Genomic DNA, 287,583 nt, shown 5'->3' with positions numbered 1-287,583 from the left:
GGCTGAGAATGGGACATGCCAAGACAGTCATTCCAATCAACTTTGTTTTTTTGTAACTTTTCAACATAGTATAAACAGAATAAAAACTTAAGTTTGGTTCTGTTCTTCACTCAAAGCGATCGGAAGACAAGGAATACACCCAGAACCAAAAAGGTCACTTCAACAGAGAAAAATGTGTACAGAAATCAACAATTAAAAAAAATATAGCTGCAAGCAGCGATGACGGGCCCAATCACAACTGCACCAACGCCACCTGGTGGTTCTAGTCAATTTAAGCAATTTTTACAACACAAATGTTTTTAAAGCAGCTTTACATGAAATCATGAATTAAAAAAAAAAAAAATGAAACTGTAATATATATAATGTCTTACAGTCATCATTGTGTAGTTTGATTAAATATGACTGTAAAATGTGTATTAAATGAATAATAACTGTATTTAGATCCCCTGTGAGCAAGCTGAAGGCAACTATGGAAAGGAACATAAAACTCCAGATGAAGGTTAATGGAGAAAAATAATCTTGGGAAAAACCAGGTTTACTGTGGGGGCCAGTTCCCCCTCTGGATAAATCACATTAATATAATGCCAATATTTGTTATTTGTGTGCAGTGCAAGTCATGGTTTTATATTTGTAAATTAAGCATTAAGGTCTAGTGTTTATGAACTTTAAGAATAATGACTAATTTCTTTAAAGTCCATCCAGGATTAACTGCAGAAATTTACATAAAAGCATTGTCTTTTGTTAGTTGGCTGATGAAGGCTTTTGTTGACAATTAAATGATAGTCAATGTTTTCCATTTCAAAAGTGTAGTTCATCAATAGACAGTTGGAGTTGGCATCAGTTCATCCTCTGAAGTCTTAAAACTGAAGTGATGACATGCTGTAGTTTGTCATCATCACTCAGCGACACGTAGCAGTGGAGTCCGACACCAACGGGAATGCAGCTGGATTGGGCAGGATCTGGTAACCAAGGGATATGAATCCCGAGGTTGAGACATGAACAAAATAGAATAATATTAGTGTAGATGCCATTCAATCGTATGCAGAGTTATAGATCATGATAGATGTTTCTGGTTCTGGCAGACCTAACTAAAGCAGCCTATTTGTGAGTTGAAGGATAAATTAGGTGTATGCCTGGCTAAATAGATGAGTCTTTAGTCTAGACTTAAACTGAGTGAGTGTGTCTGCATCCCAAACAGGGTTAAGGAGACTACTCCATAGTTTAGGAGCCAAATATGAAAAGGATCTACCTACTTTTGTGGATTTTGATATTCTTGGAATTATTAACATGACAGACTTTTGTGATCATAATAAACATGATGGAATATAGTGTGTCAGAAGGTCACTTAAGTCTGTGGAGCTAGACCATTCAAAGCTTTGAATGTAGTTAATATAACAACATTTGAATGTAACAAAATATAACAGGAAGCCAATGTAACGACAATAAAATTGGGAATTATGATCACAAAAGTCTGAGCTAGACCATTCAAAGCTTTTAATGTAGTTAATATAACAACATTTGAATGTAACAAAATATACCAGGTAGCCAATGTAACGACAATAAAATTTGGCTAATATGATCATATTTCTTTGTTCTAATCAGCACTCTGGCAGCTGCATTTTTAACCAATTGAAGTCTATTTATTGAACTTGCTGGACATCCTCCCAGTAATGCATTACTATAATCTAGTCTTGAGGTTATGAATGCATGAATAATATTTCTGCATCAGCAACAGAGAGCATGTGTTGTAATTTAGCATTATTTTTCAGGTGGAAGAATGCTGTTCTACAAACATTGGAAATTAGATTGGTATCAAATATAACACCTAAGTTCTTTGCAGAAGAAGACGACGTAACAATACTATATATACAACGTGAAAGAAGTTTGTTTGAAATCTTTTCAAATGTATTAAAATTAAAAAAAATGTAAAAAAAAAAAAAAGAAAAATCACACATACATATGTATTCACAGCCTTTACTCAATACTTTGTTGAAGCACTTTTGACACCAATTACAGCCTCAAGTCTTCTTGAGTATGATGCTACAAGCTTGGCACACCTATGTTTGGGCAGTCTCTCCCATTTTCCTTTGCAGGAGCTCTCAAGCTCCATCAGGTTGGATGGGGAGCGTTGGTGCACAGCCATTTTCAGATCTCTCCAGAGATGTTCAATCGGGTTCAAGTCTGGGCTCTGGCTGGGCCACTCAAGGACATTCACAGAGTTGTCCCGTAGCCAATCCTTTGTTATCTTGGCTGTGTGCTTAGGGTCGTTGTCCTGTTGGAAGATGAACCTTAGCCCCAGTCTGAGGTCTAGAGCGCTCTGGAGCAGGTTTTCATCAAGGATGTCTCTGTACATTGCTGCATTCATCTTTCCCTTGATCCTAACTAGTCTCCCAGTTCCCGCTGCTGAAAAACATCCCCACAGCATGATGCTGCCACCACCATGCTTCACTGTAGGTTTTACTGGCCAGGTGATGAGCGGTGCCTGGTTTCCTCCAGACATGACGCTTGCCATTCAGGCCAAAGAGTTCAATCTTTGTTTCATTAGACTAGCGAATTTTGTTTCTCATGGTCTGAGAGTTCTTCAGGTGCCTTTTGGCAAACTCCAGGCAGGCTGTCTTCTGCCTTTTACCGAGGAGTGGCTTCCATCTGGCCACTCTACCATACAGGCCTGATTGATGGAGTGCTGCAGAGACTGTTGTTCTTCTGGAAGTATCTCCTCTCTCCACAGAGAAACGCTGGAGCTCAGAGGTACCATCTGGTTCCCTGACTAAGGCCCTTCTATTCCGATCCCTCAGTTTGGCCGGGCTGCCAGCTCTAGGAAGAGTCCTGGTGGTTCCAAACTTCTTCCATTTACGGATGATGCAGGACACTGTGCTCATTGGGACCTTTAATGCAGCAGAAATTGTTCTGTACCCTTCCCCAGATCTGTGCCTTGATACAATCCTGTCTCAGAGGTCTACAGACAATGGCTTGGTTTGTGCTCTTACATGCACTGTTAACTGTGGGACCTTATATAGACAGGTGTGTGACTGTCCAAATCATATCCAATCAACTGAATTTACCACAGATGGACTCCAATCAAGTTGTAGAAAAATCTCAAGGATGATCAGTGGATGCACCTGAGCTCAATTTTGAGTGTCATGGCAAAGGCTGTGAATACTTATGTACATGTGATTAATTTTTTTGATTTTGTTTTCTTTTTAATACATTTGAAAAGATTTCAAACAAACTTCTTTCACATTGTCATTATGGGGTACTGTTTGTAGAATTTTGAGGAAAATAATGAATTTAATCAATTTTGGAATAAGGCTGTAACATAAAGTGTGGAAAAAGTGAATCACTGTGAATACTTTCCAGATGCACTGTATTAGCTTAATCTCAATAACTGCCCTGTTAGGACACTTTAATTAAATTAATTGAATTTAAGTTTTCATTAAATTAATCATGGTTAACTGTGCATAGTGAATTTATACGATGGCGTTGGAAACTGAAAACTACTGTTTGAATGATGCTGCATCAATGCCACTAGATGTCAGTGTAAACCATACTTTGAGATGCGTCCAAACAATTACTGAGTGCACATTTAAAGCTGCACTAAGAAACTTTGGGCTCTCTAGCGAAATCCGTGGTTGAAATCGACTCGGTTACTAATGTAACCTCGGTTCCCTGAGAGGAGGGAACGAGTATTGCGTAAGTAGCTTACGCTATGGGAAAACTCAGTTTCTTGAGAAATATTGAAGTCTTTATGTAAAACGCATTGCAGCTGCACAGCAGACAGCAATGAGCGAGGCAGCTCGGTCATTGGCTGTGCTGCGGCAACTTGCTCGAACCAATGACGGGCGACTCTGAACGCAGCGACCAATGAGCGCCAGCTCCAGCGCTCAGAGCCCGCCAAGATGGGTGTGGCTAAGGCTATATATTAGGCCCGTCATGAGAGTTCTTTAGGTTCAATCGACTGAAGCGACTGACCAAGCACAAGCACGGCAGCTTACGCAATACTCGTTCCCTCCTCTCAGGGAACCGAGGTTAGGTTAGTAACCGAGTCGTTCCCTTCGAGAGGTCTCTCCTATTGGCGTAAGTAGCTTACGCTATGGGAACACCATGCAAAACGCGCGTGCGTGCTGACTTCGCTCTATAAAGCCAGAGGCAGATGCCTGAGCCTTAAAGCAAAGTGATTATTCAACGAGCCGCCAACGGCGAGCTATATAATGGGATAATACAGAGCGCCTTTGCCCCAAGGTGGCCCATGGTGGGCGCTCATTGTAAAACACACGCACATATCTTACGTACTGATTTTTCTATTTACTGATATGCATAAAAAACTCTCTAAGTCAGTCAGAGACGGACCTTATAAGGGAGGAGATAATGCTCAGCATATACGTACTCCAGTCCATACTACAGTCAGGCTGATAGAATGTTGGAATGCAATGAGGGGACCTGTAGGTTATAAAACCTGATAAATGTCGAAGGCGAGGCCCAGCCTGCCACCGCACAAATATCCTCAATGGGTATCCCACTCGACCACGGCCACGAGGAGGTCACGCCTAAGGGGCATTGAAGGCCCTTGGCTTCATAAGCCAGCGCTATAGCATCTACTATTCAGCGCGATATTCTTTGCTTTGAAACTGCGAGACCTTTAGTGCGGCCGCCAAAGCATACGAATAATTGTTCCGTCTGTCTGAACGGGGCAGAATGTTCCAAGTATACGCTGAGCGCCCTGACCGGGCAGAGTAAATTAGCGTCGCTTTCGTCTGCTGAAGACGATAGCGCTGCCAGAGATATCACCTGTACTCTGAAGGGTGTGGAGAGCACTTTAGGAATATACCCGTGCTTTGGCCTAAGGACAACTCTGCAGTCGTTAGGTCCAGTGGCGGCTTGTCTATAGGGGGCGCTGGGGCGCCGCCCCCATCAACATTTCAGAAATTAACATGTGTAAAAACATTATATTAAAATGAAATAATAATCAAATAAAAAATAGTTTACTCATGTGCCGGCTGGTAGTAAGAGCCTCAGAATTTAATAAAAACTGTCTTTAATTGATTAACTATTTACTATGTTTTTCAATACGTTTCATGGGCTGAGGACGCCGGACACATGGGTGTCTATGTGAGTACACAAATTCTCGGGCAGCATGTGACCTGAAGCTGGTCTCTGATTGGTTTCTTAAAGATCCTCCTCGAGCGCAAGTCGTTAGCGTCCCTGGCCAATCATAATTGGATACATGTTATTTTATCCAATCTGATTGGTTCTCGTCACCTGTCATTCAACTGTACGCGGCGGAAATAACCTTGCTTGCTACTAGGCTGATCACTTTTTATTACGCAATGGCAGCAGTTAATCCAAATTCTGTTATTTATTTACAAAAAAACCCTTTCTCAAGACTTTCGCTTGAAGAAAAAAAAAAGATTAAGGATCTCGGACCGGAACAACCAGATTTACACATTCAGCAGCAGGCAAGTGACAGAGGACGAAGCTACAAACGGAGCTTTACCCGCGCTTGTTATGAGAAACGGAGCTGGCTGACTGGATGTGATGTTAGCAATGCCCTGTTTTGTTTTCCTGTCTTCTTTTTCAAAGTGTCGGCACTGAAGTTTTGTGGACAACTACGGGGGTAGCGACCTCAAACATCTATCTGACAAATGCAAGCGTCATGAAAGTAGCCGCAGCCATCTTGAGAATAGCGTGAAATTAAAGTTTTTGGGCAAAGTAAGCATTGCGTGAACAACTAGGCGAAGGCTACAGGATTGGCATTAGGAGGCACAACGAAGAGGTGACAAAAAATCGACACATACTGTCCAGGATAATAGACTGTGTAAAGTTTTGTGGAGCATTTGAGTTGGCTTTACGTGGTCATGATGAGAGTGAGAGCTCAGATAACCCTGGTATATTTCATGGATTGGTGGATTTTGTGGCCTCTCTTGATGGAGCATTGAAAGAGCATCTTGAGAGTGCTACTGTATTTAAGGGAACGTCGAAAACTATACAGAAGGAGCTTCTGGACTGTATGTTATCTGTTACAAGAGAAGAAATAATCAAAGAAGTCCAGACAAGTAGTTTTTTATCAATCCAGGCAGATGAAACCACAGATATTGCCACACTGGCCCAGCTTGTGCTTGTTTTGCGCTACATCGACGACAAAAATAACGTGCAGGAAAGATTTTTTGAGTTCATCCCTCTGCAGTCAGCTACAGCTGAGTCCATTGCTACTGCACTAAAAGAGCGTCTTGCTTCTATCCTCCCCGAGGATCAGAAAAGTAAGCTCATCTGCCAGGCATATGATGGAGCCAGCGTGATGAGGGGTGCCACTGCAGGTGTACAGAGAAAAGTACAAGATGTGTATCCAAATGCCCACTATATCCACTGCTACGCTCATCAGCTCAACCTGATTATGCAGCAGGCCACGTCTCACATATCCAAGACGAGAATTTTTTTTCTAACATTGGTGGATTTGCCAGCTTTTTTCTAAGTCACCCAAGCGGACATGTTTTCTGGATAAAGTGGCTGCCCATAGACTGCCAAGATCCAGCAATGTCAGATGGAACTTTCATAGCCGTGCCATTAATACAGTTTTTGAGCACAGAGAGGATCTCATTCACTGTTTTGAGAGCATACAAGACTCAGGTGACTTTGACCCCAATACTGTCAGAGAAGCAGGTGCCCTGGCCATGCTACTGGAGGATGATGATTTTAAGTTCTTTCTGGAACTTTATCACCACATCATGCCACATGTAGACTTCCTCTATGCCAAGCTCCAGAAGAAGAACATTGATTCGGTCCATATCAAAGTGAGCATCCAACAGTTCCAACAGGAAATACAAAAGATCAGGTAACTGTATTCCTGTAATATGATCATTATTTGGTTTCTCTTTCATTATTAACTCTCTCTTTTGCCAATATTGTAATAAATTAGCTTTGTCCTTTGCAGAAACTCTCTCCACTCCATTGGTGAACAAAACAGTGGTTCTCAGCCAACAAAGAGACGCCGGGTGCTCAGTCCGGAAGAACGTGAAAGGATTGGAGCAGAGGTGAGTTTGTTATAGAAATCAGTCAAAATACTATTTTACAATATTGTTGTGCTGCAGAAATGTCCTGCCTGCATATCATATTCTACAGACTCAAGAAAACTTTTTAAGTTTGGTATAAATCCTTACAAAAATCATCATTTTAATATTATACAACAGCATCCCAAAAATAATAAATTGGCAACATAAATGATCAAATTAGGGATGCAAGTTATCGATTAATTCATTAATCTTTAGTTGATTGACCTTATCGATCGATTAACGATTAACTGATAAGTGGCTATTTTCCTGAGAATGTAAATTTCTCACGGTATCAATCTTCTAAATATCTTCCTTTCTGTTCAGCAGAAGAAATTAATTCATACAGGTTTAAAAAAAACATGAGGGTGAGTATATGATGACTGGCTACTACCTTACATTTATATATTGTTTAATTATCTCTATAGGTCTGTGACACAATCCTGGGACACACTAGGGAGCGTTTCTCCTTCACAGACCACCTTGTCTGTGCCACCTTGTTGCAGGGGGACAGGTTTGACGAGTACAAGGATACCTTTCCTGACGATGCATTGAGCAGCACCATCAGAGCGTACCCGATGCTCAATGGAAGCAAGCTCAAGACAGAGCTCAGTCTTATCTACAGCAAGCAAGAGTTCTGTGCCTGCCGTGGTGCTGTGGACCTATTCCAGCTGTTTATGGAGAATAATCTTGAAGAAGTCTTTTCCGAAACTGTGACTCTCCTAAAAGTTATCATAACCACACCCATGACCACGGCTGAAGCTGAGAGGTGCTTTTCAACCTTGAAAATAATTAAAACCTTTCTCAGAAACACCATGACCCAGGAGAGGCTGAACGCACTGGCATTGCTGTCCATGGAAAAGAGACTTGTCACAGCGATGACTGACTTTAATCAGAGAGTAATTGAGAAATTTGCTGGCCAGAAAGAGAGAAGAGCTAAATTTATGTTCAAGTAGGAAAGATGCTTTTTGGTACTGATTTGTTGATCTGAAATGTATATAAAGAAGAGCATTGTTTTTGGAGATAACGAGAATTCACTTAAGAGACCTACAGACCCTTTCGAAAAAATTAGAATATCATGGAAAAGTTAATTATTTCAGGAATTCAACTTAAAATGTGAAACTAATATATTATATAGGCTCATTGCTTGCAAAGTGAGAGATTTCAAGCCTTTATTTGTTATAATTTTGATGATTATGGCTTACAGCTTATGAAACCCACAAATTCTAAATGTCATAAAGCTTTTCTGCTGAAGGAAGCATGAAGTGCTCTAATGTCCTGGAAGTCCAGAGTCAATGCAGCCGTCTACCAGGACATTTAGAGCACTTCATGCTTCCTTCAGCAGAAAAGCTTTATGGAGATGCTTTATGAAGATGAAGATGATATTCAGCAGGATTTTCACCTGCCCACACTGCCAAAATAACCAAAACCTGGTTCAATGACCATGGGATTACCGTGTAACTACTACAGTGTGATTTCATGTAATTTTCTAATTTTCAAAAATTGATTTCGTGGGTTCCATAAGCTGTAAGCCATTATGTAAGCCATAATCATCAAAATTATAACAAATCAAGGTTTAAAATATCTCACTTTGCAAGCAATGAGCCTTTTTTATAAAATTAGTTTCACATTTTAAGTTGAATTCCTAAAATAATTTAACTTTTCCATGATATTCAAATTTTTGGAAAGGGACTGTATATAAAGGACAGCAACATTATGTTCAAGTAGGAAACATGCTTTTTGTTTCTACTTTGTTGGTCTGAAATGTAAATAAAAAGAGATCAAAATAGCTTTTTTGTTTCTGCTTTGTATTTTGCCACCCCTCCCCCCTCCCCCCTCTAAAATAAACAATGCGCCCCCCCCAAAAATAATTATCACCAGCCGCCACAGGTTAGGTCCAAATTCCAGGCAAGCAGCGCTTGATGACAGCGCGTGCAGGTCGCCCACTCTCTTGACTGAGGCGAGTGACAGCAAGAGCACAGTTTTGAGCGAGAGCTGTTTAAGGTGCACGGTTCGGAGAGGTTCGAACGGGGCACTCTTGAGTGCGTCCAGGACCGTGGCCAGGTCCCAGATCGGTACCGAGGGGGGGCGAGGAGGGTTCATCCTCCTAGCACCTCTTAGGAAACGAATGATTAGGTCGTTTTTCCCTAATGAGCGTCCTTTATCAGGATTGTGTGATGCCGCTATGGCAGCCACATAGACTTTGAGCGTGGAGGGTGTGCGGCCCGCCTCCAGCAGCTCTTGCAAAAAGGCGAGTACACTTGGTATCTCGCACGTCCATACATTTCGTGAATGTACGGGGGGCCAATGATAGGCCAAATGGTAGTACTGTGTACTGGTATGACTGTCCCTCGAAAGCGAATCTCAGAAATGGCCTGTGATGAGGCGCTATCGGAATGTGAAAGTAAGCGTCTTTCAAATCCACTGATAGAAACCAATCCCCGGGGCGAACTTGCGCGAGGATATGTTTGGTCGTTAACATTCTGAACGAGCGAATCATTAAAGCTTTGTTCAGATGTCTGAGATCTAGGATGGGGCGGAGGCCACCATCCTTTTTCGAGACGAAAGTAACGGCTGTAAAAACCCGCCTCGCTCATAGAGGGAGGAACAGTTTCTATAGCGCTCTTCTCTATCAGTTTGAGCACCTCGGTGCGTAGAACATGTGAAACATCTTTCCTCACTTTCGTCTCGACCACTGCTGAAAAGCGGGGTGGTCTGTGAGCGAATTGAAGCGAGTAACCGTGTTTTATTATGTTCAAAACCCATTTCGGCATGTCAGGGATTTTTTCCCAGGCTTTTGCTCGCACAGATATGGGCTGAATGCTGGCTGGGGGTGTGTCGCAGTGACGTATGGGCCCTGCCGGCGAATTGCCTTGTGCTAACACTGAGCTTACAGCTCTCAGAGGCGCGGGAGCGCGCTGAGCAGCTTTGTTGAGTGCCGAGTGCAGGGGTGCGTGTGAGATTACAGGCACGCGCGCTACCTCCGTAATGCTCGCAGCATGAGCTGGAGGAATTTTTGAAACTGTATAGACAGTGTTTACGGGTGGGGGTGCATACATTGTAATAGGCACGCGCGCCACTTTCATAAAGCTTCCCGTTCTTAGCGGGGAGTTTCTTGGCTCGCGCGTCGCATCTGTGATGCTCACGGCATGAGCCAGAGAACTGTTTGAAACTGTATGGGCAGCGCTTATGGGTGGGGGTGCATATACCGTAGTAGGCACGCGCGCCACTTTCATAAAGTCTTCACTTCATGGCGGGGGTTTTGGGCATGCATACAGTGTTTGTGTGTAGGGGTGCATGCATGACAGCAGGCACGCGTCGCTACCTTTATAGTATTTCCGCTTTTACTGGGGAAGTGTTTATAACTGTGGGAACAGTGCTTGTGCGTAGTGGTGCATACATGACAATAGGCACATGATCCACATTTATGGGGCGTCCAGCTTGAGCTGGGGAAGTATTCGGCACTGTTTGGACAGTATTGATATGTGGGAATGCGCACTTTAGTGTGGACACGTGACCCTTAGTGACACAGGCAGAAAATGACTCTTTTTGTGATTTCTGTGTGTTGCCGTTAAAACGGCGTTTGTTTGCAGGTGAGCGAGTTCTGTGACTGGCCCATTGACTGCTGTACAGACATTTCCAGCTGCTTGTAAGGGGACTGGGTAATGTTTTACACGTTTTGGAGAGAGTGGTCCGGCTTTTGCGAGACACACACTCTCTCTCTCTTTCTTCCTATGGCTAGGAAGACTTACGAGGCTCCGGGTTCAGCACGATCTTGGGCCGAGGTCCCCGTCGCTCAGGCGGCTGCTTTCGGTTAGCAGAACGCGAGCGGCGTCGAGCGTCCGTTTCAGGTCTGGGCTGGGAGACGGGAGGCGCCGCCCTGGCTCACTGCTGCAGCTGAGGCGGTCTCTGGCGGCTCTGTGACGAGCTGGAGCGCTTGGGCAGGAAGTGACGCATAGCCTGCGAATTCTTCTGGGCTTCAGTGAAGCGTTCAGCGAACTCTCTTACCGCCGGTCTGAACAGGCCGCTTGGGGCGGTAGGCGCGCCGAGGAATGGCGCCTTATCCGCGTCCTTCATTTCTGTTAGCGTCAGCCACAGATGGCGCTCAAGGACAGTCAGGTTAGCCATGGCCCGGCCGATGGATTGGGCGGTGGCTTTTGTGGCTCGCAGGGCTACATCAGTGGCACTGCGCAGGTCCTTGAAAGCCTCAGGTTCAGGTCCAGACTCATCCATGGTGCGGAGAAGTTTGGCCTGATAGACCTGCAGAACAGCCATGGAATGAAGCGCTGACGCAGCTTGGCCGGCGGCGGCATATGCGCGACCGGTGAGAGCTGAGGTAGATCGGCAGGGCTTCGAGGGATGAGAAGCTTTGGCTTTCCATCCAGCGGTGGAGGGTGGGCACAGATGGTTGGCCATAGCCTCCTCGAGGGGCGGGGTTCCCTCATAGCCTCTTTCTCTCGCGCCGTCCACCGAGGAGAGCGAGGAAGAGAAAGAAGGCTTCAGGCGAGCAGAGTGCGGGGCTTTCCATGACTTTGTGAGTTCAGTCGTGAACTTCGGGAAGAAAGGGGAGGGTCTCTGTCGAGGGGCCTGCCGGCGCCCTTGCAGGAACCACTCGTCCAGCCGGCTGCGGGCGGGTTCTTCCGGAGAAGACCAGTCGAGCCCGAGGTCTTCCACGGCTTTAGACAGGATGCGGACGATCTCTGAGTCCATGCTGGTGCCCCTGCTCGTGTCCGCTAATGTCGACGCCGCGGGGTCGAAGGCCGAGCCCGGCCAGTCGTCGGATGCAGCGTCAATGGAAAGGCTGTCATCCTTTTCACTGTCGTCCCCTGACGCGCCGAACGAGACGAGACCCACCGCTCTGGAGGGGTGCTGGTCTGCCTGCGTGAATTGAACTGGTGGCAGGAAGTCCTCGGGTGGTGGTGAAGCACGCGGGGACTGGCCCGGCGTGACGTCACTGAAGTCTGCGTGCTCTGGCGGCCTCCGTGAGCGGCGCTTTTTCTTGCGTGGCTTGAACAGAGGGGATGGCAGCACGGTGGTAGCAGGCTCGTTCGCGGCGAAGGCGGCAAAGCGGCAGCGCAGCTCGGTGAGGCCCAGGGAGTCACATTCGGGGCATCCGCCTCGAGTGAGAGCAGCTTCTGCGTGGTCAGGTCCCAGGCAGCGAGCGCAGAGAATGTGACGGTCCCCGTCAGGAAGAGCACGAGGCGCAGGTCGAAGGCATTTCAAACAACGCCTCGAATTTGCTCTTTTACTAAAGGACAAAAAGCGTCGCAGAGGCGAACACTTGCAAAGTTATTGCTTTTAGTAAAAGGATATCAAGGTGATGCGCGCCGGATGGCGTAGCAGAAGGCTTTGAAGGTGGCTGAAGGCGCCGGCGTCCTCGTAGCAGTCCTGCTGTAGGCTTGTCGACGGCAGGCGAAAAGACTCCAATAATCCAGAGGATCCAGCGAAGAGAAGGTCTTTGCTGAAGGAGATTAAATCTAAAGAACTCTCATGACGGAGCCTAATATATAGCCTTAGCCACGCCCATTTTGGCGGGCTCTGAGCGCGCGGGCGCGAGCACACTCATTGGTCGCGCGATCAGAGTCGCCCCGTCATTGGTTCGAGCAAGTTGCCGCAGCACAGCCAATGACCGAGCTGCCTCGCTCATTGCTGCCTGCTGTGCAGCTGCAATGCGTTTTACATAAAGACTTAAGCTACTTACGCAATAGGAGAGACCTCTCGAAAGGGAACTAAAAATGCAAGCAATTTGCGGATACATTTTACCAGTTGTGTTTTGGCTCTGCTCTTCTGCACAAATTCATCTCATGGTTTGAGGTTACCTGGACATTGCCTGTGATAACTGACATATTCATCTACAGAGCTGGAGTCATGATGTGCTATTTTCATGTTGAGATTATGTAACAAAGATATTACTTGCATAATTTAATATGATGATTTAAATGTTTTTTTTATCAACTTGTATCGTATTACACATATCAATTTAAGTGGTGAAACTCGTAATATGGATGATATGAGTTCAATTGAAGACACTTTATTTTTTATAATATAATCAGACTCAGTGGACGATGCAATTGAAATCTAATACTACAATAGTAGGTCTATGTACTGCAAATAATAAAATTGTAATCTAAAAACACAAAAAGAGGATTCAATAATGAGGGGGATGAAATATACTTTTATTAAACATGAAAACAATACGCAGAAGTGTGCAATATAACAATTACAATAATAAAAATATTTGGGCAGTAAAATTATAATAGAGCTACATGTATATTGGAGTGAAGAGTATGCTGCTCATACAGTGCATTTAAACTCTAATTCTGTTTTCTCGCAATAAGCCACTGTCTGGTGTCCATGTAAACGTAGTCAGTTTTACAATTTGGTTGTACTTTTCCAGTTGCAGACATTGCCAATGAGCCATATCCAGGACAGGGATATTCCCATATTGGACTTTTGCTGAAGATGTGGAATCAGGCTGTATGATATATCCCTCTATTGGGATGAAGCATTATCAGAGCGTGGGGGCCAAGGTAGTCATTATCTAATTAGCTAATGACTAAAGTTTTTGAATCTATATTTGGGTAGTTGACGTGACGTGGCTTTTTCACCGTCACAGAAGAAAAAAAATAAATGATTTCACATTTTCATCATTTAGAATACTGTAAATGGTTAAATATTTTCTTGTTTTACATGAATTTGTTGTTTTAATATCAGAGTTATTTTTAATTTTTTTATAACTTTGAGCCAAATCTCAAAATCGTCCTATGGTGTGACGGTAGACAAAATTATTTCATAAATATTAACTTTTATAAATAAAGAAAATAATGTTTAAAAATCTTAATGGACACTCCTGGCATAATTGTGCAAGTGTCTATTTCACTAAGTGGTCATCACTTTTCCTATACATACATTTTTTAAAGTGTAGGAATTTCATAAAGTTTGTCACAGAAAAAAATGTCCTTTGGTGTTATGCAATAACCTGATATTAAGTTGGACAATATCATGGACAACTACATTTATTTGAAAGAAACCATTCAAGGTCATGTGACTGAATACCCCTATGAAGCCCATGAGCAGTGCACATGGTAAGTATTTCTCTCAGAATTGTTCAAATATTTAACTATGTTTTCAGACCACTGAAGTTGTTAAGTTTTTTTGTCCTTTGGTGTGACACCCCTAAATTAATTTTTTGAATTCAAATTTGTATTTTTAAAAGCAGGACTATATAATATTATGCAAATGTATCATGCCAATTGCTAATGACAGTTCAGCTAGCATTAGCATGGTTATTAACATGCCACAAAAGCTCAAATGTCCTTTGGTGTGACAGGAAATGTCCTTTGGTGTGACACTTTGGCCTGTCACACCATAGGACACAGATGTCACACAATAGGACAAGACCTCCTTAAGAAGCTATTAAAACAAATAGATAAAGTTTGTTAACATACTTTTCATTCTTTTTGACCAGTTTTGATGATTTTAAATTCAATAATGACTTACATTTGAATGTTTATTGCCATTTTTGGAGACTACATAAAATGTTCTGAAGTGTTACTAAAAAACTATAATGTATAATGTAACAACTATAAACAAATATAAAGTACATAAATACAGTGCTACTACTTATAATGCTACTTAACTTTTTAGAACAGAAAGAACTGAGGGAGAGATGAGTGCAAAAGAGAGGACCAGACAGTATAGGGAGCGAATTAAAAAGGATCCACAGAGAAAGGATGCGATCCTAAGAGAACAATGGAGAAAGTAAATCAAACTGAAATGTTGCCATATACATCTTAAAATAATTCAGGGATCTTGCTGAGTGACTGAATGACTGCTTATTATTCAGTATCAGAATAGACCTGTGTGAGGTTCAGGTTCAACAATATTACATAATAAGCTTGTTATTACAGAATAATAAACTATATTGTGTTTTATAAGAAATTAATAAGTAAGTGGTTACATTTGTAGGGAAAACACAGTAGGTCATGAGTTCATAATTAAGTATACATTACATTAATTTCTCTGTTGATCCATTAATCTATATTCTATCATTATTTCAAACAGATAACATGCACTCACCTAAAGGATTATTAGGAACACCTGTTCAATTTCTCATTAATGCAATTATCTAATCAACCAATCACATGGCAGTTGCTTCAATGCATTTAGGGGTGTGGTCCTGGTCAAGACAATCTCCTGAACTCCAAACTGAATGTCAGAATGGGAAAGAAAGGTGATTTAAGCAATTTTGAGCGTGGCATGGTTGTTGGTGCCAGACGGGCCGGTCTGAGTATTTCACAATCTGCTCAGTTACTGGGATTTTCACGCACAACCATTTCTAGGGTTTACAAAGAATGGTGTGAAAAGGGAAAAACATCCAGTATGCGGCAGTCCTGTGGGCTGAAAATGCCTTGTTGATGCTAGAGGTCAGAGGAGAATGGGCCGACTGATTCAAGCTGATAGAAGAGCAACTTTGCCTGAAATAACCACTCGTTACAACCGAGGTATGCAGCAAAGCATTTGTGAAGCCACAACACGCACAACCTTGAGGCGGATGGGCTACAACAGCAGAAGACCCCACCGGTACCCATCCTCTGATGGCTACTTCCAGCAGGATAATGCACCATGTCACAAAGCTCGAATCATTTCAAATTGGTTTCTTGAACATGACAATGAGTTCACTGTACTAAAATGGCCCCCACAGTCACCAGATCTCAACCCAATAGAGCATCTTTGGGATGTGGTGGAACAGGAGCTTCAGTGCCCTGGATGTGCATCCCACAAATCTCCATCAACTGCAAGATGCTATCCTATCAATATGGGCCAACATTTCTAAAGAATGCTTTCAGCACCTTGTTGAATCAATGCCACGTAGAATTAAGGCAGTTCTGAAGGTGAAAGGGGTCAAACACAGTATTAGTATGGTGTTCCTAATAATCCTTTAGGTGAGTGTATGTTAAATCACTACTCAAAACAGCCGAACACACTCGTGCACGGAGACTGAGAGGAGAAATAAATTAGATATATGTTAAATCACTACCTATAATAAGATATTATAAGCATCAATGCTTTCTTATTGATGGATCTATAAGTATCAAAGTTACTTTTGGTGTGATATGTTTTGCACAGTTTATATTGCTGAAAAATAAAAACAAATGTCCTCCTTTATAATTGTTACAATAAACACTATATATGCTGACTCATTATGCAATGACTATCTTTGTCCTTTGGTGTGACGTTTTGTCCTATGGTGTGACAAACATAAAACAACAGAAAAATATACTTATTTTAAAATATCTTTTAAAAAAAGAGTCAAGTTTGGCATTAGGGGAGTTACAATAATATCTCCTCTTAGATGGGTACAATTTCAAACAGTTTTGTAAGGTTGGCGAAAAAGTTTTATTGACATTTGTAGGGAAAAGTTTATCAAGTTCATCTATTCATGGTGAAAATTATTCTAATTAGTACTTTCATGTAAAATAAATAGCACTTTAATAAAAAAATGTTTGAATAATGTGAACAATTCTCTCAAGTATTTTTTTTATGTTATTGAATATAATTTCTTAGTACTTTTTAAATGTCACACCATAGGACACATTTACAGTACTGTTGAGTGAAAACGTGAAAAAAAATATGTGAAGTCATTGACAAAATGAGTGACCACTACTATTTTCTGAAACTACAGTTTTCATACTCCATAAATATATGTATTTTTTCTTAAAAAGTTATGTTTTCCAAAAAAAGTACTTTTTCTTGGCCATTTGTCAACTACCCATTTGTTCATTTTAGATCTAGGCATGTGAGACTTAACAAAACAGGACTTTTGCTGCATTTTCTACAAATTTGCCTTTTTAAACAGATTTTGGTTTTGAATATTTGACATGATTAGCTGCAAAAATTCAAATGATAGAATTTCAGCTTTACATTTGCAGATGAAATAGAAATTCAGCACTCCAAATAAAAATCACTGAAATTAAGATCTCAGAAATTCAGAACTAAAACAAACGGCCAAATGTTAATTAGAGATCGGTTATTGACTTGTGCCTCCCAGTGGGCAGCGCGGTGCATGTAGAAAACATAGCTCTGCTTAACATTTCACCTAGTTTGTTTATGATCTTAATGTGAGAGATTTTTATTCAGATTTCTGAATTTCTTCTTCATCTGAAAATATGCAATTCTATAATCTGAATTATTACAGCTAATTCCACCTCTAAAAAATTTAAAACCAAAAGCATACTGTTTAAAAAAATACACATTTATAAAATATTTTGACTTGTCTAGAAATCAAATGAACATATTTCAGATTCTAATCCTTTCATTGTTCTAGATTCATGCCATCCAGCCCGAAGAAGTAAGTAAACTTAATTCTTGAAGTTTTACAAAAACCACGTGTACAGGAGCACAATTCATAGCAAATAAAAAATTAAAACACATGTGAACAAAACCTTCTATAATCTTTTATTGGCAATATTGTTATATCAGCAACCCAAGACAATTGCCTCACAAGAGGTGCATTTACGTACTGTACAATCACCCTATACCGCACAGTACTATCACTCTCTCTCCCACTATCTTTATATTTAGGTTTATGAATTTACAGTGATTTTATCTTAAACTTGAACATTGTTCTTTTGCTTCCTTGTGAGCACAGGTACAGTATTTAATACTATTGTTACTTTCTATCATAAAATGATAGAGCAATAACTTACCTGAGTACTTTTAAAGGGTAACTAAACCCTAAACCAACTTTTTTTAGTTAATGATCTGTAAGAATGGGGCTTTATTAGTACTGGTCATTGATTCAAGTAATTTTTTTTACATTTGTGTATGAAGTGTTTTAATTCTACAATATATGGTGTAAAAACGTCTGAGTGCTGCCCTCTTCAGGTTGAACGGTGGCTACTGCAGTTGAATTTTCCTATTGGCTGTTTGCGGTACCTGTGGCGTAAGCGGTGACAGCTGACGTAAGCAGGTTCCAGCTCACCACGCCCTTGGTACGAGCTACCACGCCCATGGCAGTATAAAAACCATCTCGTTTCAGTCAAAACCACTGTAGCGAGTCAGGAGTTGGAATTGCAGTATTGAAAGCGATCAGGATAGAGTATTTTAGCATCTATTTAGCATAGCATTTATATAGTTATTTAGATTATTTACGTGTAGCCTAGGTAGTTAATTAGCATATTTGTTAGTGTAGTATTGTTAAAAGCATAGTTAGTTAGTAGCATAGTATTAGCGTCAGTTAGGATAGCTTCAAGTTAGCGTAGATTATCTGTATTTAGTACAGTGGTCAGGATGGTAGGTAGGTGTAATGTTGCTGGTTGCAACAGCACTGCTGGACTGTATTGCTTTCCATATAGACTTGGAAATTAGAGCCAGGGGTTGCACGTCCTTGTTCTGGAAGACCGAGAGTTCCGCCTAGAGCTGTAGGAGTGTGCAAACTGCATTTTACGCGGGATTGCTTCTCCAACGCAATGGAGGTGGAAATGGGCTTCTCCAAACAGCTTCAGCTGAAAAGCGACGCAGTGCCAAACGCTGCTCCTCCTGCATGGACTCCACCACCTCAGCGGCGTCTTGAGGTGAGTGATCATATATATTTGAATCACAATTTATGGTTAGGCTAAAGTTAATCCTCTGGGGCCGACAAGCGGCGCATTCGCGATCGCGGGAGTGTTAAGCGTATTGCACCCTTATATATTGTATTACGGTATTGACTACCTGTATAGTTTTATTAGGAGATATGGTTTTGTACATGATGACGTTACGCTTTACGTCACATTCTTCTAAGTTGAGAGAACAGCTAACTGATGTTATGTTCAAGTGAAGCTTGCTAAATAAAAATCCTGCTAAAAGGATAAACATCACTGAACAGCGTTTCGTTTGTTTTTCCTGCACGCGAGTGAAGGTGAATGCGCACTCGGATGCTCAACAGGGAGTTAAAACCGCAGTTTGAGCCAGCGGCTCGAATTGATATGGCTCCGGCCCTGTGTCCACTTCAGGTGAAGGTGGGGGAGAAAGGTCCTCGACTTCAAAAGACAACTCCGTGGGAAAGCTACTTGCGACACTCTAGTCACTCTCCATTTTAGAGTCTGACAGCAGCTGTCAATTAATCTGTCACTACGGGTCTCAGGTGCACGCCCCCCCGCTCATCCCCGCCCTCGGTTCGTCCCATCTATCCCCGCTGGGTTCTGCCCACTTTTCGAGCATTTTTCAAATATTGCTAGTGGGTGGAGTCAGACTCTGAGCAGGGGTTTAGTTACCCTTTAATGAATAATTTGACTTCCAATAAACTGGTCTTTTTTCAAAATGATTTTTATCCCCTTTTCTACCAAATTGGAATACCCAATTCTTAGTGGGTCTGCGTGGTGGCGTGGTTACTCACCTCAATCCGGGTGGCAGAGTACAAGTCTCAGTTGCCTCTGCTTGTCAATCCGCGTATCTTATCACGTGGCAATTTTTATTGATTCTCATAAATGAACTCAGAAAAACAACATATATACACAGAATCAATTTGATCCCCACCCTTGAATTGCATAAAGAGCGTTTCTAGATGCAGTCTTGACATTTTTTAGAATTCAAGCCCACTCTCCCACCTCAAATTCCAAGTTTAAATCTTTCTCCCATAATCTCTTGAGAGTGGTTGAGGTTCCATCCCCCAGACTCTGCTTTTGGACCTATTCCAAAAGCAGTAATCACCTCTCCCAGAGTATCTGCCAATTTAGGGGGGTGAATGCAATTCCCAAAAATAGTACAGCAAGTGACGCAGCTGTAGATACCTAAAAACTGAGATCTGGGGATCCCAAAATGTTTAACCAAAGGATCTCAACACACTACTCTGATATAGGTCACAGAGTTTAGTAACCCCCTCACAATCCATTCTGATCAGCAGAAAGGGGACTTATTTATACGTAGTTTAGGGTTCAGCCATAAGCTAGAGGCAACATTTAAATACATTTCCAAATTAAGCACTCTGCACACTTTTGTCAATACAAACAGTGCAAATGCAAGGTAATGGGGTGTGGTTTAACTTCTCTGGTTAGATTGATAGAAAGGCTTTGCAATGGCAAAATAGGGGCAAGAACTTCCTGTTCAATGCAAAACCAGGGAGGGGCTCTTTCAGGTAGAAGTGACCAATGAACCAAATGTTTGAGACTGAACGCATAATAATAAAACAAAATCATGCCTAGCCCACCTTTGTCAATTGGCCTATGCAGTTTACTGAAATGTAATCTTACCATTCCAAATGAAAGACTTCGCTATGCTTTCAAAAAAGAAATAAGAGAGGGGGGCATCTATAGTAAGTGACTGTTGCAGGTAGTTGAATTTTGGAGACAGTTTATTTTAATAACATTAACCTTCCCAATCATCGATAAAAGTATTGGAGCCCACATCATTTGAAAACCTTTTTATTAAAAGGGTCAAAATTATCTCTTAAATAAATCAGACAAATTTGCTGGGAATTTGCCCAAATACTTAATGCCCTGTTTGGGCCACTGGAAGGCGCCCGTCTGGAAAGCCGTTACTGGGCAGTACTCACAGCCAAAGCTTCAGATTTAGACCAATTTAATATATCCTGAGAACATAGAAATGGAATTAATTATTCTGTGGAGGCAAGGCAAAGATCTAGTGGGGTCAGAGACAAATAATAAAATATCTGCCTAAAGCAGAAGCTTATGCGTCATACCTCCCACCATCATCCCTGGAAAATCGTTCTCCTTTCTTATCGCGGCTGCTAATGGTTTCAGGGCAAGACAGAACAGTAATGGGGAAAGAGGGCAACCCTGCCGTGTGCCCCTATCCAGAGTAAAATAAGCTGAAACGAATCAATTTATTTGTACCGCCACTAAAGAGTGTCTATATAGTAACTTAATCCATCCAATAAAAGCATTCCTGAACCCGTATATTTCCAAAATCTTAAAAAGATAATCCCATTCTACCATATCAAATGCCTTTTCAGTGTCAATTGAGATGGCAGCGAATGGAGTCTGATCATTCGCCACTGACCACATGATATTTATGTTTTCAGAAGAGCTGCAGCCCCAAATAAACCCCACCTGTTCTCTATGTATAAGAGATTTCATAAATTTGCTTTGACAATATTTTAACGTTTAGCTTTTTTTTCCTGTATATTTGTCCTTTTTAAGAATCAGACTAATCCGGGCTTGTGTCATGGTTGGCGGTAGTTTTCCATCCTTTAATGTTTCTGTTTAAACTTCTAGCAAAAGTGGAGCCAGTTCTGTAGCATAAAATCTACAAAATTCAGCGTCAAAGCTCACTGGCCCCAGAGCCTTGCCTGTAGGCAGGGCCTTAATTACCTTGTCAAGCTCCTCCAAGGTTATCTCAGAATAAAGATAATTGTTTTACTCAGTCGTCAGTTTAGGGAGATCTAATGGTTCCACAAAGTTTCTAATATATTCACCAGTAGACAAAGACATGGAACTATAAAGAGCAAGATACAATTCTTTTAAGATTCCTGCGGGGAAAGGTGAGTTTCTTGAAGAAACACTATTCTTATCATATTTCTTATGCTTAAGAAAAGAAATGCCTCTCGGGCCTTCCTTCTTTTTATGGTAATATTCAGTTTCCTCAGACAGTCAAACAAGTCTTCAGTGAGCCAGCTGTTCATGAGTGCAGCAGATGCTCCACAAAACAAACTCCAGCCAATAGGAGGCATAAGCACAAAGAACGAGCAGATCATCCACAACTGTCCTGAAGGGGTGTTATTTCACAAAACAAACTCCAGCCGTTAAGCAGAACCAGCACAAAAAGAAACAAAACAGCCATCCCAGTTCCTCGGATGGTCAAGAGTGAGTCAAGTTCACTCGGAGGCCACATAAAAAACACTTCCTCATTCCATCAACTTTATAAAAGACATTGCATATTGTGGGCATGCAGATATTTTGAGGCCATCCTTAGTATTCACTCTCAATCTGGCCAGGAACTTTCACAATCTTCCGTCAATGCAGAAGTTTCTTGAAGGAGTGTTACAACATAAAACAAAACTCTAGAAAAGAAACAAAAATTGGCACCCAGCTTCCTCAGACAGTCAAAAGTATGTGAAGTGGTGGTGGTGTAGTGGCTAAAGCACAGGGCTGTTCATCAGAAGGTCGCAGGTTCGAACCCCACGGCCACCACCATTGTGCCCTTGAGCAAGGCATTTAACTCCAGGTTGTTCTGGGGGGGATTGTCCCTGTAATAATTGCACTGTAAGTTGCTTTGGATAAAAGCACCAAATGCATAAATATAAATGTACAGTGAGAATCATCAAAAGGTTTACTCACCCCATTGATTCTATGAAGAACAGTGCTTGCATTGGACATATAAATACTTTGAGGCCATCCTTAGTATCTATTCTCGTTTGGCCGAAAACATCAGCGCATAAGCGATCTTCCGTTGATGTAAGAGTTTCTTGCATTCCTTGAATCGATTACATTTATCTCTTGTTGAATTCGCAAAGTCCAGGAACAAGAAAATGTTGAAAAAGCTTTCCTCTGCTCCCCACCTCATGTAACGCAAGATCTTTATCGGATGATCTCAGAAATTTGGCCAGAATTGATCGGGGCCTGTCTCACTCAGCCGATCTGTGAAACAGTACTCAGTGAGCTCGCTTGATTTCCACCTTATGGCCTGTTATGTCGAGCAGACTCTGGAAGAGCTCTTCTAGGGATTTCACCATATCTCTGCCTTCTACATGCTGAGGAATTCCAACAATCCGGATGTTATTTCACTCGCTACGATTCTCGAGGTCTTCCAGTTTTTCCAAAATGCGTTCCAAGTCTATCTTGGTTGCTAGAGGATTAGCAGCTAATTCCCTCTCCGATGACTCCAGATAATCGATCCATTTCTTGATGTCCGATAATCTTGTAACCAATCGCCGTAATCGATTTACATATTACAGCAAGATCCTCTAAGTCAGCAACAACTTTGTCATCATCACAGACCATACTCTCCAGTTGCCGCTGGATTTCTCCCGCTGCACCGTCCAAACTAAGTCCCTGGTCTGCAGGCCTTTCAGAAGTTTCATCTTGAGCACGTAAGTGTCTTTTAATGTCTCCACAGAGCCCAAGAATTTTGAATTCTTTGCCATGTTAACTTCAAAGAACAGATATGCAGCAGGCAGTGGTGAATTTTAGGGGCCTTCTCTGCTGGCATAACATGCCAAATAAATAAATATTTTCCATCCTTTCATTCTCAATCACCTTTTTGCTTATGTATTTTTAAATCGCTTTCCACTCTTAATTAATCTACAAACAAATAGAGAAAAACGAAAAGTTTATCCAGTCAGAATTAATTCCTTGATGCTTACAAGAGAAGTGTAACAGCTTTTTCACAAATTGCATGCCTGAAGCCAAGCTCGTTAGCAGAAGCAGTATGTGAGTTTGAGCTCCACCCCCTCAGGCCTTCAGAATTTCAACAGAATCACTCAAAATTGCAAATAAATGGGCAACTAAAGTCAGATTGTCAGATTCTTAAGCCAATCAAATCGATTTATTTGTTCTTGGTGGGTGTGATCTTTAGGATAGGTCCTGTTCCATACCTTCTAGCTGGCCTTGAGTGACGCAATCACGCTTTAAGTGATGTACATAATTTGAAAGCGAAGAGCGCAAGATCGTCATCACTGCTGCTATTGCCACTGAGAAAGAGATCTTTATGGATTTAAAAACATGAGAGGTTCTGCATGACCGTGTGATTACTTAATTCATTAAACAGGAAAGGAGGACTGATTTTCACTTCAAGTAAATTTGTAAGGGGGTCCACCTATTGGTCCAATGGCGGCTTCCAACAGCATGGATGAAGGTCTCCTGCGTCTTATCGTGCACGTTCAGTTTAAGTAATTTAATTACAATTACATAACTATATTATTCATTTTAAGATCCTCTTATTTTATCTGACTCCAATTATAAAAGTTTCTAAGGATATATTAATGTTCTAATCTTAGTTATTATTATTATTATTAAATTAGATTTTACATTGAATCATCATATTTAACTCTATTTTATATTGTGCTCGTTCATTTGGATTCCTGTCGCTTAGAGAGTCTCGCGCCGGCCGTGAACGCGGATCTCACGGTCACAAATATGCCAGTTTTGGTCATTAAAACAGGAATTGACTAAATACTAATTAGATGGCTGCTCCTGCTTGCCCTTTTATCTACAAGTACTTTTAGTCCCCTTAGATAGTAAACACTTAATTAGAGTAACATTTCTACCCAGAGGTCATGACCACTAAATTTACAAAGATAGACCAACATACCCAAGTTAAAGTAGTCTTATATGATCATGCCATAGTTTCCTATGTACACTTAGCTAGAAAATATTACAATAACCAGAGGTTTAGACTTCACCCTATTTAGGCTTGGTCGACACTAAACGGAAATTTCCTATCGAGCCTGTACACACTAAGTACACTAGAAATAATGCCTATTAGTTAGTGGGAGCTCTGAAGTCTCAGTCGGTGAGCCCCATGCTCCACTCAAAACCGGCTTTAGTCCGCTGCTAACCTGGTCGAAGATTTGCGGAAACAAGGACTTAATGTAATCTACTAAAGACAATAGTTTCAGTGTAAATCAGAATAAACTCAAATGTAACAATTTATTGACCAGGTAACATAATAAATTAATCAATTCCAATTAGACAGTGATAAGTCAAATTTAGACATTTTATCAAAACCTAAGAAATTCAAACTGCCATTATCTGATATAAACTACACACAGTAAACTGTGTATGATCGTCTGACTACAGACAACCATGAACAATGTGTCACATCTCCTTAAATACCCAAACCATGATCAAAGGGAATTTTGGGAGTGGTTAGGTTTGGAAGTCCTGAGTCTCATTAACATACAGGCATACAGAATGGGGACAGACCTCCAGAATTATACAGCATTTGGCTAGACCTTATAACTTTGTTACCAATAGAAAGAGACCATTTACCAGTCACACTGAGACATTTTAAAGGATATTCCTAGTCACATAATTTGTATACATCAGTCATGATATTTTGATGCATGTGGATCTTAGGTGAGTTTGAAGTGATTCTGAGCTGAAGGGGAAGGAGGAGTAGAGGGGGGCAGATGTTTCTGAGTTTTAGGAGAATAGGCCTAAATTGGCCTGAGGTGAGAGAGGTCAAATGTGAGATTTGTGTTTTATTGTCCTTGCTCAGTAGGATGTGTTGACTCAGGTGAAAATGTTCTTCTGTGTGAGAGTTTTTATGACTTGGTGCTCGCATAGTTCTTTGACTTTAATGACATCTTGTTGCCAGCCTTACAAAATTGGTAAGTGCTTTTGGCGTTTTCAAAGTGTAAATTAGGCTGCTTGAGCATTCAGTGTCAGATCAAGTTTTGAAAAGTAGTGCTACTAGCCTACTCGGAAAGTGCAATTGAATGCATCCTGAAGTCAGAATTACAACTTGTAGGCTAGTGCAGAGATTTTCAACTCTGATTTTGCCGAAATGCAGGGGCATGATGTCACACAAACATGTTGACAATCAGGGAGATATACAAAGTAAGATATAAACATTCACTTTATTAAGTAATATTGATAAATGAGTTAACAAACGCTTGCAGAAACAGGTTTATAAAACATTATAATCTCTTTTGATAATCGTACACATGAAGCACAAATGCTAGTGCTGCAGCATTGTTTATCAGTTGGATTGCTAGGAGACATCTCTAATGAGAGTCAAACCCCTGCTAAGCTAACGGGAGCATTGCAGTTCTGAATATCGGGGAATGGAATGCATTTATGGTTGGAGATATCAAGTAGGATTATCTCACATCCAACTTCAGTGAAACACAGCATAACCGTGTACCCTCATGAAACGAAATTTAATGGAAGCAACATTTTAATCGCAAATATTATTAGATCTGTGCTGGCTTTCATGCGTGGATGTGTTTTTAAAATGTCAGTTGTTATTATTAGTTGACTGCCACTAATGTATGATGCTTAATGGCATGAATCGCACTGAAGGCCTAGACTTAAAATGCACGTCCCGCAGCTGATAGCAGGGTGTATCGAATCTCCGATTAATAACATAAAAATAAACTAGCAAAGTGCACAGAGCTTGTTGTTTACACATCTGCTCCTCGCATGGCATCACGTGACTCCCCCAGATGAAATCATTTTTGCCAGCAATCTTAGTTGGAAAAAGCTGGATTTGACCACAGAACTGACTCGTTTGTCAAATTTCAGTGCACTATCCATATAAACTCCCATTTTTTTTTAAAGTGTTCTTTGTGTCTCAGAGGGGCCAAATACTGTCACCTCAGTGACACCTTAGCAGTCTCAGTAGAGTGGTGTCTTCTGAAGCCTGATGGAAATATTTCACAAATATAATTTTCTTCGAAGAAATTGTAATGGCATGTTTAATTCTAATTCAAGACTTTTGTTGATAAAATCTACAAGGTTAGTGCAAATTGACTTAAAAACATCTTTAAGAAACCTGATCGGAATTACATCAAACGAAGAGCCAGTATGCTTCAGCTTATCTACAATTTCCTGCAGAGAAGATATATTGATATAAATTGATTCAAAACCACATGAGACGTATAGCAGACCAGCCAGAACCTAGGTGGAGTGTGTGATGTTAAGTCTTTGGTCTCTTATTTTGTTATTAAAGAATTCTTGGGTTATTACAGTTCTTTTCGATGACATCTGCAAAGTATTTTGGCTTTGCTACTCTTATCGCCCGCTGGAATGTACAAAGTGAGTTCCTTAATATTTCATAGGAAATCTGAAGTTTATCTTGAATTTCCTTTCTGCTCGTCGTGAGGCCTGTCTTAGAACCCGTATGGAAGATAACCGCTATCAAACTGATATATTTTATTGAACTATTTCTCGGCTTTAAGATTTGTAACTAGACACATCAACCCTGGTGAACTGCTTAATGCTGTTTTGTTGTATGAAAATATATACAATACAAATAAAGAAATGTGTCAGCTAGCGATGGGTATCGCCAGCCACCTCACAACATAATACGTATTGTGATACACGTCACGATTCTATATATCGGAATACATCACAATATCATGATTTGATTCACAAGTTTTCAGATCAAATTCATATGGGTATATTTCGGATACAATGTACAATTTGCTTACATATCAAATAAATTTCCTCTCAGCTAATGCCCTTAATTTTAAAGGGACCTTCTAACCCCTTAGATATCCCTTCTAGATACAATTCTAAAATATACATTTTACAAATTATATTTAAAAAAATATATTCATCACATTGATCACTTTTTAGCTTTTGAAATTCAGCTTTTAGAATTTTCAAATTCAGTCTAATCCATGAATAAATGTCTTGAAATCAAGAACATGTGTGAAATCTGCACTCTCTCTAAGACTACGGGCATCCACTAACGCATAAGAGAGAGGATGCGCAGGTTTTCGTGTTTTAATTTTCATCCGTGCTATGTGCGATTAGAAATTAAAAAAATCTTTTTTGTTGTTTTTAATCAACAACTGACTGTAAAGTTCAGAAAGGACATTAAAAGACATTATGCAATGACATATTGATTGTGTGGATCTCGCCATTAATTATGTATTAAGAATTGACACCAACCTGTATGTTACTCAGGAGTACTAATCTCCTCACAGAGTCAGCGGCAGGTTGAAATATGCAACAAAAACGCACCAAACTATGTTCATCTCTAGGAGAATGCGTCTCCTTCCTGAGCGTTATGATGGCTGCGTGATACCATGGTGTTTGGAAATTGCTCCCAAGGATGAACCAGACTTGTGGAGGTCCTTAGTTTTTTTTTTTCTGAGGTCTTGGCCAATTTCAAAGGCTTGACATAATTTTCTGGAATTTTCAAAGCTGCTTAAAGAATAAAGTCATATGAATTTAAGACAGCATGAGGGTAGTAAATTATGAGAAAATTATCATTTTGGAGAGATCTATTCCTTTAAAATTAGCTCTTAATCACCAGATGTAGGCATGTCGAGATTATTAAATAGCCGTAAACCGCAGATATTTTAGACAACCGTGATTATTGGGCATTCTAATTCCAATTACATTTTAATGCACAAATATTTTGAGCGAATATACTGTATAAATGCCATGAATGTCGTGTTTGTGTTTCATTTAGTTGAACTGAGGGCTGAGATTTTATGGCAAATGTTCTGGTTCATACATGCTGTGACAGAGGAGACCCAAGCTTAATCTTTTTCTGTGGAGTGATAAAATAATGAAACTAAATCTTGAAGGTTTTGCTTGATTTATATACTGTTTTTCAAGTTAATATGTAAAAACGACTTCTTAAGGTGTGCTTTTTTCTGCATCTGTGATTCATACACCTTAAGAAATATGATAATATATATATATATGACAATTATTCACGAAAGCCTGTGATTATTCATCATTATCACAATTATTTGTTTGAAAATGTCATAATCATGACAGCCAGATGACAAATAACTGAAAGTGACCACCAATACGTATTTGTAATGGGTTCAGGATGGGTAAGGAGGCGGCGGGAAGGGTCAGGACAGTCAACATAACTTTAATGATGTAACTGAACTTAAAACAACATAAACAAACATAAACACAGACAGCATGGCTGCATGTCTCTCTCTCTATCCCAAACTGCCATCTCCAGCTCCCCTATATCTCTCTCCTGCTAATTAGTGGACCCTGCGCCGGCCATGCACCTTTACGGCCCAGCCACACCCTCCTGCTCACACTCCTCCACCGCCTGATTCAGGCCGGGGCGCCATCCGGACTCCCCATCTCTCCCCGCCTCCTGGGAAGAGAGAGGGAAAGGATGAGCAGGACACACACACACAAAAAAAAACTTGCTCACCGTTCACTAGACATGCCGTCGCCTGGTCCTTAGCCACTCTTCCGCCCTCTGGCGGACAACAGCCACTCCTCCTCGGGTAGATGGCAGCGAGCAGGCGGCGGGAACCGGCAGGCTAGTCAACATAATGACAACTTAACTGAAAACAACATAAAAAAAAAAAACAAACACACACAGCATGGCCACATATGTCTCTCTCCCAAACTGGCGTCTCTGGCTCCCCTTTATCTCTCTCTCGCCGATTATTTGACTCAGCACTGGCCTTGCACCTTCACGGCCCAGCCATGCCCTCCTACTCGTCACAGTGTGCTCTTTAAATACACACACACACACACACACACACACACACACACACACACACACACACACACACACACACACACACACACACACACACACACACACACACACACACACACACACACACACACACACACACACACACACACACACTTTTTTTTTCAACATTGCTGTACTTTCACTGACTGCACACTTTGTTCGCACAAAATCAGTTTTTAACTTTTATTCACTTTTGTTTGTTTGCTCCAATTGATCTTTGTTTACATTGAATATGTTGCACTAAATAAACTGTTATACACACTGTGCTTTCTTTTAATAAGAAAGAGACCACTCATCATATTTACAATCATTCAATGGATGTTTTTAGGTTACAACAATTTTTACATTGTTGAGTCCCATTTTCATGGTCCCACAAACTAATCAGACTGCCTTGGACTTACATCTTCTTAGCATTAAATAGATAAATGAACAGCAAATAAATTGATCAAATGAAATGTCCCTAGAGTAACACATTCCATAACAGATGCAATTCACAACAGATATCATGAACATTCAGCACAATATACATTGGTATTATATATATATATATATACATACTTTTTTTAGCAGTATTACTGGATAAGGCCAACATCCCTCTGTCCCTTACCTGCAGTGCTAAATGAGTTCTGTAATGTATAGTAGCAAATCACCCTTTTTAAATGAAATTGCTTTTTGGGGGAAATTCTTCAAAAATGTCACCATTTACATAACACAAAGATGAATGCTGCTCATTGTGAAAACTCTGGACAATGCTGTTTTTTTTTATGAGTCCGAAGAGTACTTGCTTGGCTGAAACTCTTCCCACATGAAGTGCAGTGGTACGGCCTCTCTCCAGTATGCACTCTCTCATGTGATGTCAGGCCTCCTGACTGACTGAAACTCTTTCCACAATGTAAACACTTGTAAGGTTTTTCTTTAGTATGGATTCTTTTGTGACGTTCCAAGTCATAAGCTCTGTAAAAGGCCTTTCCGCACTCAGAGCACGCATGATCTTTCACACCAGTATGTATGTTCTGGTGCTCTTTTAAAGTGTGCAGATGTGAAAAACTCTTTCCACAAAGTGAACACAAGTATGGCTTCTCATTTGAATGAATTTTCTCATTTGCATGAATTTTCAAGTGGGTTCTTAAGTTTGATGCTGAAGAAAATGTTTTGCCGCACGGATCACATCTATATGACTTTTCTCCAGAGTGCAAGGACAGATGATTTTTGAGATTGCATGCCTGTCTGAAACTCTTCTCACAGTGAGGGCATGTATAAGGCTTCTCACCAGTGTGAATTCTCATGTGTTTAGTAACACTTTCTTTTCGTGTGAAAGCAATCCCACACTGAGGGCAGGTGAAAGGCCTCTCACCTTTGTGGATTCGAATGTGCATATTAAGATTTCCTTTACGTGCGAAACTCCTCAAACACAGATGGCAGGTGTGAGGTTTCTCTCCTGTGTGCAGTCTTATGTGACTCCAAAGATTACTATTTTCTCTGAAACTCTTCATACAAAGAGGGCAGGTGAAAGGCTTCTCTCCGGTGTGGACTCTCATGTGACTCTTAACGTGCCATCTCTCTGAAAAACTGGTTCCACACAGAGGGCAGGTGAAAGACTTTTTTTCTCTCGGTCTTTGAGTTCTTTTATGTGAGTTTTGTCCAGTTATAAAATCATTAAGTCTCTGAAACTGATGGTTCTTCTCCTCCACTTCATTCAGTTCTTGACTGTCCTGTTTCACTTCCATCAGGCCTAAAATGAAAAGATTTATTTTCAACATTTATTTTGAATTATTTATTTGTAGCAGATAGCTACAGGGGTCTGTCAGGCTCATTTATAAAGGCATTTTTAAAATTATCTTAAATGAGAACATAAGACAATGTCCTAAAATTTCCTACCAAATATTTATAAAACATCCATACGGACAAATAAATGTTCCTATAATATCCAAATTTGTTGAGACAAAATATAATTGAAGTTCATACGCCTATTACTCTCTTTCATTCATTGTTATTTTTATTATTAATATTATGGTGGTGGCATATGGGCTAGGCTAAAGCTTAACCTGAACAGAGCGGCTCCACCTAGCATCTTCCATGCCAAAAGTTCAGTCAGTGACTAAAAAGATCGACGAACTATGAATCTGGATTAGGCAGAAAATGATTTTGGACTGTATCGTTGGGATTATCACAAAAACATGGCTTAACAGCAACATTCAAAACAGTGTTTTTGATCTCAATGGATACAATATCTTCAGGGCTGACAGATAGGTTTGCCACTTTTGAAGTTGTATGGGACACTATCTAAAGTTGGGGATTTGGGGGTGACTTTATAGACGGTCCCTTACCACACCCTTCACAGTAATAGCTCGTTTTAGCACAATGTGTCTACTTTTCAGAAGCTCCCTTACTCAATGTAGACACAATTTTCAACTAATATCAAGGTTAAATTAATGATCTGAAACGATTTTGCCATGATGCTAGAGCTGGCTTTTTCATATCATTCGATATCAGTATTTATCATAATATTCAAATCACATTTGCAAATTGTTTTGCATTTCCAAAAAAAAAAAAAAAAAGAAAACAAGATCTGAAACAGTCTAAATAGTCTTTACAAAACTGCGTTGGGGGCCCAGACACAGCCAATGCAGTGGTGTCTGAGGGATCTTCTATGAATTGATCAATTGAGTGCAGTTGGATATGAATGTTATAAGATGATCGTTAATTTTGAATCATAATGACAGCATATATATATATTTTTTTTATTACATTAAAATCTGGGGTCCGGAACGCGGTGACCTGCTTAGCGGGAAAAATAGCAACTTCATACAGTCTGAGGCTGTGTTTTCACTGACGCAGAACAAATCTGCACAAAGCCACTCCCAACGCTAGAGAACCGCTTGCCCGGTGCTGCTGTCAATTTTACAATCCAACTCACAAACTTAACTCTCGGCTTCCATAGGAAGGGATTGAAAGCGCTCGCTCACGTTCGCTCACTACGCGCCAGTGGAAACATATGATAAGAAAGCCAAACTGCTAGTGTTTTTAGCAACACGCATGTCTAGATGTAGAACACAGGCTAAATATAAAAATTTCTCATAAGCTTATTGTCGCCATCATGGAGTTTTTTTTTTTTTTTCATCGCGATAAATGTTGATATCGTTTTATTGCCCATCCCTACATGACGCCATCTGACCACCTTAAATAGGGGACAAAAAGTGTCCCGTTTTGAATTGATAAGGGATGCATCATTTCATCTTTAAATACAAGATGATCCTGAATTTTACGGGACGGGTGGAACCCTAACAACAGCAGGGTTTAAATTTATGTAAACAAAGCATGGATAATGGACGCTGTTTTCACAGTGTAATAGAGATGTAAAAATGGGTTTTAATGACTTCAAGCTAATTGTATGTAAACGTATGTATTCAACTGTAAATCATATGCACAAAAACGGTTTGTATGCATGCTTGTCATGTCAGTTTCTGCCTTCATAAATCCCAATTTATTCCTCACTTTTGAAGGGGGCTATTTGCTGCTTATTAAGGTTAACGCCAGTGTTTCTGCTGTTCAAAGACAGCTGAGGAGAGTGAGAAGGGGGGAGAAGAGGCAGCAGGTGGAGCTCACCACCCCACACATGGAGGAGAGGGATCTCTGGGAGCTGAACCAGAAGTGACAGAACCAGCTTCCAAGAAGACAGTGCTTGAGGATCTGTTAGGGGACTCTTTCTCTATTGAGCCAGAAAAGTCCAACAGAGGGATCAATAGGGAAATTTAAATCTACAGAAGAGAGGCCTCTATCCCACTCAGTAGCGACCCTCTGAAATGGTGGAGAGAAAACTGCTCTCAATATAATCTGCCATTTCCACTTGCCAAAGCATACATTCACTTTCAAAAAGCTACACTTCTGATGCTGCACTGAAAAAGTGCTTTGGGAACAAATTTAGGTGAGACCAGCTGTGAATGTGTGCAACACATCAATGAACATTGACCGGAATTTATAGCCTCTGCCGGTGTAATCATTGGATGCACCTGTGGCAGGGCTATAAATAGATGCGTCACAGGCGCATCGTCTGATCTTTTGTCTTCAGATCAAGCTGTGTGTGTGTGTGTGTGTGTGTGTTTCATTAGCCTGTTAGAACTTTCTTTCCTCTGTTGGGAGTTAGGATTTGTTAGGCAGTGCACAGAAGACCTTTCTATTCTGTCTCTTCTTTCTCATAAATAAAAAAATAATACAAAAATGAATACAAAAATTAGAACAAATCTATTTGTTTATTATTAAAGGCTTGGAACATGCCGATTAATAAAGATAAATTTAGAAAGAAAAAAACGTTATGGTCTAAAGGCGCTCTGGAAACACGCACCTCATTTTTACTCACATGTGGGAAAAAAAAAGAGGATGCAGGTGTGGCCCGGGACAGGGCATCAGTGAAGCGTGTTTCAGCGCTAGAGAAAAATATTCAAGAATACAGCGTAGAAAGAACAGATATGATGTAACCGGTTCTGTTGTTTTGTTGCGCTGCTCATTAGAGACGATGAGAGGGCGTAACCGTCGTCATGATGTCTTGCAGTCAAGATGCAATCAATCTGGGGTCTGGAACGCGGTGACCTGCTTAGCGGGGCAATAGCAACTTCATACAGTCTGAGGCTGTGTTTCCACTAACGAAGAATAAATCCGAAAAAAGCCACTCCCAACGCTAGAGAACCGCTTGCCCTGCGCTGCTGTCAATTTTACAATCCACCTCACAAGCTTAACTCTCGGCTTCCATAGGAAGGAATTGAAAGCGCTCACTCACATTCGCGCACTACACGCCAGTGGAAACATATGATAAGAAAGCCAAACTGCTAATGTTTTTAGCAACACGCATGTCTAGATGTAGAACACAGGCTAAATATCGAAAATTACTCAAAAGCTTATCGTCGCTATCATGGAGTTTTTTTTTTTTTAATCGCAATAAATATTGATATTGTTTTATCGCCCAGCCCTACATGATGCCATCTGACCACCTTAAATAGGGGACAAAAAGTGTCCCGTTTTGAATTGATAAGGGATGCATCATTTCATCTTTAAATACAAGATGATTCTGAATTTTACGGGACGGGTGGCAACCCTAACAACAGCAGTGTTTAAATTTATGTAAACAAAGCATGGATAATGGACGCTGTTTTCACAGCGTAATAGAGATGTAATCTAACTGTTCTGCTGATCTTAAACATCTTATTATTAATATAGTCAATTAAAAGTGAAACAATCTGTCTGTAAACAATTGTTGGAAAAAGTACTCATGTCATGCACAAAGTAGATGTCCCAAATGACTTGCCAAAACTATAGTTTGCTAATATGAAATCTGTGGAGTGGTTAAAAATGGATTTTAATGACTTCAACCTAATTGTATGTAAACTTATGAATTCAACTGTAAATCAAAAGCACAAAAACGGTTTGTATGCATGCTTGTCATGTCAGTTTCTGCCTTCATAAATCCCAATTTATTCCTCACTTTTGAAGAAGGATCAAATCCAAGGAGTTTATGAACAAATCTGGCCACATGTACGTTTTACCAGGGTGCGAATTTCACGATGACCTTCAGGGTGGTCAGAGCAGGGGTTGATGTTGGGGATTGGTAACACTTTATGATAATGTACTATACGTGCACTCTCATTTCAGTTGTTGTTGTTAATATTGTGATTATTTCTCGTTATTTTAGCAGACAGCTTGCTTCATATATTTGGATCAACAGCATTAAGTTAAAGAGGGTAAACTTCATCATTCAACTGAACTGTGCACAAGCATTTAGACACTTGCGTGTGACAAGGCGATTCCACCACCGTGGCCGACACAAAGAGAGTAATTTGCTATTAGCTGCTTATTAAAGTTAACTCCAGTGTTTCTGCTGTTCAAAGACAGCTGAGGAGAGTGAGAAGGGGGGAGAAGAGGCAGCAGGTGTAGCTCACCACCCCACACATGGAGGAGAGGGATCTCTGGGAGCTGAACCAGAAGTGACAGAACCAGCTTCCAAGAAGACAGTGCTTGAGGATCTGTTAGGGGACTCTTTCTCTATTGAGCCAGAAAAGTCCAACAGAGGGATCAATAGGGAAATTTAAATCTACAGAAGAGAGGCCTCTATCCCACTCAGTAGCGACCCTCTGAAATGGTGGAGAGAAAACTGCTCTCAATATAATTTGCCATTTCCACTTGCCAAAGCATACATTCACTTTCAAAAAGCTACACTTCTGATGCTGCACTGAAAAAGTGCTTTGAGAACAAATTGAGGTGCGACCAGCTGTGAATGTGTGCAATACGTCAATGAACATTGACTGGAATTTATAGCCTCTGCCGGTGTAATCATTGGATGCACCTGTGGCAGGGCTATAAATAGATGAGTCACAGGTGCATCGTCTGATCTTTTGTCTTCAGATCATGGCGTTTCATTAGCCTGTCAGAACTTTCCTTTGTTAGGAGTTAGGTTTTCTGCGCACTGCCTAATAAATCCTTTCTATTCTGTCTCTTTCTCAAAAAAAAAAAAAAAAATAAAAAATAAAAAAATGTCTGAAAGTCAGAGCAAACAATGTGTGTTCCCTTGTCTACGCTCTATGGCTGAGAGGGATACGCATAAGTTTTGCTTTGTTTGTTTGGGGGAAGAGCATGCTGCTCTCGGTCAAAATGCTTCACACTTGTCTCGCTTACTTCCGAGAGTCGGCGCCCACACTTCATTTGCGGGGCTCTCGTATGGATCTGGCTGAGGAGCGAGAGACGGGTCCATCCATCCGCACTCTCTCTCTCTCTCTCTCCCCCCCGCTCTCTCCCCCCCCCTCCCCCTCTCCCCCTCTCCCTCTCCCTCTCTCTCCCTCTCCCTCTCTCTCTCTCTCTCCCTCTCTCTCCCCCTCTCCCGACCCAGCTGGTCCTTCCCGTGATCCTGAAGCACGCTCCGGCGCCTCTTCGGTTCATGAGGGGGACCTTGAATCTCTTGAGTCTGCGGACTTTGAGTTACCCACCACCGAGCATGATGGTAAATCATCGGAGGAATTACTCGAGGTGATTACTCGTGCGGTGGCCAGGCTTCGATTAGACTGGCCACGCGAAAAAGAGACCCCCAAACGCTCCAAGTTGGAGGACTGTAAAATGATGCACCTGTGACACATCTATTTATAGCCCTGCTACAGGTGCATCCAATGATTACACTGGCAGAGGCTATAAATTCCGGTCAATGTTCATTGATGTGTTGAACACATATTCACAGCTGGTCGCACCTAAAGTTGTTTCAGAGCAGCATCTCGCTCCGCTTTCATCAGGGAACAAGGGTTACACTTAAATAACCAGAGACGTTTCAATCCCTGCTACCTCCATGTCTTTTCAACTGCAGAAGACATAGTTGCTGCCCAAAGGTCTAAACTAGTGCCAGACCGATATATCAGACATATTTCAGAACATATAATGCAGAAAACAATGCTTTAGAATTGGTGTCATAACAGGGCTGATTTAAGCAGTGTGGTATTAAGCGGTGTCTACTCCGTAAGTTGCTAACTAGTTTGTGAAATACATACTGGAAATTGAATAACGATAACCACATCATGTCCCCTTTCAATATAACTAATATAATGATAACCCTGTCCCTGACAACCATGTCACTCATGTATATCACATCTGTTTGCTGTTAGCCAGCTATAATTTATCAGTGCATTCAGTAATGTAGCAAATTGAAAGGTAATCATCAGAGCATCTTTTTACAGCTCAGCAGACAATGGTGCAGTGGTGGATTGTGCCTGTTGAGTTCTGATATCACACTATATTGTTACCTAGTTGGTGAGACGCAATGCTGAAAAGTAAATAGCAATGTCCATCTTTTACTCACCATGACAATGAGCTTATAGCTAGCTAGCTAACCTGGTAGCTACTTTCATTGCTTGGCAGCTGATTGAAAGCTAATGTGTAAACATATATTCACCAAACTGTTTTGTTCAGGATTCACAGTTTGGTACCCCCCTTCAACAAAACAAAGTCAGTCATTGCATTTATAAAAAAATAATATATTCTGATTTTCCACCATTGAAAGTTTCCCCTTAACTCGTATAGCAGAATACGGTGTAACACTGCTGCCGCTGTTTATCTTTTGATTCGGCAGGTGTAAATGCTTCTTGTTTTACAACCTGTCAATAATTGACTGGCAGTATTAATACAGTCAGCATTTGACTTACACTTAAAAAAGTACTGATATATAGCCATTTATTTTATTCTTTATTTAAATAGTCAGCAACTGGCTGATACTGAACATACAGTACTGATGTTTATTAAGCTATTTATTGTATTTTTATTTATTCTTTATTTTCTCAGTGTTCATTTCTAGAATTTGTTGACAAATGTATAATAATAATGACAAATATTATTCTGATAGAAAAACATTTGTTAAAGAAAGCAGCCTTCTTTGCATAGTCATATCAGTGCAACATTGGTGAACAATCCACATAGAAAAGGTCTGTTTTCATTCCAGCTTAAATTAAATATATCGGCCACCATATCAATAATCAGTGAATTTTCCAACTCTAAAATCGGTATCGGTCTCAAAAATCTCTAACTTTCAGTTACAGTTCAGTTAGGTCACACTAATTTTCACTTTTGGGTGAACTAACCCTTTAAATATATATATCTTCTGAAAAAATATCATAGGTGTGGGTGAGAAACAGATCAATATTTAAGTCCATTTTTAAATGTAAATCTACAGTTACACTTTCATTTTCACATTCAACCACCTACTGTTTGGGGCTGGTCAAAGCAGGAGATTGATATTCCAAATTAACTTAAATATTGATCTGCCTCACCCACATCTACCATATCCCCTCTGAAGATATACATTTAAAGGGTTAGTTCACCCAAAAATGAAAATTATCCCATAATTTACTCACCCTCAAGCCATCCTAGGTGTATATGGCTTTCTTCTTTCAGCCAAACACAATCAGAGTTATATTAAAAAAATATCCTGGCTCTTCCGAGGTTTATAATGGGAATGAATGGTACCTTAGATTTTGAAGCCCAAAAAAGCGTATCCATCCATCAAAAAATAATCCATACGGCTCCAAGGGGTTAACAAAGGCCTTCTGAAGTTAAGCGTATTTGTAAGACAAATATTCCTATTTATAACTTTAATCACTGGCTTCCGGTAACAGCGGTCTGTGGGTTCACTGGCTTCCTCCATCCTCTGCGCTTCCGCGTTCGTCACTTCTCACCGGAGCTTACACTATGCCTACGTCATATGCCGGAACTCGACTCTTTCGTTAACACGCAGACGGCCATTACGGAAAGCCAGTGATTATAGTTTGTAAAGTTATAAATATATTGCTTCACTTCAGAACACCTTTATTAACCCCCTGGAGCCGTATGGATGATTTTTTGATGGATGGATGCACTTTATTGGGCTTCAAAATCTATGGTACGATTCATTCCAATTATAAAGCTTGAAAGAGCCAGGATATTTTTTTATTTAACTCCGATTGTGTTTGGCTAAAAGAAGAAAGTCATATACAACTAGGATGGCTTGAGGGTGAGTAAATTATGGGATAATTTTAATTTGTTGGTGAACTAACCCTTTAACCACTGGAGTCATATGCATTACTTTTATGCTGCCTATGTGTGCTTTTAGAAAGATCTTGTCACCATTCACTTGTATTGTATGGACCTACAGAGCTGACATAGATGAGTCTCATACACATCTGGAATGGCATGAGGGCGAGCAAGTAATGAGAGAATTTTCATTTTTGGGTGAACTATGCCTTTAATGCCATCAAATCTGGTTCAATGTTATTAGCATTTAGATGTATTTTTCAAACGCCGTTTTACCTTAACTATCATGAACAAACAATAATGAAGAATGGACACCAACCTCTTTGTTCCTCAGTATCTTCATTTTTCATGGCATTTGAACTGCATGATTCTGGATAACTCACGTCCTCACTCTCTTCTTTAATAAACATAATTTACTAATTTTTATCCCGCAGCTCTCAGTTATGTAACAGTAATTCCTGTCTGTTGGCAAACGCGTCTCTGTCACGCTTAGGATGATGACAATCTCCGCGTATCGCGCAGTTTAAACTATTAAATCCGGATTATGACGAGCTTCATTTAAAGTCTGATGTTGGATATTCGTACTTCGTATCTCCGGTCTATTGTCCAATGCTCGGGGGATGAATTATAAACGAACAAACTGGCAACGCTTATATATTTGTTCCTGCGAGGCAGCATATGTCCTAGCCCGCCCCCACCTAAACACATGAAGCCTGTTAGGCTGAGTAGCCTACCAGGAACAACACATGACACATTTTGACCCTGTCACTACCGGAAACACGATTGGTACTGCGCATGTGCGAAAATGCGTCTACTTCCTGTCTGAAGTATGTCGAAACAATTTACGGCAATTGTTGGTTTCTTTGGCTTTGGTAATAATTTTATCAGAGCGATTCGTTCAATGTATAGCGATTGCAATACTTCTATTAAATTACCTTTTGGAAGAACTCCCAGATTTAATATTTCTAGAGGCGTAAAACAAGGAGATCCTGCAGCTCCTTTCTTATTTCTATTAGTTATGCAAGTGTTGTGTCTTCATATTAAAAAAATATCCATTTCAGGGTATTTGTTTATCTGACAAAGAAATAAAATGTTCACAGCTTGCAGATGACACAACCATATTTTTGAGAAGTGACAGAGAAGTAGATGCAGCACTTAGGTGTTTAGATATATTTTCTTCAGTCTCAGGTTTAATTATTAATATTAATAAATGTGAATTGTTCCCTTTGAAAGACATGCCTAATGATGTCATGGAATTGTGTGGCATACCAGTTAAAAACCAAGTTTCTTATTTGGGGATCAAAATATGTAAAAATCAAATGGAAAGAATTTATTTAAATTATCTTCCATTAATTGATAAAGTACAAAAGAAATGTAATGCTTGGTTAATAAGAGATTTATCTTTGACTGGTAGAATATTGCTATCAAAAGCTGAAGGGTTGTCAAGATTAGCTTATACAGCAATGGTTTTAGATGCTCCAAAGTTAATTAAGCAAGAAAATGTATAATTTTATTTGGAAGAATAGGCCACATTACATAAATAGAGGTGTATTAGGTAATTTATTTCATCAAGGTGGTTTAAATGCAATTGACTTTGAAGTTTCTAATACTATTTTTAAAATTAAATGGATTCAGAATTGTATCAAATCTAATAACAAACTGTGGTATTATATCCCAAATTTAGTTTTTAACAAAATTGGCGGTATTAAGCTTCTCCTCAGTTGCAATATCGATATTAATAAAATCCCCATTAAACTATCTAACTTTCATAGACAAGCTCTGTTATCTTGGTTGCTGGTGTACAAACACAATTTCTCTCCCCACAAATGTTTGATTTGGAATAATAAAGATATTAAATATAAGAATAAAACACTTTTCTTTGATTATTGGTTTAGAAATGATATTTTATTGGTGACACAGTTGCTTCGCCATGATGGTCACTTAATTTCATATGGAGAATTTCTAGATAGATTCAAACTTCCAATATCTGCAAAGGATTACGCAATTGTTTTTGATGCCATACCTTCTGGACTCCTTCAATTGTTGCGTGTTGCTGGTGTTGTTGATTTGAATGTAACCATTCATTTTAACTTAAAATTGGATGGTATAAGTATTGTTGATAAAAAATGCAACAATAACTTCATTAGACAGATCTGTCGGTCTTTTAGGGTACCCCAAGCTAAAAGTTTCTGGAATTCTCGCTTCCAGGACATTGAGTGGGAAGAGGCTTTTATGGTTTCCAGGAGATACTGTGTCATCAATAAGATTAGAGAGATATCATTTAAAATTATTCATTGTATTTATCCACTAAATCAGGTTATGAAAAGATTTAAGAAAGATATTGATTTGAAATGTGTGTTTTGTAATTTGAATGAAGAGAGTATTTATCATCTTTTTCTTGAATGCATTTGCTCTAGATTGTTCTGGTGTGATTTTAAGGTCTTTTTAAAGGAGATTTCTGGATCTGATATTACTTTGGAGGACAAAAATGTTTTATTTTTTTTACAATAGGCCTTTAGAAAAGAAGGTTTGTTTTGTTCTTAAGTTGTTTATTATTTTAGGGAAATATCACATTCATAAATGTCGTTGGTCAAAAAGTACACCTAGGTTTGTACAATTTAAGTTTGAGCTGTATCTTAAAGCATTGGAGGATGTAAGGAACTCTAAAGCTAAAAAGACTATAGATTGTTGTAAAGCCTTGAAATATTATCCTTTTTAAGCATTTTTGTATTTATTTTGTAATTAGAGATATGTTTTTGATTGTAATATCCCTATGTATATAGTTCTTAATTCTTTTATTTTGTTGTTAATTTATTTTATTTACTTGTAATATTTTGTAATAATATTGATGTTGTTTTTTATATACTGTTTTTGTTGCAATTATTGTTATTATAATTCTCTATTTAATTATTGTGTGATTTTGATACCAAATAAAAAATTAAAAAAAAAAAGTACAATTGTAGACAGTAGTTATTTGACTCTACCCGATCAAATACCGGAGATAGCTTAACTAGTGATTCTCTTGATATAAATACCTTTTTTTTGTAAAATATATTTCAAGGTTAATATGTGGCACAAATTAAATTGATAAAATAAAATATATGGAAAAAACTATATATATATATATATATTATTATTTTGTATTTTATTTTATTGCTTAATGTGAACATTCAGTTCACAGTGTGGTACAACAAAGTTAATACACAACAATAAATATAAAGAATAACAGCAATATAAGAATAGTTAAGCTACTTTACCAACACCATAACTCAAAACAGAAACAAAACTAAAAAGTTACTAAAATAATAAACAAGAAAGAAAGAAAGTGTGAATTACTTAAATTAAAAGAAAATTACACATTAATTAAATTAAAATTTTTGTAGGCAGTGCAGATTGTACATGTTCTGAGTGCTTTTTTGTTAAGTAAAGTTCTGTCTCTTGTAAGAATACCAAAAAGTAGGTTTACAATTAAAAAAATTACATTTATGAATATAAAATCTACATAGGAAAATAATTACATTTATTATAAAGCAGGCATTTGGATCTGCTTCAACAAATCCAAAAATAACAGTTTTAGGATTCTTTTTAGATAAACAAACTAACATCTTCCCAAAGTTGCAAAGAATGACTGCATGACCAAACCAAATGAAGAGATGTTTCAGTGTCATTCTGACAAAAAGAGCAATTAGTGTCAAAATCAGATCTAAAATGTTTCTTTAAGAAATTTTTGACAAGGTAAATATTATGAATGAATTAAAAAGATATTTCTTTTACTTTGTGAGGAAAAAGCTTTTTTGCATAGACCATATATTTTTCCAATTTAAATGATCAAAGAGTCCATTCCAATATGAGATTATAGGAGGGGCAGAGACATTGTTCTCAAGGCATAGAGCTCTTATTTTATGATTCTTTCCTTTTTTCAGTGAAACATATCTCACCAATAGGTGTGCTTACAGGTTCAGGAGAGGGTAATGAACCTAAAGACAGAGTATTATTTTTGAAAATCATGTGTAAGCCAGATGGAATAGCATCCATAACTATTATATTCTGAAAGAAATTCAGTATACCTAAAAAGCAAACCTTCATTATTAAAGAGCTGTCTAACATGAAATATTCCATTACTGAACCAGTAATTATAGAACAAAGATTTATTCTTAAATAGAATATTCCTATTGTTCCATATGTAACACCGATGAGGAGAAAAGTTTAGTGCCAAAAGTCCATGCCAAAAAAACTTGAAAAGTGAAAGTTAGATAGCTTGACAGGGAGTTTTTGAATACCATAATTACATAAAAAACTAATTTTGCACCACCAAGTTGTGAGAAGGCAATATTGCAAATAGTGGTGGGATTTTTAAGGAATCGATTAAGCAAGTTTATTTTAATTGTGTTACTTAGTGAGCTGAAATCAATGAAGTTTAAGTCACCCTTTTTGTGAGAATTTCGTATCACTGACTTTTTCAAATAATGAGATTTGTTTTTCCATAAAAATGTAATGAATATCCCATTGATTACTTTACACGTGGGCTTATCAATGTACAACGCCTGAGTGGCATTAATTAGGCGAGACAGACCCTCTGATTTAACAAGCAAATCTCTGCCTTTCATTAAAGGTCTCTCTGCAGCCCGCAATTAAGCCGTTTCATTATTTGTGTAACAACTGTGTTCAAATTAGCAGTGCATATAGAGTTATATTTGGTTATTTGTATACCCAAATGTGTAACAGTTTTTAACTGAAATACCACAAATTGTATCGTACTGTTTTTAATTGGAAGTAATTCACATGTATTGAGATTAAGAGTTAAAACCATGAAGAGTACATAGGGCTGCTGTTAAACTAAATAGTTTACATTTATTATAACCCATTTGTGAAATACAGATGTGTATATAAGTGTGTGTGTGTGTTTCTTTACATTTAATATATTATTTTCTAAAGATATGTTCTACTTATTTCAGCATACTTTAACAAATGTCTGAATTTAAGTAACTTAATTAATTGCTTCATCCTTCATTCTTTCCACTCACTCACTCACTCACTCACTGGAACATGGCATTGTCCTTCAGGCCTTGTTCATCAACACAGTATGACAAAAATGTTTCCATGTCCTCTTGATACTGAAATATAAACAAAAAGTCATCCTTTGTATTGGAGAATTCACCCCCCAGGACCTTCCTGAGGGCATTTTGTTGTTCATCACTGTTCATTTGCAGAAAAGCAGGCTCACTCACATCCCCATGGAATAAGTCTCTGTGATTGTGAACCCAGTGCCAAGCTGTATGAAGTTCTTTTACAATGGTTGGCTGTTGCACCTGGGCAACAGTTTTGTAGTGGTGGATTTTGACACCCTAAAGACAGGCTCAATGGTTCCCTGAAGGAGTTGGGATGCTTCTTTAGTCCAGTATGCAAATCTCTGTCCATACCTTTGGAAAATATGTAAATGTATATGTACTCTATTTGTAAAAACCTTTCTAGTATAACTTTGCCAACAGTGACTTAATACAGCCAAGATACTGAAATTGTATCTGTAGAGTCTGTCATACCCTTCTAGGCAAAACCTCTCCATCAGCTGAATGCACCACCACTGGCGAATCAATGCCACCTCCTCCTAAAAACACACAAACAAAAATACAAATAAAAAATGGACATATACCAGTAGTTTGATGGCATACTTGTGTGAAAATCCAGCTTACCTGTGTAAATGTTAATGGACATGATGTATAGGTGCTGAGACCATACTGTGAAATACAAATAACACTGTAAGACTTTGATTTTATTATCTAACAGCTTTGACAAATTAAACATTCTTACCATCAGCATGTAGACACCACAGGAATTCCCTGAACACTGTTGAGGAAAAAACTGGAAACGTGCATCCACAGTTAGTTTAAAAAACTGATAGCTTGTTTAAACATGTATACATACATAAATACATACATACTTAGCTTTACACAATTCCATCATTTAAAACATACCTCCTGTTTTTCAGTCCAGGATCCTGGGTCAATGAAGGTTGCAATGTGTCTGGCATTCCAAAGAAAACACAAAATAAATAGTGTAATTAAATGATCAGTTCTGTAGCCTGAGAACGAGGCTCTTATATGAACTTGAGGCCTGAGAATGAGGCTATTATACGAACTAGAAGCCTGAGAATGAGGCTCCTTTTGGAAATTGTAACCAAACAACATGCCATGAACAAGGCCAGTAAATTAAATATCTTTAGTCTCAACCTAAATATGGTTCTGTAAGTCTCATTTCCAAAACCATCAGGGCGAAGAGAATCAAGAAAAAGTATCTCCATCTTAGCTACCAACGAAAATAGAACTCCTTAACCCTAACTGTTAAATTTTAAAATATTACAGCTAGAAAGATTTTAAAAAGAAACTTAAGCTTCATCCGGCTGCCTGCTCCAAGCTGGAAATAGTATGACATCCTTGGACCTCACATTTTCCTAATAGTAATGGGACAAAATAATATGCATACACAAAAAACATATACTTCTGTGCCTGTTCCCAATAGAGTTCTTTCTCGGTTGAGGAGTATATGATAGCAAAAAACAAAACAAAAAAACTTACAGGCAAACAATGCACTGGGTCCACATTTTTGTCTTTCCAGGTGGCAACAACATAGAGGTCCACAATGTGAAATGTTTTTCCCTTATGGAATGAACATTCTAAGTTATTAAACATGCATGCATCAAAATAAATACTTTTAAAAGAAGATATAATAGTATGAAGTACATGTCTTCGCGCAACTCCTTCCACAATCTTGAGGCAAGCATTTCCGATCTGAAATTAATTACAGAACGATTACATCCCTCCGAAAGCTGCCATATGTAAAATGATGCATTATCCGGAAATTAATTTTTTTGTGCAGTAAACTAAGACAATAAATATATGCACATTAGATTCCATGCACTGGCTTAAACCCAGGCTCCAGAAGTCTTCTCGTGTGAGGCAGAATTTGCCTTGCTTTACGATCAGTTCTCCTGATGCCCGATTTTGTCCAACACATACTTTAACTAAAAATAAATAAAGTTTGACCTGATTAAGTAATGTTATCATTTAAATATGCAAAATGTCACTAAATAGACAGAATGCTTACCAGTTCATCTTGAATAGTGCCCAAGTCCTTCTCCCACTTTGCACCTGAACAAGCATATGGATGCTCTATCTGCCATTTCAATGAGTAACAGTGATCCTGGAGAAACATCCTCTCAGTTGGTCCATCTGATGATACACAAATACGTGACAATTAGTAACAACAGGAATTACACGCAAATATCCAATTTTCTGAATATAGCATTTTATTTTAAACTGTTTTATACAGAGTTTATTAAACATTCTTACTTTTCAATCTGTAGTATGTCCTCAGTCTTGACACACTGACACTCTGGCAAGTTGAATCTCTCACAATAGTGGCTACCCCTTTGGAAGTGATGCTAGCCACAGTATATGGTCCTTGGTGCTGACTAGTAAATGTGTCTCCTGTCCGTCGTTTCTTGGGGTCCTGTGAGAGCAGAACATCATCACCAGCCTGAACAGAACATACTCGGACATACTTGCGCTTGCGATTTTGGAATGACTATTGTTGCATGCTCTGAGCTCTCTCTATGTTACGAAGAACCTAAAAAAAAAAAAAAAAAACAGTAGGCCCTACCCAAAAATGAAAACTCATTGAAAACAAAAACAGAATTGTCTGGTTTTGTCTCTTGATGGGATTTATTTTTGAAACCAAGAGATCAATGGAATCTCAGTCAGGCCAAGGTAGAACAATAAGGAACAAGATTTAATCATTACTATGTAACAAAGAGAGAGGGAGCATGGCTTCACATGAAAATTCAATTGCTTCCCTAACTAGAGAGGCCAAGCATAGGTTTTTAAGTATCCCATCTCTGACAGGAGAGGGTGGTAGTCACCCACCCCAGTTTATGTAGATCACACTGAGTCACCTCTGTCATCTAATCTTTTCATGGTGATGCTATCTACTGAGGCAGAGAATGCTAAAGTGATAGTGACACTCTGGGCACACATAGACATACACAGTCCCAGAAACATTACAATATCCACATCTTTAAATATACAGTGTAACAGTGACATAACAAGAGCTCAGACAATCCGAATCATAGCAAAGAAAATACAAAACTCCATCCTTGACATTACATATTACAGTTTTTTACGATTGCTATGACAGATTTTTCAATACTTTTAACAAATTTCCAAAACTCTTAACACAGTTAGCACTACATCCGTCTGTGTAAGCTATACTATTAACACATTTCTTGTTGCTTTAACACAAAATGCATACAATTAACACAAATGTAAAATGCTTGAACTTCTTTTACACACAAGCTCAAACAAAACCAAAACAATGGATTTTTACTGCCAAATTTACCAATGCTTTAATACTGTATGTCAGAACAGATAACACCATGTTCTAAACCTAACCTTACAGGCTAAAGTCAAGGTAAACAGCTGTTTATATTGTGAATTGAAACACAAATATATCCCCTGTATTTTATTCTATTGTTACTGAGAAACAGCTGATTGAATTATGCAAATATATAAATCACAGCTGATTCCCATCTAGGAAACACACTCAGGTGTTGAGGTTCTTTCAATCGCATGACTGTGGCAGCGGGGGCGTGGTCAAGCGCCCGTCCGGGAGAGAAAAGCGGTAAGGGCGCTCACACCTGAGCAAAATTATGTCTAACACCTGTCTCTAATTGCAGTAGCATGAGGAAAGCGGCATAAAAAGCAGCAGTAAGAGAGCCCCGGGGGAGAGTGCCTACACCCAGACTAGCAACTACAAGATAGTGTGCTGTACAATTGTGTATGAAATAGAAAGTGTGTTAATTAAAGATTCTTACCTTGAAGCCGACGCTGTTTCCCGTGTCTTCCTTAGTGGAAAGCCTCACAATGACCATATGGTATAATGTAAAAGAGGACTTTTTGGGCTGATCTTTTGTGGAAAGGGAACAATATAGAGCAACAAAAGATAGAAAGAAAAATGTCTACACTAGGTAGAGGAAGATGTATACCAGGACAAGGGAGAGGAGTGGGACAAAAGGGCCACAGTTACTGTGCCGGGCCAGAGAGGAGCCAACATCACCATGTGCGCCGCAATCTCCAACGATGGTGCACTCCTGCATAAATGTGAGATTGGCCCCTACAACACCAACCGGCTTCTCCTGTTTTTAGAAGACCTGCATGAAAGACTTGTGCCAGAGGTAGAAAGGGGACAGGTGAGAGACCACTTGCCAATATACGTGATCACATGGGACAATGTGGCATTCCACCATTCCCGTGCAGTCACAGCATGGTTTGACGTCCATCCTAGGATAATGTCACTTTTCCTTGCTCCTTACTCCCCTTTCCTCAACCCCATTGAGGAGTTTTTCTCATCATGGAGATGGAAGGTTGACCAAATGTCCCTCCTGGATGCAATGGATGCTGCATGCCAAGACATCACAGCTGAACACTGCCAGGGGTGGATAAGGCATGCCAAAAGTTTCTTCCCACAATTCCTTGCCAGAGAATATATCAGGTGGGATGTGGATGAGAACATGTGGCCAAATGCAGAAGACCGGGCAGATTAGAAGATTACTCTTTTTTTTATTCTTTTTTTTTATTCTTCTGGTGCTTTTTCTGTTCGTATATTTTGTATTTTCACATAATAAATGGCAGCTATATTGCATATTTTTGTTATCTTGCAGTAATGTCCTTTTGCAAATAAAGTCTTTATTGCAGCAATTCTGTCTCTGTCTTCGTTTTCACACAATCTATGATCAATACAATATACTGTCTGTTGTATAAGACCTGACACATATAAAATAATGCAGTTTCTGTAATTCCATCTGCACCTACGCCTGCCACGGTCAGCGAGCGAACGCCCATGCCTGCCACGGTCAGCAAGCCAGCGCCCATGCCTGCCACGGTCAGCGAGCCAGCGCCCACGCCTGCCACGGTCAGTGAGCCACCGCCCATGCCTGCCACGGTCAGCGAGCCAGCGCCCACGCCTGCCACGGTCAGTGAGCCAGTGCCCAAGCCTTCCACACGTTGCCAGCCTCGACCGTCCCAGAGCCGGCGTTGCCAGCCTCGACCGTCCGAGCCAGCGCCTGTAGCCTCGACCGTCCCTGAGCCAGCGCCTGTAGCCTCGACCGTCCCTGAGCCAGCGCCTGTAGCCTCGACCGTCCAAGAGCCAGCGCCAGCAGCCATGACCGTCCAAGAGCCAGCGCCAGCAACCATGACCGTCCAAGAGCCAGCGCCAACAGCCATGACCATCCCAGAGCCAGCGCCAGCAACCATGACCGTCCAAGAGCCAGCGCCAACAGCCATGACCATCCCAGGGCCAACGCCAGTAGCCATGACCGTCCAGGGGCCAGCGCCAGTAGCCAGGACCGTCCAAGAGCCAGCGCTAGCAGCCATGACCATCCAAGGGCCAGCGCCAGTAGCCAGGACCATCCAAGAGCCAGCGCCTCTCGAGCCTCCTAGGGCTCCACCTCTCAAGTCTCTCAAGCCTCCCAGGGCTTCTCCTCCCGAGCCTCCTAGGGCTCCGCCTCTCCAGTCTCTCGAGTCTTCCAGGGCTCCTCCTCCCGAGCCTCCCAGGGCTCCGCCTCCTGAGCCTCCTACGGCTCCGCCTCCTGAGCCGCCTTCGGCTCCGCCTCCTGAGCCTCATACTGCTCTGCCTCCCGAGCCTCCTACGGCTCTGCTCCCAGAGACCCCAGAGCCTTCTAGGGCTCCGCCTCCAGAGCATCCTACGGCTCTTCTCCCCGAGCTGCCTTCGGCTCCGCCTCCTGAGCCTCCTATGGCTCCACCTCCCGAACCTTCTAGGGCTCCGCCTCCCGAGCCTCCTACGGTTCCGCCTCCCGAGCCTCCTATGGCTCCACCTCCTGAGCCTCCTACGGCTCTGCCCCCAGAGACTCCAGGGCCTACCAGGTCTTCGCCTCGGAAACCTCCCATGGCGCCACCTTCCTCGGCTCCGCCTCCTGAGCCTTCCTCGGCTCCACCTCCTGAACCTTCCTCGGCTCCATCTTCTGAACCTCCCTCGGCTCCGCCTCCTGAGGCCCCAGAGCTTTCCTTGGTTCCGCCTCCCTTGGCTCCATCTTCCTCTCCAGAGCCCCTCTCAGCTCCGCCTCCGGGACCTGTCCCTGTCCGATGGCCTCCTCCCAGGTCCCCTGAACCGGCCCTTGCCAAGTGGCCAGCTCCCGGGCCATCTAATCCGGCCTCTGTCCTGTGGCCACCTCCCAGGCCCCCAGAACCGGCCCTTGCCTTGGGGCCAGCTCCCGGGCCATCCAAACCTGTCCCCCTATTGTGGCCATCTCCCAGACCACCTAAACTTGTCCCTGCTCGGTCGATACCTCCCTGGCCTCCCAAGCCTACCCTGTGGACACCCCCCAGGCCACCTGACCCGGTTCCCTTCACACATCCCCAGAGACTGCTTGCTTGCCCTCTCGGCCTCCCTGGTCTGCCTGTCTGCTCTTTGTGCCCCCGAGGACTGCCTAATTGCCCCTTGTGCCCCTGTGGACTGCCTAATTGCCCCTTGTGCCCCCGTGGACTGCCTAACTGCCCCTTTTTCCCCCATGGACTGCCTAATTGTTCCTTGTGCCTCCTTGGTTTGTCTCTGTGTCCCTTGTGCTTCCTTGGTCTGTCTTTGTGTCCCCTGTGGCCCCTTTGGTTTGTCTGTTTTCCCCCTTGTCTAGCCCCCCTCTCCTTGAACCTTTGCTCATTTTTTTCTATTTCTTTTTTAGGACCGTCTGGAATCCAGCCCTTTTGAGGGGGGGCTATGTCACGTTCCTGTCTTGTCTGCCCTATGTTCTCTGTTTCACCCATCACGTTTATGTCATGTTTCCGTGTTGTCTGGTCCGTGTTTTCCGTTTCACCCGTCACCGATCCCGTTCCATGTCACGTTTTCCCTGTTGTCACACGACAGTCTCACTGTCCGTGTGATAAACTACAATTGTATTTTGAACATTAGTGTTGGAGTTTAGTTTACAATGTGTGATTTTGAGCATGAAATTAAATGTTTTGCCAATTGTGTGTTTTAGGTGTGTTGGTGCGTTAAGAGTTTAGGAAAATTGTTAAAAGTATTGAAAAAATTGTCATAGCGATTGTAAAAAAACTGTAAATTATGTCATCAATTCAGTTTTACCATTGACAACTAACCGTAGATATTATAAATATAATAAGTAAGCATGTTAAGACACAACCTGCTTTGCAGTGTTGATTCCATACACCACAGCAGGAAGGTGGAGATCCCAGTCATTATGGTTGTCATTCACATACTTCCCGAGAGTACGCTTGATATTCTGATTGGTTCTTTCATCCTGTACATATCAATGCATTTATAAATTTGACGAATAACCACAAGACAACAATAGATCTTACAGAACAGATATCCAAAGAGTTACCGGTCCGTTGGTCTGGGGATGGTAAGCACTGGAGACAGCAAGTTTGATTTTCAGCGTACTGTAAAAACTGTTGTTGAGCTGTAGAGGGATTATCAGTTAAATTTGCAAGACTGGAGTAAAAAGAAGTGTGACAAGAGTGACAAGAACATATATGTAGAGACTAGAGTAGGGGGAAAAAACATAATTAAACCTTTACAAAACTTCACCTTGTTGACAAACTCCTTCCCTTGGTCTGTAATGATTTTCCTAACCATGCCGAACAAGTACAACTTTGTGTTTATTATTGCGGACACCTCAGCTGCTGTCTTAGATTGCATTGGTTCTGCAATCACCCACTTGGTGTACAGGTCTGTCATGGTAAGGACATACTTGTTGTTGCGTGCTGTTTTTGGCAGTGGTCCAATCAAATCCAAACCAAGTACTTCCCAAGATACTTTTACCTGCATGGCACAAAATTTGCATCAGCCAAATGCTGGGAAAACTGTACACAAGCTTGATACTAGCTTGTTAGTCTCATCAGTATGCAAAATTATTGTAAGCAGTACCTTAATGGAATGCAAGACTGGCACAACCGTCTTGATGGGGTCATTCACAAGACAAGATCTGACCTAAAAAGCAAAAAAAAAAAATTCTATTTTTTTGTCTATTTTTGCCACCTCTGATTGTTCGATACCTCCTTGATTTCGAAGTTATATTTATTGTCATCACCAACTATGAACTGATGATTATTTTTATCACTTCAGGTTCTTGATCAGATCAAAATCAAATCACTTTATTGTCACACTACCATGTACACAAGTGCAACAGTAGGTGAAATTCTTGTGTGCAGTTCCGAGCAACATAGCAGTCATGACAGTGACGAGACATATACCAATTACAATAAACAACATACTTACACAAAACAATTTACAAATCAAATGTACACATACTTACACAACACAGTAATTATATACAATGCACAGTAAACAATACACACAATATAGAATACACAATATACAATAAGTGGGAGTATATGAAATATATATAATTAGTTGAATTGAGGAGAATATGTTGACAGTCCAGTGTGATATTATAGATTAATAAAGTGCAGTGCTAATTATTGATCCTGATAGATCAAGTGTTCAACAGTCTGACTGCTTGGGGGAAGAAGCTGTCGTGTAGTCGGCTGGTGCGGGTCCTAATGCTGCGAAACCGCCTGCCTAATGGTAGCAGTGAGAACAGACCATGACTCGGGTGGCTGGAGTCTCTGATGATCCTCCGAGCTTTTTTCACACACCGCCTTGTGTATATGTCCTGGAGGGAAGCTCACCTCCAATGATGTTTCTGGCAGTTCGCACCACCCTTTGCAGGGCTTTGCAGTTGTGGGCGGTGCTATTGCCGTACCAGGCGGTGATGCAGCCAGTCAGGATGCTCTCTACAGTGCTGGTGTGGAACCGTGTGAGGATGTGTTGGTTCATTCCAAACCTCCTCAGCCGTCTCAGGAAGAAGAGGCGCTGGTGAGCCTTCTTCACAACGGCCTCAGTGTGGACGGACCATGTGAGTTCCTCAGTAATGTGGACACCGAGGAACTTGAAACTGCTGACTCTCTCTACCGGTGCTCCATTAATGGTGATGGGGCTGTGTACACTGTCTTTTCTCCTGAAGTCCACTACAAGCTCCTTGGTTTTACTGACGTTGAGGGAGAGGTTGTGCTCCTGACACCAGCGTGTCAGAGTGTGCACCTCCTCTCTGTAGGCTCTTTCATCATTGTCAGTGATCAGACCTACCACCGTCGTATCGTCAGCAAACTTAATGATGGTATTGGAGCTATGTGTTGCCACACAGTCATGCGTGTATAGGGAATACAGGAGAGGGCTAAGAACACAGCCCTGCGGGGCTCCAGTGTTGAGGGTCAGTGATGAGGAGGTGTTGCTGCCCATTCTAACCACCTGACGTCTGCCTGACAGGAAATCCAGGATCCAGCTGCACAGTGAGCTGTTTAAGCCCAGAGCCCGGAGTATCATATCAAGCTTGGAGGGCAATATGGTGTTGAATGCTGAGCTGTAGTCTACAAACAGCATTCTCACGTATGTGTTCCTTTTTTCCAGGTGGGAGAGAGCAGTGTGTATTGTAGATGCAATGGCATCATCAGTGGAGTGGTTGTTACGGTAGGCAAACTGCAATGGGTCCACAGAGGGGGGCAGAACAGAGCAGATGTAATCTCTGATTAACCTTTCAAAGCATTTGCTGATGATGGGGGTCAGAGCAACAGGACGCCAGTCATTTAAGCAAGTGATTGTGGCTTGCTTCGGTACTAGTGGGGAAAGTGATTCTAATGACATTACAAGAGGTGATGTTGACACCATTGATGAAGAGGTTCTTCAGGCTATAAAAGCACATGCTTCCCCACCCAGAGCTCACGGTATATTTTTACATTTATTCTTTCAGTCTAAACAACATTATTATTATTATTATTAGCATTGAGGCTAGAAGAGATAAGTCACTTGACATGGACATGTTTATCTGACTTTTTGCTAGCCATCACCAAAACAGCAGACTTAATCTGATTTAAAAATGGATTTATGCAATGGATTATGGTTCTTGTAAAAGCATTTAAGAAGGAAAATTAAGCAAGAGCTTATTATAAACCTCATATTGTTCTTGAGAGTTTAAAAGTTTACAGAACATAACTTGAAAGTCCATTCTTTATAAGATTTCTTCACAAGGTTATCTGGTATGAATTATAAGATGAATTATTAGATTAAGATATAAGATTAATATAATATGAATTAACTATAAGGCAATTTGGTGAAAATTATACTGGAATTTTGTTCTTTTGACTAGATTGATTTGTTTTAATTTAACCACAAGAAGGCAGTTCAATCAGTTATCACCTGTAATTTTGACATGTATCTTTTCTTGATTATACAGCATACCTGATGTTATACGCTGATTAATTCTCTACAATGAGAATAGCTCTTAAAAATGTGTAACTGACTTATCCTAAATAATTACTGATTTAAATATGGATGTTATGTTAAAATAACCAGAGATTCCCAGAAACTGTAATAGGTTGAAATAGAACAGGAATCGAAAACTGACAATGTCAAAACAACAGTCTGATATTGAATACAAACAATTCAGTGAATGCTAACATGAGTTTTAGAATTCATTTATTATACACGTGTAGATGTTGAAGCAAAGCAATGCGATATTTATACATTTTGATCATGAGCCATTCATACATTTTTCACGGTATCGCCACCCCACACTAGGTCTGTGCCCCCTCTTGGCCACCCCAGTAAAAATTTCCTGGACACTGTTCCTCTGACAGGACAACTAGCCGCATGTACTTTATAATACCCATTTATTAATACCCAGATACGTGAGCTGAACAAGTACAGTTACCGTAGCTTAATAATATTAGCTTAATAAGATATTTTAAACACAATTTGTGAATTAAGCACATTTAAAAGCACAAGTAAATTAATGACCCTGGTTGTTCCAGACAGTCAGTTCTCTTTTTTCATTATAAAATCTCTAGGTACTTATAGCTACCTTTGATAGTAAAATCCGTAGACGCCCGTTTCACATTCCGACGCTATGTGGGATTGGCAGGAATTTCTAGTTTTAAGAGGAATTCTTGAATCTGTACATAAAACACAAAAGAATCCATATTTAAATCAATCACTCTCCACCGCGACTCTATAAATCGAGCACATGCACAGTACAAACTGTGACAGTAAAGTCGTCCCTGTAGAGCAGACTGTCGTAAAAACATTGGTGATGACAGGAAGTGATATCAAATATGAGTTTTCGCACATGCGCAGAACCAATCAAGTTTCCGGTTCGGATCTAGTAGTGACAGATCCAACGTGTATTTTCTTAAACTTAATTTTGTACTTTTTCTCCATGAAGTTGTACATTATATTAATTTGATTTCTGGCTCCAACAACAAAAAGGCAGTTAAAATATGTAACACGTCAATGAATATTGACCGGAATTTATAGCCTCGGCTGGATGCACCTGTGGCCAGGCTATAAATTGATGCGTCACCAGCGTGTCGTCATATCCATTTTCTTCAGAGCATAATGTGCTGTGTGTCTCACAAGCCTGTCAGAAACTTTCTTTCCTCTGCTAAGATTTATATATATAAAAAAAGAAAAGAAAAAGGTGGAAAAATGTCGGAGAAGCAAAACAAACGATGCGTGTTTCCCTGTCAACGTTCTATCACTGTCAGGGACACGCATCAGTTTTGTTTTGTTTGTTTGGGGGAAGAGCATGCTGCTCTCGCATTGGGGCAGGGTGGGTGCGCGCATTGCAACCTACTTTCAGTCAAAATGCTTTGTGCTCGCCTTGCTCACTTCCGAGAGCCGGCACCCACACTTCATTTGTGGGGCTCTTGTATGGATCTGGTTGAGGAGTGAGAGACGGGTTTGTCCCTTTTGCTCACTCTCTCCCCAGAGCCGGCTGGTCCTTCCCGTGATCTCAAAACGCGTTACGGCGCCTCTTCGTTTCACGAGGGGGGCACTGAACCTCTGTACATTTCACGCATAATATAAAGCGGCTAAGAAATTACTCGAGGTGGTTACTCGGGCTGTGGCCAGACTACAGCTAGATTGGTAACGCGAACAAGAGACACCCCCCCAACGCTCAAAACTATAAGAAAGATTTCTGTCTGGTGGCAAAAAAAAAGAAAAAGGGAATGCTATATTAGTCCCTTCCTTTCTTTGATGACCTCCATGACAAGCGTTCTCGCTCATGGAGGAACCCATATACTTCCCGTGTTCACGTACCCTTGACGTATTTATACTCGACTATCGTGGGTGCTGAGACACGGGGGTATTCAATGATGCCACCGGTCAAAGAGACGCTTGCGGGCTATCTATCGCCGGGTTCGGCATCATCTTTTAAAAAGGCCTCTCTCCCCACAAAGCCTTGTGGGATGACCTCCACTTTAGTGGGGTGGGCTTATCAAGCAGCAGGTCAGGCTGGTGCTGCTCTGCACACAATGTCTGTATTACAGACTTACCAGGCTGACCTACGGAAAGACCTGAGTGCGGGTGCAACGCTCGACGAAGAAGCCTTTCTGAACTTCGTCGGGCCACAGATTTATCTCTCCGTGCGACCAAGCAGACAGCCCGTGCCATTGGTCGGTCTTGTCCACTTTAGTCAGCACAGAGAGGCATTTATAGCTTAACCTTTCGGGCATGAAGGACAAGGACAGAGTTTTCCAGGATGGGAAAAGCCACGAGGAAGCCTTCGGGCAGTTTTTTCCTCACCGCACTCAGGGGGCGGGGCCGTCAGCCACCCAGTCCCGCCCCAACTCTGCTAGGCAGAGCGTGGCGAGTCGTGCTCCCCCTCGTAAAGACAGGCTTGTGTTGTGTCCGATTTTAGATCTTTGAGGCTTGAACCGCTCAGTCATGGTGTTCAAGTTCAAGATGCTAACTGTCAAGACGGTCGTGTCTCAGATCCAACATTACGATTGGCTGATCACGATCGATCTCATGGACGCATATTTCCATATTGGAATTCTGCCACAGCACAGGAAGTTCCTGAGGTTCGCTTTCGGGGACGAAGCCTTCAAGTATCGGGTTCTTCCATTCAGCCTAGCCCTATCACCCCGCACATTCATGAAATGCATGGATGCAGCACTGGCTCCTTCGCAACTCTGGGGCATACGCATTCTGAATTACATAGACGACTGGCTGATCTTAGCGCAGCTCCAAGAACTGGCAGTTCAGCACAGGGATATTGTCTTAGCTCATCTGGTTTCTCCGGGTCTGAGACTCAATGTCAAAGAGCGTTCTCTCTCCCACCCGGGGAATCACTTATCTGGGGGTTATATGGAATTCGATCACGATGCGGGCACAGTTGTCTCCCGCTCATATCATCGGAGGCTTTTCGTCTGGTCTTAAAATATAATCACGTTTCGTCAAATGCACGTCTTTGTGTCTAATTTATTGTAATTGTAATATATCACTCTAAGAAGTCTTACAGGTCACCTTCCACAGTGGCTGGTATATCAGCAAAATACTCGGCATGAAAAATCTGCATTTGGCAGGTGTTCATTTCAAACCTTGTTCACTAGAAGTAGGCTGTAAAATTTGGGAGAAAGGAAATCAAAACAGTGTCATTGACTTCAAGCTTTGAAATCGCACCCACACTTTCTGTTGGAAAAGTCTCTCTAGAAAGTTTTAAACATTCATGTGTTGGTGAATGGTGAGAGATCCATCGAGCCACCTGATTATTAACAAAGAGCCACATGTGGCTTGCGAGCCATAGGTTCCCGACCACTGTTCTAATGGTTTCTAATATCTTCATCGGTGGACGAAGACATGTAACTATAAAGATCAAGATATAATTCTTTAAAACCTTTATTAATATCAATGGCTGAGGTAAACATTTCACCACCAGCAGATTTCACTGAGGGAATGGTAGAAAAAGATTCTCTCTGCTTTATATATCTGCCAAAAGCTTCCCTGCTTGCCCTGAATAGCCAAAACTCCACCTTCTGTGACAAAATAGTATTATATATGTATTTCAATCGGGTCAATTCTCTGAGGCTATCAGATGACATTCGGTGCTTCAGCTCTGCCTGGGCACTTTTAATATTCCCTTCCAACTCTACGAGTTCTCATGCTTTGGAATTTTTGATGAAGGAGGCGTACTGTATAATCTGACCTCTAAGAAACACCTTAAGTGCCTCCCAACCCACAGCCGCAGATGATACTGAGGACCAGTTGGTCTCCATATAAACATTGATTTCAGCCTTTATCATTTGATGGAAATCAGGATTTTGCAAAAGAGATTAAAGCGCCAACTATATGATTTGTTTTTCTCTGTATTTGGAAACACCTCTAAACTCACCAGGGGGTGATCTGAGACTAAGATGTTTCCAATTGAGCAATCAACAACAGATTAAATTATGGACTTAGATATCAAAAAATATATATTATAGAATATATCTTATGTATAAAATGTATAGTCCCTACCAGATGGGTTCAAAAGTCTCCAAATATCTGTAAGACCAAGATCTGTAGACATCCTGTGAAGTGTCAATGTTGCTCTAGGGGGCTTACACACATTTGCTTCCCTATGATCAAAAGATTAAAGTCTCCTCCCAATATTATATCATGAGGGGTGCCAGTGGTTTGCAACATCTTCACAAGATCTATAAAAAAGCCCTGATCATCAGTGTTAGGTGCATAAATATTAGCCAAAATCAACCTTTGCCCCTGAATTTCTGCTAAAACAATAATGACTCTTCCTAATTTATCTTGAATCTGTTTGAGACATTTGAATTGTAGATGTTTACTTATCAATGTAATGACTCCCCTGCTTTTACTCAAGCCAGAATTAAAGAAAACATATCCACCCCATTTCTTCCCAAATTATTCAGCTTCCTGCAGGGAAAGATGCATTTCTTGAAGAAACACTATATCATATTTCTTACGTTTAAGCAGAGAAATAACCTTACTTCTTTTTATGGGGTGCCTCAACCCATTCACATTCCACGTGGAGAGAGAGACAATCAACTCATATTAACATTTGTCATTTTGACTTATGAGAAAAAATAGATTGTGTGTAAAAAAATTGTATAAAGACCACATTCCACATTGGCGTTCCCTTTTCGCTGTCCACGAAAGCAGACAAAGAGCTGCTCAGAACATCTAAAGCTCTGCGTGCAGTCCAGGTAGGTACGCAAAGCACGTACCAGACACAGCAATGAAGAGGCTGGGTCTGCCTCCTCCCTGGGCAGCGCTTGCAGGTTCACAACCTGGTCCCTGAAGGGGGTCATAGGAACCTTGGGCACATAGCCCGGTCGCAGTTTTAGGATGACGTGAGCATCTGCAGGACAGAACTCCAGGCAAGTGTCGCTGACAGAGAACCCTTGCAGGTCCCCAACCCTCTTGATGGAAGCGAGCACGGTCAGGAGGGTCATCTTCAAGGAGCGGGCTTTGAGCTCAACTGAATCAAGCAGCTTGAAGGGGGGTCTCTGTAGTCCTGAGAGGACCACTGAGAAATCCCAGGAGGGGAACAGGCTTGGCCGGGAAGGGTTCAACCTCCGGGCACCTCTAAGGAACCTGATAATCAAGTCGTGCTTACCAAGGGACTTGCCATCTACTGCATCATGGTGGGCTGCGATAGCAATGACATACACCTTCAAGGCTGAGGGGGACAGCCTCTCCTGCAAGAATGAAAGCATTGACCGAACTGCGCATCTCTGCGGGTCTTCAGATCTGAAAGAACACCAATTTGCGAACAGACGCCACTTGAGGGCATAAAGCTGCCTGGTAGAGGTTTACACGTTTGCATATGTGTAAATACTATACTATATGCAAAGTATTTAATCAACTTTATAGCTACCAGTATTACGTACTAAAATGTGCATGGTTTATGTGTTTCAGATCTGTTTAGCTTTGCAAAGTCGCCGCGGCAGGCCGTCTGTTTGGGCTTTCAACCGAGCTACCGATTCACTGACACTGGACGGCTGACAGTAGAACAGCAGATCTACAACAAGAAAATATGTCGAGCACGGGTAGTGGTTGAAAACGCTTTTGGTAGACTGAAGGGAACCCTTGTAAAAAAGCAAACCATCAAAAAAAGACACTGTTTGTAATAAGTTTCAAAAAGGTTTTATTTAAACACGCATACAAATAGAAAAAAATATAATATTAATATAAATCCAACTATATACATATGTTACATGTAGTGCAAACATTTAATTAAAATAAACAAAGGGGTTTCAGTCCAGGGGCGGTGGAACAGCATCCCGCCGGTTCAGTGCCTGGACAAGCTGGCTCAGGGTTCCCAGAAAGGCCTGGTTGAAGGAAGACATTGCAGCAATCTCCTCTCTCCTTAAAGCCGCCTGAGTTCTCGGGCATGTGCTGCATCATCGAGTGCCATCTGTAAATGGCGCTCCGCTGTCGCCATAATAATAGTTTTGTAGGCTATATCTGTGCAAACTATTTAAAAATGGCGGAGTTATTCTGGATACTCCGTCTAGCGCGCAATGATGACGCAGTGAATAGTGACGATTCTCTCTGACCAATCAGCAGTCGGCATTGTTTTTACGTCACATTTTAGTATCACCTCAGCCCACTCAGAACCTCGCCGGAGGTGGTACGAAAAAAAGTACCCGAAAGCAGGTACAGGTACAACTTTTACACAGTGGAAAACAAAACAAAGTCGAGTCGAGTTGAGCCGAGGCGAACTGGTACTGTGTAGTGGAAAAGCGCCATAAGTGTGTTAACAAGTCAAGTGAGAAGTAATACAGTGGACGATCGGCTCTGTTTACAAGAGAGGAAAGTACACAGACCAAACTAAAACAGTCCAAAACGATTGTAAAGAAAGTTGTTGGATGATTTTGATTTGAGAAGAGAAGAGGAGATGGAGTTTTTTTTTTTTTGCAGGACGAGGCTACGCCACACAATTAGTTGCATTTGAGAGCTGGTCAGAAGACAAAATGTATAGTTAAAGTTTTAATTACTGACTTGTTTGTTACGAACACCTATTGTTTAGTTTAAGAAGACATTAACAAATTGATTAGAGTTGTGTTAGTTCTAAAAGGCTACGGGTCACAAGCTCCAATAATCGAATATCCAAACCAGGGGGAAGGTATTCTTACTGTTGCAGACAGAGTATGGTACAAAACTGATTTTCTAACTGTATTTGTAGTGAGTAGGGCGGAGCCGAGTGGTGTCTGGGCAGAGATAGGCCGGGAAGATAAGTGGCGAATGTCTTTCATCTTTGTTCCAGGTGAAAGTCCATTTTACTGTGAGAGAATCTAAAACAACGAGAAAAATACAGTGAGTATCACAAACATCACATTGTTCATACAACAGATTCAAATGTGTCTTATACTGCTCACATCAAGATTATTGATTCATGATAAGTCCTTTCTGAGATATATTATGTGTAATATTTGAGCTCATTCTGTGCAGATAGGAAGTGTGTTTATAAGCTCTTATGACTCTGTGTGTGAATGTCACACAAGACAGAACTGAAATCATAATATTATCTGCTAAACAGTAAACATGAATTAACCTTCAAATCTACCAAATATAGAATGACACAATGGAGATTATATTAATTTCAGTTCTTCATGCAGGTGCAGAGAAAATCTATAATAACTGATATATGATATGATTAGCATGCTAACTTTTCAAATCCAGTGACATCATCAGAAACAACTACTGAGCGACTTTTGACAGTGTGATGTACAAACTATTTTAAACAGATTTACAAAATGTTTGTTGGATTATTGCACTGTGAAACAGTCAAACACCATTTCATGACACAAAAACAGTTGAAAATAGTTTAGATGAAAGTGAAACTATTTACTGTTGCATTGCACAGTGAAACAATCATGTGAGACACATTTTAAGAGATCAGATGTGCAGGTCACTGCTGTAGACGACTGATTTTACAATATTTCTGACATGATACAGAACTCAAAATGTGCTTGTTTGCAGGTATAAGATTTATTTTCACACTGTTCATAATGAGTCTCTCTGGAGAACTGCTCAGAAAGAAGAAAAGGTGAGAGAAATTGTTTTACTTTTGATCTTTTGAAGTAAAATACTAAAATACCAAAAATACATTTATTAAAACAACAAAAACTCATTCTGAAATGCTTTTAAGATTTGAAGATTTAATAAAAAGAAATTTACAAACCTTAATAGTATAATATATATATATATATATATATATATATATATATATATATATATATATATATATATATATATATATATATATAGTTAAATAATTATAAATATGAAAGGTAAGTAAATGTATTAGTGGTTCAAGTCAAGAGAAGATAAAGTACTTTTTTAGTAACTTTTTGTTATAATAAGGTATAAAAATACAGAATAATCAAGTGAAAGATGAAGCTGTAGGATGCAGGGACTAAAAACTAAATGTTTTTCATTTTGGTTCTTTATGAGAAAAAATATTTTTTCCCCCGTTCCAGTTCAAAAGTTCCACAGACTCCTTTCCAAATGGTAACCGGTTAGAACAAAATAAAATAACATTCTTTTTAAATTACATTACTCTGTGCAAAATACAAATTTCAGCATTGCCAGATCTCACAATAGAAGCAAGCAATCTGGTCTGGAAAATCAAGCTCAAAATAAACCAAAAAATATCACAATAGAAATTGTAACAAGCATACAGTTCTTAACATTAATAGTTAAGTACAATTTTAATGAACATTTCCATTATACAGCACACTTACTCATCTGGATCTGGAGAAACAGAGATTAAACAATACAAAAAGGTAACCATATGAGAATTAACAACAATTATCAACTTACATAACGGTCAATTAGGCAAAGAAATGTGTGATCCCTGCAGATCAAAACACATTTCATTGTTTCAGGCAACATGAAGTGATGTAGCTCCAAAAATTTACTGTTGATAAACCACGTGGCCTTTAGTTTCATGAAAAAATTATTGGAACAAAAAAACGGTTACCAGCATTTAAAAATAACGTTCCCCACTAGGAGTCGATCTTGAGAGCCCGACACACCTTCAGATCTTTGAGAAAATGCCATAGAGAATTGGCGGTTTGAATTTGCATGCCACTTCCCCCCATGTACGTGTATAGAAGGGAGGACGGCAAGGAAGTTCATTCAGATTTTTTCTTCAGATTCAAGTAGTCACACTACAGTTTCCGGAGTCGTCTGCTCATCGTTCATCAACTCAAGTCAAGTTTTATTTTATTATTTTATTTCTATAGAGCCTTTCACAACACACATTGTTTCAAAGCAGCATTACAGAAGATCAGCATTAACAGACGATAAAACTGTAATGTCTATAAAGTCGATCAATCATCAATGTGTAATTATATAAAATACGATTCTTAATCATGTTTAAAAATAATTAAATAATCATTGTATTAATAACCCCAGTGAGCATGCTGAAGGCGACTGTGGCAAGGAACACAAAACTCCATTAGATGTAGATTAATGGAGAAAAATAACCTTGGGAGAAACCAGACTCACTGCGGGAGCCAGTTCCCCTCTGGCTAACATTATGAATATAATGTACATATTACTTATGTATAGTTAAATCATGGTTTAAAATTATTAAATTAAGTAAGGGTTAAGGGTCAGTGTTTAAACATCGATTGTGTTTGAACTGTAAGATTAATGACCAATGTCTTTGAAGTCCATCCTTGATTAATTGCTGAAGTTCACATAGATGCTATTGTCCTTGTTAATTGGCTGATGAAGGCTTTTGTGGCAATAGTTAGTCTATGCATTCTATTTCAAGATCGTAGTCCATCAATAGACAGAGGTGTTGTAGGTTGGAGTTGGCATCAGTTCATCCTCTGAAGTCCATCATAATAGACTGAAGTGATGTTTGGCTGGCACCGGCTGCATTTAGTCATCATCATTCAGCGACATGTAGCAGTGAAGTCCAACACGAAGCAGGAATGGAGCTGGATCCAGCCGGTTCTGTTGACCTCAAGATAGGAGTCCCGAGGTTGAGACATGAAAACAGATAAAATAATATTAGCATAGATGCCATTACATTTATTGCAGAGTTAGATATCATGCTCAATGATTCTAGTTTCTGGTTCCGGCAGACCCAACTAAAGCAGCCTAATTGTGGGTTGGAGGATAAATTAGGAGTATTCCTGGCTAAATAGATGAGTCTTTAGTCTAGACTTAAACTAAAAGAGTGTGTCTGCATCTCAAACAGTGTTAGGGAGACTATTCCAAATATGAAACGGATCTACCTCCTTTTGTGGTTTTTGATATTCTAGGAACTATTAACAGGCCAGAATTTTGCGATCTTAATGAACGCTTCGGAATATAGCATGGTAGAAGATCACTTAAGTACTGCGGAGCTAGACCTTTCAAAGCTTTGTATGTAGTTAACAGAATTTAAAAATTAATACGGAATTTAACAGGTAGCCAATGTAACGATGATAAAATGGGGCTAATATGATCATATTTCTTGGTTATTGTTAGCACTCTGGCTGCTGCATTTTGAACCAACTGAATTTTATTTATTGATCTTGCTGGGCATCCTCCCAGTAATGCATTACAATAATCTAGTCTTGAGGTCATGAATGCATGAATTAGTTTTTCGGCATCAGCAACAGAGAGCATATGCCTTAATTTAGCAATATTTCTTAGGTGGAAGAATGCTGTTCTACAAACATTTGTAATTTGATTTTCAAAGGACAGATTGGTATCAAATATAACACCTAAGTTCTTCGCCGTTGAAGATGATGTAACAATACATCCATCTAGAGTCAAATTATATTTTTGTGGCTTATTTTTAGAGTTTTTTGGTCCAATAATTAGTACCTCCGTTTTGTCAGAATTGAGTAGAAGGAAATTTCTGGCCATCCAATCTTTTATTTCATTGATACACTCTGCTAATTTAGAGAATTGTGAAATCTCATCAGGTTTTGAAGAAATATAAAGTTGTGTATCGTTGGCATAGCAGTGGAAACTTATTCCACGATTCCTGATAATATATCCCAGGGGAAGCATAGAGAAAAGCAGAGGCCTAAAACTGATCCCTGTGGCACTCCATATTTTACTTTTGTTTGGTTTGACAATTCCACATTTACATAGACAAAGTGGTAGCGGTCTGCTAAATATGACCTAAACCATGCTAATGCAACTCCACAAGTTCCAACATAATTCTCCAGCCAATTCAAGAGAATGTCGTGATCTATCGTGTCGAATGCAGCACTAAGATCTAAAAGCACTAGAAGAGAAATGCAGCCGCGATCAGATGATAAGACCAAGTCATTTGTAACTCTGATAAGTGCAGTCTCTGTACTGTGATGAGCCCTAAATCCTGATTGAAATTCTTCATATATACTATTTCTCTGTAGAAATGAACATATTTGGGAGGATACTACCTTTTCTAGTATTTTTGACATAAACGAGAGATATTCAGAGCATTGCTGTTGGATCTACAGAGCTTTCCAGTGGTCTTTTCTTGTGGTTTTGCTAGCCTAACCTGATCCTTCAGCTCGTCTGCCCTCACTACCCTTGACGGCAGGGGAACCGAGGGGTATGCCACGATTCCCCAGGTGGATAAGGCAATCGCGGCACACCTGAGCGCCGCCACCTGGCGGAATAGGCCGGCACTCCCTTAACGAGCCTGTAGGACGACGTCAACCCTGGCAATGAAAGCATACAGCGTTGCCTGTCAGGCCGCCTCCACCTTGCATGTCATGGCCCTTCTACAAGTCCATCTGGCCAAGGTGCTAAGAGATCTACACGAGGGTAGTTCTGATCCCGGTGTGCTGCAAGAACTGCGCTCAGCGACCGACCTTGCCCTCGGAGCGACGAAGGTCACAGCGCGAGCCAAATGCCTGCTCACAGCGCGAGCAAAATGCCTGCTCCGGTTTACGGTAGTGGGGACCCACATAGAAGTATCTGGCAGAAGTTTCCACGCTGCCAGGTACTCTGAGATGGTATTAATTTAAGACTTCCTGTTGAGGGGGTGTTGAGTGTTCCACATCCTGGATTAAGGCAGGAAGCAATGGAACACCCAGCTCTTTGTTGGAAGCCTCTGTCCTCACATAATGTCTCTCCCGGAGCCCGAGACCCGAATGACATGCCGTTCACTGCATCGGAGGGCCTCGGATGCGGAAGACTCGACCGGACTGCCGCCTTCGGGTGTGGCAGCCCAGTCTGAGGCGGACGCTAAACTCACTGCCATGCTTTCCAGGGCCGCCGCGAGTGTCGGCTGGAGTGGAAGCCTCCGCCCGCCCCTGATTACTCGCGGCTGGATGACTAGTTTCTCGGGTCGGCATGCAGCTCGCAGCCTCGCCCTCCCCCAGTGCCATTCTTCCCTGAGGTGCATGACAAGCTGATGTGGTCGTGGATGGGCACCTTTTGCTGGTCTAACCTGATCCTTCAGCTCGTCTGCCCTCACTACCCTTGATGGCAGGGCGACCGAGGGTTATGCCATGATTCCCCAGGTGGATAAGGCAATCGCGGCACACCTGTGCCCGCTGAGCGCCGCCACCTGGCGGAATCGGCCGACACTCCCTAACTGAGCCTGTAGGACGACGTCAACCCTGGCGATGAAAGCATACAGCGCTGTCTGTCATGCCGCCTCCACCTTGCATGCATGGCCCTTCTACAAGTCCATCTGGCCAAGGCCCTAAGAGATCTGCACGAGGGTAGTTCTGATTCCGGTGTGCTGCAAGAACTGTGCTCAGCGACCGACCTTGCCCTCCGAGCGACGAAGGTCACAGCGCGAGCCATCAGCATAACCGAGACTTTTTCACTCTGGAACAGTTGAAAATTACTTCAGTTTTCAGTTACATTCGGCTAAAAATGTTGTTTGTTTTTGTTTTTCGTTTACATCTCTTGAACCATTTTTAGTCCCTGGTAGGATGAACAAGTATTATATTTATTCCCTGGATGTTCTATAATGAATTATGTTTCTCAAAGTCCTGTTTATTTGCTGTTGTGTTTTAGTTTGACTCATGGAGAATCTCCTGAATCCAGCTGTGTGTCCATGAAGAGTGATGCATCAATGGGTCGTCCAGTAAACTTCAGTTCAGGAGAGTTTTGTGCTGATGTGAGGTGAGGACAGTCTCATGGTTTAGACGAGTAAATTGTCTCGGGTTACGTATTGTAAACCTTGTTCCCTGAAAAAAGCGGAATGAGATGCTGTGCTGAGAAAAGCGCTTTGGGAACAATCCTACATGTTTGTGACCAGCTGAAATATGTGTGTGACACGTCAATGAACATTTACCGGAATGTATAGCCTCGGTTGGTGTAATCATTAGATACACCTGTAACAGGGCTATAAATGGATGCGCCACCAGCATGTCGTCATATATTTTTTCTGAAGAGCAGTCCTGGGGCATCCCAGTGCGGCAAAGAAGCGCAGCATCTCGTTCCACTTTTTTCAGGGAACAAGGGTTACAATACGTAACCCGAGACGTTCCCTTTACAAAAAGCTTCACTAGGATGCTGCGCTGAGAAAAGCGCTTTGGGAACGTTAATACCCACGCCACATGCACTGAGGCTGTCCGGACCCCTACGGTTGTGAAGTGTGCTCACAAGAACGCGAGAGGTCTCAGACAAGAGCTTGAGATGTTGACTCAAGGACATAAGAGCCCGGAGTAGCATGAACATCCAAACTATAAAATCTGATGAATGTGTGCGGAGAGGACCAGCCTGCCACATCACAAACTTGCTGCAGAGGGAACCCTGAAGCCAAGGCTTTAGAGGAGGTGACCCCTCTGGTTGAGTGAGCCCTGATACCTACTGGCGAAGCTTGACCGTGCGCCTCGTAGTCCAGGGTAATAGCATCCCTCACCCAATGCGACATAGTCTGCTTGGTGGCGGCAGCCCCCTTGTTGTGGCCCCCATGGCAGACGAATAATCGCCCTGACTTACACCACTGGCTAGTGCGGTGGACACAGGTCTGAAGGGCATGGACTGGACAAAGTCTGTGAAGTCTTTCCTGCTGCGGCATTAAAAACGGCAGGGTGCAGAAAGCTTCAAGAGTGACCGGATGTAATGTCGAAAAAGGCACCTTAGGAAGGTAGTCAGGATGAGGGTGCAAAATCGCTTTAGCCATACCTGGGGCAAATTCTAAACAGGCCGGCAAAACAGACAGAGCCTGTAGATCCCCAATCCTCTTTAGAGAGGTGATCGCCCTAAGAAAGTCCATCTTGAGTCAGAAGTCTGTCAGATGCTGACTCTAGAGGTTCAAAGGGGGTCTCAACCAGACTCTCCAGGACTCTTGCTAAGTCCCAAGAAGGAGTCCTGATCCTAACAGGAGGCCTCAGTTGCATGGCTCCAAGAATGAAGCGAGCGAGTAGAGGATGCCTCCCCAAAGGCACCCCTGAAAGATGGATGCCTCCCCAAAGGCACCCCTGAAAGATCTGAAAGAGAGAAAGGAGAAAAGGTTCACTGCGAAATTCTAAAAATTCTAAATCCTAGCAGAGGAAAGAAAGTTTCTGACAGGCTTGTGAGACACACACACAGAGAATGCTCTGAAGAAAAGAATCTGATGACACGGTGGTGGCTCTTCCATTTATAGCCCGGTCACAGGTGCATCTAATGACTACACCAACCGAGGCTATAAATTCCGGTCAATGTTCATTGACGTGTTACACACATATTTCAGCTGGTCACAAACATGTAGGATTGTTCCCAAAGCGCTTTTCTCAGCGCAGCATCCTAGTGAAGCTTTTTGTAAAGGGAACAGTTCATCAGTCTGTATTCTCTGAGCTGCTGATGTACACATATTCAACTGTAAACTCAGTGTGCTGTACTTTACACTACTGACAAATACACACATTCACACTTGTGTTTACTGCTGTGTTTACTGTTTAAATGTGTATTTACAAGATATTTCAATGTTTCATTCATAACAGGAACAAAACAGATGAATCAAAGACATTCAAACAGAAGCACATTGATTCAGTTTTCCAGGTTAGTGTGTGTGTGTGTATGTGTGTGTGTGTGTGTGTGTGTGTGTGTGTCTGTCTGTGTAATGTCTGTGTCTGTGTGTGTGTGAAATCTGTGCCTGTGTGTGAGTGAGCGAATCTGTATGTGTGTGTGTGTGTGTGTGAACCTGTGTGTGTGTGAAAGAGAATGTTTGTAAGTGTGTGAGTGTGTGCATGTGTGTTTCACTGTGTGTGTTTGAGAGAGAATGTTTGTGAGTGTGTGTGTTTGAGAGAGAATGTTTGTGAGTGTGTGTGTTTGTGTGCGTGTTTTTGTGATTTACAAGGACAATTTTGTAAGTTACAAATTAGTAATTACAAGGGTATTATGCTATAAATGTGATTTATGAGGACATTTCTAGTGTCACCATAATTCAAATCGCTTAAAAATCATACTAAACAATGTTTTATTGAAAATGTAAAAATGCAGAAGGTTTTCTGTGAGGGTTAGGTTTAGGGGTTGTGTTAGGTTTAGAGGATAGAATCTATAGTTTGTACAGTATAAAAGTCATTATGTCTATGGAAAGTCCTCATAATGATAGGTAGACCAACGTGTGTGTGTGTGTGTGTGTGTGTGTGTGTGTGTGTGTGTGTGTGTGTGTGTGTGTGTGTGTGTGTGAGAGAGAGTGTGTGTGTGAGAGAGAATGTTTGTGAGTGTGTGTGTTTGTGTGTGTGTTACTGAATGGAACTTAATTATTTGAATCATCACTGATTTCAGGACCTTGAGCACAAAATCATCTCTCTGATGAAGAAAGAGCTGAACAGTTTCAAGAGACTACTGAACCCAGATTCCCCAGCATGCTCTGAGAGAGAGGAGGAGGATGATGAAGGTCAGATCAGAGTCAGAGAGGGGATTCTGAAGATCACACTGCACATCCTGAGGAAGATGAAGCAGACAGATCTCGCTAACACACTACACACCAGTAAGAGCTCGCAGTCATGTGACCATTACATCACTTTATTTACTGAATCACTTTATTTACTGATTATTTGTGTAAACATATTTAAAGTTTAATGATAATCAGCAGCAAATATTCATGAAGGCTTTTGTGTTCATCTTATGTTATGATGATCAGAAGACATAATCTAAACAATATTTAGAAAAATATTACACTAATATTACACTAAAGAAGCATTTCACCCTGTTAATATTTTAAAATGAAAGAAATTCAGTAAGACAGAAATAAAATGTGTCATTCACTTGTGCTGTTGTGTTCCTGCATATTGAATCCAGTGGATTAATTACCTTCCCATACATTTATGTGACATTTGAAATGTAATTTATGATTTGTCATTATCCAACAATTAATGTCTTATTTGGGACATAAATTACATACATTTAAATCTGAATTTCTCTTCCTTTGCACAACAGAACTTTCACCTGTGTGTGTGAAAAAACACAAATCCAGATTAAAAAATAAATTCCAGAGAATTAATGAAGGAATCTCAAATCAAGGACACTCAACACTTGTGAATGAGATCTACACAGAGCTGTACATCACAGAGGGAGGGAGTGGAGAGGTCAATAATGAACATGAGGTGAGACAGATTGAGAAAGCATACAGGAGACCAGAGACACAGGAAACACCAATCAAATGCAATGACATCTTAAAGCCTTACCTGGAAAACTCAAACCCATCAGAACTGTGCTGACTAAAGGAGTTGCTGGAATTGGAAAAACAGTCTCTGTGCAGAAGTTCATTCTGGACTGGACTGAAGAAAAAGTAAATCTGGACATTCACTTCATATTTCCACTTCCTTTCAGAGAGCTCAATTTGATGAAGCATAAAAATATCAGTCTGGAGGGTCTTCTTCATCAGTTCTTCACAGATACAAAAGAACTTAGATCAACAGATTTTTATGAATATAAAGTCATTTTCATTTTTGATGGTCTGGATGAATGTCGACTTCCTCTAGATTTCCAGAACAATGATATTTTGCGTGATGTGACAGAATCAGCCTCAGTGGATGTGCTGCTGACAAACCTCATCAAGGGGAATCTGCTTCCTTCTGCTCTGATCTGGATAACCTCTCGGCCAGCAGCAGCCAATCAGATTCCTCCTGAGTGTGTTGACCAGCTCACAGATGTGCAAGGATTCAATGACCCTCAGAAGGACAAGTATTTCAGGAAGAGAATAAATGATGAGCGTCTGGCCAATAGAATCATCACACACATGAAATCATCCAGAAGCCTGTACATCATGTGTCACATACCAGTCTTCTGTTGGATTTCAGCCACTGTTCTAGAGAGACTGTTGGGTGAAGCAGAGAGTGCAGAGATCCCCAAGACTCTCACTCAAATGTTCACACACTTCCTGATCTTTCAGACCAAGCTGAAGACACACAAGTATGATAGGAAATGTGAGGTGGATCTTCAGCAGGCTAGAAAGAGGATTGTGTCACTGGGAAAGCTAGCTTTTCAACAGCTGGAAAAAGGGAACCTGATCTTCTATGAGGAGGACCTGAGAGAGTGTGGCATTGATGTCAGAGAAGCGTCAGTGTACTCAGGAGTTTGTACCCAAATCTTCAGAGAGGAGTTTGGACTATACCTGGGGAAGGTGTTTAGCTTTGTGCATCTGAGCATTCAGGAGTTTCTCGCTGTTTTATTCAAGTTTCTGAACATCAAGTCAAGAATGAGTGATTTCCTGAAGAGTGAAGTGGACAAGGCCTTACAGAGTGAGAACGGACACCTGGACCTTTTCCTTCGATTCCTTCTGGGTCTCTCACTGGAGTCCAATCAGATGATCTTACGAGACCTACTGACACAGACAGGAAGCAGCTCTGACAGCAAACAGGAAATAGTTAAGTACATTAAGATGAAGATCAGGGAGAATCCGTCTCCAGAGAAATCCATCAATCTGTTCTACTGTCTGAATGAACTGAATGATCATTCTCTAGTGCAGGAAGTACAAACATATGTGAACAGAACAGATTTCAAGTGTCTCTCTGGAGTCAGTCTTTCTCCTGCTCAGTGGTCAGCTCTGGTGTTTGTGTTGCTGAACTCAGAACAGCAGCTGGATCAGTTTATACTGAAGAAATATGATCGATCAGATGAATGTCTTCTGCGGCTGCTGCCAGTGATCAAAGCATCCAGAAAAGCTGAGTGAGTAATTTAGCAATATTTCAGTTTTATTTTATTGTAACGCTAAATTCAATAGCAGAGATTAATTCACCAAAACTAGTCACATGTTTTTACTGTCCTGTCATTAAAAGAGATATCATATTATTTAAAAATATAATTACCTTTGCAATTGCATACTGCATAATGATGTATTTTATATGATCAATTATTAACTTTCACTCTTCATCATATCTAAACTTGGTTGAGCAGAATATGGAAATAAAACCTTTCATATGTCACCAGTGTTGAATAGCAGATAATAACAATTATTATTTAATTTCTTAAATCATATGAAAAATTATCTGGTATTATATTCTGCTCTGCTGTTCACTGTTTCTACAATTACACCAGAGAACTGACTGTATGAGTGGAAAAGTCAACTTCTACTCACCTCACTGAACTGCTGTCATGTTTCATCTTAATGTTGATGAACCTTCATTCCCACCAGCTGATTCTCATTGCACATCCATTTGCCCTTGTTTTGTTTCTATCTGAGGGGTGTGAGTTTCAGAGTGAAGCTGACAGCTGTACTGAGACACCTTAACTAAAACTGATAGTTTAACACACTGTTATCTTGTCATTTCTCTCTCAGTCTGAGTCTCTGTAATCTGACAGAGAAAAGTTGTTCATCACTGGCCTCAGTTCTCAGTTCAAACTCCTCAAGTCTGAGAGAGCTGAATCTGAGAAACAATAAACTGCAGGATTCAGGAGTGAAGCTGCTCTCTGCTGGACTGAAGAATACAAACTGTAAACTGGAGAAACTAGAGTGAGTGATATTATCAAATTATTAGATAGTTAATATGATGATATAAAGAAATATGTTGTATACAAATTTAAATTTCATCCATCAACTCCTAAAGCGACTCCATAATCTTGAGTTTATAAACTTTCATTTATAATGTCCTGGTCACGACGGACGCCACCAAGACAGGCTGGGGCACTGTGTGCAACGGGCATGCTGCTGCTGACTCCTGGACAGGACCAACGGCTAAGGTCGTTGCGGGCCACTCACATCCCTTGCAACCTCAACATCACAGCAGATGCTCTGTCGTGGCAGGTAACACTCAGAGGAGAGTTCAGACTTCACCCTCAGGTGGTCCAACTGATCGCCTCCCAGGTGTCCTCCCACTGCCCGCTCTGCTATGCCCTGACGGAAGCTCCCCTCAATACAGACATGCTGGCACACAGATGGCCCATAAGCGAAGACCCCCAGAGGTGCGCAGTCGGATCAGTGCTTTTCTCCCTGCAAGAGAGTTGGAGGGCGGCTGTCCCCCTCCACTCTCAAGGTCTATGTGGCTGCTATGGCAACATACCATGATGCCGTAGTAGGTAAGTATCTTGGTAAGCACGACCTGATCATCAGGTTCATGAGAGGCACCTGGAGGATGAATCCTCCTAGACCATGCCTCTTTCCCTCATGGGTTCTCTCCATGGTCCTTCTGGGCCTATGGAGAGCCCTGCTTATACTTTTTTAAACATGCATATCATTTCTTCTTTGACTCTGGTCTGACCATTTTAAGAAGTGGACAGTAACCACCTTTGGAAGACATAAATTATCCCAGCAGTCATGAGAGCACACATGCAAGGCTATTCCTGTTTCTGCAAAACCTTCAAATAGTCACACATATATTGTGCACACATTCCATCATGACCACAGGCCTTCACACACACAGTAAACTGCATGTTTGCCTGTCAGATATAACTGTGGTACAAATCAACAATGTTTACATTGATTACACCTGATAAAATCGCCCACATATCCCCCCTTTGTGACTTTTTAGAGTCACAGTCCCGAGTGCAGTTTCATAATTCAGCCGCATTAGCTATGCTATCTAGTGACTCAATTAAGTCTTACTATTGCATTACCAATGACCCGATTATGCAACCGCATTCTGGTGGAGATTACAGAACCAAACATTTCTACTTTAAGAGCAGAGTAAAAGATTCTGCCTCCATTTTCCTTCAAGTTATAAGTATGTTATAATTCTAAATGTACAATTGGTTCAGTTTTGATTGTGATGGTTCAGCTTTAATTGTGTTTGCCATAGTCTTGTGGAGTACATAATCAAAACATTAATCATATCATTAAAGTGTAATGTAGATGTCTTCAACCCGGATACTTTACGTATCGTATAGGGTCACCCGTTGGGGAGAGGTTAGGCTAGCACTTTCACCCAGGGTATGGCTCATCTTTATTCATCTTCTTCGTCTTCATTGAAGCTACTTGAATCCTCATCCAATGTTTGTGAATCCCAATTGTCCTGCTTCCCATTGTGCCATTGTAATTTCCTGAATCAATCGTACTCTAACGCATATCCCTTTCCATCCTAGTGGTAAAGATGCCATAAGTTGTTTTCCACAGACCCAGAAAAAAATCTGCCACCACTATTGTTTGATCTTCATATAACTCTATTGACGGTAATGCTATAGTTTGATTTTCACACTTTTCTTGATATATTTTGAATCCCTTTCTAAATCCTTGCGCTTGAAGGTCTGGGGCTCTTACAGGTACATCTGAGTGCCAAGCATTTGTTTTATCTAGGTTCCAAGTAGTAGCACATTTTCCCATAAATTCTCCCAAATCATGAACTCCTTCAGGTTTACTATAACACTCTAACTCTTGGCTATAATCTATGTCATACCATTTTGGGATTTCTACCTTTCCTTTTTTATTTTAAAGTTCTCTTTTATATCCCCATATCTACACCAATCTCCCCAATGTGGTTTATTGAAGTGATCCTTAAGAATGGAATTTCCCAAAAATGCCAAACATTCTGCTGGGCAGTACGGTCTAACATTCTTTTTTAAATGACAAAAGTTTCTATTCAAGTTGGCACATTTTTGATAGTCATGCTGATTTGGAATTACTGTTACCTTATTTAGGGGTGATTTGGAGCATAGTAGGCAGTAACACAAACTTTTATATAAGCGAAAGTTGCTTACCTTTTAATGGTGGCCACCTGTTTGTGTTGCCTTCCCAGCCAGCCTGCGATGCAATCACTCCTCTGCTCTCTTCTGTCCCTGTTCGGGCGCCATTTGTTGTAGTTTCTGCCAAAATTTGTGATAACATTTTTCAAAGTCTTAGGGATTTTGATTTCAGAAGAATAGACTTTTATTCTCAGACCAAAAAGCAGAGTTGCCTGCAGAACAACTAAACAACTCTGGGTTTTGTTCACTTAAATACATCTTCTCAAACAAGGTAGGGCTTATACTTTTTTAAACATGCATTATCTATCATCCTCTTCTTTGACTCTGGTCTGACCATTTTAAGAAGTGGACAGTAACCACCTTTGGAAGACATAAATTCTCCCAGCAGTCATGAGAGCACACATGCAAGGCTATTCCTGTTTCTGCACAAACCTTCAAATAGTCACACATATATTGAGCACACATTCCATTACGACCACAGGCCTTCACACACACACAGTAAACTCTTCACACACAGACAGTAAACTGCATGTTTGCCTGACAGATATAACTGGTACAAATCAACAATGTTTACATTGATTATACCTGATAAAATCTCCCACAACAGCCCTCCTGACCGCGCTCACTTCCATCAGAGGTTCGCTGACCTGCAAGCGTCTATCAACCTGTTCGGTCTGATAGACTCTCACATGATCCTGAGACCCCGACTGCACTATATACCCAAGGTTCCCAAGCCCCCTTTGGGGGCCAGGTGGTGAGCCTGCAAGCGAAGCTGCCCCAGGAGGTGGCAGACCCAGCTTCTTGTTGCTGTGTCTGGTGCATGCTTTTCATATCTATTTGGATTGCACACAGAGCTCTAGATGCTCTGAGCAGCTCTTTTTCTGCTTTGGTGAACAGCGGAAAGGGAACGCTGTCTCCAAACAGAGGCTTACCCACTGGATTGTGGATGCCATTACTTTGGCTTACCAGGTCAGTCCATGCCTGCCAGAAGTGTGGCATCCTCGTGGGCACTGGCCAATGGCGGCTGGAGCAGCCTACTCCCATACTTAGTACGCACCCCCCCCGGGTTTTGGGGAAGCACATGACATTTTGGGGCGTCTGGGGAGGCTACGTGCAGTCCGAGTGCATCTGTTCCTACTCTCGCAGTAGCTTGCCTACACCTGCATCGGCAGTTCACGTCAGGGATGCACCGAAATTTCGGAAATGGCACTTTCAGTTTTTGGCCAAAAAAGAAAAATGGAAAAATATATACCTCCTCGGTGCTCAGATTTGACTCTGGATCAATCTAGCCCTTATCACGGCACTACCCAACAAAGGCCAATCATGTCAGCGGTGTGGAAATTCTTCAAAGTTTCTGATAAGGACATCAAATTTGTGATCTTAAGTGTTTGTTCAGCAGAAATGTTAAGAGGGGGTACGGTGCCGAAGAACTTTTCCATGACAGGTTTGATACACCACCTAAAAACACGACATCCAATTCAATATACACCATCGGTCGCCACAGTCTTTAAAAAGGCTAAGAAATTTGCAAATGATAGTGCCAAAGCACAAGGGATTACAGAGAAAATAATGGAATTTATTTGACACTTGGCACATCGACAAATCTAAAGTGCATCTGATTGTCAGAGATAATGCACGGAACATGGCAAAGTCTATAGAGGACAGTGGACTCAACACCATACCGTGCATGGCACAGACGCTGCAGTTGGCTGTGAATGAGGGAGTGCTGAGTCAGCGCAGCATATCAGATATAACTGCTTCAGGGAGAAAAATTGTGGGTCACTTTAAGCGTTCTCTGTTTGCTTATTCCCGATTACAAGCTTTGAAAATACAGATTGGAATGCCACCCAAACGACTGCAGCAAGATGTAGCCACTCGCTGGAACAGTACATACTATATGCTGAAAAGTCTACTTCAACAAAAGAGTGTTAGCTGCATACATGACAGATTACAATCTGCCGGCAACTTTGAGTGCACATCAGGGATGTTAGTGGAAAATATTGTGTCTCTTCTCGCTCCATTCGAACAGTTAGCCAAGGAAATAAGCTCAGCTAATGCATCTGTTGCTGAAGTTATTCCCTTGATCGCAGCACTGAAGCGTCTGCTCGGGAAAGAGGCTGAAACAGACCAAGGCATAAAAACAGCTAAAAAACTCTACTGAGGCTGTTAACATGTGCTTTCTTGACACTGAGTCCAACCCTCTGTACTGCATTGCAACAGTACTAGATCTGCGATTTAAAGAACAGTACTTTGACGCGGAGAAAAAGCAGCATGTAATAGAAATGATACAGGCAGTGCTGGAGGTGATGGAAGCATCTGAAGGAGACTCGACGCGCAGCACAGAGCAAACTGTGCCAGAGAAACAGTCGCATACCAGTGATGAGGTGCACACTCCCTCGCTTTCTGACAGGTTTGAAGAGATTATACAGGAAAGTGCCCGATCCACAGCAGTGCCACAACTAGCGCAGCTACACCACAACTTGAGACATATCTAGCTGAACTACCCATTGCCAGAAGCGACAATCCCCTTGACTACTGGCGCATGAACAAAGACTGCTTTCCATTGCTTGCGCGGATTGCACTCAGGTATTTATCTGCCCCAAGCACCAGCACAGAGAGTGAGAAACTGTTCAGTGGAGCATCTCATGATCTTGATGAGAAGAGGAACCGTCTCTCCTGTCAGAAAGCTGAGCAACTTTCGTTCTTGAAGAGAAACCTGCCACTTGTACTTAAATAGAAAGCGGTCCAATTTGCTGTGTTTAGCAATTACATTAAAATTTGTGTAGCCCTGCAACACTTGTTCTTCACTTAAGGCTACATCTGTTTACAGTTTGAGGTTGGATTTAGTTCTGTTACTGCTGTCTTGCGCTGTTGTTTTGCACAGTCATTTTCACTTAAAGTTGTCATACGTTTACATAAACATAATAGAGTGCCTTTGCCATTCTGTGTTTTGCCTGTTGTTTTAATTAAAATGACTGTTGCTTATTTAAACTTTTTGAAAGATGCTAGCCTTTTGAAAGATGCTAGCTAAGTTCAATACTTGACTGTTGTTTTGCATATAATAATTTTCTAAAACATTACATTATTTGGATAATTGTTAATAAAATCTGTAAAATTTGATTGTTACAGAACTGAATGAAGAATAATATTTAATATTGTTTTAATATATTTTCTGTCCAATTTTGGTGTGTTACTTTCAATAAAAGTGTTTATTTTATTGGTTTGTAGTTTTTCAATTCAGATTAATTACATTCATGAAATTAATGAAAAAAAATATGAATACAATTATACACAAAAAAAAAAAAAAAAAGAAAAGAAATATAAGAATATATATATTCTTTTTTTAAAATAGGTAAAAAAAAATAAAACATTTCGGTTTCGTTTTTCGGCCAAGTGCATCCTGGAATTTTGGTTTCGGCCCAGAATTTTCATTTCTGTGCATCCCTAGTTCACGTAACACCATGGCGTTTCTTATAAGGGACCCCTAGTGTCACTACATCAACACAAAGTCGAGTGAGTGACAGAAGGGGAACGTCTCGGTTACTGTCGTAACCTCTGTTCCTGATGGAGCGAATGAGACGTTGTGTCCCTCTTGCCACAGGCTGAACTACACCACTGTAATGGCCGGGACCTTGTCTCGGCTCCTCAGTGCAAAATCCTGAAGGAACTCGGGTTCCAGCCTCCCTTTTATACCCGTATGCCAGGGGCAGTGGCATGCAAATTCTACTCGCCAATTCACAATGGCTTTTTCTCAAAGATCTGAAGGTGTTTTGAGCTCCCAAGAGCGACCCGTAGTGTCACTACATTGACACAACTTCTCGTTCCCTCCATCAGGGAACAGAGGTTATGACAGTAACCAAGATGTTTTTCTTCTCTCTACAGTCTTTATCAGTGCAGTATTGGAGATGAAGGTTGTGCTGCTCTGACTTCATCTCTGAGATCAAACCCTTCACACCTGAAAGAACTCAATCTGAACTGTAATATACCAGGAGATACAGGAATGAAGCTGCTCTCTGATCTACTGGAGGATCAACATTGTAAACTGGAGAAACTACAGTGAGTGCTGTTGTTATCTTATAAAAATATTGTGTAGTAATTATAAAGACTCAATTTCATACATTATAGAATTTCTGTAGAATCTTAAAATGTACAATATAGTGATTTCAGTGAAAAGGGTCTATTGTTCTGTATGTTTATTAATATTATTTCATCATTGACTGTTTCTCACTGTCCTATTTTATTTTTATTCAAATGCCATTGAACTCATTCTGTCAATCATCAGGTGTGTTTGAACTGACAAGAATGACAGTGACTTAATTTAAATACTCACACTGCAGATCTGTACCAGTGCACATAGTACCTGTTTAAACTGGATAATAAGACGCAGTTTACACAATTACACCAGAGAACTGACTGTATGAGTGGAAAAGTCAACTTCTACTCAACTCACTGAACTGCTATCATGTTTCAACTTAATGTTCATGAACCTTCATTCCCACCAGCTGATTTTCATTGCACATCCATTTGCTCTTGTTTTGTTTCTATCTGAGGGGTGTGAGATTCAGAGGGATGTTGACAGCGGTACTTAGACACCTTCGCTAAAACTGATTCACGAGTTTGTTTGGAAAAGTCAACTTCTACTCACCTCACTGAACTGCTGTCATGTTTCATCTTAATGTTCATGAACCTTCATTCCCACCAGCTGATTCTCATTGCACATCCATTTGCTCTTGTTTTGTTTCTATCTGAGGGGTGTGAGATTCAGAGGGATGTTGACAGCTGTACTTAGACACCTTCACTAAAACTGTTTCACGAGTTTGTTTGCCCATATAATCTTTAAGCTATTAAGGTTAAACTTATTGGGCTTGCTGTCCACAGAGGAGGAGCACGATGAAGCATCCCCCAAAAAAGATGCAGGAGGAGTTTAGTACAGCAAGTTGAATGCTTAGAGGTTGAATTGTTGTAGATGAACATTAGACTTGATAGAACGGAAGGAGTGAAATGAAAGGGTTAAAGATATATGATGAGGGATGGTAGTTGCCTAGTTTCTGCGGGAGCTGTGGGCGGGGCAACTGTTGCACATTGGCAGTAGATATTGTGGGAGTTTGGGATCACAACTGGGGATTCGTCAATTTGAAAGGCTAACGCGTCTTGCCGCTATGTTTATCGACCTGGAGACGTGAGCAGGTGATGCTGCTGCGTAGGCTGGAATGACGTCTCCCTACTATGTCCACCATATGGAGCTATGAGTTGGGTACTGCTACGGCAGTGTAAGCCTGTTTATCGGTCCAATGACGGTCTCCAATAATACGGGTGAAGGTCTCTGCGCGTTACTGTCTTTCTTGTTACGCAACACAACAATATTAAATGAAATACATTCTCTCTTATGTATTATCTCGTTATTTCATCTGACTCCATAAATGAAAAAGGTTTTTAATGATATCTGAGCATCATTAAAAGTGAGCGAATGTTTGATTATTCTTTTAACTCCTTTAATTATATTTTACCCATTTAGATTAAGAAACTATGTCGCTTTGAGGTCTCACGATCACAAGCGGTCAGTATTGGATCATCAAACAGAGGTAATTGCTATATACCTGAGATCGGTCACGTTCAAGTTCACACAAAGATACTTCAGTATAGCCCCATGGAATTGCATACACTTGAATACAGATGTAAGTTGACCAACATAACTTCTCTTGTAATAGCTTTGGATTGGCCATGCGTGGTTTCCCACGTACACTTATCTGGAGAAACATCAAATTAAAACAGAGGTAAGACACACCCGAATTTAGATTGGTCAAGCAGTGTTTTCTGTTCTAAATGGAAATTCCCTTTTTGTCTTTGCAAACCAAGTACACTTGAATCGATGCCAAATATTAGTCGTCACTAATCTGATGCAGACTTGTGGTAACAAACGAATCGTTTAATCTGTTTGGGAAACACAAAGTCAGAGTCAGTCAGAATCAAATCAAATGTTGACAATTTATTGACCAGGTAACATAATCAATTCATCAATTCCAATAGACAGTGATAAGTCAAAGTTAGACATTTTATCAAAACATAAGAAATTCGAATTGCAATCACCTGATATAAATTACACACAGTAAACTGTGTGGGCTCCTCTGACTACAGAGAACCCTGCACAATGTGTCACATTTCCTTAAATACCAAACCATGAACAAGGGAATTTTGGGAGTGGTTAGGTTTGCTAGTCCTGGGGACATACCTCATTAACATACAGGCAGGGATGGGGACAGACCTCCAGAATTATACAGCATTTGGTAAAGACCTTTGAAACTTGTGATTGATTAGGTCCTTTGATGCTTACAAAGAATATACCTAATCTGCATACAGCATGTGGTCCCTGTGGGAGATTTGGGAGGGACATGTCTCTAATAGAGTGCATGATTCTGTTAAGTTCTAAAATCTTAATGGAGATTTGGTTTTTCTGAAAAGGGAATGAGACCACCTTACCAGTCGCACTGCAACCTCTTGAATGATATCAAACATGTATGAACAGAAAACCTCTTATTACAGAAAAGGATGTCATTCTAAATTGCCCTTAGGTGAGATAGAGGTCAAAATGGGATTTCCATTGTATGGTCCTTAGCAAGTAAGGAGTGTTATCTTGGGTGGAGATGTTCATCTGTGTGAGAGTTTTATGACGTTGGTTCTCTCAGAGTTCTTTGACTTTTATGACCTCTTGATATCAGCCTTACAGCAGTATCATTTTGAAAGGGGCTCTGACGGGAGCTACATTTGAAAAATGTGTCCCAGCGATGCATTTGTGGTGAAGGCTTTGACTAAGGTATTGTGTTGGTAAACTGCATTGAAGCAGTCGGTTTGCAGAGGCAGCCTCACGCAAGGGCCTGCTCTGGGTGGAAGGTTTAGACATGTATGCAGCTATAGGGGGCTGTACCATTGATATATTGCATCTAATTGACCATCTTACGGAGGCATCTTCACGTAAGGGCCCGATACGGGTGGTAGTTACATATGTAACTAGCATTCTGTTTCATTCCTACTGACTGCCAGAGGCAGTGTTAAGCACTAATGTATGACACATCTGTTGTGTGTTACAATCTTAATCAGTATATATGTGTGTGACAAATTTTAAATAATGTATTCCTGCTAAAAAATTATGAATGATGTGTGTAACTAACTAGAAAAAATATTTTAAAACCAAAAACGCTAAAAGGATAAGTGAATGTGAAGATGTGATAAACTGCAGCTGCATTTCTGAACACAGGAAATTCTTTAGGCAGGGGAACCTGGAAACAGTCTCTACATTGTAAATTCTTTAGGCAGGGAAGCCTAGAAACAGTTTACACGTTGTAAACTCTTTAAGCAAGGATCTGATAAGAGAGAACCAATAGGAGGCAAAACCAGTAATCCGTGGCAAAAACGAACCAACGGAATGATTGAAACTTATCTCTTAGAATATTGGAGATGCCCCGGCGGCAAAAATAAGCCAATCAAAAGAGTAAAAACCTGAGAACAAAGGAATACATCCTGGGTCAGAAATGTAGAAAAGAAGGGAACACTGGAGAAACGGGTTTTTTTTGAGCGGAGCTTATGGGTGAAGCAGACTAGATCCCCAGCTGGCTGAATGATTTTTGTACTTATTCCTTCTTGTTAATAAATACAATTTTTACTTTGAAAACTTGACTTCGTCTCCTCAAAAAAGAACACGACACATCCTAACACAGTCATGAGGAATGCCACCCACCTGAAGTCATCAAGGTTGCTCCAGAAGAACTGCAGAGCTCACATTATGAGAAGCAGCCACATTAACCTTGTAGAACCGTGCATGTGTGCAAATGAACATGGAGAAGTTCAGGTAGCAGCAACAGATATCTGCCAACAAAACCTAGAAAGGCAGCCCAAGATGAAGAGGCCGCCCTAGTAGAATGGCAAGTATCACCTTGTGGTAAGGGTATTTGAGCCTTATCATATGCCAATTTGATCACTTCTACAATCCAGCACGACAGTCTCTGCTTAGACAAAGGCACAGCCTTACGCACACCACCATGACAGACAAATAACTGATCTGTCTGTCTGAACGATGCAGTATAATTAACATAAAACTATAAAGCACATACAGGGCACAGGAGATGATATCTCCTAACCACATTAGATGGAGATTAGGGCAGACGAAAAGAACCCAGATTAATAGACTGATTCACAAATTGTGGTAACAGTACTTTTGGAAGAAAAATTGGATTAGGAAGAAGAATGACCCCTGAATCCTCTGGCAACCAGCGTAAACACAACTCACTCACAAAGAGTGCAAGATCTCACTTACTTGTTTAGCCAAAGCAACAGCTAACAGGAATAATGTCTTTAAAGACACCCACTTAATACCTGCCTCACCCATTGGTTCGAATGGTGATGTACCAAGAAAGACTAAGACAAGTGGCTAGTCTCACACAGGAAAAAGAGTCCCACGAACCGGCCTTAAGCACCTTGCACCCTTCAAAAATCTGCAAACAAGATTATGAGACCCCACAGAAGGACCATCAATTGGGACATGATGTGCACATATGGCAGCGACATACACCTTTTAAAGTAGAAGACGATTTATTGTTGTCCAAAAAGTGTTGCAAAAAACTCAAGACCGTTGGCACAGTACAGTGAAATGGATCAATTCCCTGAGCTCCACACCATGAAGAGAATGTTCTCCAATGAGCAGCATAAAGCTGTCTGGAGCTTTATACGTCTAGAGAGAAGAGAAAATAAATATTAGTGACATTTAGAAACAATAATGTGACCAACAGCATACAATTATCTAAGAAAAAGAGGGCTGCAAAGAGGGCTTCCTGGGAATTCAGCTTTATAAATAATGTGAACAACAGCGTAAAATTATCTTTAAAATAAAAGAGCTTAAACTCTGCACTGCAAACGGAGAAAATGGACTTGCAATATTTTTTCACTTGTGGTCATTAGATCCTTAGGAGTACTGCATGACCACCACCTGCTATACAAATCTTGCATGATTAATGTATCTGCATTGCAATAGATTTGTGAGGAGATATTCCGTACTATCCACAGAAAATGAAAGAGAGAGAGAGAGAGACCGCTGAGGCGCCGCTAAGAGGAAGCACCTGTGTTTTAGAACTTGATTTAATAGTGTGGGAATAAAATGTAGACAGTTAAGATGAAAGGACCTGTGCACGGCCATAAGAAGTGGTAGCACTGGTATCCGGTGAAACAGTGGCCGGTTTTACAGAGGCAGACTCAACGCAATAGGATCTGCTTCGGCGTGTAATGATTAAAAAGGAAGAAAGGCAGGGTAGAAAACCACTGTTAACGTGGCGGCCACCATTATCACGATGTAGGTAGATACTGAGCTGCTGCGGCTGCTTTCGTTGAATAACATAAGCATTTGGAGTAGCTTATGTAATAAGGAGGATGAATGTTTCAAGCGGAGTAATAAAATGTTGCATGGATATGTTGCGGGTGGGCGTGGCTAAATGCTGGAAACAGCTGAAACCGAAGACAATTAAATGGCTGCTCATATACTCATATAATATTAGATGGACTCGCTCCTCCCGAAATTACATTTAGGAACTTCAATAGTTTAACACACTGTTATTTTGTAATTTCTCTATCAGTCTGTGGAACTGTAACCTGACAGAGAAAAGTTGTTCATCACTGGCCTCAGTTCTCAGTTCAAACACCTCAAGTGTGAGAGAACTGAACCTGAGTCACAATAAACTGCAGGATTCAGGAGTGAAGCTGCTCACTGCTGGACTGAAGAATACAAACTGTAAACTGGAGAAACTAGAGTGAGTGATATTATCAAATTATACATACACACACACACACATACGCACACACACACACACACACACACACACACACACACACTCACACACACACACCGAAACACAGACACTCACACACACTGACACCAACAACAACAACAACATCCGCCATTCGCCACTAAGTGGCGGTGACATCACCACAACGCTTGTGCCAGGCTATGTGCACATTAAGGCAAGGGTATTTGAGCCTTATTATATGCCAATTTGATCACTTCTACAATCCAGCACGTCAGTCTCTGCTTAGACAAAGTCGCAGCCTTACGCACACCACCATGACAGACAAATAACTGATCTGTCTGTCTGAACGATGAAGTATAATTAACATAAGACTTTAAAGCACATACAGGGTACAGGAGATGATCTCTCCTAACCACATTAGATGGAGATTAGGGCAGACGAATAGAAGCCAGATTAATAGACTGATTCACAAATTGTGGTAACAGTACTTTTGGAAGAAAGATTGGATTACACTCACACACACTGACAACAACAACAACCGCCATTCGCCACTAAGTGGCAGTGACATCACCACAATGCTTGTGCCAGGCTATGTGCACATTAAGGCCATGTGAAGTGTCGAACGCCCGCTGGCAGGAGGTCACGGGACAGATCCAACAGGTGACACGGGTCGACTGACTGAGATGACTGGCTGATGCACCACCTGAGCCCCCAGCTGTGCTTTAACCACATGGTGCTCTGCTCATTGTTGTGAGCGTTGCTCCTCTGCCCTCCGTTGATGTTGGAGGGTGACTGCCTCCAACTGGCCAGTAGCGTCCTTCACAAGCCTCCTCCATAGAGGCCGATCTTGACACCGCCGATACCAGTCATCGGCAAGGGCATGTTTTCCATACACTGACACCACACACAAACTCACACTCTCTCACACACACACACTCACGCACACATGTACACACAAACTCTCACACATGCACTCTCACACACACAGACACACACACACACACACTGACACACTCACACACATGCTCTCACACACAAACTTTCACACAGAGACACACACACACACACACACACACATACACACACACACAAACACTAACTTACACACTGACACATACTCACACACACACACACATACAAAAACGCTCACCCTGATACAGACACACACACCCTCATAGACACACACACACACTTAAACACATACACCAGCAGACACACACTCTCTCACACACACACACACAAATTCATACACACACACTAACACTCATACACACACCACATACATCGACAGACACACTCTCACACTCCGTTATGAGATTTCATACATTAGAGTTTATAGAATTTCTGTAGAATCTTAAAATGTAAAAAAAGTTATTTCAGTGAAATGTTTGTGTCTGTTGTTTTGTTTGTTTATTAATATTATTTTCTCATTGACTTTTTCTCACTGTCCATGTTTGTCACTGTTTCATGTTTATTCAAATGTCATTAAACTCATTCTGTCAATCATCAGGTGTGTTTGAACTGACAATAATGACAGTGACTTCATTATTACAGTAAATACTCACACTGCAGATCTGTACCAGTGCACATAGTACCTGTTTAAACTGGATTGCAGGTGCTTTGTGAATAAGACGCAGTTTGCACAATTACACCAGAGAACTGACTATATGAGTGGAAAAGTCAACCTCTACTCACCTCACTTACTGAACTGCTGTCATGTTTCATCTTAATGTTCATGAACCTTCAGTCCAACAAGCTGATTCTCATTGCACATCCATTTGCTCTTGTTTTGTTTCTATCTGAGGGGTGTGAGTTTCAGAGTGATGCTGACAGCTATACTGAGACACCTTAACTAAAACTGAAAGTTTAACACACTGTTATCTTGTAATTTCTCTCTCAGTCTGAGTGTCTGTAATCTGACAGAGAAAAGTTGTTCATCACTGGCCTCAGTTCTCAGTTCAAACTCCTCAAGTCTGATAGAACTGAACCTGAGTGACAATAAACTGCAGGATTCAGGAGTGAAGCTGCTGTCTGCTGGACTGAAGAATATAAACTGTAAAATGGAGAAACTAGAGTGAGTCATATTATCAAATTATACACACACTCACACACACAGACACACACATTCACATACACACAGACACTCACACAAATACATACATACATACACACAGACACACTCACACACATACCACACACAAACACAACTCTCTCACACACACACACACACTCACTCTCACACTGACACATGCATACACACACAGACACACACACACACACACACACACACACACACACACACACACACACACACACACACACACACACACACACCACTCACACACCGACACACATACTCACACTATATATATCACTATATCACAATATTATTTTGTCAGTAACTACGTTTTCATCCAAGCATTTTTTGCAGAAAAAGTTTTAGCGCATCAAAATAAAGCTGATGGAAACGCACATTATCGCTAAAATGTCACAAATGTTGACATAATATTTTTCCGTTTAACTCAAATGCATAAAGTCTATGTCGATACATCAAATGGCATGAAAAAATGGTTTGGAAACACTTTTTTCAATAAAATGGTCATTAAAGCAAAAATGTAGTGTCACGTGACAGAGTTTGCCCCAGTCGATGAGTTAACTGTGACGACAGTATTGAAAGCCAATTTATTGTACATGATTATGGATTGATCTTTACGGCATATAGATCCGATGCTGCAAACATGACACTTCCAGGAGTGCCAACACAAATATCTCGTGCACATTGAACAAATGAATGGCCACTGTTTTGCTTTTTCACACCATTCACAATAATAGATGGCAGTCACGGTATTGGCCCACAATACAAAAAACATATAATTTCTGTGCACAAAGATGTTAATAAATAAACGCAATACACAATACTAGGATAAAATCATCAGTACTTTTTTTTTGGGGGGAACACTTACAGCCCAATTCTATTAAATTATTGTTCCCCTTCTCACTCACACCTTCGGGTGTGGCAGCCCGGCTTGAGGCGGACGCTGAACTCACTGCCATGATTTCTCGGGCCGCTGCGAGTGTCGGACTAGAGTGGAACCCTCCGCCCGCCCCATATCACTCGTGGCTGGATGACTGGTTTCTCGCCCTCCCCAGTGCCATTCTTCCCAGAGGTGCATGACGAGCTGACGTGGTCGTGGAGGGCACCCTTCGCTGCCTCGACCCGATCCTTCAGCTCGTCCGCCCTCACTACCCTCAACGGCGGGGCGGCCGAGGGTTATGCCACGATTCCCCAGGTGGATAAGCCAATCGCGGCACACCTGTGCCCCCATCTCCCAGGCCAGCCTCTTTGGCGACACCTCCGAGGACTTCGCCCAGCAGTTCTTGCCGGTGAAGCAGCGGACGGAGGCTATACCCTGGCATGGCTCAAGAGTGCACAAACCATCTCCTCGCCGAGCACGCTCTCCCGTGGCACAGCCGGCTCTACCCAAACCCGAGCATACTACTCGGCCACGCCATAGAGTCCCCCGCAGGAGAGTAACACCCCCCGCTTCTCAGCCAGCTGCCAAGACCTCTAAAAGACCACCCCCTCAACTGGCAGAGGGCCGTGAGGTAAATCTTTTGTTCCCTTCTTTTCTGTTCACCACACCCCGCATGGGTTGCGGTACCCACATTGTCAAGAAAAGAGCAGTCTCCTTTCTCCACAGGCTAGATCACCAGTGGTCCCGGTCACTGGCCCCACCGGCCTCCAGACACTGGGCGATTACCCCAGCACAATGAATGTGGCCCCCCGCCTTCTCATGCCCAACTGCACCACAACCCCCGCTGCTCGCCGGTGACAAGTTCCGAGGACTCCCTGAGAGGCCCTCATCCTCAGTCACCAGCCCGCCTGAGCCGGACGTACGAAGCAAGGTAAGTGCCTGGAGGGTTCCCTCGGCACCCCCGTCTTGGGTCGGAGCCCCGCACCCCGACACGGCTCTTTCTGCTTCCCCCTGCTGCAAGGCCCCACCCCCTGGAATGTCGGATGTGATACTTCCCTTAGTGCCCTTCGCCCGGAGCTTGGGCGCGTGGTTATCACTTCCCAACCTGTCACGCTAGCTGGCCCAAACCATCCGACTTGGCTACACAATCCAATTCGCCAGGTGGCCTCCCCGGTTCTGCGGCATTCTCTACACATCAGTGAAGAACGAGAGCACAGCTGTTCTGTGCACGAAGAGCGTTGTCCTTCTCCGGAAGGACGCGGTAGAGCCTGTCCCTCCAGCCAAGATGAAGAGCGTTATTTACAGCCCCTATTTCATTGTTCTCAAGAAGGTCCCAATCCTGGACCTGTGAGTTCTGAACTGGGCCTTGCACAGACTCCCATTCAAGATGCTTTCACAGAAGCACATGCTGTCCTGCATCCGGCATCAAGATTGGTTCGGGCGGTAGACCTGAAGGACGAGTACTTTCACGTCTCGATTTTACCTCAACACAGACCCTTCTAACAGTTCGCGTTCGACGGTCGGCGTATCAGTACAAGGTCCTCCCCTTCGGCTTGTCCCTGTCTTCACAAAGGTCATGGAGGCTGCCCTTGCCCCGCTAAGGGAAGTGGGCATACACATACTGAATTGACTCGACGACAGGCTCATCCTAGCACACTCTCGAGAGTTACTGTGCGCACACACGGACCTGGTGCTCATGCACCTTGGTCGTCTAGGGCTTCGGGTCAACTGGGAAAAGAGCAATCTCTCCCCGGTTCAGAACATCTCTTTTCTCGGCATGTAGTTAAACTCAGTGTCAATGATAGCGCACCTCATGAACAAGTGCGCGCAGTTAGTGCTGAACTGCCTGAACTCATTCAGGTGGCAAATGTTGGTCCCACTGAAGTACTTTCAAAGGCTCCTGGGCATATGGTGTCCTAGGTGGCAGTCACGCCGCTCGGGATGATGCATATGATACAGCCTCAGCACTGGCTCCAGGCCAGAGTCCCGAGGCATGCTCAAATGCCCGCGGCTCACCGCCACTTCAGCCCTTGGACCGACATTGTGTTCTCTTCTCTCCCATGCGTGTTCACGACTTGTGAATCCTGGATGTTCTTCCTCCTAGCCCTCTGACTCGCAGACTCTGGAGAGCAATCCGTGGTTAGACCCAGTACTTTTGCTACATGCCCTGTACTTGGGCAAGTGCTCCACAGGTTTTTGGTATCCCTATTAACCTCCAGTGATGTATCTTCCACAGAACGGTCTCCCGCTTCCAGGTGGTAGACCCGCGTCTCCCTTGGCAGAGCCCTCTCTGCCCCAGTCGCTGTGTTACAGAATTTCCCCCCCTACTTGGGCAGGACTTACCACCATGCCTTCACCATGTCTGGCCACTTGGCCGCATGGTGTATTTGCCACTCGCTCCCTCCCCTCCTCTCCAGGGCAGGGCGTGGCCTCTGCAGGGTCTTTTCTCCCTCAAAGAGTAGGAACGGAAAATAATGCCTTCCCCTGCGTGTCTTATGAGCATTTTCTAGGACCCAGCTGAAATCGATTCTCTACCGAGAAAACTTAAAGAGAAAAGGCCACGGCTGGCATGTCTAGCCCCCCGCCCCTCTGGGCTTTGGGAAGTAAACAACGTCTTGGGGCATCTGGGGAGGCTGCGTGCAGACCGAGTGCATCTGTTCCTATGCTCATAGTAGCTTGCCTACACCTGCATTGGCAGTTCATGTGACCAGTTCATACTTTGTGGCGTTTCGTATATGGGACCCCTAGTGTCACTTCATCGACACAATGTTGAGTGATTGACAGAAGGGAAACGTCTCGGTTACTGTCGTAACCTCTGTTCCCTGATGTAGGGAACGAGACATTGTGTCCCTCTTGCCATGACAGAACTTGACCGCTGTACAGCCGGGACCTTGTCTAGGCTCCTCAGTGCAAAAACTTGAATAAACTCGCTGCTGACCTCCCTTTATACCCGTAAGTCGGGGGAGTGGCATGCAAATTCAACTCACCAATTCTCATTGGCCTTTTCTAAAAGATCTGATGGTGTGTCGGGCTATCAAGATTGACCCCTAGTGTCACTTCATCAACACAACTTCTCATTCCCTCCATCAGGGAAAGGAGGTTATGACAGTAATCGAGACATTTAGTTTTACTTTTGAAAAAATGCTGGCAAAATCCCCTGTATTAAATAAAATAAATTACTAAACGAAAAAAGCATTAAATTAAAAAATTTAATTATCAAAAACAAATTATATATATATTTTTAGACCTATATACAGGTGCTGGTCATATAATTAGAATATCATCAAAAAGTTGATTTATTTCAGTAATTCCATTCAAAAAGTGAAACTTGGATACATTCATTCCACACAGACTGATATATTTCAAGTGTTCATTCCTTTTAATTTTGATGATTATAACTGACAACTAATGAAAAACCCAAATTCAGTATCTCAGAAAATTTGAATATTGTGAAAAGGTTCAATATTGAAGACACCGGGTGCCACACTCTAATCAGCTAATTAACTCAAAACACCTGCAAAGGCCTTTAAATGGTCTCTCAGTCTAGTTCTGTAGGCTACACAATCATAGGGAAGACTGCTGACTTGACAGCTGTCCAAAAGACGACCATTGACACCTTGCACAAGGAGGGCAAGACACAAAAGGTCATTGCTAAAGAGGCTGGCTTTTCACTGAGCTCTGTGTCCAAGCACATTAATAGAGAGGCGAAGAGAAGGAAAAGATGTGGTAGAAAAAAGTGTACAAGCAATAGGGATAACCGCACCCTGGAGAGGATTGTGAAACAAAACCCATTCAAAAATGTGGGGGAGATTCACAAAGAGTGGACTGAAGCTGGAGTCAGTGCTTCAAGAACCACCATGCAAAGACATGGGTTTCAGCTGTCACATTCCTTGTGTCAAGCCACTCTTGAACAGTCGGAGGCTAAAGACAAAAAGGACTGGACTGCTGCTGAGTGGTCCAAAGTTATGTTCTCTGATGAAAGTAAATTTTGCATTTCCTTTGGAAATCAAGGTCCCAGAGTTTGGAGGAAGAGAGGAGAGGTACAGAATCCACGTTGCTTGAAGTCCAGTGTAAAGTTTCCACAGTCAGTGATGGTTTGGGGTGCCATGTCATCTGCTGGTGTTGGTCCACTGTGTTTTCTAAGGTCCAAGGTCAACGCAGCCCTCTACCAGGAAGTTTTAGAGCACTTCATGCTTCCTGCTGCTGACCAATTTTATGGAGATGCAGATTTCATTTTCCAACAGGACTTGGCACCTGCACACAGTGCCAAAGCTACCAGTACCTGGTTTAAGGACCATGGCATCCCTGTTCTTAATTGGCCAGCAAACTCGCCTGACCTTAACCCTATAGAACATCTATGGGGAATTGTGAAGAGGAAGATGCGATACGCCAGACCCAACAATGCAGAAGAGCTGAAGGCCACTACCAGAGCAACCTGGGCTCTCATAACACCAGAGCAGTGCCACAGACTGATCGACTCCATGCCATGCCGCATTGCTGCAGTAATTCAGGAAAAAGGAGCCCCAACTAAGTATTGAGTGCTGTACATGCTCATACTTTTCATGTTCATACTTTTCAGTTGGCCAACATTTCTAAAAATCCTATAAGTAATATTCAAATTTTCGGAGATACTGAATTTGGGATTTTCATTAGTTGTCAGTTTTAATCATCACAATTAAATGAAATAAACATTTGAAATATATCAGTCTGTGTGTAATGAATGAATATAATATCCAAGTTTCACTTTTTGAATGGAATTACTGAAATAAATCAACTTTTTGATGATATTCTAATTATATGACCAGCACCTGTATGTCTTTTCTGTACACAAACTTAAATTAGCTGTACCCTGTTCTGCAGATGAATAAAGTCAGCTGAATGACATTCTCAGAATATTCTGCACTTTTTTTAAGAATATAAACTATCAGAACTATTTGTCCAATGCTGAGTTCACTTTCAGAAAATGAGCTTTTGAACATTTTAAAATGTTTAAATATCTTAAATCTAACCCGCTTTACCTCAGATCGCATTTACTGCTTCTTCAGAAAATGTAAATTTGCATTATGAAGCTAAAATGAATTTTAGATGATAATCAAGTTCAGTTGGTCGTTAAAAGTTGCTGGAGAAATATGTGGGACATAATGCAGTTGTGATGGCGATGCTATTGATTAGATGAAGAATAAGATGCCCATCATAAGAGCAACTGTTCCTTTTTGATTGCAATTCCTCATCATCTGATTAAAATGACATTAAGCTGTCTAATTTCAATGAATTTTTGCAATAATCTCCCCATTTTACCCAAATTTCAGCGGAAAAATAATAGGGACATCTGGGAGGCCAATTAGCGATAAACACATTTCTGAATGGAAAAGGCATCAGGGCAGATTTCTTTTGTGCTAAACCAAATCTTATTGGACAAAGTGTTTTTTTAGGCTTGACATCATCACGCACACCATTTTTATTGATAAAAGGCCATTTGAATGGAAACAGGCAGAAGGTGGCAAATGTTGCAATTTTGTTTCCGCATTTTCACTTTGTCGATGACAAAATAGCGCGAAAGGTGGATGAAAACTAGTCTATTGACTGTTTCTCACTGTTTCTCATTGACTGGCATTTTCATGTTTATTCAAATGCATTGAACTCATTCTGTCAATCATCAGGTGTGTTTGAACTGACAAGAATGACAGTGACTTCATTTAAATACTCACACTGCAGATCTATACCAGTGAACATAGTACCTGTTTAAACTGGATAATAAGACACAGTTTACACATTTACACCAGAGAACTGACTGTATGAGTGGAAAAGTCAACTTCTACTCACCTCACTGAACTGCTGTCATGTTTCATCTAAATGTTCATGAACCTTCATTCCCACCAGATGATTCTCATTGCACATCCATTTACTCTTGATTTGTTTCTATCTGAGGGGTGTGAGTTTCAGAGTGATGCTGAGAGCTGTACTGAGACACCTTCATGAAAACTGATAGTTTAACACACTGTTATCTTGTCGTTTCTCACTTAGTCTGTTGAACTGTAAACTGACAGAGAAAAGTTGTTCATCACTGGCCTCAGTTCTCAGTTTAAACTCCTCAAGTCTGATAGAACTGAACATGAGTGTCAATAAACTGCAGGATTCAGGAGTGAAGCTGCTCTCTTCTGGACTGAAGAATGCAAACTGTAAAATGGAGAAACTAGAGTGAGTGATATTATCAAATTATGCACACACACACACTCTCTCTCTTGCTCTCTCTCTCTCTCTCTCTCTCACTCACACACACACACACACACACACACACACACACATGTTGTGTTTCCATGTTTTATGGGGACTTTCCATAGACATAATGGTTTTTATACTGTACAAACTTTATATTCTATCCCCTAAACCTAACCCTACCCCTAAACCTAACCCTCACAGAAAACATTCTGCATTTTTACATTTTCAAAAAACATAATTTAGTATGATTTATAAGCTGTTTTCCTCATGGGGACCGACAAAATGTCCCCACAAGGTCAAAAATTTCGGGTTTTACTATCCTTATGGGGACATTTGGTACCCACAAAGTGATAAATACACGCTCACACACATACACACACACACACACACACACACACACACACACACACACAAACACAATCATACACACCACACATACACTCACACTGACTCTCACACACACGCACATACAAACACACAAACACACACACACAAATCACACACACTCACATGCTCAGACACACACTGACAGACACTCACACACACGCTGACAGACACACACAAACACACTCACATACAAAATCACACACACACAAACACACTCTCATATGCACACACAAACATACTCATACACACACACATGAACACACTGACACACACCACAAAAACTCACGCACACACACTGACAGATACACACACAAACACACTCGCGCACACACATAAATACACACACACTGACACTAATGCTCACACACAAAAACACACATATAAAAGCACACTTGCACACACAAACACATTCGCACACACATACACTCACGCTGACAGACACACACACTGACAGACACACACAAACATATTCACACACACCGCAGACATGCACACACACACACACACACACTGACACACATATACACAAACACACTCACTCACACAAACAGACACACACACTCACTACAGATATACAAACACACTCACACACACACAATCACACATACACACACACAAACACACTCACTCACACATACACACACAAACAGACTCATACATACACACTCACTCAAACAAACAGACACACACACACACACACACACACACACACACACAATGACAGACACACAAACACTCACAAACACACACTGACAGACACACACTAACACACACATGAACACACACACTGAAAGACACACACATACACATTTTGTTATGAATTCAATTTGTTATGAATTATTAAATGATTATTAAGAACCCAAATCATACTCATTATCAATACTTATCACTTTATATCCGTCTTTCTCATTTATTATCACATATAACTGATAACTTCATTTTAGCTGCTGAATGTATGTACAGTATGTGTAGAGCTGTGAGTGTGAGGAGATTTATTCTCTCTACAGTCTGTATAACTGCAGTATTGGAGATGAAGGTTGTGCTGCTCTGGCTTCAGCTCTGAGATCAAACCCTTCACACCTGAAAGAACTGAATCTGGACTATAATAATCCAGGAGATTCAGGAGTGAAGCTGCTCTCTGATCTACTGAAGGATCCACGCTGTAAACTGGAGAAATTACAGTGAGTTGTTGATTTACTTTTTATATGTTTTTTATTATTATTATTCACATCATTAAATCACTTATGAAAGTCACATGATTCTGAAATGATGTCTTTAGATAATGACTGTGATGAATGTATATTAATGTCTTATTTTTCTCTCTAACAAACACACACACATACACAAACACACTCACACAATGACACACACACACTCTCACACACACTGACAGATACACACCAAACACACGGACAGACACATACAAACACACACACACACACACACACACACACACACACACACACACACACACACACACACACACACACACTCTCATACACACACACGCTGACAGACAGACACAAACACACAAACACACTGACAAACGAATACAAACACACTCACACAAACCACAAGCACACACATACACCGACACTAATGCTCACTCACTCACTCTCACTCACACAAACACACTCTCAGACACAAACACAGACACTTACACCACAAACATGCATACACACACAGACAGTCACAATCACACATACTCACACAAAAACACAAGCACACTGACATACACACACATACAACACACACACACACTGACACACATATACACAAACACAATCAATCACACAAACAAACACACTCACACACACAAATACACACAAACACAATCAATCACACAAACAAACACACTCACACACACAGATACACACAAACACACGCACACAGATACAAACACTCACACAAACATACGCACACACTCACATACACATACACACACAAACACACTCACTCACACAAACAGACATACACACACACACACACACACATACTCACACAGACAGACACACACACACATACACACACAAACACACTCACTCACACAAAGAGACATACATACACACACACTCACACATACTCACACAAACATACGCACACACTCACATACACACACACACACAAACACACTCACTCACACAAACAGACACACACACACATACTCACACAGACAGACAGACACACACACATACACACACAAACACACTCACTCACACAAAGAGACATACATACACACACACACTCACACATACTCACACAAACATACGCACACACTCACATACACACACACACACAAACACACTCACTCACACAAACAGACACACACACACACATACTCACACAGACAGACAGACACACACACATACACACACAAACACACTCACTCACACAAACAGACATACACACACACAACACACTCACTCACACAAACAGACACACTCACACATACACACTGACACACACACACATGCACCCACACTCACTCAGACAAACAGACACACACACTTACACACAAACACACAGGCAGACACTCACACACATACACACATACACACTCATACACACACACACACACACTGACAGACCGTCTCTCACACACACACAAACACAATGATACTGTGTGTTACATGTGCACAAAAACATGGCATTGCTGATAGTTTATGCATTCATGCACTGTTAGTGTTTTGATACTCTTGGTTTGAAAATGTCTTTACCTGCAGTTCAGAATCATTCACAAGCTGCACACACAGCTGGTGAACTTACTGAAGAACTTCTCTGAATGATTCTGAGAGAATCACAAAACAATTTAGACTGTTTTGCAACCCGTTTGAGCAATTCTTTAAAGAACCGATTTAAAAGAGTGATTCATTCATGAATCGGGCATCACTAGTTCTGATTTTAATTCTATTTTACTCTGTAGTAGGAAAAAGATTTCATATCAAACACCAGTTTGTTAAGAATTGTTAAATGATTATTAAGAATCCAAATCATACTTATCATCAATACTTATCACTTTATATTCATCTCATTTATAATAAGACACATTCATCACACATATAACTGATGACTTAATTTTAGCTGCTGAATGTATATACAGTATGTGTAGAGCTGTGTATGTGAGTAGTTCTTCTTCTCTCTACAGTCTGTGTAACTGCAGTATTGGAGATGAAGGTTATGCTGCTCTGTCTTCAGCGCTGAGATCAAACCCTTCACACCTGAAAGAACTGAATCTGGACTATAATAAACCAGGAGATTCAGGAGTGAAGCTGCTCTCTGATCTACTGGAGGATCCACACTGTAAACTGGAGAAACTACTGTGAGTTATTGATTTACTTTTTAAATGTTTTTTATTATTATTGCTCACATCGTTAAATCAAGCCACTTATGAAAGTCATTTGATTCTGACATTATGTCTTTAGATCAGGGGTGCCCACACTTTTTTGTGATGATCTACTTGTGATGACCAAATCAATAAGATCTACCAACTAAAAAAACGTCTAGGTTACGTATGTAACCACCGTTCCCTGATGGAGGGAACGAGACGTTGTGTCGGAAAAGCGACACTAGGGGTCTCTCTTGAGCTCCGAATATGCCTGTGATCCATTGAAAAAAGGCCAATGAGAAGTTGGCAGTCAGTATTTGCATACCCCACCCCCGGACATACGTGTATAAAGGCGAGGCAAATACTAGAGTTCATTCAGGATTTTTCTGAGGAGCCGGAAATGGTTCTGGCCACTACAGCAGTTCGGCTGAGCGACGTGGCCGGGAAGACACAACGTCTCGTTCCCTCCATCAGGGAATGGAGGTTACAGCCATAACCTAGATGTTCCCCGTCTGTCGCTCTCTCCACGTTGTGTCGGAGAAGCGACACTAGGGGTCCAATTTAAATCCGCCATGTGCTGAGCCATGTACGTGTTCTGTACGTGACTGCACGTACCCTTCCCCAATGCCCCAGAAAAGTCATCGGAATCCATATGGTTACCCTAGGCAGGGGAACAAGGCGACGCTTGCCAACCTGGGAACGGGCCAAGCCTGGCTGGGCTTCTTTTCTCTCTATGTTTTTCGCATAGAGCAATAGACAGCCGGGGCCCTTACACGCACTGAGGGAAGGGGGTCTTACCCAATTCCCATTCTTCCAGGGGGGAAAAGACCCTGCGGAGACCACCCCTGCCCAACTTCGGAGGTACGGTGGTGAATACATCACATGTGTTTTTAGGCGACACGTGGAAGTGGCGCGGTGGCAGATCCAGCCTCAGCGAGGGTGGAGTTGCTACACACGGCGGCCGGGCGGCAGCCGAAACTTACCCAAGGAAAATGCGGGTCTGCTCGTAAGGGGACCGTATCGCGGAAAATACACACAGGGGGAGTCCGCGTAGGAGTCCCTACTCTGTGGAGCACCTATTCCAGTACAGGGTAGATCTGAGTACCCGCAGTGGATTGGGTCGGCAAGTTCCTCCGCCGAACTGCGGACCCATGAGGGCTAGGGAGGAATCGACCAGGGATTCGCGTTGAGTGGAGTCTCCTGGGAAAAAGATGCACTGTTTTACCTCAAGCGAGGGAAAGGGCGTATATGCAAGCGATTCACCCGGCCAGCCCATCAGCGTGTTACCGAGTTCTACTGGCTCGGACCTGAGAAAACACGGGATGAAACTGACTCAACCCTGAGATTGTAGTATCTCGCAAAGGTGTTGGGTGTCGCCCAACCCGCTGCTCTAGAAATGTCTGCCAGGGAGGTACCCTTGGCCAGTGCCCACGAGGACGCAACACTCCTTGTCAAGTGAGCTCGGACCCGCAAGGGGGCACGGCCTGGGTGTGATAAGCCAATGAAATGGCATCTACAACCCAGTGGGAAAGCCTCTGTTTGGAGACAGCGTTTCCTTTCCACTGTCCCCCAAAGCATACAAAGAGCTGCTCAGAGTGTCTAAAGCTCTGCGTGTGGTCCAGGTAGGTACGCAAAGCACGTACCGGACACAGCAACGAAGGGGCTGGGTCTGCCTCCTCCCGGGGCAGCGCTTGCAGGTTCACTACCTGGTCTCTGAAGGGCGTGGTAGGAACCTTGGGCACATAGCCCGGTCGCGGTCTTAGGATCAGATGAGTGTCTGCCGGACTGAACTCCAGGCAAGTGTCGCTGACAGAGAATGCTTGCAGGACCCGACCCTCTTGATGGAGCCGAGCGCGATCAGCAGGGCAGTCTTAAGAGAGAGGGCCCTGAGTCCAACTGATTCTAGCGGCTCGAAGGGAGGTCTCTGGAGGCCCGCGAGGACTACCGAGAGGTCCCAGGAGGGGAACAGGTTTGGCCGGGAGGGATTTAACCTCCGGGCGCCTCTTAGGAACCTGACAATTAACTCGTGCTTACCAAGGGACTTGCCGTCTACTGCGTTGTGGTGAGCCGCGATAGCAGTGACATACACCTTTAGGGTGGAAGGGGACAGCATCCCCTCCAGCCTCTCTTGCAGGAATAAGAGCACCGACCTAACTGCGCACCTCTGTGGGTCTTCCGCCCTGGAAGAACACCAATCTGCGAACAAGCGCCACTTCTGGGCGTAAAGCTGCCTGGTAGAAGGGGCTCTGGCTTGGTTGATCGTGTCTACGACGGTAGGTGGTAGACCAGCTAGATCTTCTGTGTCCCGTCCAGGGACCAGACGTGGAGTTTCCAAAGGTCTGGATGCGGATGCCAGGGCGTGCCCTGCCCCTGAGAAAGAAGGTCCTTCCTCAGGGGGATTCGCCAGGGAGGGGCTGTCGCGAGGAGCACAAGGTCCGAGAACCAGGCCCAGTTGGGCGAGTAGGGAGCCACTAATGTGACTTGTTCCTCGTCCTCCCTGACCTTGCACAGCACCTGTGCAAGAAGGCTCACTGGGGGAAATGCATACTTGCGTAGCCCCGTGGGCCAGCTGTACGCCACCGCATCTGTCCCAAGGGGAGCCTCTGTTCGGCCGTACCAGAGCGGGCAGTGGGAGGTCTCTCAGGAGGCAAGCAGGTCTACCTGGGCTCTGCCGAACCGTTCCCAAATCAGCTGGACCGACTGGGGGTGGAGCCTCCACTCTCCGCTGGATAAGCTTTGTCATGACAGTGCGTCCGCTACCACATTGAGCTTGCCGGGAATGTGAGTGGCACGCAGCAACCTGAGTTGCTGCTGGCTCCAAAGGAGGAGATGACGGGCGAGTCGTGACATGTGGCGGGAGCGTACGCTGCCTTGGCGATTTATGTACGCTAAGCAGTGGTGCTGTCTGACCTGATTAGGACGTGTTTGTCTCGAATTAACGGGAGAAACCGCCGCAGGGCAAAGAAGACAGTCAACAACTCTAGGCAATTGATATGCCAGCGCAGCGGGGCCCTCTCCAACGGCCCGCGGCTGCATGCCCTTTGCACACGGCGCCCCAACCCAATCTGGAGGCATCGGTAGTGACCAGGACGCATCGGGACACCTGCTGCAGGCGCACTCCTGCCCGTAGTGGCGCCATGCTCGTCTCGTGACTCGAGTCTGAAGCCAGTGCTGAATCGGTCTCATATGCATCAACCCCAGTGGCGTGGTCGCGGCGGAGGATGCTATATGTCCCAGGAGCCTCTGGAAGAGTTTTAGAGGGACCGTCGTGCCTGGCCTGAATTTGTAGAGGCATTTCAGCATCGACTGCGCACGCTCGTTGGTGAGACGTGCGGACATTGAGACTGAGTCTAACTCCATGCCGAGAAAAGAGATGGTCTGGACCGGGGTGAGCTTGCTCTTTTCTCGGTTGACCTGAAGCCCCAAGCGGCTGAGGTGCCTGAGCACCTGGTCTCTGTGAGCACATAGTAACTCTCGGGAGTGGGCTGGTATGAGCCAGTCGTCGAGGTAATTGAGTATGCGGATGCCGGCTTCTCGGAGCAGGGCAAGAGCTGCCTCTGCAACTTTCGTGAAGACGCGAGGGGACAGAGACATGCCGGAGGGGAGGACTTTGTACTGAAACGCCTGGCCGTCGAACGCGAACCATAGAAAGGGTCGGTGTCACAGCAAAATTGAGACGTGGAAGTACGCGTCCTTCAGGTCTACCGCTGCGAACCAATCTAGGTGCTGGACGCTAGTCAAGATACACTTGTGCGTGAGCATTTTGAATGCGAGTTTGAGCAGCGCTCGATTGAAAACTCGCAGGTCCAAGATTGGTCGTAAGCCGCCACCTTTCTTAGGTACAATGAAGTAAGGGCTGTAGAAACCCTTCTTCATTTCGGTTGGAGGGACAGGCTCTATCGCGTCTTTGAGTAAAAGAGTAGCAATCTCCGCGCGCAGGAATTTGGCATGTTGGCCGTGCACTGTGGTAAAGCAGATGCCCATGAAGGGGGCGGGGGCCTGGCAAACTGAATTGCGTAACCGAGTCGGATGGTCCGGGCCAGCCAGCGAGACGGGTTGGGAAGTGAAAGCCAGGCATCCAATCTCCGTGCTAGGGGCACCAAAGGGATGGTTATTTTTGACGTACCCGGCAGGGCTTCGCAGTGGGGTGGAGCAGGTAGTACGCCATCGGGAGGCGCGGACGCGTCCCGAGGTTCTGGTGCTGAGAAAAGACTCAAAGCACTTACCTTGCTCCGGACACCCGGCAGGGGGCGGGTTGGTGACTGAGGAGGAGGTGCTGTAGTGGCGTCCTCTGGACTTGTCAGAACTGGCCGGCCGGGGAACAGTCATGGGGCTGAAGGATGGCCTGGGTCCGCGTCCAGCGTGCCGGGACTGTTGAGATCTGGGGGCAGAGTGCCGTGAGAACGGCATTTGCGGGCCAGATGACCCAGAGACAAAGGAAATAGCTCTTTTATTCAGAATTTGGGTACTGCTGCCCCGGTTAAGGGGAGCGGCAAAAGAAAAGTTTTTAAAGGAAAATTCTCCTCCCGGCCCTCCACCGGGGGACGGAGTGGTCTTACCATCTCCGGAGCTAATGTCTTGGGCTCTGGGTAGTCCGTCTAAAGAGCGCCTGGGAGCCTTCCGGGGGTCCGTGAGACGGGGCAGGGCCCGGGGCGGCAGGTTTGCGGCGGGCCAGGATATGTGATATCACCTCCGTCTCTTTCTTCACCGCGGAGAACTGCTGAGTGAAGTCCTCGACGGTGTCGCCGAAGAGACCGAACTGGGAGACTGGGGTGTCGAGAAAGCGAAGCAGCCGCGCCCCCCCGGTCACGTTTTTCCCGGAAGTGCACGATGAGCTGACGTCGCTGTGGAGGGCACCGTTCAACACACGACATCACAAAGCCACACGCTCCTCCACTCTCGCTACCCTCGACGGCCCACGGGTACACGACGATCCCCCGGTGGACAGGGCTGTTGCGCTCCATCTATGCCCCGGAAACCCTACCACCTGGCGCGGTCGCCCTGTACTCCCTTCCAAGGCCTGTAGGACAACATCCTCGCTGACAGCAAAGGCCTACAGCGCCGCCGGAACTGCCGCTTCCGCCCTGCACGCCATGGCCCTCCTGCAAGTCTACCAGGCCAAGGCACTCAAAGAACTGCACGTGGGTAGCCCTGATCCCGACGTGCTGCAGGAACTGCGCTCAGCGACCGACCTCACCCTCAGAGCCACGAAGGTCACGGCGCAGTCACTCGGGCAGGCGATGGCCACCCTCGTGGTCCAGGAATGACACCTATGGCTGAACCTGGTCGAGATGCGTGAGCTGTGATTCCATTCAGTTTTGCCTAATCCGGGCAGTAGTATCGCAATTTCGCGCTATGTTCTCAGAAGTCCTTGGAAGGCGCGTATGCGCAAACCTAGTTGTTATGGCAGCTGAATAAACAAAACCTCGCCTGGTCAATATTTACTCGTCATCAGAATAAGGTAAATGCCCTGGCTATTGTAATCTATTGTGCTGTAGGTGTTTTGGGTTTAGTCAGACAGAAACTATAAGATGGAAAGACATTATATTTATTTTTATTAAAATTTAACGAAATACATTTAAATTTTGTGCGATCTACCAGCATTGCCTTTGCGATCGACTGGTAGATCGCGATCAACGTATTGGGCACCCCTGCTTTAGATAATGACTGTGATGAGTGTATATTAATGTCTGAATTTTCTCTCCAATGTATTACAGAATTGATCATCGATTGTAACAATCACCTGCAGAATCTACAAATGACAAGCCAAACAACTAATGAAATGTTGTTAATATTTAACATTGTTCTTTATAAGTTTTGTTTACAGTAAATAAATCAGTTATAATTAACTTTGAAGATTAAAAATGCAACACAGGGTCAAATAGATAATTCACTTTATTAATATATATATATATATATATATATATATATATATATATATATATATATATATATATATATATATATATATATATATATAACAACATTGTAACTGTACAATAAATATGGTGACATTATAAAACCTGTGTGTTGTGATCAAGCGGTGTGGTCTACTATGAGCTGTAAGACGCTGTAAGAAATTGCATTCTGCTTTTGTGTAAACTCAATTAGTGTAGATATCGCTCCAACCCAGACGACTTAATTATCATAGAGACGAGCAAACATTCACCCAATACAATACACACTTTAAATGGTGGATTCACACATAAAAGAGTTTGTGCTTGTCCATCCACATTTGCATTTGCCCAAAATGTATTTTAAGATTTAAAATGTGAACACATTTGTGGCTCTGTGAACATGATAGTTCACAGAGCCCATACAAAAAAAAAAAAGAAAAATATTCTGGCATATATTTCAAATATATGCTAAATAGATGTTGTAAAGAGCACAGCTTAAGGAAATATATTTTACAAATAGAAAATATATTTAGTTTAAACCTTAAATGTCAAAATGTATTAAACAATAACAATAAATACATTTTCAATCTTAAAATACATTTTGGGCAAATGTAAATATGGATGGACTAGCACAAACTCATTTATGTGTGAATCCACCATTTAAAATGTGGCGGAGCTGGGAAACATAAACAAACAAGCCTTTGTTATTGCCACCACTATGGGAACATAATTAACGGACGTTACAAATGTGTTGAAGAAGCTAAGAATTCAGTTCTGAACTATTATACACTAGAGTAAATATAATGCAAACTATGTAAAACATTGGAAATAAATAGTTGACTACAAAAGAGGCAGAGATAGATGATTGTCAAGAGAAAAATACAGGTCCAGTTTATTTGTTTACCAAATCACATGAAAAAATACACCACATTACACAATATACCTCACTGTTAATGTAATGTACACTTGATATTTTAACGACAATATAAAGACACAAATTGTTACAAACATCAATTCACGAGTTAGTTTGCCCATATAATCTTTAAGCTATTAAGGTTAAACTTATCTGGCTTGCTGTCCATGGAGGAGGAGCTCGATGAAGCAGCTTCAACTCGAGCTCTGAAGTACCCCGGTACTATTAATAGGAGATAATTAAGTGGGGCAAGATTCCTAGGGTAAAGGTGGAGTTGGGGAGGTGGAGGGATGCTGGAAACAGCTGAGACAGAAGAGAGGTAAAAAACTAATTATACATGCTCTTTACCCCCAGTCGAGTTCATAAAGTCGTGGACCCTGGATGTCCTTCCTCCCTAGCCCTATGGTTCGCCATCTCAGCAGAGGAGTTCGCAGCCACCCCCGCTATAGGGTCTAATATGCCGCTGTCGCTGTGTTTGTAGAGTTCCCCCACCCTTTCGTGGCGGGACCTACCACCACGCCTCTTCCATGGGAGTCTGTTTAGCCCGTGTGTCATATTGCCACATGTTGACCTCCCCTTTTGGGCAGGATGTGGTCTCTGCAGGGATTTTTCTCCCTGAAAGAATAGGAAAGGAAAAGAACACCTTCCCCAATGTGTTGTCACAGTTTGTCTCCACAGTGTTCTTCAAGGACTCTTATTTTGAAGTTTTACCCAGCACTACATTTCCCAGAATCCACTGCCCTAATCAATTCATCGTTATCCCCACCTGTATGCCATTCCCTCATCAGTTTCCCTGGGTATATAAACCCTCTAGTTTTGTTCATTAGTTCTGTCCTTGAATTTAGTCCTTGAATCATAATGTTTGTATTGTGATGTTAGAAGTGTTACGTTGTGCTAGTTTAGATTTAGTGTTTGTTCCAGCATTATGTTCCACTCCAGCATTATGTTCCACTCCAGCATTATGTTATTAAAGGATGTGAAGATTATACTTTTGCATCTCCTCTCTTCTTCTGCACTCCTTGGGTACCAAACGTTACAAAAGGACTGACCCACACAAGGAAACGGGTACATTTTCGGCTCTTCCAAAGATCTTCCTCTACCCCAGCAATCTCTCTTATCCTCCTCATCCATTCAGCCATACCCACATGAGCATGGAGCCAACAACATTGTTTCCCTCTTGCCACAACACTGTACTAGTCGCTGAAATGGCCGGACCTTGTCTCGGCTCCTCAGCACAAAACCTGAATGAAATTGCATTCCAGCTCCTTTTATACCCATATGTCCAGGGAAGTGGCATGCAAATTCCACTCGCCAATTCTGATTGGCCTTTTCTCAAAAAATGGGAGGTTTTCGGGACTCTCAAGAGCGACCCCTAGTGTCACTACATCGACACAACATCTCGTTCCCTCCATCAGGGAATGGAGGTTACGGCAGTAACATGACGTTAAAAACACAGCTGTAATCTTCTGAGTGAATAATCACACAATTGCAATGACCCGTTAAAAGTATTTTACTGCCTTTCTGAACCCCATAATGACTCAATGCTATATAGTCATCTCTCCCAAGCAGTGGTGGAAAGAGTACTGATTTATTTTTTACTTAAGTAACCTTATAAAAGTTTTTATTCTACACAGAGAAGAGGTTGGGGGTTTTAACACATTTTCAGGAAAAGAACATCTGAATTTATATTAATACTATTGCTGTGACTTGCATTGGTAAGTCCCTCTTGCCACAACACTGTACGTTGTCATGTTTAATTAGTAACACGAAACACGTAAACTTGTCCAGCAGGTGAACTGAAATAGTTTGTGAAAGTGTCCTGAATGTTTTCTTTCAACAACAAACTCATCATCGCTTCTGCAGCTTGTAGAGAAAAGTTTAATTTTTTCGATTTGCTCATTAGAGAACTCGTTTGCTTGTCTTGTTTGTTTTGCAGACTTGTCAAGTGGTTAGTTCTTCTATTCTTGTTCTTGGATAATTACACTGTAATAGTCTTTACACGTTAAAATATATTAACACAATTAATGCAGTATCTGTTTTTTTACTTCATAAAACTTCATGCGATGGGAGAAAGGGGTATTGAGTTGTTCCTGGCAGACTTCTCAGCCTGTTTTTCCCAGAAGAACTTTTTGTTGACTGGAATCGGGTGGATTATTTTGATGCACCCTAAATATGCATTTTGGATCGTCAAAAAACGGAGTACATTCACTTGCATTGTTTAAAGGAGGAGGCCTGAAATGAAATCCTAAAGGTGGGGTGGATTCTGATTTCATGCTGAATTTAAGGTAATCTATATGACTCCATTGGTGAATTATTGCTTTAAATGTACTTTACAGTTTTTACTCAATCGATTTGGCACATTCACTGAAACAAACTTACAATGTTCAAGTACAATCCTCACATCACATGATACATTCAGCACACCACTCTGTGTGACCTGCAAAAGGTGATTACTCAAAAGAATGAACTCATGTTTGAAATATAAATCAATCCATCAATGAATAAATCATTGTCATCAAAACAAAAGGTTCCTTTATCATTGCTTAGACCAAGACAGTCAAAATGCAAAGACATCTTGTCAAATGACAGTGAACTCTGAAAGTATGATAGTTACCCACTGTGTAATATTGTCCAGTTGCTAACATTGTATATGCAGGGTTGTTAACCATTCAGAATTGAATGAAGAATGCTAATTCAATGCACTGTATGCAATATCTCTTCTGCATTTTTCCTCAGGGAGCATCTCTATAAATTAACTTTATTAGATTACTGACTAGAAACATCCCAAGCTAGCTTTGATGTAAAAGTTAAAAGTTACAGTATATAACTAATAAATATCATGGGGAAAACAATATCACATATGAAAGATTTGATTTAAGACAGATAGGACATAACGTAGCTGTAGTAGCTTTATGCTGCACCCCCCACCCCCAAAAAACTAAAAGAAGTGCACCGTAATGGCTATTTCAGACAATTACAGTGTAAACAACATAACGGATTCTAAAGGAACTGATTTGCTGATGTGAATCACTGTTGCATACAGTGTAGACAAGGGGTTTGGGTGAGCTAACATACTTATCAGTTATGCGGTATAGGGTTTTAAGGACTTCACAAATAACATCTTTGTTATAATGACTAACCATCAACCTCTAGGAGCCAGTCCCTCCAAAAACAGACTGTTCTGCTTTCCAAAGCCCTCCTGTTGGTGCCCACTGGAGAAAGCTCTGCCAAAAACAATGTGGACAAATCTTTGGTCAAAAGTTTCTTCTCATCAAGCATGAGTACCCCTCTGAACATTAGCACAAGAGGCAAAAGCCCCAGACATGCTAGGCCCTCTTTAAATCTAGAAAAAAGTGGGCCAAAACCCCAAAGATTCACTTAAACTGGTGGCCAAAAGTTTGGAATAATGTACAGATTTTGCTCTTATGTAAAAACATTTGTACTTTTATTCACCAAAGTGTCAGAACTTCTTAAACTACTTCAAAGAATTATCATAAAAAAATCCTCCATGTGCAGCAATGAAAGTTTTGCAGATCCTCGACATTCTAGCTGTCAGTTTGTCCAGATACTCAGGTGACATTTCACCCCACACTTCCAGTTGCACTTGCCATAGATGCGGTTGTCTTATCGGGCACTTCTCACACACCTTACAGTCTAGCTGATCCCACAAAAGCTCAATGGGGTTAAGATCCATAACACTCTTTTCCAATTATCTGTTGTCCAATGTCTGTGCATTATCAACATTCTGGGCTGACTGAATCTGAAAGGTGTTGAAGACGGCATTAGTGTAGAACATATAGTTGCACAATTCTGTCTGTCTGTCTATCATCTAAGCTTTTACACCTTTTCTAAACTTTCAGGCCAGTCTTTTTCAAGACAACCTCAAACATTGTCTATAAACTTAATTTGTCTAGTTTCAACTAAAATTTATATCAAGTAATTTATTTATTTTGCAGGTACCAGTAATCATGTAATAAGTGAGATATTGAAAGTGATATGGTCATTTTCACAAAGTAAATGCCAATAAAACCAGAGTTGGAATTCAGCTGTTTCTAGAGACTGCAATTTCTTTTTTCTCACATTATAACATAATTTGAAGGCAGATCAATATTTTATGTTCATTTATTTATTGTTTGGATATGTAGCAATGTAGCAACACCTACAAAAAGTTTTGTAACATTATACACTACCATTCAAATGTTTGGGGTCAATACGAATATTCTTTTTTTTTTTTTTTAAAGAAATAAAAAAACTTATTCAGCAAGGATGCATTATATTGATCAAAAGTGACAGTAAAGACAATTATAATGTTACAAAAGCTTTCTATTTCAGATAAATGCTGTTATTTTGAACTTTCTATTTATCAAATAATTTTGAAAAAAAGAGTATATTTATTTAATATATTTAATATAAATATTTAATATTTATTTTATTTAATATTAAATTGTATTCTGTTCCCAGGGGAGGGGTATTTTCTAACACTAAAAGTGTCTTACAAATGTTACATTATATATTGTCTTATACGAATCAGGATGGTTTTCACAAAATTTTGTAGCAAAAAATCTAGGCTACAAGATTCAGTTCTCAAAAGTCTCGTGGACAAATGTTTACTATGTGTTATATGGCCTTATTTCAATGACTTACATATATTAGTTTTTTCAAAAACCATGCATAAAAGTTATTTTCTCAAAAATACAAACATGTACACACATGTTGCTCACATATTATTGTAGCCCAGTTTGTGCTGAATACAGTGTTATCAGACTTTAGCCATTAATATGTTTTTAAGCAACTGAAAAAAGCACAAATGTCAAGGCATGTCAAAACTTCTCTAGGGCCCAAAAATGCCCTCAGACCCCAGAGGGAAATAACGGTTAACTAGCCATTTCAATTAAATTATATTAAACTGACTTAAATTAAAAAACAAAACAAAAAATTAAGTTGAAACTCATAAAATATATTTGATATTTGGGTACATCGAAGTAGTTAAATAGCTTAATGGGTTAAATAAGCTTAATGGGGGAACGAGCAATCAAATAATGTTTACAATGCTGCTGTGATTCAGTTTAGAGAATGTATCTGCTTGTTCTTATCAAATATTTTATGGGGGAAATGCTAAATTCTTTGTAGAAGTAATTATGTTAGAAGTAATTATGCCTTTAATGCAATGAGTATATTAAGGCCTGGAGTTCCGTGCAATATATTATATCCTCCTATCGATTTCTGTGGGCCGGAATGTCTAAAGATATTGACATGTTAGAGATACAAAGAAACATGAATAAATATAGAAATGCAGAGCGGGCCGTGATTGTTGTCAAATGAATTATAAAGAGAGCAGCCACGACATAAATTTCTTTAATAAATTTAAACGTATCGACCAGATAATGTGGGTTCAGTGTTTTGCAGTACTTTGGCTTAATTTTCTTAATATCAATATTATTTAAATTATATAGATTTTTATCTTTTCAAAGCCATATATGAGAATAAAATCAGTTGTAAAGTTGTCTTTAAAATGATACTCCGTATAGTATGTGAATGAGACATGATATGAATTGACATGACAGAAAACAAGGCATTAGTTAGCCTATTTTGAGAGGTATCTTATTGCAGTAGAGATGTCATGACCTCTGTGTACTTGTTATGGATGAGAATAATCTACAACCAGGTGCAACAGCCCCAGATGCATTGAGACTCTACAAAAATATTTGCCCTCTGGTTAGAGAACTTTTAGGTTTATAGATGATGTGTATATGCCATAATTGAGAGTTTATATTTTCATGGGATTTTTGTCTAGTTTGCAGGTTGTGTTTGTCATGAGTTACATAGCTATGTTTTATCAAATGTTACATTTTGACATTTATTGGAAACATAGTAGCAAAAGTAATTACATGGAAAGGTGAATTAAAGAACTCTGAAAAAAAACCTGATGAGAAAACATGAACAGAGCCACTAAAATAAGTCCACTAAATTATGATATCTGTTATAAACGTGTCTATAAAACGTACCATGTCTGTAAAATTGGAAAACCAGGAGCCAACCATCCTATTCCATTAACAGCAGTGTTTACTATTTTTACATTAAATCCAACCACAGCGTCAATCAACTTTATTGTTTGATGCAGGCACTTTTACAGTAACACACACATATATCTATGAGATATCCATTACCCACATTCCACTGTTTAAGACAGAGCAAAACTCTGCCCTTAATTCTGAATAGGTGCTGTAGTCACACGCCAGTTCCAGGTGATATGTATACGTGTGAGCAATGGGCCTTCTTGAAAACTCAAGAAGGCCCATTGTGCAATATCTGAGAAAAAGACCAAGCTCCTTCTGGTCTCTTTCGCTGATGAATCGTAGGAGATGATTGGATACAGTGATTTCAGATGGGGACATTGATTTTGGGAACTTGACAGATTTTGCCACTCTTCTCGCCTTTGGTTGGAGATTTTTTGTTATCTCATCCAGCCTTTTGTCCATCTTGGACTCCCCAACAGATCTCAGATTGCCAGCACTTTATTATGTAGGCTAGTTGTTGCACCATCTCTTTATGTGCAATTTCTTCCAATATTTTCTTAATATTGTTTTCATTTGGAAGCACCGAGCAGTTGTGACTGTTAAGTACACTTAGGACTTCATCCATTTCAGCACTTTGGGAGTCTTGGAGTGCTTCACTTAAAACATCCTTCTCTGTTGGGTTAATGTAATTGAAAAACACCTCCATAAGTCTGGTCTCTGGTGAAGGAAGGGACAGTGCTTCTTTTAAAAAAGGAGGTGCCAGCTAGATTGGCAAGTATACAAAGTGCAGCCATCCGATGGCCAAAATGCGTTCGTCAGCTTCCCACTCTCTTTCTTGGTATGTGTGATGTAGAGTATGTATCTTGTAAGTTGTTCCACAAGTTCTTGTTGCAAAAAACGTGTCCCAAAATTCACTAAGACCGTCTCGGAACACTCCATCTCCAGTTGCACCATTTTAAAGTAGAAGTTTAAATGTTACATTGGCATGAATCATGTCGTATACACAGTGAACTCTGCGGACTACAATTGTTTCACTTTCAGTCACATTTCTGGGGTTTTCAAAAAAAAAATGATTCAGTGTCTGTTGGCTCCTGAGAGTTAGCTGACTGAGGCAAATCTTCTGTCACTGGCACTGCTGCCTCAGTTACTTCAACAGCTGTGTTTTCACAGAATGCGCTTTCTGAAATGAAGATTAGATTAGACTCGGTCGGAACTGTTTCCAGTATTGTTTCAACAAATGTTTCAGTCATCACACAATCCTGTACAACATGCTCAGGTGAGTATGCAAGTGTATCAGAGACCATGTCAAAGGATGTGTTAACATCATTACACAGGAACACCACTTCATCATCAGAAGACTGGAGTATGTCATAATATGAGTTCATAGAGGTAGAAGGAGGGGAGTGCAGAGTTTGACTTCTGTTCTGACTGTGACATCTTGATGTACTTGGAGTTATTTCTGGGGTGGAAGTCAGTTTCGTCACTCTCATCAGAATCCTGATCTTTCAGTCTTGTGAAAACGTAGAGTCTAAGGATTTTGTGATGCCTCATACAAGCTGCCAATTGTCTGGTGACAACTGAGTGGTTCTTCTGAGCCAATGACACGGAGCATAAAGTTTAAATCGTCAGCTTTGCCTTTTGTTGATTCTCCATCAGGGAAAAAAGTTCTCCCAATATTCCGAACATTTGCCACAGTGTCATCTTTTTTAACAACAATCTCTCGTGTTCCGCCTCCTTTTGGTCTTATAACTTGTTTGTAGCTACAATCTTGGTAGTGCATCCAGCCAAGTTAAATTTTCCGTTTGCTTTCAGCATTCTTATTGCCATGTCCATATTTGTATTGTGATTAGTAGTTGCTGGTAGTTTTTCTCACAATCGGTTAATCAATTTCTGTTTCTTGTCTTCATTTACCTGTTCCTCTGTGTTTACCTGTGTTTATATTTCCTCTGTGTTTATATTTTTTATTAAGGCATGATATGGTGGATTTATTCTTCCCTTAGTACTGTTCAGCAAAGAGGCATGTTAATGTAAATATAGAATATTCTCTGAATAATCTCTCCAGGTTACAAGATAGTACTTTAGGATGTATTCACTGGTGAAATACATAAATAATGAAATAAATGAAATGTTTAAGGTGAAATAATTATGATGTTTCATATTGTATTGAGGTCATTTCGTGTGTGAATTAATCAAGTTGCTAAACTACTAATAATTACACCACAAAATGTAAAATTAGACCATATGTTATTTATATTGTGTATTTTTGCCTATGATCACGCATAGAAGTTACGTCCTTTATTACAGTAACAATAAGGGATGTGTGCGCTCTTTCATGATCATCCATTCATTAGTGAAATAGTAAGGGATCATTTTATTATAATTATTACATACTGAGATCATAATAAACAATGGTGTTTTGTTTTAAACATGTTCTTCTTTTCAATATTAAAAGCATAAGATTACATGTTTACTGATATTGGCACCTGGTGGCCAAGGTTGGTACCGCAAGCATTTTTTTTAAAAGAGAAAAAAAAATTGAAGAGAGAAAAAAAATTTGAAGAGAGATAAACATTTAAGACTTAGGCTCAGGAAGGAACTGAGACACTATTTTTAGGGCCCTAGTGCTGAAAGTGCAGAGCCCTATTGTAAGAAGGATTAATTCTTCTTTTCGAGGTTTTAGGTACTTTTGGGGTTTCGTAACATGCGTGAAAACTCTTGAAAGTTTGCACACACATCAGAGTCGCTGGCCATTAGGGCGTGGCAGATTTACAGGTGGGGGGTGCAGAAGGGGCTCTTCGGCACCACCTAAAACATGGGCATGTTCGGGGGGCTATCACCTTTTGAGGTACAGTCACCAAACTTCATCCACATATAGATCTCATCAAGCCGGACAACTTTCTCGCTGACAGTCATAGGCTCTGCCCAAATGGAACTTGGCCATTTTGGATTGTTTGAAAAATGCATGCTGAGGAATTTGAATCACTCCTCCCAAGGATTTAATGTTACAGGTACCAAATGTGGGCAACATCATGCCAAGACACTGACGATGCTAAATTGCTGAGGGATTTATGATATATCGAATGGTGTTGCCATGTTGGAGCGACAAAATAACGTCAAAAAAATGGAATAAGGAATAGTCTCATATCTTCTGCATGCAGAAAATTAAAAACATCAAAATTGAGCCAAATGTTTGTCCTTGCAGGCTGATCACATTGATGTGACTATTGTGGGTCACGGTCATAGCGCCACCAACTGGTGGAAGGAAGTGTGTCACTTTTAACAGACATTGAAAAATCCCTATTATGTTCGCCTGAATTGCTTAAAAAAATACAGATTCATTTCAAGGCATTTCACATTTTAAATTCTGAAGGGTTTCTTGATATCTTAAATACTGTTGGCATGGCAATGCATTAAATGCCATGATTACTTTTTGTGCATATTCACATGTTTTGAGGTATTTGGCATCATTTAATTTTAAAGTTTAATGTTAATAAACATATTTATTACATTTTATTTAAATAAAATATAATAAAAATATCAACTGAAATGTAAAAATACAAGAAAACCCCTGTCTAAACCACTGTCTGTTAATTTTCTGACTGGCAATTACAAGAAATGTCCAATAGAGGGCATCCAAGATTTCCATTGTTGAATGATTCCCAACAGTTCTGAGTCTGAGTCAAGAATGGGCAGGTACTGAATTCATGAGTTGGTTGAGGTCTTTTGCAGTCAAATCCCATAAAAAAAAATGCAAACAATGTGTCCTCACTAAATATATACATCAACTGAGGTGCAGATGCAATCTTTGTTAAGAACCTTAAACTCTTTCCAGCTGGAGCGTTCAAATTTGGGAACAATAATTCCCATGGTTCCAGTCTCATGGTCATCGCCGTACAATCACCGATTTTATTTCTGAAAACTGCCAGATACCATGACAATATAAGCTAAAGGCACATATGATTGGTTAAGCAGTTACTGGGCAAGAATAATAAATGTATCATCATCATCGTCGTCCTTCATTTGCCTGGGAGGAGACAGAGGGGATATCCCGGGAGATTTACTCCAGTGTTGGACTTACTGTTTCACATTTCTCACAGTTCTGTTTGTATCATGGTTTTAGGGTCACTGTTTCAGTTCGGTTCGGTATTTATGTTCAGAAAAGAAATATTATGTCAAACCCAAAATAAATATATTCTATTTGGTAACAGACACTTCCAAGAGATTTTCCCTTACTTCCAGACACTATGGTTTTACAACAGTATAACATATTTGTAGTCAAATCTAAGTACCATAAAATTAACATAGTTACATAGTTAACATGGTTACAATACTATAGTAAAATCAATGTTACTATTTGGAAATTACAGTTACTATTGTAAAACAATGGTTAATTGTATTAAAACTATGATTTCTGCCAAGAAACATTGGTGATAGCAGTCATTGTTACTTGGCTACTTACTCATGGCTACTATAGTTTTACTCAGAGCCATATAGAGAGAGAGTTGCGACAACGGAAGTTCTAAATGCTTGATCGTCACGTGATTCACGTAGACTTCAGATAGTTCCAGGAAGTGCTTTTGCGGTCATTCCAAACTGTTAGAGTAGAGTGACAGAACTGCGATTTCTGGTAATTAGTAGTCAATAAATGCATTTATTTTATATATTTATGTAACACACCGACATATGTATGTAGCATGAGTATGTTGTTACAGCGATGTTGTTTTTTTAAAGATCAAATCAGCTAATATTTGATGATTAGTGTTCGTTTACCGTTATTTGCCTCAACTTATTTCAGGCTAGGGTTTCTGTTGCCTTTTTATGTTACCTCATGTTCATTGTTTTCACTAATCTCAAGGTAACTAATGTCATATTTATGACTTTTCAGATAGTACAGAGACAGGCTGGTGACAGGTGATTTCCAGCTCGCACCGCACAATGGGTCAATGAACTATTAACTATTAGCAGCAGTTACGTAAATGTAAAATTTAGTGAAATGAAGCTTATTGTTTACAATTCTTACAATTCTATATATAGTAATATAATTATTTATGTATTATAAATATTATATATCTAATGTATAATTCTTACAATACTTATACATATACACAATTCAGCTTTAAAACAACTTAAGCATACTTGTATATAAACTGCCGTTCAAAAGTAATGAGGCTGAAAATTCAGCTTGGCATCACAGGAGTAAATTACATTTTAAAATACATTAAAATAGAAAACAGTTATTTTAAATTGTAACATATTACGATATTACTTTTTTTTGTATTTTTATTCAAATAAATGCAATAACTATTTACAGCAATTCATGAATACATTTCTAATAAATTAAATAGCATGCCAAGCATTTTGTATGTGTCCTTTCTTTCATGTTGTCGTTGCATAGTCTTCACCATGGTTTGCTGTGCTGCATGGGGATGCTCCAATCAGCTCAGAGAAAGGTGTGCTGAATGTATGGCTTCCCCACTGACATGGAGAGGAGAAAAAAATGGTTGGCTCAAGTCAGCAGGAGCAATCTAAATATAAATAAAAATTACAACAACAAAAAAATGTGTGAGGTATTTGCAAAGATTTTACAATTAATAGGGTGTTCGTTACTAACTTTATCCAGCTCCAATCCTTGCCTAATCTGTTAGTTATCCGATAACGTCCCTTATCTCCTAATTTAATGAGTAATACTCAACTATAAGGTTTTAATTTACAAGTTATTTTTATTTAGATGTACTGATAATATACAGAATAAGATAATATTATTATTTAAACATCTCACCTTTTAAAAGTGCGTCGCAAACGGTTTGTTCTGCTTCATCTCTACGGCGCGGCATGTGTTTGCTGCTACTTCCGGGAACTATTGAGAGGCTCCAAGAGCCGCCATTGCTGTAAAAAAAACGTTCCATTGGAGTCAATGGAGTTGTCGCAACTCTCTCTCTCTATGGCTCTGGTATTACTGAATAAAACCATGGTTAATTTTCGTTAGTGTCCTTAACTCACAAAAAATGCTCTAATTACTAACTCAACATTTAAATGAATACCTGCATTTATGCATCAACATAACGTGCATTTCATTTACATTTAGTCATTTGGCAGACGCTTTTTATCCAAAGCGACTTACAGTGTGAACTTATTACAGGGACAATCCCCCTGGAACAACCAGGAGTTAAGTGCCTTGCTCAAGGACACAATGGTGGTGGCTGTGGGGTTCAAACCAGCAACCTTCTGATTAACAGCCCTGTTTAGCCACTACGCCACCACCAGAATGAATAACCTTCCTGTAAAAATGTATGCTAGAAGAGATGTCATGTTTTAATCATACATGGAAATCCCACATCTTCATCAACAGTGTAAGGGCAACATAACTTTGGCAATGAACACCCCGAGCACATTCCTTTTTGTTTCATGTCTGTCCGAACTAGCAGCGAGTGCCTGTTTATAGATGGAAGGGATTGTGTCTGTGTGCAATTTCAGTTTCACCTGAGGTTCCGTACACACCACACACTGTATATTCCCAGGTGATGTCAGCGTAAATAAATAATCAAACATCGATGTATTACCAGTATACGGTACTCGCGTAAAGCAATGTCTGCAAATAGTGCCTGTTTTGTAAAGGTTTTTTTGACCATCGCTGTTAAGATTGACCACAAAATTAAAGTTCCCAGACAGGAGACTTGAATGACGCAGTGGCTTCTTTCTTGCGTCTTGTTCTCTCAGTTTGCAAACTTAGTTAATAGGACAACTTCTCCCTGTAGAAAGTTAACCCATGTGAAACACTGGCGAATTGTGTCCATCTACAGAGCCATACAGGTATATTAATGGTATACTGCAAAAAATGATTTTTTGCAGTATACCATTATTTTTGTATTTTTGACAAATTATCTGAACTTTCTTAAAACATGATTTATTTACTTGTCAAGCAAAATGGGATAAGATATTAAGACTTGTTTTAAGATATATCTGACTAAATTTAGTGAAATTTAGACTCAAAACAAGAAAAAAAATCTGCCAATGGGGTAAGCAAAAAAAAAACTTAATTTAAAGAGAAAACCAGTTTATTTTGCTTACCCCATTGGCAGATTTTTTTGTCTTGTTTTGAGTCTAAAGTTCACTAAATTTAGTCAGATTTATCTTAAAACAGACTTAATATCTTATCCCATTTTGCTTGACAAGTAAATAAATCATGTTTTAAGAAAGTTTAGATAATTTGACAGGAAAACAAGACAAAAATACTTGTCTAGAAAATCATTTTTTGCAGTTTAAACCGGTTCCATTTTAGAACCGGTTCCAAATTTCCTAGAACTATGGATTCGATAAGATTTACACACATTTAGATTCCTCACTTCAGTTCTTAACTTTATTAATCATGCTCTCGAGGTGAACGACAGTGGGCATTTTACAGTCGTGTTGATCTGCCAGGACCTGCTACAAGGACCTAATTTCATTACGCACAAGCGCAGTTCATTAAATTCTGCATCATGTCTGAGTCTGTCCACTGCAAATACTCCAAAGTTTGGTTAAGCTATGCAAAAATTGATAGCAACACTGCAAAATGCAACACTTGCAATAAATGGATTTTGTGCAAGGGAGGAAGCACCTCTAATATGATGAAGCATTTACTTCAACACAGCGTGAATCTAAAGGAATGTACCATGTTTGCCACACTAGATACAGCTAATATTAGCAGCCCCTTATTACTGCTGGTGATACAGTTAGCCCAGAGAGATCACGTATCTGTTACGCTTGGTGTGGAAGCAGGACAAGACAGACGAGAGGTGCGGATCCAGACGCGGTTTTATTGTACATTAAGGTTAACACAAAACAAACAGGAACAAATGAAAACCTCCACATGGGGAAAACAAAACTAAATCAGGGAAACATCGAAGGTACATGGAACTGGATGAACAAACGGGAAGACAGTCAACAGAGCAAAACATCAACATTCATCAAACAAAGAACAAAGAACCAGGGTTTAAATACAAGAGGAACAAACAAGGGAATGAGGGACACCTGGGGGGAACAATCAGGGAAGGAGAAGCAATCCGGGGAACACCAATCATGAAAAGAAACTACAGAGGACTACAAAGACCAGACAGGAAACAGGAACTAAACTAAACTTCAAAATGACAGCACAAAACAAAAGACAACAGTGAACATGACAGAATAAAAGAAACTACAAAAACCAAAACAGGAACTAAACTAAACTTCAAACTAACAGTACAAAACCAAAAGACAACAGTGAACATGACAGAGTAAAATAAACTACAAAAACCAAAACAGGAACTAAACTAAACTTCAAAATAACAGTACAAAACCAAAAGACAACAGTGAACGTGACAGTATCCTTCCGGAGAAGGCAGACATGCTGATTTTTCTTCAAAAGTATTGCTGACATTGCATTGCAGACTCTCTTTGACATTATTACTGCTTCCAATAGCTGTCAGTTTCATATTTTGTTATGTTCTATTTTTTGTGTTATATTTACTTTAACATTTTTGGTTTGTAATTGTTTTTGTTGATCATTCCTTATAAAAAAGTGAAATATTTATTTTTGAAATGAAGGGGAACTGTCACAGTTTACTAGCTATAGCCTAAATATGGCAAGAATAAAATGTAGGCAAATTTTTGTTCTTGAAGTATTTGCTCTCTTATTTCTCTCCAAAAATGATTGGAATTGGAACCAAGATTCGATAACAACTGGATTCGATAACCAGAATCGGAATCGATAAAATTGAAACTATACTCAACCCTAATTAGCGAAGGTTAAAACTGTGCATGTCTATTTGCCGCTTTATTTTATTTTCAAAGTGTATGATCCAGATGCGTTATTAAATTAGAGATGAACCACGCAGCAAATGCTTACCAAACCATGGGTGGTGAACAATGCGGTTTCTTTTTTTACCAAGAACCATTACATCCCTGATATATAGATAGATAGATACATTCACATTAATATTATGTATACATTTATTTTAACAAATAGCATCAAACATATTTACATTCATAAAAGTTTATCCTCTATAATACACTTGAATTATGCCAATTCAAATAATTGGCATAATGTTAGTTGAAATTTCAGGTGTGTTAGGGGTATAACAGTTATGACCCGGACCAGATATGGAGAAAGAAAACCAGGAGTCGAGAAATTTAATTAAAGAATCAAAATTTACTGAAGAATAGTTTGCAGTGAAATTGGTAGAGCCAGTGACAAAGTCTCACGAGGAGATCGAAAGCTAAACTCGTACCTTACACAAAATCTTACATCAATTATACCATTTGCAAGGACGTACATTTCATTATTTTACTCCTGATTGGCTAAAAGAACATAAAGTCACAACATATAGATAGTTAAATGGCCTATCAACATTAATCAGCGCACTTGTCATCCGCGCCCGAGATTTACGTCTGAAGTGACCTCGCAGATGTTCGCGGGGCGTCTTCGAGTCGGCCTGGTGTGCATCCCTGGTTCAAACCCTAGGTAGAAGGTCAAACGCACACACAAAACACTGACGAACGACAGTCCTTCTCTGGGCACAAGAGAGCCAGAGCACACATTATCAGGCCATTTGAACCAAAACAGAGAGATAAAATATTCACTCCTCGGGCAGAGGAGAGGGATGAAATAACATACATTTCTTCCCTAAAGAAATAATAAGAGAAAATCACACTTCTACTATTCAGGTATTATTACATAGGACTTTAAACCATATAATTAGTCATGGAAAGGTAACAATCAAACACAGAATACATCTGGAACACATGTTTAACGCATTCCCCCTGACCCCCTCCCCTGAGAGGCTGGAGAGCGTCACAAATAAGCTTATCCCCCAAAAGACCTTCAGCCGACGTGCAGGACAGAGAGACTCTGGAATGTTCCTAAAAGAGACTAATTAACATTCAACACACATATGATTCAAAGTATATTTCAATTATGCATAAGAACCTGCATACCCCTGAAGGCAGGGATGAGTATTAAACCCATATGGAAAGAAACATGAACAGGTTTAAGAGAGTTAAAAGGCTTTGAAACGTATATGTATAATGCTGCAGTTCCATTTTCATAGCGAAATCCAGCAGGTGAAGGTAGAGATTGCAAAATCGAGCTTTCTGAAGGAATTGGACTTTAAATAAAAAAATATTAAAATTGCATCCATTACTCAAAGCATTTTTACACAGTGATCATTTTTGCCATCTAGAAGTCAAAAATATAAAAAAATCAGCACCTTCTGAGGCCAGTTTCACAAAGCCAGTTGATCAAACTCAAGAGTTTCAGAGAAAGTTTTAAGTTGACAAAACCAGATAAAGGCCTAACCGTTTAGATAAAGTTCAGCAATCTCAAGATGCTCGCTATAAACATTCTTTTCATGCCATGGTTTCCGTAAGCCAGCAGTTACCGTTTTTGACCGTTAAAGTGTTCTAGTGTCCAACAAATTCAAACATGGTCGGACACAATGTCCGGTAAAAATATTAAAGGGATAGTTCACCCCAAAATGAAAAATCTCTCATTATTTACTCACCATCATGATATCCCAGGTGTGTATGACTTTCTTTCTTCACCAGTACACATTTGAAGAAAAATAGAAAAATGTCTTCGCTCAGTAGGTCCTTAAAATGTAAGTGAATGGTGATTTCTCTTTTGAAGTTCCAAAAATCACACACAGTGAGTATAAACGTCTTCCGAACGACTTCAGCGGTTAAATGTATGTCTTCTAAAGCAACACGATCACTTTTAGTTTGAAAAAGATCAATATTTAAGTACTTTTGTAAACTCTAAATCATGCTTGAAACTTCTGACTAACAAGTGAATGTTAAAAACTTTTCCCTGATAATGAGAAGTTCGTCACTGTTCTTTAAAATGCTGTTGACTTTGATTTCTTGAGTGAAAAAGGCGCTTTTGTTTGAAGAAGCACCTGACAGCAGTAAGAAATGTGTAAAAAAGGGAAAATTAAAAGCCCTTTTATAATTCACTAGCTGTGCATCACTAGCTGTGTTGCCAAATGCATGACCCTATACTATCAGTAAAGAACCTGAGGTTTTCACTACTCCACACCATCCTCTGTTAAGGTATATCAAATATAACAACAACAATATAAACACATATATTTATTTCACACGATTGGCTGCAGCTGTAATCAATCACAAGATTGGCCGCAGCTCTAATCAATCACACAATCAGACGGAATAGTCAATTGTACTGCTGTTGTCATTTTATAAAGACAGTCCGACATGAATAAACTCGTTAACATCAACAATAATATACTTACATGTATATTTTAGACTTTGGGATACTAAATGCTGGTGTGCAAATGGGGTGGAAATGATTTTTCTTAGGGTGGTACTGAGGTGAGATGTGCAGCTTCATTGAAAGTTGTTTCCCTTTCAAGTCATGGTTTATCGAACCAGTAAAAAAACAACAACAACAACAACAACAGAACAGTGTGAAAGTGAATAAGTTAAGACAGATATTCAGAGCTATGTTATTTTTGTTTAATGACATTCTGATATTTATTTAGTAATATTAGAATTAAACTATACCGAATTAAAACAGCAACAGGATATCTACTTTTCTTTGAGAATCTATTTGATGTTTGAATCATTTGTCTAACATATAAATAACAACAAAATGTGTTTATGTCAAAAAATACTGTCACAGTTGAAGGTTTGTAAGAAATAACAAGAATAACATGAATTTACACATCTCATCTCATTATCACAGCACTTTTGTGAGCTTTAAACAGATAGTTCACCCCAAAAAAAGTTATGTTCATGATTTACTCACCCTCATGCTGTTCCAAACCTTTATGACTTCTTGTTACACTCAAAATGAGATGTTTGGCAGAATGTTAGAGATGGACAGCCTCAGTCACCATTCACTGTCATTGTGCATCTTTTTTCCATAAAAATGAATGTGACTGGTGACTATTTAGAACCACATGAGGGTGAGTAAATGATGACAGACTTTTAATTTGTATGTGTGAACTATCCCTTTAAAAGTATGAAATACTTGCTGTACCTTTAAATGTTTTTGTGTCTTTTCAGACTCCTCCTCCTCAGGTGAAAGTCAAACTATTAAAACAGGATCTATTTTGTGACGAGAGAAAAATACAATAAATATCACAGTTTGTGCTCCACTGAATCTCTGAACTGTCTGAAACATTAAATAAATTCATTGTGAAGTATTTTGTAGGTGATTTTCTAGTCAGTAAAGAGGAAGAGAACATCAACAGCTTCAGACAGGTGAGTACTGATCTACTGCAAAACAACCCAAAACTCACAAGACAACATGAATGAATCTTTAAAACTATCAGCTACAGTAAGACATCTAACAGCAGTTAGTATTTAATATACTGAAATATGAATCACAGCAGCACAAACAGATACTGACACTTTATCTGCTTTATCTGAATAGTCAGTTTGTGTGTGTTCAGTTCCTTTGACTTTTATTACTCTCTTTCTCATTTTTCTTCTGTTGAGTCTTCTGATGTTTTTTCTCTTTATGCTGGTGTTTGACACGTCTGTAATTTAACCTCATAGTCATCGATTCATTTCTAATCTAATATTACAATGTAATAGTCACTATTTCTCAAATATAAACCTCACACAACAGAATATGTACAGTTTGTTGACAGGTGTTCAGTCTGTTCAGATGATGTCATGGACTCTATAAAGGATCTCAGTCGACAGTCAGACTCAGTGAAGGTCAAGAGGTGAGAGGATTTCAATGCTTTCATAAAATACACTGATGATATTTCTGATATGCTGATAGACTTTGGTGCTCTTGTTTGTGGTTCAACACTTTGTACTAAAACACTTAGGAGAAATGAGAACAGACTGAATTACAATATGATCAGTTAACACAGCTACTCTGAGGACGAATGAGTACAAAGAGTGACACTTCTGCTGAGGAGGATTTCTCCTTTATTGCTCATTTGAAGAAACATCTGAAAATGTCTTTAGTTCAAAGTGAGATCTACAGTAAGATGACAGTGAGACCGGTTTGATCCTGTCACAGACATAACTGGAAAACCTCGTACAGTCAGTTGTTTGTAGAAGGTGAAACTCAAATGTGTTTCTGTAAGAAATGTTGTTTCTATCTCAGCTCTGTCCAAGAAAGAAATGCTGTGTGTGCATTATCAAACATCTGTTACATATTAGCATGGAGTTGTAAGAGCCCCCTCCTCTCTTTCTCTGTTTATACATTGTGTTGTGTGTACATTGTATTATGTGTGTATGGCAAAGGTCCGAAGGCTCACAAGGAACTTTTGCCATACGGAATTGTTATATGTGATATCGATATGAGGTAATGTATGCTCTTATTGGTTAGAGCTGTGAACTCCCCTTCACTATTGCAGTATATCTTTGCATGCCACACATAAGAAGAGCTGAGCTGCATATTTTGTTCGCTCCCCAACGTTGGATTCAATGCTTTGTATTGATTCATTCACAACTCAATAAAAGACGGAGAGAAAAAGGCACTGCTGTGGTTTAGAAGACTTTTATTTCTAACAGTTTCTCTGTACATTTTTAGACACAAACACAGAATTTCTTTCAGATGAATTTGTAACAATTCATGAAACTAAAATGTACATGGATTGAAATAACTTCTATATGGTTGATATCAAATGTGATTTTTGAAGTGTTTCTCCTGGTGAACACATTGTATCAAGTGAGTCTGCTGTAAAAGTACATTTTGTCATTTTATTTGAACAATCCAACAACTTTTGTTCTTGTGAAAGCAGCTTGTTGCACTTAGTGGACATTAATTTTGTGCATTGATTTGCATGTAAATTTCAATCTCTTCAGTTGTGGCAGGTTAAAAGTCTTTCCAGCTTTGGTGGCATTCAGATCAGATTAGTTAGTAATGTTCATGTCCTCAAATACATCATCATCAAAAAACCACCACAATTCCACAAAATCACCAAAAATGATTACTACCAGATTGTAACTACCAGATTTGTATTTGCATCAATATTTTCTATAAATGTTCATTATGCAACATGTTATTTTTCATAAAAGTTGTAAAGTGTGTAAGAATCAGTGGAGTTCAGCTGCTAAACAGTATTTCAGAAGATTCATGTTCGGACTGTGTGCACAAATTTGGATAAACTACAGGAATATCACACAGTGTGCTTCATTTTTCCCCGTTCTGAATACAAATATTCTCAAAATGAAAGAATCTTGTTAAACTATTTTCATCTTTAATGTCAAATGAGATCTAGTCTGTTTCTTTCAGTGATCACCATGAATGAAAATAATAAAATCTCTCTTATTATTACTCTGAAACACTGAACAAGAATATGTTACCTCCTTTAGAGAAGAGAAATAAAGAGAAGAGTGATGCAGAGAAAATGATGAGAGGAAAAGAGTGTTTGATTCTGTGAGAGTTTGTAGTTTCTGAAACTGTTTATTTGCTGTTGTGTTTTAGTTTGACTCATGGAGAATCTCCTGAATCCAGCTGTGTGTCCATGAAGAGTGATGCATCAATGGGTCCTCCATTTCACTTCAGTTCAGGAGAGTGTTGTGCTGATGTGAGGTGAGGACAGTCTCATGGTTTAGACGAGTAAATCAGTTCATCAGTCTGTATTCTCTGAGCTGCTGATGTGCACACATTCACCTGTACACTCAGTGTGCTGTACTTTACACTACTGACAAATACACACATTCACACTTGTGTTTACTGCTGTGTTTACTGTTTACATATGTATTTACAAGATGTTTAAATCTTTCATTCATTACAGGAACAAAACAGATGAATCAAAGACCTTCAAACAGAAGCACATTGATTCAGTCTTCCAGGTAATTGTGTGTGTGCGTGCCTGTGTGTCTCTGTGAGTGTGTGTGTTTGTGTGCGCGCGTGTGTGTCTCTGTGTGTGTGTGTGTGTGTGTGTGTGTGTGTGTGTGTGTGTGTGTGTGTGTGTGTGTGTGTGTGTTATGAGTGGAGCTTCATTGTTTGAATCATCACTGATTTCAGGAGCTTGAGCACAAAATAATTTCTCTGATGAAGAAAGAGATAAAGAGATTCAAGAGACTACTGAACCCAGATTACCCAGCATGCTCTGAGAGAGAGGAGGAGGAGGAGGATGATGAAGGTCAGATCCGAGTCAGAGAGAGGCTTCTGAAGATCACACTGCACGTCCTGAGGAAGATGAAGCAGATAGATCTCACTAACACACTACACACCAGTAAGAGCTCGCAGTCATGTGACCATTACATCACTTTATTTACTCAAACACTTTATTTACTGAAACACTTTATTTACTGATTATTTGTAAAAACACATTTAAAGTGTAATGATAATCAGCAGCAAATATTCATGAAGGCTTTTGTGTTCATCTTATGTTATGATGATCAGAAGACATAATCTATACAAAATATTCAGAAAAATATTACACTGGTTAAAAAGAAGCATTTCACCCTGGTAACATTTTAAAATGAAAGAAATTCAGTAAGACAGAAATAAAATGTTTTATTCACTTGTGCTGTTGTGCTCCTGCATATTGAATCCAGTGGATTAATTACCTTCTGTACATTTATTTGACATTTGAAATGTAATTTATGATTTGTCATGATCCAATAATTAATGTCTTATTTGGGACATAAATGACAAATATTTAAATCTGCATTTCTCTTCCTTTCCACAACAGAACTTTCACCTGTGTGTGTGAAAAAACACAAATCCAGATTAAAAAATAAATTCCAGAGAATTAATGAAGGAATCTCAAATCAAGGACGCTCAACACTTGTGAATGAGATCTACACAGAGCTGTACATCACAGAGGGAGGGAGTGGAGAGGTCAGTAATGAACATGAGGTGAGACAGATTGAGACAGCATCCAGGAGACCAGAGACACAGGAAACACCAATCAAATGCAATGACATCTTTAAAGTCTTACCTGGACAACACAAACCCATCAGAACTGTGCTGACTAAAGGAGTTGCTGGAATTGGAAAAACAGTCTCTGTGCAGAAGTTCATTCTGGACTGGACTGAAGAAAAAGCAAATCAGGATGTTCACTTCATATTTCCACTTCCTTTCAGAGAGCTCAATTTGATGAAGTCGAAAAATATAAGTCTGATGGATCTTCTTCATCAGTTTTTCACAGATACAAAAGAACTGAGATCAACAGATTTTGATGAATATAAAGTAATTTTCATTTTTGATGGTCTGGATGAGTGTCGACTTCCTCTAGATTTCCAGAACAATGATATTTTGTGTGATGTGACAGAATCAGCCTCAGTGGATGTGCTGCTGACCAACCTCATCAAGGGGAATCTGCTTCCTTCTGCTTTGATCTGGATAACCTCTCGACCAGCAGCAGCCAATCAGATTCCTCCTGAGTGTGTTGACCAGCTCACAGATGTACGAGGATTCAATGACCCTCAGAAGGACGAGTATTTCAGGAAGAGAATAAATGAGCGTCTGGCCAAAAGAATCATCACACACATGAAATCATCCAGAAGCTTGTACATCATGTGTCACATTCCAGTCTTCTGTTGGATTTCAGCCACTGTTCTAGAGAGACTGTTGGGTGAAGTAGAGAATGCAGAGATCCCAAAACTCTCACTCAAATGTTCACACACTTCCTAATCTTTCAGACCAAACTGAAGACACACAAGTATGATGGGAAATGTGAGGTGGATCTTCAGCAGGTTAGAAAGAGGATCGTGTCACTGGGAAAGTTGGCTTTTCAACAGCTGGAAAAGGGGAATCTGATCTTCTATGAGGAGGACCTAAGAGACTGTGGCATTGATGTCAGAGAAGCATCAGTGAACTCAGGAGTTTGTACCCAAATCTTCAGAGAAGAGTTTGGACTGTACCTGGGGAAGGTGTTCAGCTTTGTACATCTGAGCATTCAGGAGTTTCTCGCTGCTTTATTCAAGTTTCTGACCAACAAGTCAAGAATGAGTGATTTTTCTGAAGAGTGAAGTGGACAAGGCCTTACAGAGTGAGAACGGACACCTGGATCTTTTCCTCCGATTCCTTCTGGGTCTCTCACTGGAGTCCAATCAGATGATCTTACGAGACCTACTGACACAGACAGGAAGCAGCTCTGATATCAAACAGGAAATAGTTGAGTACATTAAGATGAAGATCAGGGAGAATCCGTCTCCAGAGAAATCCATCAATCTGTTCCACTGTCTGAATGAACTGAATGATCGTTCTCTAGTAAAGGAAGTACAAACATACATGAACAGAAGAGATTTCAAGTGTCTCTCTGGAGTCAGTCTCTGTCCTGCTCAGTGGTCAGCTCTGGTGTTTGTGTTGCTGAACTCAGTTCAGCAGCTGGATCAGTTTATACTGAAGAAATATGATCGATCAGATGAATGTCTTCTGCGGCTGTTGCCAGTGATCAAAATATCCAGAAAAGCTAAGTGAGTATTTTAACAGTATTTCAGTTTAATTTATTGTAACTAAATTCAATAGCAGAGATTATTTCACCAACATTAGTCACATATTTTTACTCTCCCGTCATTAAAGGAGATATCACATTATTTAAAAATATAATTACATCTGCAATTTCATGCTGAATAATGATGTATTTTATATGATAAATTATTAACTTTCACTCTATATCTAAACTTGGTTGAGCAGAATATGGACATAAATCCTGTGAATTCAGTGTTGAATAGCAGATAATAACTGTTATAAATTAATTTCTTAAATCATATAAAAAATAATCTGGTATTATATTCTGCTCTTCTGTTCACTGTTTGCACAATTACACCAGAGAACTGACTGTATGAGTGGAAAAGTCAACTTCTACTGACCTCACTGAACTGCTGTCATGTTTCATCTTAATGTTCATGAACCTTCAATCCCACCAGCTGATTCTCATTGCACATCTATTTGCTCTTGTTTTGTTTCTATCTGAGGGGTGTGAGTTTCAGAGTGATGCTGACAGCTGTACTGTGACACCTTTACTAAAACTGATAGTTTGGCACACTGTTATCTTGTCATTTCTTTCTCAGTCTGAGTGACTGTAATCTGACAGAGAAAAGTTGTTCATCACTGGCCTCAGATCTCAGTTCAAACACCTCAAGTCTGATAGAACTGAACATGAGTTAAATAAACTGCAGGATTCAGGAGTGAAGCTGCTCTCTGCTGGACTGAAGAATACAAACTGTAAACTGGAGAAACTAGAGTGAGTGATATTATCAAATTATTAGATAGTTAATATGATGATATAAAGAAATGTGTTGTATTCAAATTCTAATTTCACCATCAACTTCTAAAGCGACTCCATAATCTTGACTTTATAAACTTTCTGCATAATCATAACACTCACACACACTCTCTCACAAACTCGCACAAACACATACACACACATACACACACACACACACACACACACACACACACACACACACACACACACACACACACACACTCTCTCTCTCTCACATGCGCACACACTCACACACACGTATGCGTTTCACCCACACTGTTATAGAACTTCTGTAGAATCTTAAAATGTAAAATATGGTGATTTCAGTTAAATGTTTGTGTCTGTTGTTTTGTTTGTTTATTAATATTATTTTGTCATTGACTGTTTCTCACTGTCCTGTTTATGTTTATTCAAATGTCATTGAACTAATTTTGTCAATCATCAGGTCTGTTTGAACTGACAAGAATGACAGTGACTTCATTTAAATACCCACACTGCAGATCTGTACCAGTGCACATAGTACCTGTTTAAACTAGAATGCAGGTGCTTTGTGAATAAGACGCAGTTTACACAATTACACCAGAGAACTGACTGTATGAGTTGAAAAGTCAGCTTCTACTCACCTCACTGAACTGCTGTCATGATTCATCTTAATGTTCATGAACCTTCATTACCACCAGCTGATTCTCATTGCACATCCATTTGCTCTTCTTTTGTTTCTATCTGAGAGGTGTGAGTTGATGTGAGTGATGCTGACAGATGTACTGAGACACCTTCACTAAAACTGATAGTTTAACACATTGTTATCTTGTCATTTCTCTCTCAGTCTGAGTCTCTGTAATCTGACAGAAATAAGTTGTTCATCACTGGCCTCAGTTCTCAGTTCAAACTCCTCAAGTCTGATAGAACTGAACCTGAGTGACAATAAACTGCAGGATTCAGGAGTGAAACTGCTCTCTGCTGGACTGAAGAATACAAAATGTAAACTGGAGAAACTAGAGTGAGTGATATTCTCAAATTACACACACACACACGCACAGACAGACACACACACACACACACACTCTCACACACACACACTCTCACAAACACACACACAAAGACACGCACACAGACACACATTAATACACCCTCACGCATAAATAAGCACACAAGTGCATACAGACACGCACACATACACACGCAGACATGCAAACACAGATATGCAAGCACAGACACGACCAAACACACAGACACGTGCACACACACACACACACACATTTAGACACATACAGACACACACACACACACAAACATAGACAAATGCACACTCACACATACACAAACGCACTAATACACACTCACACACCACAAACAAACTCAAACACACACGCCCATACATACACCCTCACGCATACACACACAGACACACAATCACACACACACAAATATACACACACACACACAAACACAGACTCACACATACACACACACAGACTGACAGACACTCACACACATACACACAAACACAATAATACACACTCACACACACACACAAACCTATACACACAAAGACACGCACACACACCTACACATAAAGACACTCTCTCTCTCTCTCTCTCTCACACACACAGACACACTCTCACACTCAAAAATCAACTTTGAGATTTCATAAATTAGAGATTATAGAATTTCTGTAGAATCTTAAAATGTAAAATATAGTGATTTCAGTGAGATGTTTGTTTCTATCGGGAAGAAACGCAGGCTTGAGTGAAGTTTGAGATGCCATTTATTTGATAGATGTAAAACGGGAGGTGATGTCTCTCTCTTTGGCGTAGGCCCCGTCCGGCAGTCACAGGGAGTTGTACCCGGAACCGTCATGTCCTGCCGGAGATAGGAGGCAGGGGCGTGGAGCCTACCCCCCTGCGGGACAGGGCTCAACTTGTGGTGGTGGGGAGGTGGAGGTTGCAGTGTTAGCACACCGAAACAGCAATGTGATAGATTGTGAGCGGACTTATAAAGCATTGGCTTACGTGCGATTGGCTAGGAGTTACCCAGCTAATGATGTGATGATGTACAACTGCTGGTCTTCCCGCTAGAACTACGCTCCACTTCCATTTCTATTGGGAAGAGACACAGGCTTGAGTGAAGTTTGAGATGCCATTTATTTGATAGATGTGAAACGGGAGGTGATGTCTCTCTCTTTGGCGTAGGCCCTGTCCGGCAGTCCGAGGGAGTTGTACCCAGAACCGTCATGTCCTGCCGGAGATAGGAGGCAGGGGTGAGGAGCCTACCCCCAAAAAGAGAGAAAGTAGTATACTACCCCCAAAAGAGATGATCCAGTTTGGTACGAACCAGGTCTTGTGTTGGGCGTTCATTCTGGAGGAGGAATTAAGAGATGCGAGCGTTAGAATTTGACATGAAATTTAACATACCTCTGGCGTGGTTGTTTGAAGCCTTTGCGATGGGAAAGCATTTTTTTTTTCTTCGAGTTTGATTTCATCCCTGTGCATTTCCTCTTTGTCCTCGAGTGTGATTTTGGGCACTCCGTCGAGAGCCCCTGGTTGAGCAGAATCTTTGCTTTAGGCCGGCATTGATGTGCAGTGTCTTTGTTGAAAGATAAACGACATTTGATATGAAAACCCTCCGGCGAAGGAAAAGTTGTTTGAGGCATCTTTGCCGAGGGGGACAACATGTGTAGAGCCACACGATAATGTCAACGTTGCGTGCAATCTCTTCGTTGAAGACATTTGATATGAAAACCCTCCGGCGAGGGAAAGTTGTTTTAGGTATCTTTGCCGAAGGGGACAACGTGTGTAGAGCCATACGATAATGGCGACGTTGCTTGCAGTCCCTTCATTGAAAGACATTTGGTATGAAAACCCTCCGGCAAGGGAAAAGTTGTTTGAGGTATCTTTGCCGAAGGGGACAACGTGTGTAGAGCCATACGATAATGGCGACGTTGCGTGCGGTCCCTTCGTTGAATGAAAACAACATTGATATGAAAACCTTCCGACGAGGGAAAAGTGGTTTGAGGTATCTTTGCCGAGAAGGTGAGCAACATGCGTAAAGCCATACGATTATGGTGACGTTGCGTGCACTCCCTTTGTTAAAAGAAAACATTTTGTATGAAAACCATCTGGCGAGGGAAAAGTTGTTTGAGGTATCTTTGCCGAAGGGGACAATGTGTGTAGAGCCATACGATAATGGCGATGTTGCGTGCAGTCCCTTCGTTGAAAGAAAACAACATTGATATGAAAACCCTCCGACGAGGGAAAGTTGTTTGATGGTTATCTTTGCCAGAGTGAACAGCATACATAACGCCATACGATAATGGCGATGTTGTCGTGCCATACCGTTGAAAGCCATCTCGTTATGGTGCGAGCTTCCGGCGAGGGCGGCTGGTTTGAGCAATACCTATGTGAACTGTGCTTGAGATTATGGGAGCCCGGCGAGGGGGGGACATAGTTATGTGCTGTCCTTGCGAACGGTGAGCTTGCTTGAATTGAATCATTGTGTAGGTAAGGATGAGCTGGGGAAGAGCCACCAACCACCACCAGATATGCATGAGAACTTATGGCTGATGGGGAGTTGAGCTTGTTTGATGATTTGGGTCAAGTTGACTATTTCAGGTACGATTGGGGAGAGCAGCGGCCGAGCATCTTCATTGTAGATTCCGGTATACCTCGAAGGGTGCCCGTCGAGCTGGTCTGTGGAACTCCTGCGAAGCGAGGGAAGGGGTCAGAAACTACGTTGAAAAACCAGGGAATGGACTTCCGGTTGGCGAGTGGAATGGAGTAGTGCTGTTTTTCTAGGCTCCGGCCACACAGCCTCTATTTTCACTATTACTCAGTCGGTTTAACCTTAACCTCACTAAAACTGCCTTTTAAACAGTAATTGGACAGTCCTAGCCAGCTAATATGTCTAAAATCGCCAAACAATCAAAGAAAGAACTTGCTTCACAGGACTCTGCTATCGACAATGCTACTTTAGCTAACATGCTAGCGGAGCTGCGGGCAGACTTGCTAACGAAGCCTGACTCACTGTCCGTCAGATTTGGAAACAAACTCGCTGCCATTGACGCCAAATTAGACGGTGTACAGACCACGGTCACTAACCATGAACAACGTATTTCCGACCTGGAATCTGGGCTGAACCACCTGCAGTCATTGGAATTTCAGCTACCCAACATGGCCGAGGTCAATGCTAAACTGAAAGCTAAAATAACTGACCTGGAGGGGAGAAGTAGACGGTGCAACGTGCGTCTCATTGGAGTACCCGAATCGGTTGAGGGAACAGACCAACAATATTTTTCTCTAATCTCCTGGTGGATATACTGGGCAAAGATGTGCTGACTTCTCCCCCGGAGCTTGATAGGGCTCATCGTGTGCTGAGACCCAAACCGGCAGAGGGGGGTAAACCCGGAGCCGTGATCATTTGCTTCCACAAATTTCAGACCAAAGATATGGTAATCCGTGCTGCCCGCAAGAAGCGAGACGACCTAAAATATGATGGCAAGTCAGTATACTTATACGATGATTACTGTCCCGAAGTGATGGACCAACGAGCTGAGTACAAAGAAGTCATGCATCAGCTGTTCACTCTCAAGCTCAAGCCTTCTCTACTGTATCCAGCGCGACTGTTCATCAAGGCCGACGACGGGGAGAGACGACGCCTCTCGTTGGTGAAGGAAGCCCAGCAGTTTTTGGCAGCATACCAGAAATCCGGTTCCTTGGTGGCGATTGGTGACTGATCCCTACAAGAGGCGATTTGCTATTCATGTTACTCTTGCTTGTTTTTTTTGTTTGTTTTTTGTTGCCCATTTTCTCTCTTGCTGGCACATGCTTTTCCCTACTTAAATGGACATAATTGCCTGGTAACCTAAGCTATACTATGTTCTTAGATGATCTGAGGGTTTACAGGTAGGCCTTTTTTTTCTGGATGATGTTTCGTTGATATATACTCTTGTTCAATTTCAATTTAACCTACACCTTTAATGTAGTCCTTGTTTGATTTAAGCATGACCATAGGCTATGCAACAGGTATATGGATGATGTGTAATGTGGATTATGCCGGGAGAGCAGGTCAGTGCGAGTTATGGTGTGGCTCGTAATGAAGCGTCTTCCTTTCTCTTGAAATGTAACAACTACTTAGCTCATTGCGTTGGCACAAAATGTTTAAAGAACAAAGAGAGAGAGAGGGGGAAAGAAGAGGAAAGAAGGAGAAAAATAATAATAATACTGTTTTGCTGTTCAGAGGTGTTTTGAAATAATATTAGTTAAATCACTTGTCACTCGACTGTGTGGAGGAGTGGGAGATTAATGGGGGAAGAGCTCCGGGAGAATTTTGATAAGTTGACCACATGTTTGTGTCTGGGGGGGAGGGAGGGAAGGGTGCACCTGTCTTTTCTCCTTTTATTTACAAATACCTGTTTTTTTTTTTTTGTTTTTTTTTCTCCAAGCATACTACTCATATATATTACGCTGTATAATCTTAACCTACTTTTGCCTCAATGGAAAGTAGACAAACAATGAATAACATTCGCCTCATATCATGGAATGTCAAGGGGGCAAATCAACCTACTAAAATAAATAAGATTATCTCTCACCTCCAAGATTTGAAAGGAGATATAGCATTTCTGCAGGAGACCCACTTACATAGTGGTGAGATCATGCGCATCAAAAGGAGTAGGTTCAGCCAAGTATATCATTCTAAATTTAGTGCAAGAGCCAGGGGTGCTGCCATTTTGATCCAAAATAATATTCCATTTGAAGCAGAGGAGGTTTTTGCGGACTTAAATGGCCGGTATGTTATTGTATCAGGGACACTCTGCCACATCAAAGTCATCCTAGCTAGCATCTATGCACCCAATTGGGATGATGAACAATTTATTTCAAAGATTTTTACTGTTATTCCTAATATTGAAACACACCATATTATCATTGGGGGAGATTTTAATTTTGTACAAAATGCTGATTTGGACAGATCTTCCCGTAGACCGCATTCCCTTACGAAGTCTGCCAAGCTACTAGCGTCTTTTGCAGAAGAGCTGGGTATGTCTGATCCATGGAGGCGTAAATTCCCTGAAAAAAAATCTTTTTCTTTCTTCTCACATGTCCACCGCACTTACTCTCGAATAGATTTTTTTCTTATAGATAACAGACTGCTTTCGAATGTTCTATCATGCGATTATCATAGCATTGTGATCTCAGACCATGCTCCCACGACACTAGACATAAACTTCCCCAACCACAACCGCTTTTTTAAACCATGGAGATTTAACTCAAATTGCTTGCCAATGACCCTCTGGTGGATTCTTTAAGATCAAGCATTGAACTATTCTTTGAAATGAATGACAAGCCAGACGTGACGAAGGGTACTTTATGGGAGTCCTTTAAGGCATATTTAAGAGGCCAGATAATTTCTTACGCAGCCCACCTCAGAAAAACTGCCATGTCCAGACAAACCGAGCTAGCACAAAAGATTCTGGAAATAGATGATAACTATGCAAATAACCCAGACCCCTCACTTTATAAGAAACACCTACAATATCAGACAGAGTTTAACCTTTTAACCTCAAACGATGCAGAAATGCAACTGCTTAAGTCGAGACAAAGAATTTTTGAGTCAGGGGACAAGGCTGGCAAACTCCTTGCTCAGCAAGCTAGAGCTGCAGCAGCATCTAGGTTCATTCCTAGTATCATATCTTCATCAGGTGCTACTACTACTGACCCAAAGCTTATTAATGAAACATTCTCCAAATTCTACTCTGATCTATATGCCTCCGATCGCCCTAACACCAGTTCAGCATGTGGGTTAAGCACTATTGAGTTCCCTAAAGTGGATCAGGGGCTAATAGAGAATTTAGCTGAGCCAATCTCCACAACTGAGATCATGGGGGTGATAACAACATTGCAGAGTGGGAAATCACCTGGTCCAGATGGATTCACAGTAGAATTCTATAAGAAATTTGCCCCACTCCTCTCTACAGCTTTACGTGACATGTATAATGAGGCCCTGTCACTTGGCCGACTTCCTCCAACCCTGACCAATGCCACAATTACTCTTCTACTAAAAAGGACAAAGATCCCTTACTTTGTAGCAGCTTCAGACCCATATCATTATTAAATGTGGACTACAAAATCCTTGCTAAGATTCTAGCCCTCCGTCTTCAGAAGGTTTTGCCAGGAATTATTTCAACAGATCAAACAGGCTTCATGCTGGGGAGGCACTCATTTCACAACACCAGGAGACTCCTAAACATTCTGAACATGCCCAGCTCCAGCACTCCTGAGATATTGGTGTCGCTGGATGCTGAGAAAGCCTTTGATAGGGTAGAGTGGGAGTTTCTTTTTGAGATGATGGATAGATTTGGTTTGGGTTCAGGTTTCATATCATGGGTAAAGTTGTTATATTCATCCCCAGTAGCATCTGTACAAACAAACAATGTGCTCTCACCCTCTTTTCAACTCCACCGCGGCACAAGACAAGGGTGTCCACTGTCCCCTTTACTGTTTGCCATAGCATTGAGCCTTTGGCTATCTGACTAAGATCTGAAGAAAACTTTGAGGGCATTTCATGTCAAGGTACAGTACACAAGCTTTCACTGTACGCGGATGACTTGCTTCTGTATGTGTCCAACCCTTCTACCTCTCTCCCTGTAATTTTAGAAATCTTAAAACAATTCGGCCAACTGTCAGGTTATAAACTAAATTTTGGAAAGAGTGAGTCATTCGCAATCAACAACCTAGTAGGAAAATTGCCAAACCATGTAGCCCCTTTTAAATGGGTGGACCAAGGTTTCAAATATTTGGGCATTTTCATCACCGGGTCCTTGGCAAACACTTTTAATAGCAATTTTGTACCTCTGCTTAAAAAAGTCGAGGACGACCTCAACAGATGGTCTACCCTGCCCTTCTCCTTAGCTGGTAGGGTTAACCTAATCAAAATGACCATCCTCCCAAAGTTTCTTTACCTATTCCAACACATCCCGGTACTTATCTCAAAGAAGTTTTTTGCTAAAGTAGATAAATTAATCTCTCATTTTCTTTGGGGAAATAAACCAAAAACATATTGCAGCTCCCTAAAAGGTCTGGGGGGCTAGCCCTCCCCAATTTTCTACATTACTACTGGGCTGCTAACATTCAAAAACTCCTATACTGGACAGTCGAAACCGCAGCCAATCAGCCAGCCTGGGTCCAAGTAGAATTTTCCTCCTCCAATCCCTCAATTACAGTCATGGTTATGCTCCCAACTTCCAATGTCAGCTACTGACATTAGCGTTAATCCCGTAGTCATTCAAACGCTTAAAATATGGATGCAATTCAGAAAGCATTTTGGCCTGAAGCATCCCTCCATCCATGCCCCAGTATCCCATAATCGTAGTTTCAAACCATCTATTATGGATTCTGCCTTCCAACTCTGGAGTGACAGAGGTATCACAGCTATTAAAGACCTTTATGACAATGGTACTTTCATGTCTTTCACCGACCTGTCAGTCAAATTTCAACTTCCATCTGCTCACCTCTTTCGTTTTTTTCAAATAAGGCATTTTGTACAAAGAATTTACCCTGATTTTCCAAATCTACCCCCAGAGACTTTGGTAGACACGCTTCTCAAAGTAAATCCCAATCAGAGAAGGGCTATTTCTTATATCTTTAAAGCCCTTGATTCCGCTTTCTCTAATTTTCCCCAAAAAACCAGAGATTTATGGGAGCAGGACTTGGGGCATATTGAGGAAGACCAATGGGACCAGATTCTGGAGTTAGTCCATATCTCTTCCATCTGTGCGCGGCACAGTCTGATTCAATGTAAACTAATAAATAGGACCTACTACACTAACCACAGATTGTCCAAGTTCTACCCCAATGTTGCAGATGCCTGTAATAGGTGCAACCAATCTCCGGCAGATCTCATCCATATGTTTTGGTCATGTCCAAAGCTAGCAGACTTTTGGTCTAAAATATTTGACACTCTTCACACGGCCTACCATTGTGTAACAAACCCGAATCCTCTGTCTGCCCTTTTTGGTATATCACATGGCAGCACTCTAACAACTGAAGCACAACACTCTTTGGCCTTCTGTACCCTGCTTGCTAGACGTCTGATCTTGCTTAACTGGAAGCAGGCCCTGCCTCCATCATATGACAGATGGATTAAGGAAGTCCTACATAATCTAAAACTTGAGAGGCTAAGGTTCTCTCTTAGAGGCTCCTTGAGGAGATTTGATAAAACTTGGAACCCCTTGCTTTCCATTATAGACTCCCTAGACATCATACCTGAGGAGTGAAATGTTTATGTCCTCTGGATCTACAGTGTAACTAACCACCTATTCAAGAGTTTTTTTTTTTTTTTTTTTTTACTATTATTTTATTTATCTACGTATTTATTTATATATATTGTGTTGTGTTTGTCTTCTTGGAGCAGGGGGCATCAAGGGATGGGATCCCATATAGGGGATTGGGATGGTGTAATGGGTGGGGGTGGAGTGCAGAGGGAAAAAATGAAAAAATGTGAGCACTGTTTCATATTTATCAGTACTGTTTAACATTGTGTACACTTTGTATGATTGGTGCTCAATAAAACATATTTGAAAAAAAAAAAAACCTGGGAATGTGTCTGGCTGGGATGCTGAAGTTACAGAAAATGCTCTGCCATGTCAGACGTCTCATAGGGGACATGATGTTTGAGGAGGGCCAGACTTTATTGATTGTAGTAAGGACTGCGGAATTGTCGCATGACTACAATGTGTTTGAGTTTCTGGAGGGAACCCATATGACGCTGGCCGTGATGATGGGTGTGGAATAAGAAAGGCCTATTTTAAATTTCTTTTGTAGATGTAGCTTGCTGTGTCATTGCGGAACGAGGCTGCAGTGGTTCTGGGAATGTATTTCCTATTTCTGAACTCAAACATATATTTGACCCCATATAGGGTAAAGAACCATTTCATTGGAGAGTAGAGAGGAAGGTTGTTTGCTGGACCATATGATGAAGTGCTGTACAAATGGTGAGGAAGGATTTGAAGCTTGGGTCTCGGTGTCATTTCTTTCTTCCCTCCGCTGAGCCGCATCGACACTGGGATTGTAGATCGAGAACATTTGTTAAATACATTCAATTATGAAATATCTAGCAATGGAATTAATTCCGAAGAGAGCGTCTGGAGCGTAGGAAGCTATATTGAAGAAAGCATAATTCTGGCCATTCCCCTGTGAACCATGGTCCTAGACGGCAACCCCTGAAGCCTATGGAGGGAGCCATGTCCGAGAATAGGGGCGTGTCATCTGGAGATTCTCGCCAGCCATCATCGATTGGTGGGTAGGAGAGGCTGTCTATGGAATGAGCTAGTGTGAGGAGGCGGAAAAATGGCGGAGTGGCCTTGAGGAATGATAAGCATGGCAAAATTGAGGTGGTCTAGTAGGGCTGGAGATTGCGTTAGGAGACCCAAACTTACCAGGGAATGACATAAAAATAGACCTGATCCTGTCATTTTTCTTTAGGGGGGAAGCTTGCATGGTTAGAGAATGTGTGTGATGTCTAGAATTCTAGAGACGTGGCTCATTGTGGGTTTTTTTTTTCTCTCTCGCTCTCTCCTCTCTCTTATTCCTCGAGCTGGAGCAAATACGGTGAGAAGAATAATGTCTAAGCTTCATGAGAGTTTAGTTGTTGGCTGTAAAAGGAACATAAGAGTCTTCATGTACTCCCGGCACAGAGCCCTGAAGATGCAGAGGTGTGCCCCGAAACATTCAAAAATGTGTGCATGTTTGTGCAAATCATCTTGCACAAGACTGCTTTGTGAATGTGTGTTGATATGAATCGGGATCTTCAAGAATGTGATTCTCGAGCATGGATCAGTTCCGGCTGTTCATGTCCCACCTTTACGACCTGAAGATGCAGTATCGCACTTTATATTTTGTGAATATTTGCCAATCTCCTTCCGAATGTGCTTGATAGCTGATTCGACGGCTGATGTGCCAAGTTACCATTGTCTCTGACATATTCCGGAGACCAGATACACGCACGCCTAAACATGTATGGCTGAATTCCGGCATTTACGCTGTCAATCATATTGGTTCTGATTAGCTGTTGCTGTAGTGGTCTGACCACGATGAGTGAATTATTTGTGAAGACATGCCAACGAATTTCTGCTCTTTGATAATGCCTGAATGATAATAAAATGGAAGTATGCCATGAGATGGGAATTACTCGCTGTATGACCTGATCATAGCGAAATGCCTTACGCTGGTGGTAGATAATCTGATGAATAGGGGAAGCAGTGCGGAGCCTACCGCTCGGTGTCAGAGGCGCGCTGCAACAGTGGTGCTAGCGATGAGAACATGGAAGTACGTCTGGAGTAAGAAGATGTTGCGTTTTATGGATCGCATAAATGTACCCTTGGAGGCACTCTGGGAAACTCATTGAATGTTGTACCGAACGAAGTAAATTCTTTCGCAAGGCTTGGTGAAGGCTATATTAACCCGTTGATACGTATTTGTTTGCACTCGGGAGTGACAATCACTCTGCTTACGTTTAATATATTTGCATTCTGATATCTGCATGGATGGATATGCGATTAATGTTAACGGATTATATGTCTTTTCGAAGGTCGAAGTGTTCAACGTTGATATCCGATCTCTGTTACATGATAGCAGTCCTCCAGAAACAGCAATTTGTTTATTTGTGCCGGAAGTGCGGATGACAACATGCAATATCAAAAACGGGACTTCATACCTTATTATGAAGTCGCGATCGCCAGATGAATCCAGTTCAGCCTACTTGGGTCAATTGTCCGTGACAGAGTTAATTCTATAATATCCAGTAGCACTTGTACGTAATTACAAATCTTGATATGTTCTCCATTGTTTACATGAGATCTCACCTGGAAGAATTACACTTCGTCGTTCTTCGACAAACTATGCAATCTGAGCAGCATTCCTGTTGTAAAACTGTATATTGTCTTTATATATGAAGTCTTCTAAACAGAATGAGCCCATCTCAAAGTCCAAACCTTTTTTTTTTTTTTTGAGATTGTAGTTTTTTGCTTTAAAATAACAACATGTATTAATTCTGAAACTTGAGAAGTGAAGCCCAAAAAGGCTTCTTTCAAAAGATACTACAACTGTGTCCATACTCCAGGGGGGCCAGTAGATACAACCATTTAAGTTGGGTATGTAATTTGCATGGTTTGTGCCTGAGCCGATGATTTTGCAGGATTCGCGGGGTGCTCCTTTCGCGCCGGGTCGTGCAATGCGATTGAGAGAGATCTCCTGAGTGAATGAGATATGGGTGAAGATCCGGGTTTGATGTTGAGATGAAGTGACGACGTCATTGGAAAGGGAAGGCGGGCTTCCAGAGATGGAGAGGTTGAAACGCCTCTAGTTGCAGTGTTAGCACACCGAACAGCAATTTGATAGATTGTGAGCAGACTTATAAAGCATTGGCTTACGTGCGATTGGCTAGGAATTACCCAGCTAATGATGTGATGATGTACACCTGCTGGTCTTCCCGCTAGAACTATGCTCCACTTCCATGTCTATTGTTTTGTTTGTTTATTAATATTATTTTGTCATTGACTGTTTCTCACTGTCCTGTTTCATGTTTATTCAAATGTTATTGAACTCATTCTGTCAATCATCAGATGTGTTTGAACTGACAAGAATGACAGTGACTTCATTTAAATACTCACACTGCAGATCTGTACCAGTGAACATAGTACCTGTTTAAACTGGATAATAAGATGCAGTTTACACAATTACACCAGAGAATTGATATTGAATTGTATAATTGAATTGTATAAGTGGAAAAGTCAACTTCTACTCACCTCACTGAACTGCTGTCATGTTTCATCTTAATGTTCATGAACCTTCATTCCCACCAGCTGATCATTGCACATCCATTTGCTCTTGTTTTGTTTCTATCTGAGGGGTGTGAGTTTCAGAGCGATGCTGACAGCTGTACTGAGACACCTTCACTAAAACTGATAGTTTAACACATTGTTATCTTGTCATTTCTCTCTCAGACTGAGTGACTGTATTCTGACAGAGAAAAGTTGTTCATCACTGGCCTCAGTTCTCAGTTCAAACTCCTCAAGTCTGATTGAACTGAACATGAGTCACAATAAACTGCAGGATTCAGGAGTGAAACTGCTCTCTGCTGGACTGAAGAATACAAACTGTAAACTGGAGAAACTAGAGTGAGTTATATTATCAAATTACACACACACACACACGCATGTTGTGTTTCCATGTTTTATGGGGACTTTCCATAGACATAATGGTTTTTATACTGTACAAACTTTATATTCTATCCCCTAAACCTAACCCTACCCCTAAACCTAACCCTCACAGAAAACTTTCTGCATTTTTACATTTTCAAAAAACATAATTTAGTATGATTTATAAGCTGTTTTCCTCATGGGGACCGACAAAATGTCCCCACAAGGTCAAAACTTTCGGGTTTTACTATCCTTATGGGGACATTTGGTCCCCACAAAGTGATAAATACACGCTCACACAAACACACTAATACACACTCACACACCACTCTCAAACACACACCAACAGACACACACTCACACACTCACATACACACTCACACACGCAGACATATACACAACAAGACACGCACACACACAGACAGACACACACACACACACACAGGCACGCACACACACACACACAGACATGCACACACAAACACACAGACAAACTCATACACACACACACACACACACACACACACACACACTCTCTCTCTCACAAACACACACAGAGACACACACACTCACAGACATAAACAGACACGTACACAGACAGACACATGCACACTTACATTTACATACACACACACACTGACAGACATTCACACACACACACTCAAACACACACCACATACACCGACAGACACACGCACTCACATACATACAACCTCACACATACATACACACACACACACACACACAGACATACAAACATGCATACATACACACAGACACACACATACAAACATACATACACACACTCTCTCTCACACACACACACACACACACACACACACTCACTCACTCACTGTCACCCAGACATACACTCACTCACTGACTCTCACACACACACTCAGACACACACAAACATACTCTCACTCCCTGACACACACACACACTCGCATACATACACCATCATGCATACACACACACACACACACACACACACACACACACACACATACAAACTCACACACCAAATACATCGACAGACACATACTCTCACACGCACATACACACTCACATGCATACACCCTCATGCATACACACACACACACACACACACACACACATACACACACACACACACACACACACACACACATACAAACTCACACACCAAATACATCGACAGACACACACACTCACAGGTACTCACACATACTGACAGACAAACACTCTCACACACACACTCACACTCTCACACAGACTGACACAGACTCACTCATTCACACACAGACACACACTCACTCACTGACTATCACACACACTCTCTCACACACACACATACACCCTCATGCATAGACACACACACACACAAACTCACACACCAAATACATCGACAGACACACACTCTCACACACACTCTCACACACACAAACACACACTCACACACACTGACAGACAAACAAACACACTCACACACCTGTGCACACTCACAGACACACACAGACACGCACACACAAACACACATGTTGTGTTTCCATGTTTTATGGGGACTTTCCATAGACATAATGGTTTTTATACTGTACAAACTTTATATTCTATCCCCTAAACCTAACCCTACCCCTAAACCTAACCCTCACAGAAAACTTTCTGCATTTTTACATTTTCAAAAAACATAATTTAGTATGATTTATAAGCTGTTTTCCTCATGGGGACCGACAAAATGTCCCCACAAGGTCAAACATTTCGGGTTTTACTATCCTTATGGGGACATTTGGTCCCCACAAAGTGATAAATACACGCTCACACAGACAAACTCATACACACACACACTCTCTCTCTCACAAACACACACACAGACACACTTATTTCACACACACAGAGACACGCACACTCAGACATAAACAGACACGTACACAGACAGACACATGCACACTTACATTTACATACACACACTGACAGACATTCACACACACACACACACTCAAACACACACCACATACACCGACAGACACACACACTCACATACATACAACCTCACACATACATACACACACACACACACACAGACATACAAACATACACACAGACACACACATACAAACATACATACACACACTCTCACACACACACACACACACACTGACAGAGACTCACAAACACACTCACTCACACACACAAACAAACTCGAACACACACAAACACAGATACACACACACACACACACACACACACACACACTGACAGAGACTCACAAACACACTCACTCACATGCACAAACAAACTCGAACACACACACACACAATCATACTGTGTGTTACATGTGCACAAAAACATGGCATTGCTGATAGTTTATGCATTCATGCACTGTTAGTGTTTTGATACTCTTGGTTTGAAAATGTTTTTACCTGCAGTTCAGAATCATTCACAAGCTGCACACACAGATGTTGAACTTACTGAAAAACTTCTTCTCTGAATGATTCTGAGAGAATCACGAAACAATTCACACTGTTTTGTCAACCAATTTGAACAACTCATTTACAGTTTTTTTCAATTGTTTAAGCACAATTTTGAAAACAGGGCCTGGTTTGTCAAAACACTACACACAATTAGCACAACCCTACACCAAAGTAGCACAACACTTCAGATCATTTGCAAAATGGAACACTTTTGTCAAAACTATACACTACTTCATAAAAAGAATATTTTGTGACCATACGAAACACACACATTTCATATGACTTCAATCTTTTTGAACCAGTTACACACTGCGGTTGCTAACCTAAAACACTTTTAGCAAGTCTAATTGTCAGTGATTAGAGTACTGTAAATGAACTACACAGAGAAAGTACAACTATACAAATACTACACAAGACCAATGCTGCAGACTGAGGAAAATATCATTTATTTCTCTCCATATACCCAAATCAGTCAACATGGAGAATCACAACAAAACATGTCCCAGTTTTCATGCTACTACAGTAGTGTGCATAACACTATTAGCTCAAACAACAGACAAACGTAAAATACTGTATCCAGTACAGGTTACAATTACAGTAAATAACAACAACAACAAACATAAAAAATAATCTGAAAAAACTGACAATATTGTACACAATACTACAGTAAACATACTATACATTATCTCTTCGCCTAGCTGGATCTGGCCAGAGAATTTCATCAACATCACAAGCAATATCGTCATTAGCAAGACAACGCGGGAAGAACCGTCTTGAATGTCGAATCCATCCTTGCACAGCTGCGGCATCGACTTGGTCACAGGCGTCCTCCATGGCCTGAATGAGGGGTACCTGAGCCTGGGGCTGGAGATCGTAAACCTTCCACCGCCATGCAGAGAAAAACTCTTCTATAGGGTTTAGAAACGGAGAGTATGGTGGAAGGTATAGTACGGTCAACTGTGGATGGTGTTGAAACCAGTTCTGGACCAAAGCGGAGCGGTGGAATGACACATTGTCCCAGATGACCGTGTATTGCATCTGGTGCATTTCATTACCTGCTGTGACAATGTGGTGCAGTCGGTCCAAAAATGCGAGAATGTGAGGTGTGTTGTAAGGGCCCATTTTGGCATGATGGAGGACAACCCCATGCTGTGAAATGGCAGCGCAAAGGGTGATGTTACCCCCACGTTGCCCTGGGACATTGATTATAGCCCTGTGGCCAATGATATTTCTGCCTCTCCTTCTTGCTTTTGTGAGGTTGAACCCTGCCTCATCAATATATATGAATTCATGCAGGATTTCCTCAGCATCTATTTGCAAAACTCTCTGAAATACAGTGAAAGACAAGATTGTGTAGTTCAGGATAGGTCTAGTATACAGTCATTGTAAAAAAGTAATGTGTGCAGTATGCAACATCACAGTGCTAAAGTGAACAATACAAACCTCCACATACTCATGCCGCAGCCGTTTGACCCTTTCTGAATTCCGCTCAAAAGGCACTCGATAAAGTTGTTTCATTTCAACCTGATGTCTTTTCAGGATGCGTGCCAGTGTTGACAGAGAGACCTGATGGACATTATTGAAAATGGCATGGTCACCGATAATGTTGGCTTGTAGTTCTCTGAGCCTGATAGCATTATTGGCCAAAACCATGTTTATTATAGCTCTCTCTTGTTCTTGCGTGAATATGGGCCCCTTCCTCCTTGACGTTCCCGACCCGCAATCCTATGTAGAGAATAATACATGTAACTTACTGTACAATGTCACAGGAAGGGGTATCACAAGTGCTGATATGGTGCATAAAATAAGCGGCTGATTACTGTAACTGTAGACAGATCTTTTACCTGTTTTCCTGTCGAAAAGTCCTTATGACAGATGCCACTGTATATCTGCTAAGATTTGGCTGAACTCTCAGTCCAGCCTCCCTCAGCATCAATCCGTGGTTCACAACATGGTCCACTAGTGTTGCACGAATGTCATTTGATAAGTTTGGTCCTCTTCTTCTTTGTGCACGTTCTCCTCCTGCTTCAGGTCTTCCTCGACCTCTGGCTCTGGCTCGGCCTCTGCCTCTTCCTCTACCTCCTTCTCCTCCTCTGTGTACTCCTCCTCTCACCCTCACTCTTCTTCTGACTCCTTCCATTTTGGTTGAAGGCAGGTGAACCTACCTGCTGCATTTTTATAGTGCTTAAACCTGATTGGTGTGTCTACAATTTAGCAATCATGTGTTTGTGCACCTGATGGCTGTGTTTAACAGATTGGCTCATAGGTGTGGTAATTTGACAGTCAGTGCTTTGGAATTGCAAGGAAGTGACATCATGATATACTTCTGTGTCTGATGTATAAAAGTGTGTTTAGTGTTTTGCAAATCACTGTTTGTAATGTTTTGCAAATAGTGTGAAGCTGACAATGTGCTTACAGTTGTGCAAATCTAGCCTTGTGTTTTGCTCCTTGAGTTTAAGGTTTTGCTAATTGTGGGAAAAGTTACATTTTAGTGTGTAAGCAATCGAAAAAAACTGTAAAGAACCGATTCAAAAGAGTGATTAATTCATGAATTGGGCATCACTAGTTCTGATTTTAATTCTATTTTACTCTGTAGTAGGAAAAAGTTTTCATGTCCAACATCACAGTTTGTTATCTGTGAATTATTAAATAATTATTACAAATCCAAATCATACTTATAATCAATATTTATCACTTTATATTCATCTTTCTCATTTATAATCAGACACATTTATCACACATATAACTGATGGCTTCATTTTAGCTGCTGAATGTATATACAGTATGTGTAGAGCTGTGAGTGTGAGGAGTTTTTCTTCTTCTCTCTACAGTCTGTGTAACTGCAGTATTGGAGATGAAGGTTGTGCTGCTCTGGCTTCAGCTCTGAGATCAAACTCTTCACACCTGAAAGAACTGAATCTGAACTATAATAATTCAGGAGAATCAGGAGTGAAGCTGCTCTTTGATCTACTGGAGGATCCACAATGTAAACTAGAGAAACTACTGTGAGTTATTGATTTACTCTTTAAATGTTTATTATTATTATTATCATTATTTTTCACATCATTAAATCACTTATGAAAGTCATATCAATTACACATGGAGATTTTAATACAACTATAAAAATCATTCTAACATGATGTCTTTAGATAATGTCTGTGATGAGGGTATATTAATGTCTGATTTTTCTCTCTAATGTTTTACAGAATTGATCATCGATTGTAACAATCACCTGCAGAATCTACAAATGACAAACCGCTGAAAATGTTATAACATCTTTTAAAAAATATATTACAATATTGTAACTGTATATGATTGTATGATTGTATGATTGATAAATATGATTGTTTCTGCACTATTAAAAATGATTTTAAATATGATGTCTTGTATTGTAAAAGTATTACATATATTTTTATATTTTAAATATGATTGTTTCTGCACTATTAAAAATGATTTTAAATATGAAGTCTTGTATTGTAAAAGTATTACATATATTTTATAATATAACATGCATCTATATTCTAAACGTATGATCTTCAAACAGTTCAGTGTCAAACTTCATTTTATGTACCAGCTGTACAGAAAACGTTTGGTTACGTATGTAACCTCCGTTCCCCGAGGGAGGGAACGACACGTTGTGTCGGAGAAGCGACACTAGGGGTCTCTCTTGAGCGCCGATATCCATCTCTGATCTATGAAAAAAGGCCAATGAGAGTTGGCAGCCGGTATTTGCATGTCCCGCCCCCGGACATACGGGTATTTAAGTGGCGCAAATACGGGAGTTCATTCAGGATTTTTCTGAGGAGCCAGAAATGGTCCGGCCACAACAGTGGCTCGGTTCAGCGACATGGCGGAGGAAAGACACAGCGTGTCGTTCCCTCCCTCGGGGAACGGAGGTTACATACGTAACCAAATGTTCCCCTTCTGTCGCTCTCTCCACGTTGTGTCGGAGAAGCGACACTAGGGGACCCATTCCAATCTTGCCATGCGCTGAACCGTGTACGTGAACCGCCGATACAGAGGCGGGCAGGGATTTCATCCAGTGCCGCGCATCGTCTGTACCTGGCTGCACGTACCCTTCCCCAATGCCCCATAAGAACATCGGAATCCTTCTAGTTACCCTGGGAGGGGAACAAGGCGATGTTTGCCAACATGGGAACGGGCCAGCCTGGCTGGGCCTCTTTTCTCTCTATGTTTCTCGCATAGAGCAATCACGGCCAGGGCCCTTACACGCATATAGGGAAGGGGGTCTTACCCAGACCCTGCGGAGACCACACCTGCCCTTTTTCTTGGGGAGGAAAAGTGGTAGACACGTCCCACAGCCGTCTTAGGGCTCGTGTGGAAAGTATGGTGCGGTGGTAGGTCCAGCCTCGAAAGGGGGGAGTTGCTACAGCATGGCGACTGGGGCAGCTGTAACTGCCTAAGGGAGACACGGGGGTCCGCTCGTAAGGGGACAGAACCGTGGAATTTACACACAGGGGGAGTCTGAGCAGGAGGCCTTACCTACGGAGCACCTATACCAGTACAGGGTAGCCATCAGTCAGGTAGACCTGACAAAACACGAGACGCAACCGACTCAACGCGGAGGTTGTAAAACCTCGCGAAGGTGTTGGGTGTTGCCCAACCCGTGGCTCTACAGATGTCTGCTAGGGAGGTGCCCTTGGCCAGTGCCCATGACCAGTGCCCACAAGGACGCAACACCCCTTGTTGAGTGAGCTCGGACCCGCAAAGGTAGGGGCACGGCCTGGGTGTGATAAGCCAGTGTGATGGCGTCGACAACCCAGTGGGCGAGCCTCTGTTTGGAGACGGCATTCCCTTTCTGCCGTCCCTCAAAGCAGACAAAGAGCTGCTCAGAGTGTCTGGTGCTCTGTGTGCGGTCCAGGTAAATGCGCAGGGCGCGCACTGGACATAGCAACGAAAGGGCTGGGTCTGCCTCCTCCCGGGGCAGTGCTTACAGGTTCACTACCTGATCTCGGAAGGGTGTGGTAGGAACCTTGGGCACATAGCCCGGTCGCGGTCTTAGGATCACAGACGTATCCGCCGGACCGAACTCCAGGCAAGTGTCGCTGACAGAGAACGCTAGCAGGTCCCCGACCCTCTTGATAGAGGCGAGCGCGATCAGCAGGGCTGTCTTAAGAGAGAGGGCCCTGAGTCCAATTGATTCAAGTGGCTCGAAGGGAGGTCTCTGGAGTCCTGCCAAGACTACCGAGAGATCCCAGGAGGGAATTAGGCCTGGCCGGGAGGGATTCAACCTCCGGGCGCCTCTCAGGAACCTGAGGATCAGGTCGTGCTTACCCAAAGACTTGCCATCTACAGGATCGTGGTGGGCGGCAATGGCGGCAACATACACCTTGAGGGTGGATGGGGACAGCCTCCTGTCCAGCCTCTCCTGTAGGAACAGGAGCACTGACTTGATCGCGCATCTCTGCGGAACACCAATCTGCGAACAAGCGCCACTTTAGGGCGTAAAGGTGCCTGGTAGAGGGGGCTCTGGCTTGGTTGATTGTATTCACAACGGTCGCCGGTAAGCCGGCTAGCTCTTCCGCATCCCGTCCAGGGACCAGACGTGGAGGTTCCAGAGGTCTGGGTGCGGGTGCCAGAGCGTGCCCCGTCCCTGAGAGAGGAGATCCTTTCTCAGGGGAATTCACCAGGGAGGAGCTGTCGCGAGAAGTCTGAGTTCCGAGAACCAAGTCTGAGTGGGCCAGTAGGGGGCCACTAACGTGACTTGCTCCTCGTCCTCCCTGACCTTGCACAGCACCGGTGCAAGAAGGTTCACTGGGGGAAATGCGTACTTGCGCAGCCCCGAGGGCCAGCAGCGACTTGAGTCGCTGCTGGCTCCATAGGAGGAGACGCCGGGCGAGTTGTGACATGTGGCGGGAGCGTACGCCGCCTTGGCGATTTATGTACGCCACCACCATGGTGCTGTCCAATCTCACGAGGACATGTTTGTCCCGAACTAGCGGGAGGAACTTCCTGACAGCAAGAAGGACGGTCAGCAACTCCAGGCAATTGATGTGCCAACGCAGCGGGGCCCTTTTCCAATGGCCCCCTGCTGCGTGCCCGCTGCACACGGCACCCCACCCGGACCGGGAGGCGTCGGTTGTGACCAGAACGCGTCGGGACACTTGCTGCAGGGGCACTCCTGCCCGTAAAAAGCAGAGATCTGTCCAGGGTCGGAGTGTTTTGAGGCAGGCGGGGGTGATCCTTACCCGATGCGTGCCGTGGTGCCATGCTTGTCTCGGGACTCGAGTCTGGAGCCAGTGCTGGAGTGGTCTCATATGCATCAACCCCAGCAGCGCGACCGCTGCGGAGGACGCCATATGCCCCAGGAGCCTCTGGAAAAGTTTTAGAGGGACCACTGTGCCTGGCTTGAAGGAAGCGAGGCAGTCCAGCACCGACTGAGCACGCTTGCTCATGAGACGTGCTGTCATTGAGACTGAGTCTAACTCCAACCCGAGAAAAGAGATGCTCTGAACCGGAGTGAGCTTGCTCTTTTTCCCAGTTGACCTGAAGCCCCAAGCGGCTGAGGTGCCGGAGCACCTGGTCTCTGTGTGTGCATAGTAACTCTCGAGAGTGTGCTAGGATGAGCCAGTCGTCCAGGTAGTTGAGAATGCGGATGCCGGCTACTCGGCTAGCGGGGCAAGGGCCGCCTCTGCGACCTCTGCTGGTCCCCGTCCACGCTCACGGCGGCCCGGGAAAGCATGTCAGACATCTGAGCGTCGGCCTCAGCCTGGGCCTGCTGGCCCGAAGGCGGCAGTCCAGGGGAGTCCTCGGCATCAGACATCACACTCTCCGATGCAGCGGCGAGCTCATCTGCTTCGGGCTCGGGAGGATAGAGAGCCAGGCCGTGAGGCGAGCCGCTATTGCCGCGAGCATGGACGGGGACCAGCGAGCGTGTCGGGGAACGGGAGGTTCGCGGGGGGCTACCCGGCGAAACTGCACCCGCTGCCGCCCCCAAATCGCCCCCAGCGCCAACCGCATTGTCCTCAATCCCGTGGGAAGAAGGAGCAATGCGGGTGCAGCTGGGGTGGCTTGCTTTCTGTTGAAAGCAAGCCGCGATCGCTAACGTGGTCATGGTCATGTTCTCGCAGTGAGAACATGAACCATCCACAAACGCCGCCTCGGTGTGATCGCGGCCCAAACACACGAGACAGCGCCTGTGGCCGTCTGAAGCGGAGAGGCTTCTACCGCATCCAGGAACAACACAGGGGCGGAAGGGCATCTTGAAAAAGACGCGTCCTGAAAAGGACGTTCAACACCGCTGTGTTTTGCTCTTTTAGAGAAATTACTCTTTTAATAGAAATTTGCTCTTTTAAATACACAATTTGTGTGTGTGTCTGCGCTGTCGAAGCTCTCAGGGGCAACAATGCATGCCGTGCAATGTGAAGGAGAAAGCCGCTGTTGTGCGCCGTCAAGATCCAACAGCATGCAGATCGTCAGAGGAAACAGGAACGTTTATAGTGGTGTGTAAACTCGCAGCAAACTGCAGACAGACCATCGGCTCCGAAGAAATTTTCTGAATGAACTCCTGTATTTGCGCCGCTTAAATACCCGTATGTTCGGGGGTGGGACATGCAAATACCGGCTGCCAACTCTCATTGGCCTTTTTTCATAGATCAGAGGTGGATATTGGCGCTCAAGAGAGACCCCTAGTGTCGCTTCTCCGACACAACGTGGAGAGAGCAACAGAAGGGGAACTAAAACAATACAAGAACACTCAATGATGAAACTATATTTTATGGATATTTTTATCATTCTTTTCTTACTCTTGAAATTGAATTGAGAAGTGTTGAGTTGAATTTAGTTTATTCTACATGGAGCAGAGGTTGAGGGTTTTAACACATTTTCAGGAAAAGAACATCTATATTTATATGAATACTATTGCTGTGACTTGCAGTGCACTCTGTATATATGCCTTTGTACACCAAAAACATGGTTGTGTCTCACAAAATCATTATTTCTGTGCTATAGTAAATAGTCATTAACAGCTGTGCTGTCGTTGGCAGTATAAAGTCTCTTATAATGGGTCACACTAAAGATGGTTTTGTTTCGTGAGATATGTGTTTTATTGTTTGCATTATATAGACTCTTGGAGTGTTTAAATTTCATCACATTTAATCAGTAACATGCAGGGATTTTAACAAATGTATAACAAGTAGATGTACATGTCAGTAAGATCAAATGAAACGTTTGTTTTAACAGTTATTATTTGAGTTCATTACGCAGTGATTGTAAAGAAATGCACTTGACACAAGTATATACAGCTATATATTACAGTGGCATATAATCAGTATTGTTCCAAATGATAACATGTTTTAAACTCCATTCTTTCTAATCATCCCTCAGACTGTGTAAACATGATAATACTGTCAGTCAACTTGTCCAGCAGGTGAACTGAAATAGTTTGTGAAAGTGTCCTGAATGTTTTCTTTCAACAACAAACTCATCATCGCTTCTGCAGCTTGTAGAGAATTGTCTTTTATTTTTTCGATTTGCTCGTTAGAGTACTTATTTGCTTGTCTCGTTTGTTTTGCAGACTTGTCAAGTGGTTAGTTCTTCTATTTTTGTTCTTGGCTAATTACACTGTAATAGTCTTTGCACGTTAAAATAGATGAGTTGTTCCTTGAGTTGGCAGATTTCTCAGCCTGTTTTTCCCAGAAGAATTATACACACACTCTGGAATCATGTGGTTTATTTTGATGTACCCTAAATATGCATTTTGGGCCGTCAAAAAATGGAGTACATTCACTTGCATTGTTTAAAGGAGGACTGAAATTAAATCCTAAAAATTAGGGGCAGCTCAGGCTCAGGTGGTAGAGCGGGTTGGTGGTTCAATTCCTGGCCCACATGACTCCACATGCTGAAGTGTCCTTGGGCAAGACACTGAACCCCAAGTTGCTCCCAATTGCAGGCTAGCGCCTTGCATAGCAGCTGTGCCGCCATTGGTGTACGAGTGTCTGTGTGAATGGGACACAATATAAAGCGCTTTGGTAACCGCAAAGGTTAGAAAAGGTGCTATATAAGTGCAGACCATTGACCATGAATAAATCATGGTCATCAAAACAAAAGTTTCCTTTATCATTGCTTATGTAGCAGTACTTTCTGCTAGTAACTGCTGGTTTGGGCCTGCGATGGAATGTCTTTACCTTTGAGTACAAATGTGCCGTAGGTAACAGCTTTAATCAAAGCCTCAAAGGGCATGTACTAGATAGTTAGCATCTAGCTGTCACCATTCTGCAGTCTTTGTGTTCTTTTTTGTTTTGGTTTTTCATGTGAATTGAATTAGTTTAGTTTGATTTACTTATTTTGAGATTGTTTTGGTTTATCATACACACAATATATATATATATATATATATATATAATTTCTTATTGGTGATTTGATTAGTTTTTGTCTTTTTATATATATTTCCTTTTTTAATTATGATTTACTTGAGCTAGTTTTTGTATTGTAATTTGTGGGCTGTTCTTGTAGTATATTTTTATCAAGTTAAGTATACATTAATCAGGTGTAATCAATGTAAACATTTTTGATTTGTACCACAGTTATTTCTGACTGGCAAACATGCAGTTTACTGTGTGTGTGTAAAGGCCTGTGGTCGTGATGGAATGTGTGCTCAACATATGTGTGACTATTTGAAGGTATGTGCAGGAACAGGAATAGCCTCATATATGTGCTCTCATGACTGCTGAGAAAATATATGGTGAGGCAGGTGTCTCCTGTCCACTTCTCAAAGCATAGGAATAGCCCCACCTTGTTAGAGGACTGTATTTAAGTGAACCAAAACCCAGAGATGGGTTGGTTGTACTGCAGGCAACTCGGCTTTATTGTATGATAATAAAGTCTATTCTTCTGAAATCAAAATCCCAAAGATGTTGAGTGATTTTTCACAAAATTGGCAGAAACTACTACATTCTGTTCCTACTTTAGTCCATCAGCAAACCAGGTGTCGTGGTTGCTGGACACGGCACCTTGATTAGATGGACAGACTGTTTTGGTGAACCTTTTATAAGAGGTGGTGTGAAGCGTGTGTTATGCTGATTAATGTGTTTTTAGTAAATCATTTGTCAAGCGTGTTTGTCTGTGTTTCACTGTCTAATTGGGGTGTCCAGTTGCAGAGGATCAGTGTCTCCTCACATTGTGGTGGTGGGTCTATCGCCTGAATGCTGTGTTCACTGTGAGGTGTAGAGTGCTGTGGTGTGAATGTGCACGTAAGATCGCTGTGTCCATTCTGCTTGAGTGAGCCGGTCCCCAATTCTGAGGTGGTAAGGTCCATTCATTAGTGTGTCATTAGTGTGATTAATGTTGTTTTGATGTGTTGAGGTGTTTTTATGTCTTAAATCTTGACATTTTTATGGGATTCAAATACATTTTTCTATTTGATTTACTCAACCTATGTCTGATACCTCACTCAGCCATAAACTAATCGGTGAGCCTTCCTCTGAAAAAGGCCCCTGGGGTGGCGTAGTCATTGACTGGGTAGCAGTCCACTTTATTCTGTGGTCCGCTTATCCATGCTAAATTGTGAGGGTTAGGGAGAATTTACAGATTTTGCTCTTATGGAAAGAAATGTGTACTTTTATTCACCAAAGTATAATTCAACTGATCACAATGTACAGTCAGCCGAACGCAAACCGGGATTTGCACAATCTCACGTTCAAAATGCTCACGCAGAAACAGATTCTAACCTGCATTCGGCATCAAGATTGGTTCGAGGCAGTAGACCTGAAGGACACGTACTTTCACATCTCCATCTTGCCTCGACACCGACCCTTCCTATGGTTTGCGTTCGACAGCCAGACGTATCAGTACAAGGTCCTCCCCTTCGGCCTGTCCCCTCGCGTCTTCACTAAGGTCGCAGAGGCAGCCCTTGCCCTGCTACGGGAAGTGGGCATCCGCATACTCAATTACCTCGATGACTGGCTCTTTCTAGCTCAATCTCGAGAGTTACTATGTGCTCACAGGGACCAGGTGCTCAGGCACCTCAGCTGTCTAGGGCTTCAGGTCAACTGGGAAAAAGCAGTTCGCCCAGAGCATCTCTTTTCTTGGCATGAAGTTAGACTCAGTCTCAATGACAGCGCGCCTCAACAATGAGCGTGCACAGTCAGTGCTCAGGTGCCTCACTCTCTATGAGCCTGGCACAGCGGTTCCTCTAAAACAATTCCAGAGGCTCCTGTGGCATATGGCATCCTCGGGCGTGGTCACGCCGCTCAGGTTGATGCATATGAGACCACTAGAAGCGAGATGGGCATGGCGCCGCGGCACATACCGTATGTTAATCACCCCTTCCTGCCATCAGACTTTCACCCCTTGGACAGACCTCTGTTTTCTGCGGCCCGGAGTCCCCCTACAGCAGGTGTCAAGACATGTCGTGGTCACCACAGACACCTCTCAACTGGGTTGGTGCGCGGTGTGCAATGGACACGCAGCTGCTGGCTTCTGGATAGGGCCACGGCTGCTTTGGCACATCAACCGAGTTGCTGGCTGTAGTCCTTGCCCTATGGAGGTTTCTCCCACTGATTCAGGGCAAGCATGTCTTGATCCATTTAGACAGCACCATGACGGTAGCATACATAAATCGCCACTCAGGTTGCAGCATGCCACTCATATCCCGGGCAACCGCAACACAACAGCGGACGCGCTGTTGTGACAGGTTTCGCCCAGCGGAGAGTGAAGGCTCCACCCCCTGGCGGTCCAGCTGATTTGGGGGCGATTCGGCAAAGGTGGATCTCTTTGCCTCCCAGGACAAATCTCACTGCCCGATCTGATACTCCCTGACAGAAGCCCTTCTTGGTACAGACGCGCTGGCACACAGGTGGCCCCGGTGGCTGCGCAAGTTTGCTCAACCAAACCAGAGCTCCCTCCACCAGGCAACTTTATGCCCTGAAGTGGCGCTTGTTCCCCTCCACCTTGAAGGTGTATGTAGCCGGTATGCACCATAATGCAGTGGACAGCAAGTCCTTAGGTAAGCATGACTTGATTATGAGGTTCATTAGAGGCACCCACAGGCTGAATCCTCCCCGGCCAAGCCTGTCCCTCTCCTTGAAGATGGCCCTCCTGATAGCTTTAGCTTCCATCAAGAGGGTTGGGGACCTGCAAGTGTTCTCTGTTAGCGACACTTGCCTGGAGTTCGGTCCGGCAGATACTTACGTCATCCGAAGACCACGAGGTTCCCAAGGTTCCTATGACCCCCTTCAGGGATCAGGTTATGAACCTGCAAGCGCTGCCCCGGGAAGAGGCAGACCCAGCCTTTTCGTTGCTGTGTCCGGTACGTGCTTTGCGTATCTATTTGGACCCCACGCAGAGCTTTAGATGTACTGAGCAGCTCTTTGTCTGCTTTGGCGGATGGCGGAAAGGGAACGCTGTCTCCAAACAGAGGTTAGCTCACTGGGTCATTGACGCTATCTCTCTGGCCTACCAGACCCAGACCGTGGCCGCCCCCTTGCGGGTTCGAGCATACTCGATGAGAAGTGTGGCATCCTCGTGGGCACTGGCCAATGGCACCTCCCTAGCAGACATCTGCAGAGCAGCGGGCTGGGCAACACCCAACACCTTTACGAGATTCTACAATCTCAGGGTTGAGTCGGCCTCGGGGCAAGGGCTGCCTCTGCGAAGGGGAGAGAGACAGGCAGAATGGGAGGACTTTGTATTGATATGCCTGGCTGTTGAACGCGAACCGTAGGAAGATGTTGCGGCAGAATCAAGATGTGAAAGTACGCGTCCTTCAGGTCTACCGCTGCGAACCAATCTAGATGCCGAACGCAAGTCAGAATATGTTTTTACGTGAGAATTTTGAACGGGAGTTTGAGCAGAGCCCAGTTGAAAACTCGCAAGTCCAAGATCGGTCGTAAGCCGCCGCCTTTCTTGGGTACAATGAAGTAAGGGCTGTAGAAACCCTTCTTCATTTCAGTTGGGGGGACAGGCCCTATCGTGTCTTTGCGCAGGGAATTGGCATGTTCGCTGTGTACTGCGGAAAAACGTTGTCAGGTGGTGTCGCCGAATGGGCAGAGCTGGGAGACGGGAGCGTTTGAGAAAGCGTGCTTTGTCTACCTCCTGTACTGCGACCAGGTCCAGTCCATGTGTTACGTTTCTGGACCACAAGGGTGGCCATCGCCTGTTCGAGTGCAGTTCCTGCGGCACGTCAATAACAGGACTACCCAAGTGCAAATTTTGAAGTGCCTTGGTCCGGTGGACTTGCAGGAGGGGGCCATGGCGTGCAGGTGGGAGCGGTCTGGGACCGCTCTACCGCCGAGGGTAGCGAGAGCGGAGGAGCGAGGAAACCCGGCTTGCTCAGCTCGTCATGCACGTCCGGGAAGGAACCGAGGGGGGGCGCGGATGTGGGCGGCGCACATGCCCACGGAACCAATCAAGCCCGGGGAAACATAGCGGACCTCCGTGCATCAGACTCAGACTGGGCGAGCAGACCCGCAGGTGGCGGCCCAGGTGAGTTATTCGCATCAGACGCCGCTGTGACGCTCTCCGATGCAGCAGTGATATCGTCATCCAATGTCCGGGAGCTCAAGGGACCAGACGGCCGGCCGTTAAGTGGACCGCACTCATCCCGAGCTCGGGGGGGAGCAAGCAAGGGTGCCGGGGAGGCGGGAGGCTTCGAGGGGTTTTACCTGGCGAGAACGGCCCGTCATTATCCCCAGATCCTCTTCATCGCCCGCGGCGCCTGCCTCAATCCCGTAGGAAGGAGGCGAGACGCGGGGGGTGGCTGAAGTGGCTTTCTCTCACTACAAAAGAAAGCAGCGACCGCAATGCTGTCATGGCTATGTTCTCTTACTGAAAACATAGATCATTCATAAAAACGTACACCCAGGTACGCCAGGCAGTTTTTATGACCATCAGAGGTGGGGAGAAATCAACCGCATCCAGAAACTACACAGGGGCAGAAAAAACGTCTTTAAAAAGATGCTCTTTTATATAATTCTTTTGAGTTGTCTGCACTGTCGAAGCGCCCAGGGGCAACAATGCACAGGTGTGCAAGGAAGGAGAAAGCCGCTGTTATGCGCCATCGAATCCAACAGCATGCAGAGCGTCAGAGGAATAAACAGGAACTGGTGTGTGACTCGCAGCAGACTGCGTGCACGACCATCGGCTCCGAATAAATTTTCTGAATGAACTCCCGTATTTGCCTGCCTAAATACACGTATGTCCGGGGGTGAGGTATGCAAATACTGTCTGCCAACTTCTCATTGACCTTTTTTCATAAGTCAGAGGCATATTTCGGCACTCAAGAGAGTCGCTTCTCCAACAGAACTTCGAGAGAGCGACAGAAGGGGAACTGTGGTCAATGTGTCAGACATTTACACACACATCACATCTAAAGTTACACCGGACATCTCATACTAATGACAAGTCTCATGTGTGTTCTCTTTGAGGAAAGAGTTTCAGTTCCTCAAGAACCCTGAAAGCACATGATAAAGTGCATACTGGAGAGAAGCCATACCACTGCACTTCATGTGGGAAGAGTTTCCACAAATCAAGTAAAGACTCATTTAAAAAAACATTGCCCAAAATTGTCATTGTGTGCAAAGTTCATTTCAGGGTCAACACTTATTTCATGTAACAACTTCAGTCAGTTTTCTAGATCTGTTTGAAAGTCATTTCATAAAAGAAAAAAACATAAAGTTTAGGAACAAAAAAGCTTAACATGCATAAATGATCATGACCTTGTATCACAGAATCTTCTGTATTTAATGTTATTGACAATGACAGAATTAACCTTTAGCACAGTGGTTCTAAAAAAACACAGTTCACACCCCCCTTTCAAACAAGATAAATCCCAAATAATCTAATAGCAAATAATTGAAAATAAAATAAAGTTTCATGAAATGCAGTTACATTTTTGACTAAAAAAGGATCTGAATGAATTAACATTTGTCACTTAGTTTTTCTGTTATCTTATGAATATTGTTTGTGTCACATAAATACATTAAATTATGGCAATATACTTTCAAAACATTAAAGAAATAATAATAATAAAAAGTGCAGCAGGAGCAAACTCTGTCCTTGAACACATTGTAAAATGCAAATGTTGTCAACCAATGACTGTATCACATGAGACACAACGTTTTCTTCCTCCAGGGGGCACTTGACGCTCAGAAAACTTAATCCTCAATTAATCCACATTTAACGTTCAGAACATTTCATTTCTCATTGGAGACATTTTTACACTAGATAGATATTTGAAATACAAACTGATAATTACAAGGACTCAACCCTGTGAATGGAAATAAATATTGTATAGTGAGGATTTTTTTCACAAATAATGACATTAAACGTTTTTATTTAGTCAATTAATGTCAGACAAAGTCCATTAAACATAAAAAAGCTAAATTAATATTTTTTGTGACCGCTCTTGCTATTAAAACAGCACTAAGTACATCTGGACACAGTTTTTCAAGGCTGTTTTTCAAGGTTGTTGGCAGATGGGTTGTTTCGAGGTTCTTAGTGATTTCACTACAGTTAATCTTTTTAGGCTGTCTCAATTGTTTCTGTCTCTTCATGTTAACCCATACTGACTCGATGTTCAGTGGGGGGATCTGTGTGGGACATGCCATCTGTTGCAGGGCTAACTGTTCTTCTATTCTACTTGCAAAGGGAATGTTGAAATCTAAAATTTATATTTCATATTGACAAACAATATTATGATATAAAATAACAGTCTTAAGACCAAATGTTTTTGTAAAACATCTGTTGTGCCGAAGACTTTTGCAAATGTAAAATGTGCATCATGTGCACTTTGCATCATGTAAAAATAAACAAACAAACAAACAAAAAGGTTTATCTGGCTTTGAACATGTTTTTACCAAATCCCTGAATTGATGTGAAATTCTTCAATATGATTGCCACATGTATGATTATAATAATTATATATTTACACATTCATTACACGTATGAAATTACTGTTAGGGGTGTGTAATGATCTGTATCTGTTTCTATATGTTTATATTTGGATGGAACCTGTTGAGGGCGGGGATTAAACCGGAAGTGCATCAAAACTAAATGAAATTCCCATTTTTAAATGTTCGTCTTACATTTTGTTTCTTTTAATAAAATATGCCTTGCAGATGCCTTTTCATAATAATAGCCTAATAATAATTATTATTATTATTATTATTATTATTGTTATTATACAAATATTAGACATTTCAAGAAGTGAAAAGTGTATTTGATGTCATCTCTTGATGCGCACAATTAACAGAGACAGAGTCGAGACCACGCCAGGCACGGCTTCTGACAGATTTGCTAGGGTGGGCTGAGGGATATCGTAGGTGGGCATTTGGGTTGAGGAGGGGTTACTCAGACTACTAATTTATGTCTTTAAATGGCATAACATGGTGCAATTGTCAAGATCATAAGACCCAATATAACTATAGTTTACACTTTTTTCCCATACTACAAATATACTGAAATAAATAAACTGATAAACATTGTATATAATCATATGCACTTAATTAGTTTACTAATATTATGTTACTAAACATAACTAATATTCACATTATATTAATTAATTTTCTCTTATAGCATAACCTAATGTAGCTGCTTTGAAACAATGGCAGTTGTGAAAAGTGCTATACAAATACATTTGACTTATAAGATTGAAGTAATGGCAGTGTACAACCTCCATTATTAAGAAACAATTTAACGCAATACACATTTAGATACATTTGAATTACAGCCTTAAAGCAAATTACAGTCAAATTAGAGTCCCCACGAATGCAAGCAGGCCCGGACTGGCCATCGGGAGCACCGGGACAATTCCCGCTGGCCTGGCGACTAAGTTGGCCTGCTGCCAGCCAGCGTTTTTTATTTATTATTATTATTATTATTATTATTTTATATTATTACCTTTACCAGTGATCATTTTTTAATTCGTCATTCAATTAAATTATTATTATTATTAATAAAAATAAAAAAAATAAAATCATGAATCTGTTAGTCTTGACCTGCAAGGCTACGATTCGACTTTACGCCTCAGACAAACGGTTAAACAGAAAATGCGAGCAGCACCCGATGATGGAGAGAAAACGGCCAGGTGGAGCAGAGAGGGAAAGGACAAAAAAAAAGAAAGCACTCCAAGAAGAAGCAGCAAAATGTTGCAAAATTACTGACCTGTTCAGGGCTTCAAGTGCAGGTCAGTTTCATCTGTAAATACTGTACTTTTTTCTTCGTTAACTTAGTATTGAACTGCTAGCAAATGTAAGCGGTAGCACACGTCTAACGTTACATTCGTGGAGAAATCAAAACAAATGAGTGCACACAGAAAACTCACAGAAGAAATGTACTGAGGTAAAAATTCTAATTGTTGTTTATTTTATTTATAAATAACATTTAGTTTAACATAACACAACTAAGGGAGCTGTTTTGCTGAATATTATCACGATTGAAAATGTTACATTGAATTTATTGTTCAATAAACAAGTAGCATAGTTAATATTTATTATTAAGTTACTTACATTTTAGACACAAACCATATGAACTGTTTTTGTTCTATTTCACCGACTAAAATAGTTCCAAAGGAAAGCTACAGCAGTGTTTTGTTACTGAATGATTCAGCGTTTTGAACGAATCTTTTGTTTGAATGACTCACTAATTAAGACGGCCACTTGCCGCCACCTATTGGCGGTTTAGTTTAATGTTTAAGTATTGCATTTTTTTTTATATTCAAACATTTATTTAAAACATCAATCTCATACCATTATTTATTGCAGTTGTAATTGCAGTGCACATTTTTTAATTTGATGGGTAATAGCCCTATAGTGTCTTATTATTATAACTGAATTTATTGACATGAAAGATGATGCATACATTTAATAAGGTAATACAAATGTCCTTTTGTTTTTTTTCATCAAATGAAGGTGGAGACCTAGCACTAGCTGTGGTGCAATGATCACACATCAGATTCAGCCAGGGAGTGAGATGACAGGTAGAAGCAAAATAAGAAAAGAAAAAAAAATAACATATTGTATGAAATATAGTGTTGCTAAATGTTGGATATTTAAGTAGTTTTAAGATAAAAACAACAACATTTTGTCATAAATATAATACTTTGATTTTTACTAAAATAAATGTAGATTCTGGGCAAACAAATTACAATAAGGTGGTTGTTTTGCACCAAGGTGGAGAGTGGGACAGATCTGTTTGTAACATGAGGCCAGAAGAAGTGACAGGTGGAGAAGAGACAGGTAATATGTTGCCATATCCTGCTGCCTAAATACAACCTTCTCACTGATGCCTATCATGTCATTGGACTGGGCTACAAATTTTTGTTGTTGACATTGTCTGTGACACAAGTAGCCTGTGAAAGAAGCTTCTCCACACTGAAGCTTGTGAAGAACAGACTTAGGACCTCTATTAATCAGGAACACCTCAAGGCTTTCATGTTAATGTCAACAGAGAGGGAGATACTTGTTGGACTTGACATTGACAACATTATTGATAAAGTTGCTGAGAGCAGCGATGTCTTACGCAACCTGCTGACCTTCTAAGCTAACATTTTTGTTTAACCTCTCTTCTGCAGTTTATATACACTTATGAGTGAGAAGTAGAGAGGTAGAAACAGCTTTGGACTTCTAGAGTAAATGCTTGTATGTACGTTATGTGCAGACCCATTTGATATTAGGACTGCTTTACTTCTAGGTTGGTTGTTTATTTTTTTATGTTATGGTCATACTGTGAAATAAATGTAATTTAGGGGGGGACAAGGTTGTCCGTGTTTCTAAATTTTATTTGGGTGCATAGGATGGCCTGGATGGGTGTAGGATTTCCCGGCCTGAAATTGTGTCCCAGTCCGGCCCTGAATGCAAGGATGGAGTGGAAAGAAATATCAAGAAGGAAAATAAGGATGGAGTGAAAGGAAATATATTAGATAGAGAGATCAATATCATATAAGATTAAGAACCTAATTAAGAATTTGACACAGATGGGAATTAATTAAAGAAGTAATTATATAATATTAAATGATGACAATTCTTTCTGTTTGACAGAATGTAATAATCAATGAAACTGCCCTACAAAGGCAAAATCTCTTATGATTTCTCCGGTGACAGACGAGTTTGTCTCATATTCTGAAATTCAGAGTAACCGTTATGTGAAAATGCAGTAACAAAATCCACATCAAAATAATTCAAGCGGACCACGCCCATCTAACAGGTCTCTTATGATTTCATACCCGGACCACACCCATCCGATCTGAAAGCACAACGACTACATTTTCATTCATAAGGTTTACACTTTAGAAATATTGGCTGTACAGATTCATATATTTGGGCTATTTTATTTTTAAATATTTATCCTTGACCTTCTTTGAATCATTCATATGAATATCTTTTATATTATTGAATCTGTTATTCGTTTTGAAGACATTACCCAGCTAATCATTTTTGGTTCCCAGAACAGATATTCTAACTTTCCCTGTTGGTTAACCAGGAAAGTTTTGTTTACGTAAATAAAATGTTCCTTTTAGGTTAGGAGAACGTTCCCAGAATGTTCTCCTAACATCTATATTGCAATATTACTGCAATAATCAGTCAACAAATCATGTCTTCTACATTGTTTATTGTTCAGGAAACATAATCATATGAACCATAAATCAACTGAATTAGAAATACATAGAAGGGCGGCACGGTGCACTGTCGCCTCACAGCAAGAAGGTCGTGGGTTCAAACCCTGGTTGCCCCGGCCTTTCTGTGTGGAGTTTGCATGTTCTCTCCAGGTACTCCGGCTTCCTTCCACCATCCAAAAGACATGCAGGCTAGGTTAATTGGTGTCTCCAAAAAATTGATGTGGAGGTGAGTGTGAGTGTATGTCTGTCTATGTGTGGCCCTGCGATAGACTGGCGACCTGTCCAGGGTGTCCCCTGCCTTTCGCCCAATGTTAGCTGGGATAGGCTCCTGTGCCTCTGTACACAGGATAAGCGGTTGACGATGGATGGATGGATGGAAATACATAGATCATTTATTATCATAAATATTATCAAAACAAGATATATCATTTACATAAACTATCCATATCATTTAAGAAATTACCCATGAACATGTTGTTTTTTAACATCTATTCCAAAAATTGATTGATTTCCATAAATCTTCGAAAACTAATAATTAAATTCTTTTCAAATGTAAAAATAGAACATATTGTATCATATATTACATATGATTAAATAAAACAACATTCTTTCACTTGAGCGTCATCTGTAAATCTAAAAGAAAGAAAGAAAAAAGAAATGAGAGTAAAATCATTCAGTGTGAGTGCAGTTAAAGATTATTATGGGAAATATCGCCGCTGTCTTGTGGACAGATGCAGAAATGCACTGCAAAAATACTATTCTTCATCTGTATATTTCTTTTAGTAGAAATGTACAAACATACTTGAAAAATAGCTCTAGTCACACAAATGCAGAAGATTTGAAGACTTTAACTGTATTTTGTCATAAATAAAGTGGAAAAATGGAAATGTCAATAAAAGCTATTGAACTTCTCAGATGAATCTGTTTTATTTGAGAAATGTTTTGATGTTTTATTGGAAAACAAAACATTGTCAGGTTGTACTGAGACATATTGAGTTTATAATACATCAGTGAAGAGTATTCACATTGAGAGTATTAAATAAAAAGATGTTCTACAAATGACAATGCGATAGATATACCAGCAACTCTTTAACATCTCATAGATGTGACAAATCTTTATTCAATCTCACAAAAAACACAAGAGAGTTCATGATTTGCATGATGTCCATTGACATAGTATTGATAATCATTTTAAATGCCTGAGTGGGGCAAATTTCAGGACCAGCAAAATGAGGTCTTCGACATCAGCCGCCTTTAGTGCCTTAAAATATATTTGTGTTGCTCCTAGAAACAGAATTACATAATCTCTGATTTAATAAATGTCATCTCTGTATGTTAACATGCATTACGTTCATGAAAGAGGTTTTGTGGATCACTAAATGCATTTAGCTCACAAACTGTTTCAGCATGTCACAAAATGGGTAATTCCCACAATTCTTGTCATTTCAGCACAGTATGTGTCATTGGTGCGAAGAGTGAGGTTATCTACCTCTGGGTACGTTACTCGCCTAGAAACCCATGTGCCCTTTGTGTGCATTTGTCACACCCATAATACCCAGAATACTGCTTGATCTTTTTCACCATTGCTCTTGCGGGTGTGTCACACACAACACATCTGATTTTTATTTGTTTTCCATTCAAACCATTGTCAAGGAGTTTCTGAATGTCTTTTATGACCTCCTCAATAAAATCCAAATGGTTTTGTGGGACTGTTAAGTGTCAGCGTTAAAGGAAACACACTGATGGGTGGCAGGTGAATGGCACAGAGGATGGGCCATAGATGTGCCCTGCTGCTTTTAAAAATGGGCAGTCCATCTATATTAAATTAGAGTTACAACATGCTAACTCTTTCAGGTATTTCCCTTGGGTAGTGCTGCAGCTGCACATTAAGGCTCTCTCTTAAGTTAAAATGGACACACTCCATTCCTGACTTTACCACTGTTTTAATCAGACTGGGCACATTTGCTGTGGTCCAATTCCGAGTGTGATTGTTCCCGATGCCCCCCGCAGCATTGATCAGGTTTCACACTCCCTTGTTTTTATCGATCCCCGGTCCATTTGCATTCATCTACGTCATCACAAACACGCATGGTGAACACAACGCGACTCATCATACTTTCTGTTTTTTTTATTTTTATTTTGGTTCCATTATGCACAGCAGAGTGAACGACAACTGCATATATGTGTGCTTCATGGTGTAAGTCATCAGATGTCCAGGGGAAGGTGGCTTGCTGCTGCTCGCAAACTGTTTTTTTGAGGAGACAGCTGATTGCAAGGAATTCATTAGCATCTTTGTTTACACTGCACACTTACGCTATATTTATAAGGTGGATAGATAGACAGAACGACAGACAATATTTATAGTGTTGATTGTACTTGTATTTCATTGTGTTGTCATACATTTTTTAGGACTTTCAGGAATGTGTGGATCCTCGTGTGTTGTCGAAATTAATGATGTCGTCATCAGCTAAAACGCATGCGCAGGTTACTTTACTTCCTGAACGAGTGCGCACCCGAGTCCAAATTGCTTTCACATTCGTGCTACGGTTCCGTTGTAAGCGAACCACCTCCTATAAGTAGTCTCGGGTTCGGTACCACGGTGCGCACCCCGGTGACAGCTTTCACATTACCAATTTTTCATGCGAACCGTACTCTGTTTCGAACTAAACTGCCAGTGTAAAAGCACTCTTGGAATTTTCAGCAATGTTCTTGTTGTAGATGTCCTTTTTCATTCCCCTGAGAGGTCAATGACCTTTTTTAATGGGGTGTTTTGTTTCCCATTCTTGCAGAAACACTGCGTGAAGCTGGAGATATTTAATCTTTACACGCAGACTCCAAACTGTAACATTGTAAAATATGTTCCTCAGTGTTGTTTTTCTTCCCTTTTTATTGTTCCTATTTCAATAAATCCATTTACCCAGATATTCCTTTCATTGTTCCTATTGTAATAAAACTATTTGCTCTGTGTGACAGGGCGGAGGGCGGGGCCGGGTCGTGATTCTACACACCCGGTCCATTATCAGGCTAATCAAGCACCTGAGTGGGATAAAGGCCGACTGCGGTCGGTGGTGCGACAGAAAGAGAACGTTTACGGGGAGCTGTCCATCATATGTGTGTGTTTCTGTCGTTTATTAAACTATTATTTATATTGTCAAACTGGTTTCCTTTCCATTGAACTGCTTTACACTCTGTTAATTTAATTTGTTTTTGTTTTAATAACCATTTGTCCTATTATTTAAATGTTTTTCCTGTTTTATAACACTGTTGTTTTGTTTTACCCAAAAGATTACGGCCTAACAATGCTTACATTTTTTTTTGTTTTTTACCATTGCATATTTATATAGTGTTTTACCTAACATCATTCCCAGTAAGCTGGGTACAGGACAGTTTGGCCACTTCATTCATGTGGTGTAACTGTTTGGCCAGTATTCGTCCAGATTTTCTAAATGTTTTATTACTATCGGTGCCTTTAGCATATTATGCAGATCCCCACAGTTCCTTTCAGAGACAGGGCAGTATTTGGTACTAAACATATAGTCTTACAACTGATCCCTTTTATGTTACAATTGTAAGATGACAAGATTCATGATTGTGCACTGTAAAATTGTCAATAAGAGTAAAGAAATACTGATTAAGCACAACATGATTCAGCAAATGTGGGTAACAAACATTTGTCAGGTGAGATCTGTGTGTGATATTGTTAATGCGCTTAAACGCACTTGTAAATGCTGTTTGAAAGTGTTTCCAACACTACACATTCCCTATCAGACTAGTATTGCTTCAAATCCTGAAATGGGTGTTCAAGATAAGGCAGACAGTGTTGGAGGCCTTTCATGAGCATGTAAGCAAACATTAAACACATTGCATGAGCTTCCTCTACTGTCTGACTATAATAATGTCATATTTTCTCATGTTTGTGGAGTTAACTCATCAAAGGGCGAATTGAACACAAATTGAATCTTTAAATTGTGCAAGCCCTTGATTTCTGTGGATGACTGTAGAATGTGTACATATCAAAATCAAGCAAGATGGTTTATTTACTGCTATGAAAGGTTGAATTTTTAATGTGTATAAGCCACTGATGCATTTTCACCTGAAATTATATTCCTCCTTACTGGTATAGAAAAGAGAACGTTCTGTATATGTTCTTGGGGAAAAAAAACTCCCTGCAATGTTCTGGGACGGTTGTTTTTTGTAACCAAAAAATAACTGTCCCAGAACATTGCAGGGAGTTTTTTTTCCCCAAGAACATATAAAATATAAAAAACTTACAGGGAACGTTCCTAGAACGTTATTATTTGGTTCCCAAAAAAATAACCAAACTGGAACCAGCAGGGAAGTTTGCTGAACATTCTGAGGTCACAATTTTGCAGAACTATAATGGAATAAGTTGCTATTTTTACAACTGCATTTTTAAGCTGTTTGAAATATGGAAATATACAGGCTGTTTTACTGTTTCTCCACCAGAGGGAGAAATGTCTTCAAAGAAACCTAACATTTATATTTTTACAGATAAATAAATTATTAAATTTGTTTTCATGAACTGTTGTCTTTAATCTCTATTGTGCAACGTTTTCAGAACTGAAACTACAACCATGCAAACACTTTATCAAATAAATGATCAGCTCAACTGGTTACACATCTTTAGTGTATTTATTATGTATTGTTGCTTCTTCCCCGAACTCAACTTATATACTCATCCATCCATCCATCTATCCATCCATCTTCAACCGCTTATCCGAAGTCAGGTCGTGGGGGCAGCAGGTCCAGCAGGGGGCCCCAAGCTTTCCTATCCCAAGCCACATTGACCAGCTCTGACTGGGGGACCCCGAGGCGTTCCCAGGACAGTGTGGAGATCTCTCCACCTAGTCCTGGGTCTTCCCCGAGGCCTCCTCCCAGCTGGATGTGCCGCTGGTATTCGCGACCTAGTTCTTTCTGTCATAACCCAGCCTTCATGACCATAGGTGGGGGTAGGAGCGAAAATTGACCGGTAGATCGAGAGCTTTGCCTTCTGGCTCAACTCTCTTTTCATTTCAAAGGTGCGATAGAGCGAGTGCAAAACCGCCCCCTCTGCCCCGATTCTCCGGCCAACATCCCGCTCCATTGTCCACTCACTCGTGAACAAGACCTTATCCGAGGTACTTGAACTCCTTCACTTAAGGCAATACCTCCTTCCCTACCCGGAGTATGCACTCCATCGTTTTCCTGCTGAGAACCATGGCCTCAGACTTAGAGGTGCTAATCCTCATCCCAGCCGCTTCACACTCGATAGCCAAGCGATCTAGTGAGAGCTGAAGGTCACGGACCGATGATAACATGCAAAAAGCAGCGATGAGATATCCAGCCCACCGATCCGCACCCCTTCCCCACCCCAACTACGCCTCGATATCCTGTCCATGAATATCACAAACAGGATTGGTGACAAAGCGCAGCCCTGACGGAGACCAACCCCCACATGGAACAAACTCGACTTTGTGCTGAGGACCCGGACACAGCTCTCGCTTTGGACGTACAGGGATTGGATCGCCCTTAGAAGAGACCCCCTCACCCCGGACTCCCGCAGCACATCCCACAGTATCTCCCGGGGGACCTGGTCGTACGCCTTCTCCAGATCCACAAAACACATGTAGACTGGATGGGCATACTCCCAGGCCCCCTCCAGGATCCTTGCGAGAGTAAAGATCTGGTCTGTCATTCCACGGCCAGGACGGAACCCACATTGTTCCTCTTCAATCTGAGGTTCGACAATCAGCCGAACCCTCCTCTCCAGCACCTTGGAGTTGTTGTTGTAGTTGGAACACACTCTCTGGTCCCCCTTTTTGAAGAGGTTTTTTTATACTCATATTTTTTTTATTTCTCCATAAAACAGTTTAACCACAAACTGAACTTAGCTTAAATAAATGTGATTGGTGGGCCGACGATGGCTGTCGTTCATTCGTTCTCTTTATAATGAATGCTACGCAATATAGGGAGTGATTTCTGATTGTTCTGAAGGGAACTAACCAGCTGATTACAGTCACCTGACACTCGGCATCGTCTAATTGTTGGTTTAATAAATATTAACTTTATATGATATGCAAATCTACTACCCTTGTTTATTTGAGCACTTGGATTTTTCAAGCACGACCATTTATCAAAACAGAAAATGTTAAATATTGTTAAAAAGTTCAGTTTGTAATGATCCTACTGAATGGCCATCATAATTGTATTAAATTTGAAGTCCCTGTGAAGGCATTAATTATGCTGTTCAGAGCGCAATATTAGGGTGACCATACGTCGTCTTTATCCCGGTTATGTCCTCTTTTTCGTACCTTAAAAAAGCATCTGGCTGGGATTTCTAAATTTGTGAAAATGTCCGGGATTCGGCTTTAGTTGCATTATGATGTGCATCTGGTCTAGTACTTAATTGTGCGCGCACACATATTTGCATTGCTTTAACACCTCTTTGTAAGTCCCGCCTTCTCGCACACCAATTAGTCAATTATAAGAGGCTTGCCGCAACTATTGGCCAAAATCCTGCCTGTCAGTCTCTCCATGAACAGTTGATTGACAGTAGCAGCAAATGACAGCTGAGTGGAAACAATGCCCAAACAAAATTCCATGCTATCGTCCAAGTCGAGATCTGTGGGAAGCAGAATGTATGACATGTAAAGCTGGTACTTATGTGTCAGTTGCTAATAAAGGTGCAAGTGATTTATAAGCACAAATTAACTCTGCAAAGCATAAAGGGTCAGCAAAAGGTGAAAGTTAATCAGGGAAATTAACGGACACATATTTTGCAACCAGGTAAAATTGTTAAAACATTGCTTTATTTTCCATAGCCATTCAAAATAATAGTAATAGTAAATGAAAGTACAAAGAGCCATCAAGGTCTATCAGGACAGTCACATATCTTTAAAAACGTGGCCGCCATCGACCAATCAGTTTCATCAGCTTTTATATGAGGTTAAATAAGGCAGATTGGAACAAAACTTGGAAGGCCTATTTGTCTCTTGGCATATGAGGTCTGTGCAAAATTTTAAAAACATTGTCCACTGGGAGGCCCTATCGTGCATTTTATGTGTATTTTATATACTGCTATGTTTCACAAAGAAACACGTTATTCATACCATATTGTAGATCTCCTCATTCTGAACAACTTTGCCTAAGGACCATTGGTGTGAATCAAAATGCTCAATAAATACATGAGATTATTTTAAATGATTACTTTTTCGAACTAGTCCAAGGCCGTTCACACGATCGGTACCAAACCAGTGCAGAAAGTTTCTCTGGAGTCCCAAAATGAATCTTGTTATTCATACACTTATTCAATGTATTTGAATAAGTTATCAAATACATTTTTTAATTTTGATTTATCCTCAAACGTTACGCCAAAATGTTCATAATGGGCATGGACACTTTTAAAAAATAGTTATAACTCTTGAACAGAATCAGATATTGACTTTTCAAAAAAAAAAAATTAGCATGTAGTGTCTGTGTCTAAGGTGCCATCAAGGACAGTCTATAAGGAGAGTCACATAACTCGAAAAACATGGCAGATATCAACAAAATCAATTTTAGAAGCTGTTTGATCTAGTCTGTTCACCTGATCGGAACCAAGCCAATGCAGAAAGATTCTCTGGAGTCCCATTATTAATAATTATAAAAAACTATTAACCTTCAATTCAATGTTGCAAAGCTATACGAAAACATAAGATGTGGGCATTGCCACTTTTACTTAAACAGTTATAACTCTTGAATGGAATGAGATATTTTCACAAAGCTTGAGACACTTCTGTATGGGGTCATTCGGAGGACACATTAAACAAAATTACATACCTTTGCCTCTTGGTGGCGCTATAACAGTCAGGAATGTAAAAATACCATATCTGTGTGATACCGCACCTGATGTTTCACAAAATTAAGGCACTTTAACATTGTTTTAGTTGTTTTCAGGCTATTCTAATAAATACTTAATATCTTTTGCATGTGAACTTTAAGGACCTTAAGGCTTGAACCCTGTTAATCGCTGCTTGCAGCTATATACTTTTGTATTTAAAGTCCAAATCTTGATTTTGCAATCTCTACCTTCTTCACCTGGTGGAATTCATTGTTACAATGTAAATGTACCTTAATACATAAACGTTTCAAAGCCTTTTAACTCTCTTAAACATGTTAATGTTTTTCCCCCACATGGGTTTAATACTCATTCCTGCCTTCAGGGATAACCAGTGAGTATTTCACAGAGTGTGTGTATGTTAGAAACTCCGCTGGTAGATTTGAAACTACTTCAAATCAAGACAAGAAATAAAGGTACAGATCTATTGAGTGAGTTTTATAGATGCGAGGACTCAATAAAGACCATGTACAGGTTTTTACAGATGAATAATAGGATCCAATAACAGGAAACAAGGGCTATGCATTTGTAGTTCCTAGAGGTGAGATGTGCAGATGGACCTCAAACTGCCTAAGTGTAGATACTGCTGTGTTATATGCCATATTGATGGCTATAGAATGGGTTGAGCAAAACAAACCAAACAAAGTCCTAGTCTGTAGTGATTCAGTCTCTGCCCTGTGCAGTCTCATGTCAGGTGTGACCAGTAATCATCAGGATTTACTTTATTAAGTAATGTCAATACACTCAAGAATAAGGAAACAAGGTACTGAGGTCTTATTCATTTGGGTTCCCACTCATACAGGCATTATGGGTAATGAAAGAGTGGACAAACTAGCCAAACAAGCAGTCAAACAAGCTGTACACTTCACATAATAGGGAAACACCAACCAGCTTTTGTGACCATTGTCAGATATCAGAAACTGTAGAGAATGTGCTTGTTATCTGCAGGAAATATGAAGTAGAGAGAAAGGACATGATGGAAGAAATGAAAAGATTAGGACTAACAGGAACAGGAATAAAGAGAATACTGGAGTGTGGTGAATGTGGACAAGGCAGAAGATGATTGAACAGCTTCCTAATAAGAACAGGATTGATTGACAATGTAGGAGTTAAATATCACCAGAAGATGGCAGTAGTGCAACATTTAGGATGCAAGCTGCCGTTAAAACCCAAAGAAGAAGAAGAATGCTGAACAAGAAGAAGAGCGAAGTAGCTGCACAAGCAAGTGTTGATTCATGCTGATTTTGTCTATTCATCTAAAGTCCTGTTTGAGGAAAGTCCTTTGTTTAACACTTATGTAAGTTAACAGTTTAAATGTGTTAATACTCGTATGGGCACATTTTTGTATTTAATCTTTCTTTCTAAGGTCTTGTGAGTAACTGTGCTGGATAAAGGAAATGTTTGTTTGATGCTGGATTGTTTAAAACAGCTTATGTCTGTTAAATTGACTCTTATGGTTTGTATTGGGACTTTGTGTATGACTGGCCTTTTTGAGACTTTCATTATTGAGGCTTATTTGAATTATAAAGGATCTGTTCCTTGTTTTCATCATAATTTCATCTTCTGCAACACATTTAATGCTGCCTGCATTCATGTATACACTTTAAAGAAAACCCAGTTACACCTCAGAATGTGAAACAACTCTCGAAATGGGCGGGAAAGTATGTAAATATCTTGGCGGTATTGTGGGCAGGAGGAGGGAAAATGGAAGATGGTCAAGAGCTACTTCCAAAAACACACACAACAGAGATGACGGAACCTCACATTATGAGTGCAGATGAAAACAAAAGAGTTTGGGGACATATATTAATCATGGGACAAATGTGTGAGGAGTTAAGGCAATAGAACAGTTTGAAAATCTGTAAAACGTTTTGGATATTTTGTTCATACTTTTGAGAATGAAGTAAGAACAGCAGATATTATCACCAAAACCGGCACTGCTTTAAGACGTTTCGATATAAGAGTGTTAAAGTAAAAAAGTAATGTAATTTTTTTTTTAAGTATTGACACAATACTTAAGCATAGTATGTTTTAACATGACTCTGAAATCACTCTAAAATTGTTAAAATCTATACTTGCCTGTGTTAAGTTATCCAGTATTTCAACTCCATTGTTATGAAGACGTAACACCGGTAAACAATTAATCCCCAAAACTTGATGTAAAGTAGATCAAAAATAGAGTAGACATGACAACATTTTTGCAATTAAAAATGTATGTGCTGTATAACACGTTTGGCTGCAGTGTTCCAGTGAAATGTCCAGCTGGAGGTGCAAAAAGTGAGTAAAATAGTGGTGTATTCACATGATATTTTAAGGTGAATTTTAGATGGATGTATTTAAAACATACCTAACCTAAAACTTTTGCCTGATCCTTAACCATTAGTGTTTTAAAATATAAATGAGATGTTAAAAAAAGACATCCTTACCACATCAACACCTAAACTTAACCATTAGTGTTTTAAAATGCAGAAGCAAAATTAAAAATCTAATTTTCTGAAGCAACCACCTCATTTTGTGTGGCTTCTATGAATCTGTTGTGTCACACATCAGCATGAGCTCATAGCTGGACTTGAATTGTGGTCCTCTGACACTAAATCCAGTGCTCTATCAGGTGAGCTAGCGCGCAAACAATTCAATGTAGAGTTAGTGTAGGTTGGTCTGTAACACAAGATATAAAAGTGTGTCAATATCATAAAATAGCAGGATCTGAGTAATAGAGAAAATAAGTATTTATAAGTCATAATCAGCCAATAAAGTCATTATTTTTTGTGAAAATCAATAAAACACACAGTTGTAGCGCCTCTAGTGTTCATTTCACCTGGAAACTGCAGGGAATTGCACCTAGAGACTAGGGCTGCACGATTTGTACAAAAAGTCATATTGCGATTATTTCAAAAAATATTATGATAGACAAAAAATAAAGGTAATGTTTTTCACATACCAAAAGGATACTGAGGTTTTCACACTTGAGTCCTCTTAAAAAGAACCAAACTGAGACCTTTTTTTATTCTCCCACAAACAAATTAATAGATATATAAACAGTGAAACAAAGAAAAAATATATTCAAGTCTTCTTTATATTCAAATTGTACCCATTCACTGTGTACCAGTTGTTCATTTTGTGATAGGGTTACAGCCCATTCATTATCATAATTAGTTTTGAAACCCAGTCAACTTTAATAATAGGGATGCTCCAATCAGGATTTTAACATAGGATACTGATCTTATTTATTTATTTTTCATTTAATAATCCAATGCTGATCATTTAACTTTTTATCAGCAGCTTTCTCAAAACTGGTTATATGTAAACTTTCGGCTCAGTGTCACTGTTAACTGAGTTTCCCTGTTTCCCTAGTTGTTGCCTAGGTTTTGCTGTCAAAAATACTGTTGGATTATTGAATAATTAAATAAACACAAAATATAAGTCTTAAAAGCAAGTAGGCTTATACAAACTATTCTCCACTGTATATAAGATAGTCCTAAAGAAGTTTGAAACTGAAAGCTTTGGATAGTTTTTCACCATTTTTAAAAAAATAATTTTTATATATATTTCATTTAAAAATGCATTATAGTATCTAAATATTTTATATAAATTTATTATATGAACGTTCCTTCCTTTTCATTTTGTTGGATGTAGGAAATATTAGTTCCACTTTCACTTGCTGCCACTGGGAGTGTATTAAGGGCACATTAAAGATGTTGAATTATACCCCATCTTGTATTCCACAATATTATTGAATTATACCCCATATTGTATTCCTTCTTTTCCCAAGATGGCGGCGTGGTAGCACGCAGCGGCCACTCCGGATCCACAATGGTGCTATTTTTGTTAAAAAAGCCCGACTTTTGCAACACATGGACATCGGAGCAACCGGTGTTCGTGTCTACCATCGCCAGACACTACTGAAATATAAGACTCATGCAAAAACCAATCTGCATGATGACCTGCAGGAGGCGCTACGCGTACTCGGCTTGCTGCGGAGACCAGGCCTCCAGCCCTCGGCGTCGCCTGATGCCGGTGGCCGGGGGAGAGGACGACGTAAGCAGTGTGCGAGAAAGCGGAAGTGCGGAAAGAGGGCGGGGGTCCATGCTAGGCTAAAAACAAACCCTAGCCGGCCGGCTCTCCCGTCTGTCCTGCTCTCAAATGTTTGCTCCCTGGACAATAAACTGGACTATATCCGACTCCAGCAGGCTACGCAGCGTGAGTTTAGAGACTGCTGAGTCTTTGTTTTCACGGAGACGTGGCTCAGCGACAGAGTTCCGGATGCCGCCATTCAGCTAGACGGGCTCGCCTCGTTTCGTGCCGACAGAAATACAGCTCTCTGCGGTAAGACTCGCGGTGGTGGCTTGTGTGTTTACATCAACACGGAATGGTGCAAGAACTCTATGCTAGTCTCTAGTTACTGTTCATCGCTGTTGGAGCTTGTGACTGTTAGATGCAGACCTTTTTATCTACCACGGAATTCACCACTGTTTGCATAACCGAGTTTACATTCCCCCAGCGCTAACACTAAGGAAGCGCTCTGTGAACTGTATGGGGCTATGAGTGAACTGCAGAACGCTCACCCCGACGGACTGTTTATTGTCGCCGGAGATTTCAACCATGCAAATCTCAAGACAGTGCTCCCTAAATTCCATCAGTATGTGGACTTTGCAACAAGAGGGGCGAACGCGCTTGATCTTGTTTACACAAACATCCCAGGCGCTGACGGGCGGAGCCCCGCCCCACCTCGGCTACTCAGACCACATCTCTGTTATGTTAATTCCAGCATACAGACCGCTCATCAGATGCACAAAACCGCTTCAGAAGCAGGTGAAAACCTGGCCAGCAGGAGCCATCTCTGCTCTTCAGGACTGTTTTGAGTGTACTGACTGGCACATGTTCAGGGAGGCTGCAACATATGGCGATTCTACCAACTTGGAGGAATACACAGCATCAGTGACCAGCTACATCAGCAAGTGCATTGATTATGTCACTTTCTCCAAGACCATCACCACACGCTCCAACCAGAAGCCGTGGATGACTGCGGAGGTGCGCACGATGCTGAGGTCCCGAGACTCCGCCTTCAGAGCAGGCGATAAGGCAGCCCTAAGAACAGCTAGGGCCAAACTGTCACGGGCAATCAGAGAGGCAAAGCGCGCTACGCCCAGAGAATCCACAGTCACTTCCAGGACAGCGGTGACACGCGGCGCATGTGGCAGGGCATCCAGGCCATCACCAACTACAGGACAACATCAGTTGCCTGTGACAAAGATGCCTCCCTTCCAGATGCGCTGAACGACTTCTACGCTCGGTTTGAAGTGCAGAACGACGTGATAGCGAGGAAGTCCACCCCTCCTCCCAACGACCAGGTGCTCTGTCTTACCACGGCAGATGTGAGGAAAACTCTACGTAGAGTCAACCCACGGAAGGCTGCTGGACCAGACAACATTCCTGGCAGAGTGCTCAGAGGATGTGCAGACCAGCTAGCAGATGTTCTTACCGACATCTTCAACATCTCTCTGAGCAGCGCCGTTGTTCCAACGTGCTTCAAGGCCACCACCATCATCCCCATGCCAAAGAAGTCTTCAGTGTCCTGCCTCAACGACTACCGTCCCGTCGCGACTTACACCCATCATCATGAAGTGCTTCGAGAGGCTCGTCATGAGGCAGATTAAGACCCAGCTGCCCCCCACTAGACCCACTGCAGTTTGCGTGATCGTTCAAACCGTTCAACGGACGATGCCATCACCACAACCCTCCATCTGGCCCTCACCCACCTAGACAATAAGGACTCATACGTTCGAATGCTGTTCATAGATTTCAGCTCAGCATTCAACACAATCATTCCCCAGCACCTGATTGGAAAGCTGAACCTGCTGGGCCTGGACACCTCCCTCTGCAACTGGATCCTGGACTTCCTGACTGGGAGACCTCAGTCAGTCCGGATCGGGAACAGCATCTCCACCACCACCACACTGAGCACTGGGGCCCCCAGGGCTGTGTGCTCAGTCCACTGCTGTTCACTCTGCTGACTCACGACTGTGCAGCAATGCACAGCTCGAATCACATCATCAAGTTCGCCGATGACACCGACCGTGGTGGGTCTCATCAGCAAGAACAACGAGTCAGCCTACAGAGAGGAGGTGCAGCAGCTGACGAACTGGTGTAGAGCCAACAACCTGTCCCTGAATGTCGACAAAACAAAAGAGATGGTTGTTGACTTTAGGAGAGCACAAGGTGAACACACTCCGCTGAACATCGACGGCTCCTCTGTGGAGATCGTCAAGAGCACCAAATTCCTTGGTGTTCACCTGGCGGAGAACCTCACCTGGTCCCTCAACACCAGCTCTATCACCAAGAAAGCCCAGCAGCGTCTCTACTTTCTTCGAAGGCTGAGGTAAGCACATCTCCCAACCCCCATCCTCACTACATTCTATAGAGGGACTATTGAGAGCATCCTGAGCAGCTGCATCACTGCCTGGTTTGGGACTTGCACCGTTTCGGACCGCAAAGCCCTGCAGAGGATAGTGAGGACAGCTGAGAAGATCATTGGGGCTCTCTTCCCTCCATCAAAGACATTTACAAAAAACACTGTATCCACAAAGCAACCAGCATTGTGGACTGACCCCACACACCCCTCACACAAACTCTTTACCCTCCTCCCGTCTGGCAAGAGGTACCGAAGCATTCGGGCCCTCACGGCCAGACTGTGTAACAGCTTCTTCCCCAAGCCATCAGACTCCTCAATACTCAGAGACTGGTTTGACATACACGTGTCCTGAGTTGCACTTTAATTACTGTCACTTTATAACTGTCTGCTACCTCAATAACTGCTATGTGCATAGAACATTATCTCATAGTATGTTATGTTTACATTTTTAGAAACTGTCATCTTTTTGCACTACTGAGTACTGGTCGGCGCTGCACTGTCTATTGTCCTGTTCATTGTCAGTAATTTGTTGTACTGTCCTGTACTTTTTGCACATGTTTGCACATGCACTTTATATAGGTATATATAGGTAGTTTATATAGGTATTTTATTTCGTTGTGTAGTCTCATGTGGTCCTATGTTGGTCCTTTGTTGTTTTTATGTAGCACCATGGTCCTGGAGGAACGTTGTCTCGTTTTGCTGTGTACTGTACTAACTGTATATGGTTGAAACGACAATAAAAACCACTTGACTTGACTTATGATGAAACCTGTGCCTGGTGGAGACTGAGATGCTGATGATAAAAAAAAAAAACACTTCACAAGGGACGCACCAGTGTAAATAAAGTGCTTAGCGCATGTAAGCAAACTGAACCAAACTCTGAGCACTTCTGTTACTCTTAAGCGTGACATGGAGTTGTGGAGCACAGTACTGCTCTAAAAACACTGTAATAATGCTCTAACTTAATATAGACTGGACAGAGCAGTGCAAATAAACTTTAAAGCGAGCAGACAATTTATTGATTTAATTCGCATCCCTTTGTGATTTAATAATCGCACAAGGTCATATTGTGATTTCGATTTTATTTCAATTAATTGTGCAGCCCAACTAGAGACACATATAACAAGTTTTACAAAAATGTATATAGAGTAACGTTTTCACGATGAGACCAGGTTGCCATTCTAATGTGTGATTTCAATCGTATCTTGTCCATTATTTAACACAGAGTGAAGAAGCGACGGAATCAGTGCTCGTAACAGTCCTCCCTCATAAACAACATGTCCGGAGCGCGATTAGCACATCTGCAGCCAAGAAATGCTCGCGCTGGTCCAGTGATGGATTGCGGTGTGTTTTGTGGAGAGATTTCGATCTGACAATGGTATAAAAGTATAGTATAAAAGTCCACTCTCATGTCTGTTTCCCCGAGTGCGGTTGAAGTCACTTTAATGTCCATGAGTTTGAATTCTCTGCTGTTGCTGTAATGCCAGCCCATGCATGAGGCAGCGCTGTGATTGGATAGAAGCTCATTTTTGTGACGTTGCTTTAAAAGCTTTAGAATGTAATGGCTCAATAAAACAAAAAATAACCACTTTCCCCATAACAAACATAACGAGTGCTATCATTGTTTTCAGTGATGTGAAACCTGTACATATCTGTTCACATCTCAAAAAATATGTTTTGGGGTTTCATGACCCCTTAAATGATGCATTCGGGAAAGGACTATTTTTTAAAGCCAAATTATGAGCATTTATTGTTTTGTAATCTTCAATATTTACATTTATGCATTTGGCAGACAATTTTATCCAAAGCGACTTAGAGACCTTATTACAGGGACAATCCCCTAGGAGCAACCTGGAGTTGTGCCTTGCTCAAGGACACAATGTTGGTGTTACGAGTCAGACGAGGAGTGAGGATCTACATGCAGTTTTAATGGGAAAACAAAAGATGAACCGGGTAACTCAGAATATACAAAAACACAGGGAATAAAATAAGACATCCACGAGGGGAAAACCAAAATATAAAAAAGAGACACATCTACGAAGGGCACAGGCAGGAACACATTCAGGAACAGACATTGCATTTAACTACTGACAACAAATGGTGAAACAACAGGGTTTAAATACACCAAGGGTAATGACACACAGGTGAGAACAATGAAGTGCTGTTGGCAGTGATGAGGGCAGGGAATTATGGGAAGTGTAGTCCGGGACAGATGACAAGTGAGAAACACAGGGCAGACAACGGGATCGTGACAGGTGGTGGCTGTGGGGATTGAACCGACAACCTTCTGCTTAACAGTTTAGTGCTTTAGCCCACTATGCCACCACCACTCCACAATATGTACATTTTGTGTAATGTTTTTGTTGCTAAAAGAACTGTTTGATCATTTGTTACAGGTGGTTTATAAAGAGGAACAACTGCACGAGTAACCACTGAAGTCTTCTGACATACTATTCCTAAAATGAAGTCTGTTAAAGAAGAGTTTAAAGAGGAGAGTGAAGACATCAGTATTACAGAATCATGTAGAATGAAACATGAAGATACTGAAGAACAAAGAGGTTTGTGTTCATTTTTGATTCTTCATAATGGCTGTTGAGGAACATTGAACAACAAGCTTCCCTTACAAAAAAAAAGTTCAGAAAAATTAGCAGTGAATATTCTCATTATTTTCACACGAGCTAGCAATTTTCCAGAAATGTGTGCCAGACATTGGCAAGTCTTCACCGGTAGTGGTGAACGTGCAGGAAACCTTTGGTTTTGTTCGCCGCAAAAGCTCATCTACATGGTGAAAATAAATAGGCGAGTTTGCAGCAAGTTTGCCAGAACTCTTGGTTTTTGCCGGGTTCACATGAGAATTACAGAACCATCAGCATATAAAAGATCACATTAAGTACTGTATATACTTGGCCTTTGCTGCTTTCTGCCATTTAATTGAGGTTGAATTGTATTTCTTTCTTTTTTTTTTACATCTGTCAATTTACTTTGTTCATTTTAGACTTGACAGAAGTGAAAGAGGAATGTCAAGAACTGAATGACGTGGAGGAGAAACATCAGCATCGAAAGCTTGATAATATCCTGACTGCTTCACCATCTTTTAGTGGCTCAAAGACTGAAAATAATGTCTCAAAGAAAATAATAAAAAAAAGAAGAGACAAAAAGTCTTACACCTGCTCTCAGTGTGGAAAGAGTTTGTCACGAAAAGGACATCTTCAGCGTCACATGAAAATTCACACTGGAGAGAAGCCTTTCACCTGTTCTCAATGTGGAAAGAGTTTTTCACAGAAAGGAACTCTTAAAGCTCACGTAAGAATTCACACTGGAGAGAAGCCTTTCACCTGCTCACTGTGTGGAAAGAGTTTCAAGCAATCAGGCTATCTCACAATTCATCTGCGCTGTCACTCTGGATTAAGACCATTTAACTGTGATCAGTGCGGCAAGACATTTACACAGGCATCACAACTAAAAGCGCACATATCAACTCACACAAATGAGAAGCCTTATGTGTGTTCTCTTTGTGGAAAGAGTTTTGTTGAATCAGGACACCGGAGAGCACATGAGCGAGTGCATACTGGAGAGAAGCCATACCACTGTACTTCATGTGGAAAGAGTTTTAGCTACTCAAGTAATCTAAAGACTCATCAAAAAAAACGTTGTCCAAAACTGTCATAGTGAGCAATGTGAATTTCAGTGCCAAAAAGTATCAGTGATGTGATACTTCTGTATTAATCAAGAATACATTTTTTCTGATCTAAAAATGTGACCTGTGTGAGTGTGTTTATCCTTCAAAAAATTAAATCAGGGGTTCATATATTATGAACAATGGCCTTTCCGTGCATTCTCAATAAGCATTTTTCATACAAAAAGTGTCATTCAACTTCCCTCGCATCTAATTCACTCACAAACTTCACATCTGCTTCTGCGTCACGCACACTCTGTTGATAACGAGTGAGGAGGTTCCTGATTCTGACTGTCAGGACTTCATTTAAGTATGACAGGTTTATTATAATTCATCAAGTGAAATAAAATGGTTGGATATTAAAAACCTTTGAACTGTTACCCCTGTTGCTGACAGATTAGCTATTGTTTAACCGCAGATACTAGTAAATCTACAGATACAGTCCAAACGTTATAAAATGTTCAGTCTAGATGAGGTTTTTTCATGGGTAAATGAACTTTGGTTGGAACTTTTTTGGGAGACTCTGCAAAAACTCAATCATTTAAATGCATAGTCCAGTAATAATAATAGCCACACAATGAAGATGGGTCGGCACTCTAAGAACTTGTAATATTGCATTTATTTAATTGTCATTTTCACATTAATGTTTAAAAACCAGCGTGACCGTTGTAAATAGCAGCACTTACAGTAAGCACATGTTGAGGGGAAAACACATCCAAAACTCTTTAAAAACTGCAAACGTTGACCTCTTGACATTGGTATGATATCTGTTAATGCAGCATTATGGAATGAATATCTGCATGTAAAGGAATATTCCGTGTCAATACAAGTTCCCTGTCTGTCACTCTCTCGACGTTGTGTCGAAGAAGCGACACTAGGGGTCTCTCTTGAGCGCCGAATATGCCTCTGATCTATGAAAAAAGGCCAATGGGAATTAGGCAGACAGTATTTGAATACCCTGCCCCAGACATACGGTATAAAAGCAGGCAAATACGTCGAGTTCATTCAGAAATCTTCTTCGGAGCCGATGGTCGTGTTGCAGTCAGCTGCAAGTTACACACCTGTTCCTGTTTTCCTCTGACACTTGCCTGTTGGATTCGATGGCGCATTACATCGGCTTTCTCCTTCTCTGCACGGCAGTGCAGTTTGCCCCTGGGCGCTTCGACAGCGCAAGAAACTAAAAGAGTTATAAAGAGTGATTTTCTCTATAAGCGTTATTTCCTCTAAAAGAGCAAATACGCAGCTGGCGTTGAACGTCCTTATCAGGACACATCTTTTTAAAGATGCCCTTCCACCCCTGCGTAGTTCCTGAATGCGGTAGAGTGCTTTCCACTTCAGACAGCCACAGGCGTTGTCTCGTGTGTCTGGGTTGCGATCACACCGAGGCAGCGTTTGTCGATGGTTCATGTTCTCACTGCAAGTCGCAGTCGCGGCTTGCTTTCAACTGAAAGCACGCCACTCCAGCCGCCCCCCGCATTGCTCCTTCTTCCCATGGGATTGAGTACAGTGCGGCTGGCGATGGAGGCGATCTGGGGATGGCAGCGGGTGCAGTTCCGCCGGGTACAGCCCCTCGGACCACCCGCCCCCTGGCACACTCGTTGACTCCCGTCCATGCTCGAGGCAACAGCGGCTCGCCTCACGGCCAATCTGTCTATCCTCTAGAGCTTGAGGTGGATGAGCTCACCACTGCATCAGAGAGCGCGGTGTCTGACACTGAAGACTCCCCTGGGCTGCCGCCTTCGGGCCTGCATGCCCAGGTTGAGGCCGATGCGCAGATGACTGATATGCGCATGGACCCAGGGACCAAGACGTTAGCTCCGGAGCAGGTAAGCAGACTGCTCCGTCCCCCGGTGGAGGGCCAGGTGGAGAATCATTTGTTGGATTTATTTCATTTGCCGGTACCCACATTCTCAATAAAAGAGCTATTTCCTTTGTCCCTGGGTCATCTGGCCCGCAAATGCCATTCTCACGCTGGACACGGTCCCTCAGGCCCACGACTGTTCCCTGGCCAGCCAGTTCGGAAGAGTCCAGAGGACGCCGCTACAGGACCTCCTCCTCAATCACGAACCCGCCCCCTGCCGTGAGTGCAGAGCAAGGTAAGTGCTTTGAGTCTTTTCTCAGCACTAGAGCCTCGGGACGCGTCCGCTACCTGTTCCGCCCTTGCACCTGTCTCGACAGTTCACGTAACATGGTCAGTGCGTGCCATTTTTAGATGGGACCCCTTGTTTCACTTCATTCGACATGTCAGAGATCAGACAGGGGAAGGGGGATGTCCTGGTTACTGTAGTAACCTCCATTCCCTGAGGGAGGGAACGAGATGTTCCCTCCTGCCACAGCACTAGACCTACCACTGTAAACGGCCGTACCTTATTCTCGGCTCCTCAGTGCAAAATCCTGACTGACAGACGCTGCCCCACTTCCCTTTATACCCGTATGTCCAGGGTGGGGCATGTAAATGCCAATTTGACATTTGGCCTTTTCTCAAGTTCAGAGGTACGTTTGGCATCCCAAGTAGTCACTTGTATCACTTCATTTGACACAATGTCTCATTCCCTCCCTCGTGGAATGGAAGTTACGACAGTAAACATGATGCTACAGACCAACCTACATATATACACTAACTCTACATTGAATAGCTTGCATGGTAGCTCACCTGATAGAGTACTAAACTTAAGAGTCAGAGGACTGTGATTAAAGTCCAGCTATGAGTCGAGCATCATAGAGGCCACACAAAATGAGGTGGTTGCTTCAGAAAATGGGATTTTTCATTTTGCTTCAGCATTTAAAAACATGAATTGTTAGATTTTGGTGTTGATTTGGTAAGGATGTCTTTTTTTAACGTCTCTTTTATATTTTAAAACACAAATGGTTAAGTTCAGGTGTTGATTTGGTAAGGATGTCTTTCTTTTTTTCTTTTTCTTTTTTTTATTGAACAAAACACAAATTAACAAGACATAGCAGCTTATACAAGTAAGGGACCAGTGACACACATATATATACATAGACGCATAAAAAACAAAAAAAACAATAAACATAATTATAGGTGTATAGATATAGTAGTGTCTACAGGTACTGTGATAAGTTTAAGGACTAGGTTAATTTAGTGTCATATAAAAGTAAAAGAAAGGATGTTATTGTTAAGGTTCAGGCAAAAGTTTTAGGTTAGGTAGGTATGTTTTAAATACATCCATCTAAAATTCACCCTAAAACCTTTTGTGAATACGACACCATTTTACTCTCTTTTATGGTGCCCCCAGCTGTAAATTTCACTGGAAAACTGCAGCCAAACGTGTTATAAAGCACGTACATTTTTATTTACAAAAATGGTAAATGTAAATTTCATGAGATCAGGAAGAATTGATCACAGTTCACTTCATAACCACACCGTTTGTTAGCTGGCTGCTGTTGTGCTTTAAACATGAAGCAGCTGTGTTTTCCAAGTGTATTTGTGGAGGCTGTTCTGTTTAGATGGCGGTCAATCTGCGTCTGATAATAACTAGGTAATAGGATGGGTTGATCAAAAACAGAAGACAAAAATGTAAACATCAACATCACCAAGCCAATCATGCCGCAGTGCCTCCCCAAGGTTAGCCACTAAGCTCTCGCTTCCTGGATGTTCTTCCTCCCTAGCCTTCTGGACTGTGAATTCAGCACCCAGACCCACTACGAGCCTAAAGTGCTCTGTACTGGGGTAGGGCTCCACAGGCCTAATTCCCTCTTCAGGCAACTCCCTGTGATGTATTTTCCATGGTACGGTCCCCCTGTTGGCGGACCCGTGTCTCCCTTGGGCAGTACCTCTGCCCCCGGTTGTTGTGTTTGTAGAGCTCCTCCCTCATCAGGTAGGACCTACCACCGCGCCACTTCCATGTGTGGCTTGACAACCCATGTGACGTATTGGCCACATGTTACCTCCCCCCACTCTGGGCAGGATGTGGTCTCCGCAGGGTCTTTTCCCCCTGAAAGAATAGGAATGGAAAAGATTGCCTTCCCCAATGCATTTCATAGTGTTAAGATAGCCCCAGCCACTTTATGCTCTGACAAGAGAGAAAAGGCCGCGACTGGCCGGCTTGCTCCCATGGTTGTCAGGTCACCTGTTCCCCCCTTAGGGGTGCTGGGAACCTAAGGTCTGTATATGACACCTTTTTCTGGGGGCGTTGGGGAGGGTTACATGCGGCTGATACAGTTGCTTCTAGCATGCAGTAGCTTGCTTGCATCTGTGTCAGCAGTTCACGTAACACAGTCTAGTACATGGTGTTTTTAAATGGGACCCCTTGTGTCACTACATTCGACACAACATCGAGTGAGTGACAGAACCGGAATGTCATGGTTACTGTTGAACCTGTTGGATGGAACGAGACGTTGTGTCCCCCTTGCCTGACACAAGACCTACCACTGTAAACGGCCGTACCTTATTCTCAGCTCCTCAGTGCAAAAACCTGACTGACAGTCCCTTTAATTCTGTCGGCCAATTTCTCCATGTCCTTTTCTCAAGTTCTGAGGTACGCGAGGCTCTCAATAAAGACCCCTTGTGTCACTACATTCGACACAACGTCTCATTCCCTCCATCAGGGTATGGAGGTTACAACAGTAACCATGATGTTGTGGCTTTAACCTTTGAACAAAAGCACTTTTAGAGGAGTTTAGTGCAGGGACTTTAATTCCTAATAGCAAAGATCTGTTTCCAGATTTTGAGATTAAACTTGTTTTAGACAAACCTTGCTATGCCAGTCCTCAACTAAACTTGGGAGATACTGAGCAGACAGACTTTTGTTCAATATATGGGAAGGAAATGTTCAAAACATATTGTGAAAATTATTAATAAACACATCTGAAGTAATAAAACAGACACTGTATGGAGGGATAAATAGAGAATTGAAGATGAAACTAAACTCATGTGGAGAGCACACTTTAAACCTTGTTTAATATTAATAATAATAAATAAATATCTTCAATGGAGAGTTCTTTATGGGGTTGTTGCTGTGAATGCCTCTGTATCTATTTTGAATCACACTTTGAATGATAAATGTCCTTTTGTGCAGAAAGAGAAACCGTCTCTCATTGCTTAATGGATTGCAATGGACAAAACCCTTTATTTGATCTTTTGAGTGTTTTGCTTGGTTTAATGGATGTAATATTTTTTTTACAAATAACAATTTCATATTTGGGTTTGTTTATAGTTAGAAGCAAAAAATGGAAATGTCAGATGACTAATTTTATTGTGGGGCAAGCAAAATATGCTGTTTACATCACCAGAATAAATACTTTAGAACACATATAAAGACAGGAGGATTTATTTATTGATTTTATTTTTTATAAACTGATGAGTGTGATTAATACTTTTAAAATTGCTTTGTGCTCTGTTCTCAATGAAGAACTTGTTCTCAAAAACAATTTATTCTAAATATTCTTTGCATTTAAATGTATTAAAAGATTCTTATTGAGAGTTATTGTATTTTATTTATTGAGAGTTAATATTTTATAGAATGATGTACGTTGTTTGAAACATTGTTTATCAGACATTTGTGTACACATCTGAAAAGGCATGATAATGTTCCTGTCTATACCATCCACAGAAAATGTGATTAGAGATATTTAAGTTGACCAATCTTTAATAACAGAAATCACTGAAGCTGTTCATAGGACAAATCCTCTTTACACTGCCACTGATAAAGGAACCTTATTTACTGATCATAAACACAAAGTATATTACAAACAAAACTTTGATGTCATTGAGCCAGTTGAGTTTGTATTCAGCTGACCAAAAAAATTATATTTATTTGTTTATGTTCCTATTCTTGATGTTTAGAAAAGATTTCTAGGCTGTAGTGAGATATTTCAAAAGACATCCTCTGCTTTGTGATGAATGTAGCTATTGCACTTGGTCTATATATTGATGACTTCGAAGTCGCCAATCCTTTGGGAACACAAAAGCACAGGATTACAGCAGTCTACTGGGTAATCTTTATCTGACCCTCCCAATTCAGAGCACATTTTCACACTATTCAACCAGCCTTGTTGGGAAAGAGTAGTGACGTAAGAGGATTTGGCTATGACATGTTTTTTGAGCCATTAATGAAGGATGCACAGACACTTGAGATATAGGGTTTTTATGTAGATCAGTTTGGAGAGAATATCAAAGGAACTGTTGTTACCGTCTCTGCAGACAATTTAGTGACACATGGCCTAGCAGGATTCCAGGAAAGTTTTCATGTTGAGAAGTTCTGTAGGTTTTGTCTTGCTTCTCATGGACATACAGACCACTGATGTGAGCAAGTGAGTTTTTCCCTTAAGAAATATAGAACAGCACAATCAGTTTATTGAGGAGCTGAAAGCAAACCCAACTCTGACAAATGTGCAGGGTGTGAAAAGAGAATGTGTCTATCTTGCTTGCTTTCACCTAGTAACCGGATTTCCACCAGATGTGTTGCATGATTTTTGTGAAGGAATTGTGCCGTTCGAGTTGTTTTTGTTTCTCCATAAGCTGCTGATAAGTTCTTTACCCTTGACCAGTTGAATGGTGTAATTCAGTCTTTCCCTTACTGCTTCTCTGACAAGGTGAACCGCCCTCAAAAAATCCCCAAAACTTTCTTCTTCAAAAAAAATAAATAAAAAAATTGGTGGAAATGGCCACGGAAATTCGACTCTAATTAGGATTATACCGCTCATGATTGGTCACATTATTCCAGAAACTGAGAGAGCATGGCAACTGTTGATGGATCTTAAAGATATAGTGGGGCTTGTTGTTTCACAACAACAAGTTGACAGAGGACAGTCTTTGTTATCAGGACACTAAAATATCTGACCATCGCAACCTTTTTACATAAGTGTTTCCAAATGAATAAATGAAACCAAAACACCATTTTCTAGAACACTACCCAAGCCTCATATGCCGTTTTGGTCCTTGTGTGGAGTTGTGCTTTGGGGCAAAGCACAGTTTCTACAAATGGGTTGTCCATAACATTGTCCATAGCACAATTTCAAAAACATATTGCAGACATTGTCTAGACAGCACCAACTTATGGTCGCACATATTTTGCAGTCTCCCAACTATTTCAAACAATCCATTCATGTTGACAAAGTAAGAGTTGTGACGGCGTCCTCTCTAGAAAGAAGGGTAAATACAGCTGTTGAGAAAAATATGTTCACCTTAACACTGTATCTCTTGTATCAAATGCTGTATTGCATGGGACCTTTTACTCCAAAGGTATTATGATGTCTGTTGGACACTGTGGTGGCTTGCCAGGATTTGCAAAGATCTGCTACATTCAGTTACTGTAGTTGACAATGAAGTTTAATTTGTGCTGGAGAGATTTTCTTGTTGGTATGTTAAATATCTTGGGGTCTTAAAGGTTGAAGACCTTTGATATTAAGATTTGATTGTTACTGACCTGAAGGATTTCAATGACTCCTACCCACTTGCAGCCTACTTGCAGTATTGGGAGTGTGGCAGGGCGGAGGGCGGGGCCGGGTCGTGATCTCAACACACCCGGTCCCTTATGAGGCTAATCAAGCCTCCAAGAGGGATAAAGGCAGACTGCGGAGGATTGTGCGGGAGAGAGAGATAGTTTATGGACATGTCCGTCATGTGTGTGTTGGTGTCTTCTGTTTCAGTTTATTATTAAACTATTATTTATGTTGAAAAGCCGGTTCTCGCCTCCTCCTTTCCATTGACTGCTTTACAATTAGTAATTTTGGTGGGCAGCTTTGCAATATGAGTAACATAGAAGAACTTCCATCTGATAAGGACAAACTGAAGTTTATCGGGGAACTGTTCAAAACTGCATCAGAAGCAGAACCACCAAGAAATTAAAGCACAGGTTCTGACACTGATTTTACCCTAGACACAACAAGCATCTCATCCAATCTGTCCAGTCCATCTTCCACAGTCAGGGATTAGCGTTGGCCACGAGTTTTCCTAATACCAAATTTCTCCTATGATGTAGATTTCAGACTGAGAGCTAATGAAGTGTATGAAAAACAGAAAACTACCATGGATGTTACACGAGATGTCAAGACATATTGGAGAAGTTGGCAGAAAAATGTACTCCTTTAAAGCTTACCCAAGTGATTCTGAAATTGAGAAAATTGCAGTTTCAAAAATGATGCAATACTGGATGCAGTGAGCTTGACAATAGAAGAGATGATGGTTCAAGAGTTCCCCAGAAGAAACCAAGAAGATCAGAAATCAACTTTCTTGCAGACAATCCTGTTAGTTTGGATGATGCTGCTTTGGAACATAAAAGGGAACAGCTTGAGCTTGAAGTCAAGAAAAGGAACATGGACATGACAATACTGAACACCAAAATGGAAACTGCATTCCCTCTTTGAAGAAAAGAAATAGTCAATGAGCAGACCTTGGTCTCTGTCATTTTATATATATATATATATATTTGTCCCTACAATATTTTTATTAGATTTTTTTTTAAAGATTTTTGTTGTCAGAATTTGTGGAATTTTGGCCCTGAGCCCCCCTTCAATTCTGACACTTTGCCCATCCCAAAACATTTTCAGTGACACTCAGTTATGATCTGCAAGGGGTTAGCCATGCATAATGAGCCATGCTTTGTTTGCAAGAATTTATTTGAGCATTGATTTTTCTATTTAAACTTCTGTACAACCATTTTTCATTCAATTTATATAATTCTTAGGACACTGATTTAGAGGAGACTTATGGAAGAGGAGTGAAATTGGGAATCCTTGAAGTCATGGAGGATGACCTCTCGCGGGCAACAAAGAGATGTCTAAACTTCAGCATCATCCAGGAGGAAACTGTGGTCATGGAGGACCTATCTGACTTTCCCACTGCTTTCATGGAACTCTTTGTACTGCTCTATGTGCTAAATATTGATTCTCCAAAAGGACTAAAATGCACATTTGAGGCAGTGCAGAACATCTTTGTGGGATTGGGAGAAAAGTGCACCAACCGAGTTTAGTCCCTGAAGAATGTTATTTGTTTCTTGTGAGAAATATTCAAAGGCACAGCTTACCCAAAAAGGATAATTCATAATCATTTGCTTTGTTCCGTCTCAAACTTATATGACTTTTCTTCTCTAGAACAAAAATCCATACACAACAGAGCAATTCTGAAATAAACATTTAGTTGTATATGCTAAGAATCCATACTGTATGTATGTGTCTGTGTTGGGTCGGTAACTATCAGAGGCTCAGATTCAATATTTATACTATGATCAATGGAAACATGATCATAACGCTCAACGCTGCAACTCCCCAATGTTCAAGCCAAATCTACACCCTTGGTGACTGTAATGACCAAGGCACAGCTGGTATTGCTTCTTATATGATCATGAAAAATGCTAAATATCTACAGAATACAAGAGAAACAAAACTCTTAAAGCTTTTTCCTACAAAATGTAACACTTCACATAATGATCAATGAATTAACAACACATGCGACACACGTGCACACTGTATATTATCTGGGGAGATGGACTAAATGAGTAAACACTATTACAGTCTGTTGAGATGATGTCATGGACTCTATAAAGGATCTCAGTGGACAGTCAGACTCAGTGAAGGTCAAGAGGTGAGAGGATTTCAATGCTTTCATAAAATACACTGATGATATTTCTGATATGCTGATAGACTTTGGTGCTCTTGTTTGTGGTTCAACATTTTGTACTAAAACACTTGGGAGAAATGAGAACACAATGTGATCAGTTAACACAGTTACTCGGAGGACAAATGAGTACAAAGAGAGAATTGGAATTTTAATCCACTTTTATTATAACATTATTCATAAAACAGTTACTTTTTCACAACAATTTTTTTCTCTCATACAACAATGAGAGAAAAAAAATAACAGATTAAAAATTCAACACCAATTCATCTTCATAAACTGTACATGAAACTTCCTTTATCCCCCAGATTTCCAGAAGCAACGCTAGACATCCAACCAACTTATAATAAGCATGTTCCACGCTAAGACGGGAAGCCACTAGCCCCTTAAACATGCACACTGGATTTAATGCACCATGCCCTAGCATCTTGTTATCCTTGTTTTCCAATGGTTAACTTTACAGTACCAGACAAAAATTTCATTAAAACCAACACATTCATCTGTCTAACAGAGTATTTTTTCCAAACATAAACAGCTGAAATGAAAAGTCTTCACACAAAGAATTTGAGTTATCAAGGAAAAAAATGTTGTGTGCACACCAGTCGTGTTCATTTCAAAAACAAATGAAAAACAGATGAAATCTGATGCAGTAAGGACAACCCACCCAAAAACTAGGATCAATATGCACCACATGTTTGTTTGGAGTTATAATTACATGTACAATTCTCCACTGTAGGTCACCTGTCCGCTTGTCAATTGAACGTTTGTAGAGGATACGCCAACCACTTTTGGGGGAAGAATTAATTAAAAAAATTCTTTTTGAAGATGTGCTTTGGACACTTTTACACAGGGCACATAGAGCTTTTTTCCCACTGACTCGAAATCATCCAATTGTGGGGTCTTAAATGACAGCAGACAACTGTGCTCCTCAGGTTTCTAGAAGAAACTTCTGTGAATGTTAAAAACTTTTCCCTGATACTGAGAAGTTTGTCAGGTCAGTCTCTGTTCTTCAAAAGGACGCTGATTTTGATTTCTTGAGTGAAAAAGGCACTTTTGTTTGAAGAAGCACCTGAAAGCAGTAAGAAATTTGTAAAAAAGGGAAAATCAAAAGCCCTTTTATAATTCACTAGCTGTGCATCACATGGTGTTGCCAAATGCTATCAGTCTACATGTATTTACAAAGAACCTGAGGTTTTCACTACTCCACACCATCCTCTGTATCTTTAAAGGAATATCACATATAATAACAACAAAATAAACACATATATTTATTTCACACGATTGGCCGCAGCTCTAATCAATCACACAATCAGACGGAATAGTCAATTGTACTGCTGTTGTCATTTTATAAAGACAGTCCGACATGAATAAACTCGTTAACATCAACAATAATATACTTACATGTATATTTTAGACTTTGGGATACTAAATGCTGGTGTGTAAATGGGGTGGAAATGATTTTTCTTAGGGTGGTACTGAGGTGAGATGTGCAGCTTCTTCATTGAAAGTTGTTTCCCTTTGAAGTCATGGTTTATCGAACCAGTAAAAAAACAACAACAACAGAACAGTGTGAAAGTGAATAAGTTAAGACAGATATTCAGAGCTATGTTATTTTTGTTTAATAATATTCTGATATGTATTTAGTAATATTAGAATTAAACTATACAGAATTAAAACAGCAACAGGATAGCTACTTTTCTTTGAGAATCTATTTGATGTTTGAATCATTTGTCTAACATATAAACAACAAAAATACTGTCATAGTTGAAGGTTTGTAAGAAATAACAAGAATTTACACATCTCATCTCATTATCACAGCACTTTTGTGAGCTTTAAACAGATAGTTCACCCCCAAAAAAGTTATGTTCTTGATTTACTCACCCTCATGCTGTTCCAAACATTTATGACTTCTTGTTACACTCAAAAAGATATGCTTGGCAGAATGTTAGAGATGGACAGCCTCAGTCACCGTTCACTGTCATTGCATCTTTTTTCCATAAAAATGAATGTGACTGGTGACTATTTAGAACCACATGAGGGTGAGTAAATGATGACAGACTTTTAATTTGTGTGTGTGAACTATCCCTTTAAAAGTATGAAATACCTGCTGCACCTTTAAATGTTTTTGTGTCTTTTCAGACTCCTCCTCCTCTGGTGAAAGTCAAACTATTAAAACAGGATCTATTTTGTGACGAGAGAAAAATACAATAAATATCACAGTTTGTGCTCCACTGAATCTCTGAACTGTCTGAAACATTCAATAAATTCATTGTGAAGTATTTTATAGGTGATATTCTAGTCAGTAAAGAGGAAGAGAACATCAACAGCTTCAGACAGGTGAGTACTGATCTACTGCAAAACAACCCAAAACTCACAAGACAACATGAATGAATCTTTAAAACTATCAGCTACAGTAAGACATCTAACAGCAGTTAGTATTTAATATACTGAAATATGAATCACAGCAGCACAAACAGATACTGACACTTTATCTGCTTTATCTGAATAGTCAGTTTGTGTGTGTTCAGTTCCTTTGACTTTTATTACTCCTCTTTCTCATTTTTCTTCTGTTGAGTCTTCTGATGTTTTTTTCTCTTTATGCTGGTGTTTGACACGTCTGTAATTTAACCTCATAGTCATCGATTCATTTCTAATCTAATATTACAATGTAATAGTCACTATTTCTCAAATATAAACCTCACACAACAGAATATGTACAGTTTGTTGACAGGTGTTCAGTCTGTTCAGATGATGTCATGGACTCTATAAAGGATCTCAGTCGACAGTCAGACTCAGTGAAGGTCAAGAGGTGAGAGGATTTCAATGCTTTCATAAAATACACTGATGATATTTCTGATATGCTGATAGACTTTGGTGCTCTTGTTTGTGGTTCAACACTTTGTACTAAAACACTTGGGAGAAATGAGAACAGACTGAATTACAATATGATCAGTTAACACAGCTACTCTGAGGACGAATGAGTACAAAGAGTGACACTTCTGCTGAGGAGGATTTCTCCTTTATTGCTCATTTGAAGAAACATCTGAAAATGTCTTTAGTTCAAAGTGAGATCTACAGTAAGATGACAGTGAGACCGGTTTGATCCTGTCACAGACATAACTGGAAAAACTCGTACAGTCAGTTGTTTGTAGAAGGTGAAACTCAAATGTGTTTCTCTGTACATTTTTTAGACACAAACACAGAATTTCTTTCAGATGAATTTGTAACAATTCATGAAACTAAAATGTACATGGATTGAAATAACTTCTATATGGTTGATATCAAATGTGATTTTTGAAGTGTTTCTCCTGGTGAACACATTGTATTTAGTGAGTCTGCTTGTGAATCCTGTTAAACTATATTTAATGTCAAATTAGATATAGTCTATTTCTCTCAGTGATCACCATGAATAAAATCTCTCTTATTATTACTCTGAAACACTGAACAAGAAAATGTTATCTCCTTTAGAGAAGAGAGAAATATAGAGAAGAGTGACGCTGAGAAACTGATGAGAGGAAAAGAGTGTTTGACTCTGTGAGAGTTTCTCATTTCTGAAACTGTTTCATTGATGTTGTGTTTTAGTTTGACTCATGGAGAATCTCCTGAATCCAGCTGTGTGTCCATGAAGAGTGATCAGTCAATGGGTCCTCCATTTCACTTTAGTTCAGGAGAGTGTTGTGCTGATGTGAGGTGAGGACAGTCTCATGGTTTAGACGAGTAAATCAGTTCATCAGTCTGTATTCTCTGAGCTGCTGATGTGCACATATTCACCTGTACACTCAGTGTGCTGTACTTTACACTACTGACAAATACACACATTCACACTTGTGTTTACTGCTGTGTGTTTACTGTTTACATATGTATTTACAAGATGTTTAAATCTTTCATTCATTACAGGAACAAAACAGATGAATCAAAGACCTTCAAACAGAAGCACATTGATTCAGTCTTCCGGGTTAGAGTGTGTGTGTGTGTGTGTGTGTGTGTGTGTGTGTGTTATGAGTGGAGCTTCATTGTTTGAATCTTCACTGATTTCAGGAGCTTGAGCACAAAATCATCTCTCTGATGAAGAAAGAGCTGAAGAGTTTCAAGAGACTACTGAACCCAGATTACCCAGCATGCTCTGAGAGAGAGGAGGATGATGAAGGTCAGATCATAGTCAGAGAGGGGCTTCTGAAGATCACACTGCACGTCCTGAGGAAGATGAAGCACACAGACCTCGCTAACACACTACACACCAGTAAGAGCTCACAGTCATGTGACGATTACATCACTTTATTTACGCATTTAAAGTTTAAGGGAGTGGTGGTGGTGTAGTGGACTAAAGCACATAACTGGTAATCAGAAGGTCGCTATGGTTCGATCCCCACAGCCACCACCATTGTGTCCTTGAGCAAGACACTAAATCCAGGTTGCTCCAGGGGGATTGTCCCTTTAATAAGTGCAACATCTTATTTTATGATGATCAGAAGAAATAATCTATACAAAATATTCAGAAAAATATTACACTGATTAAAAAGAAGCATTTCACCCTGGTAACATTTTAAAATGAAAGAAATTCAGTAAGACAGAAATAAAATGTTTTATTCACTTGTGCTGTTGTGTTCCTGCATATTGAATCCAGTGGATTAATTACCTTCTGTACATTTATTTGACATTTGAAATGCAATTTATGATTTGTTATTATCCAACAATTAATGTCTTATTTGGGACATAAAGGACATCATTTAAATCTGCATTTCTCTTCCTTTGCACAACAGAACTTTCACCTGTGTGTGAAAAAACACAAATCCAGATTAAAAAATAAATTCCAGAGAATTAATGAAGGAATCTCAAATCAAGGACGCTCAACACTTGTGAATGAGATCTACACAGAGCTGTACATCACAGAGGGAGGGAGTGGAGAGGTCAATAATGAACATGAGGTGAGACAGATTGAGACAGCATCCAGGAGACCAGAGACACAGGAAACACCAATCAAATGCAATGACATCTTTAAAGTCTTACCTGGACAACACAAACCCATCAGAACTGTGCTGACTAAAGGAGTTGCTGGAATTGGAAAAACAGTCTCTGTGCAGAAGTTCATTCTGGACTGGACTGAAGGAAAAGCAAATCAGTATGTTCACTTCATATTTCCACTTCCTTTCAGAGAGCTCAATTTGATGAAACACCAAAATATAAGTCTGATGGATCTTCTTCATCAGTTTTTCACAGATACAAAAGAACTGAGATCAGCAGATTTTGATGAATATAAAGTCATTTTCATTTTTGATGGTCTGGATGAGTGTCGACTTCCTCTAGATTTCCAGAACAATGATATTTTGTGTGATGTGACACAATCAGCCTCAGTGGATGTGCTGCTGACCAACCTCATCAAGGGGAATCTGTTTCCTTCTGCTCTGATCTGGATAACCTCTCGACCAGCAGCAGCCAATCAGATTCCTCCTGAGTGTGTTGACCAGCTCACAGATGTACGAGGATTCAATGACCCTCAGAAGGACGAGTATTTCAGGAAGAGAATAAATGATGAGCGTCTGGCCAATAGAATCATCACACACATGAAATCATCCAGAAGCTTGTACATCATGTGTCACATACCAGTCTTCTGTTGGATTTCAGCCACTGTTCTAGAGAGATTGTTGGGTGAAGCAGAGAGTGCAGAGATCCCCAAGACTCTCACTCAAATGTTCACACACTTCCTGATCTTTCAGACCAAACTGAAGACACACAAGTATGATGGGAAATGTGAGGTGGATCTTCAGCAGGTTAGAAAGAGGATCGTGTCACTGGGAAAGTTGGCTTTTCAACAGCTGGAAAAAGGGAATCTGATCTTCTATGAGGAGGACCTAAGAGACTGTGGCATTGATGTCAGAGAAGCATCAGTGAACTCAGGAGTTTGTACCCAAATCTTCAGAGAGGAGTTTGGACTGTACCTGGGGAAGGTGTTCAGCTTTGTGCATCTGAGCATTCAGGAGTTTCTCGCTGCTTTTTTCAAGTTTCTGAACAACAAGTCAAGAATGAGTGATTTCCTGAAGAGTGAAGTGGACAAGGCATTACAGAGTGAGAACGGACACCTGGACCTTTTCCTCCGATTCCTTCTGGGTCTCTCACTGGAGTCCAATCAGACAATCTTACGAGACCTACTGACACAGACAGGAAGCAGCTCTGACAGCAAACAGGAAATAGTTGAGTACATTAAGATGAAGATAAGAGATAATCCATCTCCAGAGAAATCCATCAATCTGTTCCACTGTCTGAATGAACTGAATGATCATTCTCTAGTGCAGGAAGTACAAACATATGTGAACAGAAGAGATTTCAGGTGTCTCTATAGAGTCAGTCTTTCTCCTGCTCAGTGGTCAGCTCTGGTGTTTGTGTTGCTGAACTCAGAACAGCAGCTGGATCAGTTTATACTGAATAAATATGATCAATCAGATGAATGTCTTCTGCGGCTGCTGCCAGTGATCAAAGCATCCAGAAAAGCTGAGTGAGTAATTTAACAGTATTTCAATTGTATTTTATTGTAACACTAAATTCAATAGCAGAGATTAGTTCACCAACACTAGTCACATGTTTTTACTGTCCCATCATTAAAGGAGATATCACATTATTTAAAAATATAATTTCATCTGCAATTTCAAGCTGAATAATGATGTATTTTATATGATAAATTAATAACTTTCGCTCTTCAATATATCTAAACTTGGTTGAGCAGAATATGGAAATAAAGCCTTTCATATGTCACCAGTGTTGAATAGCAGATAATAACTATTATTAGTTAATTTCTTAAATCATATAAAAAATAATCTGGTATTATATTCTGCTCTTCTGTTCACTGTTTGTTCAATTACACCAGAGAACTGACTGTATGAGTGGAAATGTCAACTTCTACTCACCTCACTGAACTGCTGTCATGTTTCATCTTAATGTTCACGAACCTTCAATCCCACCCGCTGATTCTCATTGCACATCCATTTGCTCATTTTGTTTCTATCTGAGGGGTGTGAGTTTCAGAGTGATGCTGACAGCTGTACTGAGACACCTTCACTAAAACTGATAGTTTAACACACTGTTATCTTGTCATTTGTCTCGCAGTCTGTGGAGCTGTAATCTGACAGAGAAAAGTTGTTCATCACTGGCCTCAGTTCTCAGTTCAAACTCCTCAAGTCTGATAGAACTGATCATGAGTAACAATAATCTGCAGGATTCAGGAGTGAAGCTTCTCTCTGCTGGACTGAAGAATACAAACTGTAAACTGGAGAAACTAGAGTGAGTGATATTATCATATTATTAGATAGTTAATATGATGATATAAGGAAATGTGTTGTATTCAAATTCTAATTTCATCCATCAACTTCTAAAGCAACTCCATAATCTTGAGTTTATAAACTTTCTGCATAATCACACACACACACACACACACACACACACACACACACACACACACACACACACACACACACACACACACACACACACACACACACACACACACACACACACACACACACACACACACACACACACACACACCATTTAGCCTGAACAGACTGTAGGGGCAAGTGCTGTTAGCGAGCACCTCTGAAGGCCGGAACGGTACACGAGGGGGTGGGTGGCCAGCACCACGCCCGACCACCTTTGTCTCCCCAGTGGAGATGTTTTACACACCACACCAGGTACTCATTTTAGGCTGAGTCAACCTAGGGGAGGCCCAGGACCAGTTCAGATAATCGTCACTGGTGTTAGCCATGAGCAGGAATCGAACTCGGGTCGCCAGGTTCATAGCGCAGCACGCTAACTGCTACACTACCGCTTTCACACACACACACTCACAAACACAGAGATGCACACAGACAGACACAAATACACTCTCACACATGCTCTCACATACACACACACAGAGACACACTCACCCACACACGTTCACACAGACACACACACTCACACAGACACACACACACTCACACACACAGAGATGCACACAGACAGACACAAACACACTCTCACACATGCTCTCACATACACAAACACAGAGACACACTCACCCACACACTTTCACACAGACACACACACACTCACACACACAATTTCACACAGACACACACACTCTCACTCACACACACTTACACACTAACAAACTCAGGCTCACACACATTCACACACATACCCACACACACAGACACACTAACACGCACACTTTCACACAGGCACATGCACACTTTCACACACACATACTCACACATGCTCTCATACACTCACACACAGACACACACTCACTCTCACACACACAATTTCACACACACACACACACACACACACACACACACACACACACACACACACACACACACTCACACACTCTCACTTATACACACACACACACACACACACACTCACACACTCTCACTTACACACACACTGACACACACACACACACACACACTTTTCACACACACACACACACACACATGTTGGTCTACCTATCACTTTCCATGGACATAATGATTTTAAACTGTACAAACTATAGATTCTATACCCTAAACCTAGCACAACCCCTAAACCCAACACAACCCCTAAACCTAACACAACCCCTAAACCTAACTCTCACAGAAATCTTTCTGTATTTTTAATTTTCAATAAAACATTGTTTAATGTTTTTTAAGCTATTTAATTTATGGGGACTTTAGAAATGTCCTCAAATCACATTTATAGCATTAAACTATTGTAATTACCAGTTTGTAACCTAAAACTTTTTCCTCACAAACCACTAAACATGCCCACGCACACACACACACTCTCTCACGCACACTCTCAAACACACACAACACATACTCACACACTCACACATACAGAGACACACACTGACACACTAACAAACACATTTTCACACACTCAGAGATGCACACTGACACACATACTCACACACTGACAAACTCTCACACGCACAGAGATGCACACTGACACACTCTCACACACACAGAGATGCACACTGACACACACTGACACACACAGACACATGCACTCTCTCACACACACACACACACACACACACACACACACACACACACACACACACTCTCTCACAAACACACTCACACCTGCTCTCACACAGACACACACTCTCACTCACACATACAGAGACACACACTGACACACTCACACACACAGACACATGCACTCTCACACACACACACAGACACATGCACTCTCACACCTGCTCTCACACAGACACACACTCTCACTCACACATACAGAGACACACACTGACACACACAGACACACACAGATACATGCACTCTCTCTCATCAAACAGGCTCTCTCACACACACACAAACACACACACACACACACACTCTAAAAAACACACACTCTCTCACAAACACTCACACATGCTCTCTCTCACACACACACACACACACACACACACACACACATTCTCACTCAGTCACACAGAGACACACACTGACACACTCACAAACACGTGCTCACACACACACTTTTACTCACACTGACACACTCACAAATACATTTTCACACACACTGACACACAGAGAGATGCACACTGACACACACAGAGATGCACACAGACACATGCACTCGCACACACACACACACACAGACAGACACATGTACTCTCTCACACACACACACAGGCTCTCTCACAAACACACACACACACTCTCACTCAGTCACACAGAAACACACACTGACACGCTCACACACACACACAGAGATGCACACTGACACACAAACACACATACACACACAGACACATGCACTCTCACACACACTGACAGACACTCACACACACCACATACACACACACAAACAAACAAACAAAAACACTCTCACACACATTTCAACATTTTACACAATTACACCAGAGAACTGACTGTATGAGTGGAAAAGTCAACTTCTACTGACCTCACTGAACTGCTGTCATGTTTCATCTTAATGTTCATGAACTTTCATTCCCACCAGGTGATTCTCATTGCACATCCATTTACTCTTGATTTGTTTCTATCTGAGGGGTGTGAGTTTCAGAGTGATGCTGACAGCTGTACTGTGACACCTTCACTAAAACTGATAGTTTAACACACTGTTATCTTGTCATTTCTCTCTCAGTCTGAGTTACTGTTATCTGACAGAGAAAAGTTGTTCATCACTGGCCTCAGTTCTCAGTTCAAACTCCTCAAGTCTGATAGAACTGAACCTGAGTGACAATAAACTGCAGGATTCAGGAGTGAAGCTGCTCTCTGCTGGACTGAAGAATACAAACTGTAAACTGGAGAAACTAGAGTGAGTGATATTATCAAATTATTAGATAGTTAATATGATGATATAAAGAAATGTGTTGTATGCAAATTCTGATTTCATCCATCAACTTCTAAAGCAAAGTTTATAAACTTTCTGCATAATCATAAAACACGCACACACATGCTCACACACAAACACAACTCACACACACACACTCATTCTCACACTGACTCACACACACTCACACACACACACACAAACACTGACACACCATATTAGAGTTTTTTTAAATTGCTTAAGCACAATTTTGAAAACAGGGCCTGGTTTTTGCTTCCCCTTCACACAATTAGCACAACACTACACCAAAGTAGCACAACACCTCAGATCATTTGCAAAATTGAACACTTTTGTCAAAACTATACAGTGTCTTATAAAAACCTTATTTTGTTGTCATAACATAAACCCAACCATCATATGGACTGATTCTGTTTGAATCAGTTAAACACTCCTGTGCTCAACCTAAAACACTTTTAGCATCTACACAGAGAAAGTGTAAAAATAAATTCACCAACACCACATGACACCAATTGTGCAGACTAATGAAAATATTTATTTATTTTCATGTACTCAAGTCAGTCAATACTGAACATTTCAACAAAACATTTTCCAATTCATACAGTATTAGTGAACGCACCATTGTACTGTAAGCTTACAGTAATACTGTAACATAAATTACATATCCAGTTCAGTAACCTAAACATCTCTCCGCCTAGCTGGATTTGGCCACATGGCCATGTCAGCATCACATGCTATATTTTCATTTGCAAGGCAACATGGGAAGAATCTTTTGTTGTGACGAATCCACCCTTGTATGGTGCTGCTTCAATTTGATCACATGCTTCCTCCATAGCTTGAGTGAGGGCCATCTGGACATAGGGGCGGATATCATAAACCTTCCACCGCCATGCTGAGAAGAACTCCTCGATGGGGTTTAGGAAGGGGGAGTATGGTGGAAGGTATTGAACTTTCATTTTGGGTGTTGATGAAACCAGTTTTGGACCAGAGCAGAATGATGGAAAGCTACATTGTACCAGACGACAATGTATTGTATCTAGTCCCTTTGGTTTGCTGCTGTGATAATATTGTGTAATCTCTCTAAAAATGTAAGAATGAGGTCAGTGTTGTAAGGACCCAAGTTGGCATGGCGGTGGAGGACCCCATTCTGTGTAATGGCAGCACAAAGGGTAATGTTACCCCCACGTTGCTCAGGTACATTGACAATAGCCCTGTGGCCAATGATGTTTCTTCTCCGCATCCATTTGCAAAACTCTCTGAAATACAGCAAAAGATCACATTGTGTAGATTAATTTTCTGTAGGTCTGCTATACAGTAAAATGACATGTACAGTAAAAAGGTAATGTGTGCAGTACACAATACTACAGTCAGTGAACAAAACGTACCAACACATATTCACGCCGCAGGACTTTGACCCTGCCTGAATTTCTTTCAAATGGCACTTTATACAGTTGTTTAATCAGAACTTGATATTTTTTAAGGATACGGGCTATTGTTGACAGAGAGACCTGCTGGACATTATTGAAAATTGGGTGATCATTGACAATATGAATTTCTTCAAGTCTGATTGCATTATTGGCCAAAACGAGGTTAATGATCTCTCTCTCTCTTGCTCTTGTGAGAATATCTGGCCCCTCCTTCCTTGGTGTTCTCGACGATTAATCCTATGTTGGCCTTTTTATAGTGCTTAAACCTGATTGGTGTGTCTACAATTAAGCACCAGTGTGTGTGCACACCTGGTGGCTGTGTTTAACAAATTGGTTCATGGGTGTGTTCATTTGAAAGCCTTTGCTTTGAAATTGCAAGGAAATTACATCATGATAAATTTCTGTGTCAGATGCGTACTAGTGTGCAATCAGTGTGTGTAATGTTTTGCAAAAAGTGTGAAGCTGACAATGTGCTTACAGTTGTGCAAATCTTGGCCGGTGTTTTGTTCCTTGAGTGTAAAGTTTTATGGGGACATTTGTTCCCCACAAAGTGATAAATACACGCTCACACACACACACACACACACACACACACACACACACACACACACACACACACACACACACACATTCACAGGCACTCACACACACATGCAGACAGACACACAGACTCACACTCAGACACACACACTCACATACACCACACACAAACACAACTCCCACAAACACTGACACACTCATGTACACACACATTCACTCACTCACACACACTGACACACATACTCTCACACACAACACAAACACACACACTCTCACACACTCACTGACACACACACAAACACACACACAAACTCTCACACACTGACACACAAATCACACAAACACACTCACTGACACACGCAAACAGACACACACACACATGCTCCGAAACACACAAATACATACACACAGACACACATTCACTCTCACACACACTCATACACCACACACAAACACACTAAAACAAACACACAGACAGACACACACTCTCACACACATACCTACCTACACACACACACACACACACACACACACACATCGCACATTCACACACACACACACACACACACACACACACACACTCATAACTCAAACACACTGACAGACAAAGACTCAGAACTCACACACACTGACAGACAAACACACTCACTCTCACACACACTGACAGACAAACACACACACACTCTCACACACTCACTGACACACACACAAACACACACACAGACTCTCACACACTGACACACACACAAACACATACATGCACAAGCTCTCACACACTCACTGACACACACAGACACACACACAGAGACACACACACACTCACATACACACAGACACACACACACACAAACAGAGACACACACACATGCTCTCACATACACACTTTCACACAGACTCACTCTCTCACACACACAAACACACACACACACACACACACACTCACACATGCTCTCACATACACACATGTTGTGTTTCCATGTTTTATGGGGACTTTCCATAGACATAATGGTTTTTATACTGTACAAACTTTATATTCTATCCCCTAAACCTAACCCAACCCCTAAACCTAACCCTCACAGAAAACTTTCTGCATTTTTACATTTTCAAAAAACATAATTTAGTATGATTTATAAGCTGTTTTCCTCATGGGGACCGACAAAATGTCCCCACAAGGTCAAAAATTTCGGGTTTTACTATCCTTATGGGGACATTTGGTCCCCACAAAGTGATAAATACACGCTCACACTTTCACACACACTCACTCTCTCACACACACAAACACACACACTCACACATGCTCTCACATACACACATTCACACACACACACACTTTCACACAGACACGCACTCTCAAACTCACAGTCACACACACACACACTTTCACACAGACACGCACTCTCAAACTGTCACACACACACACACACACACACACACTCACTTTCACACAGACTCACACACACACACTCACACATGCTCTCACATACACACTTTCACACACTCACTCTCTCTCACACACACACACTCACACATGCTCTCACTTACACACACACACACACTTTCACACAGACACACACTGTCAAACTCAGTCACACATGCATTCACATACACACTTTCACACACACACACACACAGAGACGCACTCACTCACACTCTCACACACAGTCTCACACACACACTCACACTGACACTCTCTCGGGGGCACAGGTGGTGCATCAGCCAGTCATCTCAGTCATTCGACCTGTGTCACCTGTTGGATCTGTCCCGTGACCTCCTGCCAGCGGGCGTTCGACACTTCACGTGGCCTTAACGTGTACACATGCTCTCACATACACACTTTCACACACTCACTCTCTCTTACACACACACACTCACACATGCTCTCACATACACACACACACACACTTTCACACAGACACACACAGAGACGCACTCACTCACACTCTCACACACAGTCTCACACACACACTCACACTGACACTCTCTCGGGGGCACAGGTGGTGCATCAGCCAGTCATCTCAGTCATTCGACCTGTGTCACCTGTTGGATCTGTCCCGTGACCTCCTGCCAGCGGGCGTTCGACACTTCACGTGGCCTTAACGTGTACACATGCTCTCACATACACACTTTCACACACTCACTCTCTCTTACACACACACACTCACACATGCTCTCACATACACACACACACACTTTCACACAGACACACACTGTCAATCTCAGTCACACATGCACTCACATACACACTTTCACACACACACACACACACACACACACACACACACACACACACACAGAGACGCACTCACTCACACTCTCACACACAGTCTCACACTCACACTCACACTGACACTCTCTCTCACACACACACTCTCACACACACTCACACTCACACTGACACACTCTCTCTCTCTCACACACACACTCTCACATACACTTTCTCTCACACACTCACACATGCTCTCACATACACACTTTCACATACACACACAGAGACACACTCACACACTCACACACACTCTCAAACTCAGTGTCACACTGACACTCACACTCTCTCTCTCACACACACACACACTCACACTCACACATGCTCTCACATACACACTTTCACACACACTCACTCTCTCTCTCACACACACACACACACACACACACTCACACATGCTCTCACATACACACTTTCACACACACAACAACAACAACAACAACCGCCATTCGCCACTAAGTGGCGGTGACTTCACCACGACGCTTGTGCCAGGCTATGTGCACGTTAAGGCCACGTGAAGTGACGAACGCCCGCTGGCAGGAGGTCACGGGACAGATCCAACAGGTGACACAGGTCGAATGACTGAGATGACTGGCTGATGCACCACCTGTGCCCCCTACTTTGCCAACTTGCTGTGCTTTAGCCACCCTGTGCTCTGCTCGTTTTTGTGAGCGTCGCTCCTCTGCCCTCCGTTGTTGTTGGAGGCAACCAACTGGCAAGCAGAGGCAGTCCTCCAAAGAGGTCGATCTTGACACTGCTGGTACCAGTCATCGGCAAGTCCACTCAGCTCCACATCCTCCTGTACCACATCACTCCATCTCTTCTCCACCCCGTGCTGCGCCCGCTTAGCCCCCACTATCCGGCTGAACAAAAACTGTTTAGGCATGCGGTGGCCAGGCATGCGGGCTACATGACCCAGCCAACGCAACCTTGCCTGCCGGAGGACCTCATCGATGGAACTTTGTCCACATCTTTCAAAGATTTGTGAGCTCCTCACATAATCCAGCCTGGTTAAACCCAGGATGGATCTTAGGCAGGCCAGCCTAAATGTTTCTAACCGGCGATGATGTTCCATTGGGGGGGTCCACTTTTCGCAAGCATAGAGAAGGGAGGGAATGACCGTGGCCGAGAATACCTGAAGCTTTGTGCGGAGCGACAAACCGGGTAGCTTCCACACAGCGTTATGCAACCAATGAAAAGATAATGCCGCTCGACTGATTCGGAGTGAGACCTCTGCTGTCAAACCGGAGCTGGTCATAAGCACACTTCCCAGGTATGGAAAACACTCCACTCTCTCCACAACTGCCTCATCACCAATTGGGAGCTGTGGGGGTGGAGTGTCCGATGGTACATAATACCCAGGAAGATGCTTAGTTTTGGTTGGGCTTAGTGGCAAGCTCCAGGTTCATCAGCAGCGCCCCCAATTCATCCTCTGAGTGAGCAGCAATCACCAGATTATCAGCATACATAATGTGGTTGACCAATATGGAGCCATCCCTTGACCGCACCTGGGCATCGATCAACCTCCCATTATATCTGTACCAGATGGAAATTCCTCCAGTACAGCCATTGAAGGCTTCACGAACCATGTGGTCGAAATAGATATTAAATAATGTGGGAGCCAGAGGACATCCCTGTCGCACTCCAAGGTGAATAGGGAATGGCTCCGACTCCCGACCACGTAGTTTTACCTGGGCCCGCTCGCCATCATGAAGGTCCTTAATGATCGGGACTCAGAAAGCACGAAGAACAACCCAGAGCCTAGGCCTTGACGAGGTCAATAAAGCAGAGATGTAGGTCTTGCTGGAATTCCCTACACCTCTGTTGTAGCAGACGGACAGGGAATATGGCATCTGTGCAAGACCGCCCCTTCCTGAAACCACACTGGGGCTCCGCAAGTCTCTCTCCTCAGCGTGCCTGGCAAGGCGATGTTGAATAATCCTTGCCAGGACCTTTCCCGGCACACTGAGGAGTGAGATGCCCCTATAGTTATTACAATCTGAGTGGTCCCCCTTTTTAAAGAGAGGGACCACCAGGACATCCTTCCAATCCTGTGGAACCCGCCCAGTGGTCCAGACTGTTGTTATGGTGTCATGTAGGGCAGTCTGTGCACAAACACCACCCTCCCTCATTTCACTGGGGAGATCGTCTCTGCCCAGTGCCTTTCCTGGTCTCTGGAGCGCCTTCAGTACTTCCTCCAAAGATGGCACCTCAGCCAGCCACCCACAGGGAGCGACTTCTTCCTCCAATATTTGTGGCACCGCAGCCCCAGCAGGGTCATCCCCACTTTGTCCCACAATGTTTTCCAGGCTCAGGGACTTCCCCTCCCCCAGGACCTCACAGAAATGCTCAGCAAATCTGCAAACCTGTTTCTGGGGGTCGGAGATTAGATCACCGTTCTTTCCCCTAATGATGGTAATAGGTGTGGTGCTGCAAGTAACTTTTTTGATGGAATTAAAGAGTGATTTGGGATCGTGATCCTCAGCATCCCACGACCACCAACCATCCTTGCAGCGCCTAACGGCTCTCCGAACCTTACCGAGTGGTAAGCCTCCTCATTCTCTGATGTGGGATGCTGTAGACGATGAGAGTGGGCCTGTTGCTTTTTCTCAGCCAGCCTGAACACCTTCTCCGTCAGCCAGGGTTTCTGAGGAGGTCTGGACCATGTGCCCAAAACTGCCATTGCTGTTACATGAGCCACAGTCCTAAACCTCGCCCATTTCCCCTCGACATCCAGAGGGGTGGGGGATGATGCCAACCCCAGCTGCAAGCGATGCTGAAATTCTTGCTTGCAACTTTCATCAGCTAGCCTAGACCAGGCCACTATGGGTTTGAAAGGGGTCCTGGGTTTACACCCACCACCGGAGTGGAAGAATGGCAGGCACATCTTACAGATGACAAGTCGATGGTCAGTGGGCAGATCAGCTCCACGGTAGACCCTGGTGACAAGGACATGGGCCCGCATCCGCTGGTCAGTCACTATGTAGTCCAGCAGATGTTCTTGCTTGGACCCGGCATGCATCCATGATGTTATGTGGATGCGCCGATGCTGGAACAGTGTGTTGGTAATTACAAGCCCATGGGCTGCACAAAAATCTAGCAGCCTCCTGCCGTTGTTATTGAGCTTATCAGGCCCATGTCTTCCAATCACTCCTGACCAAGTGCTAGCATCATGACCAACTCGGGCATTGAAATCACCCAACATGATGATTCTATCCCGAGGGGCCACTTTAGCCAACACCTGTGACAGGAGGTCATAGAAGGCATCTGACTCATCGGATGTTCGTCTTCGCTGGGGGCATAAATAACCACGACCACCACTCCTCGCCTCTGGTTGATGGGAAGGTGAACCCAAAGTAACCTGGGGCTCACAGCTTCCCACACCTCACCGCCACGCTCCCACGCTGCCTTCATTCTTTTGTTCAGAAGAAGAGCTCCCTGTTGTTTGGCAGTCGCCTGCCCCGAGTAGAGGACAGTCCACCCCTCATAGTGGCAAGAGCCAGAGCCGGTCCACCGGACCTCCTGAACACCACAAAAATCCAGGCGGTACCGGTCCAGCTCCTGACAGAGTGGCAGCCTCTCCTCCGCTGTGAGTGTTCGAACATTCCATGTGGCCATCCATAGTGGCTTTTTGTTGTTTCTGGAGGAGCCCTGTTGTAGCCGTTTGTCTATAAGTGTTGTATTGGAGTTTATTTATTATAATTTATGTATTTGTTTATTTATTTATTATTATTATTTGTATTATTTGCATTTATGTACTTATTTAGTTAATTATCAACCCTGGGCGGGTTAGGAGGAATATATGTCACCGCGTGTGGGCGGAGTGGGAAGTGACTATGGAAAGAACAAATGTTTGGATTTGGGGAAGGTGGTGGCGCACAGTTTTTTGACCACTTCGCTAACTTTGTTTGGATTTTTCGTTTATTGAAATTATGAACTTGATTTAGAAATGTTAGAAAAATAAAGCTATCAAATGAATACCGCGTTTGGGAGTGGAGTGCGTGCAAAACAATTAATCATAGTTCCCGGAATCCACGGCCAGCATCGAAAGGCCGATACATTTAAGTAAAAAAACTGGAAGGAATTTGGAGTTTGCACCAGGAGCGAAACGAGAACGTGGATTGTGGATTGTCGTGAGTACATGGTGAAGAGTTTAATCCGTTAAGCCGCCACGCTTATGTATCTTGTCAACGGCTTGTTGTTGAGTCATCGCACAAGCATGATTTTATGAAATTAAGTTTATGCTTGATGGATAATGGATGATCTTGCTGAAGTTGCTTGCAACTCGCAGAGGAAAGCTTGGAGTTTTGACGAGAAAACGAAACGAAATAAATGCCACGATTGAAGCTGGCGAAAATAAAGAAACTGTTGCTAAACATGTGGAAACCTTTAACACCGTGTTGGCGGATTTTATGGAGTTGCAAGTGTCTGTGCAAAGTTTGTTGAATGATGATGAAAGGGAGGCTGACCACGTAGACTGGTATGAGCCGAAATTAATTCTCTTCAGGGAATTTCTGAATGGAATTGAAACATGGATGGGTGAAGATCCAAAAGGTACCATTGAGGATGTCTTGGAAGGTGCTGTTGGGCCTAATGATAGTGTATCTCAGGCCACTGGCAAGTCCTCTAAAAGTTGGCCTACTTCCCAAAAATCATCTAGAGTTTCTTCTAAAAGCAAAACGAGTGCCTCTGCTGCTTTTCTGCAAGCTGAAGCGGAACGTGCTGCACTAAAAGCTAAAGCCCACACATTGGAGCAAAAGCATATTTTAGATTTGGAGGAGGCTAAATTAAAAGCTAAAAAGGAAAAACTTGCTTTAGAATCTGAAATGGCTGCAGCAGATGCAAAGGTAAATGTTTTTCTAAAATCTGAATCACTTCTTGAAAAAATGAGCTTGAAAAGCACAAAAAGAAATGTGAAGTCTGATGCAAGCAGTACTTATCCATCAACTGAATGTATTGTACTTACAAGAACACCAAAGGTTCAAATAAGTCAAGATACAAAAGCAAAAAGGTGTACTACTACAACTGTTAAGAAACATCAAAGCCATAAAAGGGACTTGTCTACTTTAAACAATACAGCTCTTGCAGATGTTTTGAAGAAACAAAATGAGTTAACTTCTTTGTTGATAAAACAACAGCAATCATCCCTTCTTCCAACGAGGGAAATTCCTGTGTTCGGAGGAGATCCTCTGCAGTTCAGATCCTTCATTAAAACATTCGAGCAGGGTATTGAAAACAAGACTGAGAGTATGCAAGACAGACTTTATTATTTAGAACAATTTACAGTTGGACAACCCAAAAATTTGGTTCGCAGTTATATGCACATGGATCCTGCAAGAGGATATAAGGAAGCAAAGCAGCAACTTGAATGGAATTTTGGTAACAGTATAAAGATCGCATCTGCTTTCATGGAAAAGGCTTTGAATTGGACTGCTTTAAGAGCAGAGGATGGACCAGCGCTACGATCATATGCACTCTTTCTTCGTGGCTGTTTCAACACAATGCAAGAAGTTAAGTTTGTGGATGAGCTGGAAAATTCAGCCAACTTAAGAACAATTGTCTCCAAGCTGCCCTTCAAGCTTCGCGACAAATGGAGAACAATTGCTTGCAGTATACAGAATAGTAACAAAGAAAAGGTCAAGTTTAAAGATCTTCTTGAATTCATTGAAAAAGAGACACAAGCTGCATTGGATCCTGTATTTGGTGACATACAAAGCCCAACAGACAGAAGAGGAATCTCTAAAGTAATAGCAACTGCAAAGCCCAATATCAAGTCTGCCAGCAGAGGAAGCAGTTTTGCTACCACAGTTACTACAGTAGCAGAAAAGATGAACGACAAGTTGAAAGTGAGTCATACTGCCTCAAAGACCGTGGAAAAGCCATGCATGTTTTGTGGCAAAGACCACACAATGGAAGTTTGCGATGCTTTCAAAGGTAAATCTAACAAAGAAAAGGTGGAATACATAAGAGCCAAAGGTTTGTGCTTTGGATGTTTGGGACATGGGCATATGAGCAAAACCTGCCAAAATCGCAAGAATTGTCAGATTTGTCACCAACGCCACCCAACCATTCTACATATCGAGAGTAAGGAAGATCAAAGAAAAGACCAAACTCCTAAAGTCTTTTCAAAAGATCAATTGTCCAGTGCTTTGGTTTCCTTGAAAGAGGGAATGTACATTGGGGCTGGTTCAAGTGATTGTGCTCTGTCTATAGTTCCTGTTAATGTGAAATTGAGTAAGGGAACCAAAGTTGTGCAGACGTATGCGTTCCTTGATCCTGGCAGTTCGGCAACGTTTTGCACAGAAGAATTGATGGTTCAGTTAAATGCAGCAGGAAGAAAAATGAAAATACTTTTAAAAACTATGGGTCAGGAAAAGCTTGTTAACAGTTACAGAGTTTCTGGATTAGAGGTGGCTGCTCTAAAGGAAAATGAGTTCCTAGAATTGCCTGATGTATACACTCAGAAATCAATCCCAGTCACAAAAGACAACATTCCTAAAGAAAAGGACATAAGAAAGTGGTCTTACCTGAGGGATGTTGATTTGACGCTCAATAAATGCGAGCATTGGGCTGCTTATAGGTGTCAATGTTCCAAAGGCACTGTAACCATGGAAAGTAGTCAACAGTGAAGGTAGTGGACCGTATGCTGTGAAAACTCTCCTTGGTTGGGTCATTAACGGTCCGCTTAATCATGGTATGGCTGATGTTGAGGATCATGCCCCTGAAATGCAAGTAAATAGAGTGTCCATTGAAAATTTGGAGGAGCTGTTGATCAAACTGTATAATCAAGATTTTACTGAACAGCAGTACGATGAGAAGACCGAAATGTCAGTAGAAGATCGACAATTCATGGACACGATCTCAAAGACTGCAGAACTCAAAGACGGACATTACTATTTAAACTTGCCTTTTCGTGAGTCCAATGTAAAAATGCCAAACAATAAGAGCATGGCACAGCAACGAGCACAGCACTTGTTAAAAGGTTCAAAAGAGACGTGACGTTCTTTGCTGAATACAAGGAGTTTATGGACGATGTGATTGCAAAGGGGTATGCTGAGATCGTACCAAGTGATCAGCTGGAGCTAGCAAATGGAAAGCTGTGGTATATACCACACCATGGAGTTAGGCACCCACGCAAAAAAAAGCTGCGTGTGGTATTCGACTATAGCGCCAACATTTGGTGGGACTTCCTTGAATAAAGAGCTGTTGCAAGGCCCAGACTTGACAAATAATTTGGTAGGAGTGTTACTAAGATTTCGTCAAGGTCCTATTGCCTTTATGACTGATATTGAAGGGATGTTCCACCAGGTTAGAGTGGCCAAGGAAGATGTGAATTTTCAGCGTTTTCTTTGGTGGCCAGATGGAGACATTACAAAGGACCTCGAAGAGCACAGAATGGTTGTCCATATATTTGGTGCAGTATCATCACCGAGCTGTGCAACCTTTGCCTTGCTAAAGACAGCTGAGGAAAATCAAAATGATTATGCAGACAATGTAATAAACACCATCAGGCAGAACTTCTATGTCGATGATTGTTTAAAAGCTGTAAATACAGTGGACCAAGCTTTATCTCTGTATCATCAATTAACAGAAGTGTGTGATAAGGGAGGTTTTCGACTTAACAAGTGGATCTGTAATGACCGTTCCGTTCTCAGTGTAATTCCTCAGGAAAACCGAGCCAAGGCAGTGAAAACGTTGGACCTCAGTAAAGACCAGCTTCCCATGGAGCTGAGCTTTGGGTGTTCAATGGGACGTAGAAAAGGATGCGTTCACTTTCAATATGGCAATCAAACAACATTCGACAACAAGACGTGGTATTTTATCCATTGTGAGTTCTATTTATGACCCTTTAGGGTTTCTGGCACCCATTATTCTTTCTTCTAAGCAAATTCTACAGAATCTGTGTAGGATCAAACTTCCTTGGGATGAAAAGGTCCCTTGAATATTGCTCTAAGGTGGCAAAGATGGCTTGATGAGTTGATTCCTTTAAACACCTTTAGTGTGAACAGATGCTTCACATGCAAAGATTTCGGCAGCATAACATCTGCACAGTTGCACAGCTTTTCGGATGCAAGTGAAGCCGGGTACGGAGCTGTGTCATATCTAAGGCTTCTAAACGACAAAGGAGAAGTTAATGTAGCATTTGCCATAGGAAAGGCCAAAGTATCGCCACTTAAACAAACAACAATACCAAGACTGGAATTGGCAGCAGCCGTCCTAGCTGTACGCTTAGACCGGATGTTAAAAGCAGAGTTGCAGTTTCAGTTTAATCTGGATGAATCTTTCTTTTGGTCAGATAGTACTACTGTACTGAAATACATAGCTAACACAACAAAAAGATTCAAAACTTATGTAGCAAACAGAATCTCCATTATTCACACCCATTCAAAGACCTCACAGTGGAAGTACATCTGCTCTAAACTAAATCCTGCAGATGCAGCTTCTAGAGGGATGAAAACTGAAGAATTCCTTCGATCTCAAGTTTGGATCAACGGACCTGACTTCCTTTTAAAGTCACCGTCGCAATGGCCTGAAACAAAGGAAGAGGTCAGCTTGATTTTGGATAAAGATCCAGAAGTGAAAGGAAAAATCTGTGCTTGTGTTACTGTGACTGATCAAATGGAACCTCCAACAAGTCGGCTTTTGAATTACTTCGGATTGGACTCATCTGAAAAGAGCGGTAGCATGGATTCGTAAGTTTCTGGATGTTCTGAAATGGAAAGTGAAGAAGAAAAAAATGCAGAACCAACCCGGTGAACAGAGTTCACAAAGTTGTAAGAGGAAAACAAAGTCACAGTTACCTGAGAATCTGAGTCCGATGCTTTGTGTTGAAGATTTGATTTCGGCCAAAAGGCCATTGTATCTTTTGTGCAAAAAGAAAATTTCAGCGAAGAAATTTCTGCTTTAAAAAGAGGCATTCAAAAAGATACAGACATTTGTACAAACTAGACCCAGAGATTGATGAAGGCTTGTTGAGAGTGGGTGGCAGGTTAAGCAATTCCGCTTTGCCAGAGGAGGTGAAGCATCCTGTCATTTTACCAAAATCGTGTCATGTTTCAAAACTCATTCTCAGACATGTGCACGAAAAAATAGGGCATAGAGGAAGAAACCACATGCTTTCAACTCTTCGTCGGCACTACTGGATTCCTCATGCTAATTCAGCTTCTAGGAAAATAATCAAAGAATGTGTGATTTGTCAGCGAAAGGGACAAAAGCCAGGTGAACAAAAAATGTCAGATCTACCTGCTGACAGAGTTTCTGTAGACCATCCTCCATTTACATACGTTGGTATGGATTATTTCGCCCTATCGAAACCAAGCGAGGAAGGAGCACTGTTAAAAGGTATGGTGTTATATTTACATGTTTGACATGTCGAGCAGTTCACATTGAAATGGCCCATACTATGGATGCAGACTCTTGTATCAATGCGATCAGAAGATTCTTATGTCGACGGGGGCAAGTGAAGGAAATTCGCTCAGACAATGGCACCAATTTTGTCAGTGCTAATCGGGAATTAAAAAATGCTTTGAAAGAGTTAAATCAAAGTAAGTTTCAAAAATCCCTTAGCAACAGCGGCATAAAATGGATCTTCAATCCACCTCATGGTGCCCATCACCTCATGGTGCCCATCTTGCTTAATCCAGCAAGTCAAGAAAGTGCTTTACTCAGTAGTGAAACAGCAGATGCTGGACGATGAAGCATTGCATACTGTTTTATGCGAAATAGAAGCAATACTGAACGACCGTCCGATTACTCCATCTTCAGATGATCTAGAAGACCTTGAAGCGTTGACACCAAATCACATCATACAGCTTAAAGCAAAACCGGTTTTACCATCTGGTCTGTTTAAGAAAGAAGACTTATATATTCGAAGACGCTGGAGACAAGTTCAATACTTAGCTGACCTATTTTGGAAAAGGTGGGTGAAAGAATACCTCCCTATAATGCAGCAACGCCAGAAATGGAATAAACCACCTGAAACTTCAGCACTGGAGATCTCGTACTTGTAGTTGATGAAACGGCACCAAGAAACTCTTGGCCCATGGGGCGATTATAAAAACGTTGGCTGATTCCAAAGGATTTGTTCGTCGAGTGCGCTTGAAGACTCAAACAAGTGAACTAGAAAGGCCTATCATTAAGCTTTGTCTGTTAATGGAAGCAGCATGTTGAACTTTGGAGTCAAGTATTTGACTCTAACTTTTAACCGAACACTTATACTGACTCATGTATACTGATAAATTTACATACACGCCATACACAAGCATAACATCTGTTTGTTTTGTGAAGACCTTTTTGAAAGAACATTTTGGAACAATTTTGAACATTTAAAAGGACACTTTTTTTTGATTTTTTGATATAAACCTATTCAATATGGACTTGAAATGTGAAACTAAAAATTGTTTGGTATTCAGTAGCCGTACCATGTTTGGTACGGCTACTGAAATACCTGTTGTAATTCTTGAAAGGCAAGAATTAGGGGCTGGAATGTTGTAGCCGTTTGTCTATAAGTGTTGTATTGAAGTTTATTTATTATAATTTATGTATTTGTTTATTTATTTATTATTATTATTTGTATTATTTGCATTTATGTACTTATTTAGTTAATTATCATGCACCTGGGCGGGTTAGGAAGAATATACAGGTCCTTCTCAAAAAATTAGCATATTGTGATAAAGGTCATTATTTTCCATAATGTAATGATAAAAATTAAACTTTCATATATTTTAGATTCATTGCACACCAACTGAAATATTTCAGGTCTTTTATTGTTTTAATACTGATGATTTTGGCATACAGCTCATGAAAACCCAAAATTCCTATCTCAAAAAATTAGCATATTTCATCCGACCAATAAAAGAAGTGTTTTTAATACCCCAAAAAAAAGTCAACCTTCAAATAATTATGTTCAGTTATGCACTCAGTACTTGGTCGGGAATCCTTTTGCAGAAATGACTGCTTCAATGCGGCGTGGCATGGAGGCAATCAGCCTGTGGCACTGCTGAGGTGTTATGGAGGCCCAGGATGCTTCGATAGCGGCCTTAAGCTCATCCAGAGTGTTGGGTCTTGCGTCTCTCAACTTTCTCTTCACAATATCCCACAGATTCTCTATGGGGTTCAGGTCAGGAGAGTTGGCAGGCCAATTGAGCACAGTAATACCATGGTCAGTAAACCATTTACCAGTGGTTTTGGCACTGTGAGCAGGTGCCAGGTCATGCTGAAAAATGAAATCTTCATCTCCATAAAGCTTTTCAGCAGATGGAAGCATGAAGTGCTCCAAAATCTCCTGATAGCTAGCTGCATTGACCCTGCCCTTGATAAAACACAGTGGACCAACACCAGCAGCTGACATGGCACCCCAGACCATCACTGACTGTGGGTACTTGACACTGGACTTCAGGCATTTTGGCATTTCCTTCTCCCCAGTCTTCCTCCAGACTCTGGCACCTTGATTTCGAATGACATGCAAAATTTGCTTTCATCCGAAAAAGTACTTTGGACCACTGAGCAACAGTCCAGTGCTGCTTCTCTGTAGCCCAGGTCAGGCGCTTCTGCCGCTGTTTCTGGTTCAAAAGTGGCTTGACCTGGGGAATGCAGGGATGTTTCTACTCCAGACTCAGTCCACTGCTTCCGCGAGGTCCCCAAGGTCTGGAATCGGTCCTTCTCCACAATCTTCCTCAGGGTCCGGTCACCTCTTCTCGTTGTGCAGCATTTTTTGCCACACTTTTTCCTTCCCACAGACTTCCCACTGAGGTGCCTTGATACAGCACTCTGGGAACAGTCTATTTGTTCAGAAATTTCATTCTGTGTCTTACCCTCTTGCTTGAGGGTGTCAATGATGGCCTTCTGGACAGCAGTCAGGTCGGCAGTCTTACCCATGATTGCGGTTTTGAGTAATGAAACAGGCTGGGAGTTTTTAAAAGCCTCAGGAATCTTTTGCAGGTGTTTAGAGTTAATTAGTTGATTCAGATGATTCGGTTAATAGCTTGTTTAGAGACCCTTTTCATGATATGCTAATTTTTTGAGATAGGAATTTTGGGTTTTCATGAGCTGTATGCCAAAATCATCAGTATTAAAACAATAAAAGACCTGAACTATTTCAGTTGGTGTGCAATGAATCTAAAATATATGAAAGTTTAATTTTTATCATTACATTATGGAAAATAATGACCATTATCACAATATGCTAATTTTTTGAGAAGGACCTGTATGTCACCGCGTGTGGGCGGAGTGGGAAGTGACTATGGAAAGAACAAATGTTTGGATTTGGGGAAGGTGGTGGCGCACAGTTTTTTGACCACTTCGCTAACTTTGTTTGGATTTTTCGTTTATTGAAATTATGAACTTGATTTAGAAATGTTAGAAAAATAAAGCTATCAAATGAATACCGCGTTTGGGAGTGGAGTGCGTGCAAAACAATTAATCATAGTTCCCGGAATCCACGGCCAGCATCGAAAGGCCGATACAAGCCCCGAGGGTGAGGATTCAGTCTCCTGGCTCTGCCTGATGGAATTTGGCCAGGAGACGTCATAGAAGCCTGTCCCCCCAGGGCCTCCGGCACTAGCTTAATTATAGATTTACTTCGTGGTTTAGTGGTAATCAGTTGAAGGTAGAGGGGTTACCAGCCCCTCGCACCCGTCCAGAGCCCCCATTTGGCCGCTGTAAAACACCATGACAGAAAGGGGAGGGAACAGTCTTTATTGCCCACAACGTTGCCCGTCCGGCACCACACGGAGGTAGGGGGTTGTTTAGCCAGACTTTTCACACACACACATACACACACACACACACACACACACACACACACATACACACACACACACACACACACACACACACACACAAACTTTAACACAGACACACACTCTCTCTCACATACAAACACACATACTCACACACACACTCACACGTTCACACACACTCTCAAACTCAGTTACACACACACACACACTGACACTCACACACACTCACTCTCTCACACACACACACACACACACACACACACTCACACATGCCCTCACATACACACTTTCACACACACAAACCGAGACACACTCACTCACACTCTCAAACTCACAGTCTCACACACACACTGACACTCACTCTCTCTCACACACACACTCTCACACACACTTTCTCTCACACACTCACACATGCTCTCACATACACACTTTCACATACACACACAGAGACACACTCTCTCACACACACACTCTCAAACTCACAGTGTCACACACACACTCACACACACACTCACACTGACACTCACACTCTCTCTCACGCACACACACACATGCTCTCACATACACACTTTCACATACACACACAGAGACACACTCACGCACACTCTCAAATTCACAGTGTCACACACACACTCACACGCACACTCACACTGACACTCACACTCTCTCTCACACACACACACTCTCACACACACTCACACTCACACATGCTCTCACATACACACTTTCACACACACTCACTCTCACACACACACACTCACACATGCTCTCACATACACACTTTCTCACACACACACACACACACACACACACACATTCACACAGACACACACACTCTCTCTCACACACACACACACACACACACACTTTCACATACACTTTCACACATGCACACACACACTCACACACACTGACACTCACACTCTCACACACACTTTCTCTCACATACACACTTTCACATACACACACAGAGACACACTCACACACACTGACACTCACACTCTCACACACACTTTCTCTCACATACACACTTTCACATACACACACAGAGACACACTCACACACACTGACACTCACACTCTCACACACACTTTCTCTCACATACACACTTTCACATACACACACACAGACACACACACTCTCTCTCACACATACACACACTCTCACACACACTTTCTCTCACACACTCACACATGCTCTCACATACACACTTTCACACACACATACACACTCAGAGACACTCACTCACACACACACTTTCACACAGATACACTCTCACACTCTCTCTCTCTCTCTCTCAATTTTCAATTCACATTTTGTATTGCCAAAGCAATTCCATAGAAAAACAGAACAGGAACTGAACAAGGACATGAGAACAATAATAACTATAAAGAGATAACATTCAACATTAATGCAACATTATATAGGGTTGGAAACAGGGGTAGGGATTGGGGTCAGGGGTCATCATGTATTGATATTTATTTTAGTTTTGGTTGTCCCTCAGGTTTCTACAGGATACTACAAATCTTGCAGCTATGTTTGCACATTCTTCTTTTTCACCCAGAATAAAACACATGTTTTGTGTCGGGTACATTCATTGAAATCTGGGCATATGTTGTTAATTTTGTGGTAATATTTGTTTGTAATTGGTTGGTATTTTGGGCATTCTGTGAGGAAGTGCAGTTCTGTCTCAATCACTCCCAGGTTGCATTGGCAGCACAGTCTGTCCTCATGGGGCAGCCATGTCTGTCTGTGGCGGCCTGTCTGTATAGCCAGACTGTGCTCGCTGAGTCTGTACATCGTCAGTTCTTTTCTTAATTTTCTGTCAGTCACTGTGGTCAGATAGTTTGCCACCGTGTACTCTCGATTTAGTGCAGAATAACAGTCCAGTTTGTGTTGATTTTTAATGGTGTTTGTCCAATGCGCTAGGTATTTTTCCTTTTCATGTGTATAATTTGGTTAGGCCGAATGTTTGTGAGTGTGCAGTTATCCTGCGACTGGCCGATCTCCTCAGGTGTGGCTTCAGTCAGTCTCAGGACAAGCTGGCATAGGCGACTCTTCACTGAGCTCAGCTCTTGGTACTTAAGGGCTTTATAATGGTCTGTTATGGGGTCACTTGTTTTTAGGCGCTTCCAGAACTTAATGGCTCTTTTTTTAATGTTCAAAAAGATAAAAAAAAATTGGCCTAATTCTGCCCTGCATCCATTATTTGGGGCTTTTCTTTGGACATAAATTATTCTTTTACAAAATTCCAGATGCAGAGTTTCAATGGGATGTTTTTCCCAATTGAAATAGTCAAATTTTACAGGTGGACCCCACACTTCACTGCCATATAATGCAATTGGTTCGATGACTGATTTGAATATTTTGAGCCAGATCCTAATTGGAATATCAATTTTAATGGATTTTTTAATGGCATAAAATGCCCTTTGTGCTTTCTCTTTGAGTTAATTCACAGCCAAATCAAAATTACCTGTAGAACTGATTTTTAGGCAGAGGTAAGTGTATGTCTTTGTGATTTCAATGCTTCTGTTTGATAACGAAAATATGTTTGTTAGTCCCTGAGATCTGGATCGCTTTTGGAAGATGACTTTAGTTTTTTGGTGGTTGTCTGACAGGGCCCAGGTCTGACAGTAACTCTCCAGTAATGCCAGGTTCTGCTGTCGCCCCTCTTTAGTGGGCGACAGCAGAACCAGGTCATCCGCATAGAGGAGACACTTTATTTCGATATCATGTAAAGTGAGACCTCGAACGGGGGAGTGTTCAATAATTTGTGCCAACTGATTGATATACTGTATATGTTGAAGAGGGTGGGGCTTAAACTGCAGCCCTGTCTCACTCCTCGCAGTTGAAGGAAAAATGTGGTTCTTTTGTTGCCAATTTTAACAGCGCATTGACTGGCTGTATACATTGATTTGATCACATCATAAGCTTTTCCTCCTACACCGCTGTCAATAAGTTTAAAGTATAATCCTTCATGCCAGATTGAATCAAACGCTTTTATAAAATCTACAAAACAAGCAAAAATGTGTCTTTTATTTTGATGTACATAGTTATCAATTAGTGTCTGTAGGGTGAAAATGTGATCAGATGTGTGACATTTTGGCATGAATCCAATTTGACATTGTGACATTATGAAGCATTGTGCTTCATAAGGAAGTCTAAAATTCTGGTGTATAAAATACTGCAGAAAACCTTCCCCTGATTACTGTTCACACAGATGCCTCGGTAGTTATTAGGGTCTAATTTATCTCCACTCTTATAAATGGGGCTGATGAGTCCTTGATTCCTGATCTCAGGGAAATAACCCACACACAATACATCATTGAACAGTTTTAGGATTGCCAGTTTAAAGTTGTGATCCATGTGTTTCAGCATCTCATTGAGAATGCCGTCTACACCACATACTCTAGGACACTGATTTTGTCTTCCAGTTCTTTCATTGTGATTGGAAAATCTAATGGGTTTTGGTATTCTTTAATGGACCTTTCAAACTCTTCTAAATTTGTAATAATTTTCTGAGAATGCTGTTAATGGTTTGACTGTGAATGCTCTCAAAGAAGAAAGGTCCAAATCTGTTATTGCATAGTCGACCTGTAGGTGTACCGTCCAAAAGAGTCTCCTCTTAGTCTTCCATTGACAATGTACAGACCCAGACTCTGACAGAGCTGTAGCAGCTGCTTTCCATGGGCGTTTGTTGCCTTGTCGTTTTTCTATCTAGGGGCATGAGAGGGAAAAATAACATTATTTCCAGTAATGAATCGGTCACCGTATGTGTCTGTGAAATCTAGTTCTACACCAGTTCAGTTCAGATCACCCAGAATCAGCACATTTCCCTGGGCCTGGAAATTACTGATTTCTCTCTCTATGATAGGAAAGGTTTCTCCCTGGAAATAGGGTGACTCAAGAGGGGAAATGTAGATTGCACATAGACAGATTTTGATGTTGACATTATGCCTTTTTTATTTTCAGTCATAGATGGTTTTGTTCAGTTTTTATTAATTCTATGTCACAGGATGGTTCAGATTTAATCCAGATTAACATCCCTCCTGAGTCTTTACCCTGTAACTGATTTGAGTTTTACTGATGGTAACACAATTTTTTGTACCCTGCGGGACAACCAGTGGGCTCATCACATCTACTCCATGTTTCTTGTAAAATAATGACATCATGTTCTTGAAATTCTCTGATGAAATCAGAGTTTCGACTCTTTAGGCCAAAAGCTGAGGAGCTCAGACCTTGTATATTCCACATGGAAATGCAAAATGATTTAATCTAAAGATAATCTGTTGGATTTGTTTGCCATTTTTAGGAAAGAGAAAGACATAAAAGACCAAAAACAATGCAGAAACAATGAATAGTGAAAATATAATTATGTAATTATGTAAGATCCTTAAAAAAAATTGGAAGCACTGTCCTTACACGCTCTGGGTGTGGCTCTGGATGTCTTGTTGGATGGGGCATTGTTCTCTGACCTGCGTCTTGTTGGATTTTCTGGGCTTGGGTTTGTTCTGCTCCAACGGGGGCTTGTCTGATTGTTCTGATTTAGAGCAACATCTTTCATTCTTTTTGCCAGCACATGTACAACATTCCTGTATAAATGAACATGATCATACAGACAGCTTGTGTCCAGGTCTGTGTGGTGTGCCAGGTGGACATTAGGCAGTAGGGCGCAGTGTCTTGAGATGTTGGCATTTATTTTGGTGATTGTGTGAGGATGAAAATCTTTTCTTGGTAGCAGAGTGGAGAAGATCATTTTTGAACTGGGGAAGGAATGTCTTGCTTTCTCCAGAACAGCTCTCAGAGAATCAGCCACCCCGTCCTGCTGGCTCCTCGGGTCATTTGTGCCTGTGTGTATAATGATGTGGCTGGGGCAGCCGAGTTGTGACTCTGTGAGGAGTTCCAGGGCTTTCTTATTGTTGGGGCACCAGAGTTTAACAGCTTGGTGATGGGGGAAAAGTTTATTTACATCAATCAATTTTCGATGAGTAGCACTATTTCCGGTTTCTTTGTGCTGAATGGCTTTGGGCTGCTGTCTTGTGAGTGCTGGCTCTGTTGTGTGTTATCTGGCAGGGGGTGCTGTTGCGTCAGTGGGTTGTCTGCGTCGGGCTCCTCAGTGGTGGGGGGCAGCAGTGGTGATGTAAGGGTCTGCTCCTGTCCCTCTCTGGTCTCCAGCAGCTCTCTTATTTGCTCTCACAGTGCTGTGAGATCACTGTGCTGCTGCTCTTTCTCTTCCTGTAGCTCTCTCACCTGTTGCTCTAGCTTTAATGTGCACTGCTCTCTATCCTGTAGCTGCTGTCTTAATGCAGTCAGCCTATGGTGGTAATTGTCCTTTTCTCGCTGCAACTCTCTCATTTGCTGTGAGAGGGCTGTTAGTTGTTGTGTGACCTGCTCTTTATCCTGCTGTAGTTTGGTGAGACAGGCATATCTGTCTGTGTGCACAGGCTGCTGTTTTAACTCAGTTTCTCTCAGCTCCACAAGCTCCAACTCCAGCCTTGTGAAGTGTTCCTGTAGCAGAGGAACAGATTTGAGTGCTAGAAGGTCCAGGTCCTGGCTGAGTCTCTCTTTTCCCTCAGTCTTTGTGGGAGGGGCCATGCTGTGGTCTGACCTGGGCTCTGGTGTTATCTGTGCATTCTGCTCACATGAAGGATTCTCATTTAATAAAACTTTCTCTTGCTTGATAATTTCATTTATTGCACTGTAGTCAGCCTGGAAAGCTTTTAGGTTTCCCTGGACCATAACTGTTTTTTAACTGGACAATTTTTATGTATATACTGACAGTGATCATTGTGCTGTCAGGATCATCTGTCTCTCTGATTTTGACTTTCCAGCCATTACAGATGCCCTCTTTCTTTACTGACGGGTAGTGGCTGAATATAGTTTTGTGCCAGAAATTAGATTGCTTATTTCTCAATTTTTAAACCGGTCAGCAAAAAGTGTCTCTGGACTGTCTTTAATCAGCTTCTGTTTAAACAGTTTTCTTGCAGTGTCACTTTTTATATCTGGGGGATACTGAATGGGCACACAGTCTGTGAGGACTGGGGAGTTCATTTGCATAGAGCAGTGGGGAGATTGCAGCTGCTCCTCTGATTGGTTCATTTTCCCAGGCTCATTTGAATTGCTACATTGAGGTGCTCCAGATTATTTGCTAGTCATGGCTTCAGTATATTTGCATTTTAGCTTTACATTTGGCTAAATGTAAACTTTAAGCTTTAAGATATCATTTAGCATCCAAGTTCTACAATTAATTGTTCCTTTCTTAGGAAAAAAAACATCCAATAAGGATTATGTTGTACTCACTGCTTTAGCCACTGTGAATTTTGTATAGTTTTGTCCTGTTTGCAGTTTTCCCTCCAATTTTCTTCAAGTCTCTGCTGCTGTGCTGTTTGAATCAAGTCAAGTCAAGTGGTTTTTATTGTCGTTTCAATCATATACAGTTAGTACAGTACACAGCGAAACGAGACAACGTTCCTCCAGGACCATGGTGCTACATAAAAACAACATAGGACAAACTCAGGACCACATGAGACTACACAACTAAATAAAATACCTATATAAAATACCTATATAGGTATATAGGTATATATAAAATGCACGTGCAAACATGTGCAAAAAGTACGAGACAGTACAAGACATTTCTGACAATGAACAGGACAATAGGCACAGTGAGAGACAGTGCAGCGCCGACCAGTACACAGTAGTGCAAAAAGATGACAGTTTCTAAAAACGTAAACATAACATACTATGAGATAGTGTTCTATGCACATAGCAGTTATTGAGGTAGCAGACAGTTATAAAGTGACCGTAATTAAAGTGCAACTCAGGACACGTGTGTGTGTCAAACCAGTCTCTGAGTATTGAGGAGTCTGATGGCTTGGGGGAAGAAGCTGTTACACAGTCTGGTCGTGAGGGCCCGAATGCTTCGGTACCTCTTGCCAGACAGCAGGAGGGTAAAGAGTTTATGTGAGGGGTGTGTGGGGTTGTCCACAATGCTGTTTGCTTTGCGGATACAGCATTTTTTGTTAATGTCTTTGATGGAGGGAAGAGAGACCCCGATGATCTTCTCAGCTGTCCTCACTATCCTCTGCAGGGATTTGCGGTCCGAAACGGTGCAAGTCCCAAACCAGGCAGTGATACAGCTGCTCAGGATGCTCTCAATAGTCCCTCTATAGAATGTAGTGAGGATGGGGGGTAGGAGATGTGCTTTCCTCAGCCTTCGAAGAAAATAGAGGCGCTGCTGTGCTTTCTTGGTGATAGAGCTGGTGTAGAGGGACCAGGTGAGGTTCTCCACAATTGAACACCAAGGAATTTGGTGAATGCGTTGATGTTCAGCGGAGAGTGTTCACCTTGTGCTCTCCTAAAGTCAACAACCATCTCTTTTGTTTTGTCGACATTCAGGGACAGGTTGTTGGCTCTACACCAGTCCGTTAGCCGCTGCACCTCCTCTCTCTATGCTGACTCAACGTTCTTGCTGATGAGACCCACCACGGTCGTGTCATCTACGAACTTGACGATGTGGTTTGAGCTGTGCATTGCTGCACAGTCGTGAGTCAGTAGAGTGAACAGCAGTGGACTGAGCACACAGCCATGGGAGGCCCCAGTGCTCATTGTGGTGGTGGTGGAGATGCTGTTCCCGATCCGGACTGACTGAGGTCTCCCAGTCAGGAAGTCCAGGATCCAGTTGCAGAGGGAGGTATCCAGGCCCAGCAGGTTCAGCTTTCCAATTAGGTGCTGTGGAATTATCGTGTTGAATGCTGAGCTGAAATCTATGAACAGCAGTCGAACGTATGAGTCCTTTTTGACTAGGTGGGTGAGGTTGTGGCGATGGCGTCGTCCGTTGAACGGTTTGGATGATATGAAAACTGCTGTGGGTCTAGTGAGGGGGGCAGCTGGGTCTTAATGTGCCTCATGCCTCTCGAAGCACTTCATGATGATTGGTGTGAGTGCGACGGGACGGTAGTCGTTGAGGCAGGACACTGAAGACTTCTTTGGCATGGGGATGATGGTGGTGTACTTGAACGACGTTGGAACGACGGCGCTGCTCAGAGAGATGTTGAAGATGTCGGTAAGAACATCTGCTAGCTGGTCTGCACATACTCTGAGCACTCCGTCAAGAATGTTGTCTGGTCCAGCAGCCTTCTGTGGGTTGACTCTACGTAGAGTTTTCCTCACATCCGCCGTGGTAAGACAGAGCACCTGGTCGTTGGGAGGAGGGGGTGGTCTTCCTCGCCACCACGTTGTTCTGCACTTCAAACCGAGCGTAGAAGTCGTTCAGTGCATCTGGAAGGGAGGCATTTTTGTCACAGGCAACTGATGTTGTCCTGTAGTAGGTGATGGCCTGGATGCCCTGCCACATGCACCGCATGTCACCGCTGTCCTGGACGTGACTGTGGATTCTCTGGGCGTGTGCATGCTTTGCCTCTCTGATTGCCCGGGACAGTTTGGCCCTAGCTGTTCTTAGGGCTGCCTTATCGCCTGCTCTGAAGGCGGAGTCTCGGGTCCTCAGCAGCGTGCGCACCTCCACAGTCATCCACAGCTTCCGGTTGGAGCGTGTGGTGATGGTCTTTGAGAAAGTGACATAATCAATGCACTTGCTGATGTAGCTGGTCACTGATGCTGTGTATTCCTCCAAGTTGGTAGAATCGCCATATGTTGCAGCCTCCCTGAACATGTGCCAGTCAGTACACTCAAAACAGTCCTGAAGAGCAGAGATGGCTCCTGCTTGCCAGGTTTTCACCTGCTTCTGAAGCGGTTTTGTGCGTCTGACGAGCAGTCTGTATGCTTGAATTAACATAACAGAGATGTGGTAGCCGAGGTGGGGGTGGGGCTCCGCCCGGTGCACGCCTGGGATGTTTGTGTAAACAAGATCAAGCGCGTTTGCCCCTCTCATTGCAAAGTCCATATACTGATGGAATTTAGGGAGCACAGTCTTGAGATTTGCATGGTTAAAATCTCCGGCGACAATAAACAGTCCGTCGGGGTGAGCGTTCTGCAGTTCGCTCATAGCCCCATACAGTTCACAGAGCGCTTCCTTAGCGTTAGCGCTGGGAGGAATGAAAACTCCGGTTATGCAAACAGTGGTGAATTCCCGTGGTAAATAAAAAGGTCTGCATCTAACAGTCACAAGCTCCAACAGCAATGAAAAGTAACTAGAGACTAGCATAAAGTTCTTGCACCATTCCGAGTCTTACCGCAGAGAGCTATATTTCTGTCGGCACGAAACGAGGCGAGCCCGTCTAGCTGAATGGCGGCATCCGGAGCTCTGTTGCTGAGCCACATCTCCGTGAAAACAAAGACGCAGCAGCCATCTTGCTGTGCTTTAGCCATCAGCTTCTCTATGCTGAAATCTTTTTTTCTCACATCCCGGGCAACCTCAACGTGGTGGCGGACTCGCTATCACGACAACACTTGCCCAGCTGAGAGTGGAGGCTTCATCCCCAGTCGGTCCAGCTGATTTGAGAACGGTTCGGCAAGGCTCAGGTAGACCGATTTGCCTTCAGAGAGAACTCCCACTGTCCGCTCTGGTACGCCCGAACGGAGGCTCCCCTCGGGGCAGTCGTGCTGGCACACAGCTGGCCCACGGGGCTGCACAAGTACGCATTTCCCCCAGTAAGCCTTCATGCCCAGGTGCTGTGCAAGGTCAGGGAGGATGAGGAACAATTCACTCTAGTGGCCCCCTACTGGACTTGGACTACCCACTCGGACTTGGTTCTCGGATCTCGTACTCCTCGCGACAGCCCCTCCCTGGCGAATTCCCCTGAGGAAGGCCTTCTTTCTCAGGGATGGGGCATGCTCTGGCATCCGCACCCAGACCTCTGGAACCTCCACATCTGGCCCCTGGACGGGATGCGGAAGATCTAGCTGATCTACCACCTGCCGTCGTAGACACGATCAACCAATCCAGAGCCCCTTCTACCAGGCAACTTTATGCCCTGAAGTGGCGCTTGTTCGCGAATTGGTGTTCTTCCTGGGCTGAAGACCCACAGAGGTGCGCAGTTAGGTCAGTGCTCTCATTCCTGCAGGAGAGGTTGGAGGGGTTGCTGTCCCCCCTCCACCTTGAAGGTGTATGTAGCCGCTATCGCGGACCACCATGACACAGTAGACGGCAAGTCTTTGGGTAAGCACTGTAAAGCACTTAATTATCAGGTTCCTAAGAGGCGCCCGGAGGTTAAATCCCTCCCGGCCAAGCCTGTTCCCCTCCTGGGATCTATCAGTGGCCCTCTTGGGCCTTCAGAGACCCCCCTTCGAGCCGCTAGAATCAAATGGACTCAGGGCCCTCTCCCTGAAGATGGCCCTCTTGATCGCGCTCGCCTCCATCAAGAGGGTCGGGGACCTGCAAGCGGTCTTTGTCAGTGACACTTTTCTGGAGTTCGGTCCAGCAGACACTCATATGATTCTAAGACCGCAACCGGGTCTTACCACCCCCTTCAGAGACCAGGTAGTGAACCTGCAAGGGCTGCCCTGGGAGGAGGCAGGCCCAGCCCCTTCGTTGCTGTGTCCGGTACGTACTTTGCATATCTACATGGACCGCACACAGACGTTTAGACGTTCTGACGTTCTGCTTTGGCAGACAGTGGAAAGGGAACGCCATCTCAAAACAGAGGCTTTCCCACTGGGTAGTGGATGCCATTACATCTCTTATATCAGGTGGGGTTTATTTGGGGCCACAGCTCTTCTGATAACATTAGGCATTTCATCAATATCATGTGGTCATTGACAAATTATCAAACTCCAGTTGCTGCAGTCTCACTTGACGTCGAAAGGCGTTTGATATGGTAAAATGAGATTATGTTTTTAAGATTTTGGAAATATATTTTATTGAATGATTTATTTACTTTATAGACACCCGGTAGCAGCGGTACAAACAAATGGATTAATTTCAGATTATTTTAATCTGGATAGGGGCACCTCTTTCCCCATTATTGTTCTGTCTTGCCCTGGAACCATTAGCAGCTGCGATAAAAAAGGAGGATTATTTTCCAGGGGTGGTGACAGGAGGTGTGGCAAATAAGCTTTTGCTTTACACAGATTATATTTTATTATTTGTTTCCAACCCCACTAGATCTATGCCTTGCCTCCACAGAATTATTAATTAATTTTATAATTTCTTGGGATACAGAGATAACTGGTCTATATCTGAAGCTTTGGTTCTGACAGCATACTGCCCGTTAACAGCTTTTCATCCGGGCACCTTTCAGTGGCCCAAACAGGGCATTAAGTATGTGGGTATTTTATTCCAAGCAAATTTATGTGATTCAGTTAATTCAGAGTTAATTTTGACCCTTTAATAAAAACATTTGAGCGATGTGGGCAGGTGGGCTTCACATTTATCTATGATTGGAAAAGTTAATGTTATAAAAATGAATTGAATTCCAAAATGCAACTACCTATTACGGTCTCTCCCCATTGAAGTTCCCCTCTTTTATTTTAAACAATTTGATAGTATTACTAAATCTTTTATCTGGAATGGTAAACATCCTTGGATGCATTTTAACAAGTTATATTTTGTTTTACTATTATGCTTTTGGTCTCAGAAATTTGGTACATTGGTCGTTTCCACCTGAGAGAGCTCCTCCCGAGAGTTCCATTTCATTTTTAGGCGGCAGTAACTGCATTAACCAAGCATAAAACAAACACAAATTCATGTGCATGTACCAGAAGCTAAACTGGTATGGCGACATCCACAGATTATCTACTAAATGTGTATACCCACCTCCCTTAATGAGATAGGATCAGGTTCCATTATCGATAATTTTCTATTTTACTGATTAGTTGAAACCTTCCAGTCTGTATGATGTTTTGACCGTTTTGACTATGGTGCATAGTAAATAATTATATTTCATATATTATGAAAACACTTCTATTTTGTCAGTAAATTACAAAATAAAACACCTGTCAAAGGAATAGTTCACCCAAAAAAATTATGTTCTCTCATAATTTACTTAAATGAGATTTTTAGAAGAATTTCTGAATATCTTTGTAGGTCCATACAATGCAAGTAAACAGCAACACAATGTTGATGGTCCAAAAGGTACAATTAGGCAACATAAAAGTTGTCAACACAACTCCAATCGATTAGTTAATGTCTTCTTAAACTAAACAATAGGTGTTTGCGTGACATAAAAGTACATTCATCCAGTGGAAAGAAAACAACACCCCATCTCCTCTTTTATCACATCAAAATACTTACTTACTCAAAATAACACCAGAAGTGAAGATTTATCATAACTTTTTAATTCTGTTATTTTCTTAAAAACATCATTCATTTAGCTTGGGAAGACATTAATGGCCAGACTGCAGTGGTGTCGATTACTTTGGGACTATCAAAGTTTGGTACCGGTTGACTTGCATTGTACGGACCTACAGAGCTGAGATATGTGTTCTGCTGAAGAAAGAAAGTCATATTCATCTGTGATGGCATGTATATAATGAAAGAATTCTTATTTTAGGGTGAAATACTTATTTAAGAGTTAGTTATATTGTTTTAATGCATTGTAAAATCCGGCTCTAAGTTTCAAAATTACCTATTTTGTCATTACAAGGAGTTAAGCAGAATTAACTATACATACCGATTTCTGTGGGCCCAAATTGCTAACCGATTTTTTTATCACTGGATTCTGTTGATGCTTCATTCAAAGACTGAAGAAATATGAGACCACAAAACACATTAGCAATTAATGACAGGAAAAATGCATCATAAATTGCTGCTTATGAATTCTAGCATTTTCTTTATGGTACCTTGGCTCTCCACGGCCAGTCCATGTCTCCATAGTTGTAAGTGATTTCTTCGCCTGGTAAAATGTCTCGTACAGCAAATAGACAAAGATTTCTTCTTCACTTCAATAGTTCTCATTATGCAAGTAGGATTTCTGTGCTCATTGTTGACGAGTCTTCCCAGGGACTTGTCTTCCTTGGATGCATCCATACTATATAAACACACACACTTACCACTAAAATGTATGCAGGACATATACAGAAGTGTTTTCCACTTCTACTGTCTGTTTCTAAAATATTAAGTATTAAAGGCACAGTTCACCACAAAAATAATTCTCTCATCACTTACTCGCCCTCATATGACTTTCTGTCTCCTGTGGAACACTTGAACTTTAAAAATGAATTAATGACATGTTTTGGTCCATGTAAGCCAATGGAGTCCAAAGGTTTCAAGCTCAAAAAGGTCATAAAGCAGCAAAAAGGAAAACATACAGGTGCATCTAAAAAAAAATAATATAGTGGAAAATTCGTTCAAAAAGTTTAACTTTCATATATTCTTTCATATATTTCATATATTCTCACATTTTATGTGTATATTCATTACACATAAAATGAAATATTTTAAAATGAAAAAAAAAAAAACAGTATCTCAAGATATCAGAATAAAGAATTTACAATACAGAAATGCTGACCTGAGAAGAGTTCTGTCAGCTAATTAACTCAAAACAACTGCAAAGTTTTCCTGAGCCTTTAATCTGGGGAAGACTGCTGACTTGACAGTTGTCCAGAAGACACTCATTGACATCCTCCGCTAGGAGGGTAAGCTACAGTAGGTCATTGCTGAAAGAGTGCTGCATCAAAGCATATTAATGGAAAGTTGACCAGCCTTGAGATGATTGTCAAGCAAAGCCGATTCAAGAACTTGGTGGAGCTTCACAAGGAGTGGACTGAGGCTGGAGTCAGTGTATCAAGAGCCACCACACACAGACGTGTCTAGGAAATGGGCAACAAGTGTCGCATTCCAAGTGTCAAGCCACTCTTGAACCAGAGACAATCTCAGAAGCGTCTTACCTGGGCTAAGGAGAAGAACTGGACCGTTGCTCAGTGGAGAGGCACAGAATCCAAGTTGCTTGAAGTCCAGTGTGAAGTTTCCACATTCAGTGATGATTTGGCATGCCATGTCATCTGCTGGTGTTGGTTGTCCACTGTTTTCTCTCATGTTGAGACTCAATTCAGCCATCTACCAGGATATTTTAGAGCACTTCATGCTTCCATCTGCTGACAAGCTTTTTGGAGATGCTGATTTCCTTTTCCAGCAAGACTTAGCACCTGGCAATAGTGCCAGAACTACAAGTAACTGTTTTTCTAACAATGGTATTACTGTGCTTGATTGGCCAGCCAACTCGCCTGACCTGAACCCCATAGAGAATCTATGTGGTATTGTCAAGAGGAATATGAGAGACACCAGACCCAACAATACAGACGAGCTCAAGGCTGCTATCAAAGCATCCTGGGCTTCCATAACACCTCATCAGTGCCATAGGCAGATTGCCTCCATGCCACACCGCATTGATGCAATAATTTGTGCAAAAAGAGTCCCGACCAAGTATTTAGTGCATAAATTAACATACTTTTCAGAAGGTCGACATTTCTGTATTATAAATTCTTTATTCTAATATTTTGAGATACTGGATTTTTTATTTCCATGAGCTGTAAGCCATAATCATCAACATTAAAAAACCCCAAAAAACATTTAATGTGTAATGAATCTAGAATATATGAAAGTTCCACTTTTTGAACTTTTCCACGATATTCAAATTTTTTGAGATGCACCTGTACCTCACAAGTGTTTAGTCCATGTCTTCTGAAGTGATACAATTAGTTTTGGGTTGTTCATGAGAGAAGCTGGTTTACAGTTCTTTGTGCTTGACACACGTGCAGAGCACTGTACACTTCAAATGTGAAAGGAGTTATTCATGAATAAGAATGAGTAAATGATGAGAGAATGATTATTATTGGTAAAATTAGCCCTTTTACTCTCTTGAAGAAAAAGATCTCTTTGAGCTGCCCTGCTACATCAAGTTGACAGTTCTTGATGTACTTACCACCAATATTTTCCATGCCACTGAAAATCAAACAAGAATGTGCTCTCAGATTCAGTGTAGTTTTTAGTTCATTCAAGACTCTTTTTTGAACTCAGAAGTTCACCTCTGTATTCAAGAACAAAGTCTCCTCTGCAGAAAGATTCAGTGGTGAAAATGCCTCACCCTAAAGCAGAAAAAACATTATTTTGATCACTGTTACAGGGTGTCTGCAATCACATTTAAAAAGTAAAATGGAAATAACTGAAATGTACCTACACTTTTACTAATTCAACAGTTTGGCTGTAATGCAAAAGTAATCCATAGCACTTATATTTGAATTGTCTTGCCTTTATAGTTGCTGATGTACTGCTCCTGAAGACCAGGCTTGTCAGTTTCACATATGATGTTATCTTCAGCATCCTGCTGAGGTCTTTTACGGATAGCCAGCATGCTGAATTCTACACAAAGGGCAATTTTCTTAAGGGAAAAAAAATTATTATATAAAATTAATGGAATAAACAAGCATAAATACAATGTTAAAAAATATCTTTGAAAGAGCTGTTCCCCCCAAAAAATGAGAGTGAGAGAGAGAGGCTCCACTGGGTTTATAAATTAAATAATGACAGAATGTAGATTTACATTGGGGTCTAATCCCACTTGTCACAACTGTGATCACACTTTGGTTCCATGTTTGTGGAGTATTACAGTAAGAGGTCAGGAATAAATAATGATATACACCAAACTATTTCATTTCTACTTCACAACAGAAAAATAATGTCCTCAAAGCAAAATATGTCAAAATACAAATAGCACATTTGGTACCTTAGGTACTGCTATTAATGCATTTCTAAGATTTGAGCCATCTTTAAGGATGACGTGATTGGCTTCTGATTGGTCAGACTGACAAGGTAATAAGTAAGTGCAGTTTCCATAAGAGCCACTGAGTGCGCTGTGTCGAAAAATTCTTACTGGCTTCTGATTGGTCAGATTCCCGAAACTGTGTATAAAATCGGAAGTGCAGTTCTCCTAGGGGGCGCTGTGTTATACACAAATTGGTGGGGGGGCATACACACTTCAGGTACACAAATCACTTAAATGTGTTTTTTTTGGGACAAGTGAGATTTTAATGCTGGGGACCATTTTAAAGCATGCTGAATACGATTATATGGTCAAACAAATACAAAAAGTAGGACATACAAAAAGTCCTAAATTGTCAAGGTGGTCCTCAGTTTACTGGTGTGTATTCTGGTGAAAGTACCCAAAAGTGACATAAGTACACAAACACAGACACATACTGACACTCTCTCTCTCACACACACACACACACACCCACACGCTTACCCTGACACAGACACACACACTCACTCACACCCACACAAACACAGACAAACACACACACTCACCCTAACACACACACACACACACACACACTCACCCTGACACAGACACACACACACACAAACACACACACACACACACACACACACAATCATCCTGACACAGACACACAAACACACACACACACTCACCCTGACACAGACACACACACACGCACACACACTCACCCTGACACAGACACACACACCCTCTCATATATACACACACACATACACGCTTACACACTGACAGGCAAACACACACGCACACACACACACACACACTCACTCTCACACACTGACAGACAAACACGCTCACTCACACACTGACAGACACACACTTACACTCAAACACCACACACAAACACACTCACACACACACACAGACATACACACTTGCACACTGACACATACAGACACACTCAAATATAAACTATGAGATTTCATACTTTAGAGTTTATAGAATTTCTGTAGAATCTTAAAACACAAAATATTGTGATTTCAGTGAAATGTTTGTGTCTATTTTTTGTTTATTTATGAATATTATTTTCTCATTAACTATGTTTCCATCCAAGAATTTTTTGTGAAAAAAGTTTTAGCGCATCAAAATAAAGCTGATGGAAATGCACATTATCACTATAATGTCACAAATGTCGACATAATATTTTTACGTTTAACTCAAGCGCATAAAGTCTATGTCGATACATCAAATGTCGTGAAAAATTGGTTTGGAAACACTTGTCGTCGCTAAAATTGGCATTAACGCATATTGTACGTGATTATGGATTGATCTTTATGGCATATAGATCCAATGCTGCAATTATGACACTACCAGGAGTGCCAACACAAATATCTCGTGCACATTGAACAAATGATTGGCCACTGTTTGCGAACAATTTAATCGCAGTATCCATCCGTTTATTTATTAAAGTTTCTTTTCCATACCATTCAGAATGATAAAAGGCAGTAACGGAATTAGCCCACAGTACAAAAAATATATAATTTCTGTTCACAAAGATGTTTTAAATTAACAATAACTAAATAATACAAGGAGAAAAGCTTCAGCATGCAACAATTACAGCCCAATTCTATAAAGTTTTTGTTTAGTCTACTTTTGAAAAAAAGTACCTGTTTAAACTGGATTGCAGGTGCTTTGTGAATAAGATGCAGTTTACACAATTACACCAGAGAACTGACTGTATGAGTGGAAAAGTCAACTTCTACTCACCTCACTGAACACTGTCATGTTTCATCTTAATGTGCATGAACCTTCATTCCCACCAGATGATTCTCATTGCACATCCATTTGCTCTTGTTTTGTTTCTATCTGAGAGGTGTGAGGTTTCAGAGTAATACTGACAGCTGTACTGAGACACCTTCGTGAAAACTGATAGTTTAACACACTGTTATCTTGGCATTTCTCTCTCAGTCTGTGGAGCTGTAATCTGACAGAGAAAAGTTGTTCATCACTGGCCTCAGTTCTCAGTTCAAACTCCTCAAGTCTGATAGAACTGAACATGAGTTACAATAATCTGCAGGATTCAGGAGTGAAGCTGCTCTCTGCTGGACTGAAGAATACAAACTGTAAACTGGAGAAACTAGAGTGAGTGATATTATCATATTATTAGATAGTTAATATGATGATATAAAGAAATGTGTTGTATTCAAATTCTAATTTCATCCATCAAATTCTAAACTGACTCCAAAATCTTGAGTTTATAAACTTTCAGCATAGTCATAAAACACACACACTCTCTTACACAGACTCACACACTCACACACACACACACACACACACACACACACACACACACTTTCACATACTCTCTCACACACACACACTCACACACACTGACAAACAAACACTCACAATCACACACACACACACACAAATACTCACAAACACCACACACTCTCTCTCACACACACACACACAAACACAGTCTCTCACAAATAAACACACAGACAATCACACATACTCACACACACACACACACACACTCACCGCACACTCTCTCTCACACACTGACACATAAACTCACACACACTCACTCACACTGAGACACGCTCTCACACACACTCTTTCACACAGACACACACACGCACTGACACGCACAATCACACACAGACACACACACACACTGACACACAAATACAACTCACGCACACACACATACACACACTCTCTCACACACACACTGACAGACACCAACAGACACACACTCTCACAGAAACACACAAATACATAAACAAAAACACAGACACACTCACACTTTCACACAAATATACACACTCTCCCTCACACACAAATGCTCACACACACTGACAAACAAACACACACAATCACACACACACACACACACAAACACAATCTCTCATAAATAAACTCACAGACAATCACACATACGCACACACACACACACACACACACTCAAACACTCACAAATACTCACAAACACCACACACTCTCTCACCCACACACACACACACACAAACACAATCTCTCACAAATAAACTCCCAGACAATCGCACATACTTACATACACACACTCACCGCACACTCTCTCTCTCACACACTGACACATAAACTCACACACACTCACTCACACTGAGACACCCTTTCACACACATTCTTTCACACAGACACACACACTCTTAAACTCTCACACGCACTGACACACACACCTACTTTCAGACACACAAACACAACTCACGCACACACACATGCACAAACACACACGCTCATACACAAATACAAACACACACACTCACACACACACATACTCAGACACACACACTCACACACCACACACACACACATAATCAGACACACACACACACTCAGACACAAAGTGACGCACACAATTACACACACACACACTGACAGACACACAAACACACTGACAGATACACACTGACACACACATACTCACACAAACTCTCACTCACACACTGACAGACACACAAACATACACACACACACTGACAAACACACTCACTCACACAAACACTCACACACACCCAAAAACAAACTGGAACACACACAAACACACAGGCACGCACACACAAACACATGCACACACGTGCACACTGTTAGACACTCACACACGCACACACACGCACACACAAACACACTCGCACATGCACACTGTTAGGCACTCACACACACAAACAATGATACTGTGTGTTATATGTGCACAAAAACATGGCATTGCTGATTATGCATTCATGCACTGTTAGTGTTTTGATTCTCTTGGTTTGACAATGTCTTTAGCTGCAGTTCGGAGTCATTCACAAGCTGCACACACAGATGTTGAACTTACTGAAGAACTTCTCTGAATGATTCTGAGAGAATCACAAAACGATTAAGACTGTTTTGCCAACCCGTTTGAGCAATTAATTTAAAGAACCGATTCAAAAGAGTGATTCATTCATGAATCGGGCATTACTAGTTCTGATTTAAATTCAAATTTACTCTGTAGTAGGAAAAATATTTCCTATCCAACACCACATTTTGTTATCTGTGAATTATTAAATGATTATTAGAATCCAAATCATACTTATCAATAGTTATCATCAGTATTTATCACTTTATATTCGTCTTTCTCAGTTATAATCAGACACATTTATCACACATATAAGTGATGACTTCATTTTAGCTGCTGAATGTATGTACAGTATGTGTAGAGCTGTGAGTGTGAGGAGTTTTTCTTCTTCTCTCTACAGTCTGTGTAACTGCAGTATTGGAGATGAAGGTTGTGCTGCTCTGGCTTCAGCTCTGAGATCAAACCCTTCACACCTGAAAGAACTGAATCTGGACTTTAATAAACCAGGAGATTCAGAAGTGAAGCTGCTCTCTTATCTACTGGAGGATCCACACTATAAACTGGAGAAACTACAGTGAGTTATTGATTTACTCTTTAAATGTTTTTTATTATTATTATTTTTCACATCATTAAATCACTTATGAAAGTCATATCAATTACACATGGAGATTTTAATACAACTATAAAAATCATTCTGTCATGATGTCTTCAGTTCCCCTTCTGTCGCTCTCTCCACGTTGTGTCGGAGAAGCGACACTAGGGGTCTCTCTTGAGCGCTGATATATACCTCTGTTCTATGAAAAAAGGCCAAAGAGAAGTTGGCAGACGGTATTTGCATATCCCGCCCCCGGACATACGGGCATTTAAGCGGGGCGAATACGGGAGTTCATTCAGAAAATTTCTTCCTACGGGATTGAGGCAGGCGCCACGGGCGATGAAGACGATCTGGGGAAAATGACGGGCTCTGTTTCGCCGGGTGAACCCCCTCGAAACCCCCCGCCTCCCCGGCACGCTTGCTTGTTTCCGTCTGAGCTCGGGATGAGCATTCTCTCCAATAGGTTATGTTTTCAGTGTGAGAACATAACCGCGGCGGCGTTGCGATCTCTGCTTTCTCTTGTCGTGAGAGGAAGCCACTTCAGCCGCCCACGCCCCCCCACCCCCTGCGCCTCGCCTCCTTCCTACGGGATTGGGGCGGGCGATGAAAGACGATCTGGGGACAATAACGGGACGGGTAAATCCCCTCAACCTCCCGCCTCCCCCGGCACGCTTGCCTGCTTCCCCCGAGCTCGGGATTAGTGCGGTCCGCTTAACGGCCTACCGTCCGGTCCCTGGAGCTCCCCGGCATTGGATGACAACATCAACGCTGCATCGGTGAGCGTAACAGTGGTGTCTGACGCAGATAACTCACCTGGGCCACCACCTTTGGGTCTGCCGCCCAGTCTGACCCTGACGCACGGAGGTCCACTATGCTTCCCCGGGCTTAATTGGTTTAAGGGGCTTAACGGCAAACATGCCAAGTCCCTGCTTGAGGAAATCACCTCTCTTTTACTAAAAAAGTAAAGACGCGATAGAGCCTGTCCCTCCAACCGAAACGAAGAAGGGTTTCTACAGCCCTTACTTCGTTGTACCCAAGAAAGGCGGCGACCGATCTTGGACCTGCGAGTTTTCAACCGGGCTCTGTCCAAACTCCCATTCAAAATGCTCACCCAGAAACAAATTCTGTCTGGCGTCCGGCATCTAGATTGGTTCGCAGCGGTAGACCTGAAGGACGCGTACTTTCACGTCTCGATCCTGCCACGACACCGACCCTTTCTACGGTTCGCGTTCGACGGTCAGGCGAATCAGTACGAAAGTCCTCCCCTTCGGCCTGTCTCTGTCCCCTCACGTCTTCACGAAAGTCGCAGAGGCAGCCCTTGCCCCGCTCCGAGAAGCCGGCATATGCATACTCAATTACCTCGACGATTGTCTCATCTTGGCCCCCTCGCGAGAGTTACTATGCGTGCACAGAGACCAGGTGCTTAGGCACCTCAGCCGTTTGGGGCTTCAGGTAAACTGGGAAAAGAGTAAGCTCGCCCCGGTTCAGAGCATCTCTTTTCTCATTATGGAGTTAGACTCAGTCTCAATGTCAGCACATCTCTCCAACGAGCGAGCACAGTCGGTGCTGAAATGCCTCGCTTCCTTCAAGCCAGGCACTGTGGTCCCTTTAACGTTTCCAAAGGCTCCTGGGGCATATGGCATCCTCCGCGGCGGCCGCACTGTGTGAGAATCACCACCGCCTGCCGCCAAACCTTCAAACCCTGGACAGACCTCTGCTTTCTACGGGCAGGAGTACCCTTGCAGCAGGTGTCCCGATGCATCTTGAGACTCCAAACTGGGTTGATTCGCCGTGTGCAACGGGCACGCAGCCGCCGGCCGTTGGAACCGGGCCCCACTGCGTTGGCACATCAACTGCCTAGAGTTTTCTTTGCCCTGAGGAAGTTTCTCCTGTTAATTCGAGACAAACATGTCCTAATCAGGTCAGACAGCACCACAGTGGTAGCCTACATAAATCGCCAAGGCAGAGTACGCTCCCACCACATGTCACAGCTCGCCCGTCGTCTTCTCCTTTGGAGCCAGCAGCGACTCGAAGTCACTGCGCAGCACTCACATCCCCGGCAACCTCAATGTGATAGCGGACGCGCTGTCACGACAACGCTTGCCCAGCGGGGAGTGGAGGCTCCACCCCCAGTCGGTCCAGCTGATCTGGGACCGGTTCGGCAAGGCCCAGGTAGACCTGTTTGCCTCCCAAGAAACCTCCCACTGCCCACTCTGGTATGCCCGGACAGAGGCTCCCCTCGGGGCAGACGCTTTGGCACACAGCTGGCCCACGGGGCTGCGCAAGTACGCATTTCCCCCAGTGAGCCTTCTTGCACAGGTGCTGTGCAAGGTCAGGGAGGAGGAGAGCATGTCACCTTGGTGGCCCCCTACTGGCCCACTCGGACTTGGTTCTTGAACCTCACGCTTCTCGCGACAGCCCCTCCCTGGCAAATCCCCCTGAGGAAGTACCTTCTTTCTCAGGGACGGGGCATGCTCTGGCACCCGCACCCAGACCTCTGGAACCTCCAAGTCTGGCCCTTGGATGGGATGCAGAAGATCTAGCCGGTCTATTATCGACCGTCATAGATACTATCAACCAAGCCAGAGCCCCCTCTACCAGGCATCTTTACGCCCTAAAGTGGCGCCTTTTCGCAAATTGGTGTTCTTCCCGGGCTGAAGACCCACAGAGGTTAGGTCAGTGCTCGTGTTCCTACAGGAGAGGCTGGAGAGGAGGCTGTCCCCCTCCACCCTCAAGGTGTATGTCGCCGCCATCGCGGCTCACCATGACACGATAGACGGCAAGTCTCTAGGTAAGCACGACTTAATTATCAGGTTCCTAAAAGGCGCCCGGAGGCTAACTCCCTCCCGGCAAAGCCTGTTCCCCTCCTGAGATCTCTAAGTCGTCTTCACGGGCCAGGAGGACGCAGACCCAGCCCTTTCGTTGCTGTGTCCGGTACATGCTTTGCGTATCTATCTGGACCGCACGCAGAGCTCTAGACGTTCTGATCAGCTCTTTGTCTGCTTCGGGGGACAGCAGAAAGGGAACGCTGTCCCCAAACAGGCTCGCCCACTGGGTTGTCGACACCATTTCACTGGCTTATCACACCCAGGCCGTGCCCCCCCGTGGGTCTGAGCCCACTCAACCAGGAGTGTTGCGTCCTCATGGGCACTGGCCAGGGGCACCTCCCTAGCAGACATCTGCAGAGCAGCAGGGTGGGCAACACCTAACACTTTCGCAAGATTCTACAATCTCTGAATTGAGTCAGTATCGTCCCGTGTTCTCTCAGGTCCGAGCCCGGTAACACACTGACGATCTGGCCAGGTGAATCGCTTGCGCCGAGCGCCCTTTCACTCAGCTGAGGTAAAATAGTGCACCTTTGTTCCAAGGAGACCCCATCTTCGGATCCCTGGTTGATTCCTCCCTAGCCCTTTTGGGTCTGCAGTTCAGTGGAGGAACTCGCCGACCCAAGCCACTACGGGTACTCAATCTACCCTGTACTGGAATAGGTGCTCCACAGGTTAAGGTCTCCTGTTCAGACTCCCCCTGTGTGTAATTCTGCGGTACTGTCCCCTCACGAGCAGACCCCCGTGTCTCCCTTAGGCGGTTCCAGCTGCCTCGGTCGCCGTGCTGTAGCTTCCCCCCTACACAAGGCTGGATCTACCACCACGCCAACTTTCCCACATAGGACCCAAGCGGCCATGTGATGTATCCGCCACTCTTTGCCTCCCCTGCAGGGTAGGTGTGGTCTCCGCAGGGTCTTCTCCCCCTGAAAGAATAGGAAATGGGGTAACACCCCCTTCCATTAATGCATGTAAGGGCCCCGGCTGTAGTTGCTCTATGTGAGAAACATAGAGAGAAAAGAGGCCCAGCCAGGCTTGGCCCGTTCCCAGGTTGGCAAGCATAACCTTGTTCCCCTCACTAGGGTAACCAGAAGGATTCTGATGACTTTAATGGGGTGTTGGGGAAGGGTACGTACACCCTGATACAGCTGGTCTCCTTTGCACGTAAGAATACCTGCCCGCTCCTGTATCAGCAGTTCACGTATACGGCTCAGCGCATGGCATGATTGAAGTGGGACCCCTAGTGTCGCTTCTCTGACACAACGTGGAGAGAGCGACAGAAGGGGAACATCTAGGTTACATATGTAACCTCCATTCCCCGATGGAGGGAACGAGACGTTGTGTCTTCCCCGTCACCTCGCTGAGCCGTGCCACTGTTGTGGCCGGACCATTTCCGGCAACTCAGAAAAATCCTGAATAAACTCCCGTATTCACCCCGCTTAAATGCCCGTATGTCCGGGGGCAGGATATGCAAATACCGTCTGCCAACTTCTCATTTGCCTTTTTTCATAGAACAGAGGTATATATCGGCGCTCAATAGAGACCCCTAGTGTCACTTCTCCGACACAACGTCTCGTTCCCTCCATCGGGGAACGGAGGTTACATACGTAACCTAGATGATAATGACTGTGATGAGTGTATGTTAATGTCTGATTTTTCTCTCTAATGTTTTACAGGATTGATCATTGATTGAAAAAATCACCTGCAGAATCTACAAATGACAAACCAAACACCTGCTGAAAATTATATAACATAAGAGATATTTACAGTAAATAAATCAGTTATAATGAACTTTGAAGAGTAAAAATGCAACACAGTGTCATATAGATCATAAAATGTATTAAAATAAAATTTGGGCAAATGTGGATGGACGAGCACAAACTCAGTTCCCTATCTGTCACCCACTCAACGTTGTGTCGATGAGTTGACACTAGGGGTCGCTCCTGCGGAGCCCAGACGTCTCTGATCTTGAGAAAAGGCCAATGGAAATTGGCGTGTGGAATTTGCATGCCACTTCCCCATACATACGTGTATAAAAGGAGTGACGCTGCAAACATACATCAGATATCTTCTTCGGCGCCTAGCGAGCTTGTTCACAGAGCTGAATTCCTCTGCCGCCTCCATTCATCTCTCTACTCTGTTGGATCTACGGCACATTCCAGCGGTCCTCCCCCTCACACACCATGGTTGTGCTGAGCAAATACGCCTGGGCGCTTCAGCAGCAGAAAACATTAGACGGTGGGGCTGCCAGGGGGTGCTCGGTGACTCCCCAGGTTGGTAAGGCGATCGCGGTGCACTTGTGCCCGCAGAGCGCCACCACCTGGCGGAGCCGTCCAAGTCTCCCGTCCAGGGCCCGTGGGTTTACGTCGTCACTCATGACTGAGCCTACAGTGCCACTGGACAGGCTGCCTCCGCCCTGCACGTCATGGCTCTCCTGTAAGTGCACCAAGCCGTGGCGCTCAAAGAACTGCACAAGGTTAGTTCTGACCCGAGATTTATGCAGGAGATGCGCTCAGTGAATGGTCTCGCCCTCCGAGCGATGATGGTCATGGCGTGGTCTCTGGGTCAGGCGATGTGCACCTTAGTTGTCCAGGAGTGCCACCTTTGGCCCAACTTGGTCGAACCAGTTTGGCCTATTCTGCGGCACCTTAGAGGATTTCGCCCAGCAATCCTCAGTGGTTAAAAGGCAGATGGGGACCATTCAACACATCCTGCCCAGGCGTGACGCAATGTCTCGCACCCCCGTCTGTTGGTCGCCAAGGGCATCCCCCTGCGGCAGCAACACTGGCTCCGCCACAGCCCGCCCCAGTAGGGACTTAGAGATGGTCATGCTGCTTGGTTTGATGCATATGAGACCACTTCAGCACTGGCTACAGGCCCGAGTCGAGAGACGAGCATGGCGCCACGGCACACACCGCGTCCTCATCACACAGGCTTTTTGCAGTCTATTTAGCCCCTGGTCAAACCTAGCTTTCCTACGGGCAGGAGCTCCCCTAGGCCAGGCCCCCAGGTACATCTTGGTTACGACAGATGCATCCCAGCGTGGCTTGAACCCCTTGAACCGGCCCGCAACTGCATTGGCACGTCAACTGCCTCGAGTTGCTGGCAGTGTTACTTGCCCTGAGGAGGCTATTGCCGTTGATCCGGGGCAAGTATGTGTTGATCTGATGGACAACACAGTGACGATTGCGTACATCAGCCGCCAAGGCAACCTACACTCTCGTCGAGTGTCACAACTCGCCCCCTTCGTCTCCTCCTTTGGAGTCCGCAGCTTCTCAAGTTGCAGCGAGCCACCCACATCCCGGGCCACCTCAACAGCACAGCGGATGTGCTGTCGCGACAGATTATACTCAGACCTGTAGACCTGTTCGCTACCCCAGAATCCTCCCACTGTCCACTTTGGTACTCTCTGACCGAGGCACCCCTCGGCACAGATGCCCTGGCACACAGCTGGCCCTTGGGGCTGTGCAAGTATGTGTTCACCCCAGTGTGCCTACTTGCACAGACGTTGTGCAAGGTCAGGGAGGACGAGGAGCAGATCCTCTTATTGGCACTCCCGGATTTGGATCTCGGACCTTATGCTCCTCGTGACCGCCCCCCCGGCGAATTCCCCTGAGGAAGGACCTTCTTCCTCAGGGACGGGGCATAATCCAGCACCCACAACCGGACCTCTGGAATCTCTGTTCTCTGTCAGCGAACTGTGCCTAGAGTTCGGTCCGGCTTACTCTCGCGTAATCCTGAGACCCCGACCGGGCTATATGCCCAAGGTTCTCACGACTCCTTTCAGGGATCAGGTGGTGAACCTGCAAGTGCTCCCCCACAAGGAGGCAGACCCAGCCTTGGCGTTGCTGTGTCCGGTGCACGCTCTTCGCATCTACTTGGATCGCACGCAGAGCTTTAGAAGATCCGAGCAGCTCATTGTCTGCTTCAGTGTACAGAGGATCGCCTACTGGGTCGTCGATGCCATCACTATGGCATACCATGCCCAACACGTGCCACCCCCTGCTCCTCAGTGCGATACCAGATGTGTGTTTGCAGCGTCACTCTTTTAATACCCGTATGTCCGGGGGAGTGGCATGCAAATTCCACATGCCAAGATCAGAGATGTCTGGGCTCTGCAGGAGCGACCCCTAGTGTCATCTCATTGACACAACGTCTCGTTCCCTCCATCAGGGAACGGAGGTTACATCAGTAACCAAGACGTTTTATGTTTGAATCCAACATTTAAAGTGTCGAAGAAACTAAAAATGTTATTCTGAAATATTTTACACTAGAGTAATAATAATGTTAACTGTAAAAACATTTAAATAAATAGCAGAACACATCTCCTTATTTTCATTGGGACAGAGCAAGAATCTTTTAACACCTAAAGAAGTTTCTGTCATCATCATTCAGCATTACAGTGAAGGAATTGTGTTTAAATACACAGCTGTAATCTTCTGAGTGAATCATCTCACCATTAGCAATGACCCGTTGAAAGTATTTTACTGTCTTTCTGCACCCCATAATGACTCAATGTTATATAGTCATCTCTCACAAGCAGTGGTGGAAAGAGTACTGATTCATTTGACTTAAGTAACATTATAAAAGCTTTTCATTCTACATGGAGCAGAGGTTGGGGGTTTTAACACATTTTCAGGAAAATAACATATTTATATTAATACTATTGCTGTGACTTGCAGTGCACTCTGTATATATGCCTTTATACACCAAAAACATGGCTGTGTCTTACAAAATCGTTATTTCTGTGCTATTAAAGTATGATAACATGTTTTAAACTCGATTCTTTCTAATCATCCCTCAGACTGTGTAAACATGATAATACTGTCAGTCAACTTGTCCAGCAGGTGAACTGAAATATTTTCTGAACGTTTTCTTTCAACAACAAACTCATCATCGTTTCTGCAGCTTGTAGAGAAATGCCTTTTTATTTTTCCGATTTGCTTGTTAGAGAACTCGTTTGCTTGTCTCGTTTGTTTTACAGACTTGTCAAGTGGTTAGTTCTTATATTCTTGTTCTTGGCTAATTACACTGTATTAATGCAGTATCTGTTTTTTACTTCCTGAAACTTCACGTGATGGGAGAAAGGGGTCTTGAGATGTTCCTGGCAGACTTCTCAGCCTGTTTTCCCAGAAGAACTTTATTTGTCAAATGGAATCATGTGGATTATTTCGATGCACCCTAAATATGCATTTTGGACCATAAGAAAATGGAGTACATTCACTTTCATTGTTTAAAGAAGGAGGACTGAAATTAAATCCTAAAAATCTTAAATTCTGTTTTGAGGAAGAAAAAAACTCTTTTTTTCTGGTCTGAGGGAGAGTATATTATAAGCAAATTTCCATTTTTGGGTGAACTATTCCTTTAAGAAAATAGATGGGGTGGATTTTTAAGGTAATCTATGACTCCATTGGTGAATTATTGCTTTAAATGTACTTTACAGTTTTACTCAATCGATTTGGCACATTCACTGTAACAAACTTACAATGTTCAAGTACAATCCTCACATCACATGAAACATTCAGCACACCACTCTGTGTGACCTGCAAAAGTTGATTACTCAAAAGAATGAACTCATGTTTGAAATATAAATCAATCCATCAATGAATAAATCATTGTCATCAAAACTAAAGGTTCCTTTATCATTGCTTAGACCAAGACAGTCAAAATGCAAAGACATCTTGTCAAATAACAGTGTACTCTGAAAGTGTGATAGTTACCCAATATGTAATATTGTCCAATTGCAAACATTGTATATGTAGCAGCTGAATATTAATGATGTCAAAAACTCATGGCACACACTATACTTTCAACAAAACATTTCAAATTTAGTCTGTGATGTACACACACCCGACTGGCATCAAAGCAGCTAAAATGTAGAGACGAAGAGGTGTCGTAACTTCTGCTACATTTCATTTCATTTCAAAGTTGTGACTTTAAAGCAGCCTTTGTGCTTTTAAGAGCTTCAGAGTTTGATCTGCATTTGCTTGCACTTTATGAAGAAACAGACTCTATCAAAATATCAAACACATCTGTTACGTTGTGAATAAACAAATGTTTACTCTATGATGAAACAACTAAAGTGTTAATTGTGTAAAAATAAATGTGTATATGTGTATTTTTCTTCTGTGACAGTTCTTACTCGTATTCTCATTGTTTAAATATGTGCTGGTGTAAGATTAAACCATTGTTTTTGGAAATGTAATCAAGCTTGAAATCATGATGGACAAATAGACTGTCATTTTATTTTTAAAAGTGTTACATTTTGGAGCGTTAACATCCAAAACCGATTGGATCGCTTCAGATGACATGGCTTAAACCACTGGATAAAATTACTTTTAGTTGTCTTTATGTGCTATTTGGAGCTCCAAATCTCTGTTCATCGTTCACTTACATTGAATTGATTTAATCAAATTCTTTTCAAAACTCTTTGTGTTCAGCAAAAGAGTCATACACATCTGTGATGTCATGAAGGTGATTAAACAATGATAGAATTTCAATTTGTTGGTGAACTAACCCATTAACACATTCAGAGACAGAACAAATGAACAATTACATCAACATTTTCACAACAATTGAAAAAACATAACAGTCAACTTCTATATGACACCAAATGTAGGTGACTTCACAAATAACAGCTTTGGTGTAATGACTAACATCAAACTCTAGGAGCCAGTCCCTCCAAAAACAGACTGTTCTGCTTTGCAATGCCCTCCTGTTGGTGCTACTGCCGATTGAGGGGAAGCCACTTCTGAGGGTGGAAAAGAGGCCGCAGGTGTAGGTGAGACCACTGGGGCACTTGTGGCCACAGAAGTATGTGAGACCACTTGTGCAGGTGATATAATTTGTGCAGGTGAGATCACTGGTGCAGGTGATATAATTTGTGCAGGTGAGATCACTGGTGCAGGTGATATAATTTGTGCAGGTGAGATCACTGGTGCAGGTGATATAATTTGTGCAGGTGAGATCACTGGTGCAGGTGATATAATTTGTGCAGGTGAGATCACTGGTGCAGGTGATATAATTTGTGCAGGTGAGATCACTGGTGCAGGTGAGATCACTGGTGCAGGTGAGATCACTGGTGCAGGTGATATAATTCATGCAAGTGAGGCCACTAGTGCAGGTGATATAATTTGTGCAGGTGATATAATTTGTGCGGGTGAGGCCACTGGTGCAGGTGATATCATTTGTGCAGGTGATATAATTTGTGCAGGTGAGATCACTGGTGCAGGTGATATAATTTGTGCAGGTGAGGCCACTGGTGCAGGTGATATCATTTGTGCAGGTGATATAATTTGTGCAGGTGAGATCACTGGTGCAGGTGATATAATTTGTGCAGGTGAGATCACTGGTGCAGGTGATATAATTTGTGCAGGTGAGATCACTGGTGCAGGTGAGATCACTGGTGCAGGTGATATAATTCATGCAGGTGAGATCACTAGTGCAGGTGATATAATTTGTGCAGGTGATATAATTTGTGCGGGTGAGGCCACTGGTGCAGGTGATTTAATTTGTGCAGGTGAGGCCACTGGTGCAGGTGATATAATTTGTGCAGGTGAGATCACTAGTGCAGGTGATATAATTTGTGCAGGTGAGATCACTGGTGCAGGTGATATAATTTGTGCAGGTGAGATCACTGGTGCAGGTGAGATCACTGGTGCAGGTGATATAATTTGTGCAGGTGAGATCACTGGTGCAGGTGATATAATTTGTGCAGGTGAGATCACTGGTGCAGGTGATATAATTTGTGCAGATGAGATCAACAAACATGAGACCGGCCAGCTGTCCGTTCTGACTCATTTTTCCAAGTTCTCAGTTATATACCTTTTTGTTATCTTGTTACCCACTGTCTCTGACCCATGAGGTCACTGCCTTGTCTCTTTCCCACCAATATGTTCTACGTTCTTTGTTAATTAAATATTGGTGGGAGATCCCTCGTCTATCTATTAAAAAGAAAAAGAAACGTATCTTTGGTAGCCGCTCATATCTTGACCTTGTGTTACAGTTCATGGACAGAGTACATCGACTCCTAGAAACATCTGTGTAAACAGCCATGTCTCCATCAAATACTTTTTATCTTTTTCCTGCATTTTCAGCACATTCCCACAATGGGCAGCCTTGTTTGTTCATACACATTATTATTTGAAAGAGAACACCAGCTGCAAGATTATAATACATTTAGCTTATTAAAACAAGACACCATTCATATAATAATTGATTAAAAGTATCTTTGAAAAGATACATGCCAGCACACCAAGGATTCTCATCAGTGTACTATTGATTAACAGAAACACTTTTTGTTTTTGAAGAAATACACTTGTTTTTCAAGGTTATATACCATTCTTTGTGTTCTCTGCAGTGTCAACACTTTTAGTAACCTCATATGCTCTCTCCTGGCTCACTCAAAGGCCTGGAAACTCATATAAGTATTTTGATATATAAAAATATACTAAAATATTGAATGATGTATAAAAACATACTAGAATATTAAAATATACTATATATTCCCACCTCTGAGACTTAAAAAAGTCTCACACTCTATTTCCCTCAAACCAGAGTGCAGTCACACAAGCCAGCCTGTCCCATATCATCATGTAGCCAAAGTAGGCCACTCAGTCCACTATCCAATGCCATCTTTATGGGGCTGCACTCTGCAGGACTTGGGACCAAACCTCTCCCTCCACACTTAGCTAGGAAAGAGTAAAAGATCCCAGTCCTCTAGCTATCACTGTTCCTGGGGGTGGGAAACAGAAATCAACTCATTTGTAATAAGCATGTGCATGCAAATGTGAAGCCTTACGTGATGTAGAGTACAATTGATTATCCATTATGTAGAAGATATATATATATATATATATATATATATATATATATATATATATATATATATATATATATATATATATATATATATATATATATATGCTTAACAAAACACTAGTAAAAGTAACATAGTAATATTCATCCTTCGTTGCCAGAGGAACTCACAGACAATTCCGGTAGCCTGGAGCTATCTGGTGATGTGTTGGAGCAGACAGCGGGTTTTTAAACCACCAGTTGAGTCTATTTGCTCTTGCAGCCAAGCACTGAGGTGCTCGTCGCTCCTTTCTTCACATATGTTCCTCACATGTCTTCTTTTGGCAAATACTTCACATCCATTATTTTGCTTTAACATAATCATCATCAATACTACTTCTATTTGATTAGATACATTGTAATAAAGATATACTTCATTAATCATTATAAGTAATTGGTTACATTGAGAGCAACAGGGGAACATGTCAAAAATAACAAACAAAACACCCTCCAACTCCTTTCTTGAGTTGCTACCTATTTTGTTATGTAAAATGAAAGTACAATAGTCTTGCTGTCTCCCTTACTATCAAAAACATGAGAAAAGTGTTCAAAAATAAAATTCCCCTTACATTGTTATTTTCTTGATTGCTTCTCAGTAAATCTCATCAAGTTCATCCAATCCTGGCCCAATGGCACAATATCCAGATTCCAGCCCTGTCCCCGGTGGCAGCATTGAAACAGTTACCATTTGTTTAGCCACGGTTCTAGCTATGATTCTAGTCATTATTGATCTCAGAATGGGTATAATACAACAAAACAATAAAGCAAATAGGGTCAAGCCTATTACTAACATTATACCTATTTTCATTAGCCCAATCTTCCATGACCCAAAAAAGGTCATCAAACCATTGTCCAAACAGCTGATCTCACCCTGCATTAGATTTAACTTCCTTTCTCAGGTCATGCAGTTTCCTCATCGCCTGGGTAAAAGCTCCTTCTGGGGATGTATTATTTGGTATGTATGTACAGCAATCTAAATCTAAACCTAATCGCATTATTATTAAAAAACATTTCATCATCTATATGCCATATTACTGCACAATTACCCTTAAATTGTCCTACATTCTTTAGTTTTGTTAAAGCATTCATACTCCAGTTGACGATAATGGGCTTTCTTTTTTCTCATTATCCACACGTATTTGTCTAATTTTCTGCCTTCATCTCCCCACCATATCATCTTATTATATTTATCATATTCCGGATGACCCAATAATGCTAAACATTCTGCTGGGCAGAACACTGTTCTCCCTGTTTTACCACAATTTTTGGCATAACTGGCCCATTTATACCAGTCATTTTGATTTGCATATTGTAATAGTTTCTCTGTTCCTGCTGACTCTATGGGTTCCATATCATTTTCTAAATTTATTGGCTTTTTCAGTCTTTGGGTGATTATTTTGACAGGTGTTTTTTGAGGCGGATTCTTCGGTTTGTTCTGCTTAGCCAAATTGCTTATCCAGATTATTTGTTTTTCGGGTTCACCTTTGTTTAGTGATCCAGGCGTTCGCTTCTTTCTGATTTCTCGTGCTATGTTATCTAGTCTCTGCTCATTCGGGGGAATAATATTGAAGGTCTGAGATGTCAATTGTAGGAAATTCATCATACCATGGTCGTTGTGATGGTCCCTCGCCTGGGGAGTCTGGGCCTTCCTGTATTTCCTCTCCGGTAGGCCCTGTATGGGAGGCAATACCTGTCCCAAATATGTTAGTAACATCATCATCCACACTAGTACCTCCTTGAGCTTCCATTCCTTTCTCCATGTCCCACAACTCTTCATTGAATGACTGCGCTTGTTGGCCTGCTTCATGTCCTTCAGTTGTTTCTGTATCTGTTTCAGCAGGATGATAACTTTCTTCTTGTCTTTCTCCTTCTTCACCTTCTTGGTTCCGTTCCTCTGTGACATGTCCTTCCGTCTCACTTTCTATGCTTTCCTGCTCTACTGCGGCAAGTCCTTCTGCCTCTTCCTCAGTGTGCTCTTCCCCTATGTTCGTTTGTCATTGTTCTATCTCCTCTGCACTTTCTTCAGATTCTGTAGCCGTTTCCTGCTGATCTTCTTCTTCCTCGGGTTCTTGTTTTTGTGCTTGCTGCTCTTCTTTGTCTGAATCTTGCCTCGTATTCATCGTTGGGAAGTCCATATTCATAGTTTCTTCAATACAGTCCGTCAAGTGCTCTGTACTTTCTGAATTCACTTTCTGGATTATTTAGTTTCAGGTCAGCTTCATTGGAATGGCCAACCAAGATCTCCAAGGCTGATTGTAGGGACCCCATTCGGCAGTATGCTTTCTTAGAATTGTTCATCTGGTGATCCTGGTCCTTCTTGGGACGTTTCTCTGGTAGGCCCCGTCATTGTGGGCAACACTTGTCCCAAGTATGTCAGTAATAACATCCATATTAATATGTCTTTCTTATTCATTGGTATTGTAGGCCGCAATTGTTTTCCACCTTCTCTCCTTCAGCGGGTCATCCTGTCCTAACTTGCTTCAATGATGGCAACAGCATGACTATTTCATTTTATATTCATAAAGAACACTGTAATCACCTCATATGGTTACATGTTTTATATTAACTAACAATCATTACTTTCTGCATTCATTTGATTAATATATTAAATGATTTCCCTAATTAGAGTCATTTGCTACACACACATTTGTTGCATCTCATTTCTAGCACTACATAACACATGGGTCCTCTGCCTCCTCCAGGCAGGAGCCAGGCATAGCCTGACTTTGTTCCAATTAAAAACATTAGATCATCCCATATCTATACACAACATTTTTCATGGTCATTCACAGAAAGGGTCAATCACAAAAAGGCTATAATTCTCCACAGAGGAGGTAAACTACCACAGGTGTTCCTTATCTTAAAACTCCCTACTCATTCACTTATCACACACATTTAATTTCCTCCTGTTTCCCAAGGACTCTCAATGTCTGTATCACATTAATTAATTTTCCCTGCAAGCTAAGCTGTTTTTCATAGTTTCAGACTATATCAGAGTAATTCAGAGTATTAAATCAATAAAAGAATTATCAAATATATAACATATCATTTGAGGAATCAATTTCCTCCCAGTTTGGTCTTTCTGTTGCATTGGGCCATTTACATTGATCAGTACTTCATCTGGTTTTTTATTTAATCAATGGTAACACACAATATTATATTATTCCCCTCTCACAAATTGTTGTTTCAATTATTATACCAGTTGTAGCCAACCCTGCACCCTATTTCTTAATTAATTCAATTTATATTGTTACAAACAAGACAAGCAATCTTAATCTTTAGTCACCACCATATATCTTTTCCATTCTTCATTACTTTTACAATGTACATGAGTTCAATTAAAGCATAAGTACAAGTAATAAATCATCTTCCAGTCTAAATTCATTATCATACAAACATTCCCATGTTTGTTTAATACTTCTATAAATAGTCAAGCACTCCTTTGTCTGCAACGGTTCTCAAAACTTTACCCCCAAAACCAATCTATAATAATCCTCTACACAGGGTATGATCCCCTGATAACACAGTGACAGAATGCTTGGTATTTAACACTGTGATAAGTTATTTTAGTAAAGTGGTTATTAAAATGCTGTCGGGTTCAGTGGAACTTAACATTTTTGACCAGGTCTCTTCTAGACCTCCCTTTTGATGCTTCTGATCTAAGAGCATTCATCCACTTCCTTAAAACCCTTTCAAAGCTTCTTGGGCGGTGACGCCATTGTCAAGTCTTACCCGTCATCTCTTGCCCCTGGTCTTGATACTGCTCAGTCCTCAATCCTAAATAATTTGGTATCAGTAAACAGATATTTTCTTTTTCAGGGAGTATCACCAGAGAACCGACACAGCCAATGGAACAGCTACAAATGCTTAAATATGGAGACAATTCAAAACATGGTTAAATTCAAAAAAGCATTATTAAAAATTCATCAATCTATTAAAATTGTCCAAAGTAAAAGTAAAATATGCTAAAATTGAACTCCTTTATAGATAATTAATTTCCATTCAGATTTTATTTCTGCTACTTTAGCAAATGTTACACAAAACTATGTATCATGGTGGGGACTAACATCAGATCAAAGCCCTGTCAAGCTTCTAGGAAGCTTAATTAAAAACATCACCTTAATTCAATAATGGTCTCTAGATAGTTTTTGAACCTACATTTATTCATTTAGATGAATTTTCAACTTAATCTGTTGTTTTCAGTATAAACCCTTAACTTTAGATTGCCCTCTGAATATATAAAATCTTTAATCATTGATGAGGAGAGCTGTTTGAACTCCTTCAAATCACTCTATCTAACATTATTGTCAAAGCACATCATTTTACATAAAAAAAATAAATAAAATAAAATCAAAATAAAATAAAATAAAACAAGTGAGAAGGCGGGTGGGGGCATTCCTCTCCCTCACACTGTTTCTAATTTCATTACAGCTATTTCTTATTTTTTCATTTTACAATCTCACAATAATATATATAATTTATTCTTCAACAGTAGAACGTGATATTTATAATAAATGATTATAGTAACTGCTTTCAAACTTTCTCATCGCACATCATTTAAAAACAAAAAACTACTCTCAACTTACTTTCTTCTGTCCATTCAAACAACACACAAATAAGCTTCTAATCTTTAATAAAACAGAACACAATGTCTTTTTCGACATTCTCTATATAATCAATACAACTTATTTCTAGCCTTCTGTTCATGCAGAGCTTTACATTTACAACACCTATCTTATTATTAATATATTATAATTCCTTTTTTATTGTTAAGTAATAATTTATTATTACTACTTTCTCCATTTCTTACACTTTCTCAGGTGAAGGAACTTCCATTCTATCTAATAAAATAATATAAATCAAGTTTTTAAACTAACAGAAAAGTAAGTAAAAGTTTAAACATAATAAAGTATTAAAGACAAACATATCTAAAAACATATCTCTTTTCTTGTGTTTTGAAATAATTGGTCAGTAAGATACACTACGTACTTTTAATTTCTCATGACTCTTACATTATTTATTTGTTTATTTTTTTTTATCCAAATGTTTCATCATCTTTTAACAGTTATCACTATTATACCTCTAAAATTACACTTTCATGTATTAACTATGGCAAGCTAAAATAGTAGTAATAGAAATAGACACTCAATCAGCACTTTGTAGCACACACTAACCTCTTTTTATTTCTTTATTATGAGGGTACTCTCTGGAAAATTTGGGGGAGTAACCAATCCAATAGGTAACTCTATAACTTTACCATATGTTTATAATATTTACTCTTCAAATCAATAAATCAATGGTTAGCTGCTGGATTTAAATTTAGACCCTCAGATCAATTTAGACACGGGCATTGAACCCCATTAATGGCATTAATTTAGACATGGGCATTGAACCCCATTGATGGCATTAATTTAGACACGGTTATTGAACCCCATTGATAGCATTCTGGAAAATCATAAAATGATCTTATAAGACTGAAATAAACTTTTCCAGAGAAATTTTAATCCACATTATAAATGGCAAATCAATAATGATTACCAGCAGTAATGAGTGCAGGAGGATATATCAGATCAATCACATCATATTCAGTCTTCTTTGTGTCCGGATTTCCTCCTGCAGCATTAGTAACTTCTATAAAATCATCTTTCTCAGCCGTCTACAAAGGTGAGAAACTAGTTCCAGAATGAGTTAGTGAAACAACACACATAATAATAACAAATGAAACACAGAATAGACACATAAATATGAAGTTATTAACATTCATATATGAGGAAGTTATGATGTTCAATTTAATCTTAACCTTTCTCCATGGGCTTCACCCACCCCCAAGACCAATGTTTAAATGATCCAAATCATTCTTAAATTTATTTTCCTTTAATTTTAGTCTCAAATGCAGCTTCTCAGTGTGCCCATGATCAACCAAGACCTATTCGGTGTATACCAAACAAAAAATAAATAAAATAAAAACAAAATATCTATCTATCTGCTATCTATCTTTTTCTAAAGTCGGGGCCCCTTTCTGTCTGTCTGAAGACATCAAGAGAGGCCTGTTTCCCCTCAAAGTCATCCTCAATGCCTTCATCAGACAGTCCCTATCAAAAATAAAAAATCTCTGCCTATCTTTAGTTGGTTGATCAAGTTTACACCGACAACGCTGCACTCACATTTAAATTGTTCTCCACACATTTTTAAAATCATAGAAAAATCAAAAACAACTTTCTAGTGTTTAATTTAATAATGTTAAAATAGCATTCTCTCATAAACTGTACCAGACAGAACATAAAACAGACACATGAATGTGAAGTTTTCACATTTAAGGTTTAACTGCATAAGATAATAAATATAATTTTCTTATTAGTTATTTTATCATCATATCATTTGTCCTCTATTGCCATTTGCTTGAATATAACAACACTTATCTTAAATACAACCTTGGTTTAAAATCCAATGACTTATTTGACTTTAGTTTAACGCAATACCCTCAAAGCTTTATTGTTTGACCAAATAATGTGATTTCCCAAATGCAATTCAATCGCTTTAAAGTGATCACTTTTTTATAATCCAAATATTCTTACTCATCACTTTGATATGAAAAGAGTTATGATCTGACCCATGTCCATTCAACAGCTGCTCCCTCTCAGTTTAGTTAATCTTACATCAGGCTTCATTCATGGCATGAAAAGAACAGCCCAAGAATAAACATTGTCCAGTCCACTAAGAGTTAACTTTTGATTTCATGCACATTTTTGTTTTACAGCTATTTGTTTGTTTATACTGTATTATATTTATCCTTATACATACACACACACACACACACACACACACACACACACATTTACACAGACATAAACATATATTTTTATCATTGGTTTTCATTCTACAATCATAATATTTATTAAGTGCCCTCTTTGTTTTTAATCATCAGATCCCTTCTGCCTCTTATATTATGAAAATAGTCTAAATAGATTTTCTTTTATGTAAATTTCATACATACAAATTTCATACATCATTTGCTGCATAATTAGTTATGCAGCAAATGATCAACCTCTCTATCTGGATGGATATTTATAGGGCTCATACAACATACACTCTGTGTCCCTTTATTTATAGGGCTCATATACACATCCATACGCAATCACACTTCAGTGATACTTCCCATAATTTCAAACACAGACACAGAAACTCTCACAAACACAGAACATTTCACACTTTTACAAACACAAGGCCTTTATAAACACAGAGCTCTCAAAAAATACTATACTAAAACAAACCTATTACTTCTGCCCCTCCTTTTGCTCTCCTCTTATTATGCCTCTCTCACTTTTATTTCCATAAAAAACACTCATTAATTACAGCGGTTGATTGCTATATCTGTTAATTATTTTTATATTCCACCCACAGCTGTCACACCCATTTTGGGTCTCTGTTCAAGACAATTTCTACATGGGTGCTAATTCTCCTTTCTCTATTAAAAATCACCTTTAAATGTTGGACTTTATTTAATTTGTTCATAACTCCAGAAATGATCACTAATTCCCTGTGTTTTTATTATTAATCTTTTTAATTCTATTTCTTTTCTCCTCTCAGTTAGTCTCCTCTCAAATTCATTAACAGCTTATTTCCACATTATGATTTCTGTTTCATGAGGAAAACTGAGACAAGGAAAAAAAAGTCTCTGTTACTGTTCATGCTCATAGCCCTCCCCTTACAGCTCCCATTTCTCGCTCTAGCAGCCCCTCCCCTACAGCTCTACACAGCACTCAGTCTCTAGCGTACTGTATGAGAGAAAAATGTTACCTGCTGCAATTTCTTTCCATTCAACAAACAGCCATTCTTGTAAGGTCTCCTCTAAGTTTACTATTTAATCAGACCCTTCACCAGTTCCTTTTTTTTTTTTTTTCTTAGTTAACTTCCTCCTCTGCCCTGTATAATATATATACTCTGATTCTTTCCAAAAATGATCACTGATCCCCTTTTAACTCTATCATTTTATTCTCCAATTCTCTCTCCCACTCTTCAGATCTGCGTTGATCTCCAGACTTTACAAAACTCGCTTGTCTCTACATTTTTCTCTAGTCTTGTTCACTGCAATGGAAAACATTTAGCCTTTTCTTTATCTTTTTCCCAATTATTCTATTTTTTCTCTTCTGAATCTCCCCTTCCCCTCACTCACAGAGCTGTCCGTTCAGCTAACCAGTGAGTGAGAGCAAGGCAGGGAGATATCAGAGAAGCAGGTGCCATTTTGCATCTTTATACTTTTTCAACAATTGTTTTATTCAATTGACTGTTTCAATTCATTTTCCACTTTTGCTCTCATTTAGTATTTCCTTATTGCACCTGATTCTCTGTATTATTCTGCCTCTGCACACAATACATCATCAACACTGTAATCATACATTTGAATAAACACAACAACAGCGCATTTAGTACCGCAAGCACACATGCACCAACAACATAGTTAGTCATGCACATTATTCATTATCTCAAACATGCACATAGTTCAACAATTCTCAGTTTTCTACACAGTCCGGGTTCCGTCAAACACTTCAATAAATAACTAAATCTTAACACCTGGAGGAATTTTACGCGAATTTCAACCACCCGAGTTAGGATTTTCACCTGTACGGGATTTTCTCTGCCACTTCTTGGCCAAACCTTGAATAAATGCACCTAACCGGGAATTTTCACGCGTCGTCGCTTCTCGACTCACCTCCAGGCCTAGAGTTGCTTCTCAACTCTCTTTAGTCGCTTCTCGACTCTTTAAATATATTTTAGTCGCTTCTCGACTTTTTAAATAACCTTCAGTCGCTTCTCGACTTTTTAAATAATCTTCAGTCCTTCTCGACTTTTTAAATATCTATTAGTCGCTTCTCGACTTTTTAAATAATCTTCAGTCGCTTCTCGACTTCTTTAACATTCAGTCGCTTTGCGACTTCTTTAAATAACATTTCTTAAATAATCCCACCCCAAATTCTTTGAAATCTGGAACTCATCTCTATTTTAGCCAATTAGTTCTAATTATTCTATGTCCGGACTGGCAAAAGTCTTAGGGAAGCCACTTACCGGGACTCGCTACCACAGATCACACAAAAACACCTTAAGCAAAGATGCTTACCTCAGTTTCTGGCGCCGGTGTTTCTGTGCGATTCGTGCAAGCCGTACCACCAGCGACCTCTGCCCCCTTGACCTCAATGCCAGCCCCACGTTGGGCGCCAAAGATATGTCATGGAATATCGCGATGAATCTCTCTAAGTTGTAAGAAAACTCTCGGAGTCTTGAGTTCCAGATGCTAAAGTTGTAGTTTATTGAACACCAACAAACATGAGACCGGCCAGCTGTCCTTTCTGACTCATTTTTCCAAGTTCTCAGTTATATACCTTTTTGTTATCTTGTTACCCACTGTCTCTGACCCATGAGGTCACTGCCTTGTCTCTTTCCCACCAATATGTTCTACGTTCTTTGTTAATTAAATATTGGTGGGAGATCCCTCGTCTATCTATTAAAAAGAAAAAGAAACGTATCTTTGGTAGCCGCTCATATCTTGACCTTGTGTTACAGTTCATGGACAGAGTGCATCGACTCCTAGAAACATCTGCGTAAACAGCCATGTCTCCATCAAATACTTTTTATCTTTTTCCTGCATTTTCAGCACATTCCCACAATGGGCAGCCTTGTTTGTTCATACACATTATTATTTGAAAGAGAACACCAGCTGCAAAATTATAATACATTTAGCTTATTAAAACAAGACACCATTCATATAATAACTGATTAAAAGTATCTTTGAAAAGATACATGCCAGCACACCAAGGATTCTCATCAGTGTACTATTGATTAACAGAAACACTTTTTGTTTTTGAAGAAATACACCTGTTTTTCAAGGTTATATACCATTCTTTGTGTTATCTGCAGTATCAACACTTTTAGTAACCTCATATGCTCTCTCCTGGCTCACTCAAAGGCCTGGAAACTCATATAAGTATTTTGATATATAAAAACATACTAAAATATTGAATGATATATAAAAACATACTAGAATATTAAAATATACTATAGTGAGGGCACTGGTGCAGGTGAGGCCACTGATGCAGGTGAGCTCACTTGTGCAGGTGTGGTCAACAGTGCAGAAGTTGTCTAGAATAGTACAAGTTTATATTAAAATTACATGAAAATTATTAAATTAATCTAAATCTAAATATTAATGAAAGCAATAAAGTTGTGAGGTGAATTAGAATCAGAAATATAGCTGCAAGCAGCGATGGCGGGCCCAAGCCGGTGGCACCGCCACCCCCGTGCCTTTAGGGTTGCTGTGCACGATGGGCAATAACGTAACCTCGCTTTGACTGTCGAGAAGATGTGTGCTGTAGAGCTTGCCTCAGTGTGGGCTCTGTAAAGTGCGATCGAGGGCACATATCAACCACAAAGTATGCGTGAGCCCTTCTGATACCTAAAATGAAAAATGAGACACCCTACGGTCTCATGGAGTTAATGGACACATGAAATAAGTACACAAGACTGAAAATTCATATGAAGTGTGCCATTTGGGACAGGGCCTATGACCGTGAACCACAATAGTCACATCTATGAGGTAATTCAAATGTAGAATAATTTTAATGTCATAGGATGTCATAGGTCAATATCTTTTGCAGCACTTAAATGTGTTAATCCAGAAGGCCAGTATTTATCTGGAGGTCTTTGTACAGGTTTATTAATGTAATTATAATTAAATGCACTGCTGAAGTTTCATCGAGATCAGTTAATGTATGCAGAAGTCTGACAGATTTTGACAGACTACCTTGCTTTTAAGCTCCCTTTATGTGCTTTTTGGAGCTTCAAAGTTCATTTGCAATGTGTTCCACATTCAAACCAAAATATCAGACTTTCTGTTGGTCTGTTTGTTCACTTGAGACATAAGAGGGTGATTTCAAAGCATTTTGAAAGTGACACACTTCCTTCTGCCAGTTGGTGGCGCTATAACTTTGACTCACAATAGTCACATCCATGTGACACACTGCTGAAGTTTCATCGAGATCAGTTAATGTATGCAGAAGTTATAACACACTTCCTTGCTATTTGCTCTCTTTATATGCTACCTTTATGAGGTTTTTGGAGCTTCAAAGTTTCATTTGCAATGTGTTCCACATTCAAACCAAAATATCTGACCTTCTGTTGGTCTGAGCTAATGACTGTAAATTTGGAAAGTTGTCCGGCTCCCTCCCCCTCCACACACACACACACACACACACACACACACACACACACACACACACACACACACACACACACACACACACACACACAGAGAATTGGCAGGGGGCACTTTGTCAGAGAGAGACAGAGAGAGAGAAAAACACAGAACGGGAGGGGCCACTCTGTCTGTCAGAGAGAGAAAAATTCCAAGAAATCCACATTCAAACCACAATATCTGACATTCTGTTGGTTGGAGCTAATGACTGTAAATTAGAAAGTTGTTCGGCTCGACGAGAACAATACACACGGCGAGTTTTGTAACTGTAGATAGAACTAACTAAGTTATAACACACTTCATGTGTCCTTTTTAGTCCTAAATCAATTTCCTCGCCACGGCCAAACCGTTCGAGATATCAAAAATCCGTCAGCAATGTAGCATCCTCAATATCTTGACTTCATGCCGACCGAGTTTGGTGGCGATTGGATTCATTCTCTAGGAGGAATATCTATAATTCCAGAGCACGTGTTTCCAACCAACCCATAATAGCCGACTTCCTGTTGGGCTGGCGTAAAACTTAGAGCACGAAAGTTGTTCGGCCCGATGAGATCTTCAAGTGTACCGAGTTTCATATTATTACATGCAAGCATGTTTGATATACGGACAAGTGTTCGAATCCCATTCCAGGGGGCGCTGTCGAGCCCCCCTGCCACACCCGGGTACCATCTTCGGCCCGGCCCTGATGGCCGCGGGTTCCGACCCGTGTGCAGAGTTTCAAGAGTTTTCGAGCACGTTAAGGGCCCCAAAACCTTGAAAAACAAAAATAAAAGCATTCTCATTCAACAGCCAAATCACCCCCCTCCCCCCAGACACAGACAGACGTAGGGTCAGTGAGAGAGGCAGAGAAAATTCTCCAAAACATCCACATTCAAACCAAAATATCTGACTTTCTGTTGGTCTGAGCTAATGACTGTAAATTAGAAAGTTGTCCGGCTCGATGAGAACAATAAAAATACTGAGTTTTGTGACTGTGGGTCAAAGTGTAAAGCAACCCCCCCACTTTTGTCAAAAGGTGGCGCTACTGAGCCCCTGCACCACGCCCGTTTCTGAAACTTTGCACATGTCTACTGGCTAATAAATGTGATGTGTCTGTCGAGTTTCATGCAATTTCAAGTATGCTAAGAGTCTCAAAAGCATCAAAAAAGAATATTCTAGTTTGAAGCGTTGCCGCGGCGACAGTATCGAAGATATCAATAATCCTTTCACATGTCTACATCTGCCGTGTGTTTACATTATACACCTAAAGTTTTAAGTAAATCGGGTAAAAATAAGAGGGTGATTTCAAAGCATTTTGAAAGTGACACACTTCCTTCTGCCAGTTGGTGGCGCTATAACTTTGACTCACAATGGTCACATCCATGCGATCGGCCTCTTACAGCCATCACGCTGCTGCGGTTTCATGGAGATCAATTAATGTATGCATAAGTTATAACACACTTCCTGTTTCTCTTTTCGCGCCATCAGTTCGTTTCCTCGCCACGGCCAAACCGTTCGAGATATCAAAAATCCGCTAACTATTTTTCATCCTCAATGTCTTGACTTCATGCTGACCGAGTTTCGTGGCGATTGGTGGAATTCTCTAGGAGGAGTATTTCACATTACATTGCATGCGTTTTCCAAAAAACCCTAAATAGACGATTTCCAGTTGGCCTGAGGTAAAAAGTAAAAGTATGAAGGATATATGAAATGATGAGATCTATATGTGTACCGAGTTTCATATTATTACATGCAAGCGTGTTTGATTTATGGACCAAGTTTTCGGACCCTGTTCCAGGGGGCGCTGTCGAGCCCCCCTGCCACGCCCGGGTACCAGCTTCAGCCCGGCCCTAATGGCCGCGGGTTCTGACCAGTGTGCAAAGTTTCAAGAGTTTTTGAGCACGTTAAGAGCCCCAAAAGTGCCCCTAAAGTCGTAAAAAAAAAAATAATAATCCTAACGAAAACAATAGGGCCTTGCCTTTTCAAGGCTTGGGCCCTAATGAGCTTATTGCTTTGGTGACAGAGATGTCCAGTGCATATATAATACAACAAAAAGACACAGATAATAAAAATGAAATAAAAAACAGTGAATTAGGCAACAGTGTATGTGAGATTACTTTCCTGTCTGTACAATGCAGATCTTCCTAGTTGCTGACTATTGATATTGCTGCTGGACTTTTTGATTCGAGACATAATGCAGAAACTTGCCTCTGTGTATCAACCCTGTAAAGCTCAAACTCCCGCCCTTGCAGCTGTGGGAATGTGCGAGAGTTTCTAGGATTTCTCTCACTTTGCCCTCTCTGGACTAAAACTCTCTGACTGGCAATGGCATCTATTTGAGAACAGTGTTCTGAATGTTGACGTAATATAACAAAATACAGCTAATGTACAACTCACAAAATATGTCAATTACAATAACAGCATTTTAAGAAATAGTTAAATGTACAATGTATTTTCATTGAGAGAACAAAATTTATTACACAAAAATGTGCACAAGTACTGCAGTGTTTCTGTGTGAAATAACATATTTTGTATGAAAAATGCCAAAACCATAGTTCTGTAATTGTCCATAATAGAAAATATCATAATGGGGGCAAATATTTTTGAAAAAAAAAACTTTTTTGGCCCGCCTTCGACCCCCCCTCTTCAGAGGACAACTTTATATTATTTAAATCAAACAGATTTGAGGTACATTTAGTGAAAAGAGGGGTATATGCTGGAACATACAGGACAATAACATGTTTCAAAACAGACAATCATTAGGAAAACAAACAAACAAATAAACAAAATAGTACATATGTATGTATTTGTGTATGCATGTGTGCATAAGATTTGGAAATGAAAATAGCAAAAAGGGATAGTGAGAGTGGGCATCCTTGTCTAGGGCAAATGCTTCATAATACATAACCTAAAACAACATTATTTAAATGTAGACTCTGGTGACCAGTAACATGAACGTGGCTTGTCTACGCTACCTGTCTATAAGACTTTCCTCTCCATTCTCAGACAATGAAGATTCCAGTAAACCGTCACATTTTTAATGAATTCGATCTCTGATGTCAGCCAGGTGTGTTCTAAAATGCTGTGTAGATATATTTCACATTACCTGTCCTCTGAGAATGATACACAATTTGAAAAAATCTTATTACTTTAAAAAACATCTGACTTACATCTACAAACTAAACAGTGTTATGATTAGATATGGGAACCAAAATAAGCCTATAACACATGAGAGGAAGGTATGTGTGTATGTGTGTGTGTAGAGGTTTTTATCACTTTGTGGGGACCAAATGTCTCCATAAGGATAGTAAAACCTGACATTTTTATAGCAAATAGCAAATTTTGTTTGTGATAACAGTACGTTACTGTAATACCTTGAGTATTATTAGCAGCAATGAGCAGACTCAGAGGTCCGTAATTTGTACAAGCAATAACCTTGATACACAAGAATAACACACTATAATATTATATCTCTGCCAAGATGTAAACCTCTTACTTGAATCGCGTGAGGACGCAGGTAGAATGTGTGATCATCCGTCCTTTAACACCAACTCGGTTCCTCAATGCTCGGGTGATGATTCTTGGTGGGCTGGTGGAGAAATCATCTACATCGATGTCCGACGTGAAGAGAGAAGAGAGAAGAGAAATCTTCTTTCTTCACTTCTGCAGGCAAACGGATGAAGATGCGGATTGCTCGGAGGGCCTCCTTCAGATCCGTTAGAGTGTTCGGTAGAACACAGAGCAATCTCAACTCGTCCAGCAAGATGGAGATTGTATAGCCACAGTTTCAAGTTGCACGTTACTTCTTTGTGCAACGAGGCTACACCTGAGAGCAGCGATGAGCTGCGACTACGCATGGCACACAAAGTTGCTGGAAGCAATGCCCAGAAGGATCTCAGAGGTTCTACTCCCGATGATGTCATTGTTGAGGGGCATCCTGTCTTGCGCCTCATCCAATAGGAGTTGAAAGTTTGATCCTTTGGAATTTCACACATAGGTGTAAAGTGAGCAAGGTTTCATGGGATTTGTAGTCTGTTTTGTACTTCCTTTGTTTGATTTTGGTGCGATTTATCAGTAAGATTTATGGCTGGGTTTGTAGGCCTCAGCCAGGCTTAATGACTGTGTTAGGCCTGCCTTTGTCTTATATCTGAATACATGAGGCCCAACAGTTCATTAAATAATAACTAACATACCCATGTTAAAATTGAAACCATGCTGAAGCCTCTGTATAACAGTTGACAAGAAGTTTCTAGTTTACTCCTTCACCAATGGCAGCATCCCCTGAAAGTTACAGATGTTAACAACAGTTACAACAAAAGTTTTAAATGAAAATCATTGTGTCATCATTTACTCAACCTCATGTTGAGCACACAAAAAAAGATTAAAATACAGACCTATGTAGACAAGATCATGACTAAGTCAGGCAATGGGTCTAAAAGTAAGGTTGAACTATATTAACTGAATACATTTTTTTGCCAACTTATTATGTTACATGTATACAAGCAACATGGTGTGGAGGCAACACCGGGCTAGAAATGCAGTTATACTTGTTTAATAGCATCTTGGAGTTTGCACTTCATAGGGCATGCCCGTTCTATACTGTTCCCTTTACAAAAAGCTTCACTAGGATGCTGCGCTGAGAAAAGCGCTTTGGGAACAATCCTACATTTTGACCAGCAGTGAATATGTGTGTAACACGTCAATGAACATTGACCGGAATTTATAGCCTCGGCTGGTGAGATCATTGGATGCACCTGTGGCCAGGCTATAAATAGACGCATCACTAGCATGTCGTCAGATAATTTTTTTTTCACACAAGCCTGTCACAAACTTTGTTTCCTCTGCTAGGAGTTAGAATTTGGTTAGGCAGTGCGCAGTGAACCTTTTCTCCTTTCCCTGCTTTCTATAATATATATATAAATAGAGAGAGAATGATTGAGAATCAGAGCAAACGATGCATGTTTCCTTGTTTACGCTCTATTGCCGAGAGGGACACGCATCAGTTTTGATTGTTTGTTTGGGGGAAGAGCATGCTGCTCTCACGCTGGAGCAGGGCGGGTGCGAGCATTGCGATCTGCTTTCGGGCGAAAAATGGGTCGGTCCCTATCGCTCGCTCTCTCCCCAGATCCAGCTGTTCCCTCTCGTAAGCATGAAGCGCGCCTCGGCGCCTCTTCGTTTCACGAGGGGGGCGCTGTACCTCTGTACATTCCACGCATAATAATAAAGTGGCTAAAAAATTACTCGAGGTGGTTACTCATGCTGTGGCCAGACTTCAGCTAGTCTGGAAAAGAGACACCCCCCCGAACGCTCCAAACTATAAGACAGATTTCTGTCTGGTGGCAAAAAAAAGGGAACGCTATATTAGTCCCTTCCTTTCTTTGATGACCTCCATGATGAGCTTTCTCGCTCATGGAGTAACCCATATACTTCCCATGTCCAAGTACCCTCAACGTCTTTATACTCGACTATCATGGGTGCTGAGACACAGGGGTATTCAATGATGCCGCCGGTCAAAGAGATGCTTGAGGGCTATCTCTAGCCGGGTTCGGCATCGTCTTTTAAAAAGCCCTCTCTCCCCACAAAGCCTTGTAGGATGACCTCCACTTTAGTGGGGAGGGCTTATCAAGCAGCATGTCAGGCTGGTGCTGCTCTGCACACAATGGCTGTATTACAGGCTTACCAGGCTGACCTGCTGGAAGCAAGCTTTTTCTGAGCTTCGTCGAGCCACAGATCTTTCTCTCCGCGTGACCAAGCTAACAGCCCGTCCTATTGGCCGGTCTATGTCTGCCATGGTCAGCGCGGAGAGGCACCTTTGGCTCAACCTATCGGGCATTAAGGACAAGGATAAAGTTTTTCTCCTCGATGCCCCGGTTTCGCCTTCTGGTCAATTTGGAGATGCTATGAGTTTGGTTATCTCCAAGTTCCAGGAGGCAAAAGGCCATGAGGAAGCCTTCTCGCACTCAGGGGGGCGGGTCCGTCAGCCACCCAGACCCGCCTCGGTCCTGTTAGAAGGGAGGCTCAAAAGCAAAGCGTGGCGAGTCATGCTCCCCCTCGCGGTGACAGGGGACAGTCTCGTCGCCCTCAACAGCCCCCAAAGTTGAGCTACCCCCAGAAGACTAGGCGCAAGGCCATCAGGGTTTCTTTCTTTTAGAATTTAGGGTCCTGAGGTCTTGCGCCTAGTCTTCTGGGGGTAGCTCCCCTCGGGACGGGGCAAGTGCACCACTTCGCCCCTCCCGGTACTCCCACAAAACCTCTCCATTCCAGCCCCCTTTGGTGTTTCGGGAGGTAGAGGTTCCCATCTAAAAGTTGGGTGTTTCGCTGCTTTCTGCATTTATCCAGGACACGGAATACTCGCCACCCCCTCAACAGGAAGTGTTAAAAAAAAATGAATACCCATCTCTGAGAACCTGGCAGTGTAGAAACTTCTGACAGATATTTTACATGGGCCTAAGATCAGTAGAAAAGGGCTACAGAATTAAATTCGGCCTAGCCCTTTTTACCCGCACATTCACAAATGCAGGATGCAGCGCCGGCTCCTTTGCGACTCCGGGGCATCCGCATTCTGAATTACATAGATGACTGGCTGATCTAGCGCAGTTCCAGGAACTGGCAGTTCAGCACAGGGATATCGTCTTAGCTCATCTAGTTTCTCTGGGGTTGAGGCTCAACGCCAAGAAAAGCGTCCTCTCTCCCACTCTGAACACTGTCTTTCGGGGGACCGTATGGAGTTCGATCACAATGTGGGCACAACTGTCTCCCGCTAGAATCGAGTCTACTAAGAATACCCTGAGTGAAGTCAGGCTAGGTCAAGGTTGTACTAGGTCACAGGCCGACTGCGTCCTCGGTGATCCCTCTGGACCTTCTGCTCATGAGGCCGTTTTTGTTGTGGCTCAAAGCCAGGGGGGATTCTTCAAGGGCCAAATGCCCTAGGCTAATAAGGGTTACGCGCCGCGGGCTTCATTCCCTTTCTTTGTGGTTCAGACCCCGGTTTCTTACCTTGGGTCCCACTCTAGGTGCGTCTCGTTGTCGCAGGCTGCTAATGACAGATGCCTCCCTGATGGGCTGGGTAGCGGCCTTAAGAGGTTGTCCAGCTTAAAGGGAATAGGAGGGTCGTCAGCTCGGTTGTCACAGTATCTGTCTCGAGTTGATGGCTGTATTTCTGGCCCTGAAATACTTCCTCCTGAGGCTGCAATGTCTTGGTGCGGGTAGGCAATACAGCGGTAGTCTCTTACATAAACCATCAGGGAGATCCACGTTCATGTCAGCTGAATTTCTGGCACGTCGGATTCTCCTTGGGGCCCAGGGCAGCTCCTGTCACTCAGGGCAGTTTATATCCCTGGATGCCCGTATATGCAAGCAGATTTACTGTCCAGACAGAAAATACCGACAGGGGAGTGGAAACTCCACCCTAAGGTAGTGGGTGGGATTTTTCCCAGGCAGAAGAGGACCTCTTCGCCTCTATGAACAGTGCAATGTCTCCTCTACTTCTCCCCGAGCCACCCAGCCCCCTTGGGTCTGGACATATAGGCAAATACATGACCCGGAATGCATCTGTATGCATTTCTTTCCCCGGTTTTTCTGCTCCCGGGAGTCTTGGCCAAGGTTCGCCAGCAAGGATCTTGCCTCCTACTGATAGCGCCGCGTTGGCCGAACAGGGTATGGTTCTCGGAGCTAAATTCTCCCCTCGACGGCTCGCCTTGGGCGATTCTGAACAGGAAGGACCTTCTTTCTCAGGCAAAGGGGACTGTATTTCATCCCCGGCCCGAATTGTGGAACCTTCTCATGCTTGGCCCCTGTTGGGTACCAACTGAGGTAAACAGGGCTTTCTCCTGAGGTTATCGAGACCATTTTAAATGCTAGGGCTCCCTCCACTTGGAACAAATATGGGTAGATTTTTCAGGGCAGAAGAGGACCTCTTCGCCTCTATGAACAGCACAATGTCTCCTCTACTTTTCCCCGAGTCACCCAGTCCCCCCCTCTGGGGCTGAACACGGTGGTGCATACATGGCCCAGAATGCGCCTGTATGCGTTTCCTTTTATTAAAAGTTCATATTGCAGAACCAGTTCTGGACCGTCAGCAGGCTTATGCCCCAACACTCTCAGGGTCTATGTGGCAGCCACTTCGGCTTGCCACGCCTTGATGGAAGGAGTGCCCTTCAGAGGCACCCTCTACTTGCTCGCTTCATTCGTGGAGCCATGCGACTGTGGCCTCCTGTTAGGACCATGACCTCTTCATAGGACTTGGCAATAGTCCTTGAACTTCTGACTCTCAAGATGGTTTTTCTTATTGCGATTATCTCTCTAAGCCTTCTGCTCCCAGCTGTTTGCAACGCCAGGGCAGCAAGGACTTCACAGACTGTGTCCAGTTTGTGCCCTTTAGACTTATGTCCACCGCACTAGCCAGTGGCATAAGTCAGGGCAACAATTCGTTTGCCAGGGGAGCCACAATCGGGGGGCGGCCACCTCCAAGCAGAATCACTTTTGCATGATTTACAGTTTGAAAATATTTCATTTCTTTTTTTTCTTGCGCCCTGCATAACCAAACACCAAAAAGAACAATACTTTCAGAACATGTCCTTTCCTTCTGCCTTTTATACGTTGTTTAACCTTGATTGTAATGTGAAGTTCTTGATCAATTTGCCAACAAGTTAAGTATATAATATGATATACATGCCTACAAAAGTTCAGTGTTGATATACTAGTCATAGGTGAAGCATGGACAGGGATACTTGGGCCCCGTCCCAATACCTCCCCTTACCCTAGATTTCTGCCCTAACCCTTGTTTTTGCGCGTTCTCGTGTAGGGGTAGGGTGTCCCAATACTCTAAAGAGCAAGGGGGAGTGATATTCTCCCCTTAAAATCAACCCTCAAAACATAGTGCGGTCCGATGCAGGCTTAAAACGAAGTGGAAGATGAAATTACCCAGGATACCTTGCGAACTCAGCGAGCCGGCCAAATTTTTCAACTAAGATGGCGGACACCGCTGGAAAGGAGCAACTGAATTGTAAGTATATTTTCGCAAAATAAGCATGTTAAAAATTCGAAATATGTTGGAATATGTTAGTTTGATGAACATCCAATGGACTGTTGAGTTTTGAACACTAATGTTAGAAAATATTTCACGAAGCTATCTGACGATGTTCATATGAAATCTGCCGAAGTGCTTCAAAAGAGTCTGCCAATCAAATATGCATCTGATCTGGGTAGTTAATCTAATTTTATTTTCGATTTTGGCTTCTAAGGATTATAAAAAGAAGATATGTGAGGTAAAATTATTAAAAACTAGCCGCGCATCATCTGTCCCTTCACAGCGCCCTGTCATTTCTCTCTAAACCCAAACTTGACGTCAGAATCAGCACTGAGCACAATCGGTGATTGTTGTAAAGTGCAGTGTCTGCTGTTTCTAAATTGCGGGAATTTAGATCCTCAAGGCAAAGAAGATGGTGAATGCGTCTTCTATATTCCACATGCCTTCTCTGTTGATTCATCAGACGTAGATACACGAACACAGCCCAAACAACAGGCAACACAACAGCTGGAACCGGCATTTTCTGAATGAAAATAGTAGTAGTAGACACGTCGACGTTGCGCGTGACGTAGTGAGGTTTGCCGTGCTAATTTGCATATAGTGGTGTCCCATTTCATAGGGAAAGATCTTCAACTCCACTTCCCTCGTTGAGGGGACTTTACTTTCGAGGGCACTCAAAACCAAGTGGAAGTTTTAAGGGGGGAGAAATGGGACAGGGCCTTGATGTTGCATCTTCAGTCAGGCTCAGGCATTGACCAAATGACAAAAGTACATGTAAACTTCAAGTCTGAAATTTTGATGAAGTTATGTTTTTTGCTGAACTGTTTGAAGTTCACTTTAGACTTAAATGACTGTGTTTACATTAATGCCTCACCAAGACGGGCATTGGCGGAATTATAAAGTGTATTTGATAATTTAGGCGCATTCAAGCTCTCCGATCACACGAGCATGTAAAGCACACTAACATTAACCGCCTGTCAGTCAAACAGTGCGCAGCAACAGATGTCAGGAAATAAAAAGTCAATCTTTTATATTTCATCTAGATCAACCAACCAGTGGTTGTCTTGCTATCGTGACCGTTGAAATGAACTGTTCTAAATGTAGAACACAGGCTAAATATAGAAAATGACTCAAAAGTTTGATCAAGCACATCTCTCTTTTTTCTTTTTTCAGATAAACATCTAGATCATTTTATTGCCCAGCCCTATTGATAACATTGCATTAATCTCTCACTGCAGCCCAATAATCTCAGTGATAGATAGTTAAATTACAGGCTACAATATGGACACATAGAATCTAGTAAGCAGACATATGGACTTTACCTTGATATATTTCTTCAAAGTAGAGGCAGAATTAATGCTGATATCTGGCGGCTTGAACAAAAAACATACTAACATCATGCTAAAAACATGGGAGCATCATGCTAACACATGCTAGCATCGCTTAGCGAAGTGTTAAAACATGCTAAAAACCTGTTAGCATCATGCTAACAAATAGTAGCATCGCCTAACGAAGTGCTAAAACATGCTAAAAACGTGTTAGCATCAGGCTAACACATGTTAGCATCGCCTAGCGAAGTGCTAAAACATGCTAAAAACATACTAGCATCGTGCTAACACATGCTAAAAACGTGTTAGCATCATGTTAACACATGTTAGCATCGCCTAGCGAAGCGCTAAAACATGTTAAAAACTTGTTAGCAACATGTTATCATCACATGGCGAAGTGCTAAATCATGTTAAAAACATTCTAAAAATGTGTTAACATCATGCTAACACATGCTAGCATCGCCTAGCGAAGTGTTAAAACATGCTAAAAACATGCTAGTATCGTGCTAGCACATGTTAGCATCGCCTAGCAAAGTGGTAAAACATGCTAAATACATGCTAGCATAGTGCTAACACATGTTAGCATCGCCTAGCGAAGTGTTAAAACAGGCTAAAAACTTTTTAGCAACATGCTAGCATCACATGGCAAAGTGCTAAATCATGCTAAAAACATGCTAAAAACGTGCTAGCATCGCCTAACGAAGTGCTAAAACATTCTAAAAATGTGCTAGTATCATGCTAACACAAACATAACATTACATGCTACCATCATGAAAAACACATGCCAGCAACATTCTATGACCATTATTTTAGTGCTTAGCAACAAGTTATAAAATGCTATTTGACGAGTTTTGCCACGGCAAGCACCACTCACATTTTCTTCAGGAAATGTACCTATCTAGTTTAGAATACTGTTTAAACTGGATTGCAGGTGCTTTGTGAATAAAATGCAATTTGCACAATTATACCAGAGAACTGACTGTATGAGTGGAAAAGTCAACTTCTATTCACTTCACTGAACTGCTGTCATGTTTCATCTTAATGTTGATGAACCTTCATTCTCACAAGCTGATTCTCACTGCACATCCATTTGCCCTTGTTTTGTTTCTATCTAAGGGGTGTGAGTTTCAGAGTGATGCTGACAGCTGTACTGAGACACCTTCACTAAACTGATAGTTTAACACACTGTTATCTTGTAATTTCTCTCTCAGTCTGAGTGTCTGTTATCTGACAGAGAAAAGTTGTTCATCACTGGCCTCAGTTCTCAGTTCAAACTCCTCAAGTCTGCGAGAACTGAACCTGAGAAACAATCAACTGCAGGATTCAGGAGCGAAGCTGCTCTCTGCTGGACTGAAGAATTCAAACTGTAAACTGGAGAAACTAGAGTGAGTGTTATTATCAAATTATTAGATAGTTAATATGATGATATAAAGAAATGTGTTCAACTTCTAAAGTGAATCCATAATCTTGAGTTTATAAACTCAAGATTGAGTAAATGAGTTTATATTTACTTTCTGCATAATTGTAAAACACAGAATACAAGCTGGAAACTGGAAACAATACAGTAAGAAAATTGTGTGTGTGTGTGTGTGTGTGTGTAATGATATTTCATACTTTAGAGTTTATATAATTTATACAGAATCTTAAAATTTAAAAGTGTTAGCGATTTCAGAATAATGTTTGTCTATTATATTTAATTTGTGTGTTTGTGTGTCCATTTGTGTAGCTCAATTAAGTAAGCTGCTTAATTATTTTATATAAGAAACTCACACACATGCATCTCTCACAAATTTACTCTGTAGTAGGACAAATATTTCATATCCAACACCACAGTTTGTTATCTGTGAATTATTAAATGGTTAAGAATCCAAATCATACTTATCAATTCTTATCATCAATACTTATCACTTTATAATTGTCCTTCTCATTTATAATCAGACAAATTTGTTACACATATAACTAATGACTTAATTTTAGCTATGTATGAAACTGTGTATGTACAGTATGTGTAGAGCTGTGAGTGTGAGGAGTTTTTCTTCTTCTGTCTACAGTCTGTATAACTGCAGTATTGGAGATGAAGGTTGTGCTGCTCTGGCTTCAGCTCTGAGATCAAACCCTTCACACCTGAAAGAACTGAATCTGGACTATAATAAACTTGGAGATTCAGGAGTGAAGCTGCTCTCTAATCTACTGGAGGATCTACAATGTAAACTGGAGAAATTAGAGTGAGTAATTGATTTATAATTATTCATTAACTAAAGTTAATTTTATGTATAAAGGCAAGAGTCATCAGAAATTACACAGGATGGTGATACATATAAAAATCATTCTGACATGATGTCTTTAGTTAATGTCTGTGATGAGTGTATATTAATGTCTGATTTTTTTCTCCCCAATGTTTTACAGTATTGATCATTGATTGTAACAATCACCTGCAGAAGCTACACATGACAAACCAAACAACTGCCTTCTGTCATAAACTATAAGAGCTGCTTACTGCACCCTACCCTACTGGACAAAGAGCAGCACTGACTGAGTTATAAACACAAAAATGTGTATAAATATGTGCATTGATAAACAATCAGAAAAGTGAAATGGACTTGAATGGTATGACTTTGTGCTGTGCTGTCTTTTACTCAGACAATCATATGATGTTAGTGGAGCTGATAGTTACATAGCTGGTCCTGCTCCAGTTCAAACCCTTCTGAGATCTGCTGATGATCCATTATTACCTGCTGCACAGCTCAATCACCACCAGCACATCACTGACACTCACACAAACACATCTTATTCATTCATACACAGATGATCTAACAAAGTTTCTCAAATATGTGTATATATTGTCATTTATTGTGAGAAGGGGTAATGTGGCAGGGTGGAGGGCGGGGCCGGGTTGTGATCCTACACACCCGGTCCCGTATTAGGCTAATCAAGCCTCTGTGGTATAAAGGTATTCAATGGAAAGGAGGAGGCGAGAACCGGCTTTTCAATATAAATAATAGTTTAATGATAAACTTAAAAGAAGACACAAACACACATGACTGACATGTCCGTTAATGATCTCTCTCTCCCGCACGATCCTCTGCAGTCGACCTTTATACCTCAGAGGCTTGATTAGCCTAATACGGGACCGGGTGTGTAGGATCACGACCCGGCCCCGCCCTCCGCCCTGCCACAGGTAAACAGTTCATTAAAATGTGTGGTTGCTGTTGGACTGCAATGTCTATTATGGGATGTGCAAAGTATCTATGTGCTGGCACTATGAGTACCAAAGCTGCAGTGAATCCCTGGCAAACACATTACTCTTGATTACCCATTATTTCTGTTTTCAACAAACATGTAAACCACAAAACAAAATAGAAAATGATATAATAACATTTTTAAAACTGTTATTAATATTTAACATTGATTTGTTTACAGTAAATACATAAGTTATAATGAACACATGCCATTGTAGAAATTGAAGAGTTAAAATGAAACACAGGGTCATATAGATCATTAACTTTATAATATATATATATTTATATATATATTATTATTATTATTATTTGGGCCCAAGCACTGAAAGTGCAGAGCCCTATTGTTCTTCTAAGGATTATTATTATTATTATTATTAGGGCCCAAGCACTGAAAGTGAGGAGTCCTATTGTTCTTCTAAGGATTATTATTATTTGGGCCCAAGCACTGAAAGTGCGGAGACGGATTATTATTATTATAATTATTAGGGCCCAAGCACTTAAAGCCTGGAGACCGAATGTTCTTCTAAGGACTTTTATTAGGGCCCAAGCACTGAAAGTGCAGAGCCCTGTTGTTCTTCTAAGGATTATTATTATTATTAGGGCCCAAGCACTGAAAGTGCGGAGACCTATTTTTCTTCTAAGGATTATTATTATTATTATTATTATTATTAGGGCCCAAGCACTGAAAGTCCGGAGACCTATTGTTCTTCTAAGGACTTTTATTAGGGCCCAAGCACTGAAAGTGCGGAGTCCTATTGTTCTTCTAAGGATTAATAGGGCCCAAGCACTGAAAGTACAGTGAGAGAGAGAGAAAACTAACCCTGCGATTAAGTTAGAGCTATTTTCCAGTCGAATCCCATAAAAAAATGCAAACAAATGTGTCCCCACTCAATATATACATCAACTGAGGTGTGGATGCAATCTTTGTTCATAACAAAATATAGTTTTATATGGACGGATTAGAACCTTTCACCTTGGGGAGGATTAAATACCACTCAGTCAGACTCTTTTTCCCAGCACTGATTTATGTTCTTCTCCACTGACATACAATATCTCATGACCGACAATAGTACACACACAGAGATGAAGTTCTCAAATGTATTATGTTATTATGGGAATCCCATCTCTTTTCTTTATGTTTGACAGCAGGCAAAACAAAATGCTTAAAGTCTGAAGCAACATTTCCAAATATAGAGCAGCTGTTTGTATAATCTACATATTAATGGTGTATCCTTCTATACATTCGTGCCTGCGTGCTGGGAATGAGACACAAAACCCGCATTTATACAAAGAATCCCCAACATTCACCTAAAATCCCCATTATTTGTGTAATGAAATGTGATTATAATTTGAAGTGTTATTAATACAGTAGGAGAGAGTGGGCACAAACTAACACTTTTTGTTTTTCTTACTTTTGTGTAAATGTATTATGTATTATGGGTTTGGTGTATTTTTTGTAGACACACGTCTATTACACATATGGGGTCTTGTTTCATGAATACAGCCTGTAATGTTTCGCAATCCTAAAAATAGAAAGTGAAAAAGGAGAGAGGCACATTGTAACAAGACCATATAGCAACTTAAAATCCCAACTGTATCTGATCTAATTAAAAAGCTTAGAAGATAAACAAAATTTTCATGTCAATAAAAGCCATTTATTTACTTTACAATAATTTAGACACTTGACAATAAATACACAACAAAGCCACAGCATTGACCGAAATAATGCATGGATTGATGACAAAATGCAAACAATGTGTCCCCACTCAATATATAGATCAACTGAGGTGCTGATGCAGACTTTGTTAATTAAAACACATAGTTTTAAATGGATAGATTAGAACCTTTAAATAAACTGTCGGAAAGGACAGCCCAGTCGACCATGTGACTCTGAAAAGTCACTTCTGATTGGTGCAGAACACCTTTGAGGATGCGGCCAATTTCAGTTAAAATGTTTACAAACAGGAAGAAAACTCTCTCTTCTCTTGCTCTTGTCTTCTTCTTCTGACTGGACTCCGCTCTCTGACTCTTCCCTTATGGTCTTCTCTGGATCTATTCGGAACCGCATGTTGCCATGTAGGGTCCAAGGAAAACTTGTAACTTCAAGTCCAGACGAGGAAGCCTCTCCCTCTCTGCGGTTCACACACCCAATGGGAGTCATGGATCCTCCATGAGAAGGCCTCGCTACAAAGCCAACCTCATCATTCATCCAAACAATAACTAGCTGATCTTATAGGTCCAAAACATCGATGAAAACGAATGTTTGACCAAGAAATAAAACTCCACAAAGAATGCAAGGGAACACCACGACATGCAAGTACATCTCCAGTATTGTGCTCAAAGTGCTGGTGTATTAGTTAAATTCTTTGGGTAATCCGATAGCAAATCGATGTAGACTCAAATAAGGATAAATGGTTCTTAAGGCATTGACAACAGACTTCGTTTTCACTGTAATGATCATTTATTTCACATTCTGTCACTTTTCTCACCAACCTGTATCATGTATATACAGTGAGGAAAATAAGTATTTGAACACCCTGCTATTTTGCAAGTTCTCCCACTTGGAAATCATGGAGGGGTCTGAAATTGTCATCATAGGTGCATGTCCACTGTGACAGACATAATCTAAAAAAAAAAAATCCAGAAATCACAATGTATGATTTTTTAACTATTTATTTGTATGATACAGCTGCAAATAAGTATTTGAACACCTGAGAAAATCAATGTTAATATTTGGTACAGTAGCCTTTGTTTGCAATTACAGAGGTCAAACGTTTCCTGTAGTTTTTCACCAGGTTTGCACACACTGCAGGAGGGATTTTGGCCCACTCCTCCACACAGATCTTCTCTAGATCAGTCAGGTTTCTGGGCTGTCGCTGAGAAACACAGAGTTTGAGCTCCCTCCAAAGATTCTCTATTGGGTTTAGGTCTGGAGACTGGCTAGGCCACGCCAGAACCTTGATATGCATCTTACAGAGCCACTCCTTGGTTATCCTGGCTGTGTGCTTCGGGTCATTGTCATGTTGGAAGACCCAGCCTCGACCCATCTTCAATGCTCTAACTGAGGGAAGGAGGTTGTTCCCCAAAATCTCGCAATACATGGCCCCGGTCATCCTCTCCTTAATACAGTGCAGTCGCCCTGTCCCATGTGCAGAAAAACACCCCCAAAGCATGATGCTACCAACCCCATGCTTCACAGTATGGATGGTGTTCTTGGGATGGTATTCATCATTCTTCTTCCTCCAAACACGGTTAGTGGAATTATGACCAAAAAGTTCTATTTTGGTCTCATCTGACTACATGACTTTCTCCCATGACTCCTCTGGATCATCCAAATGGTCATTGGCAAACTTAAGACGGGCCTCGACATGTGCTGGTTTAAGCAGGGGAACCTTCCGTGCCATGCATGATTTCAAACCATGACGTCTTAGTGTATTACCAACAGTAACCTTGGAAACGGTGGTCCCAGCTCTTTTCAGGTCATTGACCAGCTCCTCCCGTGTAGTTCCGGGCTGATTTCTCACCTTTCTTAGGATCATTGAGACCCCACGAGGTGAGATCTTGCATGGAGCCCCAGTCCGAGGGAGATTGACTGTCATGTTTAGCTTCTTCCATTTTCTAATGATTGCTCCAACAGTGGACCTTTTTTCACCAAGCTGCTTGGCAATTTCCTCGTAGCCCTTTCCAGCCTTGTGGGGGTGTACTATTTTGTCTCTAGTGTCTTTGGACAGCTCTTTGGTCTTGGCCATGTTAGTAGTTGGATTCTTACTGATTGTATGGGGTGGACAGGTGTCTTTATGCAGCTAACGACCTCAAACAGGTGCATCTAATTTAGGATAATAAATGGAGTGGAGGTGGACATTTTAAAGGCAGACTAACAGGTCTTTGAGGGTCAGAATTCTAGCTGATAGACAGGTGTTCAAATACTTATTTGCAGCTGTATCATACAAATAAATAGTTAAAAAATCATATATTGTGATTTCTGGATTTTTTTTTAGATTATGTCTCTCACAGTGGACATGCACCTATGATGACAATTTCAGACCCCTCCATGATTTCCAAGTGGGAGAACTTGCAAAATAGCAGGGTGTTCAAATACTTATTTTCCTCACTGTATGTGTTAGATTATTGCTATTCTAAACGTAAATCTAAAGTTTGTCTGTATTCAAAGATGATTTGACTGTGGTATATCTTGATAAATAATCTCATCCCTGTTTCTAAAAGATTTAGCTTCAAAGCTGTACCTAAATATGTTTGATATTATTTTCAATAAGCCATGATGATAATATTACTCCAATAAGTAAATTAATCACAATTCCCTTTTTAAAGCTAATTCATTACAGTTGAAATTGTGTGCGGATACAAAGAGACGTTGTATTACAATTTAAATTTTAATTAATCTAGTTATTTGTCAGGTATCTAATTTATAATTGTTGTCGAACGTGACTAATTCCACTATATATTTCATTGCATAATAATTTAGTTCATAGCTCACATATTTCAAGACTCTAAATTCCCTTACATATAATGGTGTGAGAATGAGGGCACTTTAAGAGTACTAACTTTAGCAATGTGAGGACAAATACTTAAGAGATACTTACCTGTAAGAGACAAACATTTTTTTTTCATATATCTACAGCAAATGCATAAAATCCTAATATATAATTAGGTATTTCTTAGATAATCAACAGCATGAAATAAATGTTACATTATATAAATGATAATATAAAACTGTGCAAATGAGTAATCACCACCATTAAAATGTTTGCTTTATAACTGTAAGTATATTGTAAATATAAGGGCAAATTTTAAAATAATAATGTGAGCACAAATACTAACAAACCTGTTTATTTGCATTAAAATGTGTAATAGAAGATTAAAATAATAATATTAAAATATACAACTAATTATTACAATAAGGAATAACAATAAAGTGAAGACAAAGGTATAAAGTAATAACAATAATAATAATTTACAGTTTTTGCAATGAGAGTCAAAAACACCAATTTTACAGGTTATATATTTTCAGCAATGCAATTTGTAAACATAAAGCCAAAATAATATACTATTTGCATAATTAGGTATTATTTAGATAATCAACCAAATGACAATTACTATAAAAAAAATTATAATAAAAACTGCAAAAATGAGTAGTCACCATCATTAAAATGCTTGCTTAAACCTAAAATATGAAAATTATCCCAAAATGTACTCACCCTCAAGCCATTCTAGGTATTTGTGACTTTCTTCATTCATCCAAACACAATCAGAGTTATATAAAAAATATCCTGGCTCTTCCAAGCTTTATAATCAGAATGAATAGTGCCCCAGATTTTGCTTTGAATCGGTCATCCGCGGCTTCTCGGCTATCTGTTTCAGCCGACTGGAGTCTTCCTACACACTCCTCCAGCATCGTATTCTCTGTGTAAGGCATGATTGCATGCATCGAGCCAACTCCCATGGCCGGTAAGTGTCTTTACCTCACCCTTAGTTGCTATCTGCAACTGGGCCTTGTGGTGGTAGAGCAGGAACAGTTTGCCAACTACTTCCTGGATAGTGGGTACCTTCCCTTTAGGATCGGGTGCACTATCAACCATGGCAGCCATTTCAGCATCACACTGGGATTGTGTGTAACTGATAAGCTCCTCCCTTACTTCTCTAGGGACAAGTAGGAGGTCAGCGACCCAGTTGGACAGTGAGCTTTCTTCACTTGAACAGGGAGCTTCAGCTCCGGACGCTGATGGGGACTGGGAATTAATATCTCACTGGTTAGGCAGGTGAGAGGGTGATGTCCAGTGGACCCCTATAGGAACTCTTTGAGAGTTCAACAAATTTGATTCTTGAGCTGAGTTTTGAAGGTGAAGATTGACGACACCTGTTGCTCTGTGAAAAACACTGACTCACCAGTCATTATCCCTAGAAGAGAATGCACAGGGGAGGACCACTTACCTGTCACTCAAGAACAACTTCTTTGTGTTATGAACTGTTTCTTGAACTGCTAATTAGGTGTTAATAATCACTGTATCAGTTCATCATACTTTGTCAGTATCTATCTAGCGACTGAATCTTTACCACAAAAACACATTAAAAGGAGTAATGAATTAGTACCAAACTAGCAACCACTAACACAACACTTGCAATAATTCACAACCACAACTGGCCTTGTGCCTTAGCAGTTTGGACTTCCTGAGAAAAGTGAAGCCAAGAGGGAACCTTTGGCTACTCTTAAAAAAATTGTTTATAGTTATTTGCAAAAATATTGGAGAAAGCCAACAATTATCTGCCTCACACGGGGCACCAATTTATATAGGGTACACTGGTTGTTTAGATCAGTTTTATTATCAGATATAACTAATAATTAATGTTTTTTAAATTATTAATGAATAATTAAATTAAATAATAGAACGATTATTTGAATGTGTAGGAAAGAAAAATGGCTGGATCAGATCCAGAGCAACGGAGCTAATACCACGTGTGGGTGGTAATGAGCAGACACACAAAGGAACTGAACAAAACAGGCGGGAGAATTTGAAAACACCAGCCTGATTCGGACATAAACCGCGGTGCTGCTCGCTCCGTGAATTTCAGTGAGAGACAGCAAACAAACAGGGGTTCATGCAATTTAACAGAGGATACACGCTGGTAACAGCGCGATTGAATCGTTAGTTCAGATCACTCAATAAAATAAAATTTCACCCAAAAATGACGATCTCACAAATGAAAACAGTAATCAGCGATCGTAGTTAAACATACAAATGTAAACAAAACATCAAACATTCAGCAATCAAATATATATGATTTAGTTTTATAAGAAAAGTCACAGTTTCTAAACTAAATCAGCCCTGATATCAAGCCTTACTTGGGAAATCCTGTGTGATTTCAGCAGGGTTGTCCGTTTGAATTCCTGTTGCGTTGAACGGTAAGGAGAAAACAATCTGGATTCGGTCCTTTGTCTTATGCTTGTCAGCGAAAAGACGTGTCTCTGCATTATTTCTCGGATACAGTCTCTTTAGACTGCAGGCTGGAGCAGCTGTAGGCAGAGAGAGAGAAATCAAATCTGACCACTGGTTTTTGTTAAGAAGATAACGTCATCGTCATAGGCCACATTTGACCAATGACGTTTGAGACTGAGTCCATGAGCGGGACTTCCCATCCGGCTGTGAAGCATTCTGGGAAACCGAGTTCAATGTCTCCCCATTGATCATAGAACAAAGGGCCATGCTGTCTCCGCTGCCATTTTGAGTGGGGCAAGGCCCTACACTGATCTGAAGCCTTCAATGTTGTCTGATCCAGCCGAATACAAGATTACCATTTATAAATGGAATAAAGGAAAACTAAAACATTATAACCGATTTACCTTTGATTCAATAACACAATACGTGAAAAGTATAAAGTAGCTAGACTCTTACATCAGGAAAAGATGATTGTCCAGCAGAGGAAGATGACTACTGAAGATGAAAGGAGGCGACTATAAGAATGTGGATCGTGCATGGCCTCAAAAGTTGCAGCAGCTGCTCTGTCCGCATTCCACCTCGGCAATCCATCCAACAAGTATGCCTGGAGTGTGTCACTGACCAGAGTGCCTGAAATTACATTGACAGAACTCAATGTTCTTTAAAATCCTTAAAATGTTAATAATTTTACAATTTTAAATGCTGTCTGTTGGACAAAACAGTGCATTTACCTGGAACGAACTGGTTCAGGTGCAAGTGAAAAGATTCAAGTGAAGTGGAACCTCTGGCACACCTGTATGTTGGCAACATATGCCCTCCCTTCTTCAATGTCCCAGTCTGCACATATCCTAAATGCAAGCCACATGTTTCCTCTGAGAATTCCTTGTCTAAGCCATTCGTGCAGAATTAATGAGAGGCACACCCACAGTGCCAAATCCCCTCTCACCTTCGAAGGACTAGATGAGTTGCATGATGAGATGGACAGTCTGACTTGTTCCACATGCTCTTTTGCAGTGAAGTGCCAGTTCATTCTTTGGTGATGCAACGTAAAACATCCGCATCTGAGGGTCACATGAGCTGTGATTCAAACTCTGCACGCTTTGCCTCTTTAAGCCTGTTCAGGTCCTCCTGGTCCCAAAAGAAAATGCAGTGGCTGATGCAAGCCATAAAACTTGCAGCTGATGTGAATCGGTTGTGCAACCCACAGCACTCCTTCTCATGAAGTGCCAGATGTCTAGTCTGACTTGCATGTTCCTACACTCCTCAAACATCCTTCTGAGGTAAGTGGACCCACAGCAGTCTCGGGTGACATACAGCAGTGCAGAATGAGGCACTCCAGCATCCTTGTACCTTTTAATGATATGATTATAATGATAACCATTAAGGCCAATCCAAAGTCTTCACTGGCTGTAAGCACAGACATTATGACCTGCCCATGCTCGTTGCATGGGCAGGTCATAATGTAGCAGTTAGCAATTCTGGCACTGTAACCAGCAAGCTTCCGTGCAACTTTCTTGGTGGAGTCCATCTTAAGCACACAACCAGATTGTGAGGTTATGCTGGCTTTGATATCTTCCAGTCTTTGGAGTATTCCTGAGCATACACTTGCGTCAGCCACCAGTGCTTGGATACAGGAAGCATGGCAGGTGGATCTTGGAAAGTCACAGGATTAACAAGCCCTGTGGTGACTGCCTTGCGAAAACTCTGGCAATCTGTCAGATACTGAGTAGTCTTTTGCAGCCACACTTCAGAGTGCTGCTCATCCAAAATCTTCTGTACTTGACTGCTACTTAGGGCTGGGTGATAAAACGATATCGATATTTCTCACGATAAAGAAAATCCACAATAAGCTTTTTAGGAATTTTCGATATTTACTGCGTGTCGCTTAAACACAAGCAGTTCGGCTTTCTCAGGCTGCATTTCCACTGGGGCGGACGAAACCCACTCAAAGGCGCACACAGCGCTAGGAGAGAGCTTGCTCCGCACCGCTGCCAATCCTATGATCCACCTTGCGAGCATGACGCTCTGCTTTCATAGGAATTAATTGAAAACGCAACGTAGGGTCAGACTGGATGAACTTGCTAATGCTAGCTGTCTTGCTAACGATTAGGCTATGTCGGACACCGGATTGATTCCATCTGCACCGCAAGACTTCATGACAACTGTTGCCCCCTCTCACCGTCTCTAGTGAAGAGCATGACAGAACAACAGTGTTATGGACAACAGCCCTGAACTTTCTGCGCTGTAATCTTGAATATTGTTCTCTAGCACCATACATGCATAATTTCTGCCCTGTCCCGCTCCGCACGCGTGGTCTCTTTTCCCTGCATGTGTGTAGACATGAAGCGCCGCATGAGTTAACGTGTTTTCAAAGCACCTTTTAGACCATAACATTTTTCCCTTCTAAATGTATCTTTATTAATCAGCATGTTACGAGACTTTACTAATAAACAAATCGATTTCTGTTCTAATTTTGTGAAAATTAATTAGATGTCTGGAATGGATAAGGAAAGACTAAAATTACTAGTTGGTAGACTAGTCTCTCACTTTAATGAAAATATACAAATGTTTTTTACATTTAAAAAAAAAACTTTTTCTAAATTTTCTCTCGGGACACCCCTGAACCCACATTCAGCATCATTCCACAGTCACAAGTGCTTCTATGCACCATACTTGGGTATCTGAATCTAAAGAAATATAAAAAATATTTCATTTTAATGTAAAAATATTCCAACAAATACTGGACTGCTGTCACTATGCTTCAGAACAAACAGATGATCTTTTAACATTCATTTTCAATTAATAAACCATAAAATATTTTTATATTTTGGTAAAAGATCCCACAGACCCCACTGCTTTGGCCATCTCTGGACCCCCTGTGCAGTTTTGTAGAGACTATTTTTACTGTTTAGAATTGTTTTTCTTTTCTTTTCTTCTGTCAACTTTGAAATAAAGTGAAAGTGCAATGTGTAAATGTATATCGTGATAAATAGATATCGAACAATATGAAAAAGATTATCGTGATAACAGTTTTGGCCATATCACCCAGCCCTACTGCTACTGTTCCCCAGACCTCTCTGACACAAAAGTTGGACCACTGTCATGTCACATGCCAGCTTTAATGTAAGAATGCAAGGGAACTGGAGCCTGTGACTAATGTCAAGCTGTGACACTATGTCAAGGCTCCAGCTAATCACTCTCTTCTTGCATTTCCTGCATGACAGATACTCAGAGGCCATGAAGTAAGATGTTTTAACATCAGTGACCTGTCTGATTTTCTGATGCTGGCCGGCAGATGTAAGCTCCTCTTTCACACAGTCTGAATGTGGACATGTCAGCTTGACTCGCCAAAGCTTTCTTGGCATCCATAGAAACAAGGGGTGGCCAAAGTAACGTTTTGTCCCTGGTACTGCAGTTATGGAAAAGGGACACTTGGGAGGGTACAACCACATCCGGTCCACATTGGTGAAGTATATTTCTGTCTTTAAACAAAGCCTTCACTATCCAAAGCTGATCATCAGGTGGCAATGTGTAAGTACAGCCCACAGGAAGGCAATTTTTTTTACCTGTGCATAACAAAAAATAAACAATGAATAAATAAATTACTATTGCATTTTACAAACAAATGAAATAAAACCTCCAAACAAAATAGCATTCAGATGTTTTTGTGCTTACTGGACACTTTGGATTTCACCAAGTCCGCCAGTTCTACCAGTTCACGGTCCTCTTGTTCAGAGGTCAAATCAGTAGTTCTTTTCACAACTGGCACAGTTAGTTAAAGTGCCTTTCTAGTTCTTCCAATTAAAGCTGAAGAATACAGACACCACAATTGAAACATTTAATTAAATCTGCACAATATTTACTTTACACTACTCAAATGGTGTGTTTAAAAAAACTATTGATATCTCAAAAGACTGCTTACTTTGTTGGTCCACTGGTGATGTAAACAGCCTTCGGATTGTTTTGTCAAGGCTCTGTGGGTTGCATGTTTTGCCAACAAGAAGGGAACGGACAGAAGAGATGGGAGGTGAGGACTGTGTGGTGCTGGAGGATTCTTTTGAGATGGGGATTTGCTGGGAGCTTTTTGAACCCATATTCTTAACAAAATCTCCTCAAGGCCTTCTGGGAAAAGCTTGATGCACTCAGCAAAGGCTGCTTTATTAGCCTGGTGGCTTTTGGAGTCTTCCACTTCTGATGGCTCCCTCCTCATACTTGCCACCAGGTATCCAGCATAGCCTAGTGCATTTTCAGCAACCCACTTGATGTTCCGGCCTCTGAAGACTCCAAACTGCATTTCATGCTGCCCTAGAATGTTTAATTTATTGCCTGGGTCTTAACCTTGGTGCCGTACAGCTCCCCTTGCAGACTCCATAACCTTTTCTGGAGACAGAGCCAGAGACCAAGATCTCTTTTTGTTCTCCTCCTTAACCTTTAGAGCCATAGAAGTGTCACACATATTCAGACCCCCCTCAGCTCTCTTCCTAAATTGAGACTCTATTTCTATAAAATATATATATATATATATATATATATATATATATATATATATATATATATATATATATATATATATATATATACTGTGGTATTGTGGTAATGTATATGAGATACTGTGAATCAATTAAGCAGTATGGCATGAGATAACGTGATATATTTTGTGAAATATATTGCATATTTTTAAGCATGACTTGAAGCATAGCAGAGATACAGTACAGTGCCACAACTGCTGCAGTCAAAGAAACAATAAGTTCAGCATACACTGTTAGACCTAACCAGGCTTTTTTACAGCAAAATACTGTTCCCCGATATTACAGCAAAACACTGGAATTTTACAGTTATTTACCCTGTAATTTACAAGGTTTATCAGTGTAGAAAAAACAGTAGAAATATATATTTTTTTAAATATATTTTATATATATGCTTGAATATGTGGCCCACACAGCTGACAGATTATACAAGGCCCCCTTAATAGGGCCCTTTGACTATGAGGGCCCCTAGCCCACTTATAGGAACTTAATTTGAAATTTGACTATTATTACATACTTTAGGCTTTATAGGGTTAAGCTTTATGCTTTGTATAAAAGGGTTGTAGAATAAAAACATTTCTTATACTATTCATTGCAAGAAGTGCGTTTCTCCCAAATATTACAAAAAATAACTGGGCTTAGGTGGTTGGGAAAAGAAAATATTTATGTCTTATTTTGTGTTGTGTTGTACAAAATACTGTCCTAGAAATGTAAAGTTTGTTGAGACAAGCTATGTTGGTTTGACAAAAACAGGTCTGAAACTGTAAAGTACTTTTAAATGCTTAAAGTTGGATATGTGTACAGGTCTTACAGTAAAAGAAAGTTAGAAAGAAAGAAAGCATCTTAAAGCAGATTAAAGGGCTTGTAAATTACACATAACCTAATACAATAACCTAAGGAAGCTTAATGAAGGTCAAACTATTTTTATAGTGTTGGTAAACAAGCAAACAAAAAACGTATCCATGTAAATGTTCCTTATTATTTGTTTTGTGAAATATAAGAGAGAGAGAAAGAGAGAAAAACTAACTACAGCATTTCTACAGCTTCTCAAAACAAAGAATTGTTTCTAATAATCTCGAATCAGAAGAAACACATAAGAAACACTTGTGCACCGAACGAAAAGTTTATTATGAGACCCGCTGCAGCATCGTTCTTCTGCTGATTGGTAA

General features: G+C 41.5%; 3 protein-coding genes and 1 pseudogene across 3 annotated transcripts; 3 read left to right on the top strand and 1 right to left on the bottom strand.

The window, feature by feature from the left end:
- Positions 1–28,613: 28,613 nt before the first annotated feature.
- Positions 28,614–39,467, bottom strand: LOC127644911 (zinc finger protein 239-like). Its single transcript, XM_052128359.1, has 2 exons — positions 39,028–39,467; positions 28,614–30,909 (listed from the first exon to the last, which is right to left on the bottom strand). Exons 1-2 carry the CDS (start codon positions 39,116–39,118, stop codon positions 29,906–29,908), a joined length of 1,095 nt encoding a protein of 364 aa, XP_051984319.1. The 5' UTR covers positions 39,119–39,467; the 3' UTR covers positions 28,614–29,905.
- Positions 39,468–69,293: 29,826 nt separating this feature from the next.
- On the top strand, positions 69,294–247,370 carry LOC127644879 (NACHT, LRR and PYD domains-containing protein 3-like). Its single transcript, XM_052128291.1, is given in 16 exon segments — positions 69,294–69,471; positions 69,921–70,154; positions 70,157–71,651; positions 72,262–72,435; positions 78,480–78,653; positions 84,215–84,388; positions 86,286–86,459; positions 93,385–93,558; positions 94,974–95,147; positions 97,112–97,285; positions 129,112–129,285; positions 141,280–141,453; positions 201,167–201,340; positions 235,947–236,120; positions 238,244–238,417; positions 242,937–247,370. Coding segments are annotated over 16 exon segments (4,008 nt in total). The 3' UTR covers positions 242,950–247,370.
- Positions 122,179–127,083, top strand: LOC127644885 (protein NLRC3-like; annotated as a pseudogene).
- Positions 172,556–181,510, top strand: LOC127644928 (gastrula zinc finger protein XlCGF49.1-like). The gene is made up of 3 exons (XM_052128384.1): positions 172,556–172,670; positions 180,182–180,343; positions 180,781–181,510. The coding sequence occupies exons 2-3, from the start codon at positions 180,247–180,249 to the stop codon at positions 181,452–181,454; spliced, it is 771 nt and encodes a 256-aa protein (XP_051984344.1). The 5' UTR covers positions 172,556–172,670; positions 180,182–180,246; the 3' UTR covers positions 181,455–181,510.
- Positions 247,371–287,583: the final 40,213 nt, after the last annotated feature.

Source organism: Xyrauchen texanus, chromosome 6 (genome assembly GCF_025860055.1).
Source record: "Xyrauchen texanus isolate HMW12.3.18 chromosome 6, RBS_HiC_50CHRs, whole genome shotgun sequence".
NCBI classification, from domain to species: Eukaryota; Metazoa; Chordata; class Actinopteri; order Cypriniformes; family Catostomidae; genus Xyrauchen; species Xyrauchen texanus.
Note: the sequence above shows the minus strand (reverse complement) of the source record. Positions and strands in the feature narration are given on the sequence as shown.

Bases quoted from the DNA above. Each gene is read 5' to 3' on its own strand.
- LOC127644911 (XM_052128359.1), bottom strand. From the start codon at position 39,118: ATGTTTATTAAAGAAGAGAGTGAGGACGTGAGTTATCCAGAATCATGC. The intron at 30,910-39,027 runs GTTGGTGTCCAT...TTTTCATTTTAG, and splicing joins AGATACTGAGGAACAAAGAG to GCCTGATGGAAGTGAAACAG.
- LOC127644928 (XM_052128384.1), top strand. From the start codon at position 180,247: ATGAAGTCTGTTAAAGAAGAGTTTAAAGAGGAGAGTGAAGACATCAGT. The intron at 180,344-180,780 runs GTTTGTGTTCAT...TGTTCATTTTAG, and splicing joins AGATACTGAAGAACAAAGAG to ACTTGACAGAAGTGAAAGAG.